The 288,358-nt window shown below is 46.8% G+C and overlaps 3 protein-coding genes across 17 annotated transcripts; all 3 read left to right on the top strand.

The window, feature by feature from the left end:
* The first annotated feature begins 38,887 nt into the window (after window positions 1-38,887).
* LOC122559336 (transcription factor Spi-C-like) lies at window positions 38,888-48,097 on the top strand. The gene is made up of 6 exons (XM_043708731.2): window positions 38,888-39,052; window positions 39,236-39,262; window positions 40,452-40,575; window positions 40,665-40,762; window positions 46,159-46,270; window positions 47,495-48,097. The coding sequence occupies exons 2-6, from the start codon at window positions 39,260-39,262 to the stop codon at window positions 47,887-47,889; spliced, it is 732 nt and encodes a 243-aa protein (XP_043564666.1). The 5' UTR covers window positions 38,888-39,052; window positions 39,236-39,259; the 3' UTR covers window positions 47,890-48,097.
* A 35,116-nt stretch (window positions 48,098-83,213) lies between these two features.
* mybpc1 (myosin binding protein C1) lies at window positions 83,214-242,985 on the top strand. Of its 13 annotated transcripts, XM_043708738.2 has the most exons (35): window positions 83,214-83,372; window positions 114,269-114,535; window positions 125,442-125,519; window positions 135,379-135,411; window positions 137,194-137,259; window positions 139,955-139,993; window positions 140,768-140,809; window positions 150,664-150,705; window positions 151,630-151,734; window positions 152,739-152,887; window positions 161,491-161,608; window positions 164,176-164,224; window positions 167,719-167,733; window positions 169,234-169,293; window positions 170,604-170,770; window positions 174,429-174,561; window positions 177,266-177,390; window positions 182,359-182,464; window positions 185,730-185,890; window positions 187,324-187,489; window positions 191,881-191,987; window positions 194,715-194,848; window positions 205,779-205,938; window positions 209,233-209,337; window positions 210,321-210,509; window positions 212,834-212,968; window positions 215,253-215,420; window positions 217,354-217,442; window positions 219,655-219,850; window positions 222,407-222,546; window positions 223,864-224,023; window positions 230,818-230,954; window positions 232,254-232,440; window positions 237,517-237,556; window positions 241,774-242,985. In XM_043708738.2, the coding sequence occupies exons 1-34, from the start codon at window positions 83,348-83,350 to the stop codon at window positions 237,525-237,527; spliced, it is 3,864 nt and encodes a 1,287-aa protein (XP_043564673.2). In that variant the 5' UTR covers window positions 83,214-83,347; the 3' UTR covers window positions 237,528-237,556; window positions 241,774-242,985. The 13 variants fall into 13 exon arrangements, with proteins under 13 accessions (XP_043564673.2, XP_043564669.2, XP_043564667.2 ...); XM_043708734.2 differs by lacking the exon at window positions 237,517-237,556 and having other exon boundaries at window positions 140,771-140,809; XM_043708732.2 differs by lacking the exon at window positions 237,517-237,556.
* Window positions 242,986-254,836: 11,851 nt separating this feature from the next.
* On the top strand, window positions 254,837-284,000 carry LOC122559338 (choline/ethanolaminephosphotransferase 1-like). 3 transcript variants are annotated; one of them, XM_043708745.2, is made up of 9 exons: window positions 254,837-255,151; window positions 269,202-269,349; window positions 269,770-269,911; window positions 271,648-271,732; window positions 274,109-274,240; window positions 274,571-274,729; window positions 277,609-277,734; window positions 279,775-279,882; window positions 283,035-284,000. In XM_043708745.2, the coding sequence occupies exons 1-9, from the start codon at window positions 254,918-254,920 to the stop codon at window positions 283,068-283,070; spliced, it is 1,170 nt and encodes a 389-aa protein (XP_043564680.1). In that variant the 5' UTR covers window positions 254,837-254,917; the 3' UTR covers window positions 283,071-284,000. The 3 variants fall into 3 exon arrangements, with proteins under 3 accessions (XP_043564680.1, XP_043564678.1, XP_087853120.1); XM_043708743.2 differs by having other exon boundaries at window positions 254,838-255,151; window positions 283,031-284,000; XM_087996994.1 differs by lacking the exon at window positions 283,035-284,000 and having other exon boundaries at window positions 254,839-255,151; window positions 279,775-281,757.
* The last annotated feature ends 4,358 nt before the right edge of the window (window positions 284,001-288,358 follow it).

The following is a 288,358-nucleotide window of genomic DNA, read 5'->3' as shown; positions in this document are numbered from 1 at the left end:
TGCAGATTGAGGGGAATGGGTCCCAGTGCAGAGCGAGGGGAATGGGTCCCAGTGCAGAGCGAGGGGAATGGGTCCCAGTGCAGAGCGAGGGGAATGGGTCCCAGTGCAGAGCAAGGGGAATGGGTCCCAGTGCAGAGTGAGTGGAATGGGTCCCAATGCAGAGCGAGGGGAATGGGTCCCAGTGCAGAGTGAGGGAATGAGCCCCAGTGCAGAGTGAGGGGAATGGGTCCCAGTGCAGAGTGAGGGGAATGAGGCCCAGTGCAGAGTGAGGGGAATGGGTCCAGAAGCAGAGCCAAGGGGAATGGGTCCCAATGCAGAGTGAGGGGAATGGGTCCCAGTACAGAGCGAGGGGAATGGGTCCCAGTGCAGAGTGAGTGGAATGGGTCCAGTGCTGAGGGAGGGGAATGAGGCCCAGTGCAGAGCGAATGGAATGAGTCCCAGTGCAGAGCGAGGGGAATGGGTCCTAGTGCAGAGCGAGGGGAATGGGTCCTAGTGCAGAGTGTGGGGAATGAGGACCAGTGCAGAGCGAAGGGAATGGGTCCCAGTGCAGAGTGAGGGGAATGGGTCCCAGTGCAGAGTGAGGGGAATGGGTCCTGAAGCAGATCGAAGGGAATGGTTCCCAGTGCAGAGCGAGGGGAATGGGTCCAAGTGCAGAGCGAGGGGAATGGATCCCAGTGCAGAGTGAGGGGATTGGGTCCCAGTGCAGAGCGAGGGGAATGGGTCCCAGTGCAGAGCGAGGGGAATGGGTCCCATTGCAGAACGAGGGGAATGCGTCCTAGTGCAGAGTGAGGGGAATGTGTCCCAGAGAAGTGCGAGGGGAATGAGGTCCAAGTGCAGAGCGAGGGGAATGGGTCTCAGTGCAGAGCGAGGGGAATGCCTCCCAGAGCAGAGGGAGGGGAATGAGGCCCAGTGCAGAGTGAGGAGAATGGGTCCCAGTGCAGTGAGGGGAATTGTTCCCAGTGCAGAGTGACGGCAATGTGTCCCAGAGCAGAGGGAGGTGAATGAGGCCCTGTGCAGACCGAGGGGAATGAGTCCCAGTGCAGAGCGAGTGAATTGGATCACAGTGCAGAGCGACGGGAACAGGCCCCAGAGCAGAATGAGGGGAATGGGTCCCAGTGCAGAGTGAGGGGAATGGGTCCCAGTGCAGAGCGAGGGGAATGGGTCCCATTGCAGAACGAGGGGAATGCGTCCTAGTGCAGAGTGAGGGGAATGGGTCCCAGTGCAGAGCGAGGGGAATGGGTCCCAGTGCAGAGCGAGGGGAATGGGTCCCATTGCAGAACGAGGGGAATGCGTCCTAGTGCAGAGTGAGGGGAATGTGTCCCAGAGAAGTGCGAGGGGAATGAGGTCCAAGTGCAGAGCGAGGGGAATGGGTCTCAGTGCAGAGCGAGGGGAATGCCTCCCAGAGCAGAGGGAGGGGAATGAGGCCCAGTGCAGAGTGAGGAGAATGGGTCCCAGTGCAGTGAGGGGAATTGTTCCCAGTGCAGAGTGACGGCAATGTGTCCCAGAGCAGAGGGAGGTGAATGAGGCCCTGTGCAGACCGAGGGGAATGAGTCCCAGTGCAGAGCGAGTGAATTGGATCACAGTGCAGAGCGACGGGAACAGGCCCCAGAGCAGAATGAGGGGAATGGGTCCCAGTGCAGAGTGAGGGGAATGGGTCCCAGTGCAGAGTGAGGGGAATGGGTCCCAGTACTGAGCGAGGGGAATTGGTCCCAGTGCAGAGTGAGGGGAATGGGTCCCAGTGCAGAGCGTGGGGAATGGGTCCCAGTACAGAGCGAGGGGAATGGGTCCCAGTGCAGAGTGATGGGAATGGGTCCCAGTGCAGAGCGAGGGGAATGTGTCCCAGTACAGAACGAGGGGAATGGATCCCAATGCAGAGTGAGGGGAATGGGTCCCAGTACAGAGCGAGGGGAATGGGTCCCAGTGCTGAGGGAGGGGAATGAGGCCCAGTGCAGAGCAAATGCAATGAGTCCCAGTGCAGAGCGAGGGGAATGGGTCCTAGTGCAGAGCGAGAGGAATGGGTCCTAGTGCAGAGTGTGGGGAAAAGGGTCCAGTGCAGAGCGAAGGGAATGGGTCCCAGTGCAGACTGAGGGGAATGGGTCCCAGTGCAGAGCGAGGGGAATGGGTCCCAGTGCAGAGCGAGGGGAGTTGTTCTCAGTGCAGAGCAAGGGGAATGGGCCCCGTTGCAGAGTGTGGGTAATGGGTCCCAGTGCAGAGTGAGAGGAAAGTGTCCCAGAGCAGAGGGAGGGGAATGAGGCCCAGTGCAGAGCGAGGGGAATGGGTCCCAGTGCAGAGCGAGGGGAATGAGGCCCAGAGCAGAGTGAGGGGAATGGGTCCCAGTGCAGAGTGAAGTGAATGGATCCCAGTGCAGAGTGAGGGGAATGGGTCCCAGTGCAGAGCGAGGGGAATGGGTCCCAGTGCAGAGCGAGGGGAATGGGTCCAGTACAGAGCGAGGGGAATGGGTCCCAGTGCAGAGCGAGGGGAATGGGTCCCAGTACAGAGCGAGGGGAATGGGTCCCAGTGCCGAGCGAGGGGAATGGAACACAGTGCAGAGTGAGGGGAATGGGTCCCAGTGCAGAGTGAGGGGAATGGAACTCAGTGCAGAGTGAGGGGAATGGGTCCCAGTGCAGAGCGAGGGGAGTTGGTCTCAGTGCAGAGCAAGGGGAATGGGCCCCGGTACAGAGTGTGGGTAATGGGTTCCAGTGCAGAGTGAGGATAAAGTTTCCCAGAGCACAGGGAGGGGAATGAGGCCCAGTGCAGAGCAAGGAGAATGGGTCCCAGTGCAGTGAGGGGAATTGTTCCTAGTGCAGAGTGACGGGAATGTGTCCCAGAGCATAGAACATAGAACATAGAAGAATACAGCGCAGTACAGGCCCTTCGGCCCTCGATGTTGCGCCGATCCAAGCCCACCAAACCTACACTAGCCCACTATCCTCCATATGCCTATCCAATGCCCGCTTAAATGCCCATAATGAGGGAGAGTCCACCACTGCTACTGGCAGGGCATTCCATGAACTCACGACTCGCTGAGTAAAGAACCTACCCCTAACATCTGTCCTATACCTACCTCCCCTTAATTTAAAGCTATGCCCCCTTGTAATAGCTGACTCCATACGTGGAAAAAGATTCTCACTGTCGACCCTATCTAAACCCCTAATCATCTTATACACCTCTAACAAGTCACCCCTAAACCTTCTTTTCTCCAATGAAAACAACCCCAAGTGCCTCAGCCTTTCCTCATACGATCTTCCTACCATACCAGGCAACATCCTGGTAAACCTCCTCTGCACCCGTTCCAGTGCCTCCACATCCTTCCTATAGTATGGCGACCAACACTGCACACAATACTCCAGATGCAGCCGCACCAGAGTCTTATACAACTGCAACATGACCTCAGGGCTCCGGAACTCAATTCCTCTACCAATAAAAGTCAGTACGCCATATGCCTTCTTCACCGCACTATGGGTCCCAGTGCAGAGTGAGGGTAATGGGTCCCAGTGCAGAGTGAAGTGAATGGGTCCCAGTGCAGAGCGAGGGGAATGGGTCCCAGTGCAGAGCGAGGGGAATGGGTCCAGTACAGAGCGAGGGGAATGGGTCCCAGTGCAGAGCGAGGGGAATGGAACACAGTGCAGAGTGAGGGGAATGGGTCCCAGTGCAGAGCGAGGGAAATGGATCACAGTGCAGAGTGACGGGAACAGGCCCCAGAGCACAGTGAGGGTAATTCGTCCCAGAGCAGAGGGAGGGGAATGGGTCCCAGTGCAGAGTGTGGGGAATGGGTCCCAGTGCAGATTGAGGGGAATGGGTCCCAGTGCAGAGCAAGGGGAATGGGTCCCAGTGCAGAGTGAGGGGAATGGGTCCCAGTGCAGAGTGAGGGGAATGGGTCCCAGTGCAGAGTGAGGGGAATGAGGCCCAGTGCAGAGTGAGGGGAATGGGTCCTGAAGCAGAGCAAGGGGAATGGGTCCCAATGCAGAGTGAAGGGAATGGGTCCCAGTACACAGCGAGGGGAATGGGTCCCAGTGCAGAGTGAGTGGAATGGGTCCCAGTGCTGAGGGAGGGGAATGAGGCCCAGTGCAGAGCGAATGGAATGGGTCCTAGTGCAGAGCGAGGGGAATGGGTCCCAGTGCAGAGTGAGTGGAATGGGTCCTAGTGCAGAGCGAGGGGAATGAGTCCTAGTGCAGAGTGTGGGGAATGAGGTCAAGTGCAGAGCGAAGGGAATGGGTCCCAGTGCAGAGTGAGGGGAATGGGTCCCAGTGCAGAGTGAGGGGAATGGGTCCTGAAGCAGATCGAAGGGAATGGTTCCCAGTGCAGAGCGAGGGGAATGGGTCCAAGTGCAGAGCGAGGGGAATGGATCCCAGTGCAGAGTGAGGGGATTGGGGTCCCAGTGCAGAGCGAGGGGAATGGGTCCCAGTGCAGAGTGAGGGGAATGGGTCCCATTGCAGAACGAGGGAAATTCGTCCTAGTGCAGAGTGAGGGGAATGTGTCCCAGAGAAGTGCGAGGGGAATGAGGTCCAAGTGCAGAGCGAGGGGAATGGGTCTCAGTGCAGAGCGAGGGGAATGGGTCCCAGTGCTGAGGGAGGGGAATGAGGCCCAGTGCAGAGCGAATGCAATGAGTCCCAGTGCAGAGCGAGGGGAATGGGTCCTAGTGCAGAGCGAGGGGAATGGGTCCTAGTGCAGAGTGTGGGGAAAGAGGTCCAGTGCAGAGCGAAGGGAACAGGCCCCAGAGCAGAATGAGGGGAATGGGTCCCAGTGCAGAGTGAGGGGAATGGGTCCCAGTGCAGAGTGAGGGGAATGGGTCCCAGTACTGAGCGAGGGGAATTGGTCCCAGTGCAGAGTGAGGGGAATGGGTCCCAGTGCAGAGCGTGGGGAATGGGTCCCAGTACAGAGCGAGGGGAATGGGTCCCAGTGCAGAGTGATGGGAATGGGTCCCAGTGCAGAGCGAGGGGAATGTGTCCCAGTACAGAACGAGGGGAATGGATCCCAATGCAGAGTGAGGGGAATGGGTCCCAGTACAGAGCGAGGGGAATGGGTCCCAGTGCTGAGGGAGGGGAATGAGGCCCAGTGCAGAGCAAATGCAATGAGTCCCAGTGCAGAGCGAGGGGAATGGGTCCTAGTGCAGAGCGAGAGGAATGGGTCCTAGTGCAGAGTGTGGGGAAAAGGGTCCAGTGCAGAGCGAAGGGAATGGGTCCCAGTGCAGACTGAGGGGAATGGGTCCCAGTGCAGAGCGAGGGGAATGGGTCCCAGTGCAGAGCGAGGGGAGTTGTTCTCAGTGCAGAGCAAGGGGAATGGGCCCCGTTGCAGAGTGTGGGTAATGGGTCCCAGTGCAGAGTGAGAGGAAAGTGTCCCAGAGCAGAGGGAGGGGAATGAGGCCCAGTGCAGAGCGAGGGGAATGGGTCCCAGTGCAGAGCGAGGGTAATGGGTCCCAGTACAGAACGAGGGGAATGGATCCCAATGCAGAGTGAGGGGAATGGGTCCCAGTACAGAGCGAGGGGAATGGGTCCCAGTGCTGAGGGAGGGGAATGAGGCCCAGTGCAGAGCGAATGCAATGAGTCCCAGTGCAGAGTGAGGGGAATGGGTCCTAGTGCAGAGCGAGGGGAATGGGTCCTAGTGCAGAGTGTGGGGAAAGAGGTCCAGTGCAGAGCGACGGGAATGGGTCCCAGTGCAGAGTGTGGGTAATGGGTCCCAGTGCAGAGTGAGGGGAAAGTGTCCCAGAGCAGAGGGAGGGGTATGTGTCCCAGTGCAGAGCGAGGGGAATGGGTCCCAGTGCAGAGTGAGGGGAAAGTGTCCCAGAGCAGAGGGAGGGGAATGGGTCCCAGTGCAGAGTGAGGGGAATGGGTCCCAGTGCAGATTGAGGGGAATGGGTCCCAGTGCAGAGCGAGGGGAATGGAACTCAGTGCCGAGTGAGGGGAATGCGTCCCAGTGCAGAGCGAGGGGAATGGGTCCCAGTGCAGAGTGAGGGGAAAGAGTCCCAGAGCAGAGGGAGGGGAATGGGTCCCAGTGCAGAGTGAGGGGAATGGGTCCCAGTGCAGATTGAGGGGAATGGGTCCCAGTGCAGAGCGAGGGGAATGGGTCCCAGTGCAGAGCGAGGGGAATGGGTCCCAGTGCAGAGCGAGGGGAATGGGTCCCAGTGCAGAGCAAGGGGAATGGGTCCCAGTGCAGAGTGAGTGGAATGGGTCCCAATGCAGAGCGAGGGGAATGGGTCCCAGTGCAGAGTGAGGGAATGAGCCCCAGTGCAGAGTGAGGGGAATGGGTCCCAGTGCAGAGTGAGGGGAATGAGGCCCAGTGCAGAGTGAGGGGAATGGGTCCAGAAGCAGAGCCAAGGGGAATGGGTCCCAATGCAGAGTGAGGGGAATGGGTCCCAGTACAGAGCGAGGGGAATGGGTCCCAGTGCAGAGTGAGTGGAATGGGTCCAGTGCTGAGGGAGGGGAATGAGGCCCAGTGCAGAGCGAATGGAATGAGTCCCAGTGCAGAGCGAGGGGAATGGGTCCTAGTGCAGAGCGAGGGGAATGGGTCCTAGTGCAGAGTGTGGGGAATGAGGACCAGTGCAGAGCGAAGGGAATGGGTCCCAGTGCAGAGTGAGGGGAATGGGTCCCAGTGCAGAGTGAGGGGAATGGGTCCTGAAGCAGATCGAAGGGAATGGTTCCCAGTGCAGAGCGAGGGGAATGGGTCCAAGTGCAGAGCGAGGGGAATGGATCCCAGTGCAGAGTGAGGGGATTGGGTCCCAGTGCAGAGCGAGGGGAATGGGTCCCAGTGCAGAGCGAGGGGAATGGGTCCCATTGCAGAACGAGGGGAATGCGTCCTAGTGCAGAGTGAGGGGAATGTGTCCCAGAGAAGTGCGAGGGGAATGAGGTCCAAGTGCAGAGCGAGGGGAATGGGTCTCAGTGCAGAGCGAGGGGAATGCCTCCCAGAGCAGAGGGAGGGGAATGAGGCCCAGTGCAGAGTGAGGAGAATGGGTCCCAGTGCAGTGAGGGGAATTGTTCCCAGTGCAGAGTGACGGCAATGTGTCCCAGAGCAGAGGGAGGTGAATGAGGCCCTGTGCAGACCGAGGGGAATGAGTCCCAGTGCAGAGCGAGTGAATTGGATCACAGTGCAGAGCGACGGGAACAGGCCCCAGAGCAGAATGAGGGGAATGGGTCCCAGTGCAGAGTGAGGGGAATGGGTCCCAGTGCAGAGTGAGGGGAATGGGTCCCAGTACTGAGCGAGGGGAATTGGTCCCAGTGCAGAGTGAGGGGAATGGGTCCCAGTGCAGAGCGTGGGGAATGGGTCCCAGTACAGAGCGAGGGGAATGGGTCCCAGTGCAGAGTGATGGGAATGGGTCCCAGTGCAGAGCGAGGGGAATGTGTCCCAGTACAGAACGAGGGGAATGGATCCCAATGCAGAGTGAGGGGAATGGGTCCCAGTACAGAGCGAGGGGAATGGGTCCCAGTGCTGAGGGAGGGGAATGAGGCCCAGTGCAGAGCAAATGCAATGAGTCCCAGTGCAGAGCGAGGGGAATGGGTCCTAGTGCAGAGCGAGAGGAATGGGTCCTAGTGCAGAGTGTGGGGAAAAGGGTCCAGTGCAGAGCGAAGGGAATGGGTCCCAGTGCAGACTGAGGGGAATGGGTCCCAGTGCAGAGCGAGGGGAATGGGTCCCAGTGCAGAGCGAGGGGAGTTGTTCTCAGTGCAGAGCAAGGGGAATGGGCCCCGTTGCAGAGTGTGGGTAATGGGTCCCAGTGCAGAGTGAGAGGAAAGTGTCCCAGAGCAGAGGGAGGGGAATGAGGCCCAGTGCAGAGCGAGGGGAATGGGTCCCAGTGCAGAGCGAGGGGAATGAGGCCCAGAGCAGAGTGAGGGGAATGGGTCCCAGTGCAGAGTGAAGTGAATGGATCCCAGTGCAGAGTGAGGGGAATGGGTCCCAGTGCAGAGCGAGGGGAATGGGTCCCAGTGCAGAGCGAGGGGAATGGGTCCAGTACAGAGCGAGGGGAATGGGTCCCAGTGCAGAGCGAGGGGAATGGGTCCCAGTACAGAGCGAGGGGAATGGGTCCCAGTGCCGAGCGAGGGGAATGGAACACAGTGCAGAGCGAGGGGAATGGGTCCAGTACAGAGCGAGGGGAATGGGTCCCAGTGCAGAGCGAGGGGAATGGGTCCCAGTACAGAGCGAGGGGAATGGGTCCCAGTGCAGAGCGAGGGGAATGGGTCCCAGTACAGAGCGAGGGGAATGGGTCCCAGTGCAGAGCGAGGGGAATGGGTCCCAGTACAGAGCGAGGGGAATGGGTCCCAGTGCAGAGCGAGGGGAATGGGTCCCAGTGCAGAGTGAGGGGAATGGGTCCCAGTGCAGAGCGAGGGGAGTTGGTCTCAGTGCAGAGCAAGGGGAATGGGCCCCGGTACAGAGTGTGGGTAATGGGTTCCAGTGCAGAGTGAGGATAAAGTTTCCCAGAGCACAGGGAGGGGAATGAGGCCCAGTGCAGAGCAAGGAGAATGGGTCCCAGTGCAGTGAGGGGAATTGTTCCTAGTGCAGAGTGACGGGAATGTGTCCCAGAGCATAGAACATAGAACATAGGAGAATACAGCGCAGTACAGGCCCTTCGGCCCTCGATGTTGCGCCGATCCAAGCCCACCAAACCTACACTAGCCCACTATCCTCCATATGCCTATCCAATGCCCGCTTAAATGCCCATAATGAGGGAGAGTCCACCACTGCTACTGGCAGGGCATTCCATGAACTCACGACTCGCTGAGTAAAGAACCTACCCCTAACATCTGTCCTATACCTACCTCCCCTTAATTTAAAGCTATGCCCCCTTGTAATAGCTGACTCCATACGTGGAAAAAGATTCTCACTGTCGACCCTATCTAAACCCCTAATCATCTTATACACCTCTAACAAGTCACCCCTAAACCTTCTTTTCTCCAATGAAAACAACCCCAAGTGCCTCAGCCTTTCCTCATACGATCTTCCTATCATACCAGGCAACATCCTGGTAAACCTCCTCTGCACCCGTTCCAGTGCCTCCACATCCTTCCTATAGTATGGCGACCAACACTGCACACAATACTCCAGATGCAGCCGCACCAGAGTCTTATACAACTGCAACATGACCTCAGGGCTCCGGAACTCAATTCCTCTACCAATAAAAGTCAGTACGCCATATGCCTTCTTCACCGCACTATGGGTCCCAGTGCAGAGTGAGGGTAATGGGTCCCAGTGCAGAGTGAAGTGAATGGGTCCCAGTGCAGAGCGAGGGGAATGGGTCCCAGTGCAGAGCGAGGGGAATGGGTCCAGTACAGAGCGAGGGGAATGGGTCCCAGTGCAGAGCGAGGGGAATGGAACACAGTGCAGAGTGAGGGGAATGGGTCCCAGTGCAGAGCGAGGGAAATGGATCACAGTGCAGAGTGACGGGAACAGGCCCCAGAGCACAGTGAGGGTAATTCGTCCCAGAGCAGAGGGAGGGGAATGGGTCCCAGTGCAGAGTGTGGGGAATGGGTCCCAGTGCAGAGTGAGGGGAATGGGTCCCAGTACAGAGCGAGGGGAATGGGTCCCAGTGCAGAGTGAGTGGAATGGGTCCAGTGCTGAGGGAGGGGAATGAGGCCCAGTGCAGAGCGAATGGAATGAGTCCCAGTGCAGAGCGAGGGGAATGGGTCCTAGTGCAGAGCGAGGGGAATGGGTCCTAGTGCAGAGTGTGGGGAATGAGGACCAGTGCAGAGCGAAGGGAATGGGTCCCAGTGCAGAGTGAGGGGAATGGGTCCCAGTGCAGAGTGAGGGGAATGGGTCCTGAAGCAGATCGAAGGGAATGGTTCCCAGTGCAGAGCGAGGGGAATGGGTCCAAGTGCAGAGCGAGGGGAATGGATCCCAGTGCAGAGTGAGGGGATTGGGTCCCAGTGCAGAGCGAGGGGAATGGGTCCCAGTGCAGAGCGAGGGGAATGGGTCCCATTGCAGAACGAGGGGAATGCGTCCTAGTGCAGAGTGAGGGGAATGTGTCCCAGAGAAGTGCGAGGGGAATGAGGTCCAAGTGCAGAGCGAGGGGAATGGGTCTCAGTGCAGAGCGAGGGGAATGCCTCCCAGAGCAGAGGGAGGGGAATGAGGCCCAGTGCAGAGTGAGGAGAATGGGTCCCAGTGCAGTGAGGGGAATTGTTCCCAGTGCAGAGTGACGGCAATGTGTCCCAGAGCAGAGGGAGGTGAATGAGGCCCTGTGCAGACCGAGGGGAATGAGTCCCAGTGCAGAGCGAGTGAATTGGATCACAGTGCAGAGCGACGGGAACAGGCCCCAGAGCAGAATGAGGGGAATGGGTCCCATTGCAGAACGAGGGGAATGCGTCCTAGTGCAGAGTGAGGGGAATGGGTCCCAGTGCAGAGCGAGGGGAATGGGTCCCAGTGCAGAGCGAGGGGAATGGGTCCCATTGCAGAACGAGGGGAATGCGTCCTAGTGCAGAGTGAGGGGAATGTGTCCCAGAGAAGTGCGAGGGGAATGAGGTCCAAGTGCAGAGCGAGGGGAATGGGTCTCAGTGCAGAGCGAGGGGAATGCCTCCCAGAGCAGAGGGAGGGGAATGAGGCCCAGTGCAGAGTGAGGAGAATGGGTCCCAGTGCAGTGAGGGGAATTGTTCCCAGTGCAGAGTGACGGCAATGTGTCCCAGAGCAGAGGGAGGTGAATGAGGCCCTGTGCAGACCGAGGGGAATGAGTCCCAGTGCAGAGCGAGTGAATTGGATCACAGTGCAGAGCGACGGGAACAGGCCCCAGAGCAGAATGAGGGGAATGGGTCCCAGTGCAGAGTGAGGGGAATGGGTCCCAGTGCAGAGTGAGGGGAATGGGTCCCAGTACTGAGCGAGGGGAATTGGTCCCAGTGCAGAGTGAGGGGAATGGGTCCCAGTGCAGAGCGTGGGGAATGGGTCCCAGTACAGAGCGAGGGGAATGGGTCCCAGTGCAGAGTGATGGGAATGGGTCCCAGTGCAGAGCGAGGGGAATGTGTCCCAGTACAGAACGAGGGGAATGGATCCCAATGCAGAGTGAGGGGAATGGGTCCCAGTACAGAGCGAGGGGAATGGGTCCCAGTGCTGAGGGAGGGGAATGAGGCCCAGTGCAGAGCAAATGCAATGAGTCCCAGTGCAGAGCGAGGGGAATGGGTCCTAGTGCAGAGCGAGAGGAATGGGTCCTAGTGCAGAGTGTGGGGAAAAGGGTCCAGTGCAGAGCGAAGGGAATGGGTCCCAGTGCAGACTGAGGGGAATGGGTCCCAGTGCAGAGCGAGGGGAATGGGTCCCAGTGCAGAGCGAGGGGAGTTGTTCTCAGTGCAGAGCAAGGGGAATGGGCCCCGTTGCAGAGTGTGGGTAATGGGTCCCAGTGCAGAGTGAGAGGAAAGTGTCCCAGAGCAGAGCGAGGGGAATGAGGCCCAGTGCAGAGCGAGGGGAATGGGTCCCAGTGCAGAGCGAGGGGAATGAGGCCCAGAGCAGAGTGAGGGGAATGGGTCCCAGTGCAGAGTGAAGTGAATGGATCCCAGTGCAGAGTGAGGGGAATGGGTCCCAGTGCAGAGCGAGGGGAATGGGTCCCAGTGCAGAGCGAGGGGAATGGGTCCAGTACAGAGCGAGGGGAATGGGTCCCAGTGCAGAGCGAGGGGAATGGGTCCCAGTACAGAGCGAGGGGAATGGGTCCCAGTGCCGAGCGAGGGGAATGGAACACAGTGCAGAGTGAGGGGAATGGGTCCCAGTGCAGAGTGAGGGGAATGGAACTCAGTGCAGAGTGAGGGGAATGGGTCCCAGTGCAGAGCGAGGGGAGTTGGTCTCAGTGCAGAGCAAGGGGAATGGGCCCCGGTACAGAGTGTGGGTAATGGGTTCCAGTGCAGAGTGAGGATAAAGTTTCCCAGAGCACAGGGAGGGGAATGAGGCCCAGTGCAGAGCAAGGAGAATGGGTCCCAGTGCAGTGAGGGGAATTGTTCCTAGTGCAGAGTGACGGGAATGTGTCCCAGAGCATAGAACATAGAACATAGAAGAATACAGCGCAGTACAGGCCCTTCGGCCCTCGATGTTGCGCCGATCCAAGCCCACCAAACCTACACTAGCCCACTATCCTCCATATGCCTATCCAATGCCCGCTTAAATGCCCATAATGAGGGAGAGTCCACCACTGCTACTGGCAGGGCATTCCATGAACTCACGACTCGCTGAGTAAAGAACCTACCCCTAACATCTGTCCTATACCTACCTCCCCTTAATTTAAAGCTATGCCCCCTTGTAATAGCTGACTCCATACGTGGAAAAAGATTCTCACTGTCGACCCTATCTAAACCCCTAATCATCTTATACACCTCTAACAAGTCACCCCTAAACCTTCTTTTCTCCAATGAAAACAACCCCAAGTGCCTCAGCCTTTCCTCATACGATCTTCCTACCATACCAGGCAACATCCTGGTAAACCTCCTCTGCACCCGTTCCAGTGCCTCCACATCCTTCCTATAGTATGGCGACCAACACTGCACACAATACTCCAGATGCAGCCGCACCAGAGTCTTATACAACTGCAACATGACCTCAGGGCTCCGGAACTCAATTCCTCTACCAATAAAAGTCAGTACGCCATATGCCTTCTTCACCGCACTATGGGTCCCAGTGCAGAGTGAGGGTAATGGGTCCCAGTGCAGAGTGAAGTGAATGGGTCCCAGTGCAGAGCGAGGGGAATGGGTCCCAGTGCAGAGCGAGGGGAATGGGTCCAGTACAGAGCGAGGGGAATGGGTCCCAGTGCAGAGCGAGGGGAATGGAACACAGTGCAGAGTGAGGGGAATGGGTCCCAGTGCAGAGCGAGGGAAATGGATCACAGTGCAGAGTGACGGGAACAGGCCCCAGAGCACAGTGAGGGTAATTCGTCCCAGAGCAGAGGGAGGGGAATGGGTCCCAGTGCAGAGTGTGGGGAATGGGTCCCAGTGCAGATTGAGGGGAATGGGTCCCAGTGCAGAGCAAGGGGAATGGGTCCCAGTGCAGAGTGAGGGGAATGGGTCCCAGTGCAGAGTGAGGGGAATGGGTCCCAGTGCAGAGTGAGGGGAATGAGGCCCAGTGCAGAGTGAGGGGAATGGGTCCTGAAGCAGAGCAAGGGGAATGGGTCCCAATGCAGAGTGAAGGGAATGGGTCCCAGTACACAGCGAGGGGAATGGGTCCCAGTGCAGAGTGAGTGGAATGGGTCCCAGTGCTGAGGGAGGGGAATGAGGCCCAGTGCAGAGCGAATGGAATGGGTCCTAGTGCAGAGCGAGGGGAATGGGTCCCAGTGCAGAGTGAGTGGAATGGGTCCTAGTGCAGAGCGAGGGGAATGAGTCCTAGTGCAGAGTGTGGGGAATGAGGTCAAGTGCAGAGCGAAGGGAATGGGTCCCAGTGCAGAGTGAGGGGAATGGGTCCCAGTGCAGAGTGAGGGGAATGGGTCCTGAAGCAGATCGAAGGGAATGGTTCCCAGTGCAGAGCGAGGGGAATGGGTCCAAGTGCAGAGCGAGGGGAATGGATCCCAGTGCAGAGTGAGGGGATTGGGGTCCCAGTGCAGAGCGAGGGGAATGGGTCCCAGTGCAGAGTGAGGGGAATGGGTCCCATTGCAGAACGAGGGAAATTTGTCCTAGTGCAGAGTGAGGGGAATGTGTCCCAGAGAAGTGCGAGGGGAATGAGGTCCAAGTGCAGAGCGAGGGGAATGGGTCTCAGTGCAGAGCGAGGGGAATGGGTCCCAGTGCTGAGGGAGGGGAATGAGGCCCAGTGCAGAGCGAATGCAATGAGTCCCAGTGCAGAGCGAGGGGAATGGGTCCTAGTGCAGAGCGAGGGGAATGGGTCCTAGTGCAGAGTGTGGGGAAAGAGGTCCAGTGCAGAGCGAAGGGAACAGGCCCCAGAGCAGAATGAGGGGAATGGGTCCCAGTGCAGAGTGAGGGGAATGGGTCCCAGTGCAGAGTGAGGGGAATGGGTCCCAGTACTGAGCGAGGGGAATTGGTCCCAGTGCAGAGTGAGGGGAATGGGTCCCAGTGCAGAGCGTGGGGAATGGGTCCCAGTACAGAGCGAGGGGAATGGGTCCCAGTGCAGAGTGATGGGAATGGGTCCCAGTGCAGAGCGAGGGGAATGTGTCCCAGTACAGAACGAGGGGAATGGATCCCAATGCAGAGTGAGGGGAATGGGTCCCAGTACAGAGCGAGGGGAATGGGTCCCAGTGCTGAGGGAGGGGAATGAGGCCCAGTGCAGAGCAAATGCAATGAGTCCCAGTGCAGAGCGAGGGGAATGGGTCCTAGTGCAGAGCGAGAGGAATGGGTCCTAGTGCAGAGTGTGGGGAAAAGGGTCCAGTGCAGAGCGAAGGGAATGGGTCCCAGTGCAGACTGAGGGGAATGGGTCCCAGTGCAGAGCGAGGGGAATGGGTCCCAGTGCAGAGCGAGGGGAGTTGTTCTCAGTGCAGAGCAAGGGGAATGGGCCCCGTTGCAGAGTGTGGGTAATGGGTCCCAGTGCAGAGTGAGAGGAAAGTGTCCCAGAGCAGAGGGAGGGGAATGAGGCCCAGTGCAGAGCGAGGGGAATGGGTCCCAGTGCAGAGCGAGGGTAATGGGTCCCAGTACAGAACGAGGGGAATGGATCCCAATGCAGAGTGAGGGGAATGGGTCCCAGTACAGAGCGAGGGGAATGGGTCCCAGTGCTGAGGGAGGGGAATGAGGCCCAGTGCAGAGCGAATGCAATGAGTCCCAGTGCAGAGTGAGGGGAATGGGTCCTAGTGCAGAGCGAGGGGAATGGGTCCTAGTGCAGAGTGTGGGGAAAGAGGTCCAGTGCAGAGCGACGGGAATGGGTCCCAGTGCAGAGTGTGGGTAATGGGTCCCAGTGCAGAGTGAGAGGAAAGTGTCCCAGAGCAGAGGGAGGGGTATGTGTCCCAGTGCAGAGCGAGGGGAATGGGTCCCAGTGCAGAGTGAGGGGAAAGTGTCCCAGAGCAGAGGGAGGGGAATGGGTCCCAGTGCAGAGTGAGGGGAATGGGTCCCAGTGCAGATTGAGGGGAATGGGTCCCAGTGCAGAGCGAGGGGAATGGAACTCAGTGCCGAGTGAGGGGAATGCGTCCCAGTGCAGAGCGAGGGGAATGGGTCCCAGTGCAGAGTGAGGGGAAAGAGTCCCAGAGCAGAGGGAGGGGAATGGGTCCCAGTGCAGAGTGAGGGGAATGGGTCCCAGTGCAGATTGAGGGGAATGGGTCCCAGTGCAGAGCGAGGGGAATGGGTCCCAGTGCAGAGCGAGGGGAATGGGTCCCAGTGCAGAGCGAGGGGAATGGGTCCCAGTGCAGAGCAAGGGGAATGGGTCCCAGTGCAGAGTGAGTGGAATGGGTCCCAATGCAGAGCGAGGGGAATGGGTCCCAGTGCAGAGTGAGGGAATGAGCCCCAGTGCAGAGTGAGGGGAATGGGTCCCAGTGCAGAGTGAGGGGAATGAGGCCCAGTGCAGAGTGAGGGGAATGGGTCCAGAAGCAGAGCCAAGGGGAATGGGTCCCAATGCAGAGTGAGGGGAATGGGTCCCAGTACAGAGCGAGGGGAATGGGTCCCAGTGCAGAGTGAGTGGAATGGGTCCAGTGCTGAGGGAGGGGAATGAGGCCCAGTGCAGAGCGAATGGAATGAGTCCCAGTGCAGAGCGAGGGGAATGGGTCCTAGTGCAGAGCGAGGGGAATGGGTCCTAGTGCAGAGTGTGGGGAATGAGGACCAGTGCAGAGCGAAGGGAATGGGTCCCAGTGCAGAGTGAGGGGAATGGGTCCCAGTGCAGAGTGAGGGGAATGGGTCCTGAAGCAGATCGAAGGGAATGGTTCCCAGTGCAGAGCGAGGGGAATGGGTCCAAGTGCAGAGCGAGGGGAATGGATCCCAGTGCAGAGTGAGGGGATTGGGTCCCAGTGCAGAGCGAGGGGAATGGGTCCCAGTGCAGAGCGAGGGGAATGGGTCCCATTGCAGAACGAGGGGAATGCGTCCTAGTGCAGAGTGAGGGGAATGTGTCCCAGAGAAGTGCGAGGGGAATGAGGTCCAAGTGCAGAGCGAGGGGAATGGGTCTCAGTGCAGAGCGAGGGGAATGCCTCCCAGAGCAGAGGGAGGGGAATGAGGCCCAGTGCAGAGTGAGGAGAATGGGTCCCAGTGCAGTGAGGGGAATTGTTCCCAGTGCAGAGTGACGGCAATGTGTCCCAGAGCAGAGGGAGGTGAATGAGGCCCTGTGCAGACCGAGGGGAATGAGTCCCAGTGCAGAGCGAGTGAATTGGATCACAGTGCAGAGCGACGGGAACAGGCCCCAGAGCAGAATGAGGGGAATGGGTCCCAGTGCAGAGTGAGGGGAATGGGTCCCAGTGCAGAGTGAGGGGAATGGGTCCCAGTACTGAGCGAGGGGAATTGGTCCCAGTGCAGAGTGAGGGGAATGGGTCCCAGTGCAGAGCGTGGGGAATGGGTCCCAGTACAGAGCGAGGGGAATGGGTCCCAGTGCAGAGTGATGGGAATGGGTCCCAGTGCAGAGCGAGGGGAATGTGTCCCAGTACAGAACGAGGGGAATGGATCCCAATGCAGAGTGAGGGGAATGGGTCCCAGTACAGAGCGAGGGGAATGGGTCCCAGTGCTGAGGGAGGGGAATGAGGCCCAGTGCAGAGCAAATGCAATGAGTCCCAGTGCAGAGCGAGGGGAATGGGTCCTAGTGCAGAGCGAGAGGAATGGGTCCTAGTGCAGAGTGTGGGGAAAAGGGTCCAGTGCAGAGCGAAGGGAATGGGTCCCAGTGCAGACTGAGGGGAATGGGTCCCAGTGCAGAGCGAGGGGAATGGGTCCCAGTGCAGAGCGAGGGGAGTTGTTCTCAGTGCAGAGCAAGGGGAATGGGCCCCGTTGCAGAGTGTGGGTAATGGGTCCCATGGAGAGTGAGAGGAAAGTGTCCCAGAGCAGAGGGAGGGGAATGAGGCCCAGTGCAGAGCGAGGGGAATGGGTCCCAGTGCAGAGCGAGGGGAATGAGGCCCAGAGCAGAGTGAGGGGAATGGGTCCCAGTGCAGAGTGAAGTGAATGGATCCCAGTGCAGAGTGAGGGGAATGGGTCCCAGTGCAGAGCGAGGGGAATGGGTCCCAGTGCAGAGCGAGGGGAATGGGTCCAGTACAGAGCGAGGGGAATGGGTCCCAGTGCAGAGCGAGGGGAATGGGTCCCAGTACAGAGCGAGGGGAATGGGTCCCAGTGCCGAGCGAGGGGAATGGAACACAGTGCAGAGCGAGGGGAATGGGTCCAGTACAGAGCGAGGGGAATGGGTCCCAGTGCAGAGCGAGGGGAATGGGTCCCAGTACAGAGCGAGGGGAATGGGTCCCAGTGCAGAGCGAGGGGAATGGGTCCCAGTGCAGAGCGAGGGGAATGGGTCCCAGTACAGAGCGAGGGGAATGGGTCCCAGTGCAGAGCGAGGGGAATGGGTCCCAGTGCAGAGTGAGGGGAATGGGTCCCAGTGCAGAGCGAGGGGAGTTGGTCTCAGTGCAGAGCAAGGGGAATGGGCCCCGGTACAGAGTGTGGGTAATGGGTTCCAGTGCAGAGTGAGGATAAAGTTTCCCAGAGCACAGGGAGGGGAATGAGGCCCAGTGCAGAGCAAGGAGAATGGGTCCCAGTGCAGTGAGGGGAATTGTTCCTAGTGCAGAGTGACGGGAATGTGTCCCAGAGCATAGAACATAGAACATAGGAGAATACAGCGCAGTACAGGCCCTTCGGCCCTCGATGTTGCGCCGATCCAAGCCCACCAAACCTACACTAGCCCACTATCCTCCATATGCCTATCCAATGCCCGCTTAAATGCCCATAATGAGGGAGAGTCCACCACTGCTACTGGCAGGGCATTCCATGAACTCACGACTCGCTGAGTAAAGAACCTACCCCTAACATCTGTCCTATACCTACCTCCCCTTAATTTAAAGCTATGCCCCCTTGTAATAGCTGACTCCATACGTGGAAAAAGATTCTCACTGTCGACCCTATCTAAACCCCTAATCATCTTATACACCTCTAACAAGTCACCCCTAAACCTTCTTTTCTCCAATGAAAACAACCCCAAGTGCCTCAGCCTTTCCTCATACGATCTTCCTACCATACCAGGCAACATCCTGGTAAACCTCCTCTGCACCCGTTCCAGTGCCTCCACATCCTTCCTATAGTATGGCGACCAACACTGCACACAATACTCCAGATGCAGCCGCACCAGAGTCTTATACAACTGCAACATGACCTCAGGGCTCCGGAACTCAATTCCTCTACCAATAAAAGTCAGTACGCCATATGCCTTCTTCACCGCACTATGGGTCCCAGTGCAGAGTGAGGGTAATGGGTCCCAGTGCAGAGTGAAGTGAATGGGTCCCAGTGCAGAGCGAGGGGAATGGGTCCCAGTGCAGAGCGAGGGGAATGGGTCCAGTACAGAGCGAGGGGAATGGGTCCCAGTGCAGAGCGAGGGGAATGGAACACAGTGCAGAGTGAGGGGAATGGGTCCCAGTGCAGAGCGAGGGAAATGGATCACAGTGCAGAGTGACGGGAACAGGCCCCAGAGCACAGTGAGGGTAATTCGTCCCAGAGCAGAGGGAGGGGAATGGGTCCCAGTGCAGAGTGTGGGGAATGGGTCCCAGTGCAGATTGAGGGGAATGGGTCCCAGTGCAGAGCAAGGGGAATGGGTCCCAGTGCAGAGTGAGGGGAATGGGTCCCAGTGCAGAGTGAGGGGAATGGGTCCCAGTGCAGAGTGAGGGGAATGAGGCCCAGTGCAGAGTGAGGGGAATGGGTCCTGAAGCAGAGCAAGGGGAATGGGTCCCAATGCAGAGTGAAGGGAATGGGTCCCAGTACACAGCGAGGGGAATGGGTCCCAGTGCAGAGTGAGTGGAATGGGTCCCAGTGCTGAGGGAGGGGAATGAGGCCCAGTGCAGAGCGAATGGAATGGGTCCTAGTGCAGAGCGAGGGGAATGGGTCCCAGTGCAGAGTGAGTGGAATGGGTCCTAGTGCAGAGCGAGGGGAATGAGTCCTAGTGCAGAGTGTGGGGAATGAGGTCAAGTGCAGAGCGAAGGGAATGGGTCCCAGTGCAGAGTGAGGGGAATGGGTCCCAGTGCAGAGTGAGGGGAATGGGTCCTGAAGCAGATCGAAGGGAATGGTTCCCAGTGCAGAGCGAGGGGAATGGGTCCAAGTGCAGAGCGAGGGGAATGGATCCCAGTGCAGAGTGAGGGGATTGGGGTCCCAGTGCAGAGCGAGGGGAATGGGTCCCAGTGCAGAGTGAGGGGAATGGGTCCCATTGCAGAACGAGGGAAATTCGTCCTAGTGCAGAGTGAGGGGAATGTGTCCCAGAGAAGTGCGAGGGGAATGAGGTCCAAGTGCAGAGCGAGGGGAATGGGTCTCAGTGCAGAGCGAGGGGAATGGGTCCCAGTGCTGAGGGAGGGGAATGAGGCCCAGTGCAGAGCGAATGCAATGAGTCCCAGTGCAGAGCGAGGGGAATGGGTCCTAGTGCAGAGCGAGGGGAATGGGTCCTAGTGCAGAGTGTGGGGAAAGAGGTCCAGTGCAGAGCGAAGGGAATGGGTCCAAGTGCAGAGTGAGGGGAATGGGTCCCAGTGCAGAGCAAGGGGAATGGGTCCCAGTGCAGAGTGAGGGGAATGGGTCCCAGTACTGAGCGAGGGGAATTGGTCCCAGTGCAGAGTGAGGGGAATGGGTCCCAGTGCAAAGCGTGGGGAATGGGTCCCAGTACAGAGCGAGGGGAATGGGTCCCAGTGCAGAGTGATGGGAATGGGTCCCAGTGCAGAGCGAGGGGAATGTGTCCCAGTACAGAACGAGGGGAATGGATCCCAATGCAGAGTGAGGGGAATGGGTCCCAGTACAGAGCGAGGGGAATGGGTCCCAGTGCTGAGGGAGGGGAATGAGGCCCAGTGCAGAGCAAATGCAATGAGTCCCAGTGCAGAGCGAGGGGAATGGGTCCTAGTGCAGAGCGAGAGGAATGGGTCCTAGTGCAGAGTGTGGGGAAAAGGGTCCAGTGCAGAGCGAAGGGAATGGGTCCCAGTGCAGATTGAGGGGAATGGGTCCCAGTGCAGAGCGAGGGGAATGGGTCCCAGTGCAGAGCGAGGGGAGTTGTTCTCAGTGCAGAGCAAGGGGAATGGGCCCCGTTGCAGAGTGTGGGTAATGGGTCCCAGTGCAGAGTGAGAGGAAAGTGTCCCAGAGCAGAGGGAGGGGAATGAGGCCCAGTGCAGAGCGAGGGGAATGGGTCCCAGTACAGAGCGAGGGGAATGAGGCCCAGAGCAGAGTGAGGGGAATGGGTCCCAGTGCAGAGTGAAGTGAATGGATCCCAGTGCAGAGTGAGGGGAATGGGTCCCAGTGCAGAGCGAGGGGAATGGGTCCCAGTGCAGAGCGAGGGGAATGGGTCCAGTACAGAGCGAGGGGAATGGGTCCCAGTGCAGAGCGAGGGGAATGGGTCCCAGTACAGAGCGAGGGGAATGGGTCCCAGTGCCGAGCGAGGGGAATGGAACACAGTGCAGAGTGAGGGGAATGGGTCCCAGTGCAGAGTGAGGGGAATGGAACTCAGTGCAGAGTGAGGGGAATGGGTCCCAGTGCAGAGCGAGGGGAGTTGGTCTCAGTGCAGAGCAAGGGGAATGGGCCCCGGTACAGAGTGTGGGTAATGGGTTCCAGTGCAGAGTGAGGATAAAGTTTCCCAGAGCACAGGGAGGGGAATGAGGCCCAGTGCAGAGCAAGGAGAATGGGTCCCAGTGCAGTGAGGGGAATTGTTCCTAGTGCAGAGTGACGGGAATGTGTCCCAGAGCATAGAACATAGAACATAGAAGAATACAGCGCAGTACAGGCCCTTCGGCCCTCGATGTTGCGCCGATCCAAGCCCACCAAACCTACACTAGCCCACTATCCTCCATATGCCTATCCAATGCCCGCTTAAATGCCCATAATGAGGGAGAGTCCACCACTGCTACTGGCAGGGCATTCCATGAACTCACGACTCGCTGAGTAAAGAACCTACCCCTAACATCTGTCCTATACCTACCTCCCCTTAATTTAAAGCTATGCCCCCTTGTAATAGCTGACTCCATACGTGGAAAAAGATTCTCACTGTCGACCCTATCTAAACCCCTAATCATCTTATACACCTCTAACAAGTCACCCCTAAACCTTCTTTTCTCCAATGAAAACAACCCCAAGTGCCTCAGCCTTTCCTCATACGATCTTCCTACCATACCAGGCAACATCCTGGTAAACCTCCTCTGCACCCGTTCCAGTGCCTCCACATCCTTCCTATAGTATGGCGACCAACACTGCACACAATACTCCAGATGCAGCCGCACCAGAGTCTTATACAACTGCAACATGACCTCAGGGCTCCGGAACTCAATTCCTCTACCAATAAAAGTCAGTACGCCATATGCCTTCTTCACCGCACTATGGGTCCCAGTGCAGAGTGAGGGTAATGGGTCCCAGTGCAGAGTGAAGTGAATGGGTCCCAGTGCAGAGCGAGGGGAATGGGTCCCAGTGCAGAGCGAGGGGAATGGGTCCAGTACAGAGCGAGGGGAATGGGTCCCAGTGCAGAGCGAGGGGAATGGAACACAGTGCAGAGTGAGGGGAATGGGTCCCAGTGCAGAGCGAGGGAAATGGATCACAGTGCAGAGTGACGGGAACAGGCCCCAGAGCACAGTGAGGGTAATTCGTCCCAGAGCAGAGGGAGGGGAATGGGTCCCAGTGCAGAGTGTGGGGAATGGGTCCCAGTGCAGATTGAGGGGAATGGGTCCCAGTGCAGAGCAAGGGGAATGGGTCCCAGTGCAGAGTGAGGGGAATGGGTCCCAGTGCAGAGTGAGGGGAATGGGTCCCAGTGCAGAGTGAGGGGAATGAGGCCCAGTGCAGAGTGAGGGGAATGGGTCCTGAAGCAGAGCAAGGGGAATGGGTCCCAATGCAGAGTGAAGGGAATGGGTCCCAGTACACAGCGAGGGGAATGGGTCCCAGTGCAGAGTGAGTGGAATGGGTCCCAGTGCTGAGGGAGGGGAATGAGGCCCAGTGCAGAGCGAATGGAATGGGTCCTAGTGCAGAGCGAGGGGAATGGGTCCCAGTGCAGAGTGAGTGGAATGGGTCCTAGTGCAGAGCGAGGGGAATGGGTCCTAGTGCAGAGTGTGGGGAATGAGGTCAAGTGCAGAGTGAAGGGAATGGGTCCCAGTGCAGAGTGAGGGGAATGGGTCCCAGTGCAGAGTGAGGGGAATGGGTCCTGAAGCAGATCGAAGGGAATGGTTCCCAGTGCAGAGCGAGGGGAATGGGTCCAAGTGCAGAGCGAGGGGAATGGATCCCAGTGCAGAGTGAGGGGATTGGGGTCCCAGTGCAGAGCGAGGGGAATGGGTCCCAGTGCAGAGTGAGGGGAATGGGTCCCATTGCAGAACGAGGGAAATTCGTCCTAGTGCAGAGTGAGGGGAATGTGTCCCAGAGAAGTGCGAGGGGAATGAGGTCCAAGTGCAGAGCGAGGGGAATGGGTTTCAGTGCAGAGCGAGGGGAATGGGTCCCAGTGCTGAGGGAGGGGAATGAGGCCCAGTGCAGAGCGAATGCAATGAGTCCCAGTGCAGAGCGAGGGGAATGGGTCCTAGTGCAGAGCGAGGGGAAAGGGTCCTAGTGCAGAGTGTGGGGAAAGAGGTCCAGTGCAGAGCGAAGGGAATGGGTCCAAGTGCAGAGTGAGGGGAATGGGTCCCAGTGCAGAGCGAGGGGAATGGGTCCCAGTGCAGAGCGAGGGGAATGGAACTCAGTGCAGAGTGAGGGGAATGGGTCCCAGTGCAGAGCGAGGGGAATCAGTCCCAGTGCAGAGCGAGGGGAATGGGCCCCGTTGCAGAGTGTGGGTAATGGGTCCCAGTGCAGAGTGAGAGGAAAGTGTCCCAGAGCAGAGGGAGGGGAATGAGGCCCAGTGCAGAGCGAGGGGAATGGGTCCCAGTGCAGAGCGAGGGTAATGAGGCCCAGAGCAGAGTGAGGGGAATGGGTCCCAGTGCAGAGTGAGGGGAATGGGTCCCAGTGCAGAACGAGTGGAATGGGTCCAGTACAGAGCGAGGGGAATGGGTCCCAGTACAGAGCGAGGGGAATGGGTCCCAGTGCAGAGCGAGGGGAATGGGTCCCATTACAGAGCGAGGGGAATGGGTCCCAGTGCTGAGGGAGGGGAATGAGGCCCAGTGCAGAGCAAATGGAATGAGTCCCAGTGCAGAGCGAGGCGAATGGGTCCTAGTGCAGAGTGAGGGGAATGGGTCCTAGTGCAGAGCGACGGGAACAGGCCCCAGAGCAGAGTGAGGGGAATGGGTCCCAGAGCAGAGGGAGGGGAATGGGTCCCAGTGCAGAGTGAGGGGAATGGGTCCAGTGCAGATTGAGGGGAATGGGTCCCAGTACTGAGCGAGGGGAATTGGTCCCAGTGCAGAGTGAGGGAAATGGGTCCCAGTGCAGAGCGAGGGGAATGGGTCCCAGTGCAGAGCGAGGGGAATGGGTCCCATTGCAGAGTGAGGGGAATGGGTCCCAGTGCAGAGCGAGGGGAATGGGTCCCATTACAGAGCGAGGGGAATGGGTCCCAGTGCTGAGGGAGGGGAATGAGGCCCAGTGCAGAGCAAATGGAATGAGTCCCAGTGCAGAGCGAGGGGAATGGGTCCCAGTGCAGAGCGAGGGGAATGGGTCCCAGTGCAGAACAAGGGGAATGGGTCCCAGTGTTGAGGGAGGGGAATGAGGCCCAGTGCAGAGCAAATGGAATGAGTCCCAGTGCAGATCGAGGGGAATGGGTCCTAGTGCAGAGCGTGGGGAATGGGTCCTAGTGCAGAGTGTGGGGAAAGAGGTCCAGTGCAGAGCGAAGGGAATGGGTCCCAGTGCAGAGTGAGGGGAATGGGTCCCAGTGCAGAGTGAGGAGAATGGGTCCCAGTGCCGAGTGAGGGGAATTTGTCCCAGTGCAGAGCGAGGGGAATTGGTCCTGAAGCAGATCGAAGGGAATGGTTCCCAGTGCAGAGCGAGGGGAATGGGTCCAAGTGCAGAGCGAGGGGAATGGATCCCAGTGCAGAGTGAGGGGATTGGGGTCCCAGTGCAGAGCGAGGGGAATGGGTCCCAGTGCAGAGTGAGGGGAATGGGTCCCATTGCAGAACGAGGGAAATTCGTCCTAGTGCAGAGTGAGGGGAATGTGTCCCAGAGAAGTGCGAGGGGAATGAGGTCCAAGTGCAGAGCGAGGGGAATGGGTCTCAGTGCAGAGCGAGGGGAATGGGTCCCAGTGCTGAGGGAGGGGAATGAGGCCCAGTGCAGAGCGAATGCAATGAGTCCCAGTGCAGAGCGAGGGGAATGGGTCCTAGTGCAGAGCGAGGGGAAAGGGTCCTAGTGCAGAGTGTGGGGAAAGAGGTCCAGTGCAGAGCGAAGGGAATGGGTCCAAGTGCAGAGTGAGGGGAATGGGTCCCAGTGCAGAGCGAGGGGAATGGGTCCCAGTGCAGAGCGAGGGGAATGGAACTCAGTGCAGAGTGAGGGGAATGGGTCCCAGTGCAGAGCGAGGGGAATCAGTCCCAGTGCAGAGCGAGGGGAATGGGCCCCGTTGCAGAGTGTGGGTAATGGGTCCCAGTGCAGAGTGAGAGGAAAGTGTCCCAGAGCAGAGGGAGGGGAATGAGGCCCAGTGCAGAGCGAGGGGAATGGGTCCCAGTGCAGAGCGAGGGTAATGAGGCCCAGAGCAGAGTGAGGGGAATGGGTCCCAGTGCAGAGCGAGGGGAATGGGTCCCAGTGCAGAACGAGTGGAATGGGTCCAGTACAGAGCGAGGGGAATGGGTCCCAGTACAGAGCGAGGGGAATGGGTCCCAGTGCAGAGCGAGGGGAATGGGTCCCATTACAGAGCGAGGGGAATGGGTCCCAGTGCTGAGGGAGGGGAATGAGGCCCAGTGCAGAGCAAATGGAATGAGTCCCAGTGCAGAGCGAGGCGAATGGGTCCTAGTGCAGAGCGAGGGGAATGGGTCCTAGTGCAGAGCGACGGGAACAGGCCCCAGAGCAGAGTGAGGGGAATGGGTCCCAGAGCAGAGGGAGGGGAATGGGTCCCAGTGCAGAGTGAGGGGAATGGGTCCAGTGCAGATTGAGGGGAATGGGTCCCAGTACTGAGCGAGGGGAATTGGTCCCAGTGCAGAGTGAGGGAAATGGGTCCCAGTGCAGAGCGAGGGGAATGGGTCCCAGTGCAGAGCGAGGGGAATGGGTCCCATTGCAGAGTGAGGGGAATGGGTCCCAGTGCAGAGCGAGGGGAATGGGTCCCATTACAGAGCGAGGGGAATGGGTCCCAGTGCTGAGGGAGGGGAATGAGGCCCAGTGCAGAGCAAATGGAATGAGTCCCAGTGCAGAGCGAGGGGAATGGGTCCCAGTGCAGAGCGAGGGGAATGGGTCCCAGTGCAGAACAAGGGGAATGGGTCCCAGTGTTGAGGGAGGGGAATGAGGCCCAGTGCAGAGCAAATGGAATGAGTCCCAGTGCAGATCGAGGGGAATGGGTCCTAGTGCAGAGCGAGGGGAATGGGTCTTAGTGCAGAGTGTGGGGAAAGAGGTCCAGTGCAGAGCGAAGGGAATGGGTCCCAGTGCAGAGTGAGGGGAATGGGTCCCAGTGCAGAGTGAGGAGAATGGGTCCCAGTGCCGAGTGAGGGGAATTTGTCCCAGTGCAGAGCGAGGGGAATTGGTCCTGAAGCAGATCGAAGGGAATGGTTCCCAGTGCAGAGCGAGGGGAATGGGTCCAAGTGCAGAGCGAGGGGAATGGATCCCAGTGCAGAGTGAGGGGAATGGGTCCCAATGCAGAGCGAGGGGAATGGTTCCCAGTGCAGAGCGAGGGGAATGGGTCCAAGTGCAGAGCGAGGGGAATGGATCCCAGTGCAGAGTGAGGGGAATGGGTCCCAGTGCAGAGCGAGGGGAATGGGTCCCAGTGCAGAGCGAGGGGAATGGGTCCCATTGCAGAACGAGGGGAATGCGTCCTAGTGCAGAGTGAGGGGAATGTATCCTAGAGAAGCGCGAGGGGAATGAGGTCCAAGTGCAGAGCGAGGGGAATGGGTCTCAGTACAGAGCAAGGGGAATGCCTCCCAGAGCAGAGTGAGGGGAATGGGTCCACGTGCAGAGCGAGGGGAATGGGTCCCAGTGCAGAGCGAGGGGAATGGGTCCCAGTGCAGAGCGAGGGGAGTTGTTCTCAGTGCAGAGCAAGGGGAATGGGCCCTGTTGCAGAGTGTGGGTAATGGGTCCCAGTGCAGAGTGAGGGGAAAGTGTCCCAGAGCAGAGGGAGGGGAATGAGGCCCAGTGCAGAGCGAGGGGAATGGGTCCCAGTGCAGAGCGAGGGTAATGAGGCCCAGAGCAGGGCGAGGGGAATGGGTCCCAGTGCAGAGTGAGGGGAATGGGTCCCAGTGCAGAGTGAAGTGAATGGGTCCCAGTCCAGAGCGAGGGGAATGGGTCCAGTACAGAGCGAGGGGAATGGGTCCCAGTGCAGAGCGAGGGGAATAGGTCCAAGTGCAGAGCGAGGGGAATGGGTCCCAGTGCAGAGTGAGGGGAATGGGTCCCAGTGCAGAGCGAGGGGAGTTGGTCTCAGTGCAGAGCAAGGGGAATGGACCCCGGTGCAGAGTGTGGGTAATGGGTCCCAGTGCAGAGTGAGGGGAAAGTGTCCCAGAGCAGAGTGAGGGGAATGAGTCCCAGTGCAGAGCGAGGAGAATGGGTCCCAGTGCAGTGAGGGGAATTGTTCCCAGTGCAGAGTGACGGGAATGTGTCCCAGAGCATTGGGAGGTGAATGAGGCCCTGTGCAGACCGAGGGGAATGGGTCCCAGTGCAGAGCGAGGGAAATGGATCACAGTGCAGAGCGACGGGAACAGGCCCCAGAGCAGAGTGAGGGGAATGGGTCCCAGAGCAGAGTGAGGGGAATGGGTCCAGTGCAGATTGAGGGGAATGGGTCCCAGTACTGAGCGAGGGGAATTGGTCCCAGTGCAGAGTGAGGGAAATGGGTCCCAGTGCAGAGCGAGGGGAATGGGTCCCAGTGCAGAGCGAGGGGAATGGGTCCCAGTGCAGAGTGAGGGGAATGGGTCCCAGTGCAGAGCGAGGGGAATGGGTCCCATTACAGAGCGAGGGGAATGGGTCCCAGTGCTGAGGGAGGGGAATGAGGCCCAGTGCAGAGCAAATGGAATGAGTCCCAGTGCAGAGCGAGGGGAATGGGTCCCAGTGCAGAGCGAGGGGAATGGGTCCCATTACAGAGCGAGGGGAATGGGTCCCAGTGCTGAGGGAGGGAAATGAGGCCCAGTGCAGAGCAAATGGAATGAGTCCCAGTGCAGAGCGGGGCGAATGGGTCCTAGTGCAGAGCGAGGGGAATGGGTCCTAGTGCAGAGCGACGGGAACAGGCCCCAGAGCAGAGTGAGGGGAATGGGTCCCAGAGCAGAGGGAGGGGAATGGGTCCCAGTGCAGAGTGAGGGGAATGGGTCCAGTGCAGATTGAGGGGAATGGGTCCCAGTCCTGAGCGAGGGGAATTGGTCCCAGTGCAGAGTGAGGGAAATGGGTCCCAGTGCAGAGCGAGGGGAATGGGTCCCAGTGCAGAGCGAGGGGAATGGGTCCCATTGCAGAGTGAGGGGAATGGGTCCCAGTGCAGAGCGAGGGGAATGGGTCCCATTACAGAGCGAGGGGAATGGGTCCCAGTGCTGAGGGAGGGGAATGAGGCCCAGTGCAGAGCAAATGGAATGAGTCCCAGTGCAGAGCGAGGGGAATGGGTCCCAGTGCAGAGCGAGGGGAATGGGTCCCATTACAGAGCGAGGGGAATGGGTCCCAGTGCTGAGGGAGGGGAATGAGGCCCAGTGCAGAGCAAATGGAATGAGTCCCAGTGCAGAGCGAGGCGAATGGGTCCTAGTGCAGAGCGAGGGGAATGGGTCCTAGTGCAGAGTGTGGGGAAAGACGTCCAGTGCAGAGCGAAGGGAATGGGTCCCAGTGCTGAGTGAGGGGAATGGGTCCCAGTGCAGAGCGAGGGGAATGGGTCCTGAAGCCGATTGAAGGGAATGGTTCCCAGTGCAGAGCGAGGGGAATGGGTCCAAGTGCAGAGCGAGGGGAATGGATCCCAGTGCAGAGTGAGGGGAATGGGTCCCAGTGCAGAGCGAGGGGAATGGGTCCCAGTGCAGAGCGAGGGGAACGGGTCCCATTGCAGAACGAGGGGAATGCGTCCTAGTGCAGAGTGAGGGGAATGTGTCCCAGAGAAGCGCGAGGGGAATGAGGTCCAAGTGCAGAGCGAGGGGAATGGGTCTCAGTACAGAGCGAGGGGAATGCCTCCCAGAGCAGAGTGAGGGGAATGGGTCCCAGTGCAGAGCGAGGGGAATGGGTCCCAGTGCAGAGTGAGGGGAATGAGGTCCAGTGCAGAGCGAGGGGAATGGGTCCCAGTGCAGAATGAGGGGAATGGGTCCCAGTGCAGAACAAGGGGAATGGGTCCCAGTGCTGAGGGAGGGGAATGAGGCCCAGTGCAGAGCAAATGGAATGAGTCCCAGTGCAGAGCGAGGGTAATGGGTCCTAGTGCAGAGCGAGGGGAATGGGTCCTAGTGCAGAGTGTGGGGAAAGAGGTCCAGTGCAGAGCGAAGGGAATGGGTCCCAGTGCAGAGTGAACGGAATGGGTCCCAGTGCAGAGTGAGGGGAATGGGTCCCAGTGCCGAGTGAGGGGAATGGGTCCCAGTGCAGAGCGAGGGGAATGGGTCCTGAAGCAGATCGAAGGGAATGGTTCCCAGTGCAGAGCGAGGGGAATGGGTCCAAGTGCAGAGCGAGGGGAATGGATCCCAGTGCAGAGTGAGGGGAATGGGTCCCAATGCAGAGCGAGGGGAATGGTTCCCAGTGCAGAGCGAGGGGATTGGGTCCAAGTGCAGAGCGAGGGGAATGGATCCCAGTGCAGAGTGAGGGGAATGGGTCCCAGTGCAGAGCGAGGGGAATGGGTCCCAGTGCAGAGCGAGGGGAATGGGTCCCATTGCAGAACGAGGGGAATGCGTCCTAGTGCAGAGTGAGGGGAATGTATCCTAGAGAAGCGCGAGGGGAATGAGGTCCAAGTGCAGAGCGAGGGGAATGGGTCTCAGTACAGAGCAAGGGGAATGCCTCCCAGAGCAGAGTGAGGGGAATGGGTCCACGTGCAGAGCGAGGGGAATGGGTCCCAGTGCTGAGCGAGGAGAATGGGTCCCAGTGCAGAGCGAGGGGAGTTGTTCTCAGTGCAGAGCAAGGGGAATGGGCCCTGTTGCAGAGTGTGGGTAATGGGTCCCAGTGCAGAGTGAGGGGAAAGTGTCCCAGAGCAGAGGGAGGGGAATGAGGCCCAGTGCAGAGCGAGGGGAATGGGTCCCAGTGCAGAGCGAGGGTAATGAGGCCCAGAGCAGAGCGAGGGGAATGCGTCCCAGTGCAGAGTGAGGGGAATGGGTCCCAGTGCAGAGTGAAGTGAATGGGTCCCAGTGCAGAGCGAGGGGAATGGGTCCAGTACAGAGCGAGGGGAATGGGTCCCAGTGCAGAGCGAGGGGAATAGGTCCAAGTGCAGAGCGAGGGGAATGGGTCCCAGTGCAGAGTGAGGGGAATGGGTCCCAGTGCAGAGCGAGGGGAGTTGGTCTCAGTGCAGAGCAAGGGGAATGGACCCCGGTGCAGAGTGTGGGTAATGGGTCCCAGTGCAGAGTGAGGGGAAAGTGTCCCAGAGCAGAGTGAGGGGAATGAGTCCCAGTGCAGAGCGAGGAGAATGGGTCCCAGTGCAGTGGGGGGAATTGTTCCCAGTGCAGAGTGACGGGAATGTGTCCCAGAGCATTGGGAGGTGAATGAGGCCCTGTGCAGACCGAGGGGAATGGGTCCCAGTGCAGAGCGAGGGAAATGGATCACAGTGCAGAGCGACGGGAACAGGCCCCAGAGCAGAGTGAGGGGAATGGGTCCCAGAGCAGAGTGAGGGGAATGGGTCCAGTGCAGATTGAGGGGAATGGGTCCCAGTACTGAGCGAGGGGAATTGGTCCCAGTGCAGAGTGAGGGAAATGGGTCCCAGTGCAGAGCGAGGGGAATGGGTCCCAGTGCAGAGCGAGGGGAATGGGTCCCAGTGCAGAGTGAGGGGAATGGGTCCCAGTGCAGAGCGAGGGGAATGGGTCCCATTACAGAGCGAGGGGAATGGGTCCCAGTGCTGAGGGAGGGGAATGAGGCCCAGTGCAGAGCAAATGGAATGAGTCCCAGTGCTGAGCGAGGGGAATGGGTCCTGAAGCCGATCGAAGGGAATTGGTCCCAGTGCAGAGCGAGGGGAGTGGGTCCAAGTGCAGAGCGAGGGGAATGGATCCCAGTGCAGAGCGAGGGGAGTTGGTCTCAGTGCAGAGCAAGGGGAATGGACCCCGGTGCAGAGTGTGGGTAATGGGTCCCAGTGCAGAGTGAGGGGAAAGTGTCCCAGAGCAGAGTGAGGGGAATGAGTCCCAGTGCAGAGCGAGGAGAATGGGTCCCAGTGCAGTGGGGGGAATTGTTCCCAGTGCAGAGTGACGGGAATGTGTCCCAGAGCATTGGGAGGTGAATGAGGCCCTGTGCAGACCGAGGGGAATGGGTCCCAGTGCAGAGCTAGGGAAATGGATCACAGTGCAGAGCGACGGGAACAGGCCCCAGAGCAGAGTGAGGGGAATGGGTCCCAGAGCAGAGTGAGGGGAATGGGTCCAGTGCAGATTGAGGGGAATGGGTCCCAGTACTGAGCGAGGGGAATTGGTCCCAGTGCAGAGTGAGGGAAATGGGTCCCAGTGCAGAGCGAGGGGAATGGGTCCCAGTGCAGAGCGAGGGGAATGGGTCCCAGTGCAGAGTGAGGGGAATGGGTCCCAGTGCAGAGCGAGGGGAATGGGTCCCAGTGCAGAGCGAGGGGAATGGGTCCCAGTGCTGAGGGAGGGGAATGAGGCCCAGTGCAGAGCAAATGGAATGAGTCCCAGTGCTGAGCGAGGGGAATGGGTCCTGAAGCCGATCGAAGGGAATTGGTCCCAGTGCAGAGCGAGGGGAATGGGTCCAAGTGCAGAGCGAGGGGAATGGATCCCAGTGCAGAGCGAGGGGAGTTGGTCTCAGTGCAGAGCAAGAGGAATGGACCCCGGTGCAGAGTGTGGGTAATGGGTCCCAGTGCAGAGTGAGGGGAAAGTGTCCCAGAGCAGAGTGAGGGGAATGAGTCCCAGTGCAGAGCGAGGAGAATGGGTCCCAGTGCAGTGGGGGGAATTGTTCCCAGTGCAGAGTGACGGGAATGTGTCCCAGAGCATTGGGAGGTGAATGAGGCCCTGTGCAGACCGAGGGGAATGGGTCCCAGTGCAGAGCTAGGGAAATGGATCACAGTGCAGAGCGACGGGAACAGGCCCCAGAGCAGAGTGAGGGGAATGGGTCCCAGAGCAGAGTGAGGGGAATGGGTCCAGTGCAGATTGAGGGGAATGGGTCCCAGTACTGAGCGAGGGGAATTGGTCCCAGTGCAGAGTGAGGGAAATGGGTCCCAGTGCAGAGCGAGGGGAATGGGTCCCAGTGCAGAGCGAGGGGAATGGGTCCCAGTGCAGAGTGAGGGGAATGGGTCCCAGTGCAGAGCGAGGGGAATGGGTCCCATTACAGAGCGAGGGGAATGGGTCCCAGTGCTGAGGGAGGGGAATGAGGCCCAGTGCAGAGCAAATGGAATGAGTCCCAGTGCTGAGCGAGGGGAATGGGTCCTGAAGCCGATCGAAGGGAATGGGTCCCAGTGCAGAGCGAGGGGAATGGGTCCAAGTGCAGAGCGAGGGGAATGGATCCCAGTGCAGAGTGAGGGGAATGGGTCCCAGTGCAGAGCGAGGGGAATCGGTCCCAGTGCAGAGCGAGGGGAATGGGTCCCATTGCAGAACGAGGGGAATGCGTCCTAGTGCAGAGTGAGGGGAATGTGTCCCAGAGAAGCGCGAGGGGAATGAGGTCCAAGTGCAGAGCGGGGGGAATGGGTCTCAGTACAGAGCGAGGGGATGCCTCCCAGAGCAGAGTGAGGGGAATGGGTCCCAGTGCAGAGCGAGGGGAATGGGTCCCAGTGCAGAGTGAGGGGAATGAGGTCCAGTGCAGAGCGAGGGGAATGGGTCCCAGTGCAGAATGAGGGGAATGGGTCCCAGTGCAGAGTGAGGAGAATGGGTCCCAGTGCAGAGCGAGGGGAATGGGTCCAAGTGCAGAGTGAGGGGAATGGGTCCTGAAGCAGATCGAAGGGAATGGTTCCCAGTGCAGAGTGAGGGGAATGGGTCCAACTGCAGAGCGAGGGGAATGGGTCCCAGTGCAGAGCGAGGGGAATGGGTCCCAGTGCAGACCAAGGGGAATGGATCCTAGTGCAGAGCGAGGCGAATGAGGTCCAGTGCAGAGCGAGGGGAATGGGTCCCATTGCAGAGTGAGGAGAATGGGTCCCAGTGCAGAGCGAGGGCAATAGGTCCAAGTGCAGAGCGAGGGGAATGGGTCCCAGTGCAGAGTGAGGGGAATGGGTCCCAGTGCAGACTGAGGGGAATGGGTCCCAGTGCAGAGTGAGGAGAATGGGTCCCAGTACAGAGCGAGGGGAATAGGTCCAAGTGCAGAGCGAGGGGAATGGGTCCCAGTGCAGAGTGAGGGGAATGGGTCCCAGTGCAGAGTGAGGAGAATGGGTCCCACTGCAGAGCGAGGGGAATAGGTCCAAGTGCAGAGCGAGGGGAATGGGTCCCAGTGCAGAGTGAGGGGAATGGGTCCCAGTGCAGAGTGAGGAGAATGGGTCCCAGTGCAGACTGAGGGGAATGGGTCCCAGTGCAGAGCGAGGGGAATGGGTCCCAGTGCAGAGCGAGGGGAATGGGTCCCAGTGCAGAGTGAGGGGAATGGGTCCAAGTGCAGAGTGAGGGGAATGGGTCCCAGTGCAGAGCGAGGGGAATGGGTCCCAGTGCAGAGCGAGGGGAATGGGTCCCAGTGCAGAGTGAGGGGAATGGGTCCCAGTGCAGAGTGAGGAGAATGGGTCCCAGTGCAGACTGAGGGGAATGGGTCCCAGTGCAGAGCGAGGGGAATGGGTCCCAGTGCAGAGCGAGGGGAATGGGTCCCAGTGCAGAGTGAGGGGAATGGGTCCAAGTGCAGAGTGAGGGGAATGGGTCCTGAAGCAGATCGAAGGGAATGGGTTCTGGAACAGTGCGACCTACCTTGGTGCAGCTGACCATTGGTGCAGAGCGGTCTGGGGCTTGGAGTGGTCTTGGGGGCTGTTGGACTGGGACTTGATGCGGGAGGGCAGACCACCTGCTAAGCTGCTGCTCATTGAAATTATTTACCATCGTGTAATGTCAATCCTTTAACTATATTATAACTATATTTCTATGTTATTTTTTAGACTGCAAGTGATACATTTCCTTTTATTCTTCTTCTGTATTTAAGATTTGTACCTTTGTACTTGTCTGTAAGATAGAGCCGTTAGAGACAGCCATTGTAAGGACCTTTCGCTGTGACCTTCTGTGCTGTAGTGCACACGACAATAAAAAGGATCTTCATTGGAAAATGTTAATTTAATCTTACATTTGAGCATAATGAAGTTGGTTTCCCCATAGTTTTGCCCATTTGCTGTAATTATTAATGTCTTTGTAGCTCCGTGCTTCTATGTTGCTGATCATGGCGTCATTGACAGATTTGATTTTGTGCCTCTCTATCCATCATCTAAGTCAGTAATAAATACACAACGAAAAGAAAGATAAATATACAGTAAATGCTTGAGGCTTAAAGACAGATTGTTGGTGGATGCAAGTAATCTCATCCTGCAATAGACTCATTGCTGGTTATCACTTTTTCCTGTCTCCTGCTGGTTAATAGATTAACTTCAATTGAGTGCAAACAATGGGATTAGACTCTAACATAATCCAAGGCTAATGTTATGGGGACATGGGAATGAATCCTTCAAAGGCAGGTAGTGAAATTGAATTTAATAATAATAAAAATCAGAAATTAAAACTAGTCTAATGCTGACCGTGTGACCACTGTGAATAATCTCATCTGGTTCACTAATGTCCGTTAGGGAAGGAAACTGCCATCCTTACCTGGTCTGGCCTACACGTGACTTCAGACCCACAGCAATGGGGTTAACCCTAAACTCGGGATGTGCAATAAATGCTGGGCCAGCCAGTGACTCCCTCAAACCATGGACGAAGAAAAAGAAATTCCAGTGTCCAAGTGCATAACTTTCAGATTTTGGGATTTATATTTTATGTGTTTTTTTAAAAACTATTGAAAGTTTATACTTTCTAGTAGTAAATTTCTCAGTTGGCCATTTCATATCCACTCTCCAGTTGATCCAGAAACATTCAAACCACACAAATCTCAGGCTATGACCATCTCAAGACAGAACCTAACTATTTTCCCTTGACAGTCAATGGTGTTGCCATCACTGAATCCCCTCCTATCAACATCCTAAGGATTACCAATAGATTTCCAGAAACACAATTGGACAGGGCAGAGCAGAGGCAATAAATACTGTGGTGAATAACTCACCTCCTAACACCTCAAAGCCTGTCCACCATCTACAAGGCACAAGTCAGGAGTGTGATGGAATACTCCCCACCTCCCTGGATGAGTGCAGCTCCAAAAACATTCGAGAAGCTCGACACCATCCAGGAAAAAGCAGCTGCTTGATTGGCACCACATCCACAAACATCCCCTCCCTCCACCACCAGCGTTCAGTAGCAGCAGTGTGTACTGTCTACAAGATACCCTGCAGAAATTCACCACAGATCCTCAGACAGCACCTTCCAAACCCCATGACCATTTCTATCATAAGGGCAAGGGCTGCAGATGTATGGAAACACCACCTCCTGCAAGTTCCCCTCCGAGCCACTTATTTTCCTGATTTGGAAATATATTGCCATTTCTTCACTGTCACTGGGTCAGGATTCTGGAATTCCCTCCTTTATAGCATTGTGGGCATTCCTATACCCCCACACACTGCAGCGGGTCAAGGAGATAGCTCACCGCCATCATCTCAAGGGGAACTTGGAACGGACCAGCCAGTGACACCCACGTCCTGACTGAATAAAAAACAAACACACTTTCATTCTTTGTTAGTGTCACAAGATACTCAACAATGAGGAAGATCGCAGGGTGAGTTTGCACTGTTTCCAGACGTGCACCAACACACCAAATGATCTTCCAGTTCTGTTCTACTCAAGTGTATGTTCAGGAATATTAGAACAGAAGTCCATTCAGCCCCTTAACTTTGTTCCGAATACAATGGGATTAGGAGTGACCAATATCTCAGCTGCATTGATACATTTGGCTTCAAATTCTTGAAACAAAAACCTATCAGTCTCGGATTTAAAATAATAAATTGAGCAAGAATTAGTTTTTTTTAATGAGAGAGGGATCCACACTTTGACCATCCTGTTCTTCATGAAGAACTGTTTTTTAATGTTTCTACTGACTCACTTTAATGTTATCCCTGACCCTAAACATCCCCCTTCAGTGGGAAACATCTCTCCCTCCTTTTTTTCTTTTTTTCTTTCGTTCTCTCTTTCTTTCTAATTACCCATCAACCTCAGTCAATTCTGTGCAAAATGCTAAATTCCCAATCAAATCCCCAATCCCAACATTCTTCCATATTCCTGGGAACACAAACCTAGTTGGTGTAACCGCTCTTTATAGTCTAACCCTTGGACTCCGCAGTAACTTTCTGATAAATCTCATTAAAAGCAGTCAGAACATTATATTTTAAAAAAACCTAAGGAAGTTATGGTTTTGATATCCTAAACCACTTGAGCTACAGCCTGCTGAACTAATCAATTACAAGAAACACTTCATATAGAATGACTTACTTGGTCTAGTCACTGTTAAGCAGCATAGATGCAAATAACCATTTGCAAACTGGAAACCTTTATAAGATACTGAGACAGGAGTGTTAGAAAGAAGAGTTGCACTTCCATTGTGTCTTCCAAACCCTTGAAATATCTCAACGTCTTTTGAAGTGTGTTCAGTGTATATACTGATGGAAACAAGACAGTCAATGCATGCGCAGCAAGCTTCCACAACCAAGAGTGTGAAAATGGCCAAACGCATCCCAGCAAAAAATCCAAAAGAAATGCAGGTGTTGAAAACACATTCAGAAATGGCTGGAAAAACTCAGCAGGTCTGGCAGTGTCTGAGGAGAGAAATCAGAATTAATGTTTCGGGTCCAGTGAGGGAAGACTTCCCCAACATTTCTTCAAATGGCACCATGACACGATGCACTCTAACAGGGCAGAGAGAATGTCAATTTATCAAATCAGTTGAAAAGCAGAGTCGCTGACAGTGTAGCATTCCCTCAATGTGGTATTGGGGTACAGCCACATGTGCTGCACTCCACCCCGGAGGTGAAATTTGAAGGCCCAAGCTTTCTGAATCTCTGTTGAGACTGTGGTGCTGGAAAAGCGCAGCAGGTCAGGCAGCATCCGAGGTGCAGGAGAATCGACGTTTCAGGCATAAGGCCTTCATCAGGAATGAGGCTTTTACCTGAAACATTGACTCTCCTGCTCCTTGGACACTGCCTGACCTGCTGTGCTTTTGCAGCACCACACTCTTGACTCCGATCTCCAGCATCTGCAGTCCTCATTTTCTCCTTTCTGAATCTCTGCCCATCCCTAATTGCCCTGAAACTTAGAGACTTGCTAGAGGAATTTCTGAGGGTACTTAAGAGTCAAGGTCTGGAGTCACGTGTAGGCCAGATCAGGTAAGGATCTGATTTCCCTCCCTGAAGGCATTAGTCTACCAGATGGGTTCTCATGACAATTTACTGTTGTTGTGAAATAACTGCACAGGGGTCAATATTCTGTCACCAAGTCACCCTTTATTTGCATGTGCACAGTACACGGACTGAGATTGGCCAGCTCAGAGTCAGTACCTGAAGAGGGGAGACTCTCTGAATCCCCTGTTTATTTTTGTTTTCTTTTTCCTTTTCACTCCCCTTTTTATTTTTTTTTCCTTTTAACCCCCACACTACCACCTAAGTGCAGTAGTGCTTATTTTTTTTCCCAGCACCCATGGTGTGTGTGTGCAGGTGTGAGACACAGTGAAAGACACAAAGTGCACGAATCTTTATTCAATTTCCACCACCACGAAGATAGGAAAACACCCGGGTGGCCAGTGACAAGCACTGCCCTTCACATCAAAGGGCAGTGCTGTGTGATCAAAACAGTGAAGAGGAACACTCCTGTTCTTTTTTTTTTAAATTTAACCCCAATCCCCTGTTTATATCAGTCAGCTAGGGCTCCCTGATTGGCCCACATTTACAGCCCCAATCAGGGATCTCATAGCAAATAAGATCCACCTTGAAGTTAGAATTAGAATCCCTACAGTGTGGAAACAGGCCTTTTGGCCCGACAAGTCCACACCACCCCTCCGACGAGTATCCCAGCCGACCCATTATCCTATATTCCCCCCTGAACAATGCACCTAACCTATGCATCCCTGAACATGATGGGCAATTTAGCTTGGCTAATTCACCCAACCTGCACACCTTTGGACTGTGGGAGGAAACCCACGCAGACGTTGGGAGAGTGTGTGCAAACTCCACACAGGCAATCATCTGAGTCTGTGATCAAACCCAAGTCCCTGGCATTTTTAGGCACTGGTGCTAATCACTGAGCCACCATGCTGCCCATATTCTGCAACATTAGATACCAAGATAATGGTATATCTGGCTAGAAAGCAAAATGCTGTGAAATCTGAAAGAAAAACAAAGAATGCTGGAGAAACTCAGCAGGCTTGGCAGGGTCTGCGCAGAGAGGAACAGTTAATATTTCAAGTTCAGTATGACACAAGATGACTCCTTTTCAGAACTGACTTCCAAAGATTGGATTTGAAATGATAACTCCAGTTTCTCTCTCCACAGACACTGCCAGACCTGCTGAGTTTTTCCAGCACTTTCTGATTATATTTCTGTTATTAGTAACAGCAGCACTTTGCACTTAATTTCATTTTTAAGAAAAGGATGTCTCCATTTCTTTGCTGACAAATGACTTTCACCCCTCACCAACAGCGAACCTTCAGTTGAGTGCAACTTCTACATGCCCCCTTGCCCCAGGAGTGATCCCAATTACCTACAACACTCGCCATCACCAAACCCTCCCCTGCACCCCCACCATCACATCTCCCATGACACAATCTCACAAATGAATTTAAACAAAAGCTTGTACATCTCCCAGCATTTCTTTAACCACTGGTAGTTGTATTCTGAGCAGAGTAATCATTATTTACAAGCGCCAGAAAACCCCCCAGTGGTGAGGTGGGGGGCTTCACTCCTTCATCCTGCTTATTTTGTCTGTTTTAACAATAAATCCCCACCAGCCCTTCCTGGGAAGCTGAACTTGTTTGAAATTTATGTGAAATTTTAATTTTACAGGAAAGCATGGCTCAACGGTGAGTGCTGGGTGCCCCCATGAGTAGCCCTTAGCACTTTAAATCTGAGAATGTTACATTAATCTGCATTTTGGGGTGGCACAGTGGTTAGCACTGCAGCCTCCCAACACCAGGAAACCTGGGTTCGATTCCAGCCTCAGGTGACTGTCTGTGTGGAGTTTGCACATTCTCCTTGTGTCTGTGTGGGATTCCCCCCAAGGTCCAACGATGTGCAGGTTAGAGTGGATTGGCCATGAGAAGTGAAGAGATTGGTTAGGGGTGGGATGCTCTTCAGAGGGTCCTGTGGCCTCAGTGGGCTGAGTGGCCTGCCTCCACATTGTAGGGATTCTGCTTCTGCCTTTTTGGCCAGTTCACAGATTTTGCTTAGAAATAAAACCTGGGTTTGTTATTGCACATATCATAAAACTATCTTTTAATATGTTGCAGGTGGGCAGTCTGATCAGCCAACTGTCCATGGTCAGAATTGGTTTGGAAGAAGGGAAAATATCTGCTGGCATTTGAGGAGAAAGGAATTTTTTTTTGAGTCACAAGAAGAGAATGACTTTGCAAAAGTACATAACTCTGCGGTACATGATTAAAACTCACCATTTCTCCAGAGAGGAGGAAGTAACACTCCATCAGAGAGAGGGAGAAAAAAAATCCCTAGCCCTGGTTAAAGTATTTAAAGGCTGTCGTGTTGTTGTTTTTTTGCACTCGGTTTAATGCCTTGCCAACACATAGGGGGATGTTGAACCGATGGAGATGTAGCAAACAGCAAAGGATCGAATGACAGGCTGACGTGGGACAGGAGTTACACTACTTAAAATGTTTCAAGCCAGCATCGCTCAGAGTTGGGGAAGTTAGCACAGGTAAGTCATACCTACAGGAGGCTCGGGACAAATGGGATTTTACCCCTGGTTAGAAAACAAAGCAGGCACCAGACCCCCCACCCCCGTAACGGCCCAGAATGAATCAAGCTGATCCCCGCGGGGACATCGCTTCTGCCTGAACGGAATGGGATCAATGTATCATTTCACTTTTTGTTTTTGCAGGTCTCCCGTTATTGTGTGTGAAACATGGTAAGCCGAACCCAAACCTTCACTTGGATTTTGCTCAGTGTTGATGGTCGATTGAGAAAAATCAAGCTGTAATAATCGTGACCAAGCAATGCTAACTGTGATTATTGAAAACTTTATTAAGAAATGTAATTAGAACTATTTGAACAGAGAATGCTGCAGAAACTCAGCAGTTCTGGCAGCCTCTGTGCAGGAAAAGCAGAGTTAAGGTTTTGAGCCCAGAATGACTGTTCCTTCTTATTTTACCCGCGTTTTCAGTTTTAATTTGACATTTTCAGCAACAGCAGTAATTTGCTTTTGTAATTATTTAAAACTATTTTAAAAGTAACTATAATTGTTTAAAATATTTCAAAAAATTTAACTATAACTATTTCAATCTTTTCTAAAAATGTAATTACAATTATTTAAACCTTTTTTAAAATGTAGCTATAATTATATAAAATCTTTTAAAATTTAATCATAACTATTTAACTCTTTTTTAAAATGTAACTACAATTATTTAAAACTTGTTAAAAATTTAAGTTTTTTTAGGTTTTACCTGTAACTATTTAAACTTTTTAAACAAAAATTGATCATAATTATTTAAACCTTTTAAAGACCTAATTATTTAAAACTTTTTAAAATGTAACTAAACGTTTTAGAAAATGTAAATGTAATTATTTAAAACCTTTTAATATTTAACAATAACCATTCAAAACTTTAAAACAAAACAATATAACAATTTAAACATTTTTAAAAAAAATGTAAACATAATTATTTAAACCGTTTAAATTATATAGCGAATACAAGGTATTCAGTGCATTAGTCAGAGGGAAACAGATCTGGCTGGCTTACTCTTCGGAGGGTCGGTGTGGACTTGTTGGGCCAAAGGGCCTGTTTCCACACTGTAGGGAATCTAATCTAAAGTTATTTAAAATATTTAAACCTTTTTAGAATTTAACTGTAACTATTTAAATCATTTTTTGAAAATTGTAACTTTAATTATTTGAAACTTTTTAAACTTTAACTAAAACTGTATCTAACTTTTTAAATGTAACTTTAAATATTGAAAACTTGTTTAAATGTAAGTGTAATTGTTTAGACTTTTTAATGTCACTCTCACTATTTAAAACTTTTAAAAATGTAATTGTAAGTACTTGAAACCTTTCTCATGTAGCTGTCATTATTTCACATTTCTCTCGCCACCCCTCAGGGTTGCTGCATGCAGGATAACTACACCCCCCTTTTTAATGATGCGTTTGAGGTGATCCACCATCAGCAACACCAGCAGCCCTCATCCCAGTTCAGACAGGACGCTGGACTCCAATACCTACCAAGCAAGTATCTCAGTCTGCTCCTTTCACTCAGCATCAGTGGGTTTATTTGCCTCTGTCTCTTTGGGTAATTGTGTTCCTTTCTTGTTAAGGTCCATCATTCACGATGTACAGCTTCCAGCACTATCCAGAGACCGGTCCTGGCCCTTACTGCCCCCTGAATGGACAGTCCCAACATTTCCAGGATGCTGTAAGTTCACAAACTGAGTGTTGAGGGACGTGCGTGTGCGCGACTGCATGGTTTGATGACAATTGATTGGATTAACTAAGAAGGTAGGCTGTTGGGCCAATGAATACTCCCCAAGGGAAATATGGGTCTTGTTTTCACTCGGTGAGTCAGGGTCTGGAACGCAAAGATTCAGGAGTAACCTCAAAAGAGAATTGGATGAATACTGGGAGAGAAGGGGTCGGGGAGTGCGGAGTGAATGGAGGGAAAATGTAATGGACTGGGATTAATGGACAGCTGTTGGAAAGGGCCAGTAGGGGCAGGATGGGTAGAATGGTCCAACTCTGTGCATTCTGCTCCTGATTTTGTAAAGGAATAAGAGAATAGTGACTATAATGTTAAACGCGAAAGAACTGCAGATGCTGTAAATCAGAGACAAAAATATCCTTCAGGATCACTCGACCCAAAATGTTAACTCTGATTTCTCCCCACAGATGCTGCCAGACCTGCTGAGCTTTTCCAGCAACTTCTAGTGATTAGAGAGTAACTGGGAATTAGAGAGTGACTAAGAGTAACTAACCAATAATGTTGTCTGATGTCTATATCCTTGTACAAAGTTAAAAATCACACAACACCAGGTTATAGTCCAACAGGTTTATTTGGAAGCACTAGCTTTCGGAGCGACGCTCCTTCATCAGGTGGTTGTGAAGCAGGATCATAAGACACAGAATTTATAGCAAAAGATTACAGTGTCATGCGACTGAAATGATATATTGAATACACCTAGATTGCTGTTAAGCCTTCCTTCGTTTCGAATGGGTTGCAGAGTTAACAGCTGATGAAAGACTTAACAGCAATCTAGGTTTGTTCAATATATCGTTTTAGTTGCACGACACTGTGATCTTTTGCTATAAATTCTGTGTCTTATTATCCTGTTCCACAGATACCTGATGAAGGAACAGTGCTCCAAAAGTTAGTGCTTCTAAATAAACCTGTTGGACTATAACCTGGTGTTGTGTGAATTTTAACTTTGTACACCCCAGTCCAACACCGCCAGCACCTCCACATCGTATATCCTTGTAGACAGCTCAGTGCTCAGAGATGTATCTGAGGGATGAGTCTGGGGTCCCTGGCCATGACTTGGTTCGAGAGCCAGAGTGAACCCTGACGCCCCCCCCCACCCCCACCCCACCCCCACCACCCCCTCAATGTAGGAAGGGGGAGGGATACTTGCTGGACAAATTCAGTAGAATGCATGGTCCGTGCTGTATACCGAAATCTGTTGCGTACATTTGGTCAACTTACCCACCTTGTTGGAGTATGGAGGTTGAGAGCTGTTTGAACCCCTCACGCGTTTGATGGATTTCACATTTCTGACTTTGTAGACAGTTGGTGGTGGTGCTGGAAGTGGGGGAAACAGACCTCACCTCATCTTATTTTGTACATCACCTTAATGGGAGCAGGGGTGGGGAGTGGGAGCCGAACACATGGTCACTGGAGTTTGCCTTGGCAGAGTTGACTCTTTGGTTCAATGTTCAGGCCGGGAATCGCTGCATTGTCACACCCGACCCTGAGAGTGAGATGGTGAGAGAGCTACATTGTCAGAAATTATCTTCTCTCTCTCGATCATTTTCGAAAACGGACAGGCAGGCCCTGGGAGATGCCAGTAAAGATTTACAAGAATGATGCCAGAACTGAGAGAGCAGGCCTTTCAGAAAAGATTGAACAGTCCTTTTGCCCGAGAGAAGAGGAGCTGGAGGGCTGGTTTTAAAGATTTCTGGAGGGATTTGAAAGGGACTGGGAAGCAAAACCACCAATCATAGACATACGTCACTGATAAACCCTGTGGGGAGATTCAGTGTAAACTCCGAGAGCCTGGGAGTGCTGAGACTGAGGAATTCCCAGCATGACAAATGGTTCAGTCAAACAGTTTGGAGGCATTTAGGGGGAAGGCCAAAGGAAGCCATGGGGAAAAGAGACCCATCATGATTAGGTTTAGATGGAAGTGGCTGGAAGAAAATTTGTGTGAGGGGTAAATGCGAGTTGACTGGAATGGCGTGTTTCTGTGATGGAGGATCTGAACCTCACAAAAACATGAACCCCCAAAGTCTGCCTGATCCAACGGTTCAGGTGGGTCTTCATGATCCCATGGCACTCCAAGGAGAAACTGATACTTCTATTCCCATGCGATCACATGTTATAAGAAAATTATGTAACAACAGCACCACTTAAACTAATGGGGATGGAATTGTCATAGGAGAAAGTGAGGACTGCAGATGCTGGAGATCAGAGCTGAAAAATGTGTTGCTGGAAAAACGCAGCAGGTCAGGCAGCATCCAAGGAGCAGGAGAATCGACATTTCGGGCATAAGCCCTTCCTCAGGAATTGTTATAACCAAGATAGGTAAGGAAAGTTCACATTCTACAGATAACAGTCTAATACTTCAAACGTGTTAAAGCCTATTCACTTTGAATAAAAGCCTGTCATAGCAGAATCGACTGTACTTGAAATATCTCTTGTAATTAATAAAGGTGAAGTCACCACAATCTCATCCTCTCACTAAAGAAAGATGACCGATGGTGGTTTACCCCGAGGGTCACCATGCCTCAGATGGTTTGGGGGAGGGGAGGTGTTGGGGGTGGGGTGAGGGGGCGCGGCGTCTGTCACTGTAAACCCAGCTAGTGCAGGAATTGAACTCACACTGTTAGCATCAGTCTGCATCACAAACCAGTCTTCCAGCCAACTTAGCCAGCAATTTGGGCATTGTGGGTTTCCACAAAATGGCTTGTAATTTTTCTAATCATTTCTTCCTGAGATGTGAGCATCACTGGCCAGTATATTTATTACCAATCCCTTATTGGCCAGAGGGTAGTTACCAGTCAACCACATCACTGTGAATCTGGAGTGTTACTAAGCAGCTGTTTTCTACCCCAGTGAGTTTTTACAATAATCAACAGTGGTCACTATTAGATTTTTCAATTCCAGATTTTTATTGAATTTGGATTCCATCATTTGCCGTAGCCCGGATTTGAACCTGGGTCTCCAGAACATTACCTGGGTCTTTGGACAATAATATCACTAAATACTTTGATAACAGAGTTACTCAATTTGTGAAAAGCTGTTTCTGAAAGGGAAATCTGCATCATTCTTAATCCAGCCCTCCCACCCTCCACCAAAAACCAAGTACTAAACAGTAGTAATTGGAATTAAAATGACTTAATTGACAGTTCAAATTGTTGCAACTATAGCAAACGCTGTGACAGTGCTGTGCTCCCTGTCCATGTATTTTAAACAAATCCAGTCATAGTGGAGTGTCTCATCAGGTCAGTCAGAACTTGTGGAGAGAACAATGGAGTTAGGGCAGCTTTACCAAACCCTCCCCTTTTCCCCATTTTGGAACACAGGAACAGGAGTAGGCCACTCAGCCTGTTGAAGCTGTTCTGTCATTCAGTGAGATTATGGCTGATCTGTGGCCTCAATCCATCTATCTGCCTTAGGCCCATATCCCTTAGTACCTCTTCTCAACAAAATTTACCTATCTCAGATTTAATTTTAACTTATTTAGCATCCACTACCATTTGTGAAAGAGAGTTCCAAACCTCTCCTACCCTGTTTGTGTAGAAGTGCTTCCTAACATCTCTCCTGAATGCTCTAGCCTTCATTCTCAGACTATACCATTCTCAGACGATACCATTCTCAGACTATACCATTCTCAGACGATACTATTCTCAGACGATACCATTCTCAGACGATACCATTCTCAGACTATACCATTCTCAGATGATACTATTCTCAGACGATACCATTCTCAGACTATACCATTCTCAGACTATACCATTCTCAGACGATACTATTCTCAGATGATACCATTCTCAGACGATACCATTCTCAGACAATACTATTCTCAGACTATACCATTCTCAGACGATACTATTCTCAGACGATACCATTCTCAGACAATACTATTCTCAGACTATACCATTCTCAGACTATACCATTCTCAGACGATACTATTCTCAGATGATACCATTCTCAGACTATACCATTCTCAGACTATACCATTCTCAGACGATACTATTCTCAGACGATACCATTCTCAGATGATACCATTCTCAGACAATACTATTCTCAGACTATACCATTCTCAGACAATACTATTCTCAGACTATACCATTCTCAGACGATACTATTCTCAGACGATACCATTCTCAGACGATACCATTCTCAGACTATACCATTCTCAGACGATACTATTCTCAGACGATACCATTCTCAGACGATATCATTCTCAGACGATACTATTCTCAGACGATACCATTCTCAGACTATACCATTCCCAGACTATACCATTTCAGATTATGCCATTCTCAGACTATACCATTCTCAGACTATTGGAGGTTGGAGGAAGAGCGCCTCATCTTCTGCCTGGGAACCCTCCAAACACAAGGGATGAACTCAGACTTCTCCAGTTTCCTCATTTCCCCTCCCCCCACCTTGTCTCAGTCAAATCCCTCGAACTCAGCACCGCCTTCCTAACCTGCAATCATCTTCCTGACCTCTCCGCCCCCACCCCACTCCGGCCTATCACCCTCACCTTGACTTCCCTCCACCTATCGAATTTCCAAAGCCCCCCCCGCCAAGTCCCTCCTCCCTACCTTTTATCTTAGCCTGCTGGACACACTTTCCTCATTCTTGAAGAAGGGCTTATGCCCGAAACGTCGATTCTCCTGTTCCTTGGATGCTGCCTGACCTGCTGCGCTTTTCCAGCAACACATTTTCAGCTCATTCTCAGACTATACCATTCTCAGACAATTCCACTCTCAGATTATGCCAATCTCAGACTATGCCATTCTCAGACTATTGCATTCTCAGACTGTGACAACGGTTTTATGTACGGGGCTATCTTTATGAATTTCACCCAAAATTGTTTCTAGCCCACCTTCTTTATTGTTGAATGAGCCCATTTCCCATCAAATGGTGATAGACTGTGCCCTTTAACCTTCTCACTGTGGCCAAAATGTGCCAAAAAGCCCCTTATGTTTGTTCTCAAAGAGGAGTTCTTCAGGTGACATCCATTTAAATAAAAAGGGCACAGGTCGATCTGACAGTTGGCTCTTTGCTGGCCCCTTGTATAACTGAATGGTGGCTTTCTTTCCCCGATTTGGAATGGTTGAGCAAATGGGAGCACTGAACGAATGTATAGATTCCTTATTGTTTGTGTTATTGGAGTTCAGATTGCAAAATCTCTGAAGAGATATTCAAAAGGAAGTGCTCAATATTAAGCATGTTCCAGATTCAACTGACAAAGAACTTCTCCTTTCAAGATCCATGAACCAAGTAAGGTCACAGCCTGACTCATAAGGAGGTGAGTTTTGTCTAACCCTGTGATTTTAACAAAGTTTCATTGTTTATATCTGCAGATGGATATTAACCTTGACAACAACAAGCTCGCACACAACAATGGCTCCCAGTTTCCAAGTTATTTTCCAGACAATCACTTTCAAGATTTGTTTATCCCGAGGCAAGGAAAAGGTTAGTCCTCTCACTTCCTTTTATCAACCTCCCATATCCTCCCCCACCCTTCATAACATGCCCATATCCCACCTCCCATATCCTCCCCCACACCTCTACAATATACCCATATCCCACCTCCCATATCCTCCCCCACCCCTTCATAACATACCCATATCCCACCTCCCATATCCTTCCCCACCCCTCTATAACATACCCATATCCCACCTCCCATATCCTCCCCCACCCCTTCATAACATACCCATATCCCACCCCTCTATAACATACCCATTCTGCTTCTAGTGGAGGGACAAATTACTGCAGAAACTGGAATTTCTACTGAAAACAAAAAAAATGCTGGAAATCACAATGGGTTACACTTCCCTTCAGCTCTGATGAAGAGTCGTCTAGACTTGAAACGTTAGCTTGCTCTCTCTCCATGGATGCTGCATTTGTTGTTTTCAATCCTGTCTTAATCATCCCCTCAATTATTTGGACAGATTTCTCTGTGGATTGTGTTCTGCTGTCACACTATGACACAATTAAACAATTCTCAATTGTTTTAACCCCAGCTATTCGGACCTTAATCCGGATGCACTGATTAACTCCGGTGTCAAGGGCAGGAAGTGCTGGAGAAACTCAGCATATCTGAGTGTCTGTGGAGAGAGAAATGCTAGAGCCCAGTATGACTCATCAGTTCCAAATTAGTCAACTCTGTTTCTCTTTCCACTGTTTCTGTTTCCATTTCAAATTTCCTGCATTTGCTATATTTTACTTTTACAGTAGTCCCCCACCCCTTAGTCATGGTGGGGTGGGGGTGGGGTGGGGGTGAGGGGTTACATTCCTAAACCTACTGTAGAAGCCCAAAACTGCAGATAGTAGCAAAACTGTTCAGTTAAACGGGGAATTTACCTTCCCGGCAGCCCCCTGGGCCCTGGTTCTGGAATGTTCCCTGTAATATGTTCGGGCTGTGGTAAACTACAGGTAACTGAAACCTCAGGAAACAATTCCGCACATACAGCGGTCGCCCTGTATTTTGCTGGCTACATCCTGTGCTGATTAAAGCGTGGATTTGGAGTATTTGCCCTCTTTTCCTGACCCTGTTACATTCCATGATACCAAAAACACAGCCTCCCATGGGGTATGATGCTCGTTTGAAGAGCTGATGACTAAAATGGCCTCCCTTTGTGCTGTAGCAATTCTGTTGACCTTTGTTGACCTTGGTAACACTGGACTCCATTACAGGCAGGAGGAGACTCCGTCTTTATGAATTCCTGAGTGAGTCTCTCCATGATTCCGAGATGTCCGACTGCATTCAGTGGGTGGACAGAAAGAGTGGTGTGTTCCAGTTCGTCTCCAAGAACAAGGAGAAAGTGGCGGAGATGTGGGGCAGGAGAAAGGGCAACCGGAAAACCATGACCTACCAGAAAATGGCTCGGGCTCTGAGAAACTACAGCCGGACAGGCGAGATTGTGAAAGTGCGCAGAAAGTTAACATACCAGTTCGATGCCCAGGTGCTGCAGAGATTGGGAAACTGTTCAAATTCTCATTATCCCCACAGTGAACATGAACACTGCACTCGCGATCACTGGCACTTCAGTTACAATTACAATGACCTTTTCCATGAGAACTCCATCTGAAGAGTGTTGGTTTCCACCAACTCAATGCTCTTTATAACAAAATATTGCAAATTGTTTTTCAGAAGGGCACGCCCTACCTTGAAAAAACCCCAATATTCTAAATCTTGTAAATATCTTTAAGCGTGTATGTGTGTGTGTGCGTAAGATGTTTTAGCCCAGTCCAGTGTCATGTACTAAACAAACCAGAATAAATGTTGTCTTTTGTCTATACATTGTGTAATTCACTTTAAGTCAGTAACACGGCAAGGCATCTGCACAGATTGGAGCAGCAGCAGGCAGTGAGTCTGTTAGAGATAGACAGCTCACCAGTGCTAGGGTTAGGGTTAGGGTTAGATTAACACAGTGAAAGAGTTTGGGTTTGGGTTTGGGTTAGGTTAAGGGTTGTGGTTAGAGTTAGGATTAGCATTGGTATTAGAGTCAGGATTAGGGTTAGGGTTAGAGTTAGGGTTAGAGTTAGGGTTGGATTAGTGTTAGAATTAGGATTAGGGTTAGGGTTAGAGTTCAGGTTAGGATTAGTGTTAGAGTTAGGATTAGGGTTAGGGTTAGAGTTCAGGTTAGGATTAGTGTTAGAGATAGAGTTAGGGTTAAGATTAGTGTTAGGGTTAGGGTCAGAGTTGAGTTGAGAGTTAAGATTAAGATTAGGAGCGAATTTAAAGTTCGGTGCAGGGTTAGGGTAGGATTCAGAAAAGGAGAATAAGAGAGTGAACACAGAAGACTGGAAATCTGAAATGAAGACAACAAGTTGCTGGAAAATCTTCAACATTGTCTTTGAAGAGAGAGCGAGAGAGAAAAAGTTCTGACATTTCAAGTTGAGAACCTTTCATCAGTATCAAAGAGATTAAGGAAAATTAAGAGATAAAGGAAACAAAAAATGGAGACTGGATGATAGAGAGGTGCAGAGATGACAGATAGTGGAACGGTGAGGCAGCAGGTTGTTTCAGCAAACCAGACTGATGTTGATCCTCCAAGGAGACAGGGTATCGTCGGAAATCCAATGTCACAGAGCAGAAGGAGGAGCTTTGCTCCATTATCCCTGTGCTGCTCCTTTGAATGCTCTGTTTATTTAGACACAATCCCTCACTCTCTCCCTATAGACCTGTAGACATTTCCCCTGCAAATATCCAGTTCTGTTTGAAAGTTCCTACTGAAACTGTTCCCAGCATCTTTCCAGGCAGTTTCTGGTTAAAAACATTAAATTTCCTGCTGTCGCCTGTGGTTGTTTCATTCTTTATCCTCAGCCTGTGCCCCCTGATTGTGACCATTTGGGTTAGGATTATTGCCTGTAATAAAAAAAACTACATCATGTAACACACAATGTACAAATGTTCCTCAGTGAGTCTCTTCACCTTGGTCTCCCACAAAGTGGATGTGTTTTCAAAGTGGCGAGTGTCAGAAAAAGCAACACATGATATGATTTTTTTCGCACACTATAGTTATTCCGAAATCCCTGTACACTGCACATCTACAACTTTGGAGTTGTGTTCCTACTCTTGGAGTATTGTGCTCGGTTTTTGTTAAAGGAAGGATGTTATTAAACTAGAAAGAGTGCAGAAGAAATTCACCACTACCTAGGCAGTCACTAGCCTCTCTCTAACCGTGGGGCAAGCACTTTAATTAGCCAAAGAGCCCCTGGGTCCAATACCCAACACCTGTCTCTGAATTAGAAACCCCACCCGTGTTAGAGACACTTCCAGACACAATATCCTGCTGTTCAACCTCAAATCTGGGAGGAGGGGACTGCAGTTCACTGATTTTACTGAATGCTAGGCCTCCTCTAACTCACTGTGAGTGTTTTTAGAAAGGCATGATTTCAGAGTTGGATTCTGGAAGTAGTTTTTACTGCTCTGTGCAATTCTAGCCTCCAGCTGGCATAGCAGATGCATGTGGAAGGAATAGATAGATGTGGTGGCCCAGACAGATCTGGGATACCACACGTGTGGAGGAGAGGCAAATGTGGAAGGGTGGGGAGACGGGGGTCGACAACAGACTGATGTGGGAGGAGGAAATCAGACAGGTGTGGGAGACAGGCAGATATGGGATCTCAGCAAAAGGGGATTAGACAGATGTGAAGGGACAGGTAGATATGAATAAAACGACCAAATGTTCCAGCATTTGGCAAGAATTTTGTATTGTAGGAATGATTTTTTTGACCCTGAAGACTCACTCTTTGTGATTCTCTAAGACATTGGCTCCATTCTATTCCCAGATGAAATGCTGACATTTGGATATTGTCTCCATCCGCCTCAGTACACCCTCTTTCTCTCCAGGAGCTATTTAACCCCAATGTCCTCTCTTCCCTATTCTTGACAAATGTCTGAGACAAGGGATAAGGAGAGAAACTGGAACTTGTGTTTTTCGCGTGCATGTCACCTTTTTTTTTTAAACGATCTTGTTTCTAAATATATCTTGGATATTGGTTTCCCAGTGGATTTGGTTGAGGGCTGTGTGTGCTTCTGATTAGAGGGTTGTGAACTAACATTAGCAGCTTGTTAAACATAGCCTCTGACACTAGGTCAGGATATATCTGTTTATCAGACCCTTCAGCTCCTGGTCAGATGCAGGTGCCTTCCTGATAACGAACACGGCTTCAAAATACTTCTCTGCTACTTATACAAAGTAATTGCATGTCCTGCTTGATGGTTGTTTCATTGTATAATAAAATGCTGAGAAAGAAATTTTTTTTATTATTCCTACAGTATGGAGACAGGCCCTTTGACCCAACAAGCCCACACTCACCCTCTGAAGAGTAACCCACATTGTCCCACATTTTTCCCTGACTTTTCACCTAGCCTACACACCCCTGAACACTATGGGCAATTTAGCATAGCCAATCCACCAGACCCGCACATCTGTGAACTGTGGGTGGAAACCACAGGAAACCCACGCAGACACAGGAAGAATGTACAAACTCCACACAGTCAGTTCTCCAAGGTGGGAATCGAACTTGGCTCCCTAGCACTGTGAGGCAGCAGTGCTAACCACTGAGCCACCGTGCCGAAGAGGATCAGCAATTACAGGAGAAAGCAGGAAAATGGGGTTGGAAAACCTATCAGCCATGATTGAATGGCAGAGCAGACTCGTTGGGCTGAATGGTCTAATTTCTGCTCCTATGCCTTATGGTCTTATGGTCTCATTGGCATCTAAGGTTTGCTCATTTCCAATCATGCTCCACAATGCACCAGCCAAGGTCAGTGGAAGTGCATTCAATAGTAATCCAAATATATTTGCTGTAGTTTAGAAGGATGAGGGAAGACCTCATTGAAACATACAAGATTCTGAGGGGTTTGACAGGGTCAATGCAGAAAGTTTGGTTCCTCTTGTGGCAGAGTCTAGGGCCAGAGTGCATCACCTCAGAATAAGGTTTTACATGTTAAGACGGAGATGTAAAGGAATGTCTTCTCTCTGAGGGGAGTGAATCTGGTGAATTCTTTACCACACAGGGCTGTCGTGGCTGGGTCTTTAAGTATATCCAAGACTGAGACAGACTTTTACTCAGTGAGGAGTCAAGGGTTATGGGGAAAAGGCAGGGAAGTGGAGTTGAGGATGACCAGGTCAGCTATGATCTCATTGAATGGTGGAACAGAGTCAATGGGCTGAATGGATCAGTGGTGCTGGAAGAGCACAGCAGTTCAGGCAGCATCCGAGGAGCAGCGAAATCGACGTTTCGGGCAAAAGCCCTTCATCAGGAATAAAGGCAGAGAGCCTGAAGCGTGGAGAGATAAGCTAGAGGAGGGTGGGGATGGGGAGAAAGTAGCATAGAGTACAATAGGTGAGTGGGGCCCACCCCCACCCTCCTCTAGCTTATCTCTCCACGCTTCAGGCTCTCTGCCTTTATTCCTGATGAAGGGCTTTTGCCCGAAACGTCGATTTCGTTACTCCTTGGATGCTGCCTGAACTGCTGTGCTCTTCCAGCACCACTAATCCAGAATCTGGTTTCCAGCATTTGCAGTCATTGTTTTTACCTCAATGGGCTGAATGGCCTACTGCTGCTCCTACAGCTTATGGAATAAGAGCAACACATAAAGGAAAAGAAAGATTGTAAGGATATGGGGAAAGGACCAACTGGGTAGATCTTTCAGAGAGCTGGCATAGGCACAGTAATGGCATTCTCCTGGGTTGTGTGATTCTATGAACACTTACCAGCTTTAAGGCCAGTAATGACTCACAGCAAAACTGAAATAGAGTTAAAGGATTTTTACTAGCTTCTCTCAGAAAGTGATTATCAGCCATGCATTCAACTTTACCGCCACTTATTCTAAGTCATAGAGTTCGACAGCAAGGAGACAGGCCCTTCGGTCCCACAGACACACACAGACACACCCCCACACACACACATTTACACATGCACGCAGAGACATATACAGACAGAGACAGCCCCACACACACACACAGACACACGGACAGCCACACGCACACACACAGAGACATACACAGACACATAGACATACACAACTCACACACACACATACAGACACACACACGCAGAAACATACACAGACAGCCACACACACACACACACAGACAGCCACACGCACACACACAGAGACATACACAGACACATAGACATACACAACTCACACACACACATACAGACACACACACGCAGAGACACGCACAGACAAACACACACACACACACACGACTGAAAATGCTTTTTGGGAAACAGTCAACAGCTTGTTGTTTGACCATCGATGGGCTGGTCCTCAGCCTGACTCTGACCCTGGGATATAAACAGGACAGAGGACATCAACAGCAGCTTGGATGAAGGATGCAGTCCTTCTTATTGACATACAGAGGCATCTTGGGGTTCAAGTCTATAGCTCCCTCAAAATGGCCACACAAGTAGGTGGGCTGGTAAAGAAGGCATATGGCTTGCTTGCCTTTATTGGTCAGGGAATTCAGTACAAGAGTCAGGATGTCATGTTGCAGCTTTATAAGCCTTTGGTTAGGCCGCACTTAGAGTATTGTGTTCAATTCTGGTCGCCACATTTCAGGAAGAATGTGAAGGATTTGAAGAGGGTGCAGAGGAGGTTTACCAGGATGCTGCTTGGATTAGAGGATAAGAGCTATAAGGAGAGGCTAGAAAAACTCGAGTTGTTTTCTCTGGAGCAGTGGAGGTTGATGAACTTGAGAGAAGTCTCTAAAATTATGAGAAGCACAGATAGGGTTGACGGTCAGAATTTTTTCCCAGAGTTGAAATGTCTAAAAGTAGGGGGCATGCATTTAAGGTGAGGGGGGAAAGTTCAAAGGAGATGTGAGTTTTTATACATAGAGAGTGGTAGGAGTCTGGAACATGCTGCCTGGGGTGGGGTTGGAGGCAGGTACAATGAGGTATTTAAGGGACTTTTAGATAAGCTCATGAATAGGCAAGGAGGGATTAGTTTAACTTGGCATCACGTTTGGCACACCATCGTGGGCCAAAAGGCCTGTTCCTGTGCTGTACTGTTCTGTGTTCTATGTTATTGCAGTTCCTTTTACAGAGCTCCATACACAGTGCAAGAGGGAAATGATTTGCTTTATTCGGACACTCCCCTGCTGATAATGAATATTGGCTTTCACAGCTGTAAGCTTTTTTCAAAAATATATTTTTATTAAAAAATAGATTTTTTGATATTACAACAGGCACAAAACAAGACAATTTAAAACAATACAAAGAAGGAACACCAAAAACAAATGTAAAACACCAAAACTGCCCTCATGTCCCAACTACTTAACAAATAAATAATGACTAATAATACAACACAGCAAATCAAAACACTCACTTGAACAGCAAGAACATAAATTTTCATCTATTCATACATTTGCAGCCCCCCCCCCCGCTGGATGTTGGGCTCATAAAACACAATCATTACAGCTATGTAAAAGCCCTTGTTAGTGTGGCAGATAAATCTGTGTCCAGGTATTCCAAAAAGGGCTGCCATGTCTTATAGAAATTCTCGGTTTTGTGGTGTACCATTCTCGTGAGAAAATCCAAAGAGAATATGCTCCATAACAATCTTCCACCAACCCGACAGGCCCAGGGGGTTTTCGGATACCCAACCTAACAAGATATTCTTTCTTGCGCAGGAAGTGAGGATGTTGAAAAGTTTTTTTCTTATGCGCATCTGCAGGGAATACGCTGGGCAGGCCCAGAAGAAGAGAGATCAGGTCCTTCTCCACCCTTACACCCAAAATCCTCTCCACTGCACCTGCCACAGCACTCCAGTATGTTTGAAGCCTGCCCCAGAACCAGAGACAATGAATGAGCGTGCCCATGGTAACTTTACACTTAGGGCATGTTGAAGATACTCCTGGTTAAATTTTGACAAACAATCCAAAGCCAAGTGGATGCTGTGGAGAATCTTCAACTGTTGCAAATTGATGTCTTTCTTGTGTTTTCCCAAATATCTTCCCATGCCTCTGAGGAGACTTCAACACCTAGCTCTCTCTCCCACACCCTGCAGAGTTGACTGAACTCATCTGAGAGGCCACCCCCCAATTGATGATATAAAGTGCTGACAGAAGGCGTACTCTTAGCACTGAACACCCTCCTCTGTATGTCAGATTTGAAGGGATCAGACAAAAGTGTCGTCTTTTATTTGAATAAAATCCCTAACTTGAAAAAAACGAAAGAGGTCCTTGCTAGATAGCTTATATTTCCGTGCTAACTGATCAAAGGACACCATTGTGTCTCCCTCAAATAAATTGCCCATGCAAGACACACCCCTAGCTGCCCAATGTTTGAATCCTGAATCCATCATTCCCCAGTTGAAAACCGGGCATCCCCAGTATACGTATAAGAGAAGCTGTTTGACCAATACTGCCTTCCCTCTGCCAAATTGCCCTCCATGCTTTAACAGTATTGATAACTATTGGCTTATTGCAATATTCCCTAACTGTCCTCATTTTGTCCAAAAACAGCAAGCTAGTAAGGGGACACTTTGCCTGGGAGGTTTCAATATCTAACCATATTGAAAGAGGGTTCCCACAAGCCCAATCACTCACAAAAGATAAAAGTGAGCTTAGTGGATAGTTTCTAATGTCCGGGAGATCCACTCCCCCCAGGCTGTGAGGCAATTGCAGTTTAGTTAATTTAATAAGGGGCCGCTTACGAGGCCAAATAAAAGAGCTGAACCAGCTGTTCAGTCTCCTGGACGTTTGCTTATCGAAAGTCAGGGGGAGCATCCATATAGGGTACAACAAATGGGGGAGAATATTCATCTTAATAAGCGCTATCCAACCTACCCTTGAGACCGGAAGCATGCCCCTCTTTGAAGGTTTTGTTTGATTTTGTCAAATAATTGAATAAAATTAGCTTTAAACAATCGATCAAGAACTAGAGTGATGAATATGCCCAAATACATAAAACCACTTAAATGGGAATTGAGATTCACCCTCAAGACCTAGCTCCTTCATAAGACCACCCATTGGCATAGCCTCTGATTTTGCAAAATTAATCTTGTACCCCAAAAAAGCATTGTATTAGGTGAGGCACTGAAATTTCTGGATTGACAAAAAAAAGGATATTGTCCGAGTACAATGAAATCTGATGTAATTTTGACTCCACTTCTGGTGCCAATATATTAGGATCCCTACGAATGGCCTCCGCCAATGGTTCAATCAACAATGTGAAAAGCAATGACGAAAGGGGACAGCCCGTCGGCTGCCCCTAAAAATACTAAAATTGCTTGATCACACCCCATTGGTAATGACCGCAGTGAGAGGGCCACCGTGGAGAATCTTTACTCACTTAATAAAGACTTTGCCCAAACCAAACTGCTATACTGCATAAAAAAGGTATGGCCACTCAACTCGGTCCAGTGGCTTCTCTGTATCTGGAGGAATCACAATCCCTGTGCTGACTGGTGTTGACACACTTGAATCACATTAAGCAGCCTCCTAACATTATTGGAGGACCTGCGGCCCTTTATCAAACCCATCTGATCCTCTTTAACAATAGAAGGTAACACAGTTTCCAGCCTTAATGCAAGAGTCTTAGAGAGGATTTTAAAGTCCACGTTTAAGAGTGAAATGAGCCTGTAAGAAGCACAATCCTCCGGGACCTTCCCTTTTTTAAGAATAAGTGAAATATTGGCCTCTCTTAAGAGGTGTTGGGAGACGATCATGACTGTACAAATCATTGAACATGTTGAGCATTGGGCCTGACAGTATGTTTATAAATTCCCTGTAGAATTCACTGGGAAGTTCATCAGGACGGGACACCTTTCCACTCTGAAGCTGCTTCATAGCCTCATGAACCTCTTACTCTGATAAGGGGGCATTGAGAAAAGACTCTTTTTCAGGCGTCACACCTGGGAGCACCAGATCCTTGAAAAAGAACTCCATTTTGGTCCGCCCTCAGATTGGTTTAATTCAGAGTAAAATCTCTGGAATTCCACTTTAATCTTTTTAGAATCACACGCTAGGTTCCCAGACCCTCCCCTAATCAATGTAATGGCTTGAGGGGCATTCCTTTTCCAGGCGAGATATGCTAGGTACTTGCCCGGTCTGTCACCATGCTCATATAACCTTTGGTTTATGAAAGTAAGCTCTTTCTTTGCAGTCTGCGTGAGCACGGAATTCAATGCAGACCGCAGCACCATAATCCTCTGTAGCCTGACCAACGAGGGTCTGTCAGAGTAGGCCTTCTCGGCTGCCTTCAACCGTGCTTCAAGGAGACGTTGCTGCTCATCCTTCTGCTGCTTCCTGCTGTTGGAATATGAAATAACTAACCCCCAGTGTAGGCTTTGCAGTTTTCCAAAGGACAGATGGGCTACTAATTGGGCCTGAGTTAATGTCTAGGAACGCCTGAAATTCCCTAGAGAAGTACTAAACAAACTTTTTATCCTTAAGGATAAAGGGATCCATTCGCCGGTGCCTTGGTCCCACGAAAGCATCCTTAATCTTAACCAGCAGGTACACTTGAGCATGATCAGAGATGGTAATATTATCAATCGTACAAGATGCCACCAAGCCCAGGGTTGCCACAGGGGTCAGGAAAAAATCAATCCTGGTGTGACATGTGTGCGGATTGGAAAAAAATGTATAATCCCTATTTGTAGAGTGGAGACGCCTCCAGACGTCCATCAACCCTAACTCCACACGCAGATCCACTAATTGTTTAGTTTGTACAGAGAGTATTGGGGGAGTCTTTGGGCAACCTGTCTACTGTGGGATCCATGAGGCAGTTTAATGATGTGCTAGGACTCGAGACTGATCAATTTAAACAGTGCATCTACTAGAAATTTGAGGGGATGGCCCCAGGACAATAAACATTTAAAACATCACATTCTTCCCCGTTTATCAGGACTTTAAGGATTACAAACCTCCCATGTATGTCTTTAACACACTCTAGTAACTTTCATGGGAGATTCCTCCTAATCAATATCGCCACTCCCCTATTTCAGGTATTAAAAGATGAAAAGTAAACCCGATCAAAGCCATTCTGCTGCAGTTTCAAATGCTCCCTATCATCCAAGTGTGTCTCCTGTAACAAAGCAATATCCACTTTTCCCTTTCTAAGACTTGAGAGAACTTTTGTCCTCTTAATCAGTAAGTGACTCCCCTTGATGTTCCAGGTACACCATTTAATCAAGTCATTAGACATAAACTTCTGGAGTAACATTCAGATTCCAGTAAGGAGGAACTCGGATTACAAATCACTAAGCCTCAGTGTCGCAAGATCCATTGAACATAAAAACTACATAAACTAAAACCACTACTGTTAACAAACCTACAAAGTTATCAACGATTATATACAACAAAAACCAAAAAGCAAACCAACAAATAAAGCACCAATGGCACTGAATAAGGGAACTCACCCCCTGCCCAAAGGGGGCATCTACACATCCCAAAACCCAACTTCCCATCCCGCTGCCAATACTGCAGCCAGGGCATTTAAATACCTGAACTGGACATAAAGTGCCCATAGTAGGCATCTAGCCATCCCAACCAATTACCCTCCTTTCAGCGAGAGCCACATCGCAAACACAAGCAGAAAAGAAAGAAAATACACCATCAAACAACAAAGTGAACAAAACCATTTTGAAAAAAAAGTAAGTACCCCGCCCATCCTTTGGTATAACTTAGAGTCATAGAGATGTACAGCACGGAAACAGACCCTAGGCGGAAGATGAGGCGCTCTTCCTCCAACCGTCGTGTTGCTATGGTCTGGCGATGGAGGAGGCCAAGGACCCGCATGTCCTTGTCGGAGTGGGAGGGGGAGTTAAAGTGTTCAGCCACGGGGTGGTTGGGTTGGTTGGTGCGGGTGTCCCAGAGGTGTTCCCTGAAACATTCCGCAAGTAGGCGACCTGTCTCCCCAATGTATAGGAGGCCACATCGGGTGCAGCGGATGCAGTAAATGATGTGTGTGGAGGTGCAGGTGAATTTGCGACGGATATGGAAGGATCCATTGGGGCCTTGGAGGGACGTGAGGGGGGAGGTGTGGGCACAAGTTTTGCACTTCTTGCGGTTGCAGGTGCTGGAAGTGGAGTTTGGGTTGGGGGGGGGTTGTGGACTTGACGAGGGAGTCGCGGAGGGAGTAGTCTCTCTGGAACGCTGATAGGGGTGGGGAGGGAAATATATCCTTGGTGGTGGGGTCTGTCTAGAGGTGGCGGAAATGACGGAGGATGATACGATGTATCTGGAGGTTGGTGGGTGGAAGGTGAGGATCAGTGGGGTTCTGTCCTGGTGGCGATTGGAGGGGGCGGGGCTCAAGGGCGGGGGAGCAGGAAGTGGAGGAGATGCGGTGGAGAGCATCGTCGATTACGTCAGAGGGGAAATTGCGGTCTTTGAAGAAGGAGGCCATTGGGGTTGTACGGTATTGGAATTGATCCTCCCGGGAGCAGATGCAGCAGAGGCGAAGGAATTGGGAATATGGGATGGCGTTTTTACAGGGGGCAGGGTGGGAGGAGGTGTAATCTGAACACCATTCCATATTCCCAATTCCTTCACCACTGCCGGTCCTCGGATGCTGCCTGGCCTGCTGTGTTTTTCCAGCACCACATTTTTCAACTCTGGTCACCAGCATCTGCAGTCCTCACTTTCTCCTATTCATATACCCATCCAAATGCCTCTTAAACTTAATTTGGAAATTGAAAGCACACATCCAACTGCTCCTGAGCATAGTTTAGACCAGATTATTACTAACAAAAAAAGGAAAAGAAAGCCCTGCAGACTTCCTCTTTTCTTAAAGAAAAGTAGAGCCATACCCAAACAGCATGACTGTTTGTGCATACTACATTGTTCAGATTAAGTTATTTTGTCCACAAAGTCTCTTGCCTTGTCCAATGTGTCAAAGAGATGTATGGATCCATCTAAGATGTTCCGAACACTGCCGGATACCTCAGAGAGTACTGGATCCCAAATTCCCTCAGTCTTGTCTTAATATCGTCATAGGATTTTCTTTTCCAGATCACCGCCGCTGAGAGGTCCTGGAAGAACATGATCTTATAGCACTCGTAAACTAGGGCCTTCGGATCCTTCCCCTGGATTCTGGAAGCTTCCACGATTTGCTCCTTATCTCTATGATGATGAAATTGCACCAGGAGAGGACAAGGATGTTGACCCTGACCTGACCTCCGCACCGTGATCCGTGAGCCCTCTCAATCTTCAAGCCTCTCAGTCCAGCCGCCAAGTTAAGGAATTTCGGCAACCAGTCCTCAGTAAATCCCAACGATCACTCACCTTCCTTACCCTCCGGCAGACCGACAATCCAAATATTTTTTTCGCCTGCCCCTGTTCTCGGGGTCATCAACTGGGTCAAGCAAATTATAGACCTGCGTCTCCAGGCCCTGGATCCTATCCTTGGAGGAATCGGTATCAGCTTCCACCACTGTGACTCTGTGTTCTACCTCATCCATCCCCTTTTCCAGGTCTCCCAGCTGCTGTTCATGCTTCTGCAGCATGAGAGAGGTCGGGACCAGCTTCTCCTCTATTTACTTGCCTTTTATCTTGTAAGATCTTGCGAGCTCCTTCACCAGGACCTGGTAGGAGATTGAGTCCAAGGATCCTGCAGGCTGGGCCGCAGGCTGGGCCGCAGGCTAGGCCGCAGGCCTGGCCTTGGATGTACCTCCTCCCTTCTTCGGCATCCCTGGACGGCGAAGACCAAGGTAAGTTGCTCTCTGACAGTTTCTTGGGACTCCATGATCTTTCCAGAGTCCCAGGATATCACGGTGGTCCGGGTAGGGCTGGTTTGGACTATATCCCGCTTGCAATGTGGTGTGGAGCTCTGTAACGTGATCTTCCTAGATCACTGCCATCTTAGATTTCCCCCTCCCCCACACAGCTGTAAGCTTTAAAGCGATCTCGATTCAGAAGATTGAATTTTGATCGTTTTAACACCTGATCGTCCACTTGGCAAATTCTCTCTTCAATCTCAGAACTGAGGCAGTGATAGCTCCTCGTCATCTTTAAAAACAGAATGATGTTCCAGTACACACTGCTACTTTGATGGACAAACCAATTTCCTAACTCTAAACATTCACTCAGTTTTCTCTCGCCACACCCTGCCAGACCCGCTGAGTTTCTCCAGCTTGTATTTAAAGTCCTCGGTAGTATAGTGGTTAGTAGCCTCACCAGTCACGCAGGAGACTGGGGTTAAATTCCCTGCTGGGGAGGGCTAATATTCTCTGCTTAACAAAGAGACTTTGGAGTGCAGGTTCATAGCTCCTTGACAGTGGAATTGCAGGTAGATAGGATAGTGAAGGCGGCGTTTGGTATGCTTTCATTTATAGGTCAGAGTGTTGAGCACAGGAGTTGGGAGGTCATGTTGCGGCTGTACAGGACATTGGTTAGGCCACTGTTGGGATATTAGACAATAGACAATAGGTGCAGGAGTAGGCCATTCAGCCCTTCGAGCCTGCACCGCCATTCAATATGATCATGGCTGATCATTCCTAATCAGTGTCCTCTTCCTGCCTTATCTCCATAACCCTTGATTCCACTATCTTTGAGAGCTCTATCCAACTCTTTCGTAAATAAATCCAGAGACTGGGCCTCCACTGCCCTCTGGGGCAGAGCATTCCACACAGCCACCACTCTCTGGGTGAAGATGTTTCTCTTCATCTCTGTCCTAAGTGGTCTACCCCGTATTTTTAAGCTGTGTCCTCTGGTTCGGCACTCACCCATCAGCGGAAACATGTTTCCTGCTGCCAGAGTGTCCAATCCTTTCATAATCTTATATGTCTCAATCAGATCCCCTCTCAGTCTTCTAAACTCAAGGGTATACAAGCCCAGTCGCTTCAGTCTTTCAGTGTAAGGTAATCCTGCCATTCCAGGAATTGACCTCATGAACCTACGCTGCACTCCCTCAATAGCCAGAATGTCTTTCCTCAAATTTGGAGACCAGAACTGCACACAGTACTCCAGGTGTGGTCTCACCAGGGCCCTGTACAGCTGCAGAAGCACCTCTTTGCTTCTATACTCAATCCCTCTTGTTATGAAGGCCAACATGCTATTAGCTTTCTTCACTACCTGCTATACCTGCATGCTTACCTTCATTGACTGGCGTACAAGAACACCCAGATCTCTTTGTACTGCCCCTTTACATAAATTGGTTCCATTTAGATAGTAATCTGCCTTCCTGTTCTTACCACCAAAGTGGATAACCATACATTTATCCACATTAAACTGCATCTGCCATGCATATTGCATGCAATTCTGGTCTCCTTCATATCGAGAAGATGTTGTGAAACTTGAAAGAGTTCAGAAAAGATTTACAAGGATGTTACCAGGGTTGGAGGATTTGAGCTGTAGGGAGAGGTTGTACAGGCTGGGGCTGTTTTCCCTGGAGCGTCGGAGGCTGAGGGGTGACCTTGTAGAGGTTTACAAAATTGAGGGGCATGGATAGGATAAATGGACAAAGTCTTTTCCCTGAGTTCGGGGAGTTCAGAAGTGGATGGCATAGGTTTAAGGTGAGAGGGGAAAGATATAAAAGAGACCTAAGGGGCAACTTTTTCACGCAGAGGGTTGTACGTGTACGGAATGAGCTGCCAGAGGAAGTGGTGGAGGCTGGTACAGTTGCAACATTTAAGAGGCATTTGGATGGGTATATGAATAGGAAGGGTTTGGAGGGATATGGGCTGGGTGCTGGCAGGTGGGACTAGATTGGGTTGGGATACCTGGTCGGCATGGACAGGTTGGACAGAAGGGTCTGTTTCCATGCTGTACATCTCTATGACTCTGAGTTAACAGTGAATGAATTGGTAAACAGTTTCCCATCTTTCCAACTCTTTGGATCTGCTACGTAGATGATACCTTTGTCATCACAAATGGAACAAATTAGATGAACATACAATACCATCAACAATATCCTGACAGGCATCAAATTCACAAAAGAGGAGGAGAATGACAACAGACTCCTATTCCTAGATGTGACAGTTGAACGTACAGTTAATGGAGAGCATCAAAGCAGCATCTACAGAAAAACAAAACACACGGACCAAATACTTAACTTCAGAAGCAATCATCCCAACACATGCAAACACAGCTGCATCAAGTCATTATTTCAATGAGTTACATCACACTGCAGCACCCACTACAAAAAGCAGAAGAAAAATATCTATACAATGTTTTCAAGAAGACCAGGTACCCAATAAACACAATCTACCAATTCCTCAAAACTATAGCTACATTACCATACATCAAAGACATATCAAAAATGACATCCAGACTACTCAGACCCCTTGGCATCGTGGTAGCCCACCAACACACTGAAACAGCGACTAATGAACCTAAAGGATCCATTAGATACTACTAGCAAAACTAATACCATTTCAAAGATACCATGCAAGAACTGTAATAAACACTACATCAGACAAACTAGCAGGAAACTTGTCAGCAGGATACATGAACACCAACTGGCCACCAAAAGACATGACCCACCCTCACTAGTTTCCATACATACAGACAAAGAAGGACACCACTTTGACTGGGATAACACACACATCATGGGACAGGCGAAACAAAGACACACATGAGAATTCTTAGAGGCATAGCATTCTAACCAGAACTCCATCAATAAACACATTGATTTAGATCATATCTACCTTCCCTTGAAAAAAAGAATTGGAAATGACATCACCCACCTTAAGAAACCAAGACCGATAAAGAGAGAGGTGAGACATAGCACCAGCGCTTGACCAGAGACTCTCACTGATGATGTTACTGCGCCACAGTGACGAAACATCTGAAAACAAACCTTCCAGCTCAGCGATCTAACTTACATACTTATCTCCAACTCCTTATTGTACATGACTGAGTATGTATGTGAACATGTTTCTCTGGTGCATGTATGGGGAAATAATATGAATGTAGGGGCTTGGTCAGTTCAGTTAACTGGACAGCTGCATTGCAATGGAAGCAGTGCAGGACCAAGTCTGACACTGGATGAGGTTACCATGAAGGAGTCTCCTTCTCAACCTCTCCACTCACCTGAGGCATGGTGACCCTCATGTTAAATCTCCATCAGGTACCTCTCTCTAATGAGGGAGCAGGACTATTGGCAACTTTCCCTTCTACTCACATGGTTTTTTGTTATTTACTCATGGGATGTTTGCATTACTGACTCGCCCAGTATTTATTACCCATCCCTAATTGCCCCTTGAGAAGGTGGGGGTGAGCTGCCTTCTTGAACCACTGCAGTCTGTGTGCTGTAGGTTGACCCACAGTGCCCTGAGTGCAGGAATTCCAGGATTTTGAGCCAGCGACAGTGAAAGAAACAGCGATATATTTCCAAGTCAGGATGGTGAATGGCTTGGAGGGGTGTACATGTCTTTTTGTGTGTATCTTTATGTGGACATACGTGTTTATGGGCATGCACACATGTGCGTATGCATGTATATGTCTGTGTGCGTGTATATATGTATTTATGGAAGAATATGTGCAAAGCTACTTTATTGTTTGTCAAAGGTCCTGAGGTTTGAGAGGTGCTACATAAATGCAGATTATGTTTTTGTATGTCTGAGGATCTGAGTGTGTTTTATAACAGTAAGTGGGCGTGTGTGTTGCTGTGTCGTGTCTGATTTTCATAGAGTCCCTACAGTGTGGAAGGAGGCCATTTGGCCCAACTAGTCCACACCAACCCACCCAGACTCACTCCCCTACCCTGTTACTCACCATTACCCCTCATTAATGCACCTAACCTACACACCCCTGAACGCTATGGACAATGTAGCATGGTCAATTCACCTTAACCTGCACATCTTTGGATTGTGGGAGGAAACCCGTGGGGTGAATGTGCAATCTCCATACAGACAATCGCCCGCAGCTGGAATCGAACCGGGGTTCCTGATGCTGTGAGGCAGCAGTACTAAACACTGAGCAACCATGCCGCCCCAGATGTAAGCTTTCTGTTTCTGTCTTAAAGAGAGAGCCATGTCTGAGTGCTGAAAGCATAAAGTGTGTGTTTTAAAACCATGATCAGATTTGCTTTCCTCTCTATACAAAATGCCTGCTAGATTTCCCATTGGAATCACTCAAGACAGAGTTAATTTCAGTTTAACTTTCCCCAGAAGCCAGTTATGAAGGGTCTGGAAGTGATGGTGGAGTTTGTGGATGAGGAGCTGCTGGAGTTCATGTGGGAGAAAGAGACAAGCTCAGTGTCAGGTGAGTGTGGAAATCACAGAACACACACTCACACCCACATGCAGGGACACATACACACATACACACACACACCCACACGCAGGGATACACTCACACCCACACGCAGGGACACACACACGCACCCACACGCAGGGACACACTCACACACACACACGCAGGAACACACAGCCACACACACACACGCAGGGATACACAGCCACACACACACACACACACATGCAGGGATACACAGCCACACACACACACGCAGGGACACACAGCCACTCACACATACACACGCACGGACACACACACACACACACACACATGCAGGAACACACAGCCACACACATACACACTCACACCCAAATGCAGGGGGACACAGCCACACACAACTCACTCACACCCACACGGAGGGACACACAGCCACACACACACACACACAGGGACACACAGTCACACACACGCAGGGATACACACACACACACACACACACAAAGGCGCAGGGACACACACACACACACACACGCAGGGATACATAGCCACACAGCCCCACACACACACAGCCACACATATGCATGCACACTCTCTCTCACATACACTGTCTCTCACACACACACACACACTCATATACTCACAGTCACATTCACACATACACGTATATATAAACACACACATATGCACACACACATGCACATACACGTTCACACACTTCGCATCACTCACACACACATGCATGCACACATCCAAACACACACTCCAACGTACATGCACACACCCCACCTCACTCACACACACATGTACACACACATACGTACTCTCATACATACATGCACAGACACATACCCCACCTCTCTCTCTCTGTCTCTCACACACACACACACACAGTGACACCCTCATACTGAAGTACACACATTCACAAAGACATTCACAAACACATATACTCATGTGAACATCCAAAATTGGAGTAGAGTAGAACATTCAGCTCCTCTGAGCTGACCTGATTGTGTTCGGAATTCCAGGTTTCTGTCTAGCCCCGATAGCCATCAATACCGAGCTGAAAGTGAATCCAGCTGCCTCACTTCACCGCTGGTGGCCAGACCATCTGCTGTCATGGGAGTAAACCTCTCACTTTCCTCCTGAACTGTCCACCTCACGGCCTCCCTCTGCAATGATGTTCCTTTAAACCCATTACTGTGACCCCCATCCCTATATCTCCTTCTTTGCTTTCTTACCCATTATTCTCCATAAACAGCCACTCCCTCCATCCCCCCCCCACATTCAGTAGCAGCAGTGTGTACCAGCTACAAGATGTACTGCAGAAATTCACCAAAGATCCACAGGCAGTGCCTTCCAGATACATGGGAACACCACCCCCTACAGGTTCCCCTCCAAGACAAGCATCATCCTGACTTGGAAATATAACTATTCCTTCATTGTCCCTGGGTCAAAATCCTGGAATTCCCTCCTGAAGGACATTGTGGGTCTACCTACAGCACATGGAAACTGCAGTGGTTCAAGAAGGCAGCTCATCCCCACCTTCTCAAGGGGCAACTAGGGACGGGCAATATAGGCTGGGCCCAGCCAGTGACACACACATCCCATGACAGAATAAAAGCAAGTGAAAAAGAGAAACAGAAAGAGAGAGCCAGCGACCGAGAGATAATTTCATAAAATCCCTACAGTGTGGAAACAGGCCATTTGGCCCAACAAGTCCACACCGACCCTCCTCAGTGTATCCCACCCAGATCCATTCCCCTTACTCTATGACTTTACATTCCCCATAGCCAATTCACCCTGACCTGCACATCTTTAGACTGTGGGAGGAAACTCAAGCAGACATGGGGGAATATGCAAACTCCACACAGACAGTCGCCCGAGGCTGGGATCAAACCCGGGTCCCTGACGCTGCTTGGCAGCAGTGCTAACCACTGAGTCACCGTGCCGCCCATCAATTGAGAGAAAGGAACTTTCATCTCTGCAGCATCTTTCACACTCTCAGGATGTCCCACAAGAGTTTTCAATCAGCTGAGTACCATTTACAAGTGGACTCACTGCTCTAATGTAGGAAGGTTTATAAAGGTATGAGGGGCATGGACGGGTGGATAGGGTGGATAGGGCGAATAGGGCGAATAGGGTGGATAGGGTGAATAGCCAATGTCTTTAACCCAGGGCGGGGGAGTCCAAAACTAGAGAGGCATAGGTTTAAAGTGAGAAAGGAAAGACTTAAAAGGAACCCAAGAGGAAAAGATTTCATGCAGAGGGTGGTTTGTGCATGAAATAAGTTGCTACAGGAAGTGGTGCAGGCTGGTACAGTTACAATATTTAAAAGCCATCTGAATGGGCTAAGATTGGCTGCAGAGTTCCCTCCAATGGTGACTACACTCCAAATCAAAAGTACCACATTGATTGTGAAGCACCAAGAGTGGAAGGGATTAAAGTTTCGACAACCACAAAGTGCATATTACAGTCAGCAGGTATGAACATGGAATGATTTGTTTGGGTATTGCAATTGTGTGTACACATTTAGAAATGAATGGGTAATATAGTCAAGCATGTCAGTGTGGAATGTAACATAGGACAAACACTGTTGGATAGAGATATAAGTACGTAAATGTGTAACCTTTTTATTGAACATCTTTTTAGCTGTAATAAGTTATCAAACTATTATTTTGTAGTGAGATGGAGAGTTCTACATTGTCTTTGAGGGGCACTCCTCCCACGCGCACACCTAAATGTTTAGATTAGATTCTCTACAGTAGGGAAACAGGCCCTTTGGCCCAACAAGTCCACACCACCCCTCCGAAGAAAAACTCATCCAAACCCATTCCCTTGCCCTATATTTACCCCTGACTAATGCACCTAACACTGTGGGCAATTTAGCATGGCCAATTCACCTGGGCTGCACATCTTTGGATTGTGGGAGGAAAATGGAGCACCCAGAGAAAACCCACACAGACAGGCAGGAATCAAACCCAGGACCCTGGTGCTGAGAGGCAGCAGTGTTAACTACTGAGCCACCTTGCCATATAGTTAAAGAAGCTGAAGACTCATTTGGTCTTTGAAGGATGAAGGTGTTAATAATGTTCCCTTTCAGAGGAGCATCTTGAGATTGTGAAAGGTGTTAAAACTCTTCTTCAAAACGTGGCTGCAGAGTCCATGGCCCAGGGCGTTAGTGTCGACTCCTGTTCCTTTCGAGTTGCTGCAGTCTCTGCTTTGCATTGACTCTTCATTCACAACACAGTCTGTGGTGAGGGAACAGCCTGAATCTCAGCATTGGCCAGGAAATGGGAGGTCAAAGCCACCACAGCAGGTCAGGGTTTTGAATTCACTTGAAATAAAATCTGATTTTGTCCTAAATTGTTACCAGTAAAAGTGAGCAAAAAAACCCCACTCTGGTTTACCAGTGTCCTTTAGGGAAGTTGTCTAACGCATTGTGATCTCCAGCATGTGTCGTTTTCAGTACAGATTCCAGCATCTGCAGAAATTTGCTCCGATTTAGCTGATTCTGAAGAAGGGTCATAGAGTCATTGAGATGAACAGCACAAAACAGACCCTTTGGCCCAACTCGCCCATGCTGACCAGATATCTAAAAGAAATCGAGTCCCATTTGCCAGCACTTGGCCCATATCCCTCCAAACCCTTCCTATTCATATACCCATCCAGGTGGCTTTTAAATGTTGCAATTGTACCAGTCTCCACCACTTCCTGTGGCAGCTCATTCCATACACACACCATTTTCTTCAATAAAACGTTGCCCCTTAGGTCTCTTTTATATCTTTCGCCTCTCACCCTAAACCTATGCCCTCTAGTTCTGGATTCCCCTACCCTGAGGAAAAGACCTTGTTTATTTATCCAATCCATGCCCCTCATGATTTTATAAACAAGGGAAAACAATCCCAGCCTATTCAGCCTCTCCCTGTAGCTCAAACCCTCCAACCCTGGCAACATCCTTGTCACCAAACCTGAAACATTATCTCTTGTTTTGTCTTCACAGATGCTACCAGACCTGCTGGGTTTTCCTGGCAATTTCTGTTTTTGTTTCTGATTTCCAGCAACTGCAATCCTTTGGTTTGTTTTTGTGGCTAACTCTTAATTGCCCTCTGAAGTGAGGCCTGAAAGTCCCTGAGTTTTGTGTCCGTTGAAGTTTACAAGAAGGAGAAACAGAACAGGTTTGAAAGACAGAACTAGTGGAGAAGGTAAGAGGCAGAAACTGAAAAGGGGATCATGTTACACAAAAAGACAGCACACATTATTGGTTCTAGCTGCAATAATGAAAATGTAATGCTGAAACACACACATACTCTCTCTCTAACACACACACACAGACACACTCTCTCTCACACACACAGACACACTCACACACAAACATACACACAGAGACACACACATAGACAGACCTTCTCTCTCTTAAGCACACACTCACGCACATACTTGGACAGGGCGCACATGGGCACAGACATGCAGACATACACATACTCATAGGTGCACACACACAAACTCAGACAAACACACACATGCATACAGACACGTCGACACACACACGTATATACACACGTACACACACATGTATATACACACAGAAACACATGCGTACACACGTATACACACATGTATATACACATGTACACACACATGCAGACACACGTATGCACACACAGAAACACATCTGCACACACACAAAGAAACACACATGCTGACACGTACACACATGTATATAGACATGTACATACACACATACACACATACACGCAGAAACACACAACTGTCAAACACTGGGAGAAAGTGAAGAATGCATATGCTGGAGATCAGAGCTGAAAAATGTGTTGCTGGAAAAGCGCAGCAGGTCAGGCAGCATCCAAGGAGCAGGAGAATTGACGTTTCGGGCATGAGGAAGGTGTTCCTGAAGAAGGGCTTATGCCCGAACCGTCGATTCCCCTGCTCCTTGGATGCTGCCCGACCTGCTGCACTTTTCCAGCAACACATTTTTCAGCAACTGTCAAACACTGTAAGCCAGAAATGGCCCCTCACTCTGCGATGATCAGACAGTGACCTGCTGCTGTTGCTGGTGGATGTTGTGGTGGAGCGGAGGGTGGTCCCTTGTTTACCAGCTGGCCACTTGCCGATAAGGGTGGTGCTGTTCTAGTCTGGCAGAAGCTCCTCCTATCTCCCCCTGGGCATTGACCCCACCATAGCACATCAGGCCATTGTATCAACTATGGGCAGCGACCTCATTTCATCCATGATCTCCCCCTCCACTGCCTTCAAGTTGTTAGTCCCCCAACCCCACTTAGACCTCCTTCCCAAACTCCACAAACAGGACTGCCCGGACAGACCCATTGTTTCCGCTTGCTCCTGCCCCTCAGAAATCCTCTCTTCCTACCTTGGCTCAGTCTTTTCTCCCCTGACCCAGTCCCTGACCACGTCCATGATCCCTCTGACACTTTACTCCAGTTTCGGAATTTCCAGGTTGAAGGGTCCAGCCACCTCCCCTTTCCCATGGAGCTTCAATCCCTTTTCCATGTCCATCCCCCTCCAGGATAGTCTCAGGGCTCTCCGCAGTCTCCTGGAGCAAGGGCCTGAAACATCATCTACAAAATACCGTGCAAGAACTGTAACAAACACTACATTGGACAAACAGGCAGAAAACTAGCCACCAGGATACATGAACATCAACTATCCACAAAAAGACATGACCCTCTCTCTCTAGTATCCTTACATACAGATGAGGAAGGACAACACTTTGATTGGGACAACACATCCATCCTAGGACAAGCCAAACAAAGACACGCACGAGAATTCCTAGAAGCATGGGTTTCCAACCAGAACTCTATCAACAAACACATCGAGTTAGACCCCATCTACCACCCCCTGAGAAAAAGAACAAGAAATGACATCACCACAGGAAACGACATCACCAACCCAAAGAAACCCAAACATATAAATAGAGAGCAGGAATCATCCACAGTGCTTCGTCTGGAGGACCACTGAAGATGTTACCTAGTATGGTGACGAAACATCTGAAAATGAACCTTCCAGCTCAGTGAGCAAACCTACATCCCAAACCTCAACCTGAGCTACAAAACTTCTCAAATCTCGCGAAGGTAACTGGATCCGAAACATTAATCTGCTTTCTCTCTTTGCTGATACTGCGAGACCTTATGTGTTTCTCCAGCACCTAAGGAGAGTGTGTCAGGGGCCTGGGCACAGGGTTGGTGTAGGAGGAGCCTGAATGCTGGGTTGGTGTGTGACCCAAAGGGATGGCAGCAGTGGAGGGAGAAGAGCAGCTATCTTCTGTTGCCTCACACATTCAGACCAAAGAACAAAGAGGTGCAGCCCAGGACCAGGTCCTTTGGACAGCACTGACACATGATTTCTTTCTAAACTAAAACCCTTTGGCCTCCACGCAGTCCATATCCCTCTGTTCCTGCCTGTTCATGTATCTGCCAAGGTATTTCTTAAATGTTGCTATTGTATCCACCTCCACCACATTTCAAGCATTTACCACTCTCTGTGTATAAAAGCCCTGCCTCTCATATCTCCTTTAAATGCCCCCCCTTTTCCCTTAAACCTTTGACCCCTGGTCATTAATGTTTCCATCCCTTTGTCTAAGTGCTCCCCCCTGCACGTGCCTATCAGTACCACCCTCAGACCTCTGTCCATCATGGCCACTCACTGACCACCCACTGCTGACCCCTCCTGCCTTCTGAGTTTGCCGCTCAGCCACTGGAGTCACCTCCTCATTATCCCTGCCCCTGCACCAACACTAACTGCTCTTGTATCTATTTCTATCGGACTCACTCACTCCCTTTGCCTTACTCCAGCAGAGTCTAGTCTAGCTCCTACGCTGCTGTCCCAGTTGCAACACAAACCGAAATTGCAGGACTAGCAGGCCCTGTGAAGAGAAAATAGACCATAAGACCATAACACATAGGAGCAGAAATTAGGCCATTCAGCCCATTGAGTCTGCTCCGCCATTCAATCCTGGCTGATAAGTTTCTCAACCCTATTCTCATGCTTTCTCCCCGTAACCCTTGATTTCCTTGATACTCAAAAACCCCTATCCAACTCAGTCATAAATATACTCAATGACCTGGTCTCAACATCCTTCTGTAGCAGTGATTTCCACAGATTCCCCACTCTCTGGCTGAAAAAGTTTCTCCTTATCTCCATTCTAAAAGGTCTTCCCTTTACTCTAAGGCTGTGCCCTCGCGTCCTAGTCTCTCTCCTGCTAATGGAAGCATCTTCCCAAAATCTATTTCTCTCTCTTGTTTGGGACTTTAGTGACATGAGAATCAGGTAGTTGCCTGTCATGACTGAGATTGTGAAGTTGCTATTTCAGGCTAAGGGGAAATCAGGAATTTTTTTTCTCTCAATATCAAGAATTTTCATTCTCTTTCCAATCATGTCACCACACTCACTATTGGTGTCACCTCATTAGAGAGGGGAAAGTTCTGTCCTATGTGTTTGCCTGTAGATGTGAATGTGTCCGAATACCTTCGCGAATTAATGCTTATCTGATTGCTACTACCTACAGGTTCAATATATGCCCCTGCCTGTTTGTGTACCAGTGTCTGTGTATCCATCCTTGTAAGTAAATATTTAAGTGTATCTGTATAATTTTATGAATGTTTGTGTCTGTATATACGTATATATGTATCGGCAAGAGGAATTTAAAAAGATCTGCTGCATTAAACATCAATAGTTTTGAATGTACATGTGATTGAAGCACTCAGCATGTGGAAGTACACTGCTAAGGAATTACAAAAATATGAACACTGGGCTGATGTTCCAGAAATCACCGAGAAGCACCTGGAGGGTTTTGCCAAGGAGTTAAAAAACTGAACTGAATGAAAAGGATGGCAATTAGTCTGAAGCCTAGAAATATGAAATCTGTTAAGGTCAAAACTTCATGATTTTGTTTTCATACACCTCCTTTTATTCACTCATAGGTTGTGAGTGTCACTGACTGGGCATTTATTGCCCATACTTAGTTGAGGAGGTTGGGGTGAGCTGCCTTCTTGAACCACTGCAGATAGGTAAACCCACACTGTCCCTTAGGGAGGGAATTCCAGGATTTTGACCCAGAGACACTGAAGGAACAGCGATATATTTCCAAGTCAGGATGGTGAATTGCTTAAAGGGGAACTTGCAAAGTGTTGTGTTCCCATGCATCTGCTGCTCTTGTCTTTCGAGATGGAAGTGGTTGGAAGATGCTGTCTAAGGGTCTTTGATGGATTTCTGCAGTACATCTTGTAGACATTCCACACGACTGCTACTGAGTGTCAGTGGTGGAGGGAGAGAATGGAGTTACAGTTTATTTCTTTCATTTGCTTAGCCAAAGTTATTAAGGTTTAAAGTAAATTGTTAAAATAAAGATCCTATAAAGACTTTACATAAATATACATGTGAGTGTATATCTATGTGTGTTTGTACCTGTGTGTGTACCTGTGTGTGTACATGTGTGTCTGTGGTGTGAGAGAGAAAGGCTGGTTATATTTAATTATCAAGGAATGAAACCGTAGCATTTTCAGAAACACTTTTCAAATGTAATTTGTACTTCATTAATGAAAAAGCTAATAAAGACAATGGTGTAGTATAAATGGGTTTGTGGCATTAATATCTCTCTTTTCAGAAACTGTGCCTGGTTTTAAATTTGGATTCCTTACAACTTCAGATTTCTGTTTTGTATTCTTGGAAATCAGTGACAGAAACTGGCGAAAGAATCAACCAAAAGACAAAGTTCAAAGTTAAGTACATGCCTGCATTACACAATGTTGATATTGAATGCTATCTTGTGTATTGACAAGCCATGATCTCCAGCAGTGGAATCATCATTCATTCCTTTCAAATTATAAAATATGTGTGAACACCATCTGGTCAGTAGGTGGCAGTGGTTAGCTACCTTTCAATTAAAGTTAAAAATCACAACGCCAGGTTACAGTCCAACAGGTTTATTTGGAAGCACTAGCTTTCAGAGTGCTGTTCCTTCATCAGGTAGCTATGGAGCAGGATCATAGGACACAGAATTTATAGCAAAAGATCTCAATGTCATGCAGTTGAAACGATATATTGAACAAACCTAGATTGCTGTTAAATCTTTCATCTTTTAGAATGGGTTGCAGATTTCAGTTCATCCCAGAACTTCTTTCAAGTCATATTCTTGAGATAACTTAAGATTTTATAAAGAAAGGAGACATCTCGGCTCAGACAATGCATTAAAGGTGTGAGGCTTGAGTCAGTCTGTATCCCAACCTTAAGCTAGACTGGTTCTACTTCCAAAGTAGGAATTTATAGAATGTTACACAGATTGACTGCCTACAGATTGTGTACTGTTTGAACAAAATAAAAATTACAATTTACATATTAATGAACTGAAACCTGCAACCCATTCTAAAAGATGAAAGACTTAACAGCAATCTAGGTTTGCTCAATATATCATTTCAGTTGCATGACATTGAGGTCTTTTGTTATAAATTCTGTGTCCTATGATCCTGCTCCATAGCTACCTGAGGAAGGAGCAGTGCTCTGAAAGCTAGTGTTTCCAAATAAACCTGTTGGACTATTACCTGGTGTTGTGTGATTTTTAAACTTTGTCCACCCCAGTACCTCCATTCCATATGATGGAATAGTTTCCTATTTTAACATAGAACAAATCAGACTTGTTATAGATCAGAGCAAGAGGATTGCTACAACCTTTGGTTTGTATCCCCCAGAGTTTATCAGGTTGAGGTAGTGGTTAGCTTAGTTGGCTGGACAGCAGTTTGTACTGCAGAGTGTTATCATCGGTATGTGATTCCTGTTCCAGCTGAGGTTACTGTGAACTCCTACTCAACCCCTCCCCTTGTCTGATCCTCAGAATAAACCACCACCAGTCACTACTGCCAGTGAGAGTGGGGGGTGCAGTAACTTTATTGCATGTTAGCAACCACTCACATTGACAGGTTGCACTCTGATACAACTAACACGAGTTGGGTCAGCGTGTAATATTTGTGTTTTCCAGGGTTTTCCTGGTTGGATTGAGAGGAATTGCTCCCTCTGGAGGAGGAGTCCAGAGCAAATCCAACAATCCAAAGATGTCCTGCACACAGCAGGATGGGAAATTCACCAGCATCGGAGTCATAGAGATGTACAGCAAGAAAACAGACCCTTCGGACCAACCTGTCCATACCGACCAGATATCCCAACCCAATCTAGTCCCATTTGCCAGTATTTGACCCATATCCCTCTAAACCATTCCTGTTCATATACCCATCCAGATGCCTTTTAAATGCTGTAATGGTGCCAGCCTCTTCCATTTCCTTAGTCCTGGCCAAAGATTTGGAATGGGACTCTCAGCAGTGAAGGAAGGAGAAAAATGTTTGTTAAAATATAGAATGGACTTTTGGGAACAGGCACAAACAGGGACCTACTGCCTTCCTTCGAAATCACAAGGTAACCGTCCACGCAAAGCACCATGACCATGTATTTCTGAGAGAGTGTATCTGCTGTGTGGCCATGCCAGCTGCTCAGGGTGAAGGGGATTACCACCTGCCTCAGCAGGGGGCAAAGAAAACCATCTCCTGGTTGAACTAGAAGAGTGTTTTAGTTAACAGGATGTGGTTTATTGCACATTAGATAGACATTGCAACAGAGACTATCATGTCAGGGTGAGCTAAGAGAAGCTCATGGCCAGGAGCAGGCAGGTGGGTCCAGTTTAGTTTGGGATTATGTTTAGGTCTGTTTCTGAACTGTATGACTATGACTTTACGACGCAATGTTGGGTCTCACGTCTTTGAGATCTGCCCACAAGTCCACATATGAAATCTTCATTGTGGGCGGTGTTTATGGAACTCCTCCACATTAACCCTCTCAGACCCTTTCCAGCCCAGATACCACAATAACCAGCCCACTATCCATTCTGCAGGCAATGGCATAGCAGAACAAGCTGGTAAAGGGAACAGTCACTACCCCATTATTGGAAATCTTCAAGGACGGTCTTTCAGATGTTTCCCTTTCTAGGTTACTCATTCTGAGGGTGATCACCTCAGGAACATACCTCACCATGCCCACATGGGAATCCAAACCTACCCAAACTGAGGCAGAAGATTCAAACTCCCTTGTCAAGGGGTGAATGGCAAAGCCCATAAAAGAATTTGGAACTTTTTCCGGGGGGGGGGGGGGGGAAGAACCATAGGGGTGGGGTGGGGGTGAGATCAATGGGTGGCAGACCCCTCAGAGGTCAGATGTCACCTCAATTTAAAGTCTCATAGTCACAGTATCATACAGCACAGAAACAGACCCTTTGGTCCAACCCAGCCATACCAACCAGACACCCCAATCTGACCTAGTCCCATTTAACAGGTCCATATCCCTCCAAACCCTTCCTATTCATATACCTATCTATCTAGATGCTTTTTAAATGTTGCTGTAATTGTACCAGTCTCCACCACTTCCTCTGGCAGCTCATTCCATACACACACCACCATCTGTGTGAAAAAGTTACCCCTCGGGTCCTTTTCAAATCTTTACCCTCTCACCTTAGTTCCAGACTCCCTCACCGCAGGGAAAAGTTATTGTCCATTTACCCTATCCACGGCCCTCATGATTTTCTAAACCTCACCCCTCAGCCTCCGACACACCAGGGAAAACAGCCCCAGCCTATTCAGCCTCTCCCTGTAGCTCAAACCCTCCAAACCTGGCAACATCCTTGTAAATCCTTTCCTCACCCTCTCTCAATTTTAAAAACATCTTTCCTATAGAAGAGGACCAGAATTCTCTGCAGTATTCTAAAAGTTCCTTCTGTTCCTTCAGGATCTTGATCCTGCTTTGTGCAATTCCTGTCCAGTCTAACTTGTGTGCCTCACTCTGGCTGAGCACCTGTGACCTGCCTGTACTGCTCACAAACAAAGTTTTTCCACTGTACTTAAGTACACGTGACTACAATGAACCAAATTAAATCTGAAAGATGGAACCTCCAATAATACAACATTCCTGTACTGCAGGGTCAGAGGGACTTGAACCCATCGCATTCTGACCCAGCACTAGGGAAGAAACAAACAATTAACCAATGGCTGACACATTCAAAATTTCAAAAACATCTTTGCACCAGTATATACATTTTCATTGTCTGCGTCATTCTAAGACACTCCTTTAAGTCTCTAAAGCAAAAATTCTGGTCACCTGTCTCAATACCTTCTTGAGTGACTCCATGTTAATTTTGTTTGCTAATCACTCTTGTGAAGTGCCTTGGGATGTTTTTCTACATTACAGGTGCTACATAAGTGCATGTTATTGATGACAAAGCCAGTCTTCACTCCAACATCAAGTTTGAGTGCCATGTGGATCTGGAGGTAATTGCTATTTCTGGGCTCGAAGACGATTGGAAATGGCTACTCATTACAGTTTCTGTACTTTGCTGTTCCATCAGGTCAGCTACAGACCTCCAGGGTCAGAGAGAGGTTCTGCTGCGTGCACTGCCAACGTGGAGTATTTCTAGTTTAGGTATCAGCCCAGGAGATCAAAGTTGTAATTCTCTCTCCTATGGAATTTGAGACATTAGCAGCTCTGTAGTTGGAGGCATAGCTGCCACTAAGGGGAGTAAGACCATGTGATAGAGGAGCAGAATCAGGCCATTCAGTCTGCTATGCCATTTGATGATGCCTTATATGATGCTCAGCCCCATTCTCTGGACTTCTCCCCGTAACCTTTGATCCTCTTACTGATCTGTTTTATATGCACACAATGACATAGCCTCCATAGCACTCTGCGGCAATGGGTCCCACACATTTACCACTCTGGTTGAAGAAATTCCTCATCTCAGTTTGAAAGTGAAATAACCACAGAGGCTGGTATCCCATCAGCAACTCACCCTTTAGTTACCGTGCACAGTACACAGGCTATGATTGACCAGCTCAGAGTCAGTCCCTGGAGTAAGGAGACTGAATCCCCGGTTTTTTAAAAATATTTTATTAAGCAATTACAAAACAGTTTACATCTACAACTGTATACAACAGTAATTTTACAAAGGAGAGGAGCAGCAAAGCCAGGCCCCAAACCCAACCAGTTTACAGGGAGATGAGGACAAACCACAAATCCCAGTTTCAAATATAAAGACAGCAAAAATGACATTTATGCATAAGCTAATCCAGTTACATAAAAAAGTGCATACAATACAGACCCAGCAAGCCCCTGTCCCTCCCACCTTCCGGCCACTCTAAGGCAGCCTGCCCCCATGCCCCTTCCAGTTCTCAGTCCACCCTGACACCTGTCAACCACCTCCAGGACAGCCCACCCCGGTAGCCGCCTGGGGTGACAGCGGTCAGGATGGCCTACCCACCTTCACTAACCACCAGCAGCACCTTTTGACCACCTCTGGGGCAGCTTGCCCCAGTACCTGCCCGGGGTGACAGCACTGAGGACGGCTACCCACCTTCTGGCTCTGTCTGCCCCTATGTACCATTGGGCTCTCACCCACCCTGATGAACCATCCGGCCAGTGAGCTCTCTCATAACACACCTTCCGGCCACCAATAGGACAGCCAATCCCCTTCCCTGGGACGACAGCGTGCAGGGTAGCCCACAAGCCTTCCAGATCTCAGCCCGCCCTTACGCACCTTCTGGCTCTCAGCTGCTCTGATACCTTTCGACCATCTCTAGGACAGCCCGTCCCGATTACCCCTTCTCGGGATGACAGCGCTCAGAACAGCCTTTGCACACCCTGCAGCACAGGTGTTCAGTCTTCATGGAGTCCTGGCACAGCCTTGGAAAACCAGGCCCACTCACAGGAACACAGTACATTGTACAGGTGCAGTTAACTCTCAGGGGTTTGGTCCACTCCTGAAGGAAAGGTCTTCTCCCAAACTCCAGGATACAGCAACTGCTCACCTCCCAGCACACACACAGGTGTTCAATCTTCAGAGGCCCAGTCCCAGGGCTAGGCCTCCCCACAGGAACAGCTCCTCTGGTAAAATGTACATCTTCCACAAGGTCTCAGTCCAAACACCAATAAAAAGTGAAGACACATACAAAAAGCAAAGAAAACTAGAGTCCAAGGGCTCAGCCCCACCACAAAATTAACATTGTCTTTTTCTCAAAAAAAAGACAAAGAGAAAAGAGTAACACACAGGCTGTAACCAGCCAGTGAAACAACAATCCCCTAATGAGAACTGAGTTACACCTGAACCACATTATGTGCATCAGGAGTTTAACAATCAGTCCTCACTAAAGGAATGTCAGCTAACAAACTTGCTAAATAATTCACCCAGTTCAGAAATCAGGTTTCCCCCTCCAAAAAAGAAAGAAGCAGAAACTAACAGTAGCATACTGACTGTAACACCAGCCAACACAGAGTCAGTCCCCTAAACTGAGGAGATTCTGAATCTCCTGTTTTTTTTATTTTTAGATTAGATTAGATTACATTACAGTGTGGAAACAGGCCCTTCGGCCCAACAAGTCCACACCACCCCACCGAAGCACAAACCACCCATACCCCTACATTTACCCCTTACCTAACACTACAGGCAATTTAGCATGGTCAATTCACCTGACCTGCACATCTTTGGACTGTGCAGTCTTTGGAAGCCGGAGCAACTGGAGGAAACCCACGCAGACACGGGGAGAACGTGCAAACTCCACACAGTCAGTTGCCTGAGGCGGGAATTGAACCCGGGTCTCTGGCGCTGTGAGGCAGCAGTGCTTGCCACCGTGCCACCCAAATGGTACATGCCTGCCAGCAGGGAGCGATACCGGGTTTAGTTATCTCCCTAGATGCAGAGAAGGCATTCGATCAGGTAGAATAGCCATATCTCTTTAGTGGGCAGCAGAAAAGATTTACAAGGATGTTGCCAGGGTTGGAGGGTTTGAGCTATAGGGAGAGGTTGAATAGACTGGAGCTGTTTTCCCTGGAGTGACAGAGGCTGAGGGGTGACCTTATAGAGGTTTATAAAATCATAAGGGGCATGGATAGGATAAATAGACAAGGTGTTTTCAAATAACCACCTTAAAAAATACCTCAGCTCTTCCAGACACACAAAGCCAGTAATCTCCATTTCCCAGAACTAGAGGGCATAGGTTTAGGGTGAGAGGGGAAAGATATAAAAGAGACCTAAGGGGCAACTTTTTCACACAGAGGGTGGTACGTGTATGGAATGAGCTGCCAGAGGAAGTGGTGGAGGCTGGTACAATTGCATTTTTTAAAAGGCATCTGGATGGGTATATGAATAGGAAGGGTTTAGATGGATATGGGCCAAGTGCTGGCAAATGGGATTGGGTTAGGATGGGATATCTTGTCAGCATGGACGAGTTGGACTGAAGGGTCTGTTTTCGTGCTGTACATCTCTCTGACTCTTAAGTACTGGTCTTAAAATGTTAAGTCTGAATTGAATTGAATTGGAATTTATTGTCACGTGTACCGAGGCACAGTGAAAAGCTTTGTCTTGTGAGCAATACAGGCAGATCACAGAGTTAAGTCACATAGACAGTAAATAATGGGTAAACAGTGGCAAAAACAAAAACACAGGTACAGGCGAATGTTAAGAGTTTGAGAGTCCATTCAGTATTCTAACAACAGTAGGGTAGAAACTGTTATGAAACCGACTGTTGTGTGTGTTCAGGCTTCTGTACCTTCTCCCCGATGGTAAAGCTGTAGAAAAACATTGCCAGGGTGGGATGGAACCTTAAGAATGCTGGCGGCCTTTCCATGACACGGGCCTGGTAGATGGATACTATAGATGGGAGGTTGGCCTTTGTGATTGTCTGGGCTGAGTTCACCACTCTCCGTAACTGTCTCCGATCTTGAATGGTACAGTTGTCATACCAGGTAGTGATACATCCAGACAGAATGCTCTCGATGGCGCACCTATAAAAGTTGGAGAGGGTATTCGCCGTCATGCCAAATTTCCTCAGCTGCCTGAGGAAGAAGAGACGTTGTTGGGCCTTTGTAACCAGTGCGTCCACATGAAGAGTCCAAGAAAGCTTGTTGTGGATGACCACTCCCAGGCACTTAACACTCTCCACTCGTCCACCTCTGTGCTGTTAATGTGACGGGGGACACGAGTAACATCCCGCCGGAACTCAATAATGAGTTCTTTGGTTTTGCTGGCATTGAGAGCTAAGTTGTTCTCAGTGCACCATTTTTCCAGGTCTTCCACCTCCCGTCTGTCGTCTGATCCATCGCCATCTGAGATTTGACCGACTATGGTGGTGTCATCAGTGAATTTGTAAATGGCATTAGTCTGGTATTTGGTGACACAGTCATGGGTATACAGTGAGTACAGTAGGGGGCTGAGTACGCACCTCTGGGAGGCTCCAGTGTTGAGTGTTAGTGAGGATGAAATATTGTCCCCAGTCTTCACTGATTGTGGCCTGTGGGTCAGGAAACTGAGGATCCAGTTGCAGAGAGTCGGGCTTAGTCCGAGGTCACTAAGTTTAGTAACCAGTCTCGAGGGGATAATAATGTTGAAGACTGATCTGTAGTCAATGAGTAGGATTCTTATGTAATTCTTGGTGTCAAGATGTTCAAGGGAGGAGTGAAGGGCAAGTGAGATGGCATCTGACGTGGATCTGTTGGTCTGATAGGCAAATTGGAGTGGGTCAAGAGTAGTGGGGAGGCTGGAGTTGATTAATGCTGTGACCAGCTTTTCAAAGCACTTCATGATCACCGAAGTTAGGGCCACTGGGCGGTAGTAATTGAGACATGCTGCATGAGCCTTGTTAGGCACAGGGATGATGTTGGCCTCTTGGAACAGGCAGGGACATGGGCCTGCAGCAGGGAGAGGTTGAAGATGTTGAAGAAAAGTCTGTTTCTCTGTCCACAGATGCTGCCAGACCTGCTCAGTTTCTGTGACATTTTCTGGGTTTATTTCAGATCTCCAGCAGCTTTGCAATACTTTGCTTTTATTTAAGAATATATCTATCTCTGGCTTAAAAATAATCAATGACCCTGTTTCCATTGCTGTCTGTGAAGAGAGCTGCACAGGCCCACTGCCCTCTGAGAGTTTTCTCTATCTCTGTTTAAAATGGGACACTTTCCACTTGCAACTTTTTAAAGGAAATTCTCTGGCAAAGGAGAGGAAGGGAAGGAGAGATGGTTAATGTCATTGTTGAGCACTAACCCCTAAAAATAATGCAAGGTCCAGCAGGGTGACAGTCACTGGCTAAAAGCAAGTGCCCTAGAAATTCCCTGACAGTGCACTGGGTCACAATGGACGATATTGTTGAGGGTGGGAATTCAATGCACTTGAGCTTCAGGGGGGAGCTTCTATATTTGGACAACAGCTGTGTGGTTTTCCTATAAAGGCAACCATTGATCAAAACAGAGCCCAGTACTAAACAACACGCTGGTCGGCAGTGTGTACCCGTGTGTGGATATGTGAGCATATGAGTACGTGTTAGAATTTATCAGGTTTTATTGTCACAGAGGTTCAGTGAAAAGTGTATAATGTTGCCACACACGGTGCCATCTTTGGTATGAGGTACCTAGTTACAAAACTGAGGGACTAAACTAGACTAGGTACAAAAATAGAGAAATAATGAAAAAAGCTGAAAGTTCTACATTACAACTCTTCATAATATAATTTAAGAAAATGAAGAAATAAAGGTAAAAGATAAACATTACAGTCCTTCTACAGCCTGTGAGTGTGAGCCTATATATTTGTGTGTGTGTATAGCTATATGTGTGTGTTTCATGCACATATGTTAGGGTATGTATATACAATGGAGCAGCATGATGGCTCAGTGGCTAGCACTGCTGCCTTACAACACAAGGGACCCTGGTTCAGTTCCAGCTTCAGGCAACTGTGTGGAGTTTGCACATTCTCCCCGTATCTGGGTTTCCTCCCACAGTCCTGTGGACTAACGGTGGGAAATGCAGGGTCACAGGAGATGGGATGCTATTTGGTGAGTAGGTGTGGGCTGAATGGCCTGCAGTGCAGGGTTCTATTCTATGATAATGAGAGGGAGTTTTTTTTTTGGGGGGGGGGGGTAGGGGTGTGTATTTGATACTGAGATGACTTCACTTGCTGCTTAACACCACAGCTCCGGTTTAACCTTGGGGAGATGTTCCAGTAATGAAGGTGAGATAGATACCTCCTGAGGAGATCGGTCTAGCTTCATTGCTGAGTTCCACAACCACCGTCTCCCTTACCCCTAAAGAGGGAGAAAAAAAGGCGATTTGGAGAAAACAGGTGCCCCTCTAGACACACATCGGAAATAATTCCGGATTCATTGAGAAAAGGGGAGGGGGAGAGGGCATTGATATTCTTTCCCTCAAATTCACGATTAAAGTCAAACCAGCGAATCGAAAAGACTTCTGAGTTTGCAAAAAACACGAGACCTCAGATTTCTTGTAAAAAGTTCAATTTTACCAAAAAATGCCCAACTGTTTGGGTAAATTTGTGAAAATGCAGTGCGGTTCTGTAAGTTTGTGACGAAAGACAATAGACGGAAAACAGTTTTTAAAACACATTTTGATTAAATTCGATTTAAAAATATGTCAAGCATTGTTTGGGATAGGGAGATGATGAATAGCCTCTGAATTTAACATCAATCTCTCGCTCCCTCTGACTCGAAATGTAGTGTCTTTCCATCAAAAGTCTAACGAGTTCTGTACCAAACACAAAAGGCGGAGTTGGACAGTCGGGCAACATTTCGTGAGAGGGATTCAGAGTGGACGTTTCGAGTCCAGGCACGAGGTTTCAGTTTCAGTGAAAATTGCAAAGAGTTTCCAGAAATGGGGTGGAAGGCGGTGTTAGAGGCGGAGAAATCATCCCAAGCTCCGTACAAATAGCAGGGTATTGTCTCTCAGCCTCCACCGTTGAATCCTTCTGAAGCTGGCCATGTTTTGACGAGCAAGACACGGGGGGGGGGCTGTTTAGTTCAAGTTCTGAAGCAGGGACCGCAGGTGATTTAGCAAAACTATGCCTGAACCACTCAAAAAAACAGGTAAGCTCATGAAACTTGGAGGGCTAAGGGTTTGGAATATTCCCCGCTGCTGAGACAGTCATTTTAAACAAAAAAAAATCATTTTCCCCCCCAAATTGAATAATTTTAGTCCGGTGTGCAAATGTATAAATACCTCTCAGTCAGTAACACGATTTATGAAATGCTGCAAATGCATTTGTGTCTGGGATAAAATCCAAATCGAATGAGGCATTGAAATGTTCTGCTCTCCCTGTTAGATCTGCTGATTTTCTCCAGCAATTCCTCCTTCCAGCTCGAATTCCAGCATCCGCACTAGCTGGCTTTGTTTTTGGATTACTGTATACAGATTGTTAATCACTGTTTCGAATTCAAAGGGGTCATTGGCAGTATACCGGGATCGAGAGTGAAGCCTCCTGCTAACCCACCCCCTTCAAAGGATCTGTAGGCACTGACTGCTCACCTGTCCCTGGGTCCCAGATCATTCCCGACCCTGATCCACTGCAGAACGCAGAGAGCAGCAGTATTCCTGGGCCGCTGTTAAAGTCACCAGCTCTCAGCTAAAATCACCAGGTCTCTGTTAAAATCACCAGATCTCTGCTAAAACCACTAAATTTCTGCTGCAATCACCAGGTCTCTGCTAAAATCACCAGATCCCAGCTAAAATCACTAAATCTCTGCCGAAATCACCAGATTTCTGCTAAAATAGTCAGGGTTCTGCTAAAATTCATAGATTACCACAAAAAGTTTCAGCTAAAATCTTTGCTGCGATCTTAAATCACTTCACAAGAATAGAGTGGACATAGCTGTGAAAATACCAAATACCCTCTGCCTGGCAGTGAACAGCAATGCTGCGTGTGGTTATAAATATGAGAATGCTGTAGTTTCAGGAGCACTTTCTTTTATTTTATGAATCCAATTTTGGTGATTGTATGTGTGATCTGTCCACGTTAGTGGAGAACTAGGGATGTTAGCTGAGAAATGTTTACTGTCAAATGTAGATGTTCTACAAAACCCCCACATCTCCACTCCTCAATCACAGAATCTCAGCAAAATGAACAAATCACCATTCCACTAAAAGCTCCACTGAACTCACCAGATATTTGCAAATTTAAGCAGATCTTCACCAAAGTGACTAGGTCCTTGTTAAACATGGGCAGAGAATCTGTGAAGGTAAAATCTACTGAAGATCAGGATTGGTTCCCAGAGAGAAACATTTTTCTGTTAAATCCCACAGAGAGATTTGGTCCAAAGTCACTGACAGATCCGGAGAAAGTATTGGATCTGAATCCATCAGACATCGCCTTTGCAGTTTCCAGGAAATTGAGGCAGAAATTTTGATGGAATTGTACAGCTCTGGGAGGCAGAGACTGAGAGAGGAACTTCCCAGGGATTGTCAGTCTGAATTCACTTTCCTGCCAATCTCTGCTCTACTACAGCTTGCATTCAGAATTTCCTTTGCCAAATTTCCACCCACAAAACAATGATTCAAATAAATCCTTCTGAGAGATCAATCTATTGAACTCCATCAGGAAGTGAACATCACCCTGAATTAAAAAGGATAACAGCATTCCCATTAGAATAACCAGAGACAAACCTTGGGTCCATACTGAGGGAGTGCCGCACTGTCGGAGGGTCAATGCTGAGGGAGTGCTGCCCTGTTGGAGGGCCAGTACTGAGGGAGTGCCGCACTGTCAGAGGATCAGTCCTGAGAGAGTGCCATAACATTGGAGGGTCAGTACTGAGGGAATGCCACACTGTCGGAGGGTCAGCGCTGAGGGAGTGCCACACTGTCGCAGGGTCAGCGCTGAGGGAGTGCCACACTGTCGGAGGGTCAGTGCTGAGGGAGTGCTGCACTGTTGCAGGGTCAGCGCTGAGGGAGTGCCGCACTGTCGGGGGGGTCAGCGCTGAGGGAGTGCCGCACTGTCGGGGGGTCAGCGCTGAGGGAGTGCCGCACTGTCGGGGGGTCAGCGCTGAGGGAGTGCCGCACTGTCGGGGGGTCAGCGCTGAGGGAGTGCCGCACTGTCGGGGGGGGTCAGCGCTGAGGGAGTGCCGCACTGTCGGGGGGTCAGCGCTGAGGGAGTGCCGCACTGTCAGAGGGTCAGTGCTGAGGGAGTGCCGCACTGTCACTGGGTCAGCACTGAGAGGGCGCCGCACTGTCGCTGGGTCAACGCTGAGGGAGCGCCGCACTGTCGCAGGGTCAGCGCTGAGGGAGTGCCACACTGTCGGAGGGTCAGTGCTGAGGGAGTGCTGCACTGTTGCAGGGTCAGTGCTGAGGGAGTGCCGCACTGTCGGGGGTCAGCGCTGAGGGAGTGCCGCACGGTCGGGGGGGTCAGCGCTGAGGGAGTGCCGCACTGTCGGTGGGTCAGCGCTGAGGGAGTGCCGCACTGTCGGGGGGGTCAGCGCTGAGGGAGTGCCGCACTGTCGGGGGGGTCAGCGCTGCGGGAGTGCCGCACTGTCAGAGGGTCAGTGCTGAGGGAGTGCCGCACTGTCGGGGGGTCAGCACTGAGGGGGCGCCGCACTGTCGCTGGGTCAACGCTGAGGCAGGCCACACTGTTGCAGGGTCAGCACTGAGGGAATGCCGCACCTTTGGAGGGTCAGTACTGAGGGAAGGCCGCACTGTCAGAGGATCAGTCCTGAGAGAGTGCCACACTGTCGGAGGGTCAGCGCTGAGGGAGTGCCGCACTGTCAGAGGATCAGTCCTGAGAGAGTGCCACACTGTCGGAGGGTCAGCGCTGAGGGAGTGCCGCACTGTTAGAGGATCAGTCCTGAGAGAGTGCCACACTGTCACAGGGTCAGTGTTGATTGAGCGCCGCACTGTCGCAGGGTCAGCGCTGAGGGAGCGCTGCACTGTCGCAGGGTCAGCGCTGAGGGAGCGCTGCACTGTCGCAGGGTCAGCGCTGAGGGAGCGCCGCACTGTCGCAGGGTCAGTGCTGAGGGAGCACCGCACTGTCACAGGGTCAGTGCTGAGGGAGTGCCGCACTGTCGCAGGGTCAGTGCTGAGGGAATGCTGCACTGTCACAGGGTCAGCGCTGAGGCAGGGCCACACTGTCAGAGGGTCAGTACTGAGGGAGTGCCGCACTGTCGAGGGTCAGTGCTGAGGGAGTGCCGTACTGTCAGAGGGTCAGTGCTGAGGGAGTGCCGCACTGTCGGAGGATCAGTGCTGAGGGAGTGCCGTACTGTCAGAGGGTCAGTGCTGAGGAAGTGCCACACTGTCAGAGGGTCAGTGCTGAGGGAGTGCCGCACTGTCGGAGGATCAGTGCTGAGGGAGTGCCGCACTGTCAGAGGGTCAGTGCTGAGGGAGTGCCGCACTATCGGAGGATCAGTGCTGAGGGAGTGCCGTACTGTCAGAGGGTCAGTGCTGAGGGAGTGCCACACTGTCGGAGGATCAGTACTGAGGGAGTGCTGCACTGCTCCGAGAAATGTCTTTTGAATGAAACTGGGTAAAAACAATGACTGCAGATGCTGGAAACCAGATTCTGGATTAATGATGCTGGAAGAGCACAGCAGTTCAGGCAGCATCAGAGGAGCAGCAAAATCGATGTTTCCGGCAAAAGTCCTTCAACAGGTAGGGCCACAGTGACATGCAGCAGCCACTCTCTGCACTCTCTACTGTCATTACTCAAGGCTGGTGCTGACAAGTAGCACAGGGCATGTTAATCTAATCTCAATCACTCGACTAAAATTGGATTTGCCAAATAAAAAAGGTGCTCCTGAAACTACAGCATTCTCATTTATAACCACATGCAGCATCGCTGTTCACTGCTAGGCAAAGGATATTTTTACAGGCTGTATTCCTGATGAAGGGCTTTTGCCCGAAGCGTCGATTTTACTGCTCCTCGGATGCTGCCTGAACTGCTGTGCTCTCTCAGCACCACTAATCCAGAATTTTGAATGAAACTGTCATTTACCTGGCTGATATTTATCGCTCCAACATTTTTCCCACCATTTCTCCTCACTGCTGTGCCTCAATATACCAGAAAAATTGCTTCACCCCACAATATCCCTGTGGGTGTGTAGCAGTTTGAGGCAATCTGAGATGGTGAAAGTTGCTCCATAAATGCCAGTCTTTCTCTGTCTCTTCTTTCTCTTTCCTGCTGCGATCTTAAATCACTTCACAAGAATGAAGCGGACACAGCTGTAAAAATACCCTTTGCCTGGCAGTGAACAGCGATGCTGCGTGTGGTTATAAATATGAGAATGCTGTAGTTTCGGGAGCACCTTTTTTATTTGCCAATCCAATTTTAGTCGAGTGATTGAGATTAGATTACATGCCCTGTGCTACTTGTCAGCACCAGCCTTGAGTAGTGACAGTACAGAGTGCAGAGAGTGGCTGCTACGTGTCACTGTGTCCCTACCTGTTGACAGCTTTCCAGGGTCAGTGAAACATGAGGAGAGAATGTCCCTCACCAGCCTTCAACCCTTACCATATCAAGGGTAGGGTCTAAAGGTAAACTCCACAAAGTAAACTAGGACTGATTAAAGAGACCAACCTGTTACCGTGGTCTGTTTGGTGTCAACTGTGGCTTTTGATTTAGAAAGTTGTGGGTTCAAATCCCAAGGCAGAGGTTTGGGAACAGAATGCAGGAGTGGACTCCCACAGTGCCCCACTGAGGGAGGGCTGCACTGTCCTCTTACCTGGTTCACCAGAGTCTGCTGTTGACAGCAAAGCCATGGACGTTCCTTGGGTTGAGACATTGGCTGTCTTGTGGCTACACCTCTCTGGCTGCAGTGTTCCAACACGGCAATTTCTTCAGAAAGTCCCTGGCGTTGTTCTGACTCTGGGTGTGGCTCCAGTTTCCCTTGCCAGAATGGTACCAGCAGGGAACACCGTACTGAGCATTGTTCAGTTTGTACTTGAGGTCCCAGTGGAATCTTCAGGACGAGGTGTGTGAGCTCTCTCAGTAGATCTGGTTTGCTGCCTGCTCTCTGGAATCATCACTGCATTAGACTGATCTAGTCTGGTCGTTGCCTTTTTTAAAATTTATTCATTTGTGGGATGTGAGCATCACTGGCTGGGCCAGTATTTAATGCCCGTCCATAGTTGCCCCTTGAGAAGGTGGGGGTGAGTTGCCTTCTTGAACCGCTGCAGTCCATGTGCTGTAGGTAGAGCCACAATACCCTCGGTGGGGAATTCCAGGATTCTGACCCAATGACAGTGAAGGAATGGCGATATATTTCCAAGTCAGGAGGGGAACTGGTAGGGGGTGGCGTTCCCACGTATCTGCTGCCCTTGTCCTTCGAGATGGAAGTGGTCGTGGGTTGGGAAGGTGCTGTCTGAGGATCTTTGAATTTCTGCCACACATCTTGTAGATATTACACATTGCAGCTACTGAGTGTCGGTGGAGGAGGGAGTGGATGTGGTGCCAATAAAGCAGGCTGCCTTGTCCTGGATGGTGTCAAGCTTACTGAGTGTTATTGGGGCTGCTCTCATCCAGGCAAGTGAGGAGTATTCCTGACTTCTAATTTGAAAATAGTGGACAGGCTTTGGGGAGTCAGGAGGGAGTTACTCACTGTAGTATTCCCAGCCTCTCACCTGCTCTTGTGGTCACTGGGTTAATGTGGTGAGTCCAGTTGAGTTTCTAGTCAATGGTAACCCCAAGAATGTTGATAATGGGGTATTCAGTGATGTAACACCATTGAATGTCAAGTGGCGGTGGTTAGATGATCTCTTATTGGTGATGGTCGTTGCCTGGGCATTTGCTTGGCATGAATGTGATTTGCCATTTGTCAGCCCAATCTGGATATTGTCCAGATTTTGTTGTGTTTGAACATGGGCTGCTTCACTGTCTGAGGATTCATGAATGGTGTTGAACATTGTGCAATCATCAGTGAACATCCCCACTTAGAATCATAGAGATGTATAGCACAGAGACAGACCCTTTGGTCCAACCCGTCCATGCCGACCAGATATCCCGATCCAATCTAGTCCCATTTGCCAGCTCTTGGCTCATATCCCTCTGAACCTTTCCTATTCATATACCCATTCAGAAGCCTTTTGAATGCTGTAATTGTACCAGCCTCTACCACTTCCTCTGGCAGCTCATTTCATACGTGCACCACCCTCTGCATGAAAAAGTTGCCCCTTAGGTCCCTTTTAAATTTTTCCCCTCTCACCCTAAACCTTGGAGGGGAACTGGTAGGAGGTGGCGTTCCCACGTATCTGCTGCCCTTGTTCTTCTAGATGGAAGTTGTCATGGGTTTGGAAAGTGCTGCTTGAGGATCTTTGAATTTCTGCCGCACATCTTGTAGATATTACACATTGCAGCTACTGAGTGTGGGTGGAGGAACTAGAGGAATCCTCTAGTTCTGGTCTCCCCCACCTTGTCTCTTCTCCCAATCCATGCCCCTCATGATTTTATAAATCTCTATAAGATCACCCCTCAGCCTCCGACACTCCAGGGAAAACAGCCCCAGCCTGTTCAGCCTCTTCCTGTACTCAAACCCTCCAATCCTGGCAACATCCTTGTAAATCTATTCTGAACCCTTTCAAGTTTCTCAACATCTTTCCGATAGGAAGGAGGCCAGAATTACACACAATATTCCAACAGTGGCCTAACCAATGTCCTGTACTGCCGCAACATGACCTCCCAACTCCTGTACTCAATACTCTGACCAATAAAGGAAAGCATACCAAACTCCTTCTTCACTATCCTATCTACCTGTGACTCCACTTTCAAGGAACTATGAATCTGCACTCCAAGATCTCTTTGTTCAGCAACACTCCCCAGGACTTTACCATTAAGTGTATAAGTCCTGCTCTGATTTGCTTTTCCAAAATACAGTACCTCACATTTATCTAAATTAAACTCCATCTGCCACTTCTCAGCCCATTGGCCCATCTGATCCAGATCCTGTTGTAATCTGAAGTAACCCTCTTCTCTGTCCACTACACCTCCAATTTTGGTGTCATCAGCAAACTTACTAACTATACCTGTTATGTTCACATCAAACTACATATATAAATGACAAAAAGTAGTGGATCTAGCACTGATCCTTGTGGCACTCCACTGGTCACAGGCCTCCAGTCTGAAAAACAACTCTCCACCACCACCCTCTGTCTTCTACCTTTGAGCCAGTTCTGTATCCAAATGGCTAGTTCTCCCTGTATTCCATGAGATCTAACCTTGCTCTCCAGTTCTGACCTTATGATGGAGGGAAGGTCATTGATGAAGCAGCTGAAGATGGTTAGACCTAGGACATTACCCTAAGGAACTCCTGCAGAGATGTCCTGGAGCTGAGATGACTGATCTCCAAAAACCACAACCATCTTCCTATGTGTCAGGTATGATTCCAAATACTGGGGAGTTTGCCCCCCGCTACCCATTGATGCCAGTTTTGCCAGGGCTACTTGATGCTGCACTCAGTGGAATACATTCTTGATGTCAAGGGCTGTCACTCTCCCCTCCCCTCTGGAATTCAGTTGTTTGGTCCATGTTTGGACCAAGGTTCAGAGCAAAATAAACAGACACTGCCGAAAAAGCTGGAAATTGTTGCAGGCCCAAAAGGAGAGACATTCGAAAGCAGTGTAAAAGCCAAACTCTGTAATTAAACTGCTACACGCTCAGAACCTATGTAATACTCTGAGCAAAATCAAATATATAAAATATGGAACAGGTTTGATCATAGAGAGTAAGTTTTTATGTGCTAGCCATAGGGTAATTTTAATTGCTGGGCCAAGTGGGATAAAATCACCTTGATTCAAAAATAAATGAAAATTCTGTCCTTTCTCAAAAGGGGCCGTTAGCCCCGAGGTTGGAGGTGCGTCTACAATGCTGCAGCATCAATTCTGTACTCCCCAAGCATTGCCAACCTGAGAGATTATCAAGTCACCCTTAAAATGGGGAAGTGACAGCCTATTTGCCTCGTTGCTAGACCTTAATCCAGAGGTGATGTTCTGGGTAACCCAAGTTCAAATCCCAGTTTACTTTGTGCAGTTTACATTTAAATAGAATATAGAACAGAACAGAACAGGCCCTTCAGTCCTTGATGTTGTGCTGACTTTTTATCTTACTTTAAGATCAAACTAACCTACATACCCTTCATTGTATTATCTTCCATGTGCCTCATCAAGAGCTGCTTAAATGTCCCTAATGTCTCTGACTCGACTACCACTGCTGGCAGTGCATTCCACGCATCCACCACTCTCTGTGTAAAGAATCTATCTCTGACACCTCCCATAAAGCTTCCTCCAATCATCTTAAAATGATGCCCCCTCCTGGCAGCCATTTCCACCCTGGGAAAAAGTTTGGGCTATCCACTCCATCTATGTCTCCCATCGTCTTGTACACCTCTATCAAGTCACCTCTCATCTATCTTCGCTTCAATGAGAAAAGCCCTAGCGCTCTCAACCTTCCTTCATAAGACACACCCTCCAGACCAGGCAGCATCCTGGTAAATCTCCTCTGCACCTTTTCTAAAGCTTCCACATCCTTCCTATAATGAGACAATCAGAACTGAACATAATATTCCAAGTGTGGTCTAATCAGGGCTTTATAGAGCTGCAGTATAATCTCATGGCTCTTAAACTCAATCGCCCTGCTAATGAAAGCCAACACATCATACACTTTCTTAACAACCCTATCAACTTTGGTGGCAACTTTGAGAGATCAATGGACATGAACCCCAAGATCCATCGATTCCTCCACACTGCCAAGAATCCTGCTTTTAACCCTGTATTCTGCATTCAAATTCGACCTTCCAAAGTGAATCACTTCACAGTTTTCCAGGTTGAACTCCATCTGCCATTTATCAGCCCAGTTCTACATCCTGTCAATGTCCCGTTGCAACCTACAACAGCCCTCCACATTATCCACATCTCCACCAACCTTTGTGTCATCAGAAAACTTACTAACCCGCCATTCCACTTCCTCATCCAAGTCATTTATGAAAATCACAAAGAGCAGGGGTCCCAGAACCAATCCCTGTGGAACACCACTGGTCACCGAGCACCAATTTTATAATTATTTGCCATGTTTTCCACAGAGTAATCCCAGTTAAAAGTAGTGACAGAGACCTTCAAATATACCAATGAGGTGCTGAAGCTCTTTAGTACAGAGGGAGAACCTCATTGAGAAACATTTGGAGAACTGTGAGCATTCTGGTCTTCTTGACAAAGTAGGGGCGTTGGAGAAGATGGTAAATAGGTTGAGAGGGATGCAGGGACTGAAGGGAGGTCTTGTGCCTCAATGGATAGTGTCATCTACCATTGGGCCAGAAACTATTGATTCAGATACATCACCCCCACCCCCTTCATCCCCCACTATCAAGAGCTCGATAGTCACAGAATCTGCTCCATAACAGTTATATACATAGAGTCATAATAGTTACGTAGTGCAGCAACAGGCCCTTCGGCCCACCATGTCTGTGCTGACCAACAAACACCAATCTACACTAATCCCATTGACCTGCACTTGGTCCATAGCCTATTGTGCCCTGGTATTTTAATTGCTCTTCCAGAAGCTTCTGGAATGATGTGAGAGACTCTGCCTCCATCACCCTCTCAGGCAGCACAGTCTATATTTCTACCGCCCTCTGGGTGGAAAACCTCTTTCTCAGATTTCCTCTAAACCACCTGCTCCTCACCTTAAACCTGTGCCCTCTGGTCTTAGACACATCTGTCATAGGGAAAAGATTCTCTCGATCTACTCTGTCTATGCCTCCCATAATTTTGGATCCCACAATCAGATTCCTCCTCTGTTCCAGGGAAAACAGACCCAGCCAATCCAGCCTCTCCTCATAACTGAGCCTTTCCATCCCAGGCACCATCCTGGTGAATCTCCTCGGCACCCTCTCCATGCAATCACATCCTTCTGATAGTGCGGCGACCAGAACTGCACACAGTATCCCATCTGTGCTCGAACCAATGTTGTAGAAAGTTTTAGTGAGACTTCCTTGCTCCTATATTCCCTGCCCCAGGTAATGAAGGCAAGCCCCCTATATCCCTCCTTCCCCACCCTGCCCTCCCGTGCTGACACCTTCAGGGATCTACAGACATGTACATCAAGGTCCCTTTGTTCCTCAGTACTCCTTAGGGACCTACCAGTCATTGTTTATATCCTTCTTGTATTAAACCTTCCAAAATGCATCACCTCACACTATCAGGATTAAAATCTGCCACTGCTCTGTCCAGTTTACTAGCTGATCAATATCAGACTGTAGCCTTGGTCCATCCACCTCACTATCAGCAACACCACCAATTATCATATCATCTGCAAACTTACTAATTGAACCTTCTACATTCATAGCCAAGTTATTAATGTATGTAATAAACAGCAAGGGTCCCAGCACTGATCCCTGTGGTACACCACTGGTCAGCAGCTTCCAATCACAGAAACAGCCCTTCACCATCACCCTCTGCCTCCTATTTGGAAATTAGTTTTGGATCCCATGGGCTCTTACCTTTGGACCAGCCTTCATTGAGGGATCTTGTCAAAGGCTTTACTGAAACACCACGTAAACCACATCACAGAAACAGCCCTCAATATATTTAGTCAATTTTTCAAAAAAACTCAATTAAGTTGGCCAGACAGGATTTACCTCTAACAAATCTTTGCTGACTATCCCTGATCAATCCCTGCTTTTCCGAGTATTGATTAATCCTGTCCTTCAGAATATTTTCCAATAATGTCCCTCTCCCTGCTGTCGGACTATTTGCTTTGTAATTATCTGGCCTGTTCCTACTGCCCTTTTTGAACAAAGGAGCCACATTAGCTATCCTCCAGTCGTCTGGCATTTTGCTTTGGCCAGTGAAGTATTAAATATCACCGTCAGGGCCCCAGCAATCTCCTCCCTTACCTCCGATAGCAGCCAGGGATACATCTCATCAGGGCCTGGAGATTTACACACGTATCTGTCCATTAAAGCATCTAATACCTTCTCCTTGTTAATGTGTTCTAGAATCTCTCCACCCCAACTGAAATTCCCAGCTGAGAAGGGAAAGATGTAAAAGAGACCTAAGGGGCAACTTTTTCACAAGGAGGGTGGTATGTGTACGGAATGAGCTGCCAGGAGGAAGTGGTGGAGGCTGGTACAATTACAACATTTAAGAGGCATCTGGATGGGTATATGAATAGAAAGGGTTTGGAGGGATATGGGCCAAGTCCTGGCAGGTGGGACTAGATTGGGTTGGGATTTCTGGTCGGCATGGACGGGTTGGACCGAAGGGTCTGTTTCCGTGCTGTACATCTCTATGACTCTATAATGACATATACTTCCTTTTTTTTCATTATTGAACTCTTGATTTCCAGGGTTCTCTGGACATGCTGATTCTCAATCTGCTCTGACTATTTCAGGTGGCTTGATCGAGAGGGTAACCTGGTCAATTCGAACAATTAATCCCAACATTAAAAAACTCCACATGGGGCAGTGTCATCCTCATTCTGAGTAATGGGTGGACACAGAGGCTGAGAAGTTAAAACTGTCAGGAGAGATTGAATAAGACTGTACTGAGGGATAACCTGACGGATTTATTTTCAAATTATGGAGGAGTATCAATAAATATAAGACAGTACCTGATAAATCTGACAGGAAATTAATTATTTGGAAACCAGAGACTGGTGGGAAATGTAGATCTCATAACCACGAGGACTGTGATTGAATTGAGTGGCATCAATACATATCGGGTTTGCTTGTTAAACACACATGGAAAAGCAATTGAAGGATATGTTAATATAATTGGAGAAGGCTTTTGTGCAACATAGAACATAGAACATTACAGCCCCTTCGGCCCTCGATGTTGCGCCGCCCTGTCATACTAATCTGAAACCCATCCCACCTACTCTATTTCAAGTTCGCCCATTTGCCTGTCCAATGACGACTTTAAATGCACTTAAACTTGGCGAATCTACTACCATTGCAGGCAAAGTATTCCATACCCTTACTACTCTCTGAGTAAAGAAACTACCTCTGACATCTGTCTTATACCTATCCCCCCTCACTTTAGAGTTGTGTCCCCTCGTGTTTGCCGTCCCCATACATAAGTACAGGCATTGGACAACTGTCTTGTTTTGTGATTCCAGAACCTTCTAAAGGATTTCCAAATCCACTGCACGTGGAAAGCTGAGAATTCAGGAAGTGTTGAAGTTTAACCTGTTGTAACACAATCGATAAAACGATAAGTCCATCGAATGCTGCCTGACAGGTTGGGTCAGGGTGACACTGGTAGAATCTCCAAATGCATCAGTGTCTAAAACTGACCTGAATTTGCTCTTGCACACTATGCCCATCCAAATTTTAAAAAATATTGTATTATTTGTTTATTGTTCTCTCTACCTGTCCTGCCACTTTCAATGATATGTGCACATATAAACACAAGTCTCTCGGTTTTTATACACCCCTTTAGAATTGTATTTCTTATTTTATATTGTATTTCAATGTTCTTCCCAGCAAAATGCACCATCTCACACTTATTTGCATTGAAACCCATCTGCCAACTCTATCAACTTGTCTACATTCTTCTGCAGATTGGCACTGACCTCCTCCCAGTTGACCGTTCTTCTACATTGTGTGACGTGTTTGCTTTCTCCATCCTTAAAATAATCACAATAAAACCAAATTCACATTATCACTCCAGAATTTCATCCATTTTGAGGGTTATAATTGACTATGTCTCCTGTGTGCGCATTGTGTTATGGATAAGGTCACTTCATTAGATTCATCGAGTCACAGACTGCTACAGCACAGCCACAAAGGCCATTTGGCCCATCACATCCACTCTGGTCAAAAGCATCCAGCTGACCATTCTAATCCTATTTCCCAGCACTTGGCCCATTGCCTTGTACGCTTTGGCAATGCAACTACACATCGAAACAACATCTTCAATGCCTTTACAGGCAGTGAGTTGCAGATTTCCCACCACCCTCTGGGTGAAAACACTTCTCCCTCTCATGTCTCCTGTAAACCTTCTGCCCCTTACTTTAAATCGATGCCCACTCCCCCCTACCCCCTCCATTCCACCCCCCCCCACCCCCGTCACTAATCCTTCCACAAAGAGGACTCTTTTGATCTACCCTATCTATGCCCTAATTCTAAAGATTTCACAGCATTATTCTAAGGCGGAGCAGCGAATTCTTTCCAGTCTCTTGATCTATAATCGGTTCCTTAACCAACTTCATCTATAAATGAATCAAGTCATTTATTATTGCATGACTGATTGTGGGATCTTGCTGAGTGAGTTTGGCTGCTGCATTTCCTCTATTAAAACAGTGATTACATTTCTGAAAGAATTTAATCAGCTTGTCACTGCTACCTCACAGCCCCAGGGACCCGGGTTCAATCCCACCCTTGGGTGACTGTCTGTGTGGGTTTGCACATGCTCCCCGTGTCTGTGGGGTTTCCTCTGGGTGCTCCGGTTTCCTCCTACAATCAAAAAATGTGCAGTTTAAGGTGGATTGGCCATGCTAAATTGCCCATAGTGTGCAGGCTAGGTGGGTCAGCCATGGGAAATGCAGGGTTCCAGGGATGGGGTGAGGGGCTGGGTCTGTATGTGATGTACCTCAGGAGGATCAGTACAGACTTGATGGGCCGATTGACCTGCTTCCTCTTTGTGGGGACTCTATAATTTTTCTTTTATGATAAAATGCCTCGGGATATCCTCAGGTCCTGAGCTTCTAAACAAAAGCCCTTTACTTTATTTTCGTTGCTGACTTCCAAAACTGCATAGTGTGCCCAGGGACACTGGATAGAGAGAGGAGAAAAAAGGCAATGTGAAATATTTTCTTTCCCCTTCTCTGCCAAAGTGGGATTTGATGCTGGACCCTACGTTTCTTGTCCCCGTATAAACATGCCATTTGTGTCCCCTCGCTCGGGAAACAATTTCTCCTGTAATGGCTGACATCTTGGCTGATCTCCAGCTGTTGACAGGATCCCTGCAGAATTACAGTTAGACAACAGCTGAAGGCACTGCAATCTGTTCCAGCTATTAACAGACATGAGCCGAAGGTGACCTTTCTTCTAAGTCCCGGACAAGATTCACAGGGACTGTCAGCAATTTGCGAGGGGATCTGCCACACCATTGCTATGTCCCATGTTCATCTGCTGAAAGTGTCTGTTTTAGTTGGAGTGTTAAAAATAGGGGAGGCTGGAGTCTTTGTTCTGGCTGCTGTCAGATCTGATTTGTTAAGTTCAAAGTTAAGCACCGTTTTGGGATACGGTATCTCATACATGTGCTATGTGCCACACGCTTGTTGGGAGCATGTGAATTTGGACCACTCTTTCTCAAAGCCTTCTATCAGTGAGGTTTCCCCTGGGCCAGGTCTGTGTCTGTCTTGGACACACTAATAGAGATTAATTCCTGTAATCAGTCACTAGCCCCATTAACACTGCACCACCCAACGTTCAGGATGCTGGGGGGGGGGGGTTGACCGAGAGTTATTTTTCCAATGATTCGTGCACTCTTGCAAATCCTCAGTTTTCCAAGAAAAAAAATCACATTCACATTGAAACCAATTTAAAAAAGGTTGTTATCTCTCAACTTGGGAAAGAGAGAATGAAGGAGAAAGTGAGGACTGCAGTTGCTGGAGATTAGAGTCGAGAGTGTGTAGCTGGAAAAGCACAGCAGGTCAGGCAGTATCCGAGGAGCAGGAGAATCGGCGTTTGGGCATAAGCCCTTCATCAGAACTGGCTTCACAAGTTTCCTGATGAAGGGCTTATGCCCAAAACATCAATTCTCCTGCTCCTTGGATACTGCCTTCCCTGCTGTGCTTTTCCAGCAACACACTCGGAGGACAGATTGATGGATAGGTAAATTGGAGGTTTTTTTGAGGAGATTGGGCATTAATCTCACATTTCTTCAGGGGCTGGGAGATCATGACAGCTTCACAGAGAATACCACTAGTTGCATTTGAACATCATTTCTGTTTAAGAAAAAGAGATAAGTTATATAAATAATTCATAATCTATTATAGAATCATTCATATAAAAGTATATGTACATGACAGAAAAATGCTCACACAAAATTCGAAAGAGTTCAATTCTCTCAGAGACAGAGTAATACAGCAAGGAAACAGACCCTTCAGCAAAACTCGTCCATGCTGACCAATAGACAATAGGTGCAGGAATAGGCCATTCGGCCCTTTGAGCCAGCAACACCATACATTATGATCATGGCTGATCATCCACAATCAGTATCCTGTTCCTACCTTATCCCCATAACCCTTGACTCCATGATCTCTAAGAGCTCCATCCATCTTTTTCTTGAAAGGATCCAGAGACTTGGCCTCCACTGCCCTCTGGGGCAGAGCATTCCACACACCCACCACACTCTGGGTGAAGAAGTTTCACCTCAACTCTGTTCTAAGTGGCCTACCCCTTATTTTTAAGCTATGTCCTCTGGTTCGGGACTCACCCATCAGCAGAAACATGCTTCCTGCCTCCAGACTGTCCAATCCTTTAATAATCTTATGCATCTCAATCAGATCCCCTCTCAACCTTCTAAACTCAAGCGTACACAAGCCCAGTTACTCCAACCTTTCAGCGTAATATAGTCCCATCATTCCGGGAATTGACCTCGTGAACCTACGCTGCACTCGCTCAATAGCCAGAATGTCCTTCCTCAAATTTGGAGACCAAAACTGAACATAATATTCCAGATGCGGTCTCACCAGGGCCCTGTACAGCTGCAGAAGGGCCTCTTTGCTCTTATACTCAATTCCTCTTGTTATGAAGGCCAGCATGCTATTAGCTTTCTTCACTGCCTGCTGTACCTGCATGCTTGCTTTCAATAACTGATGTACAAGAACACCTCGTTGTACTTCCCCTTTACCTAATTTGACTCCATAACTTGACCAGATATCCTAAATAAATCTACTCCCATTTGCCAGCATCTCATATCCTTCTAAACCCTTCCTATTCATGTACCTAGCCAGATGCCTTTTAAATGTTGTAATTGTACCAGCCTCCACCACTTCCTCTGGCAGCTCATTCCATACATGTACCCTCTGCGTGAAAAAGTTGCCTCGGGTCCCTTTTAAAGTTTTCCCCTCTCACTTTAAACCTATGCCCTCTAGTTTTGGACTCCCCTACCCTGGGGAAAAGACCTTGGCTATTTACCCTATCCATGCCCCTCATGACTTTATAAACCTCTATAAGGTCACCCCTCAGCCTCTGACACTCCAGGGAAAACAGCCCCAACCTCTTCAGCCCCTCTCTATAGCTCAAATCCTCCAACCCTGGCAATATCCTTGTTAATCTTTTTAATCTACATTCTTTCAGGTTTAACAATATCGTTCCAATAGCTTCCTATAACTTCTTTCAATTATTTTACACTTTGTAAAATCTTATTACAAATACTTTCAATTCATTCATGGGGCATGGGTGTCATTGGCTGAGCCCAGCACTTATTGTCTGTCCCTAGTTGCCCCTTGAGAAGTTGGGGGTGAGCTGCCTTCTTGAACCGCTGCAGTCCATGTAGGTAGACCCTCAATGCCCTTAGGGAGGGAATTCCAGGATTTGAATCAGTGACACTGAAGGAACGGTGATATATTTCCAAGTCAGGACGGTAAGTGGCTTAGAGGGGAACTTACAGGGGGTGGCGTTCTCATGTATCGACTGTCCTTGTCCTTTTAGGTGGAAGTGGTTATAAATTTATAAGGTTCAGTCGGGATCTTTGAATTTCGGCAGTGCGTGTTGTAGATTGTACACATTGCTGCTACTGAGAATCAATGGTGGAGGGAATGAATATTTTTTGTGGAGACCCTTTTTCTATGTTTTGATTTTTATTTATATTTTACTATTTTTGCAGTGCATATTTGCATTTATTGTCAAATGTTTTCTTGAACAGACAACCTGAGAGTTCCAGTCAGGGCCAGCAATAAAAACCATGTTCTCCCCTGCTGCACCTGGCTCTCCCCCAGCCACAGACCCAAATACAGGGGACCCTCCCCAACACAAGCACAACTTGGAGAGGCGATGGCCTAGTGGTATTATTGCTAGACTATTATTACAAGGACTCAGCTAGTGTTCTGGGGACCTGGGTTCAAATCCTACCGTAGCAGATGGTGAAATTAGGATTTAATAAAAATCTGGAATTAAGAGTCCAGTTATGACCATGAAACTGGTGCAAAAGGGCCCTGGGAGTCCTAGTTCAGGATTCACTTCAGGTTCAGTTGGCAGTTAGGAAGGCAAATGCAATGTTAGTATTCATTTCAAGAGGGATAGAATACACAATGTACTGCTGAGGCTGTATAAGCCTCTGGTCAGACTGCATTTAGAATATTGTGAGCAGTTTTGGGCTCCATATCTAAGACTAGCCTTGGAGAGGATCCAGAGAATGATCCCGGGGTTGAAGAGCTTGTCATATGAGGAGCAGTTGAGGACTCTGGGCTTGTACGTGATGCAGTTTCAAAGGATAAGAGGGATTTGATTGAAATTGCAGAGGCCTAGATAGAGTGGACATGGAGAAAATATTTCCAATAGTAGGAGAGACTAAGACCTGAGGGCACAGCCTCAGAATGAAGGGATGACCCTTGAGAACTGAGATGAAGAAGAATTTCTTCAGCCAGATGGTGGGGACTCTGTGGAACTCATTGCTGTGGAGGGCTGTGGAGGCCAAGTCATTTAGTGTATTTAAGACAGAGATAGATAGGTTCACGATTAGTAAGGGGATCAAGGATTTGGGGAGAAGTCAGGACAATAGGGTTGAGAAACCAATCAGCCATGATCAAATGGTGGAGCAGGTTCGATGGGCTGAATGGCCTAATTCTGCTCTATATCTTAAGGCCTTATGACGTTGATTGTCAGAAAAAATCCCATCTGGTTCACTCATCTCCTTTAGGGAGAGAAACTGCCATCTTTACCTGGTCTGGCCTACATGTGACTCCAGACCTACATCAATGTGGTTGACTCTTAACTGCCCTGTAGGATGGGCAACAAATACCACCCATCCAACAATGCGCTCATCCCGTGAATGAATAAAAAAAAACACAGCTCCCCTCCCCTGACCCAAACACAGGAGCTCAGTCCCTGACACCATTCCTAGGTTCCCACAAGCCTAGGCCCCGCTGCACCCCCATCCCAAATTCCTGCTCCCGTCATGCTCTTAGTGCACTAACACAGGAGGACTTTTGATGGTGACCTTCCTTCATTGAATCCTTGCCATGTCTGTCTCAAGAACACCCCTCAGTTCATTGCCCTGGAGTTTAGAATGTGCCATTTACAATAAGGAGTTCACGGTGGCTCAGTGGTGAGCACTGCTGCCTCACAACACCAGGGTCCCAGGTTCAATTCCAGCCTTGAGTGACTGTCCGTGTGCGGTTTGTACATTCTCCCAGTGTCTGCGTGGGTTTCCTCTGGGTGCTCCGGTTTCCTCCCACAGTCCAAAGATGTGCAGGTCAGGTGAATTGACCATGCTAAGTTGCCCACAGTGTTAGGGGCATTAGTCAGTGGGAGATGGGTCTGGGTGTGTTAGTCTTCGGAGGGTCGGTGTGGAGATGGCCTGTTTCCACACAGTAGGGAATCTAATCTAAACAATCAGTCAAGTCTCACTCCTTGCACTGGAACATCAGCAAGGTTCGGGCAGTCTGAAGATCATCTTTCACTCAGCCAGCCACAGCTGAGGCTGAAATGAAGTACATTTACTTCCCAAAGACTATTCATAAAATTTGCACATGCACCATACATAACAGTTCAAATTCGGCCTTATAAAAATATACCTACGTAGCAACATACAGTACATGACTCCTGAGCTTTCTTACAACATGTGTAACTATCTAAAAACCGAAAGAACTGCAGATGCTGTAAAACAGAAACAAAAACAGAAATTGCTGGAAAAGCTCAGCAGGTCTGGCAGCATCTGTGGAGAGAAATCAGAGTTAATATTTCAGGTCTGGTGTCCCTTCCTCCGAACTGGACCTGAAACGTTAACTCTGATTTCTCTCCACAAATACTGCCAGACCTGTTGAGCTTTTCCAGTAATTCTGTTCATGGGTAACTATCTGTTAAATTTGCATCCTTGTCAAACATACTCTAGTTTAAATTCATATCTGAACAAACTCACTGGCAAAAGTCACAGGAATTGAAATCGATTGATGTGCATTGAATCAGTTGTTTAGATTTGACAGTGTGTGCCAGATTGTCCATGTTACATGGGGAAACCCTTCCCCTCCTTCAGATACTGATTTTACAACATTATTTATGACTATCAAATTATCAGCTGTATGAGGTTTCCAGACAGTTAGTATCAATGTGAACCGGCAACAAATCAATTAAAAACAGAGTGCTGGAGAAACTCAGCAGGTCTGACAGCATCTGTGGAGAGAGAAACAGAGTTAATGTATCCAGTCCAACATGACTCTTCAGAGCTGGCAAATGAAACTTTTAAGCACTTTGTGTTTTTATTTCTGATTTCTGCGGTAGTTTACTCTTATTACTGACTAATTAATCTCTGAATAATTAAACCATCACCAGTTGTCTCTTTGCGTGGGTTTCCTCCGGGTGCTCCGGTTTCCTCCCACAGTCCAAAGATGTGCAGGTCAGGTGAATTGACCATGCTAAATTGCCTGTAGTGTTAGGTAAGGGGTAAATGTAGGGGTATGGGTGGGTTACGCTTCGGCGGGTCGGTGTGGACTTGTTGGGCCGAAGGGCCTGTTTCCACACTGTAAGTAATCTAATCTAAATCTAATCTAAGTAATGAGAGAGCAGCCCTATGGTCCTCTGTAACTATGGCAATTTTACCTTTATCATTTCAATCTCAGTTAAATTGTTGCTGGTTTTGTCTGAATGCTAGGCTAATGCCTGTTCCCAAACCCATGCTTTGATTTTATTTTTGGTACCATTAATGTAGTAAACTGTCTGAGGCGTTGTGTGTCTGTCTTTTAGCAGGTGCTTAAAGAGTCAGTGGAGACACTGATCAGAAAAAGGAAGTTCTCTTTTTTTTCCTCTCTCCATTTGCTGCATTGTCGTGCCATAGAACCAGAGCATGATGTCACACAGACTGACACAATTTTTTATTTTTATATTAATATTCATTCATGGGATGTGGGTATGACGGGCTGAGCAGTATTTATTACCCAGCCTTGGTTAGCCTTGAGAAGGTGTTGGAGATCTGCTCTGGAGTCCGAAGCACGAAAACAGACTCTCCAGTCTAACTCGTTTATGCCAATCACATTTCCCAAACTAAACTAGTCCCACTTGCCTGCGTTTGGCCAATATCTCTCTAAATGCAAAACTTGCGCCCACACCTCCCCCCTTACTTCCCTCCAAGGCCCCAAGAGATCCTTCCATATCCGCCGCAAATTCACCTGCACCTCCACACACATCATCTATTGCATCCGCTGCACCCGATGTGGCCTCCTCTATATTGGGGAGACAGGCCGCCTACTTGCGGAATGTTTCAGAGAACACCTCTGGGACACCCGGACCAACCACCCCGTGGCTCAACACTTTAACTCCCACTCCCACTCCACCAAGGACATGCAGGTCCTTGGACTCCTCCATCGCCAGACCATAGCAACATGACGGTTGGAGGAAGAGCGCCTCATCTTCCGCCTAGGAACCCTCCAACCACAAGGGATGAACTCAGATTTCTCCAGTTTCCTCATTTCCCCTCCCCCCACCTTGTCTCAGTCAAATCCCTCGAACTCAGCACCGCCTTCCTAACCTGCAATCTTCTTCCTGACCTCTCCGCCCCCACCCCCACTCCGGCCTATCACCCTCACCTTGACCTCCTTCCACCTATCGCATTTCCAACGCCCCTCCCCCAAGTCCCTCCTCCCTACCTTTGATCTTAGCCTGCTGGACACACTTTCCTCATTCCTGAAGAAGGGCTCATGCCCGAAACGTCGATTCTCCTGCTCCTTGGATGCTGCCTGACCTGCTGCGCTTTTCCAGCAACACATTTTCAGCAATATCTCTCTAAGCCTTTCCTAATCATGTACTTATCCAAATATCTTTTAAATGCTTTAAATGTACCTGGATCTACCCCTTCTTCTGGCAGTTCATTCCACATATAAACCACGCTCTGCGTGAAAACGTTGCCCCTCAGGTCCCTTTTAAAATCTTTCCCCTCTCACCTTAAAGATATCCCCCCCTAGTTTTGAACTCCCCTATCCTGGGAAAAGACCTTTGCTATTCACCTTTTCTCTGGAACTCATCCTTGTGGTAACTCTTTGTAAAAACTATCCAATAAATGCCAGTCCTAGTTCCTTCCCTTAATCCCATTAATTTCCACCCTTTGAAATATTTGTCCAAAGCATTTTTGTAAATTGCTAGTGAGCCTCCTCCAACACTCTTTCAAGCAGATCATTCTAGATCAGAAGGTCACTGCTTCATTGGCCAGTTGTGTCTGATTGATTCCGTTGTTACTGGCTCTCCAGCTTGTGGAAACAGTGGGGGTATTGGGAAAACTTGGAGTAATAGTTCCAGCTGCAATTTATTCCATGGGTCATTACTGGGAAACCTGGGAAATACTTGCCTTCACCCCCTGTAGCCACACAGACTGACTGATGCCACCATGCCAGATGGTGAGATTTGAATTCGAGAAAATTTAGGCTTAAACACTAATCTGGTGACAACTGTGTGACTATTGTCAATTGTTGTAAAAACCCACCTGGTTCACTAATGTCCTTCAGGGAAGGAATCTGCTGCCGTTACCTGGTCTGGCGTGTGTGTAATTCCGAACCCACAGCGATGTGGCGACTCTTAACTGCCCTCTGAAACAGTTCAGTAAGCCACTCAGTTCAAGGGTAGGCAACAAGGGTAGGCCTTCACAGAATCACAGGGTTGTTTTGGAGTAGAAGGAGTCCATTGGGCCCATTGTGTCTGCACCAGCTCCTCAGATAAGCATCATGACCAAGTGACAATCTCCTGCTTTTTCCCCATTTCCCTGCAGCCTATTACCATCCCAATAACCATCCAAAGTCCCTCTTGAATGCCTCAACTGAACCTGCCCCAACCACATTTCTAGGCCATGCGTTCCAGACCCTAACTGCTCACTGGGTCATAGAGTCACAGTGTTATAGAGATGTACAGCACGGAAACAGACTCTTCAGTCCTACATATCAATGCTGACCACATATATCACAACCTAATCTAGTCTCATTAGCCAGCACTTGGCCCTTATCCTTCTAAACTGAAAATGTGTTGCTGGAAAAGCGCAGCAGGTCAGGCAGCATCCAAGGAACAGGAGAATCGACGTTTCGGGCATGAGCCCTTCTTCAAGAATGAGGAAAGTGTGTCCAGCAGGCTAAGATAAAAGGTAGGGAGGAGGGACTTGGGGGAGGGGTGTTGGAATTGCAATAGGTGGAGGGAGGTCAAGGTGAGGGTGATAGGCCGGAGTGGGGTGGGGGCGGAGAGGTCAGGAAGAAGATTGCAGGTTAGGAAGGCGGTGCTGAGTTCGAGGGATTTGACTGAGACAAGGTGGGGGGAGGGGAAATGAGGAAACTGGAGAAATCTGAGTTCATCCCTTGTGGTTGGAGGGTTCCTAGGCGGAAGATGAGGCGCTCTTCCTCCAACCGTCGTGTTGCCATGGTCTGGCGATGGAGGAGTCCAAGGACCTGCATGTCCTTGATGGAGTGGGAGGGGGAGTTAAAGTGTTGGGCTACGGGGTGGTTGGGTTAGTTGGTCCGGGTGTCCCAGAGGTGTTCTCTGAAACGTTCCGCAAGTAGGCGGCCTGTCTCCCCAATATAGAGGAGGCCACATCGGGTGCAGCGGATGCAATAGATGATGTGTGTGCAGGTGAATTTGTGGCGGATATGGAAGTGTCCCTTGGGGCCTTGGAGGGAAATAAGGGGGGAGGTGTGGGCGCAAGTTTTGCATTTCTTGCGGTTGCAGGGGAAGGTGCCGGGAGTGGAGGTTGGGTTGGTGGGGGGTGTGGACACATTTTCAGCTCTGATCTTCAGCATCTGCAGCCCTCACTTTCTCCTTATCCTTCTAAACCCTTCCTATTCATATACTCATCCAGATGTCTTTTAAATGTTGTAATTGTACCAGCCTCCACCACTTCCTCCGGCAGCTCATTCCATACACACACCACCCTCTGCAGGAAAAAGTTGCCCCTTAGGTCCCTTTTTTATATCTTTCCCCTCTCACCCTAAACCTATGCCCTCTAGTTCTGGACTCCCCGAACCCAGGGAAAAGGCTTTGTCTATTTATCTTATCCATATACCTCATGATTTTATAAATTTCTGTAAGGTCACTCCTCAGCCTCCAACGCTCCAGGGAAAACAATCTCAGCCTATTCAATCTGTCCCTATAGCTCAAATCCTCCAATCCTGGCAACATCCTTGTAAATCTTTTCTGAACCCTTTCAAGTTTCACAGCATCCTTCCGATAGGAAGGAGACCAGAATTGCATGCAATATTCCAACAGTGGCCTAACCAATTTCCTGTACAGCCGCAACATGATCTTCCAACTCCTGCACTCAATACTCTGACCAATAAAGGAAAGCATACCAAACGTCTTCTTCACTATCCTATCTACCTGCGACTCTACTTTCAAGGAGCTATGAACCTGCACTCCAAGGCCTCTTTGTTCAGCAACACTCCCTAGGGCCTTACCATTAAGTGTATAAATTCTGCTAAGATTTGCTTTTCCAAAATGCAGCACCTCACATTTATCTAAATTAAACTTCATCTGCCATTTCTCAGCCCATTGGCCCATTGGTGAAAAAGTTTTTTCTTGCATTATCCTTGCTTATTTTGAACAGTGCTTTAAATCTACACCCTCTCATTCTTGTTCCTTTTATGAGCTGGAATAGCTTCTCTGTATGTACTCTATCCTGCCCACTGAATGTTTTGGGAAAGTCAGATCTATCAGATCTCCTCTCGTTTCCTCTCTGTTAGGGCAATACTCCCAGCGTCTTCACTCCCTCCCCATCACTGAGGTTTCTCATTCCTGAAACCGTTCGTCTGAGATGTTTCCCCGTCTGCACTGCCAGCCCCCTGTACCCCTCTCTCTATAACATCCGCTCCCCAACTCTGTGAGTACCCATTACTACAGCTCCACTCACCCCCAATCCCCCACCCCCTGACTACTTTCCTGTGTCCTGGGTCATTTCGCGATCCTGGAACTCCGATGGATGTTTTTTGCTTCCAGCGGACCCGGCCATCTCCGTGCTGCTGTCCTCTCTCTAAGTCAGCGAGACCTCCATCTCAGAGGCTTTGCCACTGCCTGATTAAGAGAATGGAGTCTGAAAATAGTAAGGGCTTGCTTACACTGTACCGGGCATCAGTCAGACAACAGCTGGAATACTGTGAAAGGTTTTGGGTTCCTTATCGAGGGAAAGATATATTGGCATTGGAGACATTCAGAGGAAGTTCACTAGGGCTGGTCCCTGAAATGGAGGGAGGTATGAGGAGAGTTGGAGTGGATTGAGCCTGTACTCATTGTAATTTAGAAGGAAGAGAGATGACCTTATGCAAAAAAAAGGCAGATATGAAGATGTTGTTTCCCTTTGTGGGAGAGTCGAGGACTTAGAGGGCATCATCTCAGAATAAAGAGGTGCACATTTAGGGTAAGCGTGGTTTTTTTATTCACTCATGGGATGTGGGCATTTCTGACTGGGCCAACATTTACTGCCCATCCCTAATAGCCCAGAGGGCAGTTAAAAGACATTGCTGTGGTTCTGGAGTCACATGTAGGCCAGAGCAGGTAAGGATGGCAGATTTCCTTCCCTAAAGGACATCAGTGACACAGATGGGTTGTTCCCCTGACAATCAGCAAATGGTTTCATGGTCATCATTAAATCTTTAATTCCAGTTTCTTGATCAAATTCAAATTACGCCATCTGCTGTGGCTGGATTTGAACACAGGGTCCCCGGAACACTAGCTGAGTTTCTGGATTAATAGTCTAATGATAATACTGCTAGGCCATTGCCTTCCCCCATGAGACGTGATGAGGAATTTCTTCTCTCATGGAACGGTGAATCTGTGGAATTCTTTACCACAGAGGGCTGTCAAAGCTATGTCATTAAGTATATCCAAGGCTGAGGTAGATGTTTAATCAGTACAGAAATGATATGGCAGAGGTAAAAAAAGTTGAGTAGGATGATCAGATCAGCACAATATCAATGCAGGGCAGAGCATGCAATGGACAGATTGGCGTCCATCTGTTCTCTGCTCTGGTCTTTGGTAGTTCAGTGGGTCTCCCTCGAACAGGCAGTCTATGCCTCTTGCTGGCTGTCTGGTTGGAAAACAAGAGCCCAAAATACCAACAACAGCATGTCGTTGGAATCACATGGAGGTCAGTAAAGAGTCTAAAGATCTCAGTGGTTCAATTGGAGCAATTTGGCAGATCTGATGGTCACCATTTGCCAGGTGCTGCCCACAAATGGCCAAACCTGCTCCTTCGAGCTTCACAGCCAGGACATGAGGAGATTTGAGTCCACACCTACTCTGGTGTCTTAACCATTGCACAACCTTAGGCTGACCTTGATGTATTTGGTTTTGAATGTCTTTATTCCTCTTGCCCTTTAGATTAGATTCCCGACGGTGTGGAAACAGACCCTTCAGTCCAACAAGTCCACACTGACCCTCAGAGTAACCCACCCAGACCCATTTCCCTCTGACTAATGCACCTAACACTTTGGGCAATTTAGAGTGGCCAGTTCACCTGATGTGCACATCTTTGGACTGTGGGAGGAAACCAGCGCACCCGGAGGAAACCCACGCAGACACGGGGAGAATGTGCAACTCCACACAGCTAGTCGCCCGAGGCTGGAATTGAACCCTGGTCCCTGGTGCTGTGAGGCAGCGCTGCTAACCACTGAGCCACTGTGATGGAGGGTTGAATTTCATATTGTTAAATTGTTTAAAAGTTGGGAGAAAGCTTAAATTAGTGAAACCGGAATGATTATTGGGCTTAAAACTCTTGAAGGAGAGAGAGAGATTTGTGGAATAATCCTGATTTTCTTTGGAGGATGAAGAAATTCTGCTCCAAGTTGCTCCATTTTGAATGTAACCGTAGAATGTGTTATATAGGAGAGCAATATCTGAGAAAGCAGCTATCAGGAGGGGCTGTGCAGGGGAGATGACTATGAAAAATGTAGTGTCAAAGGTGTTGAGAGATCATTGGATTGTGAAACTGATTGAAGGTTATCAGGGTAAATATAGATAGGGATGAGCAATGCTCACTGGAACTCTATGCTTTCTATGCTATTAGATCGGTCAAGTGTCAGAATTGGAATGCAGTGGGTCATGCTGGGATAATGTAAGCTGCAATGTTAGTCTGTCCACCATGAGGCTAATCCCATGGAGGAAGGCTCCATTTCTGAAAAGCTCAAGCATTCGTGATTCACCCGTCCCATCCAGAAAAGTCACAGTTTGAGTAATCGTGGGTGTTCCTCCTGATCAACATTAAATGAAAGGAAGTTGTCAAATGAAGTTCCAATGTTTGGTCAAATCACACAGAAACTATAGCATCAAACCAGGCCACTTGGCCCATCCAACCCTGCTGGTGTTTGCCATTCTCATGAACAATATCCTCTGCCTTAATGAATCCCAGGTTGGATGGTAACGTTTGAAACTAGACACAAAGCTTTTCCTTGATGGTTGGTGATGTGCAGAATGCAGCATCACCTCCACCTTCTTCCTGCCTGCTACATCAGATTGTCCTGGAGTCTTTCTTCATGTTTCATTGTGGCTGTAAATTGAAACTACAGTCCCGTAGTTGTGTGTTGTGGTCCATGCACAGAGTCTGAGTCGCAGTGGAAACATTCACTTGCACACACATCTTGAAGGTTACAGTAGAAACTCCTCTGTTCTTACATCACATAGTTAACCAGTGTCTCTCCCACTCTCACCTCCTGCCACTGGCCTATGCTGGAGAGATTTACAAGTCAATATTCTGCCTATTTTGCCACATAATGGACCTTTCTTCATCTTGAAGTCCTGGATGGAACTTGAACCTGGAATCTCTGGCTCAAATAGAGAGATACTACCCACTCTGCTGCAAAACCTAGCAATTCTTTTACTATAATCTTCGCAAATCAAAACAAATAAATTAAATGACGGCCATTTTTTAAAAAATGGCATTTTCAAAGGAAACTTAAGAAATTTAAATTAAAATGTCATTCCTAGGGTTGATGACGCATGTTAGCCCCTGCAGAATTCTTTCTTTGTCTGTCTATCTGTATACTTGATAAATATAATTAACATCTCAATCCCGTAGACTCACCTTTACTGCTTTATTCCAATATGGTCCCTTTCTGCTGCCTCACAGCACCAGGATCCCAGATTCGATTCGATGGGCCGGGTGCTGGCAGGTGGGACTAGATTGGGTTGGGATATGTGGTCAGCATGGACAGGTTGGACTGAAGGGTCTGTTTCCATGCTGTACATCTCTATGACTCTATGACTATCTATGTGGAGTTTGCACATTCTCCCCGTGTCTGCGTGGGTTTCCTCCGGGTGCTCCGGTTTCCTCCCACAGTCCAAAGATGTGCAGGTCAGGTGAATTGGTCATGCTCATGGCGTTAGGATGCATTAGTCAGAGGGTAAAGGGATTTGGGTGGGTTACTCTTCAGAGGGTCGGTGTGGACTGTTGGGCTGAAGGGCCTGTTTCCACACTGTAGGGAATCTTATCTAATCTAAACAATCTAAACTGTCAGTCCTTAACCTATTCCTAAAGGTCTGATCTCTGCTTCAGTCACTCACCCTGGTATTTTAGTGCAGTAACTGCTCAGGTTGTCACAATAAGCCTTTGTGTTTCAATGCAATGGGCTAGGACGGAAATGTTGCTGAGTTACACCGATAGCCTCCACTGATGGGATAAATGCCAGTTTGGCAGAATTGTAGGATGGTGACAATATCTGGCGAAAGTGAGGACTGCAGATGCTGGAGATTAGAGTCGAGAGTGTGGTGTTGCAAAAGCACAGCAGGTCAGGCAGCATCCGAGGAGCATCCATTCCTGGTGGTGGCAATTGCACTGAGCTATAAATCCAGGTGCACAGGACAATGTGCTGGGGGCCTGGGTTCAAACTACACCGAGGGAGCTGGTGGAATTTAAACTAAACTGACAAAGCCTGGGATTGAAAGCTGATCTCAGTGATGGTGGCATGTAGCTACCATTGATTGTTGTCAACTCCCATCTGGTTCACTTATGTCCTTTAGGGAAGGAAATCTGTTGGTCTGCACATGCAACTTTACACCAGCAACAATATGGTTGATCTTGAACCTGATCTGAAATGGCCTAACAAGCCACATAATGGTAATCAGGCACAGGGCAACAAATGCTGGCCTTGCCCTTGTAGAGTCATACATCATGGAAACAGACCCTTCACCCAACCATACCAAACATAATCCGAAACTAAACTAGTTCCACGTGCTGCTCCTGGACATATCCCTCCAATCCTTTCCTATCTATGTACTTATCCACATGTCTTTAAACATTGTAACTGTACCCATATCCACCACTTCCTCAGGACATTCATTCCACATGAGAACTACCCTCTGTGTAAAAAAAAATTGCCCCCATGGCTTGTTTAAATCTCTCTCTCTCACCTTAAAAATGTGCCCCCTGGTCTTGAAATTCTGCCATAGGGAAAAGACAACTACCATTAACTATATCTAGACCCCTCATGATTTTATAAACTTCTTTAAGGTCACCTCTCAATCTCCAGTGAAAGAAGCCCCTTTCTTCATAACTCAAACATTTCATATCCAGCAACACCCTGGTAAATCTCTCCTGAACCCTCTCCATCTTAATAATATCCTTCGTATAACTGGGCCACCAGAACAGTATTCCAGAAGAGGCCTCACCAATGTCCTGTACAACCTCAACATGACGTCCCAACTGCTATACTCAAAGCACTGAGCAATGAAGGCAAGCGTGCTAACACCTTTTTAACCACCCTGTCTATGTGTGACACAAACTTCCAAAGAATTATGTGCCTGAACCCCAGGTCCCTCTGTTCTACACCACTACCCAAGTTCCAACCATTAATTGTATAAGCCCTACCCCTGTTAGTTTTACCAAAATGCAATACCTCGCATTTATCCAGATTGCACTCCATCTGCCATTTTTCAGCCCATTGATCCATTTGATCAAGATCCCTTTGTAATCTTTGAAAACCTGCTTCACTGTCTGCTATGCCATGAATTCTGATGTCATCTGCAAACGTATTAACCATGCTTTCTATATTCACATCCAAATCATTTATAGAAATAACCATGAAAGAATTAAAAACAACTGTCACGACAGTCATACATCTGTGTTTTTATGTGGTTATGAAAGATATTGTTTAAAATTTTTTGAGGGAAATTAATTGATTAGAGAAAGCAGCAGAGAGCTGAGAAAGACTTCAAAAAACAAACGTGCAGGATATCTGTACAGAGACTTTTATTTTGTTGCCTAATTTTGTGGATGAGATTTTATGCAAAGGAGATGATGAGTGTAATCCTCTTTGTGTTATTGTGTTTGACACTGCATTTGCATTGTGATACCTCTATGGAGTGGTTCCCAAGTCATTGAGGGAACTGCAATGAGGTGACAATCCACAGTAAAATGGAAAGGTGACTCTGAATCAGAACACTATCTCAACCGAGCTGGACTGTACCCTGACTTCACGCTCATACCACTACTTGGTGTTGGGGAGCTAGGAATGGTTACAAACAGACCCATACTTGTTGGCAGATAATACAATAATAAAGACTGTAAAACCATCAGGAGTAGGCCATTTGGCCCCTCAAGCCTGCTCCACCATTCAGTAGGAGCGCGGCTGATCCAACATTCCTCACATCCACTTTCCTGCCCTTTCCCTGTAACACTTGATTCCCCGACTGATCAGGAATCTATCTGTCTCAGCCTTAAATATACAAGGACTCTGCCCCCTCAGCTCTCTGTGGTAAGGACTTCCAAAAACTCTCAACCCTCTGAGAGAAGACATTCCTCCTCATCTCAGCCTTAAATTTGTGTCCCTTTATTCTGAGACTATGTCCCCTGATCCTAGACCCTCCCAGGAGGGGAATCATCCTCTCAGCATTGACCCTGACAAGCCCCTTAAGAATCCATGTTTCAACCTCTCATTCTTCTAAGCTCCAGTGAGTAGAGTCCCAACCTACTTAGCATTTGCTCATAAGATAATCCTTCCATCCCAGCGATCATCCTAATGAACTTTCTCTTCAATTAAATAATACCTCCCTTTAAATAAGGAGATCAAACTTGCTCACAATTCATGATACAGAGTTACTGACTAACTTGCTGATCAGTCTCTTTCAATGAGTCTACAGCAGATCCAGATATTATCAGAGGGACTCTCACCCCACCACCAGGGTTCCTCCTGAGTTCACACATCACCCACATAATGCTGCAAGTAATTCTGGACCCTGAAGACCAATTCTGAATAGGCGTGACTGAACTTGAAACATTAACTCTGTTTCTCTCTCCACAGCTGCTGCCAGACTTGCTGAGTTTCTCCAGCAATTTCCATTTCTATCTCAGATGGCAACTCAACCAATTTGGAATGGGAAAGGATCTGAAAGATTTCCTTCTAACTCACTCATTCAAGGCCTGACTGGGAAACCAATCATTATCCAGTGTTTCAAGTAATTGGAAATCAAATTTTTTTTTTAAAATTCATTCATGGGATGAGGGTGTTACTGGCTGGGCCAACACTTATTGCCCATCTGTATTTACCCAGAAGGCAGTCACAAGTCAACCATTTCACTGTGGGTCTGGAGTCACATGTAGGCCAGACCAAGTAAGGATGCCAGCTCCCATCACTAAATTACATGAGTGAATCAGATGGGTTTTTCTGACAATCAGTAATGGATTCATGGTCATCATTAGATTCTTTGATTCCAGATTTCAAATTGCACCACCTGCCCCAGCAGGATTTGAAACTAGGCCCTCAGAACATTTCCTGGGTCTTCTGGCTTAATAGTCCAGTAATAACACCACTAGGCCTCCACAAATAGAATGCAATGGAAATTTGTTGGATGTGGTCCTATTCATCATCATTTTATAATAACTGTCTCTTGTCTCACAGCATCGGCGTTTACCAAAAAACCGAAGACACTCGAGGTGGTCGCCGGGGGAGGTGCTGAGTTTGTGGCTGAAACTGGCAAGGCAGATGCCAAAGTGAAATGGCAAAGGGATGGCAAAGACATTCAAGCAAGTGATAAATATGTGATTAAGTCAGAAGGAGTGCAGCACACACTCACCGTGAACAGTGTGACCAAGGAGGATGAAGTGGTGTATGCCGTCATTAGTGGCACGTCCAAAGTGAAGTTTGAATTGAAAGTCAAGCAGGAAGGTAGGATGATTAATCACATTCTCTCTTTTTATGCTAAGTCTCTTTATTCCTATACTGTGGTCTGATTGACTAAGACATGGTCTATCCTGTTTAACAATCTTAATGTGAGATTGTGAGATGAAACCAAGGAGCTGGGAGTTATGCAAAGAATAATATCTCTTCTCATGCCCCCCACAGCTTTGGAATGTTATGGGGGTCTGACTGACATGGGGCTTTGGTGAGAAATCCAGACTATTGCCCATTGCTGGGGATCATTGTTTCTTAAAGATCTGATTACTTGTAGATATTGCCTCATTAATATGCAGCCTCCTATTCCGACAGTCACTGTGAGTGGATGAGATGTGACATGAAAGTGAGAGTGAGTACCTGGAGATCTCAGCTCACTGATGTTCTGAAAGACCTTTCTGTTGGACATTGGGCACCAACATCTCAGGGCACACTCCATCACACATTGTCATTCAAGATGTGCCAGCCTCTAACAATCCCTGCAGGAGATCCCAATTCCACTTACAGGATACTCTGCCCTTCCATGCTACCCCTCGGGCAGCAGCACTGGTATCTCGTGGCTCTGGAAAAGGCACAGCAGGTCAGGCAGCACCTAGGGAGCAAGAGAGCCGATGTTTTGGGCATAAGCCTGGTAACTCTCTTTGTAACACTGCAGAAAGGACACAGTGTGCTCAGGGACAGACCCCCAGCTCAGGGACTGCCCCAGGCTGTCTCCAGGAGCTTCCCTCACTGTCAGAGCACCCACTCACTCTAAGCCCAGTTGGATACCCCCTGCCTGGCCTTTGTGCACCATGCCTCTTAGTAAGAGGTACCAGGCTGACAGTGCAGCTGGATTGCTGTGTCATTCAGTGCAGCTACAAAGCCAGGAAGCTTGTCATTTTTATCTGCAGTCCCCAGTCAAAACAAGGGAGATAGCCTTGACTGGGGGCATGCAGTAAGTCAAGTGCCGCCTCTGAATCCAGTCCACGGTCAGTCAACCTCTCGAGCTGATAAAAGTCAGTAAGGAGAAAGGAATCGAAGGTCAGGCAGCGTGCTGCCCACAGACTTGTCTCTTTCTGCCCAACTGTGGCTGCTTCCCTGTTGGCATGAGGGAGAGGCAGGTGTTACAGGAGCTGAATATGAGAGGCACCTCAAATTACTGTTGGTACAGGTAGGTAGGTGTCCCAAGTGAATAAGTGGGTAGCACAGAGGGCATGCAGGGTTAGTGATGGCAGGGGGTTGGAGTGGGTGAGAGTCTGAGGGAGGGTATTGCAGGCAATAATGAGAGTGGTACAGCATGAGGGAGGTGAATGTGAGGCATCAAGAGGGAAGATGGTGACACGGCCACTGGTGGATTGGAGAAGGTCACTGACCTTCAGAGCTGGGCATTCCTCCAGGCAGCTGAGACTGCTCTAACTCAAGTGACAACCCTGGACCAGGTCTGGGCACCGCCTGGTATCGCGGCCTCCACTGTGGGTCCCGGTGGTGGATATTTCACCTGGGCACCAGCCCATCCAGCAGGAGCTCAGGACAGATCCCTGCCAGCTGGGTGTGGGAGTGGCAGGTCACAGTTTCCTTTTCCCTGCCCTATCTGGGGCAAATGTCAAGGGATAGACAGTCCAGGCGCACAATGGGCTTTTAAAGATGGCGCCGTGGTAAGGGATGCTGGTGAATTCTGGGATTTTGAGGCTGCACTGGATGCAGTGAGTGGCTGAATGGGGCTAGAATCAGCCATCTGGGGGAGGGTTGGTGGGTAAGGTCATCAGAGATGGAAATGTGTTGCTGGAAAAGCGCAGCAGGTCAGGCAGCATCTAGGGAACAGGAGAATCGACGTTTCGGGCATTAGCCCTTCTTCAGGAATCAATAAGACACAGAAACATCTCAGTGGTCCACAAGGAGAGATGACACACTGGCTCAATGTTTAGCACTGCTGCCTCACCGTGCCAGGGACTCTGGTTCAATCCACCCTTGGGCGACTGTCTGTGTGGAGTTTGCACATTCTACCCGTTACTGTATGGGTTTCTTCCCACAGTCCAAAGATGTGCAGGTTAGGGTAGATTGGCCATGCTAAATTGCCCATAGTGTTCAGGGATGTGCAGGCTGTGTGGGTTAGCCACAGGAAATGCAGGGGTAGAGGGGTGGGTCTGGGTAGGATGATGTTTGCAGGTCTGTGTGGATCGATAGGCTAAATGGTCTACACTGCAGGGATTCTATGAAATCCTCCACAAAACCTGAAAAGTGAAATTCAGCCTGATAACTTTAAATCTGTCACCTTTATTACTGATCCATTCACCTTCCAGCTCAGTGAGCAAACCTACATCCAGGCCATTCAGCCCACTGTGTCCCCTCCAAAGCACATCTCACCCACCAGCTATCTATCCATGTAACCCTACACTTCCCATGGCTGACCCCCTGTGGGGCAATTTAGCATGGCCAATCCACCTAATCTACATATCTTTGGACTGTGTGAGGAAACCCGCGCAAACACATGGAGAATGTGCAAACTCCACACAGACAGTTGCCTGAGGCTGGAATTGAACCCGGGTCCATGGCTCAGTGAAGGAGCAGTGCTAACCACTAAGCCACCTTACCACCATAAAGCTTTGGGAATTTCTTCTTTACAGGGTGGGGAAAAGGAAAAGCCCTTTGAAATGCCTTCTCCTATTTGGCTTGTATCTGTAAGGGGAAAATGAACCCTTGCATGTTTACTCTTTTGGACGTTCAGTGGGAATATGGATAAAACGCAACTCTCATTTATGTTGATCCCTGGTTTAAAGTTCCCATCCATCTGGATATTCAATCTGCAGTAATTCAATGTCAGATTTAAATGTCTGACTGATTTATTATTTTTTTCTATTATTGGAACCAGCATGTGTGATGGGGTCAGCCCCACATTGCATAGGTACTAGACACGATGTCATCACATACTTGGAGTGGACTGTGTCCCACCATTCCTGTCAGCAGCCAGTATATCATGTTAAAGTGAGTACCTGACCCTCAGCAAATGAAGAATCTGGCTGATGGTCATCATTAGAAGGACAACAAGGGTCACTGAAATCTCCAGACACATAAAGATTTGTTTTCCCTACTCCTCTCCCACAGAGTTTAGACTCAAAGGCATTAAGACAGCAAGTTCCTTTAAAGAGGAGCCAGAGGGGTAATTCCTAAAAGTGTGGCATGAGGGTTGAGTGATAATTATAGACTTGGATGATCAAATATCTAGTGGCAGGACATAGTTCATCTCTTGCTGCGACCCTGGAATCATCTCTTCAGCATCAAGTAAGGATGTTGCACCAGACTTTCAAGCGATTAATTTGTTTTTAACCTGCTCTTAGTTTTGCCCGTGACAGCTCACCCCTGTAGGGGTGCATTTGCACATTTTACGCAGACTCCCTCACATCGGGCAATTCATTCTGACCCACTGGGTCCACCACCGGAGCAGCTGATCTGAAAACTTTAGCCCCATCATTTTCAAGTACTGAATGAGAAATTCTGCATTGATCATTCGCCTGACTCTTCCTAGTTCCAAGCATTGTCAATAAGGAGTGGACCATTCAGCCCCTCCAGCCTGCTCCACCTACCCCTCCATGGCTGATCTGATTGCTCCCTGTCCCCCTCCAATAACTTTCACCTTTGCCTCGCAAGAATTTAGCTTCCTGTTTTTGTTACTTAATCATTTAAGGAGGTTGATGGGCCTGACTTTGCTGTCGGAATAATAATGAGGGTTACAGTGGTTAAAGTGTCAATCAGTCAGTGACCACACAGACAGGTCAACAAGTTGCTTGCACCTTCACACGTTTTGCAACATCAGTTCCTCCATGGAACACTCTATCTCGGAGCATGTGAACCAGTGTGAAGGTTCAGTATTTTCATGTCACACACGCAATACGCTCATTAGAAACAGTCACAACGTGTTTGTTCTACGTTAAACTCCTTTTTAAGGGTCTGATAAGCTTTCTTTAGCCATTTGGCCGAAAGGATTAGCTTTTATCCTTTCATAGAACATAGATTCCCTACAGTGTGGAAACAGGCCATTTGGCCCAACAAATTCATACCGACCCTCCGAAGAGTATCCCACCCTGACCCATTCTCCTACCCTATTATTCTACATTTACCCCTGACTAATGCATCTAACCTGCACATCCCTGAACACTATGGGCAATTTAGCATGACCAATCCACCTAGCCTGCACATCTTTGGATTGTGGGAGGAAACTGGAGCACCCAGAGGAAACCCATGCAGACACGGGGAGAATGTGCAAACTCCACACAGTCATCTGAGGCTAGAGTCAAACCCAGGTCCTTGTCTCTGTGAGGCAGCAGTGCTAACCACTGAGCCACTGCACCACACCATCTCTGTGGACTCTATGTGTGGATCAGATCTATAAAATCTGATTGCTTTTATAGATTTAAAAAATTGTAAAAAGCTGTGTTTTAATGTTATATTTCTCTCTCTTTTATACCCTTCCCTAAATCCCATAATTTTCCCCCACCCTATATTTTAGTGCCAGCTGATGGTACTGAGCTCACTTTTTTTATAAATTTGTTCATAGAATAATCACAGCACTGGCTGAGCCAACATTTATAACACATCCCCAATTCCCCAGAGGGCACTTAACAATGAACCACATTGCTGTACATCTGGAGTCATGTGTAGGCCAGAATAGGTGAAGACAGCAGATTCTTCCTTGAAGGACATGAGTGAACCAGATGGATTTTCCCCCAACAAATAACAATGGATTCAAGGCCACCATTAGATTTTTAATTCCAGATTTGTATTCATTTCAAATTCTACCATCTGCCTTGGCAGGATTCAAACCCAGGTCCCCAGAACATGGCCTGGGTCAGACCCAACCCCTCCAACCGTAACAAGGACAGATCGCCCCTGGTGCTCACCTTCCACCCTACCAACCTTCGCATAAACCAAATCATCCGCCGACATTTCCACCACCTCCAAACAGACCCCACCACCAGGGATATATTTCCCTCCCCACCTCTTTCCGCCTTCCACAAAGACCGTTGTCTCCATGACTACCTGGTCTGGTCCACGCCCCGCAACAACCCACCCTCCCATCCTGGCACCTTCCCCTGCCACTGCAGGAACTGCAAAACCTGCACCCACACCTCCTCCCTCACCTCCATCCAAGGCCCTAAAGGAGCCTTCCACATCCATCAAAGTTTTGCCTGCACATCCACTAATATCATTTATTGTATCCGTTGCTCCTGATGCGGTCTCCTCTACATTGGGGAGACTGGGCGCCTCCTAGCAGAGCGCTTTAGGAAACATCTCCGGGACACCTGCACCAATCAACCCCACTGCCCTGAGGCCCAACATTTCAACTCCCCCTCCCACTCTGCTGAGGACATGGAGGTCCTGGGCCTCCTTCACCGCCGCTCCCTCACCACCAGACGTCTGGAGGAAGAACGCCTCATCTTCCGCCTCGGAACACTTCAATCCCAGGGCATCAATGTGGACTTCAACAGTTTCCTCATTTCCCCTTCCCCCACCTCACCTCAGCTCCAAACTTCCAGCTCAGCACTGTTCCCATGACTTGTCCTACCTGCCTATCTTCTTTTCCACCTATCCACTCCACCCTCCCCCCGCCCCCGACCTATCACCTTCATGTCCTCCCCCACTCACCTATTGTACTCTATGCTACTTTCTCCCCACCCCCACCCTCCTCTAGCTTATCTCTCCACACTTCAGGCTCTCTGCCTGTCTTCCTGATGAAGGGCTTTTGCCCGAAACACCGATTTTACTGCTCCTCGAATGCTGCCTGAACTGCTGTGCTCTTCCAGCGCCACTAATCCAGTCTCTGGATTAATAGACCCAGCAAAAACATGACTAGGCCATCACTTCCATAGTTTAGATGAATTGACAGAGCCTGGTTCAGACTGCGCACTGCTTGTTAATAGTTTGATCAAGCAGAGGGAGATAAAGTTGTTTTCCTTGTTGACTCAGGTCCCAAATTATACCCTGAGTGATTTTCCGATCAGTAAATTCTCAGATGATGCAAAAATTGGTGGGGTGATAAATGGTGAGTAGGATAATCTTAAACTAGAAGGGGATGTGGACAGATTGGTTAAAACTGCTGATCAGTGTCATATGGAATTCAAACTAGATAAATTTGAGGTAATACACTTGGGCAGGGCAGGCAATAGAAGGTTACACACGATAAACAGTAATACCCTGGGAAACACTGATGATCAGAGGGACTGTAGTGTGCATGTACACTGGTCCATTAAGGTATCAGGGCAGGTGGATAAAGTGGTCAAGAAGGCATTATGGGATACATGTCTTCACTAATCAAGGCACAGAGTTTAAGAACAGGGAGGTTATATTAGAACTGCATAAAACATTGGTTAGGCCACACCTGGAGTATAGTGGAATCCAGAACCTGCAGTTCTGGATTCCAGTTATAGGAGGGATGTGATAGCACTAGAGACAGGGCAGGGGGAGATTTACCAGGATGTTGCCCTGGGCTGGAGAGTTTCAGTGATGGAGAGAGATTGGACAGACTGGAGCTGTTTTCTTTAGAGCAGAGAAGATTGAGAGGGGACATGATTGAGATGTAGGAAATTGAGGGACAGAGATAGGGTGCATCTGAGGAGCAGGAGAATCAACGTTTCAGGCTAAAGCCCTTCATCAGGAAGAAGAGCTTATGTTTGAAACATCGATTCTCTTGCTCTTCGGATGCTGTGTGACCGGCTGTGCTTCTCCAGCACTACCCTCGTCAAAGGAAATAAGGGAGGTGATCAAATTGAAAGAGAGGGCATACAAAACAGTCAAAAACAACATGAAACTAGAAGACTGGGAAAACTTTAAATGTCAACAGAAATCCACAAAAAAAGCTATAAAGAAAAGTAAGAAAGAACATGAGGAAAAGACCAGCACCAAATATAAAGACAGAAAGCAGATGTTTCTATAAATATATAAAACAAAAAAAGAGTGGCTAAAGTAAACATTGGTCCTTTAGAGGATGAGAAGGGGCATTTAGTTATGGGATAGGATGAAATAGCCAAGGCATTGAGCAGGTATTTTGTATCGGTCTTCACAGTGGAGGACATTAATAATGTCAGTAATTGACAAAGATCTGAAGGTAGGTGAGGACCTGGAAGAGTTAGTGTTGGGCAAGCTAATGGAGCGAACGATTGATAAGTCTCCTGGCCCTGTTGGAATGCATCCCAGGGTACTAAAAGAGATGGTGAAAGAAATAGCAGGTGCACTGGCGGTAATTTTCCAAAATTTACTGGACCCTGGGGCAGTTCCAGCAGATTGGAAAGCAGCAAATGTGATGCCACTGTTTAAAAAGGGAGGTAGACAAAGGATGGGAATGTTAGACCAGTGAGCTTAACCTTAGTAGTGGGGAAGATGCTTGAGTCTATTCTCACGGAAGAAATAGCAGGGCATCTCAATTGAAATTGTCCTGTTGGGCAGATGCAGCGTGGGTTCATGAAGGGCAGGTCATGCTTGACAAATCTTTTGGAATTCTATGAAGACATTATGAACAAGGTGGACAATGGGGACCCAGTGGATGTGGTATACCTAGATTTCCAAAAGGCCTTCAATGAGGTGTCATACAAGAGGCTGCTGCATAAGATAAGAATGCATGGTGTTGGGGTGGAGTATCAGTGTGGACAGAGGATTGGTTGACAAACAGAATAGCACCCACTATGCTATTCTGACTGGTAATCAGTGACTAGTGGTGTGCCTCAGGGATCAGTGTTGGGACCACAAACATTTACAATTTATATCGATGAGTTGAAGTTGGGGACCACATGTACGGTGTCAAAATTTGCAGATGACACTAAGATGATTGGCAGAGCAAGGTATGCAGACGTCTGTGAAACTTTACAAAGAAACATAGATACTTCAGTTGAGTGGGCTAAGGTCTGGCAGATGGAGTATAATGTTAATAAATGTAAAGTCATACATCTCGGTTGGAGCAACAGTAAAGAGGACCATTACTTGAATGGTAAGAAATCGCAGCATGCTGCTGTGCAGAGGGACTTGGATGTCCTTGTGCAGGAATCGCAGAGGGTTGGTCTGCAGGTACAACAGGTAATTAGGAAGGCAAATGGAATTGTTGTCCTTCATTGCTCAAGGGATTGAGTTTAAAAGCAGAGAGGTAATGGTGCAGCTGTATAGAATGCTGGTGAGGGCACACCTGGAGTACTGAGTGCAGTTTTGGTCTCCTGACTTGAGAAAGGATGTACTGGCACTGGAGGGGGTGCAGAGGAGGTTCACTAGGTTGATTCCAGAATTGAGGAGGTTGGCTTATGAGGAGAGACTGAGTCGGATGGGATTATATTCATTGGGATTTAGAAGAATGAGGGGGGATCTTATAGAAACAAATAAAATTATGAAGGGAATAGATAAGATAGACATAGGGTGGATGTTTCCACTGGCAGATGAAACTAGGACAAGAGGGCATAGCCTCAAGACTAGCAGGAGCAGATTTAGGACTGGATTGAGAAGGAACTTCTTCACCCAGAGGGTTGTTAGTCTATGGAATTCCCTGCCCAGGGAAGTAGTTGATGATAGTACAGTAAACATTTTTAAAACTAAGGTAAATATTTTTTGAACAATAAGAGGTTAAAGGGTTACGGTGAGAGGGTGAGTAAGTGGAGCTGAGGACATAAAAAGATCAGCCATGATCTTATTGAATGGCGGAGCAGGCTCGAGGGGCCGAATGGCCTACCCATGCTTCTAGTTTGGATGCTCTTATGTTCTTATGTTTAGAGAAGAGGTGAGAAAAATATTCTTCCCCCCAGAGGGCGGTGGGAATCTGGAACTCACTGCCTTTAAAGGTGGGAGAGGCAGAAACCCTCGTCACATTGGAGAAGTGTTTTGATATGCCCCTGTGATACCAAGGCACACAAAGATATGGGTCAAGTGCTGGGAAATGACATTAGAATAGTAAGATGGCTGTTTTTGACTGGCACAGATGTGATGGGCTGAATGGCATTTTTCTGTGCTCTAGATGGCTATGACTCAATGACTCTGAGTCCCTCGCCCACTGCAACTCCCAGGTAAGTCCCTCTCCCACTGATTATCATGGGTTCCATTGCAAAACTCCATGGAGAGTCTGTGGGAAAGAGTAAATGTGATGAAGACCTGGTCCTGTCCATTCTCTGATCAGGGTAATTTGTTCAGTTCACTTGTGTTACCTGGGCGTCACTAGCTGGGTTGGCATTTATGCCATTCTGTAGTTGACCTTGAGAAGATAGTGCTAAGCTGAAATGTTGCAGTCCATCGCGAAAGGCCAAGTCTTGTCAATTTTCATTGTCAGTAACCTGAACAAGGTTTCATTTAATTCCCACATTTTGCACAGAATCATTCAGCACTGAGGCAGATCATTCAGGCCCAGGGGTCAGTGCTGGGATTTATATTCCATGTCCACCTTGTGGAGGTAATTAGAAATGCAAATAAATCACAATTTTCCACCTCACCAGCTGAGAGTTGAAGCAACACAAGGACTGTTTACAAATACCAGTGTGCTACTGGTGTTGCTAGCACTAATTAGGGCTGGCATTTATTATTGACACGGATCCCCCATAATTTACAGTTCCTTAAAGCTAGCACACTGCCAATTGCAATGTCTGCATTACAACAACCTGTGCTCCAAGGGAAGTCTGAAGCTAGGCCAGGGTCTGCTGCTGAATTTGAGATGTCGCTGGGTGATGTCTGCATTATTCAGTTATCCTTTATGTATTTTTGCTCTGACACCATGGGTCAACAGCAGAAAGGTCAAAGGATATTGACAGCTGTCAGAGATCCAATCAACAATGCACGTGAGTGGTATTTTTATGGAGTGTTAATTGACTGAAGGCACTTGTGAGATGTTATCAGATTGCTGTAAAATCCCAAATGGTTCACTGAAGTCCTTTGAGCAATAGAATCTCCTGATCTTTCACGGTCTGGAAAGGCACGAATCAATCTGTGCTCGGTGATTGACGATCGTATCTTTGAGGTAGCCTAGGTTGGGAAACTGTAGGATTGTCCTTTCAGCCCTTTGTGTCTGTATATTTTTATGGAGACAGTCCCACACTTTTTCCTGCTCTTCGTGTGAGGAGCTTTCCTGCTTGGCCTGGTCCTGATTTATGTTAATTTTATTTTATCTGAAACTGTAGAGCAGCATAAAATAAAGAACTTTCTCTGTCTTTTTCAAAATTAGGGGACGGAAGTGTCACTGGCTGGGCCAGTATTTACTGCCCATCGCCTAGTTGCCCCTTGAGAAGGTGTTGGTGAGCTACCTTCATGAACCGCTGCAGTCCATGTGCTGTAGGTTGACCCACAATGCCCTTAGGGAGGGAATTCCAGGATTTTGACCCTGCAACACTGAAGGAACGGTGGTATATTTCCACGTCAGGATGGTGAGTGGCTTAGAGGGGAACTTGCAGGGGGTGGTGTTCCCATGTATCTGCTGCCTTGTCCTTCTAGATGGAAGTGGTGGTGGGTTTGGAAGGTGCTGTCTGAGGGTCTTTGGTGAATTTTTGTACTACATCTTGTAGATGATTGATGCCCTATCACATGTTAAAAGCCTCAATCAAATCACCACTTAATATTCAAAACACAGGGGAGGCGTTTGTTGAGTTTGGATAATCTCTCCTCACAATCTCAAGGTTGGAGCACTGGGAGCTTCCTAGTAAAACCAGACTGCCATCCTTCCCAAGCCAATCCACCCTTTCTCAGATGCAGTGTCCAGAACTGGACACAGTTGTATCAAAGTTTCAGTTCATGAGGAAGGTCGCTGTCAATATACAACTGGAGATGGCCATGTTAGTGACTCCCATGAGAATGAAAACGAACAGCATTACCCCTGGAGGAACATTAGCTTATTACTTTGCAGCCAACACCTGTGAACTTTGACCTTTCCAGGAAAACCAATGGAAATGTTGTCTCTGTCCTGTTCCCACAGGAACTCCAACCGGGACACCAGCAGAACCAGCAGCACCAGCAGCTCCAGCAACACAGGCAGCTCCAGCAGCACCAGCAGGTCAGTGAGACATTGAGCCAACTGTACGTTCACACTCAGCTGTGTGCCATAGAGATCAGATTTTACGCTCAGTGATGATGAACTTAATGAGCACATTGGAAATTGTTGGCCAGGGTATATAGAGTCATGGAGTTACACAGCATAGAAACAGGACCTTCAGCACACCATGGAGGAAGTGAGGACTGCAGATGCTGGAGATCAGAGTCAAGAATGTGGTGCTGGAAAAGTACAGCAGGTCAGGCAGCATCCAAGGGGCAGGAGGTTTGACGTTTTAGGCATAAGCACTTCATCAGGAATCATTGCTGATGAAGTGTTTATGCCTAAACCATTGATTCTCCTGCTCCTTGGAAGCTGACTGACCTGCTGTGCTTTTCCAGCACCACACTCTTGACATCGGCCCACCATGTCTGTGCTGACCAACAAACACCAATCTACACTAATCCCATTGACCTGCACTTGGTCCATAGCCTATTGTGCCCTGGTATTTTAATTGCTCATCCAGAAGCTTCTGGAATGTTGTGAGAGTCCCTGCCTCCAACACCCTCTCAGGCAGCACAGTCTATATTTCTACCGCCCTCTGGGTGGAAAACCTCTTTCTCAGATTTCCTCTAAACCACCTGCTCCTCACCTTAAACCTATGCCCTCTGATCTTAGACACGTCTGTGATGGGGAAAAGATTCTCTCGATCTACTCTGTCTATGCCTCCCATAATTTTGGATCCCTCAATCAGATCCCTCCTCTGCTCCAGGGAAAACAGACCCAGCCAATCCAGCCTCTCCTCATAACTGAGCCTTTCCATCCCAGGCACCATCCTGGTGAATCTCCTCGGCACTCTCTCCATGCAATCACATCCTTCCGATAGTGCGGCGACCAGAACTGCACACAGTATCCCATCTGTGCTCGAACCAATGTTGTAGAAAGTTTTAGTGAGACTTCCTTGCTCCTATATTCCCTGCCCCAGGTAATGAAGGCAAGCCCCCTATATCCCTCCTTCCCCACCCTGCCCTCCCGTGCTGACACCTTCAGGGATCTACGGACATGTACATCAAGGTCCCTTTGTTCCTCAGCACTACCTATTATTCATTGTGTATATCCTTCCCTTATTAAACCTCCCAAAATTTAAGACCTCCCACTTATCAAGATTAAATTCTATCTGCCATTGCTCTGCCCAGTTTACCAGCTGATCCATATCAGACTGTAGCCTGATCCTCCTCACTCTCAGCAACACCATCAATTTTCACATTATCTCCAAATTTTCTAATTGAACCTTTTATATTCATACCCAAGTTGTTAATGTATGTAACTAACAGCAAGGGTTCCAGCACTGATCCCTGTGGTACACCACTGGTCAGCAGCTTCCAATCACAGAAACAGCCCTCTACCATCACCTTCTGCCTCCTATTTGGAACATAGAAAATAGAAGAATACAGCGCAGTACAGGCCCTTTGGCCCTCGATGTTGCGCCGATCCAAGCCCACCTAACCTACACTAGCCCACTATCCTCCATATGCCTATCCAATGCCCGTTTAAATGCCCATAAAGAGGGAGAGTCCACCACTGCTACTGGCAGGGCATTCCATGAACTCACGACTCGCTGAGTAAATAACCTACCCCTAACATCTGTCCTATACCTACCACCCCTTAATTTAAAGCTATGCCCCCTCGTAATAGCTGACTCCATACGTGGAAAAAGCTTCTCATGGTCAACCCTATCTAAACCCCTAATCATCTTGTACACTTCTATCAAGTCACCCCTAAACCTTCTTTTCTCCAATGAAAACAGCCCCAAGTGCCTCAGCCTGTCCTCATACGATCTTCAATTTTGGATCCAGTTTGCCAACTTACCTTGGATCCCATTGGCTCTTACATTTTTCTTTTCCTTAGATTAGATTCCCTCCAGTATGGAAACAGGCCCTTCAGCCAACAAGGCCACACCGACCCACTGAAGAGTAGCCTACCCAGACCTATTCCCTTACCCTATATTTACCCCTGACTAATGCACCGAACACTATGGGCAATTTAGCATGGCCAATTCACCTGACCAGCACACCTTTGGATTGTGATGTGGGACCTTGTCAAAGGCCTAACTGAACTCTATGTAAACCACATCAACTGCACTGCCCTCATCAATATATTTAGTCAACTTTTTAAAAAGCTCAATTAAATTAGTCAGACAGGATCTCCCTCTAATAAATCTGTGCTGACTATCCCTGATCAATCCCTGCTTTTCCAAGTATTGATTAATCCTGTCCTTCACAATATTTTCCAATAATGTCCCTCCCCCTGCTGTGGAAAATCTGCTCTGTAATTACCTGGTCTGTTCTACTGCCCTTCTTGAACAAAGGAGCCACATTAGCTATCTTCCAGTCATCTGGCATTTCGCCTGTGGCCAGCGAAGTATTAAATATCACCATCAGGGCCCCAGCAATTTCCTCCCTTACCTCCAATATCAGCCTCGGATACATCTCATCAGGCCTGGGGATTTATATACCTGTCTGTCCATTAAAGCATCTAATATCTCCTCCTTATTAATCTTAATGTGTTCTAGAACCTCACCACCCCAACTGAAATTCCCAGCTACAGTGAATATGGATGAGAAATACTCATTTAAGATCCTCACCCACCTCCTCTGGCTCCGTGCACAGGCTTCCCCTTTGGTCTCTTATAGGCCCCACTCTTTCCCTGGTAATCCTCTAACTCTTCACATAGTTATAAAATGCCTGGGGTTTTCCTGGCCCCTCATTGCCTTCCTCATTTCCTTCAGAAGCAACCCCCCCCCACCCCCCACATGCTTCATACTCTCAAAGGGTCTCCCCTCTATGTTCCTGACATGTACTTCCTTCTTTATCTTTACGAAATTCTCAATATCCCTTGACATCCAGGGATCCCTGGACTTGCTGCCTTCACTCTGAGAGGAACACACAGTACCTGCTCGCGGTCTATATTTCCCACAACCTGTCAGATGATTAGATTAGAGATTAGATTCGCTACAGTATGGAAACAGGCCCTTCGGCCCAACCAGTCCACACCGACCCTCTGAAGAGTAACCCGCCCAAACCCGTTTCCCTTTGACTAATGCACCTAACATTATGGGCAATTTAGCATGGCCAATTCACCTGACCTGCACATCTGTGGGAGGAGACCGGACCACCCGGAAGAAACCCACACAGACACGGGGAGAATGTGCAAACTCCATACAGACAGTCACCAGAGACTGGAATCGAACCTGGGACCATGGTGCTGTGAGGCAGCAGTGCTAACCACTGAGCCACCGTGCCGCCCGTTTCAATTATATTGAAACCAGCCTTCCCCCAGCTTAGACACTTACCTTCAGCACTACCCTTATCGCTTTCCATAATGACTTTGAAACTTACAGAGTTATGGTCACTGTCCCAGAACACTCACCCACTGAAACTTCAAACACTTCACCCGAGGATCCTGTCCAGCACTGCCCCATCTCTGGTCAGACTATTTATGTACTGACACATGAACCTCTCCTGGGTGCACTTTTAAAATTCTGCTCACTCTAATCGTTGCACGTTAAGGTGATCCCACTTAATGTTTGGAAAGTTGAAATCCCCTCCAACTATAATCCTGTTCCCCCACACCTTCCTATGAATTGCCTCCATATCAGCTCCTCCATCTCCCTCTGGCTGTTGGGGAGCCTGTAGTATTGCTCCTGTATTATTTCCAATCTCTCCCTAGATGCCTTCATTCAAAGATCATTCTAGCTCATTAGTTCAGTGATGATTTCCTTTATCAATAATGCAATGCTCCCACCTCTCTGACCTCACCCCTTCCCCATTCTGCCTGAAACCTCTACACCCTGGAATGTTGAGCTGCTGATTCTGTCCTTCCTTCAAGTGAATCCAGTCAATATTGATCATGGAATCTCTGAATAAAGATCATAACTGGTGAATTGATGAATCAATAAATCTAGATCACTGGATCATTAAATAGATTATCGGAAAACTCTCCAGTGGCACATAGGAAGATGGTTGTGGTTTTTGGAGTTCAGCCATCTCAGCTCCAGGACATCTCTGCAGGAGTTCCTCAGGGTAGTGTCCTAGGCCCAACCATCTTCAGCTGCTTCATCAATGACCTTCTCTCCATCATAAGGTTAGAAGTGAGAAGTTTGTGAATGATTACACACTGTTTAGCACCATTCAGGCAATTTGCACCCACATACAGGAGAACTTGTCTAACCATATATAAACACGATGGCTACAAGAGCAGGTCAGAGGCTAGGAATGCTGCAGTGAGTAACTCACCCCTGACTCCCTAAAGCCTCTCCAACATCTACAAGGCACAAGTCAGGAGTGTGATGGAATACTCCCCACTTGCCTGGATGGGTGCAGCCCCAACAACACTCAAGAAGCCATCCAGGATATCTCACCATGGAATTGCTGGATGGTGGAATGCTAAATCATAGAATGTAATACAGAAGGTGGCCATTCAACCCATCTAGCCCTCACTGTCATCACTGGATTGTGGTTTATATATCCTCAACTGGAACAATTTTGTTCTACATAGGAATGGGAACTGAAGTAGGCCACATGCCCCTTGAGACCACCACAGTTGACCTTCTACTCAAAGTCCATTTTCTTAACTTCTTGCCCATATCCCTGAGTCTCGAAGAGTCCAAAAGTCTATTAATCTCTGTCTTAACAGTAACAGAGGCTGCTCAGCCCTCTGAGGCAGAGAACTCCAAAGATACACCACCCTCCACATGAAAACCTTTCTCCCCATTTCAGTCTTAACCAGCCTGCCCTTTATCCTGAGAATATTACTCCCAATTACCCCTATCCATCACACTAAGCAACAGGGGAACCCTCACATCAATGTCAGCGAGATGTCCCAGCAAGACCTTATGCAACAGTTCTCAGAGGCTTTCGAGACAGAACTCAATGCCTTGCGACACGGAGACTCTGCCTCGCAAAAGTGGGAAACCTTGTGGGGTACCACGCACGGCACATCCCTGGCTATCTTTGGGAAGAAGACCAGCAAGACACACGACTGGTTTGAGGCTAAGGCAGCTGAAAATGTGTTGCTGGAAAAGCGCAGCAGGTCAGGCAGCATCCAGGGAACAGGAGAATCGACGTTTCGGGCATAAGCCCTTCTTCAGCCTGAAGAAGGGCTTATGTCCGAAACGTCGATTCTCCTGTTCCCTGGATCCTGCCTGACCTGCTGCGCTTTTCCAGCAACACATTTTCAGCTCTGATCTCCAGCATCTGCAGACCTCACTTTCTCCTTTGAGGCTAAGGCAGACAAGCTGACCCCTGTTGTTGAAGCCAAGCATGTTGCCCTAGCTAGGTACAAGGGGTCAGCTAGCGGAGGAACCTGCAGATTCTCAGGGCTGCCAGGAACGAGGTTCAGCAGACTGCCAGAGTGTTGCACTAACGAGTACTGGACACAGCAAAGTGAGGAAATCAGACGGCCGCTATAACGGGGAACATTAGGGGAATGTACGAAGGCATCAAGCAGGCACCAGAACCAGCTCAGAGCAAAACAGCACGCCCCCCCTCTGCTAGTGCTGGCAAGAAGGAGTTGTACTGCAGGCCATGAGGGATGCCAAGGTCATTGCCCTCTACAAGAACAAGGGAGAGAGAAGCGAATGCAACAACTACAGAGGCATCTCTCTCCTGAACACTGTCAACAAAGCCTTTGCTCGGGTCATCTTGACTCTCCTGAAGAAACTGGCAGAACATGTATACCCAGAGTCACAGTGCGGCTTCCGAGCTAAAAGCTCAACAGTAGACATGATCTTCTCCCTTCGCCAACTGCAGGAAAAGTGCAGAGAACTGAAAAAGCCCCTGCATGTCACCTTCATCAACCCCACCAAGGCATTCGACCTGGTCAGCAGAAACGGCCTTTCCAAGGTTCTCCTGACGACCGGCTGCCCACTGAAACTGCTGAGCATGATCGAATCCTTCCACAGGAACAGGAAGGGGACAGTGCAGTTCAACGGCAGCTCTTCTGAGCCCTTCGACATCCGCAGCGGCGTCTCCTCACTCCCACACTCTTTGTGATGTTTTTGCTGTGCTCCTGAAACATGCCTTTGGCACGGCGATGGTGGGGATCTACCTCCACACTAGATCAGGCGGCAGGTTCTTCAGCCTGGCTTGCCTCAGAGCCAAGACAAAAGGATGTGCGGCATTCATCAGGCACACGCTGTTTTCTGATGATGTTGCAGCTGCAACACACACCCAACAGGAACTCCAGTCACCGATAGATCACCTCTCTCACGCTTGCAAAGATTTCGGGCTGACTATCAGTCTGAAGAAGATGAGCATCCTAGGACAGGACACGTTGGTCATCACCATCGATGACTACAAACTCACTGTCGTCGATCAGTTTATGTACCTTGGCTCTATCATCACTGACAACCTTTCCTTGGACACAGAGATCAACAACAGGATCGGGAAAGCAGCCTCAACTCTTGCTCACCTCATCAGTCAAGTACAGACAAATCCCAAGCTGACAGTGAAGACAAAAATATCAATTTACAATGCCTCATCATAAGCACACAGCTGTACAGCAGTGAAACGTGGACTATGTATACCGGACAGGAGAGAAGGCTGAACACCTTCCACTTGAGTATCTGCTGTATCCTGGGCATATCCTGACAAGACAGAGTGTCCAACGCAGCGGTCCTATCTCGCACAGGCCTTTCCAGCACGTACACTCTGCTCAGGCAGTGGAGACTGCACTGGCTGGGCCACATCCACCACATGGAGGATGGCCGCATCCCAAAGGATATCCTCTACGGAGAGCTCACATCCGGGAAGAGACCCTCTGGGCATCCCCAGCTGCGCTACAAGCCGTCTGCAAGAGGGACATGAAGCCGCTTGATATTGCTATGGAGCTCAGGGAACGGCTTACAGCTGACTGCACAAGATGGAGAAGCACCCTGAACCAACACCTCAAAACAGGGGAAAAGAAGCTGATGAGTGCTGCAGCAGACAAGCAGGCACCAAGGAAGGAGTGCAGCAGCTCGAGGAGATCAGCGACCACATATAGATGTGACCTCTGCTACCGGGACTGTCACTCCAGCATTGGTCTCTTCAATCACAAGCAACGTTGCTTCAGGGAAGCAGAAAGCTAGAAGAATGAGGATGCAACCCATGGTCAGCCATGACTGAAAGGGGCCTCACATCACCACCCTCTGCATGAGGACTTTTCTCCCCTTCTCAGTCATAAACAGCCTGCCCTTTATCCTGAGACTATCATTCCCGCTTACTCCCTATCTCACTGTTCTGCACTCCCCAACAAGAACAACCAACCTCTCAACAATTAATCAAGTCCTCTCAGAATTTGATATGTTGTAATGCGGTCATCCCTAAAATGTAGGTTAATCACTTCCCACAGGAAGATGATCTCAATCAGGAATCAGTCTTGATATCATTCCCCCTGAAATATGTATATCTTTAGGCAGGAGCCCACAATCCTACAACATTCTCCCAGTGTGCTCTCTCACCATGCACGGTTTCCTTACTCTTGTATTCCAGCTCACTTATAATAAAGGTTACAATCCATTTCACCTACTGCATTGTTAGCCAGCTGTGATTTGGGGACTGGGGCAACCAAGTCCCTTTGATTGTAACTCCATTGGACTGTTGGTAGGTCATTCAACCAACGAACCCACTCTGACTTCCCTTCACAGATGCTGCCAGACCTGCTGAGCTTTTCCAACAACTTCTGTTTTTTATCAATGAACCTGTCCCTGGTTTTGGATTGTCTGTTATATTCTTTGTTTGCTAACCCTCAGAAACCCTCACCATATTTAAGAAGAATTTACTGATGATACCATGATGATACCAAGATATACAAGGCTGTGGGTCACGTGCTGGAAAATGGGTTAAATGGAAAATAATTGAGTGATTGTTTTCATCTGGAACAGGTTCAATGGGCTGAAGGGCCATTTTTGTTTCAGTAAACATTCATGGCTCTATGACCATGGCTTTTATACTCCTGTTTTATGAAAACACAAACTTTGTTTTTAGTTTTGCAGGTTCAGCCACAAATATTAACCTGAGATTCTCTCCGGAGCTGTCTGACCCACTCCGAGTCTCCATGTCCTGCTTTATTCCTCTTATTGTTTCCTGTTTCATGTTTTGAATTCGTTGGCATCTTCAGTTCTTTTTATTAATTTGAAACAATCTTATTTACTGAATGAAAATAATCACAATTCAAAAAATGACTTCATTGTTAATTTATTTACTGGAGAGATGAAGAGGACCTTTGTATTAGTAGTTTAGAAGAATTAAATTTGCATTTATATTGCACTCTTCATATGTCTGAATATCCAGAAACTGTTGGCCAGCAATAACATATTCTTGATGTGTGATGTGTAGATGCCAGTATTGGACTGAGATGGACAAAGGCAGAAATCACACGACACCAGGTTCCAGTCTAACAGGTTTATATGAAATCACAAGCTTTCGGAGCGCTGGTCCCCACTTCCTCTGACAAAGAGCAGCGATCCAAAAGCTTGTGATTTCAAATAAACCTGTTGGACTATAATCCGGTGTCATGTGACTTCTGATGTTGTAATTTAGGAAATGAGGCACCCAGTTTTACATAGATATTATATTCAAGGTTGTTAGTCCTTTTATTTTAGGAGAAATATTATTTTATTGGAGGCAGTTCATTGAAGGTTCACTCGGATGATCCCTGGGATGGAGGGATTGTCTTATGAGCAAAGGTTACACAGGTTGGGACTCGACTCACTGGAGTTTAGAGGAATTGGAGGTGACCTCAGTGAAATATGTTGGATTCTTAAGGGGCTTGACAGGGTCAATGCTGAGAGGGTGTTTCCCCTCATGGGAGAGTCCAGGACCAGAGGGCACAATATCGGAATAAAGGGGCACCAATTTAAGACTGAGATGAGGAGGAATTTCTTCTCTCAGAGGGTTGTGAGTCTTTGGAACTCCTTCCCACAGAGAGCTGTGGGGGCAGAATCTTTGTCTATATTTAAGGCTGAGATAGATTCTTAATAAGTCAGGGAGTTAAAGGCAATGGGAAAAAGAGCAGGAAAGCGAATGTGCAGACTGTTGGATCAGCCATGAACCAATTGAACAGTGGGCAGGCTTGAGGGGCCTACTCCTGTGGCTATTTCTTATAGTATTATGGAAATAGCTAGACTTAATCAGTAAGAAAATGAAGAGTTATTGGGAAAAGGTTGGACAACGAATTGAGGATTATTGGATTGACCACGATCTTACTGAATGGTGAATTGGATTTGATGGACTGAACGGCCTAATTCCGTTCCCACATCATGTGTTTTTTTATGATCTTTAGTCATAGCAATCAAAATATCAGGCCACATGTTGATTGAAAAGAGCTGTTGGCCATGACATCAGGGGGAGCTCCACTGTAACATTGTGCAACAGGAGCTTTTACATCCACTTGAGATGGACCCATGGCACCGCTGACAGAATAGCTCTCCCTCGGCACTGCACCAGAGTGCCAGCCAGTGTGCACAGATCTCTAGAGTTGGGCGAAGCCCACAAGTTTCTGATGTGAAGGTGGCAGGTGGCTATGCAGTAAACCAGGGATCACACCATGGGAAAGATGTTCCAGGCTGCCCTGAGAATATTTTCCCCAGGCTGACAGCATCGAGGGCATGCAGGAAGAGGTCAGGCAAGAATTTCATGAGGAAACCAAATTGGTGGCATCAGTGGAGAGCTATGTGATCTGAGATCAGTTGGACCAAAATTATGTTGCTTGCTTTTTCACATTCCTATGGAACTGAAGGTTTTAATCATTTTATAAATGTGTATTTAATGTGAATATGATTAATGTGAATATACGTATGGGTTATATCTGTTGGTAAAATAAAGACCTAATTTGTTTTCAGAACAAAAAGAGGATGGCTCAGCAAATGGTGCAGGTTAGTAAATGCCTGGTGGTTCATTGGCTGAACTTATTAATGATCAGTGTTAACGTTCACAGTTGCACGAGACTGGATTCCCTGTGGATCATTCCTTTCAGATTGGTTTAAACTAACTGGAGTCACTCTCTGCAGCATATGATGTCAGTATTTTTCTGTCACTCCTTTGCTTGTCCTTCTAATGTGTCTTTAAACCCCACAGCAAACAGCTCACCTTGATCTGGTGGAAATCAAGTCGTGCTCACCAACCAAATGAATGAGACATTAGTTGCACTGAATGCACCTTGCATCATGTCTAAGTATACACCTGCTTTATTTTTCTCTGGCAGGTTAATTTAAGATTTGTAGACTTGCTGTATCATAGTTTTGGCTTCATGTTGCAAGTCAGAGCCCAGAAGCTCAATTTTAACCCAATGGAAATCTATCGGTTTTATACCCAAGAGCTTAAATTGAGCCCCAGTAACCAGAAAGCATGGGTGAAATAATGGAGTGAGAGACTATTTCTTCAGGGCAGGAACAGTTTGGATGTGTTTCCCCAAGGGAGTTGAGTTGAAATTGAGGGATTTTTTTAAATCCTTGATGCTCTAGGGCTAGCTGAGATTGTTTCATAGATTTCTAACATCACATTCTGATTGCGGTTCAAGACTTATAGAGAATCGAGTTCTGTTTCCAGCAAGTTCTGTTGGAGTGGATCACACTGAATCGCATGGCAATTGAATATTTTTTTCTATAATCCACCTGGATAGGTTGTGGTTACAATTAAATCTCTTTACAAAGGAGTGCCAGTTCCCATCCACTGACTCCCCCAGTCCTAATGGAGCGGCACATTAAACTCAGAACGGGAGCCTGATCTGTGACCAGACAACATTGAATGAGATTCTACAGCGAGATAGTCAGGGAATCACTCCTGATCCAGGCTGATGTGAAGCAGAAACCACTTCACATCCACTCCAAACTTACAAAGTGAAGAATGTGGTGTACTTTGGGCTGAATCTAACTTTTTTACGACCTCCTCAGTCAAGGAGACTTCAATTTAGATGAAGGCATTTGCTAATTGTAAGGCAACCAAATTAGCTACAGGAGGTTTAAAACACTCCTTCAGGAAACATGTACGGATTGACCAGGTAACCAATTCCCTCAAGATGCCAACAGATAATCTTTGGCTGTTTTCATGCCAAATGGCTTTCTGCTGATGGATGTTGATAATTGCTGTTTGTCGTGGCCATGAATGTGACCTTGTGATTGGAGTGTCAGTAGGTACAGCTACTATTCTGCCCTGTCTGCACACGTTCCCTCTTCACTTCCTGGGAAGGTGATGGAGGGAGGTTCCATTGAGGTATCTGAGACACTGTTAGATTGAATCAAATCAATGTTCAGGGTTACAGAGGAAAAGGCAGGAGAACAGTAATACGTCATAATAATCATTTGGAGAACTAGTGAAGGCACAATAACCGTAACAATTCTGTGATTTACTGCAGCCTGGGAAGTGGCTCATGTGTTAATCCCTCTGTGGCAATGCATTGTTTTGGAGTTGAATGATAGTTTAAACTTGTCTCCAAGAAACACTAGCCTTGAGTGTCATTCATTTTGCATATTGAGAGTGTTCATTGTTGCATGTTGATTGATATGATCTGTGTGCATTTTCATGTCTGTGAATATGTATACGTCTATGAACATGTGCATGTCTGTGGATGTGGATACTGGGTGGATGTGGGTATTGTATTCTGTGTCCCTGTGTTTGTGTGTCATGTTAACTTTCCAAGAGCTTCTCCATGTCTTCAGAACATGGACATGTTGCTGAGAAAGATGAAGATGAACCAACAAAAGCAGCAGCATCAACAACAGGAGGTTAGAGCACAGCCTGATTCCATGTCTGTATGTGTGGGTGTGTCACATCCTAGCTGATGTCATGGCATTAACCAATAACTAGTGTGATTAACTCATGCCGAGCAAAGATGACTGTTACTTACTTATTTTCACTGTTGAATTGAACATGTTCACCGTCTTATTCACAGTTTATTTCAACCAGATTTGTAGTGGTTGCTTGTTTCATCCATCTCATCCAAAGAATTGCTAAGTTTACACCTGGTGCTGAAACACAAATTATCTGATCAGTATCTGCTATCAGATTCTCAGCTTTGCACTCAACAAAAAGTGACCTAGAGTGACCAATGAGCAGCAATAATTTGTATCAAAGCTGAAATACGTTGAACTGGTGAATCATTTGCCTTACTTTGACAAAGCTTCATCAATGCAGTTAACAACGACCAAGGGAAAAACAAAAGACCAATATCTATAAGATGCAGACTAAGGAGCTCGCTAATGTGGATGCCTCCTCTGACTACAACACGCAAGCAGGGATGGAGGGCTGAAGATTTACCGCTGGATGCCATGCCAAGGAGAGTGAATGTTTGATGAGGGGTCTTCTGAGGGAGATTGAATCTGAGGGACCAGCAGAATGTCATGGGGAGTCCCATAAATTATTGATAAAGGTTGCAGTTGTGGAAAGCGAGACCCTGATACAATGAGGATTGGATGAACACTGAAGAATTTTCTCTCATAACTTGATTCATGATAAAGTAAACGAGGCTCCACATGGAGGAATTGTTGGTCATGGGCTTCACACATTGAATATTCTAGTGATAAACTTGTCTCTGGTGTACAAATTGACTTTTCTACTGACTGACAAGACTCTGTAATAGTCTCACAGTGACTAGGTATGAACACCTTGTATTTAGGGATAAAAGGTTAGGAGGGGATTAAGTTTTTCCAAACATCCAAACATCACAAAGAATACACAACACCAGGTTATAGTCCAATAGGTTTAATTGGAAGCACACTAGCTTTCGGAGGTCGCTCCTTCATCAATTAAACCTGTTGGACTATAACCTGGGGTTGTGTGATTTTTAACTTTGTACACCCCAGTCCAACACCAGCATCTCCAATTCATCACAAAGAATTATATCAAAACACAGAAAAATAAATTAGGTATCACATCTCATTACAAAGCATCAATTGTAAATGGGAAGGTGAAAGTTTCTTTCAAAGCTTAAATTATCACATAGAATTAAGAGTGTAGAACCAGCCCATTCGGTCCATCTCATCCATTCTGGTGTGATATTATAACTTGAGTGGGGCATTGTTATAGTGTGGGAGATATAAAACAGACCTTTGGGGGAATATTGGATGACAACTGATCAGATAGGAGTTAGCTCTTTCGCAAAGGTTTGATAGTAGGACTGTTGGGGCTGAACTTTCTCACAGGCACCTGGAACTTACTCATCATCAACAGTGTTTCCGAAGTTTGCAAGATACAGTCCAGTCCTTGGGTGCGTCTGCATTCCCCAATTTCTGAAAGATGATTGGTGGAACAGGGAGGTGGCAGGGCCAATCTAAAGGTCTGAGGACTGTCTGGCCACTGCTCCTCTGGGAGGGATTGAGTGCTGTTGGAAACCCTGTGGACACCTCAAAATGGAGGAACTCAAGAAAGGCTTCAAATAAGTTTGTGAAAACACAGGCCAGAACTCTGAGAGGGCCCAAAGTGAAGAGGGATGTTAATAGTATGCTTATTGTATTGTAAGATGCACCAATGAAACTGTTTAACTAAATTCTTAGAGCACTTATAGTGACCACTGGTATAGAGGGGTGGCTGGTAGGAAACAGACGTACTTAATGCTGCAGTCTGTCAATAAACCCATTATTGAGAAAAGTGTCTAGTATTATAGTTCACTCATTGTTTTGGGACTGATATAACAGGGGTGTATTTTCAAAAGAATGCCAACAATAGTGAGCTTCTTTGAGCATCATGGCTTCCTCTGATTACTCTCTGACCTCCTGCTGAGAGATTGCCTCAGAACCATTTCCGGGCTCCTGACAGAGTGAGGTGCTAGGGATAGGGCATGTGAAGCTGGAAAGTTTCCAGTAACATCAGAATACAGCCTCTGATCAAGGCATCAATCCTGCTGTTTGGCCATCTGTCTCTCTCTCTCTCTCTCTCTCTCTCTCTCGGGAGTTCTCAGTTCCAGTGGCACATTGACCCCAGGATGCTCACTCATAAATGGGACTCCATCAAAGAGAGTTGTCCCAGCCCCATCCTCCTCCAAATTCACCTCAATGGAATCAGGAGGACTCCCCTTAATACCAGAAAGGTGATGGGGATAGAAAGATAGCAAGGAAGAAACTCTCCATTATTAACCACTTAGGCCCAGCATCTGATTATCATCCTGCAGCAATCAAATATAACCATAACAGGGAGGCGCGTTTGTTTGTGATTTGACTTGATTTTGATTGGTAGATTCATGGACTTGAGTTGAGTTTGATTGGCAGATTCACACTGCGGACCAAAGTCTGGAAGCAATAGAACCTCATGTAATATCTACATTAGAAAAACAGTCATTCTGTTAGTCCATGTCATGTTTTATGTAATCCCCATCTCATTTTCATCCATCAATCCTCATGTGTGTGGCCTGTTGTGTCAACCTCTGTATATTATTCAAGAGCTTTTATTCAATTTTTGCTGTATCTGTGTACTGTGTGTTTGCAGAGAGACAGGCAGAAAACTCAGCAAGTACTCCCCAATCAGGTAACATTTCCAGACTGTCAGAGAGAGAGAATGAAAGGGAGAGAGAGGGGAAAAGCATATGTGTGCGAGAGAGAGGCAGAGTATATGAGAGAATGTAATAAGGAGACAGAGATTGAGAGGAGAGAGGAAAAGACAAATGAAAGGGTGAGAACAGTGTACATGGGAGAGAGTGAGAAGGAGAGAAATTGAGAGAAAGAGAGTAAGTTAGAAAGAGAAGGAGTGTACATGTGTGTGAGACAGAAAGAGGAGTGTACATGTGTGTGAGACAGAAAGAGAAGGAGTGTACATGTGTGTGAGACAGAAAGAGGAGTGTACATGTGTGTGAGACAGAAAGAGAAGGAGTGTACATGTGTGTGAGACAGAAAGAGATGGAGTGTATGTTTGAGAGGCAATGAGAGGGAGAGAGATTGAGAGAAAGAGAGAATGAAAGGGATAGAGAGTGAAAGAGTGTGTGTGTGAGGAAAAGAGAGAATGAGGGAGAAACTGAGTGTGAGAGAGACAATGAAATAAAGAGATGTGTGTTAGAGAGAGAGTGTGAATGAAAGAGAGTGAGAGAGATTGAAAGAGAAAGAAAGAAAAGGAGAGTGAAAAAGTGCACGAGAGAAAGGAGAGTGAAAGAGAGTGAGCGTGAGATAGTCTGATAGTGAGTTATTAGATTTTAATGAGGCATTTTCCTGTAAAGGGTCTATCCATTAAAAAGACTGTATTTAATCTGAATTCAGTGACCATATTGACCTGGTTTGTATTTTCCCAAAGATAATTGTTTTTTTTTAGCAGAAGAAGTACCTACCCTCCAACTGCCTACTGAGAACCAGGGTAAGTATGTCTATCAGGACTCAAACCCTTATTGACAGATCCTGTTCTCAAAATTGACTAAAGGAGAAAACATAAAGGCTGATTTAAAAAGTCCTGCCTTAATTTCAAGACATGACCTGAGAAACAAACTGATTTAATTTTCCAAAATAGTGCACTCACCAAAGGCTATAGGTGAATGCAGCAGTTAGTCAATACAATGGTAAAGCCACCATAATCCCACTGGTGGTTTAATCTGAGGGTCACTATGCCTCAGGTGAGGGGAGAGGTTGAGGAAGTAGATTTATCCTGGTAGCCTCAGCTAGTGTGGGAAAGCCAGTTGTCTAGCCAACTGAACTAACCAGCCCCAACTAGGCAATGCTAAAGTAACTCTATTCATCTGGCCCAAACCCTATCGTGACTAACTTGTTACCAACAAGAATCTGCAGGGTCCCAGTTTCTGATTCTCAAAGCCGCAGGAGCAAGGTGTAGGTACTCATGGGAAGGACAGAGACAACTTCACAAGCAAAACAACACCTTGCACATAAAGAGTTTTTGAATAAATGTTGTTCGGGTGAAGAATGCATATTTAATGATGTAAAATATGTTGTAAGCTGATACCTTGGAATCCCACATTGTATAACTGCACTCAATACACATTATACCCACATAAACACATTTACTCTCATAATTACAACCTAGTACACTCATTCTTTATGTCACCTTCTCTCTTATTCTCTCTCTGTCTCTATTTTACACGCTTATCCTCACTCTCTCAAACACTCACACATCCACTCTTAAGCATTCACTCTCACTCTCCCTCAGTCTCTCATTCTTTCTCATGTACTCACCATTTCTCAGATACTCTCAGACATTCTCACTCTCTCAATCTTTCTCTCACTCTCTCTCACTCACTCATTTTTCTGAGTCTGTCAACACTTTCTTTCACATGTGCACTCTGCCTTATTCTCTCTCTCCCCTTTTCGCTTTCCCTCATTCTCAGGTCTCATTCTCCCTCTTGTTCTCTCTGATTCTCTGTCTCTCATTCTCTCTCTCACCTTTACACTTTATCTCATTAATTGTCTCTCATTTTCTCTCTCTCATCCTCCCTCTCTGTCTCTCACTCTCTCTCTCTCTCATTTCCCTCACTCTGTTTTTCTTTCTCATTCTCTCTCTCACCTCTACTCTCTATCTTTCTCCCTCTCCGTCTTTCACTCTCTGTCTTTCACACAAACTCTCCAGCACTTTCTCACACATGCTTTCCCACACATACACACATTATCCACTTACACACTTGCAAACACATGGGATCAACTTTAAAACCAACAGGGCTCCCATGATGCATTCACACGATCCTGGTCCAGTTACGCCAGGCACAGCCTCCTTTATATGCCCATTCTGTGCCAACGTCAACTCTTCTGGGGCAAGACTTGAACCTGTTTGTCCACTTTCAGGGTATTCAGAGACGCTTACACTTAAACTGGCTCAAACTCAGTTGTAAACAGGCTCTGAAAGAGATTGTAACTTCAGACTGGTTCCCTCTCTCTCTTTGTGTCAGAGCTGAACCTGAGGCAGAATATAACTATAAGTCTAGTGGTCAGATCCCTATCAAACAATTTAAGGTAATTCCATGCTAACGCCCAGGTGTCTCTGATCTTGACAGACAAATAATGCAGTCCGAACTGGTCACAAAAAAAAGAAAGAGAGTGGGGAAGTGTTTCAGACTGGCTCTGAGTAGCTGTGAGGGTCACATTCCAGGACCTGGTCAAGAGTTTAAATACAGAAGAGAGTTTTCCGAGCTTGGGGACAATGTGCACCTGTGACATTCTTTCTGTGAGAAAGACCAGTCCTCGAATGATTCACTGCTAGTGTACAGCTGATCGCTTTCATTTCTATATCACCGTTTGTGACCTCATACGTTCCAAGGCTCTTTACAGTTAACTAAGTTCCTTCAAAGCAGTTACAATCATAGTCTGAGAATCACAGCAACCAATTTGTACACAGCAAACTCCCAAAATTAAAAAATTTCACGATAATTTTGTTTTAGTAATGTTAGTTAAGGAATAAATGTTTTAAATTAGGGCAATCTCCCTGACTGCCCTTCATAATAGTGGCCATGGGATAACGACTGTAGGATAGTGACCATGGGATAGTGACCATGGGATAGTGACCGCGGGATAGTGACCATGGGATAGCGACCGCGGGATGGTGACCGTGGGATGGTGACCATGGGATAGCGACCGCAGGATGGCGACCGCGGGATGGCGAGCGCGGGATGGCGACCGTGGGATAGTGACCATAGAATGGTGGCTATGGGATAGTGACCATGGGATAGTGACCATGGGATAGTGACCATGGAATGGTGGCTATGGGATAGTAACCATGGGATAGTGACCATGGGATAGTGACCACGAGATGGTGGCTACAGGACGGTGGCTATGGGATGGTGACCATGGGACGGTGGCTATGGGATGGTGACCATGGGATGGTGGCTATTGGATAGTGACCATGGGACAGTGGCTGTGGGATGGTGGCTATGGGATAGTGACCATGGGATGGTGGCTATGGGATAGTGACCATGGGACAGTGGCTATGGGACGGTGGCTATGGGATAGTGACCATGGGACGGTGGCTATAGGATAGAGACCATGAGATGGTGGCTATGGGATGGTGACCATGTGATTTTTATTCTCTAAATGAAAGAGCAGAAGGCAGGGCCTCGGTTTCATGACTCGTTTAAAGTTATACTGAAGCTGTACACAGCAATGGTGAGACCACATCTGGAATGGTGTGCACATTCACATCTGGAATGGGGTGTGAGACCATGTTTAGTTGTCTTCTTTGAAAAGTGGCAGCTATTATTGCAACTCCGACAAGGTTAACTTGATTTATTCCCAGGATGAGGGGCTAATGAAAAAAGGTTTAACTGTTCGAGTCCATACCCATTAAAAAATGAGAGGTTCCTGCTAAATTCTTACTGAAACTGTTAAGATCTTGTGGGGACTAGAGACAATGTTTTCTGTTGTGCAGGAGATTTAAGCGATGTTTGAGAAGAAGAATTTCCCTTTTTAGATGGAGATTAGAAAACTTGTTGTCCCCTTAGATGATCATTAATGTGCAGAATTTTCTTCCCCAGAGAGCAGTGGAAACAAATCATTCAATCTATTCAAGGCTGCATCAGGTTCTTGAGACAATGGAGTCAGCAATTACAGAGGAGCAGATAGGAAAGTGGATTTGAGACCAGCAGCAGATCAGCCATGATCTTATTGAATAGGAGACTACGCTTAAAGGGCCAAATGGCCTCCTCCTGCTCCTAAGCCCCTAGTTCCTATGAAAAATAGCCCCACTGTCAGTACAGCTTTCCCTCAGTACTGAGTTGTGGATGCCTGCTGAGGTCTCTGGAGTAGAGGCTTGACCTGTAACTTGGACTCAGTGATAAAGGTGGTGTCTACTCCCCATCCCCCACCCACTGACAGTGCTTCCCACTCCCCCTCCCCCACCCCGACAGTGTTTCCCACTCCCCATCCCCCACCCCGACAGTGCTCCCCACTGTCCCCCTCCCTCACCCCGACAATGCCCCCACTGTCCCCCTCCCCATCCCCTGACAGAGTCCCCTCTGTCCCCCTCCCCCACCCCTGACAGTGCCCCCACACTGTCCCCGCTCCCCACCCCCTGACAGTGCTGCCTACTCGCCATACCCCACCCCCTGACAGTGCTGCCCACTCCCCCCATCTCCTGTCAGTGCTCTCCATTCCCCCACCCCCACCCCCGACAGTACTCCCCACTCCCCCTCCCCCACCCCCTGACAGTGCTCCCCACTCCTCCTCCCCCACCCCCTGACAGTGCCCTTCCTCCCCCTCCCCCACCCCCTGACAGTGCTCCCCACTCCCCCTCCCCCACCCCGACCATGCTTCCCACTTCCCCTCCCCAAGCCCCTTACACTGCTCCCCACTACCCCTCCCCCACCCCCTGACAGTGCTCCCCACTCCTCATCCCTCACCCCCTTACAGTACTCCTCACTCCCCCTCCCCCACCCCTTGACCATGCTCCCCACTCCCCCTCCCCCACCCCCTGACCATGCTCTCCACTCCCCCTTCCCCACCCCCTGACAGTGCTCCCCACTCCCCCTCCCCCTCCCCACCCCGTTACAGTGCTCCCCACTCCCCCTCCCCCACCCCATTACAGTGCTCCCCATTCCTCCTCCCCCACCCCCTGACAGTGCCCTTCCTCGCCCTCCCCCACCCCCTGACAGTGCTCCCCACTCCCCCTCCCCCACCCCCGACCATGCTCCCCACTCCCCCTCCCCCACCCCCTGACACTGCTCCCCACTCCCCATCCCTCACCCCCTTACAGTACTCCCCACTCCCCCTCCCCCACCCCCTGACCATGCTCTCCACTCCCCCTCGCCCACCCCCTGACAGTGCGCCCCACTCCCCCTCCCCCACCCCCTGACAGTGCGCCCCACTCCCCCTCCCCCACCCCCTGACCATGCTCCCCACTCCCCCTCCCCCACCCCGTTACAGTGCTTCCCACTCCCCCTCCCCCACCCCCTGACAGTGCTCCCCACTCCCCCTCCCCCACCCCGACCATGCTCCCCACTCCCCCTCCCCCACCCCGACCATGCTTCCCACTTCCCCTCCCCAAGCCCCTTACACTGCTCCCCACTACCCCTCCCCCACCCCCTGACAGTGCTCCCCACTCCTCATCCCTCACCCCCTTACAGTACTCCCCACTCCCCCTCCCCCACCCCTTGACCATGCTCCCCACTCCCCCTCCCCCACCCCCTGACCATGCTCTCCACTCCCCCTTCCCCACCCCCTGACAGTGCTCCCCACTCCCCCTCCCCCTCCCCACCCCGTTACAGTGCTCCCCACTCCCCCTCCCCCATCCCATTACAGTGCTCCCCACTCCTCCTCCCCCACCCCCTGACAGTGCCCTTCCTCGCCCTCCCCCACCCCCTGACAGTGCTCCCCACTCCCCCTCCCCCACCCCCTGACACTGCTCCCCACTCCCCATCCCTCACCCCCTTACAGTACTCCCCACTCCCCCTCCCCCACCCCCTGACAGTGCGCCCCACTCCCCCTCCCCCACCCCCTGACAGTGCGCCCCACTCCCCCTCCCCCACCCCCTGACCATGCTCCCCACTCCCCCTCCCCCACCCCTTTACAGTGCTTCCCACTCCCCCTCCCCCACCCCCTGACAGTGCTCCCCACTCCCCCTCCCCCACCCCGTTACTGTGCTCCGAACTGCCCTCGCAGCCTCTTACGGTGCATGACTGACTGGAGGGCTAAGCTACTCAATGCTGTCGGTGGTAAGATGGACTTATATGTTTCTGAGTGACTTTCAGACACTTTTACTCTAGGAATTTAAAGAATAACGCCAGTGGGAATTGGCAGAGCTGTAGAACATAGATGTTAGTGACTGGGCCAAAATATATACCCGTCTCTAGTTGCCCCTTGAGAGGGTGGGGGTGAGCTGCCTTCTTGAACCGGTGCAGTCCATGTGCTGTAGGTAGACCCACAATGCCCTTAAGGAGGGAATTCCAGGAATTTGACCCAGTGACACTAAGTGGTGATGATATATTTCCAAGTCAGGATGATGAGTGGCTTGGAGGGGAACTTGCAGGGGGTGGCAAAGAGTGTGGATTGGGGAGTTGCAGCGCCCCTCACAATGGGCCCAAATTCGGAGGAATGATCAATTGTTGTCTGGCAAAATACAGCAGCCTCAATCTCATCCGTTCTCCGCTGATCCTGGAGACTGAGGGGCCGAAGCATTCTTGGGGCAGCAATGGAGCACCTGATGTCAGGAGAAGAATGACTGGGCTGCTCTCTAGCTCAGAATCCAGACAGCTCACTGAAGATGCAACTCTAACGAAGGACACAAAAAGAAAATGAGGAAGATTAAAAGGCCCAAACACTGGCTGAACCTAATTGTGTTTGAGGACAAGTTGAGGGATGAAGCAATTCCCCATGGAAATGTGGATGGCTAACTGGAAAACTCTCTGGCCCAGTGGTATCACCCCTGTACTGTTAAGTTAGAGATCCAGATAATGTACTGGCACCTGGGTTTGACTCCTGTCTCAGCAGATGGTGGAATTTGAATTTTATAAAAATCATGAAGATGGAAGTATTGACAATTGTTGAAAAAAGCCCATCTGGATCACTAATGCACTTTAGGGAAGGAAACTGCCATCCTTACCTGGCCTGGCCTACATGTGACTCCAGACCCAAAGGAATGTGGTTGACTCTTAACTGCCCTCTGCGTAATTAGGGATGGGCAATTAGTTCAGGTTCAGCCCGGGTCACCCACATCCCATGAATAAATAAACGGTTCAGTGACTGGATGAGCTAGATGGGCTGAGTGTCCTCAGTGACCACAGGCCACTCTGTGGGAAGGTCCATTTCCAAATGTAAGAACTGATGGGTGTTGTGCTGATACTGGATGAATATCTGCTCTGGTGTTCTGAGATTGCTGGCATTGGCATCATTGGGGTGTCACTTTATAACTACTGTATACGGAGAGAAAAAGGCAAGTAACATTTCTACCCCATTGAGAATCTCCTCTGGCATTTACTTTGATGCTGCCACTTGTTCCCTGTTACAAATGGAATAAAAGTTTGTATTTATATAGCACCTTTTGTAACCACTGGACATCTCAAAGTGATTTACAATCAATGAAACATATTTGTAGTGGCAGTCATTGTTGTAACAGAGATAGTCAGTGGGAGGGAGTGGGAGCCATTCTGTGCATAGCAACTTCCTCCAACGGCAACGTGACCTAAGACATCTGTTTTTGATTGGCACTGGGGGTGAATATTGGCCAGGTCACTGGGCTATATGTTCCTGCTTGTCTTCAAAACAGTTCCATGGGCTCCTCCTCCATCCACCTGAGAGTAGAGGCAGGGCCTCAGTGTAATATCTCTCCGAAAGGTGACACCTCTCTCAACACTGAGCAGCAGTCAGTGACCTGTATGGTCAGGCCCGGGAGTGAGCTGTCATACTCCAAGGGAGTGCAATATTCACTGAGCCACAGCTGACAGCTTGCTCTTTCTCCTCTGGTGTATCTCTCTCTTTTGTTACTTCATGCTCATGGCATGGCCATTGTTGGCAAGGCCGCCATTTATTGCTCATCCCTAGTTGCCCTGAATTCTCTGGAGCAGTGTCTTGCTAAGCCAGTTCAGAGGACAAGTAAGAATCAACAATGATGGCATCACATGGGATTACATATGGCACAAGAAGAGGCCATTTGGCCCAGCTAGTCTATGCTACTTCTTCTTCAACTCAGTCCATTCCCATCTTTCGTCATTTGAGTCTGCTATATAATTCTCTACCCCTTCTCCTTCATATACTTGTCTAATTACCATTTAAATACATTGATAGTATATATGACAAATATCCCTGTGGGTGGGAGTTCCATATTCTCACCTGTTTTTGGGTGAATATGTTTCTGCTGAATTCCCTGTTGGATTTCTTAGTGATTGTCTTAGTGATGGCCTTTAGTTAACCCTCCTCCCCACAAAGGGTACTATTCTCTCTGCATCCAGTCCATCAAAACCTTCCATCATGTAAAAGACCCCTGTTAGATCAGCCCTCTGTTAGATCAGATGAAAGTTAGAAATGCAGGTGCTGGAGATTAGAGTCAAGACTGTGTTGCTGGAAAAGCACAGCAGGTCAGGCAGCATCCAAGGAACAGGAGAATCAATGTTTCGGGCATAAGCCCTTCATCATTTTTCCCAAAATGTTGATTTTCCTAGATTAGATCACTCCTCCATTAGACCACCCCTCCATTAGATGATTCCTCCGTTAGATCACCCCTCTGTTAAATCACCCCTCCATTAGATCACCCCTCCATTAGATCACCCCTTCGTTAGATCACCCCTCCATTAGATCACCCCTCCATTAGATCACCCCTCCGTTAGATCACCCCTCCATAAGATCATTCCTCCATAAGATCACCCCTCCATTAGATCATCCGTCTGGTAGATCACCCCCCTGGTAGATCACCCCTCCATTAAATAACCCCTACGTTAGATCACCCCTCCATTACATCATCAAAGTGTTTACCCTGTGTCTTTTTCCACATTCATGGCCAGATCTGCTGAGCTTCTCCAGCACTCTCTGCTTTGTTTTCTCATTATTCATTATTAAATGCAGATTCTCTGGCCTTTATCTCATTGCTGGTTCTTGGATCTTGCTGTGCACAAATTGACTGCACCATGTAACCTACAACAGTGGAGGCAGTGTAAAATAATTAGGTTGTTGTGAAATGCTTTGGGGAAAAGTGAGGAAATGGAAGCTGCTCTACAAATGCAAGCCTGTTTTTGTCAATAAACAATTAGTGATAATTAGTAAGCATGCAACACATTCCCAATTTTCTTTATTGTTATTTTGAGATATGAGGATCACTGTCAAGGTTAGCATTTATTTCCGAGTGTTGGTTCCCCAGAGGTCTTTGTGGAGTGTTAATACCTTGATAGGTTTGTTAAACCCTACAAGAGAGTGCGTAAAAGTCAGTAATGCATTCAGTCTCATTCCTAATATGTTAACAACTAAAAGAAAGCTCTCTGTAGCTGAGAATTGAATTGGAGCTGGGCTGTCTGTGTCTCCTATAGATGGTGTCAGTATCTGTCAGCTTCCAAAAATAAAGAGAAATTCAGAGTGCAGTATAAATGAGATACTGCCACCTCTCAACCTAGGGACATGGGCAGCATGATGGCTCAGTGGTTAGCACTGCTGCCTCACAGTGACAGGGACCTGGGTTCAATTCTACCCTGGGGGTAATATCTGTGTGGGGTTTGCATGTTTTCCGTGTGTCTGTGTGGATTTGATCAGGCTTCCACCCATAATCCAAAGATGTGCAGGTTAGATAGATTGACCATGCTTAATTGCCCAGGGTGTGTCTGGGTGGGATGCTCTTCAGAGAATTGGTACAGACAGACTTAATGGGCTGAATGGCCTGTAGGCAACCAGTTCCTGCAGAGAGGACAAAACAGGCAAGAAATAGAGGATGGAAATAAAGATGTTTTATTATTTGCCTACTTGGTTCTGAAGTAAATATTTAGTTTTGGATATTTTAATCAACTTATTCAGAGACCTCTGATGCAAATAGGACTTGAACCTAGGCCTCCTAGCTGAGAGGCAGGGACATTACCATTGCGTCAAAAGGGCCCCTAGACCACCATTTGTAACCAGGCTCTATTGGCATATTGTGACACACCTCTGGAACAGGTGAGATTTGAACCTAGGCCCTCTGGCTCAGAGGTGAGGACACTACCACTGCCAGAAAGAAAATTATTCCCTTCCAAATAGGGGTTGCCAACTTTCTAGGTTTGGCTTAGAGTCTTGAGAATTTAAAGATTAATTGCTGGGACAACAAAACTCACAATTTTTTTTTAAAACTTGTATATTGTTTATACTTTTTTGGGCACTTTCTTTCATCAATTATGAAGCAAGTGGATGGATAAACCAATGGATGATACTGGAATAGTGTAGGTTCGATGGGCTTCAGATTGGTTTCACAAGTCTGCGCAACATCATGGGCCAAAGGACCTGTCTTGGGATGTAATGTTCTGTGTTCCATGTCCTATGTTCAAATCAGAGAAAACGGTGTGAATAGGGGAAGCTGAAGCAAACACAGAAAATTCTGGAAGAAGTTCCCAAGGGAGGCTGTTTACTTTGCTCTCCCAATGGGAAGGTGGATGGGACATCCCAAAGAGCCAACTGAATGGGCATGAAGTGGGCACGGGGTGGTTCATGTGATGAAACCTCCAGGATCATGTCCAACCCAGAGTTAGCAACCGTTCGTCTAACCCATGTGAATGTTGGAATTTCCTGTGTAACTCCAATGCTCGCTTTGACCATTCCCTGTTTTCAAAACAGATGAAAAGCCTTCCGATACCGCACTGGCCAGGAAAGACTCGGGTATGTCTGCTTCTGAACTACTTGACACGGCACCTTCACTGCATTGTCAATGAACACATCGATGTATTCAAAATTTCTCAGTTATTTGATTCCCACCATTTCCTGTCCTTGAGCAGTGATATTGCTGTTAATGGAGGAAGGACAGATGTGGCAGAAGGGCTGCGTGTTGTGCTGGTGCTGACAGAGTCCCTCACTGAGACTTTAGTAAGACCTGGAAACCTGTCTGGGCGGGTGGAGAAGGTCTAGGTTAGGGTAAAGTTTCCGCGGTCCCACGCTACCATTGGTGAGTTTAACCTGAGAGGCCGCCACACCACGGGAGAGGGACAAGGCTGAGAAAATGGCGACTGTGGAGAAGGTTGATGAGGGCACGGGAGGGAGTTGTCCGTTGCTGTGTTGGAGTTCAGGATCCCAGGTTTCCAGCTCCTGACCCTACTTGGGATCCTGACCTCCAGTTTGTGAAGCCCTTATCCACAGCTCCCTGCTAACCCTTCCACCATCTCTCTTCCTGAAACATTTCGCAATGTGTCGTGAAGTGACAAACAAACAAATTGTATAACCTCGATGAAGAATCCCTTGCTTTGTTTTTGAGATAACCGAATGCATCGATATCTGTGTTGACAATTGCTGTATGATTGGTGTCGTGCGAACATCCAATATCTCATTCAGGGTGCTATAACATAACATGATATAGTCCTTTTTCAAACTCATTCCCTTCAACCACAATCCCATAAGTATCACAGTCCATAACCAACATTACCCTGAATGCAACAACTTGAAATCATGTCCTATCCTAAAGCTAACCTGTGTTTAACACCATGGTTTGAGGAGTTCAGAGTGAAGGAAACAGGCAGGACTATCTCTGCACTGAGTCCGTGAACAAAATTCTGACCTGTGCCTTTTGGTTTTGTTTTCCTGGATGGACAGTGTGGTCCTGTGGAGAAGCAGCTACTGAGGAACTTGCTAAACTTGATGATTCTACACGGTCAACCCTCTTCATTGAGAAACCTCAGAATGGGACCGTCACTGTCGGTGAGTTTCTGAGATCTCAGGTTTTCAATCAATAGTAAATAACTCTGGGAGAGGAACCGTGTACCACAATGGAATTGACAGAGAGAGAGACGCTGTCCAAAAGCAGACATTGTTTTGCTCTTACCAGATGTTGTGATCTTGTCATTTGTTGCAGTTACTTTATTAACCCTTTCAGCACTGTTCTGGGTATCCAAATTGTACGCTGTTCAACGGCCAAAGCCCTAGTAACACAATCCCTGAGCTTATCCAATTTTTTTCATCAAATTTCTGCATTTTTCTACTGAATGAGGAGCATGTTGAATACTTGACTTTTACTGTGATCAGTTACAATGTTAATTGTCCTGCAATTTCTCTCATGCCCTCAGATTTGCCCCATATCCCTAAATATCGTTATCTGCCAAAAATCTATCAATCTTTGTCTGTCTTGAAAATTCCAGATGACCTCCCCACCCCAGCATCCAGAGCCTTAAAAGGGAGAAAATTCTGGATTTCTGTGAAAATAATGCTTCCTTAAGTACAGTCCTTAGATGGTTTGGCTCTCATGTTATGATTAGCCCTTCCTGTTCCTTTTTTGCCCTTGCCCTAATGAATCATTGATGGCAGCACCCTCTCTGATTCTTTGCCCAAGTGTCCAATACTAGCCTGAGTCTAAGTAGCGAGATTCTGTATAAATATATTGAAGGGTTCCACAGTGAAAGTTGCCTCTCCCTTTATCAGAATCCATTCGTTGAACATAAACCAGGGGCAAAGATTCCTGGCCAATTGTCCCCTCTGTAAGACAGTGGCCATTGAAATCCCCTATAAACACAGACATTCAGTGCGATCATCAAACTGAGCTTAGAATGGAATGTCCTTTGTTGTCGGTGCTCAGCTGTTCACGGTGCTAATGAGTTCAGATGCTGAAGAGCACGTCATTGCCAATGAACTACTGACTTATACTACCATGGAGAAAGGTGGTTTTCCAAGCTTTCCTTTTTAATCATGCTGCTAATGCCCTTTTAAAGGTGAGGACATCACTTTTGTGGCAAAAATTGAAGCCAAGGACCTTTTGCGTAAGCCGAATTGCAAGTGGTTCAAGGGGAAATGGCTGGATCTTGCAAGCAAAGCAGGGAAGCACTTGCAGCTGAAGGAATCCTTTGACAGAATCACCAGGGTAAGCAACACCTACTCTTCTGCTAGCTTTTTTTTGTTAACCTCTCATCAAGCTCTTGCTCCCTGGTTCCAACTAGTGGAGCAAATGATCTAAAAGCACTGACCTGGAACTGCCAAAGGTACACTTCAGGTTTCGGTGTCTCTCATTGGATGGCAGGTGCTCCTGCTTAGTCAGTCGGTGATGTGGGAGCAAGTCCCACTGCAGAGTCATAGAGAGGGTGGACAGTGAGAGCTTTTTTCCTCAGATGGTGATGGCTAGCACAAGTGGACAGAGCTTTAAATTGAAGGGTGATAGATACAGGACAGATGTCAGAGGTAGTTTCTTTACTCAGAGAGTAGTAGGGGCATGGAACACACTGCCTGCAACAGTAGTACACTCACCAACTTTAAGGACATTTAAATGGATAGACAAATGGATGAAAATGGAATAGTGTAGATTAGATGGGCTTCAATTGGTTTCACAGGTTGGCACAACATCGAGGGCCGAAGGGCCTGTACTGCACTGTAATGTTCTATGTTCTATGTTCTGCATACAACACGGAAACAGACCTTTCGGTCCAACTCATCCATGCCAACCAGATATCCTAACTTAATATAGTCCCATTTGCCAACACTTGGCCCATATTCCTCCAAACCCTTCCTATTCATGCACCCATCCAGGTGCCTTTTAAATGCTGTAATTGTACCAGTCTTCACCACTTCCTCTGGCAGCTCATTCCATAAAGAGCTTCAAAGTCTAGGCTGATATTCCCAATGTACATCAGGGGATTACTGGAGTAGTGGGGGGTACTGTCCTTAATTGAGCTGTTAAACCAAGGCTCTCTCTCTATTTCTCTTTTACTCCATCTTCCTACACCTTCAACCCCATCTCCCACATACCTCATAGCCTTGACTTGGTTATGTTTGTTTCCTTTGCACTGAGTAGAGAGGGCAGATTCACTCCCATTGCACACTTTAGTTTACACCCTTTTCATGTCACTTTTTTTTATTTCAGAATAATTAACACCATCTTTGTCTTTTGCACTGGGTCCCTATACCAGCTGTTCCCTTCACCCCTCCTCCCCATTTATCAGAAGTATAAAAGAACCTATTTTCAAACCTCTTTCAAATTCTGAAGGGTCATACCAGACCCAAAAGTGTTAACTCTGTTTCTCTCTCCACAGATTCTGCAAGACCTGCTGAGTTTCTCCAGCTGGTTTGTTTCAGTTTTCCAGCATCCACTGTATTTTGCCAACAGTCTCCCTGTCCCCTTATTGGTGGCCTTAAAAGGTTCCATTATTTTGATGAAAGACAGGAGGGTGTTCGCTAATGTTCTCCCAATCTTTATCCTTCAACAAGCACGGCTAAAACAGTTACTTGGTCATCATCACTGTACAGTTCGTAAGATAGAGTCATAGAGATGTACAGCAGGGACACAGACTACTTTATCCAATTTGTCCATCTCAGTCAGATATTCAAAATTAATCTAGTCCCATTTGCCAGCAATTGGCCCATATCCCTCTGAACCCTTCCTATTCATATACCCATCCAGGTGCCTTTTAAATATTGTAATTGTACCAGCCTCCACCACTTCCTCTGGCAGCTCATTCCATACACACACCACCCTCTGCAGGAAAAAGTTGCCCCTTAGGTCCCTTTTAAACTTTCCCCTCTCACCCTAAACCTCTGTCCTCTAGTTTCGGATTCCCCCACTTCAGGGAAAGGACCTTGTCAATTTACCCTATCCAAGCCCCTCATGATTTTATAAACCTCTTTTAAACCACCCCCTCAGTCTCCAGGAAAACAGCCTGAGTTTATTCAGCCTCTCCCTATAGCTCAAACCCTCAAACCCTGGCAACATCCTTGTAAATGTTTTCCAAATCCATTCAAGTTTCACAACATACTTCCTATAGCAAGGAGACCAGAATTGAATGCAATATTCCAAAAGTGGCCTAACCAATGTCCTGTACAGCCGCAACGTGACCTCCCAACTCCTGTACTCAATGCACCAACCAATAAAGGTAAGCATACCAAATTGTGCATGAACTGCAATGCACAATCATGTTTTGCAACAGCTGCTTCACATTCAAAAAATCCTTCCTGGGTAGAAGTATACCTCAGGATGTGGCACACAGCACTTTTTAAGCACAAGCCCCTCTTTAGTGGAAAGGATTCTGGCAACAATTGGTTAATTGAGTTCTAATTAAACTGGGGTGTGGGAGCGAACATTTCAGGTTCAGAGACCTGACTTATATTCCTTCTGGAGGGAGGCTGAGCTCCAACCTGAACACAGTTTTAAAATGTCTCTCTTTCTCATTCAGCAAGTTGTGGTGGTCACTGCATGTGGTTTCCAAACCTAATTGCCCTTAAACTGAAAGTCTTGCTCAGCCATTTCAAAGAGTCAATCGCATTGCATGGGTTGGGAAGATGGCTGCAGTGTGGGCTGGGATCTGTGGGGGACAGGTGATTGCAGAGGGGAGACAGATGAGGAGAGGGCCCATAGCTCCTGGATCCCCTCCCCTGTGCCACTCCCCCCTCTCAAGTGTTGAGATTTCTTGGCCCCATTACCCTTCAAATCCCTGGCTTCTGGACCCTCAGTCTGTCAACATCACTCCCCCCGTGCCTCCACCCATGACTCCCATCCTCACTGAAACCCCCAGTTCGAAACCTCACACGTGCTCAGTTATGTATCTGATGTCACAAGTAATGTTGATGTGATTGGTCAAGCATATTTTATGTAAACCCCTGGTTGACTGTGTCTGAATTGTTTCACCATTCAGTTCAATAACTTAACTCCTTCACTGTTTTCCAAGTGCTCAGCTATTGAATCTTTTATAATAACAGTAGCATCCTCCCCTTATCGAGGTCAGGCTGACTGTTGTATAACTCCCAGCTCTCTCTCTGCCTCTCTTTTTAAATAGAAGAGTTACCATCCTGGAGGGTTACCGACCCTCCAGGATCTCCAAGGGGATTGTGCAACTTGACTTTCAGATTGCGGAGTGCCTGGGTTTGTTGTGCACATAGGTGGACACGAGGTGTTGTCATAAAACTTCACTGAAATCTCCCCTGCGTTATAAGCCACACCTCAACATTACATTTCTAGAGCTAGGTGTCATGATGTGATGGTGGCAGATTATCAGAATACACCAGCTGGAGAGGATCGATCAGAGCATCCTGCCTACCTTAACCATCTCCCCATCCCTCTCCTCTCGCAATCTGCCACCAATTGTCGGCATCGTAACTGATGTGATCCAGCAATGATGTTCATCGTCCTGCTCTCTCCGAGGATGGTCCATCTGTGTTGTGGCAATGATGGCCTTTATCTCAGAGCCTCTGCTGGGCCTTCAACTGCACTTGACCTTGCTGGTTTGCTGACCAAGCCATCCGCAGCAAGATTCCCAGGGAAACTCCTGAGATGGAAAAGGAAAGGGAAAGTCGCCATAGTCCCAAAGAACCATCATGGCTGATCTCTCTTTCTTAGCTCATTGGGCACGGCGAGTAAGATGCGTGATTGGATGACTCACTCCTTCTCTCCCTTCAATGGAATTTGGACTGGAATCTAAACGGGATGGACCAGATTCTGCCAAATTTCCAGATCCCATTCTACCCTCACACCCCAACCTCTTTCCCCAGCCAAGCCTGGCACTCATAATGTAACCAAGTGGGTGGGTGGGTGCCAGGGAATAATGAGACTATGTCACCTCAGTGACGGCCAAAGTGAAATTGTAGATCATCTTCCAGTCTGGTCCATGCAGTTGCCTCAAGCCCAGTGGGAATCCAAGGATTCTAATTGTGTTTCATACTTGTACAGCACAGTATTCAAGAGGTCGTACCTTTAGCTATTTACAGCACTTCTCTATTTTCCAAATAATCTCCAGCCTGGCTCATGTTGTTGTGTATTATTCTCAGCTGTTGATGTGACAGACCATAAAAGGGCCTTGGGAATTATTTTACCAAGGGACAAATTGCAGACATACTGGACTATTTATACATGAGCTCTGGTTCTGGTATCATTGACCAGTTCTTTTCCACGCACATTGTATAATATGTTCCCATTTTCATCTTGTAAACTCTATTCTTTTTTAAACAAAATCTTGATTTGTTTCACCAAACCTACTCACCGGTTAAATCTTTCAACATAGGAGCAGAAACGTGCCTTTCAGTCATACCAGCCTGTTTCACCATTCAGTTCAATAACTTAACTCCACACCGGTATCATCTCCTCGAGTTCTTATAGCACAGAGAAAGACCCTTCGGCCCATTGTGCCTGTGCCAGTCATCAATCACCATTTGGATCCATTTTCCAGCACTTGGCCCAATGCTGTGTGCTGTGATGCTTCAAGTGATTATCTCTGTTCTTCTTCCTTGTCTGAGGGTTTCTGCCTCAGTGTTACCTGCCTGAAGTCTTTCTACTTCAGTAATCTGTTCCAATGATTTCTCCAATTTTCCCTTAAAAGGTGCAATGACCTCTGTTATGGTCACTGTTTCCTAGGTTATCTTTTACCCTGACATCAGATATTGAATCTGGCTCATTACATGTCACCAGACCCAAGACAGCCAGACCCCTAGTTGGACTCACAATATCTTATAGAACATAGAACATAGAAGAATACAGCGCAGTACAGGCCCTTTGGCCCTCGATGTTGCGCCGATCCAAGCCCACCTAACCTATACTAACCCACTATCCTCCATATACCTATCCAATGCCCGCTTAAATGCCCATAAAGAGGGAGAGTCCACCACTGCTACTGGCAGGGCATTCCATGAACTTACGACTCGCTGAGTGAAGAACCTACCCCTAACTTCAGTCCTATATCTACCCCCCCTTAATTTAAAGCTATGCCCCCTTGTAATACCCGACTCCATACGCGGGAAAAGGTTCACACTGTCAACCCTATCTAACCCCCTAATCATCTTGTACACCTCAATCAAGTCACCCCTAAACCGTCTTTTCTCTAATGAAAACAGCCCCAAGTGTCTCAGTCTTTCCTCATACGATCTTCCTTCCATACCAGGCAACATCCTGGTAAACCTCCTCTGCACCCGTTCCAGTGCCTCCACGTCCTTCCTATAGTATGGCGACCAAAACTGCACACAATATTCCAGATGCGGCCGCACCAGAGTCTTATACAACTGCATCATGACCTCAGGACTCCGGAACTCAATTCCTCTACCAATAAAAGCCAGTACGCCATATGCCTTCCTCACCGCACTATTTACCTGGGTGGCAACTTTCAGAGATCTGTGTACATGGACACCAAGATCCCTCTGCTTATCCACACTACCAAGTATCCGACCATTAGCCCAGTACCCCATCTTTTTGTTATTCTTCCCAAAGTGAATCACCTCACACTTAGCTACATTGAATTCCATTTGCCACCTTTCTGCCCAGCTCTGCAGCTTCTCTATATCCTGCTGTAACCTGCCACATCCTTCCTCACTGTCAACAACTCCTCCGACTTTCGTATCATCCGCAAACTTGCTCACCCAACCTTCTAACCCCTCTTCCAGGTCATTTATAAAAATGACAAACAGCAATGGTCCCAAAACAGATCCTTGCGGAACACCGCTAGTGACGGCACTCCATGAAGAAACTTTGCCATCAACTACTACCCTCTGTCTTCTTCCATCCAGCCAATTCCTAATCCAAACCTCCAACTCACCCTCAATGCCATATCTCCGTATTTTCTGCAGTAGCCTACCATGGGGAACCTTATCAAACGCCTTACTAAAATCCATATATACCACATCTACCGCTTTCCCCTCATCAACCTCCTTCGTCACCTTTTCAAAGAATTCAATAAGGTTTGTGAGGCACGACCTGCCCTTCACAAAACCATGCTGACTATCCTTGATCACATTATTCCTATCCAGATGTGCATAAATCCTATCCCTTACAATTCTCTCTAAGACTTTGCCCACAACAGAAGTGAGACTCACCGGCCTATAGTTACTAGGGTTATCCCTACTCCCCTTTTTGAACAAGGGAACCACATTTGCTATCCTCCAGTCTTCTGGCACTACTCCAGTAGACAAAGAGGACATAAAAATCAAGGCCAATGGCTCTGCAATCTCCTCCCTTGCTTCCCAGAGAATCCTAGGATAAATGCCATCAGGCCCAGGGGACTTATCTATTTTCACCTTTTCCAGGATTTCCAACACCTCTTCTCTACATACCTCAAAGCCATCCATTCTACTTATTTGTGACTCAGTATTCGCATCGACGACAATGCCCTGTTCCTGAGTAAATACTGAAGAAAAGTATTCATTCAGTGTCTCCCCAATCTCTTCCGCCTCCACACGCAACTTCCCACTACTATCCTTGACTGGACCTATTCCTACCCTAGTCATTCTTTTATTCCTAACATACCTATAGAAAGCCTTAGGGTTTTCCCTAATCCTACCGACTAAGGACCTTTCATGTCCCCTCCTTGCTGCTCTTAGCTCTCTCTTCAGGTCCTTCCTGGCTACCCTATAACTCTCAATCGCCCCAATTGAACCTTCACGTCTCATCTTGAGATAGGCCGCCCTCTTCCATTTAACAAGGGATTCCAATTCCTTATTAAACCACGGCTCCCTCGCACGATCCTTTCCTCCCTGCCTGACAGGTACATAATTATCAAGGACACTCAATAGTTGCTCCTTGAACAAGCTCCACATATCTTGTCTCAGGAAACTGTCTTGAATACTTTCTATAAATTCTTCATCATGCCTACCTTCACTAATCTGACTATTTCAATCTCCATGAAGATTAAAGCCTCCCCATGATTAATGTATAACATTTATTACATGTCCTCACTATCCCCAGGTTTATTCTCAGTTCCACTGTATTGACATTGTTAGAGGGACCTATAGAAAGCTCCCACCAGCATCTCTTTCCCTCTTTATTTCTTACCTCTACCCATCTGGATTCTATACCTTCCAATCCATGATCATTTCTAGCTATTGTACTGATTCCATCCTGTAGTGACAAAGTTACCCCACCTTCCTTTCCTTCCTGCTAGCCTGCCTTTCAAAATGTCACATGCTCCTGAATATTTAGTTCCCATCTTTGATCTCATCGTAACCATGTTTGTGTAATGGCTATAAGATCATATCCATTAATGAGTATTTGAGCTGTTAGTTTATTTATTTTGTTTTCAATACCACATACATTCGGTGAAGAGCCATTAAATTTTTTTTTTTAGAATTAGAATCCCTACAGTGTGGAAACAGGCCCTTCAGCCCAACAAGTCCAAACCGACCCCCTGAAGAGTAACCCATCCAGATCCATTCCCCTATATTTACCCCTGAATAATGCATCTAACCTACACACCTCTGAACACGTTGGGCAATTTAGCATGGCTGTCTTATGAACTATTTATTCGCCACTGACCCTAATGACTGCTGCTTTTCTACGATGTCACTCTCCCTTTCCCACTCTGGGTATTGTTACCATAATAGTTGTTATGATGGGAGTCAAAACTGGTTTCTGGATTAACAGTCAAGAGTGTGGTGCTGGAAAAGCACAGCAGGTCAGGCAGCATCCAAGGAACAGGAGAGTCGATGTTTTGGGTAAAAGCCCTTCACCGTTCCTGATGAAGGGCTTGAAACGTCGATTCTCCTGCTCCTCAGACACTGCCTGACCTGCTCTGCTTTTCCAGCAACACACTCTCAACTTTAATCTCCAGCATCTGCAATCCTCACTTTTGCCTCTCTGGCTTAACAGATCAGTGCTAATACCACGAGACCTTTGCCTCCCCATAAGTGTTTTGGGGACATGAGTTCAAGTTCCACTGTGATGAAATTTGAACTCAGTGCAAAGTCTGCACTTAGAAGCTAGTGTAATGGTGCCCATTGTTGCAAAAACCCATCTGGTTCACTAATACTCTTTAGGGAAGGAAACTGCCATCTTTATCTGGTCTAGCCTACATGTGACTCCAGACCCACAATGTGGTTGACTCTTCACTGTCCTCTGGGTAATTAGATTAGATTAAATTACATTACAGTGTGGAAACAGGCCCTTCGGCCCAACAAGTCCACACCGACCCGCCGAAGCGCAACCCACCCATACCCCTACATTTACTCCTTACCTAACACTACGGGCAATTTAGCATGGCCAATTCACCTGACCTGCACATCTTTGGACTGTGGGAGGAAACCGGAGCACCCGGAGGAAACCCATGCAGACACGGGGAGAACGTGCAAACTCCACACAGTCAGTCGCCTGAGGCGGGAATTGAACCCGGATCTCTGGCGCTGTGAGGCAGAGACCCGGGTTCAATTCCCGCCTGAGGCAGGATGGGTAATAAATGCTAGCCTAGCCAGCATCACCTGTATCCCATGAATGAGTTAAGAAAACCTCCCCTCCCAGTTTAAATGATAACCATCCCACCTCTAAACAATGTTGATGTATCTCTAACTAAAACGTACAGTCAAAGAAATTGTAAAAACTATAATTTTCAGTATCCTTATGATTTTAATTTTCCTAATTTCTACAGGGCACAGAACAATTCTAAAGAGTTCACAACCCAGAATCTTGAGTACCTCATTTACCATGGAGCTGGACATAGTTCCTGTAAAAACTCTGCTGTCATTTCTCATAAGTCATTCTCATCGTTTGAAATATTTCTTTTGTTTTTGCAGATTCACACCTTTGAGATGCACATTATCAAAGCGAAGGAGAATTATGCTGGAAACTATCGCTGTGAAGTGACCTGGAAAGACAAATTTGACAGCTGTACCTTTGACTTAGAAGTAATAGGTGAGAGGTTTCTGTTTACTCCTGGGTTTTCTGTTCAATGAGTTTTCAGTGGTTTTTATGTTTAAATTATCTCAGGCATCAATATATTCAGAGTGCAAAGACATCTTTTTGACACATGAGAGGTTTTCAAACAACTAAGAGGCATTATTTTTTAAGACGATGCAGTGTGTTGTCAACAGCGTGGGTTCAATTCCCACACCATGAGGTTACCATGAAGAACTTCCCTTCTTAACTTCTCTCCTCGCCTGAGGTGTGGTGACCCTCAGGTTAAACCATCCCCAGTCATCTCTCGCTGATGAAGCAGCGGCCCGTAGTTCGTTAGGACTCTGGTGACTTTACCTTCCAAGCTATATCAGCTCAAAGGATTGCAGGTGCTTATCCGTTGGTGAGTGACAATTTAGCACAGAGCTGTCCACAGACCTTTATACTGTTTCAAAAACTAGTTCAGCTGAGGGGTCACTGCCCACAGAGCTGTCTCCACCGCCCCCCCCCCCAGGGATTAATGTTTTCTTCAGACAGGGGCTACAGGCATTGCTGGTAGGCCAGTATTTATCGCCTGTCCGTAGTTTCCCTTGGATACAACTGAATGACTTGCTCAGTCATTTCAGAGAGTAGTTAAGAGTCAACCATATTGCTGTGGGTCTGGAGTCACATGTAGGCCAGATCAGGTAAAGTTGGCAGATTTTCTTCCCTAAAGGACATTAGTGAACCAGATGTTTTCAATTTAACAACAATTGGCAATGGTTTCATCATGAGGTTTTTAATTCCAGATTTAAAAAAAAATCTAACCTCAAGTTCTATCAGTTGCTGTGTTAGGATTCAGACCCCCAGTCCCCAGAAAGTTACCTGTGTCTCTGAATTAATGGGAGAAAGTGAGGACTGCAGATGCTGGAGATCAGAGTCAAAACGTGTGGCGCTTGAAAAGCACAGCAGGTCAGGCAGCATCCGAGGAGCAGGAGAGTCAATGCTTCTGGCGTAATGCCCTTCATCAGGAATGTGTCAACGCTCCTGCTTCTCAGACGCTGCCTGACCTGCTGTGCTTTTCCAGCGCCACACTTTCCATCTAATACATTATACGGAAACAAGGATGAACTTAAGCATATTTAGGTATGCATCATCATTTAAATTATGCAAAAACAAAATGAGTATAAGTTGTTTAGCCAATAACATGGTTTCTCCTTGGGTTATAGAGTCATTGAATCATACGCCACAGAAACAGATCCTTCAATTTCAACCAGTCCATGCCGACCACATCTCCCAAACTAAATTAGTCCAACTTGCCTGCATTTGGCCGATATCCCTCTAAACCTTTCTTATTTACGTATCTGAAAAATGGGTTTTAAATGTTGTAACTGTACCTGTTTGGCAGTTCATTCAATACACGAACCACCCTGTGTGAAACAGTTGCCCCTCAGGACCCTCTTAAATCTTTCTCCTCCTGCCTTAAAAATATATCCCCTAGTTTTGAACACCTGATCCTAGAGGAAAAATACCCTGTTCACCTTATCTTTTCCCCCTCATGATTTTATAAACCTCTGCAGGAACACCCACCAACCTCCTACATTCCAGTGAGAAAAGTCCCAGTCTATTCAGCCTATTTTCATAACCCTCCCTTCCTGGCAACAAGCTGGTAAATCTTTACTGAACCCTCTATTCTTTCTTTATCAGGGTGACCAGAACTGTGCACAGTAGTCCATAGGTGGCCTTACCAACACTCTCTACAACCACAATATGATGTTCCAACTCCGATACTCAATGATCTGAGCAATGAAGACAACCATGCCAAATGCCTTCTTCACTACCCTATCTACATGTATACCTGTCAAGAGATTTTCAATGATCTATGTATTTGAATCCCTAGGTCTCTCTGTTGGACAACACTCCTCAGGGTCCTACTATCAAGTGTATAAGTCCTGCCCTGGTTTGCCTTACCAAAATGTAACACCTCACATTTATCTAAATTAAACTCCATCTGCCACTCCTTTCCCCATTGTTCAGTTGATCAAAATCCCTTCGTAATCTTAGATAATGGTGCGGCATGGTGGCACAGTGGTTAGCACTGCTGCCTCACAGCGCCAGAGACCTGGGTTCAATTTCCACCTCAGGCAACTGTCTGTGTGGAGTTTGCACATTCTCCCCGTGTCTGTGTGGGTTTCCTCCCACAGTACAAAGATGTGCAGGTTAGGTGAATTGGCCATGCTAAATTGCCTATAGTGTTAGTTGTAGGGGAATGGGTCTGGGTGGGTTGCTCTTCGGAGGGTCGGTGTGGGCTGAAGGGCCTGTTTCCACACTGTAAATAATCTAATCTAATAACCTTCCTCATTGTCAACTACACCACCAATTTTGGTGTCATTCACAAGCTTATTTACCATACTTCCTATATTCTCATCCAAATCATTTATAGAAATGACAAACGACATTCAGAACAGAGAAATCACATGTTTGATGAAATGAGGTTATGTTAAGGTCCCTGTGCAAATGCACAAGCAGAAGCCTGAGCATTGTAAATGCATTCATTTACGAAATCCCTGTGACTTTTTAACGTCTGGTTTGAATTCTCTTTGCAGAGGCCCCAGAAGTTCAGCAGATTGATATCCGTTCTGCCTTTAAACGCAGGTAACTACAGTCCAACCTCAGTATCACTGCTCCTTACTCGTTAACATACGTTCACAGCACATATCTGTCTGCAGCAATGCATCAAGGAAACTCTTTGGACCCATTTTATTTGTTTTCCAATTTGTCACACTCCCTCTTCTTGCCCCATATCTAAGCAATGTTATTTCTGTCCTTTTCTGAGATTTAAAAAAAAAATTAACACCCATGGGATGTGGGTGTCACTAGCCAGGACAACATTTATTGCCCATCCCTAACTACCCAGAATGTGTGGGTCTGGAGTCACATGTAGGCCAGACCAGGTAAGGACAGCAGTTTCACTCCTTAAAGAGCATGAGTGAACCAGATGGGTATTTTCCTGACATCCATTTTGTGGTTACAATTCCAAACTTTTAACGATTCAAATTCCACTATCAGCCATGGTGGGATTTGAACCCTGGTCCCCAGATCATTAGCTGGGTCTCTGAATTAATAGTTTAGTTCTAACGTCATCACCTCCCCTCAAATACCCAGCACAGAAACAGGACACATAACCCAGCTTGCTCTGGGCTGGCTTTTCAGCTCAACACAAGCCCTCTCCCATTTCATCTCACTCTATCAATATCCATTGTGTTTCTCCCACAAACTTTTATCCACCTTTTACTTAAACACACCTGTACTATTTGCCTCCACCAATGCGACAAGCCCCATATACAGTATCTTTTATTAAGTATTTCACCAATACCCTTTTGAAAATTCTGACTCAATCTATTGTGGGTTCCATATCACAACCACTCACTGTGTTTAAAACAAAATCTGCTCATATTAAAGCAAAGTGCTGAGCAGGTCCTAAAATATAATCTGAAAATGCTGAAGAAACTCCGCAGTTGTGTGGAGAGAGAAACAGAGTTTGTGTTTGCAGTCCTGCATGACACAGACTCACGTTAATTCTGTTTCTCTCTTCACAGACGCTGCTGAGTTTCTCCAGCATTTTCTGTTTTTGTTTTGGCGCATGTCATCTCTGGTTCTTCTGCCATGCATCATCAACCTTTAGTTCCCGATCAGCACTAAACTCTCTCCTTCTTTACTACGTCATCTATAGACATTGCTGTACTTTCAGTCTTGTGCGTGAACAGAGCCTCCACAGAAGTCACCGCAGGTTCAAACCAAAATTATACGTTGTGTTTCTGTGTGAATTATTTTAAGAGAATTGTTAACTGGAGACTCGAAAGGCAAAACTAACCTGTGGTTTCTGAGTCTGGTAAATTTTGTCTTGTGATAGACTGGCACAGATGGTAAGTGAACGGGTTGCTGAGCATTACTGAGGTAAACAAGTCTCTGTGCTGAAGCTTCTTCACGTCATATCCAAAAACAAAAGGGAGAAATGACAACAGTTCCTTGTCCTGGATCTTGTACAAACACTTTGGAACAGAAGGAAACCATCCAATCCCTCAGGCCTGATCCATCAGACCCGAGATGATCTGGAGCTCAACTCCACTTCGCCACCTTTGTTCCGTTTGGTTCCAGAGGAGTTTGGAAGGATAGGCATTGCTGCCCCTTGGTTGGGAAATCTAGAACATGGGGCCATTGCCTCAGAATAAGAAGTCATTCATTTGAGTGAGGAGACAGTCCTTTCCTCAGAGAGTTCTGAACGTTTGGAAATCTCTGCTCCAGAGGGTTGTCAGCACTCTTAGTTGAGGATATTCAACATTGAATTGGACAGATTTTTGTTCTTTCGGGGAATCAAGTAACATGGGAGCAGGTGGAACAGTGGAGTTGAGAATCATATTGAATGTAGAAGCACGCCCGAGGGGGCAGATGGCCTACTCTTGCTCTTGATTCTGATGTTCTTATCCATCGACACCAAACAATCTATCAACATCAATCCACTGATAACAAGCTTCAAGGGAGAGAGTTTTACATTTATCCTGACTCCCTTTTTTATTCCTGATTGGTTCTGGCTTCAACTTTGAAGAATCAGTCCTTGATGATCATCTGGAAACCATCTAAGAGGATGGAGTAAATGATGAAAACGTCATAGTGCTCGGAGTGTCACAATAACCGTACCTCAAGAGGTGACTATGGCTTTTTTTAGGTTAAATCCATCTCCAAGAGCAGCAATGGTCATTGCAGGAGGCATGGAGCTAACAGTTTGACTCAGAATCACTTCGATAATTGTTTCAAAAAGTGAATTCGATTCAGCTAGAAATGCAATCTCACAGTTATGGGACAAACCAACAGGCCTGGAAGCTATGGCATTCTAGAACAAACCAAGAGATGAAGAAATATCTGAAGAAGCACAATGTCAGGGAAAAGATGTCCCAGAACCTCAAAGTACAAAGAGAAGCAAAATTCAAGCTTGTCATGTGATGGTACAGAATCATGTGTTTTCTTAAGGTCAAAATGGATTTGGAAATAATTCAGACAACCTTAATCCTTAGATGTACCAATGTGAATTTCACATGTTCAGACTGAGAAGAACATCCAGAATCTGCCATGTTGGTTTGAATGTATTTCAATTATAGTTATATCTTGGGGTCCCAGGCAGTATTTCAATATATCCAGGCTCACTGGCCTATCAGTTACAAAGCTGCTCTGATACTTTGGAAAAGGACTAACATGACGGTCTAGGAAGTAGAACTCAGACATTCCTGATGGGCAGCTGAACAACAATGCAGAATAATGTATGAAAGATCGAGTGAAAGTTAAATGAGGAATCCTTTCCCATCAGTGAAACCATAAGTCATGAGGAAGTGTCTACCTCTTCCAACAAGAGGCAACCGAGTTCACAACAACAACTTGGAGCAAGACAGACACTGTCAATAGAAAGCATTTGGAAGGAGATTCATTGGTCATCTTAGGGTGGGGCGGGGGGGGGCAATTTTTATGATAGGATGGATTTTGGTCTCCATTGAAATCATAGCAATCCCAGAAAATTTGTGACACAGAAAGAGGCAATTCCACCCATCATACCTAAGGCATGAAGACGAATCCCATCTTCCTGCATCTAATTCTAATAATTTGCCAACAACTGAATTTAAGCTGACTGGTCCATGAAGACTTCAGTTATCCATTCCACTTCTTTTTAAACTATGGTATCACGTTGAGGCAGGATTGAAAAATGATAGTCAAGACCTTGGTCATTTCTTTGTTTTCTTGTTTCAATCATTTGGGGTTTGCTTCAAATAGAATAGCAGAAAGTGCTGGAGAAACTCAACAGGTCTGGCAGCATCTATGGAGAGAGAAACAGAGTTAATGTTTTGAGCCCAGTGACTCGTCTTTGGGACTTATTTCATCTAGGCCTAAGTGGATGCCAACCACAGTAAAATTTCCTCTCTTACAATGTTTATTTCATCCGGTATTTGTGTTGATTTCTGGTTGGTTGATGGGTTGACAATGCTGCCCAGTTGCCTGTTGGCATTTAATAGCCTTTGACTAACTCTATTTCTTTCCTAGCCTACACAAACTCCAAGTTCATCTCTAAGATGTTCATTATTATGTCTTTTTTTCAATCATAGGACTGCACCGGTAAGGTAAGGAGCTCCTTCATCATTCTATGTTATGGTGCCAGTGGAGAAGGAGAGATACTCCTTAACCTTCTTATTATCTTTGCCTGGAACGCATGAAAGAGACCTACGTATTTTTCATGTGTAATCTTCAGTTTACTTAACAATTCCACCAGCATCTTGTGTCTTGCCATTCCCTGGATTGGTGGTAAAAGGGACTGTGTGTTCAAAATGTTCTGCCCTCTGCTATGTAACTGAATGAAATCTTAGCTGCACTGTGTCAAGATTAACCTGAAATTGCCAGTTGCTATCTTGGGCAGAAGTCAAATCATCTCGACTCTTGAATCTTGAAATGACAAGGTTCTCCTAGCTTCCTTGTCACTAACCAATCTTTGGTCACTCAGAAAGGGTAGACTAGACTTCAAAGCACATTGTTCTGTGCACATTTCTGAATGCAAATCTTCATTTGTCAGTAAGCAGTTGATTCACTAATCTTACTAATTTAAGAAAAACAAGTTTAATCACCATAAAGTCTGGGTTCTAAGTGATTCTCCTGCACTCATTTGGCAAAAACCACTCTTGTGCATTATTGTGGAAGTCTTAAAAAAAGAGGTATAACTTATACACCAGAATTTATGGTAAATATTGGGTAAATGCCACACAGAGCTATTGTCTCTTAGGGTCATTTATCCTATTACACCAATTAACACATGAGGCACAGCGGGTTGCTGTGTCCAGTTTGCTGACTGATTGCTTTCAGGTAATTCTTGCTGAGACCCCTCTGTCGTTGAGGGTGCTAGGTCTTTGAATTAATGAAAGATCATTCATGATCATCAATGAGAATGTCTTGAATTTCTGTGGGTGGTCTGCACATGGGCATCATAACAGTACACCCAAGTGGTTCATGAGTTTACACTTTGACCTGGGTGATCAGCAAACACCTTCTCAATTCACAGATACTCAACACCATTCATTGGTGGAGCCCATCACAGCTCCAGAAACAAGTAGCCTCTCAAAACAGTTTTGAAAAGAATCCACAAATGTCAAATAAATGGCCATGAACCATGAGGTGGTGTAGGATTATGATGTTCCCAATGTCTGTAAATGCGCATGCCATGTTAATGACCGGGCACAGCATCTGGATTGTGTGGGAGGAGTGCTCAGAAATCTTTGTGTTTAACTTTCGGAAAGTTATCTACAAAATACCCGAGAGATGAAGACCATCTTAGGAAGAATGTGAGAGCTGGGCATTAGCAATGCTCTTAATTTAGAATTACATTCAATTTGCATCATAAATTGCATCTTTGTCTTTGCATTTTGCGACTTCTTCCTTGTGTGAAATTGAAGAGATGAGGTGGTCATCCTAATTTTTTGAAAATCTGCCATCCATTTTCATTTTAGAACCTGTGGAGGTGGGAGGAGACGGAGCAGATGGAAATCGCCTTGACTTTTTGTTCTTTTCTATGATTTTTTTTAAACTTGGTTCCAAAAAAAGTATTTAATGCACTTTTCTTTCTCTGTTAAAAGCGGTGGTGATGGTCAGGATGATGCAGGAGAGCTCGATTTCAGCGGATTACTAAAACACCGGTAAGATATCTCAGGGTTTGACGGTAAACTCGGCTACTTGGTTGTTGCCTTAACCTGTTGGAATTGTCTCTTGGAGAATGCTTTGAAGAGGTGGAAGGAACTGTGGGATGATTTCGATGATCAGACAGCCCCCTCCCCTTTGAAGTATAGACCCACATTCCATTTGCCCTTCCTATTACCCTCTGAAAGCGGAAGCTAGCTTTTTGTGCATCCTGCCTAAGAGTTCATGTGACCTGTATACTTGATTACAGTCATATAGTAAAGAGCACCTTATTATGAGAGAGAAGAGCTCCTATATTGAGACTTACTTGTTGTCAGCACTTTCCCAACAGGGCCAGACAGGGAGCAGGATTGGAAGTAGCATTATACAGCAACCACAAGCCACCAGGCAACAGAATGTAACAGGAATCATCACAAAAGGTGGCCAAAGTGGGTGGGATGATAGCTCAGTGGTTAGCACCGCTGCCTCACAGCACCTGGGTTAGATTCCACTCTTGGGTGGCTGTTTGTGTGGAGTTTGCACATTCTCTCCGTGTCTGCATGGGTTTCCTCCCAAAGTCCAAAGCTGTGCAGGTTAGGTGGATTGGCCATGCTAAATTGCCCCACAATGTCCAGAGATGTGCAAGCTAGATGGGTTACAGGGATAGGGTATGGGGGTGTATCTGAGGGTGGGATCTCTTCAGAGGGTCAGTGTTGACTCGATGGGATGAATGGCTTGCTTCCACACTGTAGGGATTTTAGATTAGATTACTTACAGTGTGGAAGCAGGTCCTTCAGCCCAACAAGTCCACACTGACCCTCCGAAGAGCAACCCACCCAGACCCATTCCCTTACATTTGCTCCTTCACCTGACACTACAGGCAATTTAGAATGGCCAATTCACCTAACCTGCACATTTTTGGACTGTGGGAGGAAACCGGAGCACCCGGAGGAAACCCACGCAGACACGGGGAGAATGTGCAAACTCCACACAGAGAGTTGCCCGAGGCGGGAATTGAATCCGGGTCTCTGGCGCTGTGAGGCAGCAGTGCTAACCACCGTAATTGGTCGAGAGAGCAGGATTTAACGAGTAGCTTAGAGACATTGAAGACCACAGAGGTTTAGGGAGGGGATTCTAGACCCCTGCCTCAGGCAGCTGAGTGTGCACTCACTGATGTTGGAGTGATGATGATTAGATAGTGCTGTGAGGTTAGATTGGAGGAGTATGGAGACCTCAGCCAATTGTAACAGCTGGGGAGAGTTACAGACACAGAGAGGGAATGTCAACCCAGGGACTGAACCCAATGTTCTGACATTGTTTTTGTGAACAGGGAGATGAAGGAAGAGAGCACGGAGCCTGAAGTTGACGTTTGGGAGCTGCTGAAAAATGCTCAGCCACATGAGTATGAAAAGATAGCTTTTGAATATGGCATCACTGACCTCAGGGGCCTGCTGAGACGCTTGAAGAGGATAAAGAGGGAAGAGAAAAAGAGTGCAGGCAAGTACCTTCCCAGCTCCGAGTCTCTGCTCGGCCTGTACATCCCCTCGATGTCACTGCGAATGAATCAGAGAATGACAGAATGCAAAACAATGCCATTCGACCCATCGTGAAAAAGCTATCCAATTTCATACCTCAGCCGAAGAAAAAACTCAATTCATTTTAATTTTCAATTCTCAATCCACTCTGTGTGAAAGTTACTATTGAATCTGCTGCCCCTGCAGTGTGTTGAAGCTTGTACCATTGTGTTGCATAAAAACCAAAATTTCCCATTTCCTGTACTTCAGACAACCATGTTACAAACTTGTGTCCCTCTGGTTACTAACCCTACAGCAGTCTTAACAGTTTCTGTTTATTTATTCCATTGAAACCCCTTTTCAGATCTCCAATAAGTCTTCACTTAACCATTATAGTATTATCAAAATTACTGAATAGTTATATCAGTTCACAAAGTTAAAAATCACACAACACCAGATTATAGTCCAGCAGGTTTATTTGGAAGCACTAGCTTTCGAAGCGCTGCTCCTTCATCAGGTGGTTGTGAAGCAGGATCATAAGACACAGAATTTATAGCAAAAGGTTACAGTGTCATGCAGGTGAAATGATATATTCAAAAAACCTAAAGTAAGTCTCATCTTTTAGAATGAGTTTGTTAGTTTCGGTTCATTAATATGTAAATCCCAGAACTTTTTAAAGTCACATTCTCAGGATAGCTTAAGGTTCTATAACAAAAAGTGTCATCTCAGCTCAGACAATGCATTAAAGGTGTGAGGCTAAAGTTTGTCTGTATCCCAATCTTGAGCCAGACTGATTCTGTTTCTAAAGTGGAATTCACATGATATTACATGGATTGACAGCCTGTAGGTTATGTATTATTTATGTATTATGGTATACAGACAAACTTTAACCTCCCACCTTTAATGCTTTGTCTGAGCTGAGATGGCACCTTTTGTTATAAAACCTGAAGTTATCTTGAGAATGTGACTTAAAGGAAGTTCTGGGATTTACATATTAAAGAACCAAAACTAACAAACTCATTCTCAAAGATGAATGACTTACTCTAGGTTTTTTGAATATATCATTTCACTGACACTGTAACCTTTTGCTATAAATTCTATGTCTTATGATCCTGCTTCACAACCACCTGATGAAGAAGAAGTGCTTCGAAATAAACCTGTTGGACTATAACCTGGTGTTGTGTGATTTTTAACACTATCCAGCCCAGTCCAACACCAGCTGCTCCAAATCATAATTTCACAAGGTATAGGAGCAGAAGCAGACCATTTGGCAGATCGAATCTGCTCCTGGCTAATATGGCTAATATGCTTCTCACCTCCATTTTCCTGCCTTCTCCCCATACCCCTCAACCCATTACCAATTAAAAATCTGCCTAACTCCTCCTTAAACTTACTCACTGTCCCAATACCCACCGCACTTTGGGGAGCAAACAAATTCCACAGATTCACAACCCTTTGGCCTTCCCTTGCAATCGCAGGAGGTGCAACACTTGCGCCCACACCTCCCCCCTCACTTCTCTCCAAGGCCCCAAAGGAAACTTCCATATCCGCCACAGATTCACCTGCACCTCCACCCACATCATCTACTGCATCCGCTGCAGCCGGTGTGGCCTCCTCTATATTGGGGAGACAGGCCGCCTACTTGCGGAGCGATTCAGAGAGCACCTCTGGGCCACCCGGACGAACCAACCCAACCACCCTGTAGCACAGCATTTCAACTCCCCCTCCCACTCCACCGAGGATATGCAGGTCATTGGACTCATCCACCGCCAAACCACAACAACGCGACGGTCGGAGGAGGAGCGTCTTATCTTCCGACTGGGAACCCTCCAACCACAGGGGATGAACTTGGACTTCACCAGTTTCTTCATCCCCCCTCCCCCCACCTTGTCTCAGCCGAATCCCTCCAGCCCGGCACCGCCTTCCTGACCTGCAGTCTTCTTCTTGACCTCTCCGCCTCCATCCTACTCCGACCTATCACCCTCACCTTGACCTCTTTCCACCTATCACATTTCCAACGCCCCTCCTCCAAGTCCCTCCTCCCTACCTTTTATCTTCTCCTGCTGAACACTCTCTGCTCATTCCTGAAGAAGGGCCTGTGCCCGAAACGTCGAATCTCCTGTTCCCTGGATGCTGCCTGACCTGCTGCGCTGTTCCAGCAATAAAGTTTCAACAAGAAGGAGTTTCTCCTCAACTCTGTTTTAAATTTGCTATCCCTTATCCTGAGACTATAACCTCTCAGAGGTAAAAACAATGACTGCAGATGCTGGAAACCAGATTCTGGATCAGTGGTGCTGGAAGAGCACAGCAATTCAGGCAGCATCCGAGGACAGGCAAAATCGACGTTTTGGGCAAAAGCCCTTCATCAGGAAGGGCTTTTGCCCGAAACGTCGATTTTGCCTGTCCTCGGATGCTGCCTGAATTGCTGTGCTCTTCCAGCACCACTGATCTATAACCTCTCATCCTAGAATGCCCCACAAGAGAAAGCATCTGCTCCACGTCTATTTTATTCACACCTTTTATCATCTTGAATACCTCATTTTGATCTTCCTCATTCTTCAAACTTCCAGAGAGTATAGACCCAAACTGTTCAATCTTTCTTCGTATGACAAACCCCTCATCTCTGGGACAGAGAGAGGTCATTCAGCCCCATGTGTTCATGCTGACTCTCCAGAGGATCGATATACCTCATGCTGTTCACTCACCTCCTTCCTGTAATGCTGGGCCTTATTGTTTTTCAAACAACAACCAAAACAAAACTCTAATGAACTTACTATTAGCACATTCCCAGGCAGCAAATTGCAAACTAATCATTTACTGCAGGAAACCGTTCTCTCTTTTATTTTGTTCATTTGTGGGGTGTTGGTGTCAGAGGGCAATTAAATGTCAATCACATTGTCTAAAGGGCATTAGTGAACCAGATGGTCATCATTAGACTCTTAATTCTGGATTGTTATTGAACCACTCGCCATGTTGGGATTTGAACCCAAACCCCTAGAACATTAGTTTTGCCTCTGGCTTAATAGTCCAATGATGATACCACTCAGCCATCCCTTCCCTTCTCCTCATGCTTCCATTGCCTTCTTTTCTGCCAGTTAACTTAAATCTGCCTCCACCCCCACCCCATTCACAATCCTTCCTCTATTCCAAACATATTCTCCCTGTCCAGATCCCTCCTGGTCATTCACACCTTGTTCAAATCTCCTCTCCACCTTCTCTTCCCCAAGTTCCAATTTCTCCAATCTCCATAAGTGAAGTTACTTATTCAGGTGAGTCTTTTCTGGAGCCTCTCTATTGGTTCTTACAGCGTAAGTGAATGCAATCAGGAGCTCTGAAGAGTGGCTACATTAGGGTCTGAAGGGGATCCGCTGTCCAGGGCCAGCCGCCTAGACATGCATGGGGAGCAGCACTGAGGCCTATGATGAGGCCTATGATCCTTGTCTTTGATGAGGCCTGTGATGAGGCCTTTGATCCCTGTCTCTGGCCCTAGAGGCAAGACTGTGGTCTTCTTGTAACTTGATCCACCGTAATCATACCCGATTTTATTCAAATTTCTCCTCACTAAAACCGAGAGGACAATTTTAATCAAGTCTTTGTTAATGTTTCACTCTTACTGTTTTCTTTTCGATTGTTCACAAAAGCTTTTGCAAAGATTCTGGAGCCTGGTTACCAAGTCGAGAAAGGTGACAAGATCAGATTTGTCGTGGATTTGGCAGATCCTACCGTTGACCTGAAATGGTATCGCAACGGTCAAGAAATCCGACCTGGTCCGAAGTAAGTTTAAATTGTTTTTATCCTCTAGGTCTCCCATTCCTGCTATCACACTTTACATTACAGTCTAAAGACTGAGTTTCACCTGAGTTGCTGCAGAATTTAGCCCAATTGGAGGATCTCCCAAATTGTTCTTGCAGTTGCAAACTTGTGCACAGCAAGATCCCACAGGTAGCAAGGAAGTCATTGGTTCGTAAGCAGATCACAGCTTGTCTGCTGTGTTTTTGTGATGTTGATTTGAAGTTTAAATATTTTCAGGACAGCAGAGAGCCCTCCCCTGCTCACCTGTGAAATTGTGGTGTGGGATCAGTAATAGCGCAGGAAACCCGACTGGAACGAAGCATTATTTTTTGTTGGACAGCACATAGAGCGACAACTCATGGTGTACATAGACTGGTCCCAGTCCAGGACAGACAGTTCTGGAGACCCGCCCTTGGGTTTGCTTTATCTTTTCTTTTGATATCGCGAGTGTTAACACTCACAACTGAATGGGACTTTTTCCCATCTCCAAATTGTTGGAACATGTTTGAATAATTTGAGACGTAAGGAGAGTGGGAGGGGCTAAATCAAATGAATTTGGAGAGGGAGATAACGGACTCCACCCCCAGACAGTGTCCACCTCTCTAAAGGCACTGAGAGTGTTGATGGACACCTTGTGCTCCCTCTCCAAGGGCACCTGGGCACAAATGTAACCTCAGGAGAGGGGAGCCAGTTAGCAGAGATGACCCTCTCCATGACCTGCTGCCTGGACCTGGTCATTGCCAGCCTGGCCAGGCTCAGGAGCAGACCCATGAGGCAATCCTCCAATCTGCCTGCTCCTGGGACTGAAGTGCAACCAGAAATGCAACAGAAAGTTTCTCAAAAACTACAAAGGGAGTGCACATGCTCATACCCAATATTTAATGTATTCATAGACAACACAGCACCTGACGGTAAACAGTAGGGCTGGGAGCCTGTGAACCACTGCAATCTGCAACTAGAGACTAGATTCCCGATAGTGTGGAAACAGGCCCTTTGGCCCAACCAGTTCACACCGACCCTCCGAAGAGTAACCCACCCAGACCCATTTCCCTCTGACTAATGCACCTAACGCTACGGGCAATAGAGGGATGCTAAGTGCAGCACCCTCCACCCCAATCCCTGAGGGAAAGAGGGAGAGCTCTCACATAGAGAGCCCTCCACTGGGGATCCCCATAGCCCCCAGTAAATCATCGGTGTAGCCAATTAGATATTTACAAGCAAAATTCACTGAAGGCAATGCAGACGATCAAAAGTGAATGGAGGGTGGGGGAGAGCAGGAACAGGCTAGAGGATCTGCTAGATGTTTTTGTTTTTTTTTAACCTATCGTCTAATCAATCTGTTCAGAGATGTTATTACCCCATTTTGAGCAGGTTGAACCTGGGCTTCCTTGCTTAGAGGTTTGGACACTACCACAGCACCACAAGACGACTGAGGGTCTATTTTATGTTTATTTATTTATTTATTTAACCTATGTTTCTGATCAGCCCTTTTCAGGGATGTGATTGCACACTATTCCTTCCTTCAGTGTCACTGGATCAAAATCCTCTCTCCCTAAGGACATTGCGGGTCTAACCTACAGCACACGGATGGCAGCTGTTCAGGAAGGCAGCTCAGCCCCACCTCCTGAGGTGTAACTAGGCAGGAGCAATAAATGCTGGCCCAGCCAGCGACTCCCATAGCCCATGAGTGATTTGAAATCAAGAGTATCAGTGGGCCAGGGGAACAACATCCGGCCCAGATTCCCATCCAAATTACACGCTATTCCACCTTAAACAACTATCCCCATTCTCCCTCCATCATTGGCGTAATTTGTGGGCATTCCCCTCCTAATATCATCACACCCAGATCCCATCCCCTGACAGAGTGCCCTCTACAGCATTCCATTTTGTCACGTTTCTATTGCCAGTGGTTCAAGAAAGCAAGGAGGAGAAAGTGAGGTCTGCAGATGTTGGAGATCAGAGCCAAGAGTGTGGTGCTGGGAAAACACAATAGGTCAGGCAGCATCCGAGGATCAGGAGGATTGACATTTCAGGCATAAGCCCCTCGTCAGCCCTTCAAGAAAGCAGCCCATTACTACCCCCTGGCTAGTGTGAACCACGTTCAGGAAAAGAGTAGTGAACAAGGCATCTCTGAGACCATGCTTTCAGTGATGATGGCAGAAGGTAACAGCAGTGGTGGGTCATGTTGTTGAGGGAGAAAGAAGGAAAATCTTATTGGTGGACAGGGCGAGCGCTTTCAAGGTTTGACAAAAGAGCTAAGGTCCTGTACTTTTCATAAAATGTTATTCATTTCTGAGATGTGGGCATTGCTCACTAGCCCAGCACTTATTGCCTTTTTCTGATTGCCCAGAGGGCAGTTAGGAGTCAATTACATTGGTGTACCTGGAGTCCAGACCAGGTAAGGATACCCAACATGAGATTCTTAATGACAGATTTTCTTTATTTTTTAAAAATTGAATTCCCATTCCATCATCTGTGGTGGTGGGATTTGAACCCAGGTCCCCTATTGGTCATCTGGTTAATAGTTAAATGGTAATACCACGAGACCACTGCCCCCCCCCCAAATTCTATGAGGTGGGGTAGATAAGGAGAGGGATGAAATTGAGAAATCAGATGGAAATTGTTGCAAATTAGCTTGACAGTTGAGCTTATATTCAGTGAAGTCTTTCTTTGCAATTTTGGACAGATATATCTTTGAACACAAAGGCACACTGCGAATGTTAACCATCAAAAACTGCACCATGGCAGATGATGCAGCGTACCAGGTAACAGCTGGGGATGAGAAATGTGCAACAGAATTGTTTGTCAAAGGTAAATAAATCTAAAAACCTCCTTTATTCTGCTGCTTAAAAACTGAAAAAACTGTGCATGCTAGAAACCTGAAACAAAACCAGAAATTGCTGGAAAATCTCAGCAGGAGAGAAATCAGAAACTCAGTTCTGAGGAAGGGTCACCGGACCTGAAACGTTAACTCTGATTTCTCTCCACAGATGCTGCCGGAGCTGCTGAGCTTTTCCAGCAATTTCTGTTTTTGTTTGTTTCTCGCCCGCTGTTTGATAATTGTTAGTTATTTTTTGCTGCTTTCTTAGAGTTTAGAATTACATTGAATTTATAGGATGAAAACAGGTCTTTCAATTTCTCTGGTCAGTCTACCTTGTGAATATATTCCATTTGAACTTTCCACCATTAGTGAATACCATCAACATATCCATTTCCCTCTTGAGTTTATCTAACCTCTTCTGTTCATTAATATTATTCCTTTCAACCACTCTCTGTTGTATTGAGCCTCAGTTTCTCCCCACTCCCTGAATGAAGATTTTTTTCCAAAATTTCTGATTGGATTATTGGTGACCCTCTTATATTGATGACGCTAAGTTTTGACTCCTCTCACAATTGGAAACATTTTCCATTTACAAATGCTTCAGCTTTATCTTTTACACGATTGTGCAGGCCTCCCCCATCATTGAGAATGGAGATAGTTGTGGAACCCCCATCTCTAGTGAATTGTTTAATTATCCAGCACCATTCACAACTGGATGTGACAGGATTGAGGAGCTTGGATCTGATCCATTGTTTGAGGGATTGCTTAGCTCTATCCATCACTTGCTGCTTATGCTGTTTGACACACAAGTCGTCGTGTTTGGTGGCTTCACCAGGTTGACATCTCATTTTTCTGTGTGCCTGGTGCTGCCCCTGGCATGCCCTCCTGCACTCTCCATTGAACCAGGATTGATCCCCTGGCTTGATGGTAATGGTTGAATGGGGGATGTGCCGGGCCATGAGGTTACAGATTGTGCTGGAGTACAGTTCTGCTGCTGTTGATGGCCCACAGTGCCTCATGGATGCCCAGCCTTGAGTTGCTAGATCTGTTTGAAGTCTGTGAGAAAGTGAGGACTGCAGATGCTGGAGATCAGAATCGAGAGTGTGGTGCTGGGTAAGCCCAGCAGGTCGGGCAGCATCTGAGGAGCAGGAGAATCGATGTTTCGAGCATAAACCCTTCCTATGCAGGACTTATGTCTGAAACATCAATTCACCTGCTCCTTGGATGCTGCCTGACCTGCTGTGCTTTTCCAGCACCACACTCTGTTTGCAGTCTGTCCATTTGGCACAGTGATAGTGCCGCACATCACGATGGTGATTATTTTCAATGTGAAGGTGGGACTTTGCCTCCGCAAGGACAATGCAGTGGTCACTCTTACCGATACTGTCATGGACAGATGCAGCTGCAGCTGCCAGATTGGTAAGGATGGAGTTAGGTATGTTTTTCGCTTTTGTTGGTTCCCACACCACCTGCAGTGAACCTAGTCTAGCAGCTCTGTCCTTTAGGACCCATTGTCTCCGCCTGCTCCTGCCCCACCGAACTCATCTCCGCATACCTTGACACCGTCCTGTCCCCCTTAGTCCAAGAACTCCCAACCTACGTTCGGGACACCACCCATGCCCTCCATCTGCTCCATGATTTTCGCTTCCCCGGTCCCCAACGCCTTATTTTCACCATGGACATCCAGTCCCTGTACACCTCCATCCCCCATCACGAAGGACTCAAAGCCCTCCGCTTCTTCCTTTCCCGCCGTACCGACCAGTACCCTTCCACTGACACCCTCCTTCGACTGACTGAACTGGTCCTCACCCTGAACAACTTCTCTTTCCAATCCTCCCACTTCCTCCAAACGAAAGGAGTAGCCATGGGCACCCGCATGGGCCCCAGCTATGCCTGCCTCTTCGTAGGATATGTGGAACAGTCCATCTTCCGCAACTACACTGGCCCAACCCCCCACCTTTTCCTCCACTACATCGATGACTGTATCGGCGCCGCCTCGTGCTCCCACGAGGAAGTTGAACAGTTCATCCACTTCACCAACACCTTCCACCCCGACCTCAAATTCACCTGGACAGTCTCAGATTCCTCCCTCCCCTTCCTCGACCTTTCTATTTCTATCTCAGACGACCGAATCAACACGGACATCTACTACAAACCGACCGACTCCCACAGCTACCTGGACTACACCTCCTCCCATCCTGCCCCCTGTAAAAACGCCATCCGATTCTGTGTGCCTGGTGCTGCCCCTGGCACGCCCTCCTGCACTCTCCATTGAACCTTCGACTCCGCCGCATCTGCTCCCAGGAGGACCAGTTCCAAAAACGCACAACCCAGATGGCCTCCTTCTTCAAGGACCGCAATTTCCCCCCCAATGTGGTCGACGATGCCCTCCACCGCATCTCTTCCACTTCCCGCTCCTCCGCCCTTGAGCCCTGCCCCTCCAACCGCCACCAGGACAGAACCCCACTGGTCCTCACCTACCACCCCACCAATCTCCATGTACAGCGTATCATCCGCCGTCATTTCCGCCACCTCCAAACGGACCCCACCACCAAGGATATATTTCCCTCCCCTCCCCTATCAGCATTCCGTAAAGACCACTCCCTCCGTGACTCCCTCGTCAGATCCACACTCCCCACCAACCCAACCTCCACTCCCGGCACCTTCACCTGCAACCGCAGGAGGTGCAAGACTTGCACCCACACCTCCCCGCTCACCTCCCTCCAAGGCCCCAAAGGAAACTTCCATATCCGCCACAGATTCACCTGCACCTCCACACACATTATCTATTGCATCCTCTGCACCCGATGTGGCCTCCTCTATATTGGGGAGACAGGCCGGCTACTTGCGGAGCGTTTCAGAGAACACCTCTGGGACACCCGGACCAACCAACCCAACCACCCTGTGGCTCAACATTTCAACTCCCCCTCCCACTCTACCAAGGATATGCAGGTCCTTGGACTCCTCCATCGCCAGACCACAACAAAACGACGGTTGGAGGAAGAGCGCCTCATCTTCCGCCTAGGAACCCTCCAACCACAAGGGATGAACTCGGATTTCACCAGTTTCCTCATTTCTCCTCCCCCCACCTTGTCTCAGTCAAATCCATCGAATTCAGCACCACCTTCCTAACCTGCAATCTTCTTCCTGACCTCTCCGCCCCCACCCCAGTCTGATCTATCACCCTCACCTTGACCTCTTTCCACCTATCACATTTCCGACACCCCTCCCCCAAGTCCCTCCTCCCTATCTTTTATCTTAGCCTGCTGGACAAACTTTCCTCATTCCTGAAGAAGGGCTTATGCCCGAAACATCGATTCTCCTGTTCCCTGGATGCTGCCTGACCTGCTGCGCTTTTCCAGCAACACATTTTCAGCTCTGATCTCCAGCATCTGCAGTCCTCACTTTCTCCTTTAGGACCTGACCAGCTCAATCAGTCGCACTGCCACCAATCACTAATTCCCCCCACCAGAGTACATTCTGTGCACTTGCCACTCTTAGTGCTACCTCCAAACCTTGTTCAATATGGAGGAGTACCAATTCACCAGCCAAGGGAGGAAGGGACATGGTAATCAGCAGGAGGTCTCCTTACCCATGTTTAATCTGAAGCCATGAGACTTTGTATGGTCCTGAGTCAAAGCTGAGGAAACTCCCTCCTAACCCTACTTTCTCCAGAGCAGGATGATCACAGTTTAAGGATACGGGGTAGGCCATTTAGGACTGAGATGGGGAGAAACGTCTTCACCCAGAGGGTGGTGAGCCTGTGGAATTCTCTGTCACAGAAAGCAGCTAGGGCCAAAACATTGAGTGTTTTCAAGAAAGAGTTAGATACAGTTCTGAGGGCTAAAGGGATCACAGGATATGAGGAGAAAGCAGAAAAAGGGGACTGGACTGGTTGATCAGTCGTGATCATATTAATGGTGGAGCAGGCTTGAAGGGCAGAATGGCCTACTCCTGCTCCTATTTTCTATGTTTCTGTGACTGTATGACACAATGCCACCAGCTCTGCTGGGTGTGTGCTGTCAATGGGATAGGACATACCGAGGAATGGGTGATGGAAGCGTTTGGTAAGTGCCTATCCGGTATGCTACCATGAGGCTGACTATGTCTGGTCTAATCTGTTAGATACCTCTCCCTCCCAGCCTCCAGCATTGAAGTGAATTTACTTGTCCAAGTTTATTACACTCTATTTTGTTGCTGTCCCCTCCCTAATTGATGTCATCTGAAAATCATTTACGATTTCCAAGCTAAAAGTGGTGAACTACATGTGTCCCAGCATTGATTCCTGTGGAACCTGGCGTGGGAATGGAATTGTAAGTTCATCTCAAGGTCAAATCGTCACTTTCTCTCAGTCTGAGTAACTCAGCACCATCATTTCAACCACTCCCTTTATTAGCAGCTTGCTGTCCATTCTGTTATCTATATGATCTTAGTCATGAATCAAGTGATTTAAGTGATTCTTTCTGCTTAAGCAGGTGTAAGAGCTGGAATAAATCAATAAAATTAGGAACCATGTTGTGGAGCTCTTGGGCACTGAAACTGTTTTATATATTATTTTTTTCTTTTGTTTCCCCATATATATAAATCCCCACAGTACCATCAAACAGTGGTAGTGCTTATTTGAAACTGCTATATATTCAGATCTGCAGTCATCACTTTCTCCTGCTGTATACTCAGCCAAATGCATTTAGATTTAGACCAGCACAGGTTTTTAAACATAGTTTCTTTGTTGTCTCATCCTAATAGACTCCCTCTGCTGGTACATGTGTATATGGTAGCTTCAAGTTAACAATTTTCAATGCAAGCTTAGGCCACTGATGTTTATCTAAAGGCCGTGCTCTGAGGAGGATTTCAGGCTGACAGTGTAAAAAGCATGTCCCTGAAATGGCAGGGTTTAGAGGCAATATCGGAGTGGGTGATTGACTTTGATTCTCCTGCTTTGTGTTGCTCTCTTGCAGAGCCCCCTGTTTTAATCACTCGAGAGCTGGAGAATCGCGATGAGCTGGTTGGTGAGAGGGTGGAATTGGAATGTGAAGTGTCAGAAGAAAACGCGCAAGTGAAATGGTACGTACACTCTAGCCCTGAAGCTTTGTTAGCTCAGAAGGGAAAGGAGGACGGACAAATATTTGCAATAAGACTGCGTGAACGTGACTGTGAACATGCAAATGTTCAAATTGGGAGCTGAAATGGGCCATTTAGCCCATCAAGCCTGCTTCACAATTCAATCAGCTGACCTATCGCTTTAACTTCACATTACATCCCCCATCCCCATACAAGCCTTGGTTGTCAAGAATCTAGCCTTTAACAATTATCAGTCACCCTGCCTCCACCATTCTCTGAGCAAGAGCATTCCAAAGATTTATGATCCTCAGAGAGAAAAGAATTCTCCCCACCTCGGAGAGCCCTTCTTGGAAAAGCTGTGTCACCCTGTGCTGTCTCTCCCACAAGAGATAATGTCGCTTCAGCATCCACCCAGTCAAACCCCCACAGCATTTTCCATCTCAAGTCTTCCTGGAATCTCCGATGCGCGCAAGCCCAGATTCTCTCAATCCTCAGAAGGTAACCCTTACCCCCCACTACACTCACCTCAATCCCCTCCCCCCAGCTTCATCCATACCCACCCTGCAACAACCCGACACCCCCAACTGAAACTCACTCCAGTAACCAGTCAATCTTTGGAATAATTACTGGGAGTGAAATTGAAGGACTACGAGGAAAGAATGTGGGGATAGCTGATTAATTAGACAGCCCTTCCCGAGAACTAAGGAAAAAGCGAGGACTGCAGATGCTGGAGATCAGAGTCAAAATGTGTAGTGTTGGAAAAGCACAGCAGGTCAGGCAGCGTCCGAGGAGCAGGAGAGTTGATGTTTCGGGCACAAGCTGTTCATCAGGAATGAGTGATGAAGAGTTTATGCTCGAAATGTTGACTCTCCTGCTCCTCAGATGCTGCCTGACCGGCTGTGCTTTTCCTGCACCACACTTCCCAAGAGCTAACACAAACATGATGCACTGAATGGCCTCCTTTTGTACTGACAAAGAACAAGGAACAGTACAACACCAGAACAGGCCCTTTGGCCCACCAAGCCTGTCCCTTTTTAGACTAACATATCCTTACCTGTATGCAGTCTGTGTCCCTCTCTTCCCTGCCTATTCATGTATCTGTCAAGAGGCTTCTTAAACGTTGTTATTGTATCTGTTTCTACCACTTCCTCTGGCGGCACATTCCAGGCTCTTACCTCCCATTGTGTCAAAAACCTACCTCTCACATCGCCTTTAAACTTTCCTCCTTCTACCTTCAACCTATGTCCCCGTGTAATTGGCATTTTTACCCTGAGGAAAAGACTCCAACTAACCATTCTATCCATTCCTCCTAGAACTTTGTAAACTATTATCAGGTGGCCCCTCATCCTTCGACATACAAGTGAAAACAAACCAACTTTGTCCAATCTGTCCTCATAACTCGTCCCTCCAAACCAGGCAACATCTGGGAAAACCGTTTCGGTCCCTTGTCCAAAATTACACATCCTTCTGGTGGGACATCCTTTGTCCTTTTCCTTTGACCTGAGATTGAAGATTTGTACAGTGACTGGGATCTGGAATGTATTGTCTCAGAGTGTGATGGAGGCAGGTTCAATTAAAGCATTCCAAAAGGACAACTGAATCAATGTCTGAACAGAGAGGGTCACAGAGCCTCAGACAGATGCCATGGGAGTGGGACTAGGTGAGTTGCTCTTGCAGAGCACGAACACAGATGTGATGGGTCAAATGACCTCCTTCTGTGCTGTAACCATTCACTGATTTGGTTAGTTCTTGCACAGTCTGTATCCCAGCCATAATGCAGGACTGATCTCAATGATTCAACAAACATTATTCAGTCAAGTGATATGTTTTGGTTGGAAGAACATTGAAAGACAATGTAACTTCGAGGGTAAAATTCTAAAGGGAGTGCCGTTTGGGTGTTTATGTTGGGCACTCATCATTGAAGGTGGCAGGACAGGGGGAACAGAGCAGTTAAAAAAGCACACACTATCCCTGGCTTTGTTAATAGGGGCATAGAGTACAAGGGCAAGGAGGTGATGCAAGACACTGGTTAGACCTCAAATGGAGCATTGTGTACAGTTATGGGAGTCACATTATTGGAAGGATGTGAATTCATTGGAGAGAGTGAAGAAGCAATTGACAAAAATGGTTCCAGGAATGCGAAACGTCAGTTTTAGGGATAGATTGAAGAAGGTGGGAGTATTCTCCTTAGAGAGAAGGAGGCTGAGAGGGAGACCTGATCAAGGTTTTCAGAATCATGAGCGGGCTGAATAGAATAGATCGGGTGAAGGTGCTTTCACTCATAAAAGGAACAGGAATGAGAGGACATGGGTTTAAAGTGATGTGCAAATGAAGCAAGGGTGCAAGGACTCAAAAGACATAGGAACTGGAGTAGGTCGCTGGGTCCCTTGATCGTGGCTGATCCAAGGGCATTCCTCATGTCCACTTTCCTGCCCTTCCACTGTAACTTTTGATTCCTCGACTAATCAGGAATCTATCTATCTTAGCCTTGAATTTTGAGAAGATTTGTAGCTCAGGTTGAGGTTCTGGATGTAGGCTGACGAAGCCTTCGTCCGGAGGCTCACTGAAGATGTTATCTAGTATGGTGACAAAACGTCTGAAAACGAACCTTCCAGCTCAGTGAGCAAACCTACATTCAGCCTTGAATATACACAAGGACTCTGCCCCCACAGCTCTCTTTGGCAAGGAGTTCCAAAGACTCACAACCCTCTGAGAGAAGAAATTCCTCCCCATCTCAGTCTTAAATTGGTTCCCCTTTATTCTGAGATTGTGCCCTCTGGTGCTAGACTCCCTAATGGAGGGGAAACATCCTCTCAGCGTTGACCCTGTCAAACCCCTTAAGAATCCAATGTGTTTCACTGAGGTCACCTCTCACTCATTCCAGTGAGTAGAGTCTCAACTGTTTCACTTTTGTTCATAAGACAATTTCCCCCACACCAGGAATCATCCTAGTGATGTAAGCAAACGCTTTCTCACCCAGTGAATAGTGAGGGTTTAGAATGCACAGCCTGGAAATGTGATGGGGGCTGCTTCGATGGAGGCATTTAGGAGGAGCATTGCATGGTTATTTAGATAGAAATGGTGTGTGGGGAGATAAGGAAAAGGCAGGAAGTGATCGAACCAGTGCAGGCACAATGGGCCAAATGGCCTCCTTCTATGCCATAGTAATTCTGCAATTCTTCCAACTAAGTTTGTGGTGTGTTTGCAGTGTTAAAATAAAATGTCTGGTTTGCTTTGCTAATCAGAGATGCCCCCATCCTCTCCTCAGGTTTAAAAATGGGATTGAACTTGGGGCTTCACCCAAGCACCGCTTTCGGACTGAGGGAAAGAAACACTGGCTCATCATCCCAGAGGCTGCCAAAGCTGACTCTGGAACATATTCGGTGAAGACCACTGGAGGCCAGTCTACAGCTGAGCTGAAAGTTGATAGTACGTGTAACATTTTTTAATGCAGGGGTTTTCGAGTAGGGTAATTCTCATTGTTGGACTTTAAAATATTATGAGCTAATTAACCGAGTAAGAGTAATATTGCTCTCAAGGTGGCTGGTGTGGGTGGAAGTCCCTTAGAAGCATTAGTTAAAGACTTCACTAAACATGGCCATGAAGCTGTTGCATTATCATTAAAAACATGACATAGAACATAGCAGTAAGCCCACCACCACCTTCAACATCCACATCCCACATCCCACATCCCACAGTATCAAAATACAGAGGATCCTGGAAAGGCAATTACCAAAACATGTTAACGTTTTCACAATACATATTCACAGCAGCATAACCCACCTCAAATATCGCCATGACATTGTGGATGATGGGAATCTGGGTATATGTGGAGATTCTGCTACGTTCCCCAGTGACTTTTCACTGGCTCCTACCCATGGAGATTCCCAGCCTTGGGAAAAGTTAATTTCCCTCAGCAAAAGAAATCTGTCATTGTTCCCCAATCTGGGCTCACACATGACTCAAGACCCACACCAACATGATTGGTTCTTAAGCACAGATATTTAACAGGAGACTGCTGGGCTCATCGTCAATCCCAGGCAAGTTGGTCCCACTCAGCTGAACAGAATTGAATGTTTATCATAGAATCTCTACAATGCAGAAGCAGGCCATTCTGCCCATTGAGTCCACACCAACCCTCCGAAGAGCATCCCACCCAGACCCACCAAACCCCCACCCTATCACCCTGAGTTTCCCATGGCTAACTTACACATCTCTGGACACTATGGGTAATTTAGCATGGCCAGTCCACCTAACCTACATATCTTTGGACAGTGGGAGGAAGTCCACGCAGACATGGGGAGAATGTGCAAACTGCTGCCTCATAGCACCAGGGACCCAGGTTCATTTCTAGCCTCAGGCGAAAGTCTCTGTAGAGTTTGCACATTCTCCCCGTGTCTGCGTGGGTTTCCTCTGGGTGCTGCTGATTCCTCCCACAGTCCAAAGATGTGCAGGTCAGGTGAACTGGCCATGCTAAATTGCACAGTGTTCGGGAATGTGTAGGTTCGGTGCATTAGTCAGGAGTAAATGTAGAGTAATAGGGTAGGGGAAATGGATCTGGGTGGGTTGCTGTTCAGAGGGTCGATGTGGACTTGTTGTGCCGAATGGCCTGTTTCTGCACTATAGGGATTCCATGATACCACACAGACAGTCGCCCGAGGCTGGAATCGAACCTGGGTCCCTGGCACTGTGAGGTAGCAGTGCTAACCACTGAGCCACTGTGCCGCCCCTGGATTATGGATTTATAGATAATGCGGACTTGTAGCTGAGGAAGTAAGGAGTGTTTTTAGTTTGGTGGGGGTGGTGAGATGCACTGTTTCACACAAGTTGAGCTTCCCTGATGTTATCTCCTTGTTTCTCAGTGAAACCTCTGAAGATATTGCAGGATCTCACCGACCAAGTCGTCCGAGCTGGTCAGCAGGCAGTCCTTGAGTGTGAATTGTCGGAAGCGAACGTGGGTGGAAAGTGGTACAAAAACGGCCAACTGATCTATCCAAGTGAACACATAAAGATAACTCACCGCAAAAAGTGAGGGCTCACAGCCATATGTAACCAATGAATGAGCGTTTGTTTGTCCTCGGTTAAGAGAATCAGGCAGCACACAGTAAGCCATTCAGCCCATCATACTCAGGTTAACTCTCTGAAAGAAGGATCCAACAAGTCTGAAACTTCCCTGCTCTGTTCCCAATGGCCAGGAAATTTCTGTTCCTTTTCATGCACTTATTATATCCCATTTAGAAAGTTCCTTTTACCACCTCTCTTTGTACTATCGTGTCCCAGTTTAGCAGTTGGGTTAAATTCTTTTACTTGTCAGTTTAAGTGGTAAAGTGCCCATTGCTGAGTCAGCCATTTCAAGCAGGTGATGAGTTCAATCCCACTTCAGCCTTTCGGAATCAATTTGAACTATTTGGAAACTAAAAAAAAATGGGGTTGATAGGATAGACAGAGCCTCCAATCTGAGCTAGGCTCTCCTGTGTGATGTGGTGCTGGAAAAGCACAGCAGGTCAGGCAGCATCTGAGGAGCAGGAGAATCAATGTTTCAGCCCTTAATGAGGAATGAGGCTTGTGAGCCTTGGGGATGGAGAGATAAATGGGAGGGAGGGTGGGACTGGGGTGGAAGGTAGCAGAGGGTGCGATAGGTGGATTAAGGTGGGGGTATTGGTGATAGATTGGAGAGGAGGGTGGAGTGGTAGGTGGGAAGGAAGACAGATGGGACAGGTCAAGAGGGCAGTGCTGAGTTAAAAGATAAGGTGGGGGGAGGGGAAATGAGGAAACTAGTGAAGTCCACATTGATGGAATGGGGTTGGAGGGTCCTGAGGCGGAAGATGAGGTATTCTTCCTCCTGGTGTCAGTTGGTTAGGGTGTGGTGATGAAGGAGGCCCAGGACCTACATGTCCTTGGTGGAGTGGGAGGGGGAGTTGAAATGTTCAGCCATGGGGCAGTGGGGGTTTCCCGGAGATGTTCTATGAAGCACTCTGCGAGTAGTCGTCCAGTCTCCCCAACGTAGAGGAGACCACGTCGGGTGCAATGGATACAGTAAATGGCATGTGGAAGTGCAGGTAAAACTCTGATGGATTTGGATTTACTTGCAGTTCCACACATGTCATTGACTGTATCTGTAATCTGGCTTCACATTGGATTCACAACGAGGATGTTTCAGAAGCAGGAGACATGAGCTGAGCAGCTCCTTGCTTACAGTAAACATTCCCAACTGAAAATCTAACTTCTAACATAACTGCCATAAACACTAGTTATAAAAAATCAGTGATGTGAATGCAAGGAGCCAAGTCCAGGCAAGGAAGCAGGAGATTTCTAATACATGCCTTATTAAAAGATAAACTTCCATTATCCTTGCATTGACCTCTTTGAAAGAAAGACAGTCCAGGTAGACATAATGCTTTGTCCAATTGTCCAATGGAAGGAAACTTGCCATTTATATCTCCTTTGAGCCTGTTTTTAATGGTAGTTGTATCAGAGTGCTTTAGTTCAGAAAGGGGGACTGTCACTTTCTCAGGACATGTAGGGATGGGCAGTAAACTCTGACCTTGCCAATGACACCAACATTCAGAGGATGGAATTAAAAATCTACCCTGTAGTGAGCAGAGGAATTCTTTATTCAGCTGCATCTGCGTTTTATCAATCAATATTGAGGTTATACTTTGAAGGGCCTTTTATTGAGAAATCACATCACTGAAGATGGAATTAGATAGCAATTCAACCCAACTAGTCCATGCTGGGGTTTATGCACCACATGAATCTCCCCCCATCCCTCTTCATCTCATTGAATCTGTATCATGTCTTTATCTATATTCCCCTTAAATGTATCTTTGCTTTTCACCTCAACACTCCACCCTGTGCTAGTGAGCTCCACTTTGTAACTCTCAGAGTAAAGTAGTTTCCATCAAATGGATCTGTTATTCTCCATCTTGGGGGCTCCATAGTGAGAAATGGACAGGCTATTGTTCATTCAGAGTACCTTTAAACAGGAGAAAAAGTGTTGTTGAAGGTTTTCACCTTGTACTCGTCTGGCCAGACACAAGAATCTTCCCTCATGTTTTTGCATACTTTTTGATGATTGCAAGAGAAAAGCTGAAACTATGATAGAGTCATAGGGTCATAGAGATGTACAGCCCAGAAACAGACCCTTCGGTCCAACTCGTCCATGCTGACCAGATACCCTAACCTAATCTAGTCCCATTTGCCACCACTTGGCCCATATCCCTTCAAACCCTTCCTATTCATACACCCATCTAGATGCCTTTTAAATAATGCAATTGTACCAGCCTCCACCACTTCCTCTGGCAGCTCATTCCATACACGTGCCACCCTCTGCATGAAAAAGTTGCCCCTTATGTCCCTTTTATATCTTTCCCCTCTCACTTTAAACCTATGCCCTCTAGTTCTGGTCTCCCCCACCCCAAGGAAAAAACTTTGTCTATTTATCCTATCCATGCTTCTCATGATTTTATAAACCTCTATAAGGTCACCCCTCAGCCTCCGACGCTCCAGGGAAAACAGCCCCAGCCTGTTCAGCCTCTCCCTATAGCTCAAATCCTCCAACCCTGGCATCATCTTTGTAAATCATTTCTGAACCCTTTCAAGTTCCACAACATCCTTCTGATAGGAAGGAGACCAGAATTGCATGCAATATTCCAACAGTGGCCTAACCAAAGTCCTGTACAGCCGCAACATGACCTCCCAACTCCTGTACTCAATGCACTAACCAATAAAGGAAAGCATACCAAACACCTTCTTCACTATCCTATCTACCTACAATTCTACTTTCAAGGAGATATGAACATGCACTCCAAGGTCTCTTAGTTCAGCAACACTCCCTAGGACCTTACCATTAAGTGTATAAGTCCAGCTAAGATTTGCTTTCCCAAAACGTAGCATCTCGCATTACTCCAAATTAAACTCCATCTGCCACATCTCAGCCCTTCGGCCCATCTGATCAAGTTCCCATTTTCTCCGAGGTAACCTTCTTTGCTGTCCACTACACCTCCAATTTTGGTGTCATCTACAAATTTACTAACTGTACCTTCCTATATTCATATCCAAATCATTTATATAAATGACAAAAAGTAGTGGACCCAGCACCGATCCTTGTGGCACTCCACTGGTCACAAGCCTCCAGTCTAAAAACAACCCTCCACCACCACCCTCTGTCTCCTACTTCGAGTCAGTTCTACCATCAAATTCTCCATCAAATGCTCTTCCAAACCTGTTCCAACCTTTAAAGATCTTTATTCAACAACCCCTCAGCCTTCCAGAGAAAAGAACTCTAGCTCGTTCAGTCTTTTACAATTGTTATAACTTCTACAAGAATAGGCCAATACTACCTGGTGTATAAAAGAATGAGAGGAGATCTAATTGCATTATATACAATGCTAAAGCGATTGACAAGGTAGACAAGGAGGCTGGAAGAACACAGCAAACTAAACAACATCAAGAGCCGAAGCTGCAGTTTTGTTTTGACTCTAACGGGATTGACAGAGCAGATGTTGAGTGATGATTCCCCTTGTGAGGCAATCTAGAATGAGAGGTCATGTGGCTGATGGGTGGCAGATTTAAAACAGAGATGAGGAGGAATTACTTCCCTCAGAGGGTGATGAATCTGTGGTGTTCACTTTCCCAGAGCCTGGCGGTTTCCTTGAGTAAATTTAAAGAGGCTAGAGACAGATTTTTAATTAGGAACGGGTTAAAGGGTTATAAGGAGAGGGCAGGAAAGTGGAATTGAGGCTGAGATGAGATCAGCCATACCAGAGCAGGCTCGAGGGGCTGAATGGCCTCCCCCTGCCCCTAGTGGTTATGTGCTTATCCAGTAAATCCTTTTTATTTGCACCATCTGCACTGCCTCTTGGTCCTTTGAGTAACAGACCAGATTTATGTACAGAACACCAAATACGACTTAACCTCAGTTCTGCAGAAGTTTAACAGGAACGAACAATTGCTGCTGTGGTTACAAAGAACAACACAGAACAGGAACAGGCCCTTCCGCCCTTCAAGCCTGCACTGACACATTTTGCCCCTCCATGCTAAGCCTCTCTTCCCTTACAGGATCCATATCCCTCTATTCCCTTCCTATCCATGTATTTGTCCACGTGCTTGTTGAATGCTGTTGTTGGATCTGCTTCCACCACCTCCTCTGGCAGCGTGTTCCAGAGTGCTCCACCCTTTGTGTGAAACATTTGCCTTTCACATCTCTAATAAACTTCCCCCCTTCCCGCACTTGAACCTGTGTCCCCTAGTAATTAGCCCCTTCACCCTGGGAAAAAGCCTCATATTTTTGACTCTATCCAAGCCATTCACAATCTTATAAACTTCCATATATTCTCGTGAACTTCTGTTGTTTATTAATTAATTAATTTGTGCATGAATTTGGCAGAAGCCTCATGTGTTGTGTTTTGTGATTGAAGAGTACACAAGCTGGTGGTGGAAAAGATGGCTTTGGACGATGATGGTGACTACACTTTCATCCCAGATGGTTACTCAATTCAGCTGGGAGCTAAGCTTCGTATGATTGGTGAGTGAGAGCAGGCAGGGTGCACAGACCCACTGAATGATGGAAGTTGATGATGAGGATGCGAGAAACTGTTAGGAACTCATTGGGCTGTTTCCCCAAGCCCCATGGGGGTGCAGTTGGAGCCCAGGGGTTTGGGGGGGTTGGATGGGATATGGGGGAGGGCAGGGTGCATCAGGACCACTCCCTGACACAGTTCTGTCTCTGGCTGATCTGCCCAGAGGAGGCCAGAGGAGAAAGTCAATAATCCACTCAATGGAGGTGGGCAGTCAACTACTCAAAGGCCTCAACTACTCAAAGGGGCCATTTTTTAAGGGGTCAGGGTCTTATCAACTTTGGAAGTAACCCCACGGAAGTAACTCCACAAAGGTCAGTAACCAAGCACCAAGTCACCCTTTCGTTATACAAGCAGAATAGATTACACTGATCCAGCGAGCACAGAGGCTCCTAGGGTGAGCAGAATCCCTGACACTCCAGTTTAAATTGGACCAATCAGGGAACTCATATTCTATTAGATTCACCTGGCTGACCTCGTTACAATCACTACATCGACTCCCCACGAGTGTTTACACAACCCACCAGCCTTTTCCAGGCAGACCCCTGAGCAGGAGGTCAGGAGACCACCAACACACCTTTAAATGATCCATCCTCCTCGTTCCTGGCCTGGTATTTATGGCCTTACTATCAACAGTGTTCAGAAGGGGCTTCCATTTGGAGGACATGGCCTCCCACCTACATTCTGGATTAGTGGGGCTGGAAGAGCACAGCAGTTCAGGCAGCATCCGAGGAGCAGGAAAATCGACGTTTCGGGCAAAAGCCCTTCATCAGGATTCCTGTATTCCTGATGAAGGGCTTTTGCCCGAAACGTCGATTTTACTGCTCCTTGGATGCTGCCTGAACTACTGTGCTCTTCCAGCATCACTAATTCAGAATCTGGTTTCCAGCATCTGCAGTCATTTTTTTTCCTCCCACCTACATTGGCAGTACCTGCCTCAGCTGGGCACTGAGCCACAAATGCCCATTGGCTAAGGCTCTGAATGGAATCATGATTGGCATCTTCAGGAAATTCACGCACTTGGGCAGGGCACCATTGGGCATGGGGATCGAGTGATCACATTCTGTTCCCATTCGTAGAAGGGTGGAGAATGAGGGGCATGGATTCAAGACAGTTGGCCAATGGAGCAATGGTGACACGGGGAGAAATGTACTCATGAAACAAATGGTTAGGGTCTGAGAGTGCTGCGTTAGAAGGAGGGGCAGTGAGGACAGGTTCAATAAAGCTATCAATAGACAGATACTTCTAGAACATAGAACATAGAACAATACAGCACAGAACAGGCCCTTTGGCCCATGATGTTGTGCCGAACATTTGTCCTAGCTTAAGCACCTATCCATGTACCTATCCAATTGCCGCTTAAAGGTCGCCAATGATTCTGACTCTACCACTCCCACAGGCAGCGCATTCCATGCCCCCACCACTCTCTGGGTAAAGAAAGACCATGCAGGGATATATGGAAAAGGATGAGGAAACGGCGCTCAGTAAATTGGTCCCCCAGAGAGCTAGCATTGAGCAAATGCACTGAATGGCTTCCTTTTGCACTGGAAACTTTCTGTGATCATGTTCTTCCACTTAGCATTGATTCTTAGGCTTAGCCTAAGGTGTAATTAGATCAACCCAGACAGGGACAGTGGAATGCATTGGTATCCACGGTCAACTCGATCTATTGGAAAATAAGTCTCAAGTGGACATTTACTATCTTGATCCTCTTCCCTCTGCTCCACTGAACTCTGCTGTCCCTTCACAACTTTCCCATTTACCCCAGTGACAGCACATAAGAGAGCACAACCTCCTCAGCGTGCACAGTGAGACTCTAACCCTAACCCTAACCCTAACTCTAACCCTAACCCTAACCCTAACCCTAACTCTAACTCTAACCCTAACCCTAACCCTAACTCTAACCCTAACCCTAACTCTAAACCTAACCCTAACCCCAGCTTCATCCTGTTGGTCATCACAGGCCAATGCAGTGAGGGATGAACAACCCAGAGGTATTTTAAACATCTTGTCCATTGGGCATTAAAATATTGAAGTTAGGCAAAATAAATTGATTGACAGCATAGAATCATCCAATCGGATAACCAAGAATCTTTTCCTTTTGCAATCAGATTTTTTGTTCACCCATGGGCCATGGGCATCGCTGGCTGGCCCAGTGTTTATTACCTGTCCCTAGTTATCCTGGAGATCGGGAGCTGCTTTTGTGAAGCAATGTAGTCCATGTGCTGTCGGTAGAAAGGGGAAACAAACTGGTGGACGTATGATTGGTCATCTTCAGGAAATTCGCTCATGTGGGCAGGACACCATTGGGCAAGGGATCAACTGATTACAGTCTCAATCAGTCTGTTCCCATTGGCGGAAGGATCAAGAATGAGGGGGATATGGGTTCAAGATGGTTGGAAAATGAAACAATGAAATGCTGGAAAATGAGATTAGAATAGTTAGACGAGGTTGTTTGACCAGTGCAGACACAATGGACTGAAGGGTCTTTTTCTGCGTTGGAAATCTCTATGACTCTATGATGGCAATCAGGTTTGGTGAGCCTTAATGATGAAACATTGCAGGAGATGAAAAGGCAGGGTACAGATTATCCTAATCCACATTTGTATATCAGTATTTCCATGGGTAGTAGTTTTGGTGTCTAATTTTTGTCTTTTTAACGTTGACTCCATTAGATGCTCCCAAGCTCCACCTCGACCATCTCTCCAAGACGCCTGAGATTGTGGTGGTGGCTGGAAATAAACTTCGGTTGGATATCCCAGTCACAGGGGAACCAATACCACGGATTGTGTGGATGAAAGGTGAAAAGGTAAGTCACTTCCTTCACCTACACAGCCAATCCCCTTTGCAGCAACAGCAGGAGTGCTGACAGCGAGGACCAGGGGGCTGCTGGGAAGGTCAATTTCCTTCTTAAAGACTTAACTCGTGAATAGATGAAGCGAAGTCGCAACAGGAGTGGACACAGACATGGAGATTGCTGGGCAGGTCAACTGATATATTTGGGCAGGTGCTAAACGCTAGACAGTACACGTGTAGTGTCTCCCACCCGTCCTCCTCCTCAAACCAAAAAAACTCTGTGTAAGGTAAGGTAAGGTAAGGTTTTGTTTTGTTAGTTTTCTTTTATTCAATCTCTCCTGGTAATTTAGAGCAGAGGGGATGGAGGCTAGGGCAGTTGTATGCTCATCTTGCAGGATGTGGGAGGTTAAGGGTCACCCCGAGAGTGGTACGTGTATGGAATGAGCTGCCAGAGGAAGTGGTGGAGGCTGGTACAATTGCAACATTTAAGAGGCATCTGGATGGGTATATGAATAGGAAGGGTTTGGAGAGAAATGGGCCGGGTACTGGCAGGTGGGACTAGATTGGGTTGGGATATCTGGTCGGCATGGACGGGTTGGGCCGAAGGGTCTGTTTCCATGCTGTACATCTCTATGACTCTATGACTCGAAGTGCACCCAACTCCAGCTCCTCACAGACCATGTTAGGGAACTAGAGCTGGTGCTGGATGAACTTTGGATAATTCGGAAAGCTGAGGGGTGATAGAGCGGAGCTTTAGGGAGGTAGTCACATCTACATTAGAGGATGAAGGTAGTTGTTGAAACTTTATTGCTGGAACAGCACAGCAGGTCAGGCAGCATCCAGGGAACAGGAGATTCGACGTTTCGGGCACAGGCCCTTCTTCAGGAATGAGCAGAGAGTGTTCAGCAGGAGAAGATAAAAGGTAGGGAGGAGGGACTTGGAGGAGGGGAGTTGGAAATGTGATAGGTGGAAAGAGGTCAAGGTGAGGGTGATAGGTCGGAGTAGGGTGGAGGCGGAGAGGTCAAGAAGAAGACTGCAGGTCAGGAAGGCGGTGCCGGGCTGGAAGGATCCGGCTGAGACAAGGTGGGGGGAGGGGGGATGAAGAAACTGGTGAAGTCCAAGTTCATCCCCTGTGGTTGGAGGGTTCCCAGTCGGAAGATAAGACGCTCCTCCTCCGACCGTCGCGTTGTTGTGGTTTGGCGGTGGATGAGTCCAATGACCTGCATATCCTCGGTGGAGTGGGAGGGGGAGTTGAAATGCTGTGCCACAGGTTGGTTGGGTTGGTTCGTCCGGGTGGCCCAGAGGTGCTCCCTGAATCGCTCCGCAAGTAGGCGGCCTGTCTCCCCAATATAGAGGAGGCCACACCGGCTGCAGCGGATGCAGTAGATGATGTGGGTGGAGGTGCAGGTGAATCTGTGGCGGATATGGAAGTTTCCCCTGGGGCCTTGGAGAGAAGTGAGGGGGGAGGTGTGGGCGCAAGTGTTGCACCTCCTGCGGTTGCAAGGGAAGGTGCCGGGAGTGGTGGTTGGGTCGGTGGGGGGTGTGGATCTGACAAGGGAGTCGCGGAGGGAGTGGTCTCTACGGAAAGCTGATAGGGGAGGGGAGGGAAATATATCCTTGGTGCTGGGGTCTGTTTGGAGGTGGCGGAAGTGACGGCGGATGATGCGCTGTACATGGAGATTGGTGGGGTGGTAGGTGAGGACCAGTGGGGTTCTGTCCTGGTGGCGGTTGGAGGGGCGGGGCTCAAGGGCGGAGGAGCGGGAAGTGGAGGAGATGCGGTGGAGGGCACCGTCGACCACGTCGGGGGGGAAATTGCGGTCCTTGAAGAAGGAGGCCATCTGTGTTGTACGTATTTTGAACTGGTCCTCCTGGGAGCAGATGCGGCGGAGACGAAGGAATTGGGAGAATGGGATGGCGTTTTTACAGGGGGCAGGATGGGAGGAGGTGTAGTCCAGGTAGCTGTGGGAGTCGGTAGGTTTGTAGTAGATGTCCGTGTTGATTCGGTCGCCTGAGATAGAAACAGAAAGGTCTAGGAAGGGGAGGGAGGAGTCCGAGACTGTCCAGGTGAATTTGAGGTCGGGGTGGAAGGTGTTGGTGTAGTGGATGAACTGTTCAACCTCCTCGTGGGAGCACGAGGTAGCGCCGATACAGTCATCAATGTAGCGAAGAAAAAGATGGGGGGTGGGGCCAGTGTAGTTGCGGAAGATGGATTGTTCCACATACCCTACGAAGAGGCAGGCATAGCTGGGGCCCATGCGGGTGCCCATGGCTACTCCTTTTGTTTGGAGAAAGTGGGAGGATTGGAAAGAAAAGTTGTTCAGGGTGAGGACCAGTTCGGTCAGTCGAAGGAGGGTGTCGGTGGAAGGGTACTGGGTGGTACGGCGGGAAAGGAAGAAGCGGAGTGCTTTGAGAACGGCCCTATCTCAGGCGACCGAATCAACACGGACATCTACTACAAACCTACCGACTCCCACAGCTACCTGGACTACACCTCCTCCCATCCTGCCCCCTGTAAAAACGCCATCCCATTCTCCCAATTCCTTCGTCTCCGCCGCATCTGCTCCCAGGAGGACCAGTTCAAAATACGTACAACACAGATGGCCTCCTTCTTCAAGGACCGCAATTTCCCCCCCGACGTGGTCGACGGTGCCCTCCACCGCATCTCCTCCACTTCCCGCTCCTCCGCCCTTGAGCCCCGCCCCTCCAACCGCCACCAGGACAGAACCCCACTGGTCCTCACCTACCACCCCACCAATCTCCATGTACAGCGCATCATCCGCCGTCACTTCCGCCACCTCCAAACAGACCCCAGCACCAAGGATATATTTCCCTCCCCTCCCCTATCAGCTTTCCGTAGAGACCACTCCCTCCGCGACTCCCTTGTCAGATCCACACCCCCCACCGACCCAACCACCACTCCCGGCACCTTCCCTTGCAACCGCAGGAGGTGCAACACTTGCGCCCACACCTCCCCCCTCACTTCTCTCCAAGGCCCCAGGGGAAACTTCCATATCCGCCACAGATTCACCTGCACCTCCACCCACATCATCTACTGCATCCGCTGCAGCCGGTGTGGCCTCCTCTATATTGGGGAGACAGGCCGCCTACTTGCGGAGCGATTCAGGGAGCACCTCTGGGCCACCCGGACGAACCAACCCAACCAACCTGTGGCACAGCATTTCAACTCCCCCTCCCACTCCACCGAGGATATGCAGGTCATTGGACTCATCCACCGCCAAACCACAACAACGCGACGGTCGGAGGAGGAGCGTCTTATCTTCCGACTGGGAACCCTCCAACCACAGGGGATGAACTTGGACTTCACCAGTTTCTTCATCCCCCCTCCCCCCACCTTGTCTCAGCCGGATCCTTCCAGCCCGGCACCGCCTTCCTGACCTGCAGTCTTCTTCTTGACCTCTCCGCCTCCACCCTACTCCGACCTATCACCCTCACCTTGACCTCTTTCCACCTATCACATTTCCAACTCCCCTCCTCCAAGTCCCTCCTCCCTACCTTTTATCTTCTCCTGCTGAACACTCTCTGCTCATTCCTGAAGAAGGGCCTGTGCCCGAAACGTCGAATCTCCTGTTCCCTGGATGCTGCCTGACCTGCTGTGCTGTTCCAGCAATAAAGTTTCAACTTTGATCTCCAGCATCTGCAGACCTTACTTTCTCCTCGATGAAGGTAGTTGGGTGACTTTCAGGAGAGGGAAAGGGAATAAGCAGACAGTGCAGTGAGACCCTGTGGCCTTTCCCCTCAATAATAAGTGTACTGCTTTGGATACTGTTTGGAGGGGTGACCTACCAGGGGAAACCCACCGCAGCCAGTTTTCTGGCACTGAGCCTGGCTCTGCGGCTCAGAAGGGAAGGGGAGAGAATAGGAGAGCGATAGTGATAGGAGATTCAATGGTGAGAGGAACAGATGGGAGATTGTGTGCCCGCGAGCGAGACTCCCAGATGGTGTGTTTCCTCCTAGATATCAGGGTCAGGGATATCTCTGGTCATGTTTACAGGATTCTTAAGGGGGAGGGAGAGCAGCCAGAAGTCGTGGTACACATCGGTACCAATGACATAGCTTGGAAAAGAGAGGAAGACCTGAAAAGTGAATACAGTATAGGGAGTTAGGTTGGAAGCTAAAAGGCAGGATGAACAGAGTAGTAATTTCAGAATTGCTACTGGTGCCACAGGCTAATGATGCTAGGAACAGAGGGTGAATGCAGCTGAACATGTGGCTGCAGAGCTGGTATAGGAGGGAGGGCTTCAGGTATGTGGATCATTGGGATACCTTCTGGGGAAGTAGGAACCCGTACAAGGAGGATGGGTTGCACCTGAACTGGAGGGTCACCAACCTGGGCAGGAGATTTACTAGAACTCTTCAAGAGGTTTTAAACGGGATTGGCAGGGGGATGGGAACCGGTGCTCCGGATCAGAGGAGGGGTAGATAGTGAACAGGCAGATACAGCGTGCAGAGAGTCTGTGAGGAGGGATAGCCACTTGATAAGGAAAAGGTGCAGTCAGTGGGATGGGTTGAAGTGTGTCTATTTTAATGCAAGAAATGTCAGGAATAAGGGTGATGAACTCAGCATGGATCAATACTTAGAACTGTGATGTTGTGGCCATTACAGAGACTTGGATATCACAGGGACAGGAATGGTTATTGGATAGGTAAAAACAAAGACTGCAGATGCTGGAAACCAGATTCTGGATCAGTGGTGCTGGAAGAGCACAGCAATTCAGGCAGTATCCGATGAGCAGCAAGCTGCCTGAATGGTTATTGGATAGTCCAAGCTTTAGATGTTTCAAAGGGAATGTGGGGAAGGTAAAAGAGATGGGGAGAGTGGTATTCCTAATCAGGGATAGTATCACAACTCCAGAAAGGGAGGTCGTCCAGGAGGGTCTGTCTACTGAGTCAGTATGGATGGAAGTCAGAAACCGGAAAGGAGCAGTCATTCTATTGGGAGTTTTCTGCAGGTCCTCCAATAGCAACAGAGATACGGAGGAGCAGATTGGGAGGCAGATTTTGGAAAGGTGCAGAAGTAACAGGATTGTTGTCATGAGTTACTTTAACTTCCCTAATATTGATTGGAACCTCCTTAGTTCAAATAGCTTGGATGGAGCAGATTTTGTCAGGTGTGTCCAGGAGGGATTCCTGACTCAATATTAGATAGGCCGACTAGAGGGGAGGTTAAACCATGCCAGGTGTCAGATCTCTCGGTGGGAGAGCATTTCGGTGATAGTGATCACAACTCCCCGACCTTTACTACTTTCATGGAGAGGGATAGGAGCAAACAGTGTGGGAAAGTATTTAATTGGGGGGTGGAGAGGGCATTGCCATGCTATTAGACAGGAACTGGGGCTCCTAAATTGGGAACAGATGTTCTCAGGAAAATGCACAACAGAAATGTGGAGGTTGTTTAAGGAGCACTTGCTGATAGTGCAGGATCGGTTTGTCCCACTGAGGCAAGGAGGGGATGGTAGGGTGAAGGAATCTTGGGTGACAAGGGATGTGGAACATCTAGTCAAGAGGAAGAAGGAAGCTAGCTTAAGGCTGAGGAAGCAAGGATCAGACAGGGCTCTAAAGGGGTACAACGTAGTCAGGAACTGAAGAATGGACTTAGGAGAGCTAGAAGGGGGCATGAAAAAGCTTTGGAGGGTAGGATTAAGGAAAACCCTAAGGCATTCTACACTTACGTGAGGAACAAGCGGATGGCCAGAGTGAGGGTAGGACCGATCAGGGATAGTGGAGGGAACTTGTCCGTGGAGTTGGAGGAAGTAGGGGAGGTCCTTAATGAATACTTTATTTCAGTATTTACTGCTGAGAGGGACCTTGTTGTTTGTGAGGACAGTGTGAAACAGACTGATATGCTCGAACAGGTTGATGTTAAGAAGGAGGACGTGCTGAAAATTTTGAAAACATAAGGATAGCTAAGTCCCCTGGGCCAGATGGAATATACCCAAGGTTACTACAGGACGCGAGGGAAGAAATTGCTGCACCTTTGGCGATAATCTTGTGTCCTCAATGTCCACTGGAGTAGTGCCAGATGGTTGGAAGGTGGCAAATGTTATTCCCCTGTTCAAGAAAGAGAATAGGGATAATCCTGGGAATTAATTTGTGAGGGGCAAATTGTTGGAGCGGATTCTGAGAGACAGGATTTATGATTACTTGGAAAACCGTGGTTTGATTAGAGATAGTCAGCATGGCTTTGTCAGGGGCAGGTCATGCCTCATAAGCCTTATTGAATTTTTTGAGGATGTGACAAAAGGCGTTGATGAAGGTAGAGCAGTGGATGTGGTGTACATGGATTTTAGAAAGGCATTTGATGGGGAGATTGCAATGGGTCATGGATCTCCGGGCTGCTCTGGACTCAGTGCTCACACAAGCGGAGAAGAGAGGGGTCTCCCTTGCATAGCAAAGGCTGTTTGAATATGGGGATAAGCCAGGTAGATAACTGGCTTAACTGGCTAGGAAGGAAAGTGCTGCACAGTCCATTGTGACTATCAGGAAGAGCGCGGGCAATGTCACTTGTGAACTGAGGAAGATCAGTGCCAGATTCCGGGAGTTCTGTACAGAGTTATACTGATCGGAGGGATGTGGGGATGGAAATGTGAGAATGGAATCCTTTTTTGGAAAACGTGGACTTCCCCAGTATAAACACGGATCAGGCCTCCCTTTTAAATGCACCTCTGACAGTACAGGAGGTGGAAGAGGCAGTAAGGCAGCTCCAAGGTGCTAAGGCACCCAGTCCAGATGGATTCCCAAGTAGACTTTACAAGAAGTTCATACACATGTTGGCTGAACCACTGCTGGAGATGTATAGTTACTCATATAGCCAGGAATGTCTTCTGCCCTCTCTTAGAGAGGCTAATATCTCTCTTATTTTAAAGAAAGGGAAAGACCCCAAGGATTGCACAGCGTATAGACCCATCTCGTTGTTGAATGTGGATTTTAAAATTCTATCAAAGAGGTTGGAGAAGGTGCTGCCCGTTATTATAAAAGAGGACCAGATGGGTTTTATCAAGGGTCGCAACCCTTCCAATAATATCAGGCGGGCGTTGAATAAAGTGCAAATATGTCAATGGAGAATGAGTCCTGGTTTGGTGGTCTACCTGGATGCAGAAAAGACTTTGGATTGGGTGGAATGGTTGTATCCCTTTGCTGTTCTAGATTGTTTTGGTCTGGGAGGGCCTTCACCAGGTGGCTGTCAGTGTTACATAAAGATCCTAAGGCGGCAGTTATTATGAATGTGGTTAAATTGAGCAATTTTGGTGTGGGGAGGGGCAGCTGAAAGGGATGTCCCTTGTCACTGCTACTGTTCACCTTGGTACTTGAACCACTGGCAGAGCTATCTGAAAAGACCCCAAAATAATGGCACCAAAGGTGGGATTTGGGGAACACAAACTCACTTTCTATGCCGACGATATCCTTTTGTTTTTAGCTAACCCTGAAAAATCTATACCACAGATAATACAAAAAATTAAAGTGTTCGGTAGCTTTTCGGGATACAAGATAAATTTTACAAAACAGGAAGTCATGTCCGTGAGGGGTTGGTGGAGGTACCGAAGGTGGAATGGAATTTCCCTTTAGGTGGTCATGGAAAGGTTTTCTTTAACTGGGAAGTTTTATTACCCCTCGCTTCCAGCAGCTGTACGGAGCTAACGTTGTGCAGCTGTTTGAGAGAATAAAGCAGGACTTGCAGTGATGGGAGGGACCGCCAATGTCTTGGCTAGGCCTTTTAGCCTTGATTAAAATGAATGTTCTCCCTCAGTTGTTATATCCTATGAGGATGCTCCCACTATTAATACTCAAACAGGTGCTGCGGAGATTGGTGGAGCAGCTTGGATAATTTATTTGGTGCCGTAGGCATCCCTTAATAAAATTTACCAAGTTGCAGGATATGGGGGGATGGGTGGGATGGGCGGGGGGTGGGAAAGGGGGGGGGGGAGGTCCAGGGGGGCGTTGGTGGGGATCTCCCTGATTTGAAGAAATATCAAATAGGCACCCTGTTGCCATATGTAGGCAAATGGAAGTTAGGGGGGATCTGGTGTCCCTCCTCTTGGGATTACTGAACCTTCCCTCTCTGGGTGAGCACGGGAAGAGGTTGTTTAATATCCTGACGTACTGTGTGAGGAAGAACATCCGAATGAACTGGATATCAGAAAAGCCTCCAGGTTTGCAGGGTGGCATAGACTAGTGATGGAACACGTCCCTCAGGATCACGCGACAAGTATGGTGCACCACGGAATGGAGCAATTCTATATGACATGGCGGCCCTTTCTAAATTATATAGTCATGGATCTGTTGGCGGTATTGATTAGGGCCTTTACATAGCCATGAGGGCTATATATGGTGGTCCAGGGACTGCAGTGGGGGCGGGGGTTGTGGGGGTGCTGAGGCCTAGTAAATACGGGTATAATTACTGTTGCTCCCATGGACGGGAGCGTTGGTGGAGGTGTGACGAGTGGAGTTATGTAATATAATATAAGACAATGTAGTGTAAGTTAATGTTGTTGAATTGTAATTTAATTTAGTATTATCTCATTTAATTTGAGTCTGTGCTAATTTGGTTTAAGTTAGGTAAATATGAATTGACTGTATCTTGGAGAATAGTAAGCAGTTTATTGTTAATGTTACTGTAAAAACATAATAGTACGATATCATTTCTACTTTTCTGTACTTTTGTACATTTATGATTTTGTTTTTTTTCTGATTTGTGTTTTTGTTAAATGAAAGGGAAATTTTTTTTCAATAAATATATACATAAAAAAGAATACTAGCCTCGTCAGCAATATCCATGTTCCACGATTGAATAATAAAAAATACATCTCTCATTAAAACAAAAGGCACTTGATAAGGTTCCCCATGGTAGGCTCATTCAGAACGTAAGGAGGCCTTGGAGACAGGGAAATTTGGCTGTCTGGATATAGAGTTGGCCCATAGAAGACAGAAGGTGGTGGTAGATGGAAAGTATTCAGCCTAGAGCTCAGTGACCAGTGGTGTTTCGCAGGGATCTGTTCCGTGACCTCTGTTCTTGGTGATTTTTATAAATGACTTGGATGAGGAAGTCAAAAGTGGGTTAATAACTTTGCCGATGACATGAAGGTTGTTGGAGTTGTGAATTGTGTGGAGAGCTTTTGTAGGTTGCAATGGGACATTGACAGGATGTAGAGTTGGGCTGAGAAACGGCAGATGGAGTTCAACCTGGAAAAGTGTGAATTTGAATGCAGACTACAGGATTAAAGGCAGGGTTCTTGACAGTGTGGAGGAACAGAGGGATCTTGGGGTCCATGTCCATACTTTGCTCAACCTTATCACCCAGGTTGATAGGGTTGTTAAGAAGGCGTATGGTGTGTTGGCTTTCATTAGCAGGGGGATTGAGTTTAAGAGTCACAAGGTTATGCTGCAGCTCTATAGAGTCCTGGTTAGACCACACATGGAATATTGTGTTCAGTTCTGGTCACCCCGTTACAGGAAGGATGTGGAAGCTTCAGAGAGGGTGCAGAGGAGATTTACCAGGATGCCGCCTGAACTGGAGGGCATGTCTTATGAAGAAAGGGTGAGGGAGCTAGGGCTTTTCTCATTGGAGTGAAGAAGGATGAGAGGTGATTTGATAGAGGTTTCAGGATGTTAAGAGGCGCAGATAGAGTGGATAGCCAGAGACCTTTTCCCATGACAGAAATGTCTATAACAAGGGGGCATAATTTTAAGGTTATTGGAGGAAGATTTAAGGGAGATATCAGAGGTAGGTTCTTTACACAGAGAGTGGTGGGTGCGTGGAATGCACTGCCAGCAGTGAGAGTAGAGTCAGATACATTAGGAACATTTAAGCGACTCTTGGATATGCACATGGAAAATAGTACAGTGAAGGGTATATAGTTTGATATTAGAGTAGGATAAAAGGTTGGAACAACTTCGAGATCCGAAGGACCTACACTGTGCTGTACTGTTCTATGTTCTGTATTGGAAGAACATAAGAACATTTGTGAATTTATGAATGAATCCCAAAATCCCGAGATCCCTTGCTGCATGAGGTTTCATCATCCATCTGAAAATTCCGACCTCAGGACGAAATTGTGGGATTTCTTTTCCTTTCAAGAAATGTTTGGCATTATTTATGAAAACAAATATTTAATCATGTTGGAATCTCGGCTGGACGAGAATTTATTGCCCATTCTGAACTGCTCTGGAGAAACTGCTTTCTTGAACCGCTGCAGTGTGTGTGCTGTGGGTAGACCCACAATGTCCTTCGGGAGGGAATTCCAGGATTCTGACCTAGCGACACTGAAGGAACAGCGATATATTTCCAAGTCAAGATGATGAGTGGCTCGGAGGGGAACTTGCAGGGGGTGGTGTTCCCATGTATCTGCTGCCCTTGTCCTTCTAGATGGAAGTGGTCTTGGATTTGGTATGTGCTACTGAAGGAAGCTTGGGGAGTTGCTATCACTGTAGCTGTTGCACAGCTCCCTTTCTCTTGAACAGTCTGTGATGCTGTAGATAGCAGCAAAGCTCTTCCTCCAAATAATGCCAAATGTCTAGAATTCTCAATAAAAGACAACTTGGTATTTGACCATTCAATAACGAGAGGTCATGCTTTCAAGGTGAGAGGTGGAAAGTTTAAGGGGGATACACGCGACAAGTACTTCACACAGAGGGTGGTGGGCATTTGGAACGCGTTGCCAGCAGAGGTGGTAGAGGCAGGCACGGTAGATTCATTTAAGATGCGTCCGGACAGATGCATGAGTAGGTGGGGAGCAGAGGGATACAGATGATTGGGAATTGACTGACAGGTTTAGACAATGGATTTGGATCAGCTCAGGCTTGGAGGGCCGAAGGACCTGGTTCTGGGCTGTAAATTTTCTTTGTTCTTTGTTCTTTAAAGCTGCTACATTTGTCTAAGTTGTATTATGGTGAGGGTGTATTGATGTGTAATGTGTTGTGTCTCGTAGGCAATTATGGAAACAGGGGGCCGAGTAAGAGCGGAATCATTCCCCGATCACACTTCATTGGTGATTGATCTCGCTGAGAAAGATGACTCAGGCTCGTACAAGATTGTGGTACAGAATGAAGCTGGGGAAGACAGTGCCCAGCTGAAAATAAAGGTGGTCGGTAAGTGAGGACAACAAATAGACAATCCCACTGCTGTTTCACTCCCTGTATCAAAGGATTATGAAGGGTTTAGATCGATTAAACCAAAAGAAATTGTTCCTTTTGGCTAAATGGTTGGTGACTGATTCAAGATGATTGTCAAAACAAAAACAGACAGGAGAAGACAAAACCTTGCCCAACAAAGGGTTCAGGTGATGGATGCAAACTCAGAAGCAACTTTGGAAGGAGTTGTGATAAACACTCAAAGAGAAAACTATTTTGGGGATATGGGGAAATTGGAGCTGACTGGCTTGCTTTTTGTAAGGCAAAAGTGAGTATTGCAGATGCTGGAAATCAGAGTCCAGATTAGAGTGGTGCTGGAAAAGCACAGCAAGTCAGGCAGCATCCGAGGAGCAGGAAAATCGACATTTCAGGCATTCCTGATGAAGGGCTTTTGCCCGAAACGTCAATTTTCCTGCTCCTTGGATGCTGCCTGACTTGCTGTGCTTTTCCAGCACCACTCTAATCTGGACTCTTGCTTTTTGTAAGATCCACCACAGACTGAATGAGCCAATCTCTCCGTGTTGTACCATTCTGGGATACTGTGATTGGTGCTCTTCCTTCAGGAAGTGGACTTTTTCAGTTTGGGACAAAGAATAAGCAGAGGCAGCAGTACATGTGAAAGTGCTGCAAGAGCAGAGAGACTTGTGGGTGCATGGAAGGAGCCTGGTAATGATAACTGGACAAGTTATGAAAACAATTTGGAAAAGCAATATGCAGGGTCTATGGCTATTTTAACAGAGGTGTATAGTGTAGCACTGAGTCAGGGAAATTGTGGTGAAACTTCATGTATCACAGGTCAGAGTCTCAGTTGGAGACTCTAATTCTAGATCTCAGGCTTTAGGGAGGAAGGTCAAAGCCTTGGAGAAGGCACAGTCAAGATTTATGAGAATGGTTCTTTAATCATGAATGAGATGTGGGTGTCACTGGCTGGGCTGGTATTTATGGTCTGTCTTTAATTGACCTTGAGAAGGTGGTGAGCTGCCATCTTGAACCACCACACTCTGTTTGGTGTAACAAACACCCTCAATGCCCTTAGGGAGGGAATTCCAGGATTTTGACCCAGTGGCAGTGAAGGAATGGCGATGTATTTCCAAGTCAGGATGGTGACTGGCTGAGAGGGGAACTTGGAAAGGGTGGAGTTCCCATGTATCTGCTGCCCTTGTCCTTCCAGATGGAAGTGGTCTTGGGTTTGGAAGGTGCTGTCTGAGGATCTTTGGTGAATTTCTGTGGTGCGTCTTGTAGATATTACACACTGTTGCTACTGAGCATCGGTGGTGGAGGGAGTGGATGCTTGTAGATGTGGTGCCAATCAGCGGCTGCTTTGTCCTGGATGTTGTCAAGCTTCTTGAGTGTTGTTGGAGCTGCCCCCATCCAGGCAAGTGGGGAGTATTCCATCACACTCAAGCTACTATGTCCACAATCCTCCATTCCCTCCACCACGGACGCTCAGTAGCAACAGTGTGTACTACCTACAGGATGCACCGCTGATACTCCCCAAGGCTCCTTCAACAATACATTCCAAATCTCTGACCTTGAGCACTTTAGGAGGACACAGGCAGCAGAGGTAGAGAGGACACCACAGCCTCCACGCGACTCACCATTGACTTGCAAGTATATCACCATTCTTTCTCTGCCGCTAGGTTAAAATCGCTCGGCAGTCCCTCCCTAATGTCATTGTGGGTCTACTAACACCACAAGGACAGCAATGGTTCTAGAAGGCAGCTCATCATCACCATCTGAGGGCAATTATGGATTTCAAATGCTGGCCCAGCCAACGATGCCCACATTCCATGAGCAAATGCAATAAGTAACATAAACACAATGGAACTGTACCTCCGTGGGGCTATTGACATTCTCCAGGGGCAATTAGGAAGGGGCCACTCAACACCAGATTACCCAGACCCTGTTAATTAGATTTTTTAAAAGTTTATTCTGATGCTAATGCAATTGAAAGGTAAACTGGCAACATCCCAAGCAAATATTCCATTCCACCATTCCCAACCCCACTCCCTAGTCTCATTACCATCCCCCACTCCCCAGCCTCATTCCTATCCCCCACTCCTCAGCCTCATTCCCCAGCCTCAATTTCCCCACCCCACCCGCCTCGACTCCCCGGTCTCACTCCATTCCCAACATTCCCGGCCTCACTCCATTCCCCCACTCCCCGATACCACTGTGATCTTCATCTGATGGACACTGTATGAGTGATCATAGAATCGCTACAGCATGGAAGGAGACCATTTGGCCCATCAAGTCCACACCAACCCTCAGAACATCCTATCCGATCCCTGTAATTCCGCATTTCCCATGGTAATCCACCTACCTTACACATCCCGGAACAGTATGGGCAGCTTAGCATGGCCAATCCACCCTAACCTGCGCATCTTTGGACTGTGGGAGGAAACCGGAGCACCCTGAGGAAACCCACGCAGCCAAGGGGAGAATGTGCAAACTCAACACAGAGTCGTCCAGGGCTGGAATTGAACCGGGTCCCTGGCACTGTGAGGCAGCAGTGCTAACTACTGAGCCACTGTCCCACCTTGATGGAATTGGTATCTTACGATAGTGCTCAAAACCTCCTGATATCTCCTAATACCCCATGATATGCTACGATGCCTCTTGTTCTCAGATTGCATGTCATTGGCCCATTTGGATGGAAGAGTTGGACTCTCTCCCAATGTTTCCTGGAACAACACTCTATGACTCTAACAACATTCCTGCTATCCTGGAATTCACCAACCTGCTCCACAAAATGGACAGAATATGGGCAGTGGGGTTAAGGTGTAGGTGCCAGGACTGAGTCTCTGAGGAGCAGCTGGAAAATCCGGGACTTGTTCATTGTGTGATGTCCGAGCGGGTAACTGGTGCGGGTTGGGTTGGGGTGCGGGTTTGGGTGGTTCTCCAGTTGGAAACAAAGGGAGCGGAAACTGAAGACTATCTTGCGTTGGGGGTTCAGGGAAATGTTTTATTAGAAAGGAGCTACTGAGACAGGGTGCTGAGTTATTGATTCTGGCAATGGGAATGAGAGTTGCTGTGTATCACACTGTGTTCTTTCTACAACGTGGAGCTTGTGCTGAGTGGTAGCTGAGTTCCAATCACTTCCACGAGATTCTGCCCACTGTACCCAGTATGTGTGACCATTCAGTAGCTGGAGTCTATTCCAGGCAGAGAACAGAACTATCCTTGCAGAATGTAAACTGGACATTGTTGGAAATGCCACTAACATTGAACATTTTATGCTTTTTGCTAAAGATATTCCTGATGCCCCTGCACCACCGATAGTTACAGAAGTTGGAGGTGACTGGTGTACAATGACGTGGAATCCTCCTGACTATGATGGAAGCTCCCCGATTTTAGGTAACTCAAGGGTCTGAGACACCCCGGGAAGGTTGGAATCAAATGTCAAGGACTGAAAGTGGAAACCCCTGCTTGTATCTAACACCTTTCAAGACTTCAGGATGTCCCAAAGGGTTTTACAGTCAATGAAATTCATAATAAAGTGCATTCGATGTTTTAATGTCAGAAACATAGCTGGTGACTTTCACGTGGCCATCTCCCGTGAACACCGTTGTGATAGTGACAATATGTTTAGCTCTGGAAATTGGCAGCTTTAAGGAGATTTTTAATTGGTTGTAAAATGTATGGTGATGTCCTGAGGTGGTAGAAGGTGTTATAATTCTATGTTCTTCCTTTTCCAAGAATGAGTTCTTGGATGAGCAACTTTACATCTGAGGTTAGACTGAAGAAGTTGGGACTGTTCTCCTTAGAGAGAGGAAGGCTGAGAGGAGATCTGATTGAGGTTTTGAAATCCATGAGAGCGCTGGAGATGGTAGATAGGGAGAAGCTGTACCCACTCGTAAAAGCTACCAGAACGAGCGGGGCATGGGTTTAAAGTGATGGGTGAACAAAGCAAGGGTATTTGGAGAAGAATTCTTTTCTCACCCAGCGAGTAGGTAGGGTCTGGAATGCACAGCCTGGAAACGTGGTGGGAGCAGAATCAATCGAGGCACTCAGGAGGGAAAATGGATGGTTATTGGGATAGTAATGGTGTGCCGGGGTTTGGGAAATATAGACTGGAGCTTGGCATGAGGGAATGATGCTCTTTGAAGAGCCAGTACAGGCACAATGGGCCAAATTGCCTCCTTCTATATCATAGCAATTCTATGATTCTTTCATCTCACTGAAGACCTTTTTTTGTCTCTTTGTTCAAGAAATTTGCAGACATTGCACTGTTGAATGGTGGTGGGGTCAGGGTGATGTGACTGCGGTGAGGTTCTGTTCATATATTGAGGGGTGAGTGGCTATGTAGACACTGAGTCGCTGCTCTGTCTTGTATTTAGGGTACATCATTGAGAGGAAGAAGAAGCAAAGCTCTCGATGGATGAGACTCAACTTTGACATTTGTAAAGAAATGACCTTTGAACCCAAGAACATGATTGAAGGGATTCCTTATGAAGTGCGAGTGTTTGCTGTCAACACCATTGGAATGTCCAAACCCAGTGAGCCGTCAAAAGCATTTATCCCTCTTGGTAAGATTTCATAAAGTGTGGGGCTCTGGCCTTATTTCTGTCCATCATGTTGGTTCATATAATCACTCTCCGCTTGCCCCCTGAGAAGGTAATAAAGAGCTTTCTCCATGAAACCCTACAGTGTCAGGACTCCTAAGACAGTGGTACCTAAGGATGTTCAGGATATTTCCTCTGGGACAGTAAGGAATGGTGATAAATACCCAAGTCAGGAAAGCATGTGACTGGCAGAGAAACCCGCATGGAGTGGTGCTCCTTTTTGCCATAGGGGAGGTGATGGCACACTGAACTGTTTCCCCGGCAATGTTCTGGGGACCTGGGTTCAAATCCTGCCACGACAGATGATGGAATTTGAATTCAGTAACAATTGGGAATTAAGAGTCTAACAATGACCATGAACCTGTTGCCAATTGTCAGGAAAAACCCCGTCTGGCTCACTAAAGTTATTTAGGGAAGGAAATTGCCATCCTTACCTGCTCTGGCCTATATGTGACTCCAGTCCCACAGCAATGTGGTTGACTCTTAACTGCCCTCTGGGCAATTAGGGATGGACAATAAATGCTGTCCTCACCAGTGACGCCCTCACCCTGTGAATGAATACAAAATACCCATCTTCCCTTGTCCCTTCAGGTGTTAGCTTTGATCTGGCACTGGGGGATTTTTACTTTGACCTCCAGTGACCTCCATTTTGTCTAGACTCCTTTGTGTGGTACCCCTTGGGTTATTGAACATTTACTCTCACTACCTCTACAGCTGTTGTGTAGAGGTAGTCCCTTCAGGTGGCCAATGCCAATAAGTTAGTGAAGTGGACAGGCTTTAGGGAGTCAGGAGGTAGCTTATTCTCTGTAGTATTCCTATTCCCTGACTTGGCCTTGTAGTCACTGTCTTTTTTCGGTGACTCCAGTTCAGTTTCTGGTCAATGATAATCCCAGGACATTTGTAATGGGGGGATTTAGTGATGGTAATGCCATTGAATGTCAAGTGGAAATGGTTAGGTTCTCTCTTGTTACAGACGGACATTGCCGGGCACTTATGTGGCATGATTCTTGTCATGCCACTTGTTAGCTCCAAACCAGGTTTTGTCCAGGTCTTGCTATGTTTGGCCATGGACTCCTTCAGTACCTGAACGGTGCTGAACATTGAGAGAAGGTCATTGATGAAGCAGCTGAAGATGGTTGGGCCAAGGACACTACCCAGAGGAACGCCTGCAGAGATGTCCTGAAGTTGAGATGACTGACCTCCACCAACCACAGCCATCTTCCTTTGTGTTAGGCCTGATTCTAACCAGCAGACAGTTCTGCCCTGATTTCTATCCATTCCTGTTTTACTAGGGCTCCTTGATGCCACACTCTGTCGAATGCAGCCTTAATGTCAAGGGCTGTCACTCTCCCCTCCCCTCTAGAATTCAGCTCTTTTGTCCATGTAAAGACTAAGGCTGTAAGTCAGGAGTTGAGTCGCCTTGGTGGAACCCAAAATGGGTGTCGCTGAGCAGGTGCTGCCCATTAGCACTGTTGATTACATCACTTTACTGATGATTGAGAGTAGACTGATGGGGTGTTAATTGGTTGGGTTGTATTTGTCCTGCTTTTTTGTGTACAGGGGCAAACCTGAGCAAGTTTTCATAAGGTCTATTTTTTGAGAGATTAGCAGTTGTTGATGAAGCAACTGAAGATTCTTGGGCTAGAAACTTCCTAAGATACGTTTGTGGTGATCTACCAAGGCTACAATGATTAACCTTCAACAATCTCAACCATCTTCCTTTGTGTTAGCTTTGATCTGGCACTGGGGGATTTTTACTTTGACCTCCAGTGACCTCCATTTTGTCTAGACTCCTTTGTGTGGTACCCCTTGGGTTATTGAACATTTACTCTCACTACCTCTACAGCTGTTGTGTTCATGTCTCGGTTAATGCTGCAAAGTGTGTTGGAGTCAGAGGGCTCTGGCAAAAAGCCCAACTAATGATTGAAGGGCAGGCAGCTGGTAAATAGGAGTTCTTGATGGCATTTTCATTAAATCCTTGCATCATGTGATAGATTTGGAGGCAGTGAGCAGGGTGGTAACTGACTGAGTTACATTTGCCTTGTTCTTTATGGATAGGCATTACCTGGGTAATCTCCCATATCAGATAGATTCCATGGATATACATCATGTTCCAAGTTCTTTGACATGGACCAGCTGTGGTGTGCAACACTGTTGGTTTCCCAATGTAAATTTTGAAGCAAGAGTTATCACTTGGTTTATATTGACACCATTTGCAAAGTGGCCACTCTCCACATTTTTCTGTGTGGTCAAACACAGAGCCTTACTGTTTGTTTTGTTCTCTCCAGCCCCAACCAGTGAACCCACACTCCTCGCATGTGATGGTGTGACAGACACCAGTGTATCTCTGAAATGGAGGCCCCCAGAGCGTATTGGAGCAGCAGGACTGGATGGCTATCGTATTGAGTACTGCATCGAAGGAAGTAAGTCCATAGAACATAGAACATTAATGATGTGCCGACCTGTGAAAATAATCTGATGCCCATCTAACCTACACGTTCCATTATTATCCATATGCATGTCCAATGACCATTTAAATGTCCTTAACGTCGGCGAGTCTACTACTGTTGCAGGCAGGCCGTTCCACGCCCACTACTACTCTCTGAGTGAAGAAACTACCCCTGATATCTGCCCTAAATCTATCACCCCTCAATTTAAAGCTATGTCCCCTCATGATAGCCTTCACCATCCAAGGAAAAAGGCTCTCACTGTCCACCCTATCTAACCCTCTGATTATCTTATACATCTCAATTAAGTCACGTCTCAACCTTCTTCTCTCCAACGAAAACAGTCTCAGTGCCCTCAGCCTTTCCTTGTAAGACCTTCCCTCCATACCAGGCAACATCCTAGTAAATTCTGGATTAGTGGTGCTGGAAGAGCACAACAGTTCAGGCAGCATTCAAAGAGCAGCAAAATCGACGTTTCGGGCAAAAGCCCTGATTCCTGATGAAGGGCTTTTGCCCGAAACGTCGATTTTGCTGCTCCTTGGATGCTGTCTGAACTGCTGTGCTCTTCAAGCACCACTAATCCAGAATCTGGTTTCCAGCATCTGCAGTCATTGTTTTTACCTAACATCCTAGTAAACCCATCCCATTTTTCCCTCAACCCACAGGGAACTTCAGCAATAGCTAACGTATGTAAAAACATCTGGGCAAAAACAGGATAAAGTCCGCCTCCTTGATATTCTAGCACTCTGATAGTCACATGATTCAATAATGATATGGCCAATAACAGTGATCTCGTTTTGTATCAATGTGTCTGCGTGTGAGTCAGACATGAGGCAAGGAACCTTCCAGTGCCTTGGGAACTATTGTCCAATTTCCCCTAATTCTCCAAAACTCCACCAATCAGTAATCCATTACTGCCTTACTGGATCATATCATCTGAGGGTTTTGAGTAACTTTTTCTTTGTAGCCTGACTTGAATTCCTTTAAGACATCATACATTTAGGTTAAATGGAATTTTAGGACTTTGACTATGGGCAACAATACCCATCGAAATACTCATTGGCCAAAAGAGAAAATGCTGGAAAATCTCAGCAGGTCTGGCAGCATCTGTAAGGAGAGAAAAGAGCTGACGTTTCGAGTCTAACTGACTCTTTGTCAAAGCTGACAAATACTCATTGGAATTTAGGAGAATGGGAGGACACCTTATTGAAACACACAAGATTCCCTCAGAGATAGAGGGATATGGGCCAAGTGCTGGCAAATGGAACTAGGTTAGGTTAGGATATCTGGTCGGCATGGACAAGTTGGGCTGAAGGGTTTATTTCCATGCTGTACATCTCTATGACTCTATTATTCTAAGTGACTATAAGCTCAGTCTGTGCAAGGTGTACTGTTTAACCTTTTGAGCCCTGTAATCATTCTGGTGAATCTGCACGGCACTCCCTTTAAAGGAGTGCCATGCAGATCCTTCCTGAGAGCTACTGTACATTTTATTTGATCACAGTTTTGATTCTGCCTGTACAGAGATGTACAGCAGGGAATCAGGCCCTTCAGTCTAACTCAGCCAGCCGACCAGATATCCTAAATTAATCTAGTCCCATATCCCTCTAAATCCTTCCTATTCATATACCTATCCAAATGCCTTTTAAACGTTGTAATTGTACCAGCCTCCACCACATCCTCTGGCAGCTCATTCCATACATGTACCACCCTCTGAGTGAAAACGTTGCCCCTTAGGTCTCTTTTATATCTTTCTCCTCTCACTCTAAACCAATGCCCTCTAATTCTGGACTCCCCCACTACAAGGAAAATACCTTGTCTATTTACCCTAACCATGCCCCTCATAATTTTGTAAAACCCTATAAAGTCATCCCTCGGCCTTCGACGCTCCAGGGAAAATGGCCCCAGCCTGTTCAGCCTCTCCCTATAGTTCAAATCCTCCAAGCCTGGCAACATCCTTGTTAATCATTTCTGAACCCTTTTAAGTTTCACGACATCCTTCCGATAGGAAGGAGACCAGAATTGCAAACAATATTCCAAAAGTGGCCTAACCAATGTCCTGTACAGCCACAACATGACCTCCCAACTCCTACACTCAAAACACTGACCAATAAAGGAAAGCATACCAAATGCCTTCTTCACTATCCTATCTACCTGTGACTCCACTTTCAGGGAGCTATGAACCTGCACTCCAAGGTCTCTTTGTTCAGCAACACATGAAACAGAGTTATTTCTCTTTCTCGTTTTTGTTTTAATCCAGCTAATGAATGGATCGTGGCAAACCCTGAGCTGACCGATAAAACCAAGTACACCATTAATGGCCTGCCGACCGGAGAGAAGATCTTTGTGAGGGTAAAGGCGGTGAACGTGGCTGGTGAAAGCCCTCCGATCTGTCTGACCACAGCCATCCTGGTCAAGGAGGTGGTTGGTGAGTAGCCCTTTCTGTCTGAGAAGTGTTGGCCTCTAGCAAGACTGGAGGCAAGCCGAGGGTAACTGTGCCCCTCTCTGTGGCCCGCAGTAACAAGGAGATTGTATGATGAAATGTTCAGCCCTCTGGCTGGAGACGCTCGGAGATGCAGTCCCACTTTATTGTGGTGTTGCTGCTGGCTGCTGAGGAGATGAGTATTTAGGCTCTCAGTATACACAGGAGAGGCTCCTCATATCTGAGGCTACATTAAACTGTGGATGTCACCATGTAGGCTTCTATAATTTTCTGTGTGTGTATACATGTGCACCCGTGTTCCTCTGTGTGTGGCATCTCAGTCCGAAATAGAGTCATACAGCATAGAAACAGATCCTTCAGTCCAACCAGTCCATGCTGAACATAATCCCAAACTAAACTTGTCCCACCTGCCTGCTCCTGGCCCATATCCCTCTAAACCTTTCCTTTTAATGTACGTATGCAAATGTCTATAAATGTTGTAACTGTACGTGCATTCACCACTTTCTCAGGAAGTTCACTCCACACGTGAACCACCGTCTGTGTAAAACATTTGCATTTCATGGTGTTTTTAAATATCTCTCCTTTCATCTTAAAGAACATGCCCCCTTGTCTAAACGACCTACACTGTATCCTTGGTCAGTGACTCCCTGCTTCTGGACTCCCAGGTCATTGTGGACATCCTTCCCCCGTTCAGTCTGTCTAATCTTGTTAGAATTTTACATATTTCTATCAGATCCTCCTCATTCTGCCAAATGTATACATTTCACATGTTTCCCACATTTGCCTCCATTTGTATGTGTTTATGTGTCTCTGTGTTTGTGTCTATCTGTGTGTGTGTGAGTGAAAGAAAGGGCACACAAATGTGAAAGTGCACCTGAGTGCAAGTGTGCACAAATGTGAGAGTGCACATGTGTGCACCAGTGCTAGTAAAAAGGAGAGAGTGTTTGTACATGAGAGGGAAGGAGAGTGTGGACAGTGAAGAGGGCTACCTCAGATTACAACAGGATCTGGACCAGATGGGCCAATGGGCTAAGAAGTGGCAGATGGATTTAATTCAGATAAATGCGAGGTGCTGCATTTTGGGAAAGCAAATCTTAGCAGGACTTATACACTTAATGGTAAGGTCCTCGGGAGTGTTGCTGAACAAAGAGACCTTGGAGTGCAGGTTCACAGCTCCAAGAAAGTGGAGTCTCAGGTAGATAGGATAGTGAAGAAGGCATTTGGTATGCTTTCCTTTATTGGTCAGAGTATTGAGTACAGGAGTTGGGAGGTCATGTTGCGGCTGTACAGGACATTGGTTAGGCCACTGTTGGAATATTGCATGCAATTCTGGTCTCCTTCCTATCGGAAAGATGTTGTAAAACTTGAAAGGGTTCAGAAAAGATTTACAAGGATGTTGCCAGGGTTGGAGGATTTGAGCTACAGGGAGAAGCTGAACAGGCTGGGACTGTTTTCCCTGGAGCGTCGGAGGCTGAGGTGTGACCTTATAGAGGTTTTACAAAATTATGAGGGGCATGGATAGGATAAATAGACAAAGTCTTTTCCCTGGGATTGGGGAGTCCAGAACCAGAGGGCATAGGTTTAGGGTGAGAGAAGAAAGATATAAAAGAGACCTAAGGGGCAACTTTTTCACGCAGAGGGTGGAATGAGCTGCCAGAGGATATGGTGGAGGCTGGTACAATTGCAACATTTAAGAGGCATTTGGATGGATATATGAATAGGAAGGGTTTGGAGGGATATGGGCCGGTTGCTGGCAAGTGGGACTAGATTGGGTTGGGATATCTGGTCAGCGTGGATAGGTTGGACCTAAAGGTCTGTTTCCATATTGTACATCTCTATGACTCTAAAAGGTCCCCTCACATACAGATGATGCTATAACTTATTCATCATTCTGTTCTCTGTTGGTCATCTCTTTCAGAACCTCCGAAGATTCGCCTTCCTCGGCAGCTGAAGCAGACATACATCCGCCGAGTCGGTGAGCCCCTGAATCTCCTGATCCCCTTCCAGGTACGGGCTGCCTTCCAGGGACAAGGATTTTTCAAAAGTTGCTCGTTGCTAGGATGTGGTGTTCTTGGCTGGGGAGCGTTTATTACACAACAAGAAATGTTCTTTTTAAAATGTGCACATGAATGATCACGCTGTAATATTAAAGCACCATGCAGTACAACAATCCCTTCCTACATTTGTTGTGAACACATGAGGACGGGGAATTGGCTCCACTCCTTTTTCAACCCCTTCCCCTTTAGGTTAATCACAACAAATACCTTTTTTGAACCTTACTATCAAATTTCAATTAAAATGTAATTAGCATGGCCAAAACATAAAAGGCATATTACCAGGTTTTCTTGAATGAAAGATGAATTTTATTCCCAAAAAAACCTGAGAAGAGGGTGACATCAAACAAACACACACACACTCACACACAAACCCATGCACACACCCGCACACAGGGAAGAAACCCACACGCACAAACAAACTCATTCACCCACACATCCACACACACAGACGCACACACATCCACACGCATACGCACACGCAGACGCTCTCTCTCTCACACACACAGACACACACAGTCACATACACAAACACAGATACTCTCTCACACACCCACACTCACACTCACACAGACACACTCACACACACATACCCACACCACACACAAACACACACATACACTCTCTCATACACAGACACTCTCTCACACACACATGCACAAGTAATACTTTTAATAAGAAGTGGAAGGGATATATCTGGTACAGACAGAAAGGTCAAAGTAATTGCAGTTTGAAGTTTCTAGGATTCTTGAATTGTGTGGCCATGAAAAGATCAGCCATGATCTTATTGAACGGCAGAGTGGCTCGAAGGGCCAGACTCCTGCTCCTAGTTCTTATTTTTTTATGTGAGAATGAAACCTGAGAGCAGTTGGTCAGCTGTTGTCTTGTTTCCTCAGCACTGGTGCAGTTTACAGATATCCTTTAAGTTTCTGTGAATCGTTGTTTTAAGGTACTGGGCTCTGGTTCCTGAGTTTCAGACAGGCAGGGAGAGAGATGCGTGCTGTGTCATTGCCAAAAGAAGTTCATTTTCATTTATTTCTTTGCCTTGCTGCCCGAAAGATGTACAGTTCATTTGTAGATTCTGGTGTCTGGCATCATTGTTTCTTTCTAAGCTGGATGATCTGCAGGTAAATTTAATCCAAATTTGTGACTTCTAGATCAGAGCTGATATTTCATAATTTTGGCTCCACCTGGTCCGATGATCATAGCAGCCATTTTAGGTCAATATTTGTCCTTTGTGAAATGTTACTTTAGTTCATGAATGTCTTAGGTATGAAAATTAGATGACGTTTAGTAGACCATGTTTACCATTAACATAATACAGCAACATGAAAGCTGAGGGATCATTGTATTTGGACCAAAATCTTTCATTCAACCAAGATCAATAGTAGTCACGATGTGGAGGTACCAATGTTGGACTGGGGTAGACAAAGTCAGAAGTCACAAGACACCAGGCTATAGATGTTGGTTTGCTCGCTGAGCTGGAAGGTTCATTTTCAGACGTTTCGTCACCATACTAGGTAACGTCTTCAGTGAACCTCTGGATGAAGCACTGCTGATGACTCCTGTTTTCTCTTTATATGTTTGGGTTCCTTTGGGTTGGTGATGTCATTTACTGTGGTGATGTCATTTCCTATGCTGATGTAATTTCCTGTTCTTTTTCTCAGGGGGGTGGTAAATGGGATCCAAGTCAATGTGTTTGTTGATAGAGTTTGGTTGGAATGCCATGTTTCTAGGAATTCTTATGCGTGTCTCGTTCTCAAAACTCACTAACACCAGGTTATAGTCCAACAGGTTTATTTGAAATCACAAGCTTTCACTCTGAAAGCTTGTGATTTCAAATAAACCTGTTGGACTGTAACCTGGTGTAGTGTGACTTCTGACAAGCTCAATAGAAACTGATGATCTCGTTATTGCTGCTTTTGGGAACTTGCTTTGAGAAAGTTGGAGAGCATGTTTACTGCATTGTAACACTTGAATAATACTTCATTGGCTGTGAAGAACATTGGGACGGCCTAAGGTTGAGAAAGGTATTATACAAATACAAGATGTTTCTTTTTGTGGAATGCCTTCCAACAGTCACAACTTCCATCCACTGCTACAAAACAGTTGTTGAATTGAAGCAGGTTCAGGCACTGATTTATACAATTAACCTCTGTCACCAGGGTAAACCCAGGCCAAAGGTCATCTGGACAAAGGATGGTGCTCCTTTGGATTTAAGTACAATCAACGTTCGTAACACGGAATCAGACACCGTGCTGTTCATCCGTAAAGCGGAGCGGATAAACTCAGGCCACTATGAGCTAACAGTCCAAGTGGAAAAGATTGTGGACAAGGCCACAATAATCATTCAGGTTGTTGGTATGTGAATTAAAACTACAACACTTCACAGTTACATACTCCTGGGACTTAGCTGATCAGTGGAAAAGCTTTGGGTGAGAGAGACCTAGTTTGGTGTTGAGCTGTCTTAATGTTGTCCTTGAGGAGAAAGTGAGGTCTGCAGATGCTGGAGATCAAAGTTGAAACTTTATTGCTGGAACAGCACAGCAGGTCAGGCAGCATCCAGGGAACAGGAGATTCGACGTTTCGGGCACAGGCCCTTCTTCCTGAAGAAGGGCCTGTGCCCGAAACGTCGAATCTCCTGTTCCCTGGATGCTGCCTGACCTGCTGTGCTGTTCCAGCAATAAAGTTTCAACCTTAATGTTGTCCTTCACTGTCCTGAGGAGAAAGTGAGGTCTGCAGATGCTGGAGATCAAAGTTGAAACTTTATTGCTGGAACAGCACAGCAGGTCAGGCAGCATCCAGGGAACAGGAGATTCGACGTTTCGGGCACAGGCCCTTCTTCAGGTTCCTGAAGAAGGGCCTGTGCCCGAAACGTCGAATCTCCTGTTCCCTGGATGCTGCCTGACCTGCTGTGCTGTTCCAGCAATAAAGTTTCAACTTCACTGTCCTGAAACCCATGACCTAGTTTACGTGAACCTCCTTCACCCCGGACTTCAATACATCTCGGAGTAATCTGTGGAAATCTCAACCACAGAGGACTGCAGAGACCAAGTTACTGAATATATTTAAGAAAGAGATAGATACATTTTTAAATTAAAATCTTTGGATTTTAAAGGCATTGAAGGGTATGGGTCAAAATTAGGAACGTGACATTGAGATAGAGGATTCGTCGTGACCATATTGAATGATGGAGCAGGCTCTAATGGCCGAATGGACTACTCCTGCTCAAGTTGCAACCTAACCCTCCCTCCCCACCTCCTCACCTCCAAGTCACAAGGTCCAAGGCTCACATCCTTCTCCAAAGATTCCTGTCAATTGGCAATCTGAGTTTGGAATGTAAGTTCTGGAGTGGCATGGGTTGTGAGAGCCCACAAATCACGCCCCCCAACTGAAGAGAACTTGCTCCCCAGTTTCCATCACTCCCCCCATTCGTATAGAATCCACTTTCACCTCTGACAGGCTTGGTAATCGGGATGTGAATTCTTCCGAATGAACAATGTCTCTAAGACATTTTATTGCTGAGGCCACACTGTTGACATGAACTTGGTGGACAAATTTGTAAAGGTTTATTTTCCTCCTTTGAAACTGAAGACATTAGCATTTTTTTAGCAGAGTGAATCTTCAGGAAGGTACCTCCTGTTTCTCAGAGTTAAGAGAACGACAGCAAGGATCCAAACCCTCTGGGTTTGTGTTTAGAAATAGATGTCATGGGGAGTGGGTCAGAGGGAGGGTTTGGGGATATAGGCAGAATCGTGAATCCTTGCTATCCCTGATTGGCTGCATGACTAGCATGGACTGACTGCAGAAAATTCCATGAGTCTCTAATCTCCTGTCAGAAGGAGAAGCATTCTCAAAATGTGATTGTCCATTTTGGAAGAAAGTGGACTCAGTTTGATTGGTCACCCAATTCATGATCTAAACTGGGAGCAGAGTGCATGTGTTGCTGGGTTCGTGACTGAGAGGGTAGACTGTGGTCCAGAGGATTGAGTTCAAACCCCATCACAGCAACTAGGGAATTTAAATGTGGTTAAATAAATCTGGAATGAATGACCTTGTATCAGTAATAATGACTATGAACTTTCCGGATTTTTATAAAACTCCACCCCCCCACCCCCACCCCCCCCATCAGGATCACTGTGTTCTTTCAGGAAGGAACTTTATTTTATGTATTCATTCACACTGTGAGGACATTACTGGTTGGACCAGTATTTATTGCCCATCCCTTTTTGCCCAGAGGGCAGTTAAGAGTCTGGAGTCATGTGTAGGCCAGACCAGGTAAGGATGACAGTTTCCTTCCCTAAATCCCCTAGATGGGATTTCCTTGACAATTAATTCATGCTCATTGTTAGATTCTTAATTCCAGATTTTTATTGAACTCAAATTTCACCATCTGCTGTGGCAGGATTCAAACCCAGGTCCCCAGAATGTTAGCTGGCTCTCTCGATGAGCTGTCCAGTGATAATGCTCTGGGCCACTGCCTCCTCATAAATGGATGCCCTTACCTGGTCTGACCTTCACATGACTCCAAGCGCACAGCAATTGGCTGACTATTACCTGTCTCTGAAAAGGCCTGGAAGGACATTCAGTTGTATTTGAGTAGATCGCTCCCCATCACCTCCTCAAGGGTAATAAATGCTCTTGGTGCCTAATTACTGTGAATAAACAATAAAAATATAGTGAGAACTCAGCTTAGATGGTGAGAGGCAATGGTGGGAGTAGGCTATGTCTTAAAGAGCCAGTGCAACAAACTGGAATAAATCTCAAGATCCTCTGGGACATCTGATGCCAACAGTGAATTGTATTTTGGTTGCTGTAGTGATTGTTAAGGATACAAAGGGGGAAATTGTGGCAAATGATCAATGAGGAATTGCTGAGAAACGAGAAATAAGGTTAATTTGGTGACTCTTTCCGCAGAGAAACCCGGTCCACCAATGATAGTGAAGATAGTCGATGTTTGGGACACTAATGTGGCGTTAGAGTGGACACCACCAAAGGATGATGGGAATGCCAATATTACAGGTTATACCATTCAAAAAGCTGATAAGAAGACCATGGTGAGTATAAAATAATAAGTATCTTGCTCTCTCTCTCACTCTCTCCACTCTCTTGATGTTCTCCTTTATTATTCTGACCCTCTCCCACCCTCTCTCTCTTTCCCTTTCATACTCTGACACACATTTTCCCCACACTCTCATTCTCACAATCTTTTCTCTCTCCAGTTCTTTTGCTCTCTCATAATGTCTGTCTCACTCTCTCTCTCACACACACGCTCTCATTCTCTCACACTACCACCCTCATACTCTCTCTCTCCCTCATGCTCACTATCTTCACCTCTCTCCCTTGTATTTTCTCCCTCATTACCTCCCTCACACACCCTCTTTCTTTCTCTCTCTCTCTCTCTCTCTATCTGTCAATAACAAGGAGAATAATTGCAGACTTAAGAAGGGTATCAAGCAATTTGAAGATGTGGGTAGAGGCAGAAAAAATTTAACTCTGATAATTGTGATGAGACATATAGAGTCATAGAGTCATAGAGATGTACAGCATGGAAACAGACCCTTCAGTCCAACCCGTCCATGCCGACCAGATATCCCAACCCAATCTAGTCCCACCTAGAAATCTAAGGAAAGGCAATGTCAATAGGACAGTGGGATAATATATATCCCGATATAAAGGGGGTGTGGGAATAGAGATCTGAGCTTACATTTGCATAAAGATGGCAAGGTAAAAGCACATGATCCTCTATTCTCCTTTCGAAAGGAAGTAGATTCAATCATAACTTACAGAACAGAATTTAATAAATAGTTGTATGTGGAGGACAAAGGGCTGTGGGAAAAGAACAAGGGAGTGAGACTAATCGGACAGCGGTTTCATAGAATCAGCTGACTGGACCGAATGGCCTTCTTCAGTTCCGGATCATTCAATGATTCTAGAACCAACTCAGTGGCAAGGTTGTCCCATTGACATATCTTTGGTGCAAATACCTAACCCAATGCAATCGCAGAAAGCTAGCATCCAAGTTCAGCAGATCCTAGGGAAGGCAAATGGAATATTGACCTTTATCTCAAAGGGAATGGAGTATAAAAAGTCGGGACGTTTGGCCAAAAATATGCAAGGAACTAGATAGTCCACAGCTGGAGTATTGTGAACAGTTTTGGGTCTCTTCTCTAAGGAAGGACAGACTGGCGCTGGGGGCAGTCCAGAGCGGGTTCACTGGGCTAATCCCTGGTAAGGTGGAACAAAAATAGTAATCACTGGAAAAGAGGAGAGGCTGAATAGGTTGGGCCTGTGCCTAACATAGTGACTGGTGAGTGACAGAACAAACAAAACAGCGACATCTTTAACCTGAGATGATCCCATTCCCTCTTTAGGATTGGTTCACAGTGGTCGAACACTACCACAGAAACAACTGCGTCATATCTGAACTCATCATCGGGAATGAATATTACTTCAGAATCTTTTCCGAGAATATGTGCGGACTGAGTGATGATGCCACAATCACAAAGAACAGCGCCATAATCCAGAAGGATGGTCTGTTTCAATGTTCTGCTGCACTACTCTGTTGCTAATCATTTTGTAAGGGGTTTATCCACTCTTATATCCCCCTGGCCTGCACTCCCATCCAGAGAAGCTGTCCTGTGAGAGAAGCAACTCATTACGCTAACCCCTGCTGCACAGGAAATGACAATTGTCCTTCTGATAATCAGTCACTTTATTATTGATGAATCAGATAGAATTCTTCACCTTAATAAATTTTTCACCCTTTATTAGCATTGAACTGTGAGGAATAAGGATTCATTTTTTGGTGACCTGCGACCTTGGAGGGTTAATGTACTGGGGCCAAATTTGCAGATGGCGCAAACATAGATGGAAAAGCAGTTGGCAAGAGGGATACAAACAGTTTATAGAGAGATATTGATGGGTTCAGTAAGTGGGCAAAAAGTTGGAAATGGACTATAATGTGGCATATGTGAAGTTGTTTATTTTGGAAGGGAGAACAAAAGAACAGTATTGTTTAAATGGAGAAAACCTGCAGAAAGCTACAATACTAAGGGACTTGGGGGAAACACACAAAACTAGCACACAGGACAGCAGACAATCGGGAAGGGTAATGGAATGTTGGCCCTTATTTCAACAGTAAGCATGGGGAAGTCTTACTGTGACTGGGCAAGGTGCCGGGGATATCACATCTGGAGTACTGCCAGCAGTTTAGGTCCCCGTATCCTATGAAAGGTATCATTTCATTGGAGGCAGTTCAGGGAACGTTCACTAGGATGATCCCCAGTATGGAAGGATTGTCTTCTGAGCAAAGGTTAATCAGGTTGGGATTTTACTGACTCAAAGTTTGGGAGAAGATTTGTAGCTCGGGTGCTCGTTGTTGTGGTTCTGTTCGCCGAGCTGGAAGGTTTTGTTGCAAACGTTTCGTCCCCTGTCTAGGTGACATCCTCAGTGCTTGGGAGCCTCCTGTGAAGCGCTTCTGTGGTGTTTCCTCCGGCATTTATAGTGGCCTGTCCCTGCCACTTCCGGTTGTCAGTTTCAGCTGACCGCTATAGTGGCCGGTATATTGGGTCCAGGTCTATGTGTTTGTTGATGGAGTTTGTGGATGAGTGCCATGCTTCTAGGAATTCCCTGGCTGTTCTTTGTTTCGCTTGCCCTATAATGGTTGTGTTGTCCCAGTCGAATTCATGTTGCTTGTCGTCTGCGTGTGTGGCTACTAAGGATAGCTGGTCGTGGCGTTTCGTGGCTAATTGATGTTCATGGATGCGGATCGTTAGCTGTCTTCCTGTTTGTTCTATATAGTGTTTTGTGCAGTCCTTGCATGGGATTTTGTACACTACATTAGTTTTGCTCATGCTTGGTATCAGGTCCTTCGTCCTGGTGAGTTGTTGTCTGATGGTGGCTGTTGGTTTGTGTGCTGTTATAAGTCCTAGCTGAAACTGACAACCGGAAGCGGCAGGGACAGGCCACTATAAATGCCGGAGGAAACACCACAGAAGCGCTTCACAGGAGGCTCCCAAGCACTGAGGATGTCACCTAGACATGGGACGAAACGTTTGCAACAAAAATTTCCAGCTCGGCGAACAGAACCACAACTTTACTGACTGGAGTTTAGAAATATGAGAAGTGATCTCACTGAGACATATCGGATTCTTAAGGGGCTTGACAGGGTCAATGCTGAGAGGATGTTTCTTCCTCATGGGAGGGTCTAGGACCAGAGGGCATGGTCTCAGAATAAAGGGGTGCCAATTCAAGACGGAGATGAGGAGGAATTACTTCTCTCAGGGGGTTGAGAGTCTTTGGAACCCCTTACCACAGAGAGCTTGGGGGAGTGGGAGGTGGGTGTAGAGTCCTTGTATAGATTTAAGGTTGAGATCTTGATCAGTTGTGGAATCAATGGTTGCAGAGAAGAGTCTGGAAAGTGGATGTGAGTAATGTCGGATCAGCCATGATCCTACTGAATGGCAGAGCAGGCTCGAGCGGTCGAATGGCCTTCTCCTGTTCCTATTTCTGAAACCTTTTTCCTGCCTTTGCTCTGCATCCCTTACATACAGAGCAAGGAACAAAAATAAGCCATTTGGCCCTTCAAGCCTGCTCTGCCATTCAACAAGATCATAGCTGATCCGATTTAACCTCAATTCGACATGTCCCCAATAATCTTTCATCCCTTTGGTAATTACGAATCTCTCCCTCTGCCTTCAAAGCATTTAAACATTCTGTATCCACTGCCTTTTGTGAAAGGGAATTCCAAAGACTCACATCCTTCTGAGAAAGAAAATGTTACCCTATCTCTATTTTAAATGTGTTACCCCTTACTTTTAAACTATGACCCCTGGCTCTAGAATTGGAAACATTCCCTCCTAAAGTTTGCCAATTCAATCTAACAGACTCCAATTGCTCCCCATTCAATAGTTTTGGGTGGCACAGTGGTTAGCACTGCTGCCTCACAGCACCAGAGACCCGGGTTCAATTCCCGCCCTCAGGCGACTGACAATGTGGAGTTTGCACGTTCTCCCCGTGTCTGCGTGGGTTTCCTCTGGGTGCTCCGGTTTCCTCCCACAGTCCAAAGATGTGCAGGTCAGGTGAATTGGCCATGCTAAATTGCCCGTAGTGTTAGGTAAAGGGGTAAATGTAGGGGAATGGGTGGGTGGCGGGTCGGTGTGGACTTGTTGGGCCGAAGGGCCTGTTTCCACACTGTAAGTAATCTAATCTAAAACAAGTTTTATAAGGGGAGGGAATTCCACATTTCTACAATGCTTTATGTGAAAATGCCTTTACTCATTTCACTCCTGAAGGTAGTTCTAATTTTAAGATTCTGACCCCTGCTGTGTTCTGGACACCTCCCCGCTCAATGTTCCTCCACACCCCACCACTGCAAACTCCCTATCTGCACTCGTGAAATTTTACATAGAAACATTGAAAATAGGAGCAGGAGTAGGCCATTCGGCCCTTCGAGTCTGCTCCACCCTTCAATATGATCACAGTTGATTGTTCAACTCAATCCCCTGTTCCCAATTTCTCCCCCACACCCTTTGATCCCTTTAGCCCTCAGAACTATATCTAACACCTTCTTGAACATATCAATGTTTTGGCCTCAACCACTTTCTGTGACAGAATTCCACAAGCTCCCTGCTCTCTGGGTCAAGACTTTATCCTCATCTCAGTCCTAAAAGGCCTACCCTGTATCCTTAGACTAGAACCCTCTGGTTCTGAAAGTCTGTCCTGTATTTACTCTGTTAGAATGTTATAGGTTTCTATGACAGCTTCCCTCATTCTTGTAAACCCCAGAGAATATAGTTCTCACCGATCCAGATTCTCTTCATACATCAGTCCTGCCATCCCAGGAATCAATCTGGTAACCCTTCATTGTACTCTGTCCATACCCAGAACATCCTTCCTCAGCTAAGGAGACCAAAACTGCACACAACACTCCAGGTGGTGAGTACTCATCAGTGCCCTGCAAAATTGTAGCGAGACATCCCTGCTCCTGTACTCAAATCCTGTTACTATGAAGCCAACATCCCATTTCCCTTCTTCACCACCAGCCGCCCCTCCATGCCTACTTTCAGCACTTGGGGTACAAGGGACACCCAGATCTCAATGCATCTCCCCTTTCCCAATCTAACACCATCCAGATAATAACGTGCCCTTCCTGTTTTTTTCTTCAAAAGCAGATAACCTCACAATTATCCACGTTATACCTCACCTACCATGCATTTTTCCCACTCACTCAACTTGTCCAAATCACACTGAGGCATTTTGGTATCCTTATTCTTTCAAACATTCCAATATGATCATGCCTTAGCCTTCTAAATCCGTGGGAATACAAGACAAGTCTTCTGTTGTCCCTTTAATTTTTTCCCCTTATCACAGAATCATTCTGGTGAATCAATCTGCAGCCAGAGTCCAGGATATCCTTCATGAGATGCAGTGTCCAGTTTTGAACACCGTTACTTTAGACTTGGAGTCTGACCTAGGTTCTGGTAAGATCCTGGTGGTTCTATACTCCAATTCCTTTAGTGACACTGGTAACTCAGTGTGGTACCACAGTATAGAAATCTACAAGCTACTCTATAAAATAAAGCAGCTTCAAATTTTCTGTTTCCTAAACTTTGTCACTTCCCAGAAGGCAAAAAGACAGTTGGGTGGCATTGTGGCTCAGTGGTTAGCACTGCTACCTCACAGTGCCAGGGACCTGGGTTCAATCCCAGCCTCGGGTGACTGCCTGTGTGGAGTTTGCACATTGTCCCATGTCTGTGTGGGTTTCCTTTTGGTGCTCTGGTTTCCTCCCACAATCCAAAGATGTGCAGGTTAGGTGAATTGGCCATGCTAAATTGCCCATAGTGTTCAGTGTATAGGCTAGGTGGGTCAGTTAGTTAGAGGTAAATGTAGGGGATTAGGTCTGGCTGGGACACTCTTTGGAGGGTCAGTGTGGACTTTTTGGGTCAAATGGCCTGCTCCCACACTGTAAGGATTCTATGATGATAAAACTGGTGAACTGGAGTACACACGTGTTCTTATGTGCTCTTTATTGGTGCTCCAGTGGAACCCTTCTGTTCATTCCCAGGTCTTGGGTGCTGTAGAGCAAGGAAGTGTCACATAATCTCACTGCTATGGTTTGGCAACTGTTAACCCAGTGCTGAATAAGGCCTCCCTACATCTACCAACTGCTTCAGAGACACAGGATGGCATTACCCACTCCTGATTTTCCACACCAGAAAATTGGCCAATATCTATAATCCAACCTCAGAAACTGACCCCACAATGTGTCTGCTCTTTGTTCTTACATTTCCACATCCCCTCCCCCACCCACACGCACATATAGCCTTGACTTATTTGTGTCTACTCGTAGTTTCTCAGTTTTCTCCCTTTCGCACCTGAATTTAAACCCAATCTAAATCTCTTTCACCTTCACTAACAACCCCGTTGAGCTTTCCACTGAAATTTGGACAATTTTTTCCCTTCAACCTCTGTAAAGAATATATTTAAAAACATTTTCCAACATCTTTTAGTTCTAAAGGAGAGTCATATTGGACGCAAAACGCTAATTCTGTTTCTCTCTCTGCACACACTACCAGACCTGCTGAGTTTCTCTAGCATCGTTTGTTGTTATGTCAGATTTCCAATAGTGGAGTATTTTGGTTTTAATGCCTTGAGACTTGGCCATTTCAATACCCTGCAGCACCATCTTCCACCCTCTGTAAACATCTTCAGGACATGCCATCTTTTCTCAACCCACCAAACCCCACCCACCCATCACTCATTCATATTCACTGACCTCCCATTTGAGCAAAACCTCCATCTTTACAATTCTCAACCTTTTTTTCTACAACCCTCCTTGACCTCACACCTCCCTACCTCGTCTCTTCCTTTACCCTCCTTAGAGAGGGTAGTGCTGTAAAGGTAATGTCACTGACCAGGTATTCTGAAATCCCAGATGAATACCTCTGGGTGTAGGTTTAAATCCTGTTGTGACAACCGTTGGAATTTAAACCAGACAGTTTCAGTTGGTATACTCTTTACCTCCAGCTTGTGGATTCAAGCCCCATGTTGCTATTATTTATTATTGGAAGAACACAGCAAGCCAGACAGCATCAGGAGATGGAGTGGTCAATGTTTCGAGTGTATCCCTTCTTTAGGACTCAAGAAAACTGAAGAAGGGTTACACCCGAAACTTGACTTCTCCACCTCCTGATGCTGCCTGGCTTGCTGTGTTCTTCCAGCCTCCAGCTTTGGATTCCAGCAACTGCAGTTTTTCTGTCTCTAACCATTATTTATTATTGGCCATATTCGAGATACAGATCACTAGATGTCTAAATATTAAAAATGTCACGGGATGTGGGGATTTTGTGGGAAAATGGTTTGAAGTAGCAGATCAGTCAAGATCAACTTGAATAGTGGAGCAGGTTTGAGGGATCAGAATCCTAGCTTTCAAAGAGTCAGAGTCAGAGAGATGTACAGCACTTGAAACAGACCCTTCAGTCCAACTTGTCCATGCCGAGCAAATATCCCAACCCAATCTAGTCCCACCTGACAGCATCTGGCCCATATCCCTCCAAACCCTTCCTATTCATATACCCATCCAGATGCCTTTTAAATGTTGTAATTGTACCAGCCTCCACCACTTCCTCTGACAGCTCATTCCATACGCACACCACCCTCTGCATGAAAAAGTTGCCCCTTAGGTCCCTTTTATATCTTCGCTCCCTCACCCTAAACCTAAGCCCTCTAGTTCTGGAATCCCCCACTCCAGGGAAATACTTTGTCTATTTATTCTACCTCCTTAGATAAGAGGAACCCAAATGGTTCACAGAATTCTGGATATAGTCTAATCAGTGCCTCATTCTTTGAGATTCCTGTCCTGGACTCTTGCACATTGCCAATTTTCACCATCTCACCATTTACCATCAGCTACCTGCGTTTCTAAGCTCTGCAACTCCCTACCTGTACCCCTCTTTTCTCTGTTTAAGGTGTTCCTTAAAACTTATATAGAACATAGAACAGTACAGCACAGGAACAGGCCCTTCGGCCCACAATATTGTGCCAAATGTGTTGCCAAATTAGGCTAATCCCTTCTGCCTGCCTGGTCCATATCCCTCCATTCCTCGGCATGTTCATGTGCTTAACCAAAGGCCCCTAAAATGCCCTCTCATATCTGTCAAATCTTGTTTGATAATGTTTCTACGAAGGGGGTTGAGATATTTAATTGTGGTAAAGATGCTATACTTATTAAAGTTTTTGCAGTTGTTGGGAAGTCACTGTACTTTGACCCTGAGGCAATGCAGCTCCAATAAGTGTGATGTTTGAATTATGGTTATCGCTTGTAGGTTTAATATTAAAGCCTCCCAACTACAATGACTTTGACTTTGATGAGGTGCCAAAGTTTACCCATCCTTTGATCAACACTATAGCAGTGGCTGGATACAATGCAACCTTGAACTGCAGTGTCAGAGGCAACCCCAAGGTATGGAGATGTTTTGTTGGAAATAATTTATTCATTTATTTACAAAAATTTATTGTCATCTGTACTTTTACGTGTAAAACACCATGAAAAGACACCTCTTCATTTCACACTGAAAAAAAGAGCATTTTTATTATTCTATTTTGTTGTCTAATGTGGTTCACCTTTGCTCAGTATTAAGCATTGATAAATATGGTACAGGAAAGACACAGCAAGTCAGGCAGCATCTGAGGAGCAGATGGATCGATGTTTCAGGCATTAGCCCCTCATCAGCATTACACTTTTCAACTCTGATCTCCAGTCCGTCCTTTCTCCTAGTCAGTATTAAGCATGTCTATGTTCTTCTCTGTCAACAATTACGATGGTTTACAAAGGTGTCCTACACTAGAGTATTTTCAATAATTGACTTGCTATAAGTAAAGACATTTCAGCTCAATTCTGGTCGTACCAGGGAATTAATTGAAAGCAGTGTCTTGACCACACCCATGCCCGGTCCAGTGTGGAAACCTGGGAGCTGGTGTCTCAGGTTCCCTGCTCCTTCATCCCTGCTTTAACAGAACCACATCAGAATGTAACATTAAACAATATGCAACAGTGTGAAGTTACAATACGTGCCCACAACTTTACAATTGTGGAATCTCATTCTTTCAAAATATTGTATCAAAACTTTGTTGCTCTTAGCTTTTTCCAGTAATCATAACTTGCATTCTTTATTTTATTTATCATGCTGTGCCTGATATAAATCCCTTTTACACCTCCTGATTTAGACTCTGCATGTGTATTCATGATGGCTTGTAGTGTCTTGCTGTTGTTGCTGACAGTTACAGTGTTCAGATGCCCTGTACACAGGGTAGCGCCAGCTTGGCCAGCAGATGCCAACAGCTTTTCACATTCTGGCCCCTCGAAGCTCTGTGTCCAGCTGTCAGCAGGTGAACAGGCTGCACTGTTCCTTAGCGACTGACCACAACATCCAAGCCACTGTCAGGCCATGACCACAATGCTGTTTGTGAGAGCTTGCGATGCACAATGTGACTGCCATGTTTCCTACATTGTGCCACTGACTGCACTTCCAATACAACTTCATTGGCTGGAAAGAGCTTTAGGGCACTTGGAGGTTGTCAAAGGCGCTATAGAAATGCAAGTTTATCTTTTCTTTATTTCTGACTGATCAACTGGTGGTCTGATTGGCCATTGCACTGGCCATCTCTCCTAAGGTGAGCCTCTGCAATATACAGATGGATCTTTCTGCTCATTCTTATGAAAATGTCACTGACATATCATTCTCTCTGGTTCTCTGATCAGCCTAAAATATGTTGGATGAAGAACAAGATAATAATCGAGAATGACCCCCGATATCGGATGTTCTCCAACCAAGGAGTGTGTACTCTGGAGATTCGCAAGCCCAGTCCATTTGATGGCGGGGTGTATACTTGTAAAGCTATCAATGCCCTCGGTGAAGATGAGGTGGAATGTAAGATGGAGGTCAAAGGTAAGGTCATCTGGACATGGGCTTGGTTACTGCCTGTCGCACTTGCTCTTTCAAAAGAGACTTGAACTATTTCAGCTACCTTTTTCTCTTTCATAGTGTGAAATCACGTGAGGCTAGAATTTACAACTGAATTGATATCAGTAAAATGGTGGGCATTAAATGGGTGACTGTGGGGAGCACTAACCTTAGGGAACTCAGTGAAGACTGAATGAGAGAGATCTTCTTGAATCCTCTCCCAATTCTGTGCTACTCGGTCCATTATTTTCATTCAGATTTCTTTTAGACCGATCAGCTGCTTCAACAAGTCAGCTCCCTCACATGTCATAACCCCTTCCTCAATAAGGGGAGATAGTACACTCATGGTAATGACACCCAAGATCAATCTCTGAGGTTATGGGTTCAAATCTTCCCACAATTCAATTAATAAAATCTAGAATTGAAAACTAATCTTAGTGAAGGACAATTGATGGTCATAAAAAGCCCCATCTGGTTCACTAATGGAAGGAAATCTGTTGTCTTTACCTGTTCTGGCTACAGGTGACTCCAGACCCACAGCGATGTGGTTGAGTCTCATCTGCCCTCTGAAGTGGTTGAGCAAGCCACTCAGCTGCAGGGCAACAGATGTGTGCAATGCCCACAGCTCCTGAAAGAACAAAAATAAGAGTTTTGGCTTACAGGAAGACCTGGCCTACATCTTGTTGTAATGTGTCAGGATTTCACAAAGTCTAATGAAACTGATGGTTTAATTATTAACTGGATAAAGAATCATTTCACAATTTGAAGGGACTGAATGTCACTTGAGACTTCCGTGTCCTCATGATGCAATGATCTGTGCCAGGTTATTTACAGGGGAGTGGGAGTTTGGGAGCCTTCATCCCTAGAAATGTTACATTTCAAAGGGAGGCTGAATCGAGAGACTTCTGTCCTGGAACGTCATGCACTTGACTTTCTAAACAGCCCTTAATCTTGCTCCAATGTCTCATAATATTAGCCCATTAGATAGAGATCCTTGGACCCTCCTCTATATTGTGTCCTTGAACAATCCGCCAACATCACTCTGGATAAGGTAAAGGCACAGGGTCAAGATTAGAGTGGTGCTGGAAAAGCCCAGCAGGTCAGGCAGCGTCCGAGGAGCAGGAAAATCAATGTGTCGGGCAAGAGCCCTTCATCAGGGATCATTCCTGATGAAGGGCTTTTGCCTGAAATGTCGATTTTCCTGCTTCTCGGATGCTGCTTGACCTGCTGGGCTTTTCCAGCACCACTCTAATCTTGACTTTGATCTCCAGCATCTGCAGTCCTCACTTTCGCCTCAGGTAAAGGCACAAACTGGAATATTACTGAGGAGAGGTTTTGAAATGCATTATTTAACTGCACTGGATCTGTTGAGTGTTCTGCTGAAGCACTGCGTTCTGAAGTGCCTCTGTCAATGTGTGTGTTGTTTTGGAAAGGGTAAACAGGAGATTGTAATGCGTTACGAATGTGATGGACCCTTGGTTGGTTATTGCATGGATCCTGCCACATATTGGACAGCCATGTTGCTGCCACTCTACCGCATGAATGGGAGAGCATGCAGGACAGCACTTGCTCAGAAAGTGGTTGAAGCTGTTAGCATGGAATGAGATAAATAAAATTGTGGAAAAACCGAATGACAAGTGTGGGTGTACTCGACTATCTTCCTGGTTTCCAGTCTAACACTCATTGTGCTTCCAAATGTACCATCCACGAGTGAATTCTAACCAACCTGTGTGTGTCTGTGTTAAACTCTCTGGAACAGTAACAGGACTGAAGATCACTCTCTGATTTTGAGTAAGCTCTCTTCTAACACATGCAGCCTATCATTAGATCACACTAACGTTGGTAGTTGACAGTACTGCTCGTTTGGACACTGGTGTCAATAGTAAATCTATTGGTCATGAATTCAGGATTAATTCCCAGGACTGGTTACAGTAATACCAGAAAGATCCCTAGTCCTAATCAGGACTGTCCCATGAGGAGAGAATGATTAAACTGGGCCTGTAGTCACTAGCGTTTAGGAGGATGAGGAGGATCTGATTGAAATGTATAACACTTTAACATGGCTTGACAGACTAAACGCAGAGAGGATGTTTCCTCTCGGTGGGGAATCCAGAACAAGAGGACGCATTCTCAGGATATAGGGTAGAATAAAGGATCATAGAATCCCTACAGTGTGGAAACTGGCCATTTGGCCTAACAAGTTAGCACTTACCCTCCAAACAGTAGCCCACCCAGACCCGTTCTCCTACCCTATTACTCTACATTTACCCTGACTAATGCCTAATCGACACATCCCTGAACATTGTGGGCAATGTAGCATGGCCAATTCACCCTGATCTGCACATCTTTGGACTGTGCAAGTAAACCCACACAGACACAGGGAGAATGTGTAAACTCCACACGGACTGTTGCCTGAGGCTGGAATCAAACTCACATCCCTGGTGCTGTAAGGCAGGAGTGCTAACCACTGAGCCACCATGTTACTTAGGACTGAGATAAGGAAAGTTTCTTCACTCTGAGGTTAGTGACCCTGTGGAATTTGTCGCTACAGAAGACTCTGGAGGCCAAATCACTTCAAGAAAGAAATGAATTTTTTTTAAAGAAATTAAAGGGATCAAGGGTATAAGGAGAAAGCGGGTATATGGAATTGTGAGAGAAAACCAGCCATGATCAAATTGAATGGCAGAGCAGGCTCAAGGGGCCGAATGGCCTACTCCATATCCTTGTTGCAATATACCCATGACCAATTCAGTCCAGGCAATGAAGTTTAACTAATATTTATATAAGTGTCTTCAAACTGGGTGTGTTTTAAGACACAACCTTTATGAAAATCTTACTGTCTGATCTGCAAAGGTTTATAAATGATAAAGACAAGAACTTCCATTTGAGTTGGCCATTCCGTTCCAGATGAATTGATTAGGATGACAGTAGGCTCACAATGTGAGCTGCACAAGGTCAGATCGAGATAATTTGTTCGGAGTTGATTCTCTCTCCAGAGAAAAGTGATTCTCATTGAGTCATGGATATCTACAGACCCTGCTCTTAAGCATCATGCCTTGACTAATAAAGGCAAGTATCCTATATGCCTTCTTATCTACTTTATCTACTTGTCCCACTACCACAAGAGATCAGTAGACATGTTCACCAAGCTCCCTTTGATCATCAGTGTTCCCCAGGGTTCTACAATTCGTCATGTATTCCCTTGCATTGTTTGTTCTGCACAAGTGCATCACCTCACTCTTACCCAGATTGATTTCCATTTGCCACTGATTAGCTCACCTGAGCAGCCAGTCTATATCCTCCTAATCTAAGGCTGTTCTCATCACTACTTGCCCCCCCCCACTAATTTTCATATCATTTACAAACTTCCCCATGAACCTTCCTCCATGCAAGTCTAAATCATTTCTATAAACCACAAACAGCAAGACACAAACCTGACACTGATCCCTGTAGGATCCCACCGGAGACAAGCGTCCCGTCACAAACCATCATCCTCTGCTTCCTGCCATTCAGCCAATTCTGGATCCAATTTGCCAAATTTCCTTGCATCCCATGTGATCCTACCTTCACTATCAGTCTGCCACCAGGGACTTTATCAAAAGCCTGGCTGAAGTCAGGGCTGATGATGTCAGATGTTGCTGTCTCCTGTGGTAACATTTAATCACTGAGTCCCTTCAGTGTTTCTGGCCAGGGAAGTGATGACTAATTACAGGAGGGGGACATCTTTAATACTAATCAGGCCCACAATTATCTCCTGGACTGGTTTTCAGTCTCAGGGAAAGCTATGAGAGGGTTTTCTCAGATTACTTTTCACCACAGATTAGCCCGGATTTTTACCATTTTTTTGTCTCCTCCCACATGGAATGGTTCAATGGGTGGTTAGTATCGTGATGTACAAGGTTTCACAACAGTAGAGGACAGATATGTTGGAGCAGATGGTCTCTATCTATTCTTATTGCATATTCTTTCATGAACGGCTGTCCTAATGCTGCGCCTCAGTTAATGGGAGCTCGTATTTGGAAACAGGTGTCAACCATTTCAATCCACCCTCCTCCTATTTTTCAGTCAGTCTACAACCTACATCGGGAGTGATGCTAAGGCTGTAACACCACAAGGTCCAATCTGGGACACCCTCTGTGACTGGGGGTAGAGTTATGGCATTATTGACTCACTTGCATCATAAACCTCTGAACCCAATCCGTTGTAAAAGGAACTTTGTCCTTTTATGAGGACGACTCTCTCTCAGGGACAAGTGACCACAGTGCATCCCCTTCTGTCTTATCAGCTCCCTCACATCCTTGACCTCAGCTATAAACCTGATTCCTTGCAATGCCAACATCCATCATTATTTGAATACTTTTTAAAGTATTATTGGTTGCTAACAGGGAAAACAGCAGAGATACTAAAAAGAAATCCTTAGATGTTCAGGAGTCAAGGGCAGTATATAGATGGGGGTTAAGGTATTGGATTAGCCATAAACTCACTGCTGGAACAGGTTTGAGAGGTTGAATGGCCTCCTCCTGTTCCTAGAGGTTCTGATGGAGAACTGCTATCCCACAATTCAAGTCGTATATCTCCAAAATGTTTTGTTTGCCTTTCGTGTGGCTTATGTTACAGAGTGAAGCCACAATTGTCAAAAACACGCTGTCTCTGTGTGGGTTGAAGTTAACCGCCAGGATCATTCATTGCAGAAAATTGAATGTTAAAGATAATTCCAGCCCTTCCTAGCGACCTACAGCCCCTGACTGTAACTTTTCAGAGATTTAGACTTTACTGACAACTGCTGACTGACAAAGTAAACCTCCCTCTCAGTGCCAGTGTATGCTTGAACCCTGCATTCCCGCTTAGTCCTTAACTAAATGCCTGAGCTCATGTCTCTCCTGCGCAGTTGACTTTTCTCCTTGCTGCTTCTGTTTTTATTTCAGTTTCATTAATTGTCCCCATTTTATCCATGCTGCTCTGTTTAACAATAAAACTGCAGGCATCGCGTCTGCACAGTTGTGTGTTCTGACTTATCAATGCTACAGAAGTCTCATTGTCTGTCTCTTTTTCTTCTTATAGTTGCGCAGTAAGGATTTGTGATTTATATATGTTCATCCAGGTAAGCTTTCATATGGGCCACAGCATATGAAGCTTATGAATGACCTTGTTGCCATACTTAGCACAATTCTCCTACTGTTTACACTGAGCCGGGTGCAGTTTTTGGGGATTTTCCAAAGTCAAAAGACCACCTTCACTGTTGTGATAATGCTTCCAAAAGCACACATTTACTCAGTTGCCAAAATTAAATTGTGCAGATTACTGTCCTGCTATGAAACTCAGCATAAATATTCCAAATTCACCTCTCTTTCAGGCTAAAGTCCATCACAACTCTCACAAAAGAGCAATATGTTAGGTTGAATCACTGCTTCATCTCAAGAGAGCAGGTGTACATAGGGATGGAAGAGATGCCTCACTCAGCTAAACGTCTGATCAGACCCCATCTCGAGCAATTTGCAGTTTGGGGTAATGCCGCTAGATTAGTAACACCAGAATATTGGTCTGAAGGCAGGCTTCAAATCCCAACGTAGTCAGATTTAAGTTCAATTTGTAAAATCCCGAATGGATAGCTAGTTTCAGTGATGGTGGCTGTGAAAACATATTTGGTTCACCAATGCCCTTTAGGGAAGAAAATACGCCATCTTTACCTGGTCTGGACTATGTGTGATTCCAAACCCACAGCAATGTGATTGAGTGCTAACTGCCCTCTGAAATGGCCCAATAAGTCACTCAATTTAAGGGCAAATTAGGGATGGGCAGTAAATAGAATCCCTACAATGTGGAAACAGGCCATTTGGCCAATAGGTCCACACTGACCCTCTGAAGAGTAACCCACCCAGATGCATTCCCCTACCCCACTAGTCCACATTCACCCCTGAATAATCCATCTATCCTACACATCCCTGAACACTATGGGCCACTTAGCGTGGCCAATTCATCTAACCTGCACATCTTTGGACTGTGGGAGGAAACCCACGCAGACACTGGGAGAATGTACAAACTCCACACAGACAAATGTTGGACTTGCCAACATCCCGTGAAAGAGTAAAAAACAAATTTCACTCTGGGCCCCACAGCACAAGAAGGATAGAATGATAGCAGAGTTTAAAGATAAATGACAAGGACAAGATGCATGGGCTAATGATTTAATTACGGTCTCATGATGATGTGACAGAAATTTGTGGGTGGATGAGGAGGGTGCAGGACTGGAGTCTAGGAGAAAGGAACAGAACTTAATATTTGAGCTGGGTTACTAATAGGAAGTATTTCCTCACATCTGTGGGACTCTAGCTCTCTCCTCAGAAAGCTGTCAATTAAAACCTGAAATATAGGCCTTGGTTTGGTAATGTGCAGCCAAAAGTAGAGTTGGATGGAATTAAGGAATTGATTAGCAATTATTTAATTGAATACTCAAAAGACTTAAGGGGATGAATGGCCTCTTTCTGCTCCAAACAGTGTCAACTCCAATTTCCAAAATATGAAAGATGCATAAGCTCTGGAAAGAGTGTTCCTTCTTCATTGTGACCAAGGTAGCAGTCAGATTTGTAACAGGAAATTTGATTTTGCAATGTGACCAATCAGGGAGAAGCCCACTCTATGAGGAGGGATTTACCTATTTTTCGGTTTTCATTATTTCACAGAATCACACAAGACAACACAAGACCATGTGGCCCATCGTACCCATGCTAGTTCTCTGAAAGAACTGTTGATCTAGTCCCATTTGGGAACCAAGCTGAGCTGATGGTGCTAAGAGTTTATTTCCTTACAAGCAAATGCTGTTGCAAAGAGGCAATTCCAAAATAAATTGTCAAATATTTATTTTAAAAAGGTAGTGCCTACTCCTGTCATCTCAAGGTTGATCTTATTCACAATCACAGCATTGTTAAAAATGAGCCGCTATGTCGGATCATGTATGACTTGTGCAGGATGCCAACGTTCAGAATGGTGACTTGGCACTCTAATTTTAAAGTTTATTGCCCCCTGTGTCATTTGTCCCGCTGCAATGGACAACCCCAATAGTCACATTGGATGTGTGCCAGCCAAGTGCCCCACATGGAGACACACATCCTTACTTGTAACCCAGTCTGCTCCCAAGTTGGCACTTAGCAGTGACATATGTGATAACTGCACCTGTGTGTTTGAGAGGAGAATTGGTAAAACTGTTTTACACGACTGAGTATGGCCAGTTGTTCACTGTCACAGATAATGAGGTATCTGATGATGGAGCAAGGTGACATGGTAATATCATCAGCAGCAGCATCTTTTTAACATTTAATTGTAACTAATATTGATCATTAGTATTTTTAGTTTAATTATTTACGTACGACATGATGGTAACCACATGGCAGGAGCTGGCTTCAGATGTTTTACTGTCTTCAATATAAGGTGAATTTTTTATGTACTTTGTTCAAACTCATTGTTCAAAGAGATGGGAAAGCAAAAGAAATATTGTTCTGATTATTTATTGGGATGGTCTTTCCTTATGTGTAAATGCTATTTTAAATCTTGGGATAGGGTGCAGATTTCTTCATAAAGTCACAATGATGGGTCAAGATTTGTATCAAATCCTGGATTGATAGAGCACAACATTCAGTCGATCACTCTTCGAGAAGCCATGGTGTGGAGGTGCCGGTGTTGCACTGGGACGGGCAAAGGCAAAAACACGGCACTGGGTTATAGTGCAACAGCTTTATTTGAAAACACGAGCTTTTGGAGCCCCACTCCTTCTTCAGGTGGTGAGAGAGAATACATCGGACACAGAATTTATAAGTAAAAATTCAAAGGGTCATACATTTGCATCAGTTGTATGACCCTTTGATCTTTTACTTAAAAATTCTGTGTCCAATGTATCTGTTTTTCACTAACTACCTGAAGAAGGAAAAGGGCTCTGAAAGCTTCTTGAAGTATAACTAGCTGTCCTGTGATCTTTGAGAAAGCAATAAAAATCCCTCTGCAGGTTTTACCCAATTCCCTTTTGGAAATTCCTTCTATTGCCCTGTTAGATGTGTGTTCCAGATTCACAACAACTCCTCTGCTTATAAAATAAAAAAAATTCTCCTCCTCTTCCTTCTGATTCTTTTGACAATTATCTTGATTGTGCATCATTTGGTTATCAGACCTTCCCACCAGTGAAAACTAATTTACTCTCTCACTCTGGGGGGCACGCAGATTGGATGGATTGCAGCAGTTAATGTAGACAGCTCACCACCTCCTTCTCAACAAGAATTAAGGAAAAGACCTCACCAACGACGTGTGCATCCTATGAAATAATAATTTATAAAACCTCTATCAGAAACCTGCAGGATTTTAAAAATTTCTACCAACTGTCACCTTAAATCTTTTGCAGCTAATGTTTACATTATAAATTGCTATGTCAACTGTCACAATGCAGTTGAAGATTCTGGCCACAAGGTGGCTGTGTGGATGGGCTCCTAAAAGCACCTTTCTTGACTTTGTAAAAGTTACCACAACCTCAAGTCTAAGAATGTTGACCACAAATGGAGAGAACAGACAGAGCTCTTAACTCTGTCCACTTCGGTTGATGCACAATTAGATTCCAACTGCCGTTTAGTGAAACAATGGTGAAACCAGTATAATAGGTATAAAAAACTGTGCGGGGTTTTAAAGTAATAGCATGTTACAATGTTGTTTGATTACAAAATACTTGTAACTATCCCCATTGAAAGATTAAGAGTTAGAAATAAAAGTATTTGCTGATGGGTGCAATGAAGAGGGGGTCAGGAGGAGGCTTTTGCAGAATATAACCATCAGCAGAGAGGAGCTTGTTTATGAATTACAATTTCAGTGTAATTCAGTGGACAATTCTACATTAAGTCAGAGTCAAAAAGTGTGACACTGGAAAAGCACAGCCGGTCAGGTGGCATCTGAGGAGCAGGAGGGTCGACTTTTCGGGCGTAAGCCCTTCATCAGGAATTGTGGGAGGCCCAAGAGGGCTGAGAGATAAACTGGATGGGGTGTGGGGCTGGGTGGAATGGTAGCTGGGAATGTGATAGGTAGGTGCAGGAGGGGGATAATGGTGACAGGTTGGAGCAGAGGGTGGAGGAGATAGGTGGGAAGGAAGATGGACAATTCAAGAGGGTAGTGCCAAGTTGGAGGGTTGGATCTAGGATGAGGTGGGAGGAGGGGAGATGAGGAAACTGGTGAAATTAACATTGATTCAGTGTCATTGGATGGTCCCAAGGCGGGCGATGAATTAAGTGTGTGTCACATCTGGTCTTGTCCGTTTGGAAAAAGTAATCCTGCTTTCATATCATTTAGGTGGCTTTCCATTTCAAGAGCTCTTGATGCAGGGAGTGCCTCCGAATATCATACACTCATACAGGGACTCGAAGAATATTTTACCCCCAAAATAAGAATGCTTATGACAATGTGCACTGTGAATTGCGTTTGTTCTTTTCTCAGCTCAGAATGTGATTGTAGATTATCTTTAGAGTTTGACAAGTACTTTCAATGTGCAGTCCTGATTTGCAATGTTTTGGGGCTTGGAATGATCTATAAAGTTAATGAGCAGAGTTTTAACATGCCAATGATTACACATGTAACCGTAACTGAATGGTTTGATTTGGGGGGGTAAGTTTGGGTGTAACCTCTAATTACAAATCAATGCAGCCAGTAAAATGATATAAAACATCATTGTGACTGCTGCCTGCTGGCACAGTGGCAAATGTCACTGGACAAGTAATCCCAAAGTTCGGGCCAATGGGCTCAATCCCACCATGTCACAATGCAATTTATTAAAAAAACCTGGAGTTTAAAAAGGCAGGCCAGCCTAATGATGACTATGTAACCAATATCAATTGCTATACAAAACTCTTGGTCACTAATGCCGTTTAGGGGAGGAATCTCCTGTCCTTGATTGGCTGGCATGTGATCCCAGATTCATAGCAATGTGATGGACTTCCCAAGGGGCAATTAGGGATAAACAACAAATGCCAACCTAGCCATCAATGCCCAGTGTAATGAAAATTGAATAATTGCTAGTGGAATATCATTGCAATCATCTTACAGCCTATTAATCTTCTGCTCAGTTCAACAATAGCCCAAAGTTACAAGTTATTCTCGACTTTATAGTGTTACATTCTAAAAGCTGCGCATTTGTGTTACCTCTTGATTATTTCTGGCGTTTAAAATTCACATGTTAAGATTGGCACGGATGAATGTGTTTGTTTGAGGATATATTTAATAACTCCTTTTATCCTGGCCCATAGTTTGATATTTCTGTTACTTTGTTATAAAGGTGTTTTGCTGTGTGCAGATCCCATTGGAGAGTTCTGCTTCTGTTAAATGCACTGTCATGTGTTTGACCTGCGTTCACAAACTATGTTCTTATTATGTTCCATTGCAACTCTTTAAAGGAATCAGATTGCAAATGATGAGACAGTTTACAAAGTGCTGTAAAGTGTAGCAGCATTGTTATTGCATGAAGAAGTGCTTCGAAAATGCTCAATAAACAGCTCCATATCATAAATAGCTGAAATTCTCTGTGTGGGTTACTGGTGTATCTTGCAGCAAAATAGCAAATTGCATTTATATAGCTCCCTTATCATGCTACAATGTCTCCAACTGCTTTACAGGGATGCCACAAAGGAACTTGTTGTGAAACTTAGAAGGGTTCAGAAAAGATTTACAAGGATGTTGCCAGGGTTGGAGGGTTTGAGCTCAAGGGAGAGGCTGAATAGGCTGGGGCTGTTTTCCCTGGAGCATAGGAGGCTAATAGAGGTTTATAAAATCATGAGGGGCGTGGATAGGGTAAATAGACAAGGTCTTTTCCCTGGGGTGGGAGAATCCAGAACTAGAAGGCATAGGTTTAGGGTGAGAGGGGAAAGATTTAAAAGGGGCCTAAAGGGCAACGTTTTCACTCAGAGGGTGGTGCGTGTATGGAATGAGCTGCCAGAGGAAGTGGTGGAGGCTGGTACAATTGCAACATTTAAAAGGCATCTGGATAGGAAGGGTTTAGAGAGATATGGGCCAATGCTGGCAAATGGGACTAGATTAGGTTAGGATATCTGATCGGTATGGACAAGTTGGACCAAAGGGTCTGTTTCCGTGCTGTACATCTCTATGATGCTGAACCCATAAGGAAATATTGGAAGAGATAAGCAGAGGTTTGATTAAAGAAATAGGTTTTCCATTGCACCTCAAAGGAGGGAAGTGAGATACACAGGAGGAGAGCTTTAAAGAGAGAATTCCAGCAGGGTAAGTCTTTAAGCACTGTGCTATTGGCCAGGCAGCAGTTTTGATGGCCTTAAGTTTACTGATGGTGGAATGTTGGAGGCCAGCCTTCTATTGTTATCTTCCCCAAGTGCTTATTGGAGGACAGACTGAGCGGGGGATAGCATTCCCACATCTGAGGTAGCAGCTCTGGGTTCGAGTCGAATTCCAGGAGCTGACGTACCAACCTGCAAATCCTTCTGATCTGCCTGTGGCAGGGTGTGAGGGAAGGAAAGACCACTTATCCTGGATGGAGAGGGTTGTCCGTCAAGCTAAATCCTCTGGCTTCAGTTTCAGGGGAAACAAATCACAGTAAACCATTGTAAGTATTTATCTTGCCTGCCTCGTGTCTCTACATGGGGGAAATCTTAGTCAGTGTCATTTGTTGATCCAGCTTCACCTTAAATGTACCTGTACTCATCACCTCAACTACAGTATTCCAGACAGCAGACAGCTATGAATTCTCACCATTCTCTGGATAAAGATGAATCTCATGAATTCCTTACTCGTATAACCAAGAACTTGCAGCTGCGTGGGAATGCCCAACCACTGGAGAAAACCATCGCTCCAGTTTCTGAAGGAGAAAAATGTACAGAGGAACATGATAATATACCTGTCCACCCATTCCACTTCCTCACATACACAAGCATCAGAGAATTTTGCAGAAACTGATCAATAATTAAATTAAACTTTGTCAAGAAATGTATACAAATATGCAGAAACTGAAAAACCGACCAAGGAACAATGTTTTTGTAGAATAATTGATTACTGTGATGAGAAAATAACCCATTGTCATTTTATGATGTGATTCCCCATTTTCAGAAGGAGATAAACTGGATGGAACGTGATCCTTTCACAAACTTTACCTCTGTTTATATTTTACATAGAATCACAGCACAGCTAGTTCACATAGAGTTATAGAGATGTCAGCACGGAGACAGACCCATCAGTCCAACTCACCTGTGCTGACCAGATATCCAAAATTAATCTAGTCCCATTTGCCAGCATTTGGCCCATACCTGTCTAAACCCTTCCTATTTATATACCCATCCAGGTGCTGTTTAAATGTTGGAATTGTACAGCCTTCATCACTTCCTCTGGCTGCTCATTACATACACATACCACCCTACGCCCCCTAGTTTTGGACTCCACTACCCTGAGGAAAAGACCGTGTCTATCTTTTGTGCAAACCATATCCTCATTCTATGAACCTACCCAGATCCTATAGCCCTTTATTCCCTTTTTCTTCAATGATTTATTCAGATGTTTCTTAACAGTTGACATGGTCTCTCCAGTGACGGATTACTCTGTTTCTAGACCATTGAACAAAGATAATTTTTGCTGTTCTCTATCCTAAATATCTTACATTTAATCTTCTAGCAATGTCCACTCTCGACACACTTCATGACTGGAAACTCTATGTTTCTACTTACCCTTCATAATTTTAAACACTTCCATTAAACATGACTCTATAATACCTTTTAACTTTCTCTGTTCCAATAATAAATACAGTTAAAATAATATAATTGGGTGTTGGACACAATGGTAAAAGTTCATCACTAATACACAGCAGCAGCAGTGTGTACCATTTATAAATTACTATTTATAAAACTCACCAAACCTCTTTGACAGCACCTTCTCAATCCTCCAACCTCACTATCTAGAAAAGTAAGGATTGTATGTACAAGACCTCCATGGCTGTACCCAAATCACTCACCATCCTGACTAGGAAAGATATCCTTCACTGTCATTGGGATATAATCCTGGAATTCCCTCCCTATTGTCATTATGGATCTACCTACAGCACATGGACTGCAGTGGTTCAACAAGGGAGCTCATTACCACCTTCTCAAGGGTTAGCTTTGGACAGGTAATGAATACTGAATATATTACTTCACGGGATGTGGATGTCACTGGCGGGGCCAGCATTTATTGTCCAGCCTTAATTTGTTATTGTTCGTTCACGGGAGCTGGACACTACCAGCCAGGCCACTATATATTGTCCATCCCTAACTGCCCAGAGAGCAGTTAAGAGTTGGCCACATTGAAGGTAAGGACAGCAGCTTTCCCTCCCTAAAGGAGGTCTACATCCTTGAATGAATACGAAGAACAATAATCCTGGAGATGCTTTAACTTGGGTTGTTTTGGATACAGAGCCTGGAGGAGAATCCATAGGGATCCATTCTGAGTGAACAATGCTTGGAATCTGATCACACACCTTCTCGCTGAGCTGCTGAGACCAGATGCAGAAACAGGAGACTCTTTCCCGAAGTGTGTTGTTGTTATGGCCCAGTAGGAGGCCATTCAATCCATCATGCCATACCAATTTGATTACCCAGTGCCAATCTCCTGCCTCCCCTATATGTTATATATATATATATCCAAGTAATCATCCAGTGGTCTCTTCTAAGTCTCAATGAAACAACCAGCTGAGTGTGAGCATCACTGGCAAAGCCCGATTCTGTGATGATGTAGGCAAACATAGCTGCCTCTTGCAATCAGGCAAGATCCCATAATTGACTAGTTGGCCTGATGCCAGTGAGCAGCTATGGGTTGAGAGTTGAGGGTTGAATACAGTTCAAGCAAACCCTCTGCTCTCCTTCAAATCAGATTTTCAATATCCATCGGTACTCAGGTCAGGGGGGTTTTATTGAAAGGACAGCGACAATAAAAATCAAAACTGAGGTTTCAGGTAACACATTGTGTTCAAATCTCTGGATTGATACTTTCAACCAGAAACCTTGTAAACTGGAAGTAATATTATCACCAATCCCAATGTTAAGAGCCAAGTCAACTCACTACAAGGTGATTTACAATCTAATTGTCTGGAGGTGCAGCATTTATGCAGAATTGAATGAAACTCTGCACAACAATAATTTGCATTTACATAGCCTCCTTAACGCAGCAAGGCACTTCACAAAGTTAGACATCGAACCAAATAATGAGATGTTAGGACAAGTAACCAAATCTTGTTCAAACGTGTAGTTGTTAAAGAGTGGTCGCTGGCAGTATACTGGAAATGTCCCTACCTCTGAGCCAGGACACTCAGGTTCAAGCTTTACCTTCCCTTTAAGTGCATGACAACATCGGAAATACCTCGATGTTAAAGAATAGTGTGACGAAGGAGATGGGGTTGAGAGAATGTGGGGCAGGTGTCACAAAGCTGGTCTCTCTGTTTCTAAAAGCTGTTCCTTTTCTCAAGGTTACTGTGTCCTTGATGTTTTTTTCAGAGGGGCCATAAACAGCTCCTGGCTCTGAGTTTGGTACAGAGATGAAAAAGGATGTTGAGAGGCTTTTTGTTTATATGTAAACAGATGAGACTTCAGGCCAAAGTGGTCATGATTTAGAAGTGACCTGTATAATGAAAGGGGAGTGATCAGCTCTCTAGCTGAGCAGTTCAGTCAAGAACTAGTTAGGAGTTCAGCTGTGTGGAAACAGGCTGCGAAACTCTCTCTCCTTCTGCCCTTCTAACCTGAACCTGTAAACATTTATTCCATTTTTACTGTTTTTTAAGCGGGCTTGCTTATTGGGATTGTTGTGTTTATTCAGAACAGCATAATTAAGTCTAGTTTGGACAGACTGAGTTCTGTGGAGATTCTTTGTTCTGTTCTTTGTGTATCATTGTGTAATTTTGTGAATAAAGTTGTGTTTGTTTTAAAATCTAGTAGTCAACCTAGCTACTAAATTGCCCATAGTGTTAGGTGAAGGGGTAAAGTGTATGGGTGGGTTGCAGGTCGGTGTGGATTTATTGGGCCGAAGGGCCTGTTTCCACACTGTAGGTAATCTAATCTAATCTAATTTAATCTAATTTACTCCAGGTAATTTTCACTGTATACTTACCAAAACAATTTGCAAAGTTACGGTCTCGGGCTGCCTGCTTTAGAATATTTTGAGTGGTCAGGCCTAGTCCATAACTTGGGTATTTCAGAACTTCAAGTGCAGGCAGCGATAAATGGTGGAGTGATTAAAATGAGGAATTACACCTTGATCTTGTCGAAAATTTATTTCTTGAGGTAAAATATGGTAATCTGTTTGATTGGGTCCTGTAACTAAAGAGTTAGTTTGAAGTAAGCAACATGCTAGGAGCATGCTCACATACAAGAGGACGAGAAACCCCTTCATGGGACTTCAGTGTGAAGTTCTGTACTAGTTAAACTGCAATTAAATTAATCCAGGGCCGTGTCTCCCACCTGAAACTAATGGGGTTTGATGTCAGAACCAGAGGATGGGGAAGGGGCAGGTCAAGTCCTGGTATGCAGTTCCAACGGTAGATGGAGATGGGGGTGGACAGGAACCTGGAGTCCTTGCAGTACTCCAAGGGAAGCACTAGTGGCTCGCTCACACACATGGAGTCCCAGATTAAATTTACAGCCTCTGACAATTCCGTAAGGTATCCCGATGATTTTTTTCAGAATTCCCGAATCCAGGAATTAACATATCTTTGCATCACTGACATTAAGTAGGCCTATTTCCGATCTGAACTAATGGAGGTGGTGGGTGTGCAATGGGGGAGATAATGCATTCGGAGAAATGCACAAAGTTCCCTCAATAACACTCCGCCAGCACATCCCCTCCCTCCCTCCCGTCTGTTCCTGTGGTGAGCTTTGAAACCTTGCCTTTGTTCACAAGACACAGTCAGATAATCACAGTCATGTTGTTTCTCCATTCCTATGTTTTTTTCCATTAGAACCGAGCTCTGTATTGCTAGGTAAAAACAATGATTGCAGATGCTGGAAACCAGATTCTGGATTAGTGGTGCTGGAAGAGCACAGCAGTTCAGGCAGCATCCAAGGAGCTTCGAAATCGACGTTTCAGGCAAAAGCCCTTAGCCAGGAATTCTGATTCCGGCTCATTCAAAAATGTGGAACGTACTTGAAATCAAAACAGATCCTCCGATATTGCAGCATAATCAGGGAAAGTCAAACCATTCCCCTTTCTGCAGCGGGGAATGGTTTCATTCATAATCATCACAGATGGAGTTCAATCTGGATAAATGTGAGGTATTGCATTTTGGTACAACAGCAAGGGGAGGGCTTATACAACTAATTATAGAGCCTTGGGTAGTGTATCAGAACAGAGAGACCTATGGGTGCAGGTGCATAATTCTTTGAAGTTTGCATCATATATAGACATGGTGGTTAAAAAGGCATTTGGCACATTTGCCTTCATTGCTCAATGCTTTGAGTATAGCAGTTGTACAGGACAATGGTGAGGCCTGTTCTGGAATACTGTGTCTGGTTCTGGTCACGAAGTTATAGAAAGGATGTTATCAAAGTTGAAGAGGGTTCAGAAAAGATTTACCAGGCTGTTGCTGGGTATGGAAGGTTTGAGTTATAAAGAAAGGCTGGACTGGAGCGTAGGAGGTTGAGAGGTGAGCTGATAGAGGTTTATAAAATAATGAAGGTTTATAAAATAATAAAATATCGATAGAGTTAATGGTAGTTGTCTTTTCCCTAGGATGGGGATTTCAAGACAGGGGGCACATTTTTAAGGTGATTTAAAGAGAGTTAAGAAGAGCAAGGAGGGGACATGAGCAGTCTTTAGCAGGTAGAATAAAGGAGAAACCTTAAGCTTTGTATAGGTATGTGAGAAATAAAAGGATGACTAGGGTAGGAATAGGGCCAGTCAAAGACAGAAGTGGGAAATTGTGTGTGGACCCTGTGGAGATTGGAGAGTTGCTAAATGAATACTTCTCATCTGTTTTCACTCAGGAAAAGGAGAATATTGTAGAGAAGAAGACTGAGATACAGGCTATTAGACTAGAAAGGATTGAGGTTAGTAAGGAGGAAGTGTCATCAATTCTCGAAGGTGTGAAAGTAGATAAGTCCCCTGGGCTGAATGGGATTTATCTGAGGATTCTCTGGGAAGCTAGGGAGGAGATGCTGAGCCTTTGGCTTTGATTTTTGAGTCGCCATTGTCTACAGGTTTCATACAGGAGGACTGGAGAATTGCAAATGTGCCCTTATTCAAGAAGGGCAGTAGAGATGACCCAGGTAATTATAGACCAGTTAGCCTTGCGTCTGTTGTAGGAAAGGTTTTGGAAAGCATTGTAAGAGATAGGATTTATAATCTGCGCTGAAAATGTGTTGCTGGAAAAGCACAGCAGGTCAGGCAGCATCCCGGGAACAGGAGAATCGAAGTTTCGGGCATAAGCCCTTCTTCCTGAAGAAGGGCTTATGCCCGAAACGTCGATTCTCCTGTTCCCTGGATGCTGCCTGACCTGCTGCGCTTTTCCAGCAACACATTTTCAGCTCTGATCTCCAGCATCTGCGGACCTCACTTTCTCCCCATAGGATTTATAATCATCTAGCAAGCAACAATTTGATTGGAGATAGTCAACATGGTTTCATCAAGGGCAGGTCATGTCTCACAAACCTCACTGAGTTTTTTGAGAAGGTGACCAAGCATGTGGATGAGGGTAGGGCAGTTGATGGAATGTACATGGACTTCAGTAAAGCCCTTGATAAGGTTCCACATGGTAGGCTTTTGGAGAAAATGCAGAGGCATGGGATGGAGGGTGATTTAGCAGTTTGAATTAGAAACTGGCTTTCTGTAAGAAGGCAGTGAGTGGTGATTGATGGAAAATATTCAGCCTGGAGTCCGGTTACTAGTGTTGCGCCACAAGGATCTGTTTTGGGACCACTGCTGTTTGTCATTTTTATAAGTGACTTGGACACAGGCATAAGTGGATGGGTTAGTAAGTTTGTAGATGACACTAAAGTCGGTGGAGTGGTGCACAGTGTGGAAGAATGTTGCAGGTTGCAGGGAGACTTGGATAAACTGCAGAATTGGGCTGAGAGGTGGCAAATGGAGTTCAATGCAGCTAAATGTGGGGTGATTCACTTTGGGAAGAATAACAGGAAGGCAGAATACTGGGTCAATGGAAAGATTCTTGGTAGTGTGGATGTGCAGAGGGATCTTGTAGTCCACGTACATAGATCCCTGAAAGTTGCCACCCAGGTTGATAGTGCTATTAAGAAGGCATACGGTGTGTTAGGTTTTATTGGTAGAGGGATTGAGTTCCAGAGCCATTGATGTCATGCTGCAATTATATAAAATGCTAGTGCGGCCTCAGTTGGAATATTATTTACAGTTCTGGTCGCCCCATTACAGGAAGGATGTGGAAGTATTAGAAAAGGTTTAGAGGAGATTTACCAGGAATGTTGTCTGGTCTGGAGGGAAGATCTTATGAGGAAAGGCTGAGGGACTTCAGTCTGTTCTCGTTGGAGAGAAGAAGGCTAAGAGGGGATTTGATAGGGACACACAAGATGATCAGAGGGATTAGATAGGGTGGACAGTGAGAGTCTTTTTCCCAGGATGATGACATTGGCTTGTATGAGGGGCATTGCTGCAAATTGAGGGGTGATAGATTTAAGACAGGAGTCAGAGGCAGGTTCTTTAGTCAGAAAGTGGTAAGAACGTGGAATACCCTACCTGCCAATGTAGTTAACTCAGCCACATTCAGGGCATTTAAACAGTCCTTGGATAAGCACATGGATGATGACAGGATAGTGTAGGGTGATGGGCTTAGATTAGTCACAGGTCTGCACAACATCGAGCTTTGAAGAGCCTGTTCTGCGCTCTATTGTTCGTGAGAGGAGAGAGATTTAAACAAGACATTGGGGCAATTTTATTACACAGAGATGGTTCGCATTTGGAATGAACTTCCTGAGGAAGTGGTGGATGTAGGTACAGTTACAATATTTAAAAGACATTTGGAGTAGTCCATGAAAAGGAAATGTTTGGAGGAATATTGGCCAGGAGCAGGAGTGGAACTAGTTTAGTTTGGGAACATGGTCAGCATGGACTGGTTTGGACCTGGTCTGTTTCCCTGCTGTATGACTCTGTGACCCAGCCCCCAGGGGCCTGTCTCTTCCCAAGCAGTGCCCTCACTCCAGGCACCGCCCCCTCCGACTAGCCCCACCCATCACACCTGGACCTGTCCTCTCCACCTCAGAGCCCCGCCACATGACACCTGGCCCCCCCCACTCCTTCTGGGCCACGCCCCATCACACCAGGTCCCGCCCTCTCCCACAGCACACCCCTCACACCAGGCCCCCCCCACTCATTCCCAGGACACGCCCATTTCCCCAGACACAGCCCTTCACACCTATCGGGTAAAAACAATGACTGCGGATGCTGGAAACCAGATTCTGGATTAGAGGTGCTGGAAGAGCACAGCAGTTCAGGCAGCATCCGAGGAGCATTAAAATCGACGTTTTGGGCAAAAGCCCTTCATCAGGAATACAGGCAGAGAGCCCGAAGCGTGGAGAGATAAGTGAGAGGAGGGTGGGGGTGGGGGTGGGGAGAAAGTAGCATGGAGTACAATTGGTGAGTGGGGGTGGGGATGAAGGTGAAAGGTCGGGGGGAGGGTGGAGTTGCTAGGTGGGAAAGAAGATAGGCAGGTAGGACAAGTCATGGGGACAGTGCTGAGCTGGAAGTTTGGAACTAGGGTGAGGTGGAGGAAGGGGAAATGAGGAAACTGTTGAAGTCCACATTGATGCCCTGGGGTTGAAGTGTTCCGAAGCGGAAGATGAGGCATTCTTCCTCCAGGTGGCTGGTGGTGAGGGAGCGGCAGTGAAGGAGGCTCAGGACCTCCATGTCCTCGGCAGAGTGGGAGGGGGAGTTGAAATGTTGGGCCACAGGGCGGTGTGGTTGATTGGTGCGGGTGTCCCGGAGATGTTCCCTAAAGCGCTCTGCTAGGAGGTGTCCAGTCTCCCCAATGTAGAGGAGACCGCATCAGGAGCAACGGATACATTAAATGATATTGGTGGATGTCCAGGTAAAACTTTGATGGGTGTGGAAGGCTCCTTTAGGGCCTTGGATGGCCGAGCAGTTCCAGAGGCCAGCGGAATCTACGGGAATGTTTTAGGAGCGCTAGTTATGGAGGTGGGTAGGTAAAAGTTTGTTGTACTTACAGTTTTTGATGTTTGAGATGGAGTTGAAATACTGTTTGTTGAGAGTATGAATTCTCCTGAGGATGTAGTACAGAGTGGGTCCTTTGCAATTCTGAGAGTGTGGCCCTCAGCTGAAGCAGGGCTGACTGTAGAGAGGTTAGGTGCCGGCGCATTGCTGTGAGCGTGGAGCAGAGGATCTTGAAGGAGAACCGTTGCTGGTGTTTTTGAATCTGTAGTCTGTACTGTTTGTCCTGTTCGGGTCTGAACTCTGCTGGTTTAAAGGTGGTCTGGAGTCCATGTGGGATGAGTTGTTTACGGAGGCAGGCACTGAGGAAGCAAATGTGGCTGTGGTAGCAAGTTTGTTTCAGGACATGGTTGAAGAGCTTCAGGCCAGAGGAAATGACCTGGGAGTTGCAGTGGGAGAGGGACTCCCTGAGATTCTTGTAGAGAGAGGAGGAAAACTTCTTCAAGGCAGGCATCCTTGCAAGAGGATTCGCAGTAGGGTTAAAATCAATGAGGTAAAAACAAGGACTGCAGATGCTGGAAACCAGAGTTTAGATCAGAGTGGTGCTGGAAAAGCACAGCAGTTCAGGCAGCATCCAAAGAGCAGGAAATTGACGTTTTGGGCAAAAGCCCTTCATCAGGAATAAAGGCAGAGAGCCTGAAGGGTGGAGTCTGCCTTTATTCCTGATGAATTGGAGATGCCGGTGTTACACACTGGGTGTACAAGTTAAAAATCACACAACACCAGGTTATAGTCCAACAGGTGATCACCATTGCACTACACACACACAGATATTCCTACACACACACACTCTCATATACACACGGACACAGGTACACACAGACACACACACACACCCACACACACACATGCATCCCCTCACAGACTTAAGACACTCTGCACTCACTACACACACACACACTTTCTCACACTTACAACCCCCACCCCAGACAGACACACAGACAAAGACCCACATGCACACATATATTTTGTGTGGTGAATTTGTACTTGCAGAGTTACATTGCATTTTGCTCAAAAACTGCACGCATTCATGTAGAACTCTGAGCCCAAAAACTGCATAAATTTATGTAAAACTCTGTTATCTTACTTTTTCGATTAGAATCAATCTAAACATCAGGTCATAGACAGAGAACACAGGGGGCCAGCACCTTCAACATATTGTCTAGCGATCACCGTTGTTAACAGCTAACCCGAGAATGCAACTTTTAAAAAAAAGGGTTTTGTGATTTACACATGAAAGGAGTGAAACTATCACTGTATTCTAACAGATGAAAGGCTTAACAGACAATTAATTTTTCAATGTGGGCGGCACGGTGGCACAGTGGTTAGCACTGCTGCCTCGCAGCGCCAGAGACCCGGGTTCAATTCCCGCCTCAGGCGACTGACTGTGTGGAGTTTGCACGTTCTCCCCGTGTCTGCGTGGGTTTCCTCCGGGTGCTCCGGTTTCCTCCCACAGTCCAAAGATGTGCAGGTTAGGTGAACTGGCCATGCTAAATTGCCCGTAGTGTTAGGTAAGGGGTAAATGTAGGGGTATGGGTGGGTTACGCTTCGGCGGGTCGGTGTGGACTTGTTGGGCCGAAGGGCCTGTTTCCACACTGTAAAGTAATGTAATCTAAAGTAATCTAATCTAATCTAATGTATAATTTCAGTTACATCACACTGTAAATTTTTGCTATAAATTCTGTGTTAGGATTGAGCCCTCCACTACCACCTGATGAAGGAGCGTCACTCCGAAAGCTAGTGCTTCCAATTAAACCTGTTGGACTATAACCTGGTGCTGTGTGATTTTTAACTTTGTCCACCCCAGTCCAACACCGGCATCTCCAATTCATCAGGAATAGAGGCAGACTCCACCCTTCAGGCTCTCTGCCTTTGTTGCTGATCAAGGGCTTTTGCCCGAAACGTCGATTTTCCCGCCCTTTGGAAGCTGCCTTCACACCCATCACCCACCCATTGTTCCACCCCCTCCCGGATCCCAGCCCAGGCCCCGCCCCTGGCTCCGCCCATTCAGGTCCCGCTTGGTCCCGCCCTCTCCCGCTGGGCCCCACCCCTCGCTCCAGGCCTCGCCCATTCCCCAGGCCCCGCCCCTGGCCTCTGCCCACTCAGGTCCCGGCCTTCAGCCCAGGCCCCGCCCCCGCCCCGCCCTCCTCCTCCCCCCACCCCGGGCCTAACCGCTCCCCTGGGCCGTGCCTGTCGGAGCCCGGAGCCGGGAGCCGGGAGCCGGGAGCCGGGATTGGCGGGCGGTGGGGCCGGGAGCCGGGTCCGGGCGATGGCGCGGCTGCTGCAGCCGCTGAGCGAGGCGCAGTTGAAGCGGTTGTCGGATCACCGGTACCGGGCGGCGGGCCGTTCCCTGCTCGAGCCGCCCCTGCAGCGGTACTGGGCCTGGCTCCTGGACAGAGTACCGCCCTGGGTGGCCCCGAACAGCATCACCCTCCTCGGGCTCGCCTGTAACATCCTGAGCTGCCTCCTGCTGATCTCCTACTGCCCCCGGGCAACCGAGCAGGTCAGAGCGGGGCGGGGCTGGGGGGGGTGTCTGATCCCGGTCTGATCCCGGTCCCTGGGTCTGATCCCGGTCTAAACCCGGTCCCTGAGTCTGATCCCGGTCCCTGGGTCTGATCCCGGTCCCAGAGTCTGATCCCGGTTTGATCCCGGTCCCTGAGTCTGATCCCGGTCCCTGGGTCTGATCCCGGTCTAAACCCGGTCCCTGAGTCTGATCCCGGTTTGATCCCGGTCCCTGAGTCTGATCTCGGTCCCAGAGTCTGATCCCGGTCCCTGGGTCTGATCCCGGTCCCAGAGTCTGATCCCGGTCCCTGAGTCTAATCCCGGTCTGATCCCGGTCCCAGAGTCTGATCCCGGTCTAAACCCGGTCCCTGAGTCTGATCCCGGTCCCTGGGTCTGATGCCGGTCCCTGAGTCTGATCTCGGTCCCAGAGTCTGATCCCGGTCCCTGGGTCTGATCCCGGTCCCTGAGTCTGATCTCGGTCCCAGAGTCTGATCCCGGTCCCTGAGTCTAATCCCGGTCTGATCCCGGTCCCTGAGTCTGATCCCGGTCTGATCTCGGTCCCAGAGTCTGATCCCGGTCCCAGGGTCTGATCCCGGTCCCAGAGTCTGATCCCGGTCCCAGAGTCTGATCCCGGTCTAAACCCGGTCCCTGAGTTTGATCCCGGTCCCTGGGTCTGATCCCGGTCTAAACCCGGTCCCAGAGTCTGATCCCGGTCCCAGAGTCTGATCCCGGTCCCTGAGTCTAATCCCGGTCTGATCCCGGTCCCAGAGTCTGATCCCGGTCTAAACCCGGTCCCTGAGTCTGATCCCGGTCTAAACCCGGTCCCTGAGTCTGATCCCGGTCCCTGTGCCTGATCCCAGTCTAAACCCGGTCCCTGGGTCTGATCCCGGTCCCTGAGTCTGATCTCGGTCCCAGAGTCTGATCCCGGTCCCTGGGTCTGATCCCGGTCCCTGAGTCTAATCTCGGTCCCAGAGTCTGATCCCGGTCCCTGAGTCTAATCCCGGTCTGATCCCGGTCCCTGAGTCTGATCCCGGTCTGATCTCGGTCCCAGAGTCTGATCCCGGTCCCAGGGTCTGATCCCGGTCCCAGAGTCTGATCCCGGTCCCAGAGTCTGATCCCGGTCCCTGAGTCTAATCCCGGTCTGATCCCGGTCCCAGAGTCTGATCCCGGTCTAAACCCGGTCCCTGAGTCTGATCCCGGTTTGATCCCGGTCCCTGGGTCTGATCCCGGTCTAAACCCGGTCCCAGAGTCTGATCCCGGTCCCAGAGTCTGATCCCGGTCCCTGAGTCTAATCCCGGTCTGATCCCGGTCCCAGAGTCTGATCCCGGTCTAAACCCGGTCCCTGAGTCTGATCCCGGTCTAAACCCGGTCCCTGAGTCTGATCCCGGTCCCTGTGCCTGATCCCAGTCTAAACCCGGTCCCTGAGTCTGATCCCGGTCCCTGAGTCTGATCCCGGTCTAAACCCGGTCCCTGGGTCTGATCCCGGTCTAAACCCGGTCCCTGAGTCTGATCCCGGTCTAAACCCGGTCCCTGGGTCTGATCCCGGTCCCTGGGTCTGATCCCGGTCCCTGGGTCTGATCCCGGTCTCTGGGTCTGATCCCGGTCCCTGAGTCTGATCCCGGTCCCTGGGTCTGATCCCGGTCCCTGGGTCTGATCCCGGTCCCAGGGTCTGATCCCGGTCCCTGAGTCTGATCCCGGTCCCTGAGTCTGATCCCGGTCCCTGGGTCTGATCCCGGTCTAAACCCGGTCCCTGAGTCTGATCCAGGTCCCTGAGTCTGATCCCAGTCTAATCCCGGTCCCTGGGTCTGAACCCGGTCTCTGGGTCTGATCCCGGTCCCTGGGTCTGAACCCGGTCCCTGAGTCTGATCTCCGTCCCTGGATCTGATCCCGGTCTAAACCCGGTCCCTGAGTCTGATCCAGGTCCCTGAGTCTGATCCCAGTCTAATCCCGGTCCCTGGGTCTGAACCCGGTCTCTGGGTCTGATCCCGGTCCCTGGGTCTGATCCCAGTCCCTGAGTCTAATCCCGGTCCCTGGGTCTGATCCCGGTCCCTGAGTCTGATCCCGGTCCCTGAGTCTGATCCCGGTCCCTGAGTCTGATCCCGGTCTCTGGGTCTGATCCCGATGTGATCCCAGTCTGATTGATGTATCTAATGATGTTTAATATCCAGTGGGAGAAAGTGAGGACTGCACATGCTGGAGATCAGGGTTGAGAGTGTAATGCTGGAAAAGCACAGCAGGTCAGGCAGCATCCAAGGAGCAGGAGAATCAACACATTCCTGATGAAGGGTTTATGCTCGAAACATTGAATTTCCTGCTCCTTGGATTCTGCCTGACCTGCTGTACTTTTGACTTTAATATCCAGTGTCCAAGCTGCTCAATTGGCTGGGCTCTGAATTTATTTTAATCTCACTCATCCATTTGTTTTCAGTTGTTGAAGCCTGAGTCTCTTTATTTGGTGTGCTTTTTGAGCATTCAGTCCATTTCCTGTGAAATTTGTCTTGGTCGCTCAGTCCTGCCTGACTCCATCACTGAGCTGCCCTCCATCAGGAGCAATGGGAGTGGGTCAGAGACAGTGTAATGTTTGGACCTAGTTTGAAATTGGGGATTTGATTATGTTGACGTGAAGTGCTTTAGGATATCTTTGGGTGTTAAATGCTCCTTAAAAATGCATGTTGTTGTTTCTAGATTGACAGTGTTTTTCCCTTGGGTGGAGGCACAGTCAGAATTACCAGACAGGGAGTAGTGGGTTCTGTTTCTCGTGCAGTTTGTTTGGAAAATCTCTGTGTTTGTTAGCTAGTTGATATTTATGCAGACGGTGATTTGTCAAGTGCAGTCAATATTCTGAGAATGTCATTGACAGGAGCTTGTAATCCTGCCCCATCACTCCATGTTTGATGAAAGGATATAACCAGTGGGTCAGGGTAATTTTCTACAGGTAGTCTGGTGCAAGGGATAAGTAGTTACCCCTGGGGAAGAAGCGCATGGTTTAATTGCCACTCCAGGGTTTGTTGGGCCATAGAAAGTACATTCATAAGTGGCCAACCAAGTTGTTGATCAATCATAGACAGCATTGCTACAGTGTGGAAGCAGGCCATTCAGCCCATCGAGTCCAGACCAAGCCTCCAAAGGGCATCCCACCCAGACCACCACCCCATCCTCCAATCTAACCCTGTATTTCCTATGGCTAATCCACCTAAACCACATATCCATGGACACGCTGGGCAATTTAGCATGGCCAATCCAGCTAACCTCCGCATCTTTGGACTGTGGGAGGAAATCCATGCAGACACAGGGAGAATGTGTGCAAACTCCACCCAGTCAGTCACCCAAGGGTGGAATCAAACCCGGGTCCCTGGCGCTGTGTGGCAGCAATTCTCACCACTGAGCCACCGTGCCACCCCTCCTGGCAGTCAGAGCAGGAGAGTCTACTCATCAGCCATCCAGACAACATCAAATCCCCTGCAGTATTTTATCTATAAAGGTGGGTCAGTTCAAGTCCATGGCTGAACACTGTGAAATGAGAACAGGAGGAAACACATACAATTGACATGTTCACACAGATCTTGGTGGCAGGCTTGGGGGTGAGGGACTGACAGAGGAGTGACTATGCAGCAGTTTGGTCTTGGGTAGTGGCCCATTCTGTGGTAAGTTTGGTTGAAGTAAGATTTTGCATGGAAAAATGTAATACTTTGTCTCGTAGGAGAACGCTAAAGGACTAACAGAATGACTAAACATTTACGCAGATTATGTACAGTGGTGGGGTGTATTTATTACTCTTCTGTGATCACTCATGTGTCTTTCATTCGAGCAGGGATTGACTTTTTCAAATCTCTAATCCCACCCTTCTTTCTGAATGGGGTAGAAGGTTCAGAAACCAGATAGCTTCACGTGCTTTATGGTAATAATTGGCCAGTCATAGATAAGATTGAATGTTATCTACACTCTGCTAACTGGAAAAGGTTTAAAAATATCTGCAGGTCAGGTTGTAAGGGAGCATTTTAGCTGTAATCAGCAGGTTACTGGACTGGGAATCACATCTTCACGTGATATGAGACCAAGCTGACTTTGTTCATTAACACTCTCTCAATCTAACTACATGCAATAGCAACTTTGCTCTAACATCATAAGAAATAGGAACAGGAGAAGGCCACTCGGCCCATTCAATAGGAACGTGGCTGATCTGACACTTCTCACATCCACTTTCCTGCTCTTTCCCTGTAACCCTTGATTTCCCGACTGAACAAGAATCTATCGATCTCGGCCTTAAATCTACACCTGGACTCTACCCCCACAGCTCTCTGTGGCAAGGAGTTCCAAAAATTCCAAACTCCAGTCTTCAGTTGGTGTCCCTTAATTCTGAGACTGCGATGTGCTCCCACACAAGTGCATTCCTCTTGCTGTTTGATCTTTTTTATGAAATCAGTTGTGTATGAACTGGATTGCAGAATTTTAAAATCAGACCAAAAGCTGATTAACTCCAGGTGCACACCCCGATTCTAGAACTTTCTTTGTTACATGCCAGCTGTTCAGTAAAGTCAACACCTATTTCCTGCAGTGGTTTTTCTGTCACACCTTAATCCTGTCCTGTCTGTCAGCAAACATACCTCTTGTCAAAGTCTACCCAGTTCTCTCTCCCAGATAACTCACATTCTGCTATCTTGTGCAGACCTGATTATAATTTCTACACCCAAAGTCTGGGAGTCTCTTGCTAAATCTCTCCAACTCTCTCCACCATTCAGACTCTCCTTAAAATTTGCTTCTTTGACCAAACATTTGGCCATTTTAAATAAAAAAAGTTTGTAAATGGTGTATGTTGGATGGACCAGCAGCTCTTATCCATCCCTAGTTGCCCCTTGAGAAGGTGGGGGTGAGCTGCCTTCTTGAACCGCTGCAGTCCATGTGCTGTGGGTAGACCCACAATGTCCTTAGGGAGGGAATTCCAGGATTGTTGGGCAGTGAAGGAATGCTGATACATTTCTGCCCTGGTCTTACTAACCTACCCCATCCAGTTCAGTTTCTGGTCAATAAAAGTATCAGTAAGAGCTCAGCAAGGAGGAGGGCAAGGCAGGAAGATTGAGATGTCTCTTTTTTGAGATGTTAGTTAGATATCATGTTTTCTAGATCCCGGTCAGTCTGGTAGGAGCAGCGAATGGTGCTGAACGTTATGAAATCAGTCTCATTCCTGACTTCTTTATTCACTCATGGGATGTGGACATTAGTCAACTTTCAAGCCGACCATGTCCTCGAAGGTGGTGCTGAGCTGTCTTTTTGAACTGCTGCAGTCCATGTGGGGTCGATAGGCCAACAATGCCTTCACAGAGGGAGTTTCAGTATATTGACCCAGCAACACTAAAGGAGTGGCGATATATTTCCAAGTCAGGATGGTGAGTGGCTTGTGGGGGAGCTTGAAGGGGCTGGTGGTCCCATGTCTGCCCTGGCCGTTCTAGATGGAAATGATCATGGGTTTGGAAGATGCTGTCTGAGGATCTTTGGTGAACTTTTGCCTTGCATCTTGTAGACAGTATTTATTGCTGCTACTGAGCGTCGGTGGTGGAGGGAGTGGATGTTTGTGGGTGTGGAGCTAATCAAGTGGCTGCTTTGTCCTGAATGGTATCAAGCTTCTTGAGTGTTGTTGGAGCTGCACCCATCCAGGCAAGTGGGGAGTATTCCATCACACTCCTGACTTGTGCCTTGTAGATGAGGGACAGGCTTTGAGGAGGTGGAATGCTGGGTTGCTGTAAGATCCCTAGTCTCTGACCTGCTCTTGTAGTCACAGTATCTATATGACTAGTCCAGTTCAGTTTCTGATCAATGGTAACCCTGAGAAGATTGATGGAAGTGTCAGGAATGAAAACACCATTGAATGTCAAAGGATGATGGTTAAGTTCTTTCTCATTCAAAATTGACATGGCTGGCATGTATTTTATTTATCACCTGTCAGCCCAAACCTGGATATTGTCCAGATAATGTTGCATTTGAATATGGACTGCTTCAGTACCAGAGGAGTCGCGAATGGTGATGAGCATTGTGCAGTCATCCCCACTTCTGTGCTTATGATGGAGGGAAGGTCGTTGATGAAGCAGCTGAAGGGGTTTGGGTTTAGGTCCATGCCCTGAGGGACTCCTGCAGAGATGTCCTGGAGCTGAGATGACTGACATCCAACAACCACACCATCTTCCTATGTGCCAGATATGATCCAGCAACAAGTATTTCCCTGATTCCCAGTGATTCCAGTTTTGCTAGGACTCTTCGATGCCACACTTGGTCAAATGCAGCAACTATGTCAGGGACAGTCACTCTCAGCTCACCTCTGGAATTCAGCTCTTTTGTCCATATTGGCTGTAACCATGCCTTGGTTTCTCATCCTTTAACCTTCTTATCCTTTTCGTTCATATCGCTGCATGAACCTGACACTGGATCAGGATCCTTACTTTGGGAATGTTCTGGGAGACATCTGGAAGAATCCAGAGCGCTTGCTGTTTATATTTAACAGTTTGGATGAATTCAAAGACAGTATGGACTCTTCCTGACCATCAGAAATACAGAATCTTACTTCATGTGCACTGATCCTGAATACTGGTGTGAAGTATCTGACATTGTGTACTGTTTAATCCAACACAAACTGCTCCCAGGATGTTCAGTGCTAGTGACCAGCTGCCCTGCTCCATTCCATTTATTGGAAATGGCTGAGATCAGTGTCTGGGCAGAAATCCTGGGATTTGTTGGGAGAGGCAAAAATTGATTAAGGATAGTCCCCATAGTTTTGTGCGAGGAAAATTATCTCTCTGAAACTTGATTGAATTTTTTGAGGAAATTACCAAAAAGATTGATGAGGGCAGAGCAATAGACATTGTTTATTTGGATTTTAGTAAAGCCTTTGACAAGATTCTGCATGGCAGACTAATTAGTAAAGTTAGGTCACATGGGATTCAGGGTGAGTTTGTCAATTGAATACATAATTGGCTTAACAGCAGGAGACAGAGAGTGGTGGTGGAGGGTTGCTTTCCAGGCTGGAGGCCTGTGGCCAGCGATGTTCCACAGGGATCGGTGCTGGATCCTCTTTTGTTGGTCATTGATGTAAATGATTTGGATGTGAATATAGAAAGCATGGTTAGTACGTTTGCGGATGTCACCAGAATTCATGGCATAGCAGACAGTGAAGCAGGTTTTCAAAGATGACAAAGGGATCTTGATCAAATGGATCAATGGGCTGAAAAATGGCAGATGGAGTTTTTAGATTAGATTAGATTAGATTCCCGACAGTGTGGAAACAGGCCCTTCAGCCCAACATGTCCACACCGGCCCTCCGAAGAGTAACCCACCCAGTCCCACTTCCCTCTGGCTAATGCACCTAACACTAAGGGAAATTTAGCACAGCCAATTTATCTGACCTGCACACCTTTGGACTGTGGGAGGAAACTGGAGCACCCGGAGGAAACCCACGCAAACACGGGGAGAATGTGCAAACTCCACACAGACAGTCGCCCGAGGCTGGAATTGAAATTCAATCTGGATAAATTGATCAGCATGGACTAGTTGGATGAAGAGTCTGTTTCCGTGCTGTATTACTGTATGATCGTAACCCTGATTTTCAGTATTCCCCTTCTGTCATCAGAGAGCTTGCTGAGCTTCCAATTCTGGACTTTTGGACCACTCAAGCTTTCCCCATCTCAGCACTGCCTCCGTAACCCTCTCTCTACCTCCCTTTGCTGCTTAAAGCCTGCCTCTTTGACCACGTTTTTGTCGTCAGCTATCTACAATATCTCATTATGTGATCTGCTGTTTAATTTTAAGTTACCCTGAGTGAAATACCTTGGAATGCTTTACTACTTTAAGAACAAAGAACCTTACAGCACAGGAACAGGCCCTTCGTCCTTCCAGGCCTGTGTCGATCCAGATCCTCTATCTAAACCTGCTGCCTATTTTCTGAGGATCTGTATCCCCATGCCCATTCATGTATCTGTCTAGATACATCTTAAATGACGCTAACATTCCTGCCTCTACCACCTCCGCCGGCAAAGCGTTCCATGCACCCAGCACCCTCTGCGTAAAGAACTTTCCACGCATATCTCCCCTAAACATTTCCCCTCTCACTTTGAACTCGTGACCCCTAGTAATTGAGTCCTCCATTCTGGGAAAAAGTTTCTTGCTATCCACTCTGTCTAACTCTATCATGATTTTGATCAATTAGGTTTCCCCCCTCAACTGCCTTCTTTCCAATGAAAATAATCCTAATCTACTCAACCTCTCTTCATAGCTAGTGCCCTCCATACATCCTCAGGAACTGCCACTGCACGCAGTATTCCAAATGTGGCTGAACCAAAGTCTTATACATGTTACAATATGACCTGCCAACTCTTGTACCCCGTCTGATGAAGAAAAGCATGCCGTATGCATGCTTGACCACTCTACTGACCTGCATTGCTAATCTGAAAACTTGCTAATGAGGCAAACTACACCTTCGTCCAAATCATTTACGTCTATCACAAGATGTAAAGGTAATGAATATGATGCCAGGTCATAATATTATGACAAAGTAAATTAGGAATTGTAAGGAACAAAAATAGAAATTGCTGGAAAAGCTCAGCAGTCTGGCAGCATCTTTGGAGAGATCATAGTTAATGTTTTGGGTCCAGTGGCCCTTCCTCAGAACTGGTAAGGAATTGTAAGGCATAGGTAGACTGTAATTTGCGTAAGCCATGGGTAGACTAATTGAAAGGTGGCATAGAGTAAACACTGAGCTCTGAGAAAGACTTCACTTACTGGTACCGATACATAGTTTTAAATATTTAACCACAATGCCTTGGACGTAAAACTCCATTAGTAAATGAAACTTGCAAAGAAATATTAGCTATTTGCTTTGTGTGCAATTCTTTTCAACGCTAATGGATTATGTGTGAACAAATTCACATCAGTAAGCAAATTGAGGTCAATGTAGCAATTTGTAATCAGCTTAGATCAGCGATAAGACAATTGCTGTGTGAAACCGAAATCCTTGTCTGCCTTGACAGGTGGGCACTGGGTTTTACCAGCTGATGCTGACCAGTCGGTAGCTGCTGATCAGTAAAGCTAAGCATGAACAAACAAATAATGTGGCTATGCAATTTCCCATTACTGTCAATATTTATCCCTCAAAAACATTACCTTAAGCAGATTGTCTGGTCACTAATATATCATTGCTTTGTGATCTTACAAATTGACAAGCTGCCATTGCTACTTTACAACAGTAACAACACAACAGAAGTGCTTCATACCACTTGGAGTTGTGAAAGGTGATGTATCAATGCACGTCTTGCTTGGAGGTGCAGGCTCTAGCATAGTGATTGTAATATTCCTCCATATGTGAACCTTTTATTGCAATCTGCATGCTTACGAAGCAATTCAGTTTAAAGATAAGTATCCTATTTCAGATCACTGATCCATCAATCAGACGCTTAAGTTTGTTAATGGTACTCAAAGGGTTAATGGTATAACTGGTCAATCTCTTGAGATCATGACTGAGACCGGGGTTCAATTCCCACCTCAGGCGACTCTCTGTGTGGAGTTTGCACATTCCCCCCGTGTCTGCGTGGGTTTCCTCCGGGTGCTCCGGTTTCCTCCCACAGTCCAAAAATGTGCAGGTTAGGTGAATTGGCCATGCTAAATTGCCCAAAGTGTTAGGTGAAGGGGTAAATGTAGGAGAATGGGTCTGGGTGGGTTATGCTTCGGCGGGTCAGTGTGGACTTGTTGGGCCGAAGGGCCTGTTTCCACACTGTAAGTAATCTAATCTAATCTAAATAACTAAGGAAGGCGAGGCAGGCTTAGAGGGTGTGGAAGTAATTGTACAAGGGCATACAGATGTTATTGAAATTGGTCATCAAACTAATGAAGGAAGTGATACAGTACTGGAGCAGACCTTCATGCCTCTACTAGGTCTGAATGAATCAAACAATTGGCCCCAAGTAACCACTCTTCCCCGTAGTCTTTCAGATTTTCTCACCAAAAAGTGTTTCATAAACTATCTTCTGAAAGTCAGTTTAAAACCTGCTGCTGTCACTACCATCAACAGTGGGGTCTGATCATGTAACTCACTGCATTAAAACACAATATCACCTCTCTCTCTGGGTCTTTTGTCATTTGTCCAATATCTGACTCCCTCTGGTTACTGACCTCCTGCCACCGTAAACAGTTCCTCACAACTTACTCTTAGCAGTGCTCTTCAGATATTAATTGCTGTAGACTCCAACCTTCCCACATTTTGATGATAGATTTATATTTAGCTTCCATATCTCAGTACATTCCTTGCTGATAATATTCCTTCCATGTCCATCTGAAATTTCAAGATATTTTCAAAAATCTCTTTCAAGAGCTGTGGATGTTACTAACTAGGCTGGCTTTAATTATCCAGGGGGCAGTTAAGAGTCAGTCACATTATTGTGGGTCTGGAGTCAGATGTAGGCCATACCAGGTAAGGATGGCAGATTTCCTTCCCTATAAACAACAATTGATGACAGTTTTGTGTATTTTATTAAGACCAGCTTTCATTTCACTTCCAGACTGTTTTATTCATGGAAAAAGAAATAACAGCACAAAGCAAAAGGGGATGGGAATAGGACAAGTAAAGAAATGAAAGATGGGTGGTGAGGAAGTGGGAGTGGCAGCAACAGAATTGTTGCTAACTGTTGTTTGGAACATGGGGCCCTCTAACTACATTCATGCCTTTCTCCCTATCCCTTAACACCTTTGATTAACAAAATACCTTTCAGTCTCAACATTTTGAAATTGACATTTGATCCAGCATCAATCACTTTTCTCAGAAGAAAGTTCCAAACTTTGACCCACCCTTTGTGAGTGGATGTGTTTCCTCGTTTCACTTCTGCAATATTAGGCCATCTCTCCATTCCGACCTTCCTGAACCAGTAGAAATATCTTCAGTCCGTTGTCTGAGAAACTGGGAGTGGTGACTCAGAGAGGAAGTTTTGAACAGTGTTGAGACCGAGAGGTTGTATACTGCTGAAGAGGAGGTGCTGTTCCTTGAGTTGAGCTTCATGAAAGGATGAGTTGTCCAACAGGAATTAAAAATAATACACGCTGGTTTCAGGAAGGGGAGTGCCAGACTAGCCCAGTTTAATACTGTAATATTGAAACAGATACACTGAGAACCTCCGCAAGAGTCCTGGCCCAAGAGTAGACTGTCCAGGTCAGAGTATGGTTTGATTTGATGCGTAATTCAGAATGCAGGGAGACCTTGCATTTATTTCCCCAAATATTCAGCAAGCTCTGTCAATAGGTCTTGCAAAACAGGCTGTTGTTTGCTGTTTTGAGCTTTTCATTACTTTGTTGAAAGCCACGTCCATACCCCTGTTAACTTCTATGGCTCAATGTTTCCAAATCTCTCCTGTTTCCTATTCTCAACCATCTGAACATATTCAAAACTTTGCCTGATTCTAACATGCTCTGAGTCAGGGGTTCCGCAGGGATCGGTTGGGTCCACTTTTGTCATTTATGTAAATGATTTGAATGCGAATTTAGCAGTAATGGTGGATAAGTTTGCAGATGACACCAAAATTGGTGGTGTAGTGGACAGTGAAGAAGGTTGTCTAAGATTATAACAGGATTGTGATCAATTGGGTCAATGGGCGAAGGAGAGGCCAATGGCGTTTAATTTGGATAAATGTAAGGTGTTGCATTTTGTTAAAACAAAATAAAAAAACTTATATGATTAATAGATAGGGCCCTGGGTAGAGTTATAGAACAGAGAGACGTAGGGGTTCAGGTACATAATTCCTTGAAATTTGCATCACGGGTAAACTAGGGGGTTAAGAAGATGTTTAGCAAGCTTGCCTTCATTGCTCAGATCTCTGAGTAAAGAGGTTGGGACATCATGTTGAGGTTGTACAGGACATTGGTGAGGCTTCTTCTGGAGAACTGTGTGCACTTCTGATCACCCTGCTACAGGAGAAATACTACTAATTTGAAGAGGGTTCAGAAAAGATATACCAGGATGTTGCTGGGAATGGAGAGTTTGAGTTGTAAAGACAGGCTGGGGCTTTTTTTCACTGGAGTATAGGAGGTTTATAAAAGCATAAAGGGCATTGATAACAGGTGATGTGGAGGTGCCAGTGTTGGACAGGGGTGGACAAAGTTAAAAATCACACAACACCAGGTTATAGTCCAACAGGTTTCAAATAAACTTTGACAAGGTGAATAGCAAGGATCTTTTCCCTAGAAAGGGGGGGGGGGGCAGTTCAACACTAGGGGGCATACTTTGAAGGTGAGCAAAAAGGACATGAGGGGCAACTCTTTTACACAGAGAGTGGGTCTTCTATTGAATGAACTGCCAGAGGAAGTTGCCTGACCTCAGTCATTGGTAAGATTTTAGAGTCCATTATTATTCGTGGGATTGCAGCGTACTTGGAAGCGCATGGTCAAATAGGGCTGAGTCAGCACAGTTTTGTTGGGGGAGGGCATGCCTGACAAATCTGTTAGAATTCTTTTGAGGAGGTGATGAGCAATTAGACAAAGAGCGAGTGGATTTTATCTGTGTAGATTTCCAGAAGACCTTTGACAGGGTGCGGCACAGGGGGCTGCTAAATAAGGTATGAGCCCATGGTGATAGGGGGAAGGTATGAGCCCATGGTGTTAGGGGGAAGGTATGAGCCCATGGTGTTAGGGGGAAGGTATGAGCCCATGGTGTTAGGGGGAAGGTATGAGCCCATGGTGTTAGGGGGAAGGTATGAGCCCATGGTGTTAGGGGGAAGGTATGAGCCCATGGTGTTAGGGGGAAGGTATGAGCCCATGGTGATAGGGGGAAGGTATGAGCCCATGGTGTTAGGGGGAAGGTATGAGCCCATGGTGATAGGGGGAAGGTATGAGCCCTTGGTGATAGGGGGAAGGTATGAGCCCTTGGTGATAGGGGGAAGGTATTGGCATAGATAGTCGATTGGCAGAAGGTAGAGTACGGATAAAGGAATCTTTCTCAGGTTGGCACACGGTGACTAGTGGAGTTCCATACAGATCAATGTTGGGTCCACAACTATTCATAGTATACATTAACAGTCTGGCATTTCTGCTACGTTTGCAGATGACACAAAGATAGGTGGAGGGACAGGTATTGTTGAGGACATGGGGAGGCTGCGGAAGGACTTGGGACAGTGAGCAGATGGAATACAATGTAGGAGAGTGTGAGATTACACACTTTGGTAGGAAGAATAGAGACGTAGACTGTTTTCTAAATGGGGAAAGGTTTTGGAAATCTGAGGCACAAAGGGACTTGGGAAACCTAGTTCAAAATTCTCTTCAGGTCGACATGCAGGTTCAGTTGACAGTTAGAAAGACAAATGCAGTGTTAGCATTTATTTCGAGAGGGCTAGAATACAAGAGCGGAAATGTACTGCTGAGACTGTAGAAGCTCTGGTCAGACCGCATTTGAAATATTGTGAGCAGTTTTGGGCTCTGTTTCTAAGGAAAGATGTGTTGGCGTTGGAAAGGGTCGAGCTGGGATATATAAGAATGATCTTGGGATGAAGGGCTTGTCATAGGAGGAGTCGTTGAGGACTCTGGGTCTGTACTCAATGGAATTTTGAAAGATGAGGAGGGGATTGGATTGAAACTCACAGCAGCCTCGGTAGAGTGGACATGAAGAAGATGTTTCCATTGGTAGGAGAGACAAGGACCTGAGGACACCACCTCGGAGTGAAGGGATGACCCTATGGAACTGAGATGAGGAGGAATTTCTTCAGCCAGAGGGTGGGGACTCTGTGGAACTCATTGCTGCAGAGGACAGTGGTGGCCAAGTCACTGAGTGTCTTTGAGACAAAGATAGATTTTTGATTAGTAAGGGGATCGAGGATTGTGTGGAGAAGGTGGGTGAATTGAGTTTGGAAACCTATTAGCCATGGTGGAGCAGACTTGATGGGCCGAACGGCCTAATGCTGCTCTGATGCCTTATGGTCTATCTGTATAGTCAGGAGATAATTCGATCTGATCAGTGCTATTCGCTGTATTTAAAAAGACAAGTCAGTTTGTGCTGGACCATTTAATCTATGACCTGGTCTCCTTTCTTTTGACAGGCACCAGCCTATGTCTATGTTCTGTGTGCTGTAGGATTATTTATATATCAATCTTTGGATGCGATTGATGGGAAACAGGCTCGAAGGACCAACAGCAGCTCTCCCCTTGGGGAACTTTTTGACCACGGCTGTGATTCCTTTTCCACAGGTATGAGAGAGAGAGAAACCTGAGGTGGTACATATCAGCAGATGTCATGTCGCAGGTTAACACATCCATCAGAATAGCAAACCGACAACTGGGGGAGAATTGATCCGTGGCTGGATTACACTTGAGATTTGTGTGAAGCTTTGGTTAGATCACACACGGATGACTGAGCAGAGTTCTGCTCTCGACATGGTACAGAAATTAAAGCAGCACTGATGAACGTGCAATAAATTATTGTCTAGAAGCAAGAGCTGAGAATTCCTAATGATCAGGGAAGATTGAACAGACTAGGGCTGATCAAAACCTTTAAAATTATGGTAGCATTTACTAAGGCAGACATTGAACACTTAACACTAACATTAGAGAGATGTTTATCTCTGTCTTGTGTTTTAACTCTGTTGCTCTTTTACTTTATTTGTGTAGTTGTGGTTGGCTTGGGTACCTGCCTGGCCGTTCACCTGGGAACAGACCCCGACCTGATGTTTTTCTGCTGTTTCATCGGCATCTTCATGTTCTATTGTGCACATTGGCAAACCTACGTTTCAGGGTCTCTTCGATTTGGCAAGTAAGTCCTTGTGCTTTGTTCCATCACCCCACTTCTTCCCCCCATCCCCGACCTTTATTCCTCATGCAGGATCTGGTCCTTCGTTGTGTCTTGTCTCTGAAATTTGGGGAAGGCTGCATTTTAAGAATGTAGAACCGTGGCCAACCACGCATAATGAGAGCTGAGCGTGAGAATGCAGCGCTAGTCATTACTGACAGATCCACTCAGTGGAAAACAGAAGTGAAGTTCTGTGTTGGTCCCAGTCTCCCGATGGAAACACAACTTTTCTGGTTCAGTCCTGGAATATGTCCTCTGCCAGTCCAAAAGGTTCACATTGCACGCGTGGAAAATGCACATAGACAATCATGGTGCACAGTCAATATGAACATTGATTGAAATGACATCACTGGCAAGGTGTTGCACGTGCACATTTTGCACATTTGGCAGTGCTTTGGGCTGACATTGTTTACTGGTTCAAAAACATTACCACTGTGCGTGTGTTTTCCAAACCTTCTCCAATGTGACCCCATTTTGAGACTCGAAAATTGTCAGAACCTACCAAATGAGAACTGTGAAGGGATGGGAGGAGGGAGGTCTGTGAGAGTGAGGGGCAGTCCTGCGTAAGTTGGGATATTGTCTTTTAGGATAGGGCACAGCTCAGATAGAGGCCCATGGTGGGTATTTCTGCTCTCAACATCAACATTTCAGCTCACAACACCATCCAGTGGGGAAGCTCTTCATTGGTATTGTATGATAGCGTGCTTTCATGACCTCAGTTTTCAATATTATACAGTCCAAAAGTGGAAATATGAAATTGGGTTAATTTTGTAAGGCAAGTTATTGCAGATTTTTGGGGAAGGAACAGGGAGTGGGACTAATTGGATAACTCTTTCAAAGTGGGGTAGTCAATCTGTGGAATTGTATACTGTAGAGGGCTGTCGAGGCTGGATCATTAACTATACCCAAGGCTGAGAAAGACAGATTTTGAAATAATAACAGAATCAAGGGTCATGGGGAAAAGTCAGCAAGTAGGAGTTGAGGAGGATCAAATCAGCCATGATCTCATTGAATGGTGGAACAGACACGATGGGCTGAATGGCCTACTGTTCCTATGTCTTATGCCTTGCTATGGTCAAAGAGGCATTGCAGCTTTGTTTGGTTAACTCATTTAAATGTGTTGATAAAGCCTACTTAAAAATAAGACAAATTGAGAATTTAGTGCATGTGTGTGAATGGAATTGCTACTCTGCTTTCTAACTGTGAACTCCCAACTGGGTACAAGATCAGTTTCAAGGCAGACTGTATCAACCCAGAGCATGCCTGTTACTAAAGTGCAGTTTCCACATCTAATATCAGAAAGAGCTGATTCTAACTCATTGGAAGCCTCACATCCAACTCTCTGCCAACTCCACTCAGCCAAATCGTGAACTAACAGTCAACTGGAACATAGCAGTGAGAGAGTCGTGGGCAGCTCACTTGAGATTTCCCACTTCATGTGCATTAGGAAATGAGGCATCATTTGGTGACAGGAAGCTGGGAGTCCTGCCATTGAAAAGGATTGCGGCTGGCCTGTGACTTGACTCCATATTCCTGCCTTCACTCCTTTTCCCTTAGTGCTGTTGCTTCATAAACATCTAACAATCTCACAGTTAAAATTACTGTTGTAGTATCAGCTGCTAATTATTTGGTTCAGTGTCTGATTAACTATACATTAACTCTTGGTAGTTTTAACCACTGATCTCTCTATATCCGATTAGAATTGATGTAACTGAAGTTCAAATCTGCATAATGCTCATCTTTTTCTTATCTGCCATTGGAGGAGCTACTTTTTGGGAATACCAGGTGAGTTGTAGTTTAGTTTAATGATCTATATATGTTGATGAGCAACAGGAATAACCTATAAATAATTTTTATAAAGAAAGAACAAGCATTTATTTGTGTTGGTATTTGAAATCTGCGGTCCAGTGAATTTAATCTGAAGTGCAGTCATTGCCTTGATGCAGAGACATGTGGCAATCAATCTCTGCAAAGCAAGTTCCCACAAAGGCAACTTCATGCTACATTAGTCCCAAGTCCAGCCCTCCCTCTCCATCTCTCCTGCCCGTCGACCCATGACACTTTGAAGAGAGGGTACTGACGGGGTGGGGTGGGTGCAGTTCCTCTCAATATCTTCCAGTCTACCTCCACATCTCGTTCTGGTTTGCCTCTGCCTGATGATTGTGATTATAACACCATCAGGGACAGTGACTAAAACTCAACTTTACCACACTTCCCTGGATTACATTCCCCACACATTCAAAACCGTTTCAGATCTCTCAATCCCTGACCCCATTCTGAACCGTCATCCTGACTCCTCCTGGTCTGCCCCCTGTCTCTGGGCAGTGGTATGTACAGCTTCAGCAATGGACCTTGGAGCAAACAGTGCCAGAGCAGGCCTGCTTCATGTAGATTAACTTCCTGCCCTCGTGAGTCCAATCGCTCCCATCTCTGACCTATTGCAGAAAAGGTTTGGGTTACTCTGAGGCAGTCCCCTTCCCATTTTACAAGCCCAAATGTACTATCAGTGCAACCTGTGTTGCTTTGTGTTAGTAGTTGGCCTGACATAATTGTTGGAATTAATGATTTGGGGATAAATATACTATTGTTGTGGCTTGCTTGGTCTGTGGGTTAGTAATGTCCTACATCAAAAATATGTTCAAAATGTGCGCATTAATAAGGTGTGCTGAGGTTGTGTATCTAGACTTTGAAAACTTGCTGTAACTGTATCGTGGATATGCAGTCACTGGTCTACTTTCAAATCCTCTCTGCACATTGATCAGAGAGAAAGTCACTGGGGGGAGCTCACGGGAAATCAGTCGTTTACCCACTGCCCAGGTTATCATAAAGAACAATATTCATCTTCAGGTATGTCAGTTCTGGGAATTAACCTTCTTCCCTTCACCAACAACATTAGCCAATCATTTGGCTCATTGCTGTTTTGTGGGATCTTGCTGTACATTAATATTGCTGCCATGTCCCTGTGGCATGGTGGCTCAGTAGTTAGCACTGCTGCCTCACAGCCCCAGGGTTCCGGGTTTGTTTCCACCCTCGGACGACTGTCTGTGTGGGTTTCCTCCAGATGCTCCGGTTTCCTCCCACAATCCAAAGATGTGCAGGTTAGGTGAATTGGCCACGCTAAATTGCTCATAGTGTTAGGTGCATTAGTTAGAGGGAAATGAGTCTGGGTGGGTTACTCTTCGGTGGGCTGGTGTGGACTGGTTGGGCTGAAGGGCCTGTTTCCACACTGTTGGGAATTTAAATCTAAATCCACCTCCTTGACAAAGCTTCTAATTGTATTTCTTGGTTTCTCTTCACTTGGCTCAGTGTCAAATTTTGTTCACATTTTATTGTTTTTAAGACATGAGATGAGTATAAGATGTAGTCAGCCAATCTTCAGAGTAACTCACTGTGCCTGAAGTGCTTAGAAGGCTTTCACATGTCAAAAAGTGCTATATAAATATAAAATTGTTCCCCCTTCCAACCTAATGTCTTGTTCCTCTTCCTCTATTGAAGAGTTAATTAGCCTTGCACGTTTTACATTGTACTATGTTGTATATCTCAGTTACCTGCTTACCGGTGACCCTTAAGAATAATTTGTTTTCTGTCTCAAAGGAGTATCTTGGAGTAGGGAAGAAGTTATGTATTATTTTTAAAGATTATTCCACAGCTCTGTAAACTCCTGGGTGTGTGATGGAGAGTACATTATACCACAGCGAAGATTGCCTTCCTGTCAATCATTGTTATTGTCTAAGCAGCTTTGCCTACCCAAGGGATGTTGGGTTTATTCCTGTATTCAGCCCAGCTTGCATTGGTTCCTTTCTGTCAGGGGAAGTCCGTGTTACAAACTGTTAATTACCCATAGTGGAACACAATGAGCTCTTTACAATGACATTTCATTTACATGCGGTACTGACGCAGATTTTGTGTTGCTTACTTTTTTTTATTATATTCTGCTGCTTCCGGACATCCCCTTTAAACCTTTGCGTGGGATGGCTAAAGAAAGGTAACAAATCTCTTTCCATCGTAATGATATTGATTGGACGAGATTCAGAATGTAAAGACAGTCACAATACTTCAGTTATTGATACTGCAGACAGATATTGGCTCTGTTACAAGAAGTTTGCCAATATTGCTGTTGATGTCACACGCAGCTCCTGTTTATTTTTACCTCTGATACAGATTCCTGTACTAGGACTGAGAATGAAAATCCTGCCTGTGTTTGGAATAATTGGAGGAGCAATATATTCCTGTACCAATTACTTTCGGGTCATCTTTACTGGTGGAACAGGAAAGAATGGTTCCACAATAGCGGTATGTAACTACATGAATAATACCAGTCTAGATTAGAGTGGTGCTGGAAAAGCACAGCAGGTCAGGCAGCATCCGAGGAGCAGGAAAATCAACGTTTCGGGCAAAGGCCCTTCAGCAGGAATGAAGGGTTTTTGCCCAAAACGTTGATTTTCCTGCTCCTCGGATACTGCCTGACCTGCTGTGCTTTTCCAGCACCACTCTAATCTAGACTGTGGTTTCCAGCATCTGCAGTCCTCACTTTTGCCTACATGAATAATAACAAAAGTTCCAAAAGGCATTGCCAGTCTGTAGCTGTAGATGTTCACTGTTGTGTTCTTATGTTTTTTTCAGGGTACCAGTGTTCTGTCACCTGCCTTGCACATTGGGCTGGTCATCGTAATGGCGACAGTGATCTACAAAAAATCCACCACACGTCTGTTTGAGGACCATCCTTGTCTCTATATTTTAGCATTTGGATGTGTGGCTTCAAAAATTACAAACAAATTAGTGGTATGTTATTGCCATCACACCAAGTTGAAAGTATTGCCTCTTTTGATTGTTTAGTTTTAACACCAAAAAGCTATTAGAAATCCAACTCCCACAGACAAAACTGGCTAGGCCCAGCATTTATTGCCTGCCCGGGTAGCCCCTTGAGAAGGTAGTGGCCAGCCAAAACAAAAACCAAAGGCAAGACAGAGACTAGGAATACTGTAGCGAGTAACTCACCTCCTGACTCCCCAAAGTCTGCCACCATCTACAAGGCACAAGTCAGGAATGTGATGGTATACTCCCCACTTGCCTGGATGGTGGCAGCTCCAACAACACCCAAGAAGCTTAAGGCCATCCAGGTCAAAGCAACCCACTTGATTGGCAACACATCCTCAAACATCCTCTCCCTCTACCATCAATGCTCAGTAGCAGCAGTGTGTACTGTCTACAAGATGCACTGCAGAAATTCACCAGACATCCTCAGACAGCACCTTCCAAGGCAGCCAATATGTGGGAACACCACCCTCTGCAAGTTCCCCTCCAAGCCACTCACCATCCTGACTTGGAAATATATTGCTGTTCCTTCACTGTCACTGGGCCAAAATCCTGGAATTCCTGTCCTAAGGGCATTGTGGGTCTACCTACTGCACATGGACTGCAGCGGTTCAAGAAGGCAGCTCACCCCCATCTTCTCAAGGGGCAACTAGGGACAGACAATAAATACTAGCCCAGCCAGCAATACCCATATCCTGTGATGAATTTTAACATACCGTTTGTGACCTGATGAAACATTTTTATTCCGAAGTTGTGCTAACCATTAATTTCTGTACTGCTGCCTTTCACAAGTCTGCTGTACTAATGAGGTCTATTCTGATGTGTTTTCATACAGGCTAATTCCGATTGGTAAATGAACCAGAGGGGGAGATGAGAATTTTTTTTCTTTCTTTAAAAAAAGTGGTTGTTATGATCTAGAATAAGCTGTTGTGAGTGTAGTAGAGACAGATTCAGTCGTAACTTTCAAGAGGGGAATAGAATAAACACTCAAAGGGGGAATAATGTGCTCTAGGGAAGGAACAAGGGGGTGTGAGGCTAATTGGATAGGTTGTTCAGAGAGTTAGTACAATGTGCTGAATGGCCTGTGCTCTGTGATGCTACACTGACACTGTTCTTCTCAGAGACACTGGAGCAGCTGTTAACTCACAAGTAATGGCTGCTGCCTCCCGAAGGATTGTCCAAATGGTGCATTTGCTCCAGTGCCACTGGTTTGTTTTCTTCATTGTTTGTTTGTGCGGAACACTGCTCCTAATTTACAGCTAAGCCAGCTGCTGCAAACCCCCGTGTCAGGCAGCTGCAGCTTTTCAATTGTCATGGAACTTAATCCCCAGAGAAAGGGCGATGATCTTCACAATCATTTGATGCATTTGGAAAAGGAACCGGATCATTATATGTTGGGAACTTCAGAACAGGAGACTTTTCAACCTCTCTAGGAGATCACAGTTCATCTGTGCCATCTGAGTTGGATACCATTTTTGATAGACAAGAGAGTCCAGAGTTATAGTGGAACAGGCTTGAAAGACTAAATGGCCTACCCCAATTTCAAGTCCAGTGTCCTCCCCACTTCTCCATGTTTCTGTCACTCTTTATTTGTCTAATATCCCTAACAAAAGCCTATTGATCTCAAATTTTAAATTCACCATTGATCCAGTATCAACTGTCATTCCACATTTCTGTCACCTTTACCCAGATAAGAGCTCCTTAATTACACCCCTGAAACCTCTTGATCTGATTTTCGGACCATTTTCCCACATCTTAGGGAGCATGTAGAAATAATTTCTAAAATAATTGTGAGATGGGGGTTGTGGGATATGATGGTAACACTGCTTTGGTTTCTTTTGGAGAAATTGGAGCAGCAGTAGACCACTCAGCTCCTCAGGAATAAAATCAAGGCTGATCTACTTCAGTGTCGTTTTCTCACACAATGTAGCAGGTGTGTGTTGAACACAGTCAACAACTGAGCATCCGCAGTCATCTCATAGAGAATTCTAAAGAGGCACTGCCCTGTGAGTGAAGATTTTCCTCCTCATCTCAGACCCTTGTCCTCAGACTGTGTCCTCTGGATCTCAAAGTCCAGTCAGGGTGAAGCACTCATTCGACACGATCTCTTTGAGTATGTGAGAACTTTGTAAATTGGATTAATATCACCTCTCATTCTTTTAAACTCCAGAGAATATAATCTTTCCTTGTTTGGTGAATCTCTGTTGACCTAGCTCGATGGCACGTCTACCTTTCCGTAGGTAAGGAGACCAAAACTGAGAGTGTGGCCTCACCAGCGCAGTATAGAATAGCCATGATGTGCAGGTGGAGGTGTTGAACTGGGGTGGATAAAGTTAGACGTCACACAACACCAGGTTATAGTCCAACAGGTTTATTTGAAACCATAAGCTTTCAGAGCATTGCTCCTTTCTCAGGTGCTTTGAAAGCTTGTGATTTCAAATAAACCTGTTGGACCATAACCTGGTGCCATGTAACTCCAGACTTTATAGCATAACCGCCGGGACACCTTTACTCTTTTATTTAAAACCCTTTGCAATAAAGATCAACATGCCATTTGCCTTTTTAATTGCTTACTGTATCACGTTTTTCAACACCCTCAGAGGTCCAGAGGATTACTACTAAGTCCCTTTAGTTTCCCAGTAGTTTGTTTTTATTGCGATTAATACCTTAAAGGCAGCTTATCATCACTTTCTCAAGCTCTTTTGAATGGCCTCCTGTCTGTAAGAGTTTTCAAAGGAGATACCAAGTATGGATGTGACAGTGTTCGGTATACTGTACAGGAGTATTGTACATCACTGTTTCACCTATAATTATTAAATCAAGATATACCCCTTTTGATTTCATAGGTAGCACATATGACCAAAAGTAAGATGAAACTCCAAGACACGGCATTCATTGGGCCTGGGCTGCTGTTTCTGAACCAGTATTTCAATAGTTTCATTAACGAGTACTTTGTACTGTGGGCAGCAATGGTAAGTATGTCTCTTGATCTCTTTGAAGGGGCTTGGATTTATATATTCAAAACATTTTAAGAATTAAATGCTATCCATTCCCAAGCTAATTACCTCAAATATTACAAACAAAATAGAACTGTAGATGCTGGGGGTCTAGAAAGTTCAGAAGAAACTCAGTGGGTCTGGCAGCATCTATGGACAGAGATAGTGTTTCATATGAACAGAAGAAATAAGATCAGGAGTATCCACAGTATTTTGGTTTTATAGGACAATTTTAAAACTTAAAAGCATTGCTGAAATGAGAGCCAGTGTTGATTAATGTAAAACATGGAACTGCGGATGTTAGAGATCTAGAGTCATAGAGTCATACAGCACCAAAACAGTCCAGCTCGTCTATGCCAACCAAATATCCTAAATTTGGTCCATATCCCTCTAAACCCCTTCTATTCATGTCCCCATCCAGATGCCTTTTAAATGCTGTAATTGTACCAGCCTCCACCACCTCCTCTGGCAGCTCATTCCATAAACACACCACTCTCTGAGAAAATTTGGCCTCTAGGGTTCCTTTTAAATCTTTCTCCTCTCACCCTAAACCTATGCCCTTTGGTTCTGGCCCCTACTGTGGAAAAAAGACCTTGTTTATTTACTCTTTTCATGCCCCTCTATAAGGTAATCCCTCAGTCCGAATCTCCAGGGAAAATAGCCTCAGCCTCTCCCTGTAGCTCAATCCTTCCAACCCCAGCAACATCCTTGTAGATCTTTTCTGAATCCTTTCAATTTTAACATCTTTTCAATGCAGAGAGATCAGAACTGAACGTAATATTCCAAAAGTGGCCTCACCAATGTCCTATACAGCCGCAACATGACCTCCCGACTCCTATACTCAATGTTAGGAGCAAGTGAGGACTGCAGATGCTGAAGAGAAGAGTCGAAAAGTGTGGTGCTGGAACAGCACGGCAAGTCAGGCAGCCTCCAAGAAAAACATTGATTCTCCTGCTGTTCAGATGCTGCCTGACCTGCTGTGCTTTTCCAGCGCCACACTTTTCGACTCCTATACTCAATACACTGACCACTAAAAGCAAGCATACCAAACATCATTTTCACTGCCCTGTCAACCTGCGAATCCATCTTCAAGGAATTATGAACCTGCACTCCAAGGATTCTTTGTCCGGTAATACTGAAACATTTTGAACACTGAGAAAGATATCACTGAGAGAAGGTCAGAAATGCTGACCAAAGGTTTAGTCAAGAGGGTTCATTGGAGAAGCACAGATACTTAGTAATGTCCTTTAGTTCGATGCATCACAGAAACAGAGAGAAAATACATCAAATAAATTGGTTGGTGGGAAGAGCTCATCTCTATAAAGTTGTGGAGACCAGACTTATATTGCATTAAGTGAGGAAGGTGAAGGCAGCTAATCTGGTAAATCAGGGCAGTACTTATACATTTAATAGAGTCATCAGAGATGTACAGCACAGAAACAGACCTTTCAGTCCAACTCGTCCATGCCGACCAGATATCCTAAACTAATCTAATCCCATTTCCCAGCACTTGGCCCGATTCCCTGTAAACCAGTCCCATTCTTATACAAAATAAAAAACAAAATATTGTGGAGGAAGACTCCAGAGATGCTGCCAGACCTGAGAGAAACCAAGTTAACATTTTGAGTCTGATTCAACTTAGTCAGGACTGAGTTCATCCAGCATTTTCTGCATCAATCCTAAATTTTCTGACTTGTTTTCAGTTCTCTTCAGTGCTTCACCTCTCTGTCTTGCTTTAGCCTCAGCCCTTGGCAATCTCTCTGCTTCTGAGATCTTGGTCAATTAAGTGTCCTCATGCTAACCTTTCAGTTAATGGAGATTGTGCCTTCCTCCACCTCAGCTCTGAAACAGAACAGCTTCTAGACGCCTATTGCAACTTGCCAATCCGTGGCTGAATGTCCAATCTGTTTGATAAGCTTCGGACATTTTCCCAGTGTTTGACATTGCTGTTTAAATGCTTGTTGTTGTTGAATGTCACATGAGATGAAAATGAGTCATGTTTTAATTTTTTTCCAGGTTTTCTCCCTGTGCGATTTGTTGGTTTACTGCACTGCAGTCTGCATTCAGATTGCATCACACCTCCACATTGAAGTCTTCCGAATTCCATACCAAGCTTCTGAACAGGTTCAGAACCATCATGACTGACAATTTGCCCAAAGGGAGGAGGAAGATATGGAGAGGGACCACACAACTGAAAACAGGCCTTTATCTAGTGCCACAAATCCTAACCAACTACTAAACCCAACAGACCTTATTAATCTAGAGGACCCTGTAATTATTACTTAAACAATTTCATTGTGATTTCATGTGAAGTGTGGATCATCAAATTGGCCAAACCTGCACTTGTGTTTGTTTAATTAAACTTAAAATCTTTTCCACTGTTACCGTTCATTGTAAAACCGTGCGATTGGGATCTCTGTTTGAAGATCTATGCAGCCAGGTGCTGGGACAGTCTCAGTGAGAGACACCTACCATTGCCATGAAGCACCCAGTCTCAGACAGGGATATGCTGAAATAATTAAAACCCAGAAACTGGCTTGTCTTGGGGAAAGCTGGTATGAGGCGAGAGGAAATCAGTCAAAATCTGATTTTTCCTAAATTGCTGTCCAGTGATCATATTTATGCAATTGGGTATAATGGAAATAAACTGAGGGACCAACATTTATCTGTGGATAACCTCCTTCCCTAGAACTGTAGGGCACCATCACTCATGTAGGAAGGAGAGTATCATATTGACTCAGATGAACATTGAATGCTAATGGTGTCTTGTGTATAATGAATTTCCTCCTCCTGATGGGCAAATCTCTCTTTGAATCATTGTAAGCTACTGCTGTGAGGCTCCCTATCTATTTTAACTTTGTTGTTTGTTCTGCAAGGCAGTTTTAGACAAATGGGTAAAACAGGATAAAGTGAGCAAAGATTGCATATGGGTAATGAAGCAGTTTCTCAACGTAGAGATATTAACTTTTTTTTAACATGTTTTGTTATACAATCATAACCTGAAGTCTTGTTCTGTGCAATACAATTAAACTGAGAATGCAAACAATGCATCATGTTGTCTGAACTCCAAACTCCCAACAGCTCACTACCACCTTCTGCCAAGGCAGTGAGGATGGGCGATAAATGCTGGCTGAGCCAATGAAATCCACAGCCTGTGAATGAATTTTTAAAAAACCTGATAGTTCAATTGTTAGGCATTCAAATTAACATGGAGCAGTAAGAGAAGTGGGAAATTGGGGAGGTTAGGGGTTTGGAGATAAATTTCATCGCCAAAGCATCCAAGAATTTTGTTGTTACATTCCACTGTAGTTCTGTGAGTTGGTGGTGGTTGATTTACTGACGGACAGAAGGTTTACACTATATAATCATTGTTTTTCCATGATCACTGGGTTTAAACCCTGAACACTCTTCCTAACATTACTGTATCTACACCATATGGTCTATAACGATTCAGGAAGGCGGCTCACCACCATCTTCTTGAGGGGAACTGGCAATAGGGAATAAATGCTGGCCTCAGCAGCAGTGCCAGGTGACTTGAATGTGCATGTTTTAAAAATGAAATAAGCGATGTAAACCATCTGTTCACTAATTGAGCAAGCTGCCAAATTTTCCTAATAATTTTAGCTCTACCATTGGTTTTTGATATCATAGAATCTCTAGTGTGGAAACAGGCTATTTGGCCCAACAAGTCCACACCAACCGTATGTAGTGCTGTCTAATAGTGATACAGACTAAATAATGGAGCAATGATTACTCTTAATACAAATAAAGGAACATTCAGATTACTAGATTGCTACGAGACTATGTTACTTGCTAAAATTTTCCAACTGTAAAATTGGATGTTAAAAGTGGAGCTCCTCAGGTTATCTATATATACTGCAATTGTTTTTTTTTTTTTAGGGTGGGAAAGTTACTTAATTTAGCTCTTAGCAAACACTTTTGTCTCTTGTATTGTCTTTCTACGTTTTCCAATTAAACTAAAAATCAAATCGACATAAACTGTTTTGTCTCATTAACTTTGCATCATCCAGAAATAGAATGAAGTAGCTTTTGAAGGGCTTAGTTTTGAACAACAGCATCTTGCAGTTATATTGTGCCTTGTGTTTAGAATAAACACACACAGGTTTCAGAACAGGACAAGGCCATCAACCCCATCATTTCCATTCCAGCATTCACTGAGATCGTGGCTATCGTGTATCTTGGTCCCACTTACCACCTTGGTTTTGTATTTCACAATAATTTCGGCCTCACAAACGTGGCTCTGTCTCAACTTGAAAATTTCAATTGACCCTCAGCCATTTCAGGCTAAAGATCCTAGATTCTCCAGGTACTCTGAAGAAATAGTTTGTGACATCATTCTGTGACTGGTCTGGATCCAAGTTTAAGGTTGCTCCCTTAGCACCAGAAGGAGCTCCTTCAGTTATCTCTTCACTGATCATGAATAGCTTGGGCATAACTTGTTTTTATCTTCTAAGTGCAAGCAAATACAATCCAACAATTCAACTCAAATAGTCCTGCTAACACTCGACAAAGTCCTACATTTGGAAGTTTGACAGGACACTTCACCTGGTGAGAAGCCTTGATATAGGTTCACTATCAAGCCTGTTGCTACACCTGGCAGAAACTTGGGATAGCTTTGGAGAGGGGGACCGTTAATTTAAGGGCGGCATTTTAATATTAAAGGATGAGTTTAAAATATTACTCTGGGTGGGATTTTCATGAGTGGTATAAAACAAGGTGAGTTGTAACTAGAGTTAGATTTCCACACTGCTTCAGACTGCATGTTACTTTCATCATGTCTTATATTTAAGATGCTTAAGCTGCTAACAAGTGTACTTGTTGGTTTTTGGATAGGTGAATTAATTTGTTATTTTGTTAGATAGGTTAATCATACCTTTACAAATTCCCAATTTTGTGATACGTTGGTTTAAGTCTTACCATGATTGAGAAATTCTAATATGAAAATGCTTTAAGTCATTGATTTTTTAAAATGTTTGACAGTAACTATGCAATATTTTATCAAATAAAGCATTGCTTACAAGCTTATTATCTCAATGTTTTGTGGCAACCTTAACAAAAGCTTATATTGCCTCTTTGTAGCATCATTTCTGCACAGTGCATAAGTGGCCTGGTTAACTCAACTAATCCAAAGCCCTCAAATTAAATACTAACAACCTGAAGGGGTATCTTTGGGCTTTGTTAAAAACTGCAGCTAATGTGCATTGAGCAATTTGTTATAACTTTAATAAATTAACTGTATTATGTTGCATAGGTAGACAGTCCAGCTCCTGTCTCCCCTCAGAACAACATGAGTTGAAGAGACTTGCAAACATTCGGCGTCTGTTCTCGTTGCTGTCACATGAAGGGGAGAATTGTTAGACGTGGACAACCTATAGGTTTACATATACTTCATTGCAAAAAACAAATCTGATCTTTATAATATGATAATTACTATTGGGTAAATTGATTTTTTTGTATTAAATTGTTGCTGGCAATTTTTTTTTAAAACAAATCTTTAAACAATGAAATCACATTTATGCTGTGCTTCATTTGATGTATTTTCTGTGTACACTCTTTCAATTTGGCAAGCTACAAGATAAATGTTATTGACTACCTCTATCATAATCCTGTTCTGTAATCTTTTCTCTTCCGAATTTCTTGCTGCAATCTAGTGAAAAGGATTGTGTTGCTTCTTTTCGGGTAAGTTAAATTAATTATGAAATTCACACAGAGGGTGGTGTGTGTATGGAATGAGCTACCAGCGGAAGTGAAGGAAGCTAGTATAATTACAGCATTTAAAAGGCATCGGGATGGGTATGGAGGCCAAGTGCTGGCAAATGGGACTAGATTAGGGTGGGATATCTGATCAGCATAGAAGAGTTGGACCAAAGGGTCTGTTTCCGTGCTATGACTTCGTGCTATCTCTATGACTCTATAATGGAGAAACTCAGTAGGTCTGGCAGTTTCTGTGGATAGAAAGCAGAGTTGCTGTTTTGAGTCAAGGGTCACAGAATTCTCACCAACTCTGCTTTCTCTTCACGGATGCTGCCAGACCTGCTGAATTTCTCCAAATATTTCTGTTTTTCTTTCAGATCTTCAGTAGCTACAGTTTTGTTTAACTTATGAATTGTTCCATTATTTATGCAAACTTTACTCTAAAATTGTCAATCAATAATATTTTGACAACAGTTTTCACATACTTCAGAGCCAACAATAGTCAATAAAATCTGTAATTTCCTCCTCCTGTGTGTCGCTGTTCCCTTCTTCCACTGTTTCAGACTTTTGTTCACGGAGCTCTAACGAGGAAACATAATGCCCACAAAATCAAATGTCACATTTTGGTCCATCATGAGTGTTCCAACAGAGCTATTCAATTATTTCCAGCACCTCCTGCGTTTTCCCCCAGAGCCCTAATAACTTTTGCCTTTTGAAGTATTTATCCAAATCTCTTTCAGAAGTTACAAGTTACAATTTGATCTGCTTCCAAGATCTTACAGGCAGCGCGTTCTGGATTGTAGGAACTCAGTGTTTAAGAATGGTCTATTTATTAATGGGAATCAATTAGTATTTACTGCCCATCTCTTGCAGTGTTAGTTGTGAGCCATCTGCTTCAGTTGCTACATTCCGTGTGGTGTACTATCTTATAGTACGTTGGGAGTTCCAGGATTTCATCTTACGATTCTTCTGTCACTCTCCTCAAATCTACGCGTTGATTACCTGCCAATTTCTCCTTATTTCATCAGCATCCTTCCAACCCTCCAAGACATGAGGGTCATGGATTGGGTGAATAGTCAAGGTGTTTCCCCAGGGTACGGGAGTCTAAAACTAGAGGGCATAGATTTATGGTGGCGAGGGGAAAGATTTAAAAGGGACCCAAGGGTCAACTATTCACACAGAGTGTGAAGCATGTATGGAACGAACTGTCAGAGGATGTGGCCGACATAAATATAATTACATTTAAAAGTCATCTGGATGGGTACATGAATAGGAAGGGTTCAGAGGGATATGGGCCAAATACTGGCAGATAGGACTAGATTAATTTAGGATATCTGGATAAGTTGGATCAAGTGATCACATACACCTCCAATTTTTGAAGAGGACAGTGAAGTTACCTCAGAGGACAATGGGATTTTGATCAGATGGGCCAATGAGCAGCAAATGGAGTTTAATTTAGATAAATGTGAGGTGCTGCATTTTGGAAAGACAAATCAGAGCATGACTTATATACTTAATGGCAAGGTCCTGGGGAGTGTTGTCGAACGAAGAGACCTTGATGTGCAGGTTCATAGGTCCTTGAAAGTAGACTTGCAGGTCGATAGGATAGTAAAGAAGGTGCATGGAATGCTTTCCTTTATTGGTCAGAGCACTGAGTATAGAATTTGGGAGGTCTTGTTGTGACTGTACAGGACAGTGGTTCGGCCACTTTTGGAGTATTGCATGTTAATGCTCTGATTCTACCAGCTTTCAAGTGTGGCTTATGGGACACAGTCAACCTTTGGCAACTTTTTGTTTTGGGGGGGTTGCACACAGCTAACAACATGCCCTCACCATCCTACAAGGGGTTCAGAGGTTCAGGATAAGGGACCTTTTAGGAGAAGTCTCATCCGGTAGAATGTTCTGAATCTTCAAAATGTTCATGAAAATATTATCAAGCATGTTCAAGACTGAGGCTGCGAGATTTTGCAAACTTATAGGAATCACTGGTGGCAAAAACTCATCATGCAATGAGTAGTAATGACCTGAAAGTCAATCTCCATGAGAGTTGTGGAAGCGAAGAATATCAATAATTTTGAAACAAAAAATTGTATGAGCATAAAGGACTCTGGGACAGAACAGTGTAATGGGACTTTGTTGTACAGAGAGCCAGTAAAAACTTGATATACACAGGGGCCTCTTCCTTCTGTGCTGTAAATGGAACTGACTTTAGGTAGATCTGCCATGTCCTTGACTGCGTGATCATTTGGCCAACTCCAATTTCTCACAATAACTGCTTAAAATAATAGAAAGTCGTAACTTACATTTCCAGAGCACTTTTCATGCCTTCATATGTTCCAAAGCACTTTATGGTCATTTGAATACTTCAAAAATATTCCTAACGTGTGGCTATTAAATCCGAGTGCTAATCTAGACATGCCTCCTAACCGCATGTTCTGACCATAGGAATTTACCTGGTTCTTGGATGGTGCAATCTTGCAGACCTCAAAGCCTGGAGTATGCTGGGAGTGAATTTGAACTGAATCAGATGGACATAAAAAAAACTGGAGAAGTTGGATGCAGTTATGTCTCCAGCCGATTGAAAAGGACTGTAAACTGATTTGAATAAACATTAACTCTGCTTGCATAGAGGAAGTTTGAAATTTAATTATAACAAAGAAGACTTATTAGTAAAATAACATATTGAAAATGTACAGTTTCAAATGTTACCATTCACTATGTGAATAACCTTGCTTTAAATACTGCCTGCTGACCTGTAAAAGACTAAAAACCATTTGCTTTTGGTCTGGCGTCATCCAAAGTGCACACAAAGGCAATTCTTGTTTGTGGGAGTAAATGGTAAAAGCAAAAACAAGCTGATGAAAGAAGGGATTCAAACATTAAAAAACAGCAAAGATCAAACAACTGTAGACTGTCAAATCATCAAATATGCATGTTTAGCTTCTCCCATGAACATTCAACCAGCATACAAGGCCCTTTGTGAAGCAAAGGTCAATATTTACAATATCAATGTTTATGGCTCATACATATTCCAGTGTTGTTTACAAGTTTAGAACAACTTTAGTGTACAATTGTACAGCACTGCAAACTGTACAGAGCAGCCACAGCAGAAGTGGAGGTCCTATAACAATGATATGCTGATAGATGAGATGATGAGGAATGAGGTGCTACCAGTATGGACCAGTTTAGATCAAATGGCCTGTTTTTGTGCTGTTGATTCAACATAATAGAAAATAGTAGGCAATTCAGCCCATCAAACCTGCTCCACTATTCAACACAATAATGTCTGATTCTCTAACTTAATGCTATACTCCTATTTCCCCATACCCTTTAACTACCTTTCGCTTCCAAAAATCTATTTTTTTCTTAAATGTTTAAAGTGATATAGCTCTATAGCCTTCTGCCGCTTACAGAATTACCCAAGTTCTTCACCCTCTGAGTGAAGAAATCGTTCCTTGTTTCAGTCTAAAGCAGCCTGCCACATATACGGAGACTCAGCCATTGGTCTGGACCCCCTTGCCAGGGGGAGCTTCAATCCTGCATCAAATCATAACATTTGGGAACTAAGTTACTAAGAGTTAAAATGATTTCATATTTAGTAATATTTTGCAAATTGTGTTGAAAGATTGTGGAGATACCTGGGATTTAAAAAGTCATTAGAAAGACATTGGAACAGTTTTAAAGTTTACTTTTGGTTCCCGGTAACTGTTGGTCTTTATTTTTAATCTCATTCAACGAAAACACCTGTTTTTATATCTGGACTTCTGTTCAGCAGTTTTCGGGCATGGAGCTAGTTGGTTTTTAGTTAGGAAAGCTTGCTGAAACTGACTCAGCTTGTATTTCCTGTTCATGAAGCACTTTTGTAATGAATCCAGTGAAACCTGACCAGCCTCATGAAGCTGGATCAGTGGTGCTGGAAGAGCACAGCAATTCAGGCAGCATCCGAGGACAGGCAAAATCGACGTTTCGGGCAAAAGCCCTTCATCAGGAATAAAGGCAGAGAGCCTGAAGCGTGGAGAGATAAGCTAGAGGAGGCCTCCTCTAGCTTATCTCTCCACGCTTCAGGCTCTCTGCCTTTATTCCTGATGAAGGGCTTTTGCCCAAAACGTCGATCTTGCCTGTCCTCGGATGCTGCCTGAATTGCTGTGCTCTTCCAGAACCACTGATCCAGAATCTGGTTTCCAGCATCTGCAGTCATTGTTTTTACCAGCCTCATGAAGGACAACTGGAAGATGTTTTGATAGTGTTTCCTGAGCAAGCTGTGTCTGCCAAGACCCCAGAGACACAGCCTGTTTGGTGACAATTATACTCACATGGCAAGATGTCAGACTGACAGCTATCTGAACATCTCAAACCTAATCCTTTGTTTTCAAGATGGATTTTTCGGAAGGTTTTCTTTCTTTCAAAGTGAACCTCTGCCAACAGAATTGTTCTTTCATCCCCTTCACCCAGTCTGTGCATGTGGGGTTTTGGATTATTTAGTGGGGGAAACAATGTTATTTTCATTTTGCAAACTAAATGTGCTAACCAGTTTTGGATCTTCATTTAACAAATTTTGTTCTAAAATAAACAAACTTTGTTTATTTAAAAATCCTTGTTGATGAATTTTTAAGAATATCTAATATAAAGAAAACAAACAATTGGCCATTTTGGGAACCAGATATAATAATTAAAATGATGTGACCTGTGGAGTAGTGGAACTAGGGAAAGAAAAAGAGACATTGCACTCCTATCATCTCAGTCATAAGGTTAAAGTCAAGATCATTTAAACTGTATAGGTGTAACTTTATATTTTAAATTAGATTTATGACTACCTGTACTCAATATTACTTAATTGTGATCCTCAGATTTGTAAACAAGACAAATAATCTGGTGTTTAACGTTT

This window comes from Chiloscyllium plagiosum, unplaced genomic scaffold, assembly GCF_037043375.1.
Source record: "Chiloscyllium plagiosum isolate Xiang-an unplaced genomic scaffold, Cpla_swu_hap1 HiC_scaffold_19, whole genome shotgun sequence".
NCBI classification, from domain to species: domain Eukaryota; kingdom Metazoa; phylum Chordata; class Chondrichthyes; order Orectolobiformes; family Hemiscylliidae; genus Chiloscyllium; species Chiloscyllium plagiosum.
The sequence above is the reverse complement of the archived record's forward strand: the minus strand, read 5'-3'. Positions and strand labels throughout refer to the sequence as shown.

Excerpts from the sequence above, each read along its gene's own strand:
- LOC122559336 (XM_043708731.2), top strand. Across the intron at positions 40,576-40,664 it reads TGGACTCCAATACCTACCAA|GTCCATCATTCACGATGTAC; the intron begins GCAAGTATCTCA and ends TTTCTTGTTAAG. Across the intron at positions 40,763-46,158 it reads CCCAACATTTCCAGGATGCT|ATGGATATTAACCTTGACAA; the intron begins GTAAGTTCACAA and ends TTATATCTGCAG.
- mybpc1 (XM_043708732.2), top strand. The coding sequence starts at position 83,348 with ATGCCTGAACCACTCAAAAAAACAG. Across the intron at positions 161,609-164,175 it reads CTTTGACTTAGAAGTAATAG|AGGCCCCAGAAGTTCAGCAG; the intron begins GTGAGAGGTTTC and ends TTCTCTTTGCAG. Across the intron at positions 177,391-182,358 it reads AACAGAATTGTTTGTCAAAG|AGCCCCCTGTTTTAATCACT; the intron begins GTAAATAAATCT and ends GCTCTCTTGCAG.
- LOC122559338 (XM_043708743.2), top strand. The coding sequence starts at position 254,918 with ATGGCGCGGCTGCTGCAGCCGCTGAGCGAGGCGCAGTTGAAGCGGTTG. Across the intron at positions 274,730-277,608 it reads AAATTACAAACAAATTAGTG|GTAGCACATATGACCAAAAG; the intron begins GTATGTTATTGC and ends TTGATTTCATAG. Across the intron at positions 279,883-283,030 it reads CATACCAAGCTTCTGAACAG|GTAGACAGTCCAGCTCCTGT; the intron begins GTTCAGAACCAT and ends TATGTTGCATAG.